Raw genomic sequence first — 288,358 nt, forward strand, 5'->3', positions numbered from 1 at the left:
AGTGCAGTGGAGGATGGCCCAAGTCCTTGGGTCCTGCACCCCATGGGAGCCAGGAGAAGCACCTGGCTCCTGCCATCGGATCAGCACGGTGCGCCGGCCGCAGCGCGCGGGCCGTGGTGGCCATTGGAGGGTGAACCAGCGGCAAAGGAAGACCTTTCTCTCTGTCTCTCTCTCTCACTGTCCACTCTGCCTGTCAAAAATAAAATAAAATAAAATTAGAGAGGATAAAAGAAAGAAAGTAAGAAGATGCTTACGGAGTTCTTTTTTAATACCTTTCTTGTTCTCTTTGCATGTTCCTGGGCATTCAAGTTACAGTCTGCTAGCATTTTCTTTTTTCAATACATATTTCCATTCCCTTTTTGGTGATGTTATTTTCAAATATATTCTATTTCTACAAGTTGTAGGTTTACTGATTAAATTAATACATACTGCTTTATGTATGTTTTCAAATAAGTTTAAAGAAAACTATGTATACTATCCGTGTAAGTATTTACTTTTATTGGTGCTCTTTCTCTGTTTATGGACCTAATATATTATTATACTATGGAGGAGACATGTGATGCAGCAGTTAAGTTGCCTCTTTGGATGACCACAATCCATATCTAAGTGCTTGAGTTAAAGTCTGGTTAGTCCGCTTCAGATCTGCGTTCAGCAAATGCACACACTGGGAGGCAGAAGATGATGGCTCCAGTACCTGGGTCCTGATACCAATGTGGAAAGCCAGACTGAGTTTCATGTCCCCTGGCTTCAGTCTGGCCCAGATTTGACTGTTGAAGGTATTTGGAGCGCAAACCAGGGGATGGAAAATCTCCATCTGACTCTCTCTCTTTCTATCCATCAATCTACTAAATAAAATGAAAGTAAATGATTTTTTAAAATGTAAAGTATACAATTAAATGAGAAATCAATACAGCATATAGAATATACACCATTGTGTATTTTAAAATAAGATAATTTAAATAAAATGTTCCAAGATGTCAATCACTGTTATTTTTTATGTCTCAAAGCACATGGCTCCTGGCTTTGAAACCACGCAACTCTGGCCATTGAGGCCAATTGGTGAGTGAACCAGCATAAGAAAGACCTCTTTCTCTTTCTGCCTCTCCTTCTCTGTGTGTAACTCTGACTTTCAAATAAATGAATAAATCTTTAAGACACCACTTGGCACACACACATTCCATAACAGAATGCCTGGGTTCAGGCCGCATTCTAGTCCCTATTCTACTCTATTCCATATTCCAGCTTCCTGCCAAAGTGCATCCTGGGAGGCAGCAGAAGCTGCAATGGTTGGGTCCCTGCCACCTATATGGCAGACCCTGACTGAGTTCCTGACTGCTCGAGTCGACCTGGTTGTTGTAGGCATTTAGGGAGTGAACCAGGGATTGGAAGATCAATCTCTCTCTGCCTCTTTCTTTCTCTTTCTCTCTAGGTCCGTGTGTGTGTGTGTGTGTGTGTGTCTGTATGTGTGCATGTGTGTGCATGGGGGTTACATGTGTGTCCTCTCTGTCTCTCTGACTTGCAAATAAATTAAATAAATAAATTTTAAAAATATTAAGTAAGTATTAGGTAATAACTTCACTGCTCTCTGGTTATCAGTAGTGAAGATGTGCTTGTCTTCCTTTTGAATACTGAATTAATGAAATTGAAGGTTGTGTGCCTCACACTATGTATGTTCTGCAACATTTTGAGAGATTAGCTGGGGCTCCCCGTGGTGCTGACTGAAGGAATAAAGGAAGCACCGTCTTCTCTGGTTTTTAAAAACCAGAAACATTTTTTAGAAGTCATGTATGAAATAAACTGCTTATGAGGGAATGACTGTAATTCTGCCTCAGTTTTCAGTGATAGAGGGATCTGTTTAAAATACTCTGACATAAAAAATAAATCAGCTTTAACTTCAATTATTAAGAGCTAAAGTAGCATTCTTTGATAGAAAGGGGTGGGTTTCTGGCATTTCAATGATAAATATGTATAAAAAAAGTTGTGTCACCATGGAAACCAAGACCTCGCCTTTTTTTTTTTTTTTAAGACCAGGCAAATGGTATAATAGAAACTTGGAATTTCTAAAAATAAATTGATGAACCCAGCCACCATTGGAGTATTTTCTTTGTATTCTTAAATTTTAGTATTCTTTGATTTTTAGCACTCATTTAAAGATCTGAAGAATGTTTTGTGATTCTCATCAAGTCGTTTTTGCCATTTCAAGCATTTTAATGGATGTTTCTAGATAAGCATTGATGCAACCCTCTATATGGTTGTGTGATTAACTAGTGTATTTTAGAAACTTTGAACAGCCTCTCGCTAAAGAAATCAAAGAAGAATCTTCTCAGAGCTACATAGTCTCCTTGTATAAGCATTTCAGCTGATGCTTTTAATTTTTTCTTTATTGTTTGTTTCCTATGAGTGAATTCTGGATTGGAGGTAAGGACGATTGTATCTGCAGTGATGTTTTCCCTGTGACAAGTTTCACAAATACTTTGAGGAGTTTCTGATGGAATAAGTCCCCTGGCCCTCTTAGTTAAGACCCCCTCCTGCTAGGAGTCAATGCATTTCTTATTCCCCATTTCCCTAAAAGTGCAGAGTTTAATTATGTTTAGTGACTTAATTTTAAACATATGTATATTTAAATGAAGTCAATGATGGGCAATTCAAATATACCTTCCTACATAAGAGGCAACAGAATCGAGCTCTCAAGATATCTAAACCTAGTTTTAGTTATTCATATCTCTGAACCCTGATTTCCACATTTATAAAATTGGACTCATCATACATATGAAGGTACTTCAAAAAGCTTGTAGAAAATGCAATCAAAAGGTATTTATTTTGATGATATTAAAAATCATAGTTCATTTGAAAAATATTTAAAATATCATCAGTTATTTTCTAGGTATAAGGTGAAATAAGATTGTTGCTATGAAAAACACGAAGTTTACAACCTGTATAGTACTAGTTTTTCATTAACTAAATTAAGTTTTGTTTTGTTTTAAGATTCATTTGTTTATTTGAAAGGCAGGGGTCCGGCGCAATGGTTCACTTGGTTAATCCTCTGCCTGCGGTGCCAGCATCCTATATGGGCACCGGGTTCTAGACCCGGTTGCTCCTCTTCCAGTCCAGCTCTCTCCTGTGGCCTGGGAAAGCAGTGGAGGATGGCCCAAGTGCTTGGACCTCTGCACCCACATGGGAGACCAGGAGGAAGCACCTGGCCCCTGACTTCGGATTGGCGCAGCACCAGCAGTGGTGGCCATTTGGGGAGTGAACCAATGGAAGGAAGACCTTTCTCTCTCTCTCTCTCTCTCTCTCACTGTCTGTAACTCTACCTGTCAAATAAATGGAAGGAAGGAAGGAAGGAAGGAAGGAAGGAAAGAAGGGAGGGAGGGAGGGAGGGAGGGAGGGAGGGAGGGAGGAAGGAAGAGAAGGAAAGAAAGAAAGAAAGAAAGAAAGAAAGAAAGAAAGAAAGAAAGAAAGAAAGAAAGAAAGGTTACAGAGAGAGAGAGAGGTCTTCCATCAGCTGATACATTCCCAAATGGCTGCAATGACCAGAAGCTTCTTCCAGGTCTCCCACGTGGGTGCAGGGGTGCTAGCACTTGGGCCATCTTCTACTGCTTTCCCACACCAGAGCAGAGAGCTGGATTAAAGTAGAGCAGCCAGGACTCGAACTGGCACACATTTGGGATGCCAGCACTGCAGGCAGTGGCTTTACCTATTACACCACAGCACGGCCCCCTAAATTAACTTTTCAGCTCACAAAATATATCTAGGCTTTGCTTGTGCAACAACAAAATATCTGGTTTAATATTAAAAATTCATTTAAAGCACATTTTTCAGTGAAATCTCACATGCCTACTGGCTTTCTGTATTTATTTTGTTCAATCATCAGAATTTTTAGTGATCATGGCATTTTTTAAAAAGATTTACTTATTTGAAAGTCAGAGTCATGGAGAAAGGGAAAGACAGAAAGAGAGACAGGAGAGAGATGTCTTCCATCCTCTGGTTCACTCCCCAAATGCTAGGGCTGGACCATGCTGAAGCCAAGAACTCCCATTTGGGTCTTCCACATAGGTGGCAGAGACCCAAGTACTTGGGCCATCCTCTGCTGCCTTCCTAGGTGCATTAACAGGAATGGATGGTAAGCAGTGCAGCCAGGACTTGAACCAGCAATCTGATGTTGGATGAAGGCATCACAAGCAACAGCTTAACCTGCTGTGCCACAGTGCCAGCCCCTCAACCTTAAAATCACTGTGTAACCTATCTAGATACTATCAGTTTTAATAGCTTAATTGATTGCCAAGAATGCTATTTCAATGAGCAATGAGAAATATTTGATATAAGTGCATATTGGATCTTTTTACACATAAAAGTGAAATACATATCAATGGTAATGGCTCAGCTTTATCCAACATCATTCAGTCAATGGGTTCTTCTAAAGAGGTCCTTCTTGCACAGCATTTGCCTCATTCTCTAACGTTTCATGTTCCAAGGCTGCAGCACACAGGGCAACAAGCCATGGCCTCTGTAACCAATGCTCCCTCCTTAGTGGCGTGGCCAGTGTTGCTTTTTCTGCTTCCCACCTGCTCATGTGAAGTTGAAGATCCTCTAGGAAAACTCTTACAATCAGGAAGCACAACCCACAGAGCACAGGGATGTTCTAACTCCTACACACTGCACACAAACTATACCTTGCTTAATCTCATATAAATTGTTTTCCTACATAGGAATCTCCTCATCAGCAGGGTAAAAGAGTTTTTATAAATCAAATAAAATTATCGAAGGCATAGGCCGGCGCCGCAGCTCACTAGGCTAATCCTCCGCCTAGCGGCACCGGCACACCAGGTTCTAGTCCCGGTCGGGGCGCCGGATTCTGTCCCGGTTGCCCCTCTTCCAGGCCAGCCCTCTGCTGTGGCCAGGGAGTGCAGTGGAGGATGGCCCAGGTGCTTGGGCCCTGCACCCCATGGGAGACCAGGAGAAGCACCTGGCTCCTGTCTTTGGATCAGCGCGGTGCGCCAGCCGCAGCGCGCCGGCCGCGGTGGCCATTGGAGGGTGAACCAACGGCAAAGGAAGACCTTTCTCTCTGTCTCTCTCTCTCACTGTCCACTCTGCCTGTCAAAAAAAAAAAATTATCGAAGGCAAACTTGCATATCTTTCTTTTACAAAGATGATAAGGAACAATAACATACCTAAATATTTTAAAAATTTATTTTTCCCACATAGCACTCAAAATAATTCTCTTGGTTTTCTCATACTAAGTCTGACTAAGTCCTTGAAAAACCTTCAGTTTGAACCGTCTTAGTGACCATTTTTAAATGACTGTGGAATAGACTGACAAAAAATATGCCTCTCTCCAAAGGAGTAATACTATATTACTCATTTTCATTTGCTTCTATTTGTTTCAGTGAGAGTATAGTTAGTTAGTAATTTAATTTTACTGGATACATCTATATGCTTTGAAGTTTGGTTCATTTTTAAAATATGTCACATAATTTCTAGTTTCATAGACATTCGCACATGCTTTCCAGAAAATGAACATATTTATTTCAAAATAAATTTTCTTTATGTTTTCTAGAATGAGTGCATATTGTAAGCAAGGCTGTAGATTACTGAGAATATTTGATAATAAGAGCTCATCGAACAGCTTTCCTATTAAACAAACATTCAGTTATAAAAGCTATATCTCTGAGAATAACCATATAGTTATACCTTCAAGTAGTACCCTTAGCTATTAGAAAAATTTAAACCACAGTCACTTTTAATGGCAATATTGTAGAACTGGCTGGGTGCAGTTTTTTATTTTTTCTATAATAGACTAGATTATTATGGTCAATGTACATATGAAAGTAAAAATTTAGATAAAATAAAGACAAATCAAAATCATCTCCAAATCCAGATTATGTCTTTGAAGCACAATGACTAACAAATTGAACTTTATAATTACACAGATTGTTGTTCATGAATACCATTCAATGTCATCCAGACATAGCATCTCTAGACGGTAATTTCCTACCAAGAGCAACACTATCCAATATTGCCGTCCTCACCTCAATAAGTTAATTTCCTACTGGGCAGGAAAGAAATCTAGTTCTGTTCTCCCCTGTCAAATACTTACCTTAACACTTTCTTGAAAAGCAGTGCACAAATCTTTGGATTCTTGTGAAAAGAAAAGCACTCGCATTTCTTATCGAACTTGATCAATGCCAAGTGTTCAAGCTAAGTTCTAATGATAATTTCTTACAGTGTATTTTGCAGCGTTAGTTTGTTTAAAATGGCATATTAGTTTTTAAAAAATTAAGATATCAGTATGTAAGAAAGGGCTGACAGCCAAAGTAAGTTTAAAAAGATCACATAAACTCATTTACTAACTTTTAAAATACGATACCAATTAAATCATGTGGGATCATAAAATAACAAATACTTTTCAAAAGAACCACTGGAATATACTATTTAAAAAACTCCACGTGCATATAGCAAAAATACAATCATTTCTTTTACCAGAAAATACTCTTAATTTATCAAAGATAAGAGCTGATGAGTGACAGTGAAAACTCTAAGAAACTCTATACTATAATGATTTAGTGCATAAGTCTCTCAGCTACATTTAGACATCAATAGAAACAAGTTACTCAAACTCTAACTATGAAGATATTACTTACTTAACAGTAACTTATTTCAAAGTTCATTTTTTTAAAGATTTATTTATTTATTTATTTATGGCAGATTTATAGAGAGGCAGAAGCAGAGGCAGAGATTTCCTATCCCTTGGTTCACTCCCCAAGCGGCCACAATGGCCAGGGCTGAGCCAAGTCAAAGCTAGGATCCTGGAGTTTCCTCTGAAACGCCCATGGCGGTGCAGCGACCCAAGTCCTTTGGCCGACTCCCTATTGCTTTTCCTGGCACATTCATAGAGAGCTGGATCTGAAATGGAGCAGCTGAGACTTGAACTGGTGCCCATATGGGATTCTGGTGTCACATGCAGTAGCTTTACCCGCTTACATCACTGCGCCAGCCCCTCAAAGTTCATTTTTAAATATCATATTATTTATAATTACTATTAATTATTTAAGAAACAGAGAAATAGTTATTTAAATAGAGATCTAGGATTTTAAAAATTATTTATTTATCTCTTTATTCTGTAAAGCAGAAAGAAAGAAAAAGAGGCCTCCTATCTACTGGTTCTCTCCACATGTGCCTGTGATAACGGACACTGGGTCAAGCTGAAAACTGGAGATGGAAGCCCAGTCTGGGTCTCCCAAGTGGGTGACAGGGACCCAACTACTTGAGCCATTACCTGCTGCTTTCCAAGGTGCCCATTAACAAGAAGATGGAATCAGAGGTCTGGGATCCAAACCCCAACACTCGAGTAAGCTTAGTTAGGTTCACGTAGTAGGAGATAATCCAAGGCATAAACTGTAAGAGTGTGAGATAAGGGGCCGGCCCCGTGGCTCACTAGGCTAATCCTCCACCTTGCGGCACCGGCACACCGGGTTCTAGTCCTGGTGGGGGCTCTGGATTCTGTCCCGGTTGCCCCTCTTCCAGGCCAGCTCTCTGCTGTGGCCAGGGAGTGCCAGGCCAGCTCTCTGCTGTGGCCAGGGAGTGCAGTGGAGGATGGCTCAAGTACTTGGGCACTGCACCCCATGGCAGACCAGGATAAGTACCTGGCTCCTGCCATTGGATCAGCGCGGTGTGCTGGCTGCAGCACGCCGTCCGCGGTGGCCATTGGAGGGTGAACCAACGTCAAAGGAAGAACTTTCTCTCTGTCTCTCTCTCTCACTGTCCACTCTGCCTGTCAAAAAAATTAAAAAAAAAATTTAAAAAATTTTAAAAAAGAGTGTGAGATAAGGAAAAATTTTTACATACATATTTGCTCCAATTTATTTAAGAGTTTAGTGGCTAGTAAAATCCTCCAAGGACAGGGTGGAAATACTGAGTGAAGTAGGAAGAGAAAAAAGCACAAGAATCCTGAGACCCTGAATTTGAAGGCTATCTGAAGATAAATCTCAGAGCCTTGAAAAATCAAGGATCTTCCAAGTTCTTCCTAGGCTTGTCCACTACTTGCCTTTCAAGGATGTACCTGAGGCATAGGAGAGAGTCCACTGTGGCTTAGCAGGTAAAGCCACTGCTTGTGTAACTGGCATCACACATAGGTAGCAGTTTGAATCCTGGCTGCTCAACTTCCCATCCAGCTTCTTGCTAATGACCTGGGAAATCACGAGAGGATGGCCCAAGTGCTTGGACCCTGCACCCCCATGGGAGATTCAAAAGAAGCTCCTGGCCTGGCTTTGGATCCACTCGCTCCAGCTGTTTTGGCCTTTTGAGGAGTGAAATCAGCAGATGAAAGATCTCTCTGTCTCCCACTCTCTCTCCCTATAACTCTGTCTTTCAAATAAATCTTAAAAAAATAAGAAGAATGTATCTGGGGCCTATGCTGTGGTATAGTGGGTTAAACCACCACTTACAACACCAGCCCAGCATCCCATATGGGCATCAGTTTGAACCTGGCTTCTGCACTTTCCATCCATCTCCCTGCTAATGATTCTAGCAAAGTAGCAGGAGATGGCCGAAGTGCTTGGGCCCCTGCACCCACAAACCAGATGAAGCTCCGGCTCCTGGCTCTGCCTGGCCTAGCCCTGGCCATTGTGGCCATTTGGGTTACTGAACCGATGGATGGAAGCTATCTCTCTCTCTCTTTCCATCTCTCCCTCTCTGTAATTTTGCCTTTTAAGAAATAAATAAATCTTTTTTTTAAAAAAAGAATGTATCCATGACTTCCTTTTTAAAAAAAAAAAATTTTTTTATTTGAAAGGCAGAGTTGCAGAGGAGAGAGTGAGACACACATCTTCCATCTATTGGTTAAGTCCCCAAATGGCCACAACAGTCAAGGCTGGGCTATACTGAAATCAGGAGCCAGGAACTCCATATGGGTCTCCCATGTGGGTGACAGAGACACAACTTCTTGGGCCAGCTTCTGCTGCTTTCCCAGATGCATTAGTAGAAAGCTGGATTGGAAGTGGAACAGCCAGCACTTGAATTGGGGCTCAGATATAGAAGGAAGTCATTGTAAGAGGTGACTCAACCTGTTATGCCAGACACACCGCCTCCCATCCATGCCCTTCTCGATAATAGAGTGACATTGCACATGTCAGTTTACCTTCCGTATATACCTATATTATTTCAACACATACGGAATACACAAGCACAGGCACTCTCTTGGACATTGGCTTTCAACCAACCACTCTTTTGCCACGTTTGAGCTAAGAATTGGAAAGCAGAAATGATTCAAAAAACATCTTCTGACTCCAGGACCACAAGGAATCAGGAGTAGAAGCTAAGTATAAACAATAATACCAGCAACTTTAATGAAAGTCTTTATCAGAAATAATCTATAAAACTCTGTGTGATAACATTTATTGAACACAATGCTCATGATTTTTTAATTTAATTTTCATTTTTAATCCATTTGAGGGCAAGATAGAAGTTACTTTCCATCTCTCTCTCTCTCTCTCAGCAGATTCTTTTTCTTCATTTGTGAAACTTTCCAGGACACAAAATGCAACTTGTAAATAATTTTGACTTGGCAAGACCTCATATACACTAACAGATTTCATACTGTTCTGATTAGACACGCCAAATACGCTACTCAATATGTAGTGTTTCACTTCACAATGACAACTGATGTATGATTTACTATACTGACTGCTCAAGGCACTTGTACTGGTTCAATATTCACATTTATTTATGCCAAAATTTTGTTGTGAACAAAACAGTTTAAATGATGTATCAGATGGCTACCGACAGAGAAGTATTCAAATCTGTTCCTGCAATCTTTATAGAAAGAAAATTATACAAATATGTCAAAGTCCTATGAAAATAAAGTAGGGATTTTAAAAGTAAACCAAAATCAATGATATTTTACTACAGTGGTATATGTTCTGTGCCATTTTAGTTTTCCACCCAATTGAAACAACAGGGTTCAAACATTGGCTTCAGAAAAAAAATCGTTGTCCATTAAGAAAAAGCCCATAAAAAAAAAAAGGAAATTTCTTCTTTCAGATTCACTCAGTTTGGAGCTGTAATCCAGGTGTCTGTTGCGTCTACATATACCAACTTCCCTGTGTAGTTAGGTAGGATAGCAAGTGACGTTTTACCTTGACAGCCATTTGTACTTGACCCCATCAAGGGAAACACTTGTTAAGGGTTTAATGGTCAGAGAAAAAACATGCAAAATTGCAAAAAGAACAAAAGAACTCATTTCTGGGTTCGTCTCATAAATTGCACTAACATCTAGAATGTCCACATAGGAAGAGCTTCAGCTTATTACCCAGGCAACAAACCAAATCTTTTCACTGGAGGGAGAACACATTGTTTATCCACATCTTCTTGGCATTTTTATCTCTGATCAGGGATTTCTACAATCTACAATTTGATTCTGGGAGGAGATACCTGAATAGTTCTATTCCCAAAGAGAAAAAAAGAAGAAGAAGAAGAAAAATTGTTCTGTATATGAATTAAGAAGTGCATGCTTTCAAGACCACTAAAATATATTTACATTGTCTTCCAAATGATTTTCATTGACCTCAGGAAACATCCAGGGTTTAAAATGGAAGATGTGCACAAAAGTTAAGCAAATGATTTTCTAAAATGTCACAGGAGAATGAAGGAGAAAGGAATAAAAAGAAGGATTAAAAGATGGAGGGAGAAAGAATTGAAAAGGAAGAAGAAATGAGAAGAGCCTTTTATTGGATTGCAGGTTGTTTTTCCCTCAATCCAAAATGAAACAAAAATAAACTCTTCTAATTATTAAGATTACTCTGAAACCTGAACCAATCTGACTCAATGCAATCACTTGCCTTTATTATTCCCTGGTAATTAATAGAATAAATAGCTATTTTTTAATTTAATGAGTTATTGAGGCAAAAATGTAATATGGCTTGTTAAAGTCTGCAAATTGCTTATAATCCTTTTTTTTTCCTACAGTGTGTTCAGCTTAAGAATGCCCATAATTTGTCTGAATGAAGTGACTTGATAATAACACAGAAGTGTACTCATCAACTTCCTGGTTTACGTAAATATATTGTTAGTTCTCAAAGATGCAATATCACGATGTGTTGAAGTAAAATGATAGCTTTTTACTTTCACTTTGAATTTATCTCCAAGACATTTTCAGTTTCAATATTATAACAACAAATCATTTTACTTCATCTTTTTGCAAAATTACAGTTTGAGGTGCATAGTGTTGACTCTAGAGTACCTTCAACAGTAAATTGCCTTGGCAAGATTTTTTAAAAAGGAAAAGGAAAACTCTCCCTTACATGGAATTGCTTTTCATTGATCTAATTTGGATGTTTTTTGGTTGTTGTTGTTGTTCTTGTTGAGTGTTACTACTTGAATTAACCTATCTTCATATTAATTAAAATATTATAAATAAAATAAAAATAATAATAACTGCTTGGAGCCACAAATACTAGTTTGTAAGTCAGGAACAGAAAGAAGTGTGAAGGAAACATACCTTTAGGTACATAGTGTCTACTAATAGATTAAAAAAAACCCGCATGGAATGTCTGTTCTGAAAACCCATCTTTCTTAAAGATAGCACTTATTTTACATTTCATTAAAATGAGCCAATTGGTATTCTGAAAAAATAAGTTTTTCCGAAGGAAAATTCCATTAGCATGTCGTTTGCCCTGAAAGCACTCAGAATCTATGTATTTCTTTGGTACATATGCCTCGAAGATCCTACTGAACTTCTATTTGTTTGTTTTTAAACCAATTGTACCTTTCTCTCAACTACCAGAATAAACCAGTCATTTAGGAATGTTACAGCAGTCACTTCACTTGTGGAACCATCTCTTCAACTGTGAAATGTAAAAATTGGTCTCTTGGACTCCTTCCAGAACAAAAACCACAAGTCTGTGATGCCTGTGCTATTATTTCAGCCATCTGAACAGCTAAAACAACTTACCTGTGTATGCTTTTATTGGATATCTGTCACTAACACAGAGAGATCAAAACTTTGCAACGATATCTGTTCAATTTAGTCACACAAGTTTGAAAATATTCCCGTTAATCGATTTCACCGATGATTCTTTCCATTAATTGACCAGTAATTCGGTTAAAATCATTGCAGTGGTTGCATGTGTAGATTTAGCTACCATCACCAAATGTATTGTTATGTCTGAACCGGTGTGGAAAGAAAATACATACTTAACTGTTTAATAAATTACAGTTGGAAGAGGAGATACTGGATACACTCGTTGGGTCACAGAAAAAAATTTCAAGGATGTAAATACTGCGTTATTCATTTTCTGCTTCCACTAGAGTTCAGTTTCTAATTCTCAGAACTGTTGTCTGACAGGTCTGTGTTCTCCTGACCAGGTTGTGGTACATTTCGCAGCTTGTCAGATTTCCTCGCTTGCTCGCGCCCTTTTTCATTATACAGTATTGCTCTGTGCTTAGCCACTGGATCCGTTCATGCACACAGACTCTACCTTCAGTCTAACACTAAAATTGATTTGCTAGGCGCTCCTTTGCTTCTTCACATTTCACATCTTCCCATTGAATTTCTTGTGTCAAGAACACAGCTCTGACTTTCTACTTTCAGCCTCAGAAATCTGAACATTCTAGGGGTTCTCTGAATATTTAAATAGCTTTGTGACTGATGTCAGTGTGTTTCATTCGATAGTACTTTGTTCATGCAATTCTGCATTATGTTTTGAGACTATTCTGTGCTGATTTTCATTTTAGATCCTTTCTGTTTCAAAAAATTGAAACTTACTGGTATTCTCACACAAGTTGATGACAGGAGGACTTTTTGGTAAAAAGCAAAGTTCTTAATTAGCATTTTCTTTTAAAAAAAGTTAAAAAGAAAGAACAACTCTCCAAAGTAATATGGATTTCCCTGAATAGCTTATTTTCCACACAAGGAATAGAACAAGAAACAAACAAATTAAAAAAAAAAAAAACTAAATACCTCTAAACAAGTGAAAAAATGTGCTTTTTTCCGTTCTGCAAAAATGAAAGAAATGAAGGTAAGACAGCTCAGGTTTGCAATTCTGTGATCTAAGTTGACACCAGATCTTGGATGTTCTTAGGAGAAAGCACAGCCTCACCAGTTACTACTACTTGTTAAGACACCTTTGTTAATGTAGCATGTTGATTTAACTAGGCAAATTTTGAGACTTTTGGAAGTGTAGGTGAAGGTTCAAACTTCTTTCCAAAAAGTGTAGCCATTGTGTAATGAAATACCCAAGAAGATGCAATTCAGTCAACCTAATATCTACTCATCAAGGAAGAGAGCAAGCTAAGAAGGTATTACATCTTTCTCTAGCATAACATGTTAAGTGCAGCATTCCAATCTAAAAGGTAGAATTGTTCCTTTGAGTAAAATAATTAATGAGCCCAACAAAAGGAAAGCTGTTACGAGAGAGACCTCTAGTGGGAAAAGATGCAAGTACCTTAGAAAGGAGTTTTTATTGTTTTGGCTGCTTCTGAAAAAGAGAATTTGCGAGTGCTATTTTAGGCAGTTTTCACAACACTGTAAACATATTCCTCTTACTACTTAGTACATGCTGCTTGTGCACTCAAATAACACTTTTCAGAACAAAGTTCTTGAAGGATATTTAACTTTTCACATATCAGCTTTTGAAAAACAATTTTCAGATACCTAAGAAGAAAGATGAGAAGATGTGTAAGAGAGAGCATTCATAATTGGAAACATGATATGTCCTAGCTTTTAATTTTTGTGAAACAATGCATTAATTGTAGGTAATTTCTTACATGGAAAAATATCAAAGCACTTTTCCATATGTAGGCACAGAGGGGAGGCAGGGAATAGAAACATTTTACTAGTTTCTCTCAAATCACAAATTTAATAATACAGCATTTTAAATTTTAGTTCAAAGTTACTCTTAAGGAACATGCAAAGGTCTGGGATACACATAGTAGAGAGAAAACCAAGTATAGTTTATTTAACGAAACCCATTGTTTCTGGATTATGGAGTTTCACATTTTACTGATGTTCTTTAGAAGATTATTCTTCCTTTGTTCTCCATACAATTGTATTTAATTCATCTTCTGATGTATAATCTAATTTTAGCTGCTTATTAACATTTTTCTACTTAAAACAACATTGCTGGTAAATATGAAAATTAGGATATGTTTTCTGGCTACAGATCTAGCCCTAAATCTGAAAGAAATCTGGGTCTAATCCCTGTGTTGATCAATTAATCAATTAGGTAGTAATGTAACTTCTAATTAAAATTTTTTAGAACACCCACTTAGTTCAGAGAGACACTGCAACTCAGAGCTGGGCAGTGTAGAAAAGGGATCCCAGCATAAGGAAGGAAGTGAAAAAAGTTCATAGTTCAAAACACTAGGTTGATTCAGAGCACTGAACTATAGCTAAGATTCTTAAGAAAATTATGATAACTGTGAGAACTCGTTCTTACAACAACAGTTCCTGGAACTCTGTCTAGAATAATTGCCCATATACCTTCTCAAGAAATGAGCCTGAGTACTTGGTATTGTTCATCTGGGTTATCAAAATTTAGGCAAAGAGGGTTTTGTAAAGTTTTTTTTTTTATTTTCAGGATCAACCCCTCATTTTATTATCCATTTTTAATTTGCCTATTGTCTTCAATAACATTCTCATTTCTCCTCAGGGTGATGAAGTTTTAGAGCCTATTTGCAAGGCAGGTTATTCACAGTCCTTCCATTTCTCAAACTAATAGATCTCAGTTACCACTGAAGAAGTTCTGTCTCCCCTCTTTCCAAAACCTGAGCATCCCATAAAACAGGACATCATTATTCCAAGGAATGTGGTTCATGAATCTCTTCACATTTGGGCTGGCAGTTGGCAGCCACTTAAATAAGAATTGGTGTTGGGATGGGTTTTAGGAGGAGAAGGGAGTTAGAGTCACACAGATTTTATTGTTCTGACGTTGCAATTTAGAATGGAGCTTTTTCAGAGAAAGAAAAATAGATTCAAATTTGGGAAGTTTGGATGAGTTTTTTTTTTTCTTGTTTTACATTTTAGAACAATTACTAAAAGAAATTTTGCAAAGAGAAGCAAGCATAAAAAATTTTATCTGGCTTCCTTTCAGATTATTTCTTCTTTAAAGGATGATGAATCACTTTCCTCCATTGCCATATGCCCTTTCAGGAAAGCAGCACATTTCAATTTATAAGTATTTCCCCTAACTGTGTTGAACACAGACTCGATTGACATATATGCTTCCTGCATGGTTTAATAGCTCTCACCCTTCTTGCTCCACAAAAAGTTAATTTCCACGAGCACCTTGGGATGTGTGAGAGTGAAGGTAGAAACAACCATCTTCAGAGTTTGCCAGAATTCTCAGTGGTAAAGGAAAAGTTACAATTTTGTCTTCTGAAGAGCAGAAATGCCAGCAGCTCCATACTCACCATTGTAATGCCACACACACACACACACGCTTGCATGAAACAGAAACTCTACAAAAGCAATTTCATTCTTATTTTAGGTATGTTGCAGATCCCTATTGTAACTATTCACATTTACATACCTATTATTGAACTTTCTGTTTCTCTTTTGGAACAAATGGTGGGAGCAGAAAAAAAGATCAGAAGAAAGAATTAGAGCCTTTATGCACCAAACGTTTGCATTATTTTTTATTTTGCTTTTGAGTTTGTGCTGTGATTTTACCTATTTCACTAATGGGTTGCAACAAGATAGTTCAAAATTTATGATTTCTCCACCATTCAGTGCCATTTTCATGCCTCTTCTCATTTCAACAACCATAAACCATGAAGTAGACACAATATATGTAGCATATATCCTAGCAAAAAAACAAACCAATGATCAGCACCACTACACCCAATGGACCCAAGTTTCCATCTCCATAGAACTAGATAGCTGGTTGCGCTTTGCCAATAGTTAGACACTTTAGCATGTCCTCAATTCCTTTGTGCTGTGGTTTCTCTATCTGCAACATGAAGATAACAGCATTTCTTCTATCCTAACATTGATAAAAATACTATGAAGAGATAAAAAAAATAATAATAATATACATCTGGGAATGAAGACAGCAGCTATAGATTCAACGTCTATACTTGAAATCCTCTTAGTTTGCACTCCTGTGTCCATTGTTTGGGGACCTAACTATTGTCACAAAATTGACTAATCTTGACTTGTGAACGAGACTGAACAGAACTTTCAAGGGATCTGTATGTGTTTATCTTCCTTCACCAATAAAACATCTGCAGCCAGTTAGTGTCTAAACATCCACTTCCAGCTCAAAAGTGATCTCAAACTCTAGAGGCAGTTGCACCAAGGAGGGTTGGAGTTCTAACTTCCAACTGTTCTAGGCTTTTCATCAGCAAGAATTTCAGAGAGAAGACATAGAAGTCATCTGTTCCATTCATACAAAGTGACTCTAAAAAACAAAGAACTAAGCAGAACTTTCTCTGGTTTGTCAACAAGAACATTTCAGGGAGGAGAACATTTACTGACCATCTTAATCAATGTAAGATTTTTTTTCACTATCATTAAACATCACTCTCCTTTGGGGCTGGTGCTGTGGTGTAGCTGGCAAAGCTGCTGTCGGCAGTGCCAGCATCCCATATGGGCACCGGTTTCTATCCTGGCTGCTCCACTTCCCATCCAGTTCCTTGCTAATGCAACTGGAAAAGCAGCAGAAGATGGCCCAAGTGCTTGGGCCCCTGCATCCATGTGGTGGACCCAGAAGAAGCTCCTGGATTCTGGCTTTGGGTCAGCCCAGCTCTGGCCCTTGTGGCCATTTGGGGAGTGAACCAGTAGATGGAAGATCTGTGTGTGTGTGTGTGTGTGTGTGTATATGAGTGTGTGTGTCTGTGTAACCGTGCCTTTCAAAAAAAATTACTTGCCCTTTTTTTGGTGAGAAATCACAAACACCAGTCACTATGAGTTTTATGGAAGGTCATTACTTCTAGCTAAAATCCAGGCAGGAAAGAACCAGGTGTTGTTCCCTGACCTTCCTTAAAAGAACATTTACATAGTATGGGTTTATCTTCCTTACTAGAAATATTATCTAAAAATTCTCTCCTAACTCCAAAAAAACCTGGTTTCATTGTTCTTTGTTCATATGATAAAATTCATAGAAACTTAATAAAATAAATAACATACATTAGTGGGATTTGGATTTGTGTGTGCGTAGTTATACATAACTTTACACACAGGAAAGAAAGGAAACTTTCTCTCCATCTCTGACTCCCTTTCTCTGTCACTCTGACTTTCAAATAAATAAATGAATAAATCTTTAAAAAGTAAAAAAAAAAATAAAAAAGAAGGAACAGAGTAGCTAGAAGGTTGGTGGTAATACTGCTGAGGTTGTGCAGGTAAAATTTCAAATTGTGTATATTGCACGTATATCCTGCTGCTCTACTAGAGTAAAGAGATTCCAGAGAGCAAGAATTATATTAACTTTTGTTGCTCTAGTGTCCCAAATTTATTTATCCATGTGTTCCCTCAACATTTATTGAGCACTTGCCAGGTGCCAAGCATGGTGTTAAGTGTGGACATTTTAATGAAGATGAATATAACCCGATCCTCGTCCTAAATGATCTCACCATCTAATGGAAATAAAACATTATATAATTTTAGCAGCTTCAAAATGTGAAAAGCACATTTGCTGCCTTGTTATCCTTTGAGCATTAAGAACCACGTGAGGTTTGTATAATTATTCCCATTTTTACAGATGAGGAAAGTGAGTTTCTCAGAGATTAGTTGTACTGCTTCAGGTCACTCAATGGCTCTAGCCCTCTTACTCCAAATCCTGCAGTCATGTAATAAACTATTGCTACTAATCCAACAATAAGAGATGTTGTTGGATTATTGCTGAATTAGTACTGTTGGATTCTTAGTTGCCCTTCTTCTTTTTCTTCTGATCAAATGAAAATGCCTATAAAACTGCTTCCTAAACATCTGTCTTAAATCCATTCCATAAGTAAATTACACGGAATCAAAACTGGAACCCCTGATCTGACCAGATGAATTGTGAACACAAGAGTCTTTCAAAGTAAATCAAAATATTCACATATGCTCAAAAGTTTACTACCACAAATCTGATTCAGTCCATTTCAATAGTCAGAAAATCTGCTTTTGTGCATAAGGTATTGCAGGCAACAGAACGATACGTTAGTACTTGCCCTCATGGTTCCAGTTCAAAGAATTACTGTGCCAGAAGTTGTTTCCTCTATATGGGTCCAAGAAAATCTGATTCTCGTTACTATCACTTCCTATACACACGGAAGGTAAGGGAATTCTGCTTTGATTCAATCCAGTCTACACATTGCACTGTGCCTGCCAGGCTGGATCTGTGTTAAAAAAGTGAGAAAAAAAAAGAAGAAAAATATGTTATTCAAAAGGCTTCTGTGTTGCAACAGGGGGAGGAAAGGTTCATCATGCAGAGGGGTAGGGACACAGTGTCATCCTGTGTGTACTGGAAAATACAAGGAATCATTTAAGACAATCAGACTGTGTGATATGCATACTAATTAAACAGCAGATCAAACCAGATAAAAATTTCATGAGGAATTATCAGCTGAGAAATAATTCAAACAAAATGTTTACTTTTAAAAAGTCAACATGACAGATCTTGTTTGGTGACACACGCAGAAAGTTCTTTGGATCTTATATTTTAAAAGTTTTTGTAATTAACTTTATACATTTATTTAGAAGGGAGGGAGGGAGAAAGAGCAAGAGAGTGAGAGCGAGAGAGAGGAGAGAAACAGACAGACAACACAGGTGGAGATCTCCCATCCACTGGTTTACTCCCCAAATGCCCACAACTGCCAGGGAACTCAATCCAGGTCTCCAACGTGGGTGGCAGGGATACAACCACTTGGGCCATTGTCTGCTGTCTCTCAGGCTGTCCATTGCAGGAAGCTGGAATTGTAAACGGAGTGAGGGCTCAGACAGTTCAGTGTGGTGAGCACGTGTTCTGATTCCTGTCTTAACCACTGTGCCAAGCACTCATTCTGTGTGGATTTCATCATGATTTGGGGGTCTATTTTATTCTCAGGCATAGCTTTGCTATAATCAAGGACATGCGTGGCCCATGTTTGAATCATAAACTTCCCCTCTGCCTTTTTTTTTTTTTTTTTTTAGTTCCCCAAAGACAAGTTTTGGGATAGAACGGCAGTTAAGATGATTGAAAATCCTTTGCTGTGAGGATATTTGAGCCTTCCAGGTTGAAGTCCAGCAAGCTGGAGTTCACAAATCAGTAACTTCCATCTGCTCATTAGTTAATTCATTCATTCCACAAAGTTTTATTCAACAATTGCCCTGGGGTTATAAAATGATGAAGCTTAGTTGTTTCCCCATAGAAATCCAAAGCTTGGTGAGTTAAGAAGGACAAATATAATTATCTCTTTCACCAAAGTCCTATCAATTAACATTGAAGGTAGGATTTCAAAATGAAGAGGAGGGGATCAAGTCATCCAATGAGTATTAATGGTAAGATGGTTACTTGGTCCTTAAAGAGGGGGGCACTCTATGGTCCATCTTTATCACCTGCAGTGTCCAGAAATTGTTGGTACATAGAAAGCAATAAATGTTGGAGAAATGAATGAATAAATATTGCAGATATTTATCTTAAAGTCTCAAAGACTCTAAGAAAGGTCAATTTTCCTTTCTTAGAATGAATGAATGAAATAACTCCTGTAGGCTTGATGCTCAAAATATCTATAAAAGACCAGTTTCCTTGGCTCAGTAGCCTGCACATTGCAACCCCTCTCCTGACTACCTAATTATTTCACAAGAATGACTGACAGAAAAGCAAATACATCGACCACCTGACAGGGAAGGCATACCTTGGTTTTCACGAGGTCTAGCCTACCTGCCTCAGTGTACCTTGTCTCAATAAAATATTTTGGTATTAACAAAGCCCTTGGTGTGCTCTTTTTTTTTATGCTCACATACTGAAAACATAATCTGTTTCAGTGTTTTGTGGATGACATCACTCTGACATACAGTAAACATGATAGCACATTTTACGGCATAGGAAAAATGAGCAAAAAAAATAGAAAAGGAAATATCTTTTCTCCATGATTTGGTCAAATATATATATATATATATATAGAGAGAGAGAGAGAGAGAGAGAGAGAGAGAGACAGGCAGAGTGGACAGTGAGAGAGACAGAGAGAAAGGTCTTCCTTTGCCATTGGTTCACCCTCTAATGGCCACCGCGGCCATCGCACTGTGGCCAGCACACCACACTGATCCGAATCCAGGAGCCAGGTGCTTCCCCCCACCACCCCGTCTCCCATGGGGTGCAGGGCCCAAGCACTTGGGCCATCCTCCCCACTGCACTCCTGGGCCACAGCAGAAAGCTGGCCTGGAAGAGGGGCAACCGGGACAGAATCCGGCGCCCTGATCGGGTCTAGAACCCGGTGTGCCAGCGTCGCAGGGGGAGGATTAGCCTATCGCCGGCCGGTCAAATATATTTTAAAGTTAACTAAACTTAACACAGAAATGTGTACCAAGGAAATTTCTACTTTGAGTAAATTAGATCTAACAAATTCAATTATTCACAGAAAACCTAAGTACGGCTTGAAAGTATATTATTTCTTGTTTCAAAGGTGTATTATACCCTCTACAAAAGTCTTCAATTCTAATTCTAGGTCACTAATATGGATAAACATGTGGGCTCACTTGCAAGATCTCAGAATGCAAATAAAGTATTTAAATCTGAATGTTTCTATTGATTTTAAGGCTTTTTTATATTTTTTTAGTTGCCCAAACCTAGTAGCCACAGCCATCTGCTCATTTGCACTGGACAACAGCATCTAGAAACAGAAACAATGCCAATAAAATGGGAGGAATAAAAGGCAAGTAGAAGACATGTGAGTATAGGGCAAAGAGGGAAGAGCAGCCATCAGACTCATGACAGGGAAATTGAGTCAATACTAAACTTTCTCTTCAGGAGAAAATCAAGATGCATTGTCAAGTTCCTAGGGCTCTTTTAGTGATTTCAGAATCAGATATCCAGTGCTTGAAGCCCCCAGGAGTGGGGAACAAGTGTTTCACGTAGTGGTTGAGATACCTGCATCTCACATTGGAGTACTTGGGTTTGGGTCTCAGCTCCTGACTCCAGATTCCTCGTGGTACAGACTCTGGGAGGCAGTGGTCATGGCTCAGGTAGCTGGGTTTCTGCCCTCCACATGAGAGACCTCACTGAGTTCCCAGATCCTAGCATTAGCTTAGCCCAACCACAGCTGTTGTAGTCATTTGGGGAGTGAACCAGCAGGTGAAAGATCTATCTCTAACTCTCACCATCTCTGTCTCTCAAATTAAAAAAAGGAAAAGGAAAAGAAGAAAGCATCACAGGGTATCTGGCTTGATTATTCAAAATCACTTCCACAGAAGTATTACTTAGTCCTTTATCAAGTATTACTCTAAAGCTAGGTTTGCAGCATTTTACTTTTGCCTCAAATTATTTCCTGATTTTCAGTTCTCTGAAAACATCCTTTCAGAAAGATTGCCTAAACAAATAGCTCCAAATCTTCCTATAGAAATAAGTCAGTTCTGTGGTAAATTTTAAGTATGAAAATTATCTTTCATTAAGTTTTAAGGTGTGATTCACCTTAGATATGTTAGTATAATAAGGCATTTGGTCCATTTGTTTTTTAAAGTTAAAGAAAAAGAATATATAATTAAGTTCGGTTAGTCCAGTACTCCCTAACAATTTATAAAGTGAAGTTCATATGTTTGCATATCAAAACTGATACAGGAGAAAAAACATTCGATTTCCTGGAAAAGAAATTCTGACTGGTCTGCTCTTTTTATCTGCAGACCCAAAAAGAGAAATTTACTATCTTCATGAAGTTCTTTGCTGCCTGTGCTATTGTAAACACGTTTCCCTTTATTATTTCATCTTTGTCTCCCTCCTCCTCCTCCTTCTCCTCCTCCTCCTCCTCCTCCTCCTCCTCCTCCTCCTCTTCTTCTTCTTCTTCTTCTTCTTCTTCTTCTTCTTCTTCTTGACTGTTTAAGATAATCTTGAGTTACTTTGGTAGCTATTTGTCAATGTACTTGATGCCTTTTCTTAGCTATCATTTCTGTCACTTCAGTACACGGAGTCCTTATCTTCAAATCTGTCAGTCCCATTTTGCATTACAAATCATTTGTAGTTTTATAACTGTCATTCCCAAGGACATCTGGAAAAGATGGATTTATGAAAGGTTACCATGCATTCTAAGGAGGCTGAGAATTAGCATGGCTTTGTAAAGGGTCTTATAAATGGAGCGGCAGCTACCACTGGCAATAAGATGTTTTCTCCTCTTGTCAAGTATCTTTATTTAAATATTAAGGGGCAGCTATGACCCTTGGCCTTGGAGATCCGTGTGACAAGGCAATGGCCCAGTCTATTAGCTGTCAATGAAGTGCGATGGCCTGACTCTTTCAAGGCCCCTATTTGTGGACAGTGTTATAATAACCCTTCCATTAGGCATCCCCAAGGCAAATGACCTCAGCTTTAACAGAGTCAGTTTAAAACTCCTTAGAGTAACATTAGGGGACTATCTGGTTTGTGTCAGTTTAAGATCAACCACTCTCTCTGCATAGGTTCAAGTCTGTAAATTTTAAGTAGCCACAGTTATTTAAGAATTGTTTCATATATGCCTGCAGGTAAATAGTAGACACACAGAATATAGAAATAACCCCCATCCACTTCCTTGGCTTCTTAACCAGACTCCTTAGAGATTAACTGAATCCAAATGGACCTGAGAATCTACTTTTTTAACATGACCTTTTCATCTATAAATGTATCTGTTGTTGATAAAAATTTCATGGAGTTGCTGCAGTGATGTGATATGTGGAACTAGAGATGTCAGATCATCTCACAGTACACATAAATTATCACAAATGGAAGAGACATGATAATATTCATTAGGAAATGGGTATACTAAAAGGAATGGTTACAACACAAGAAATGTTTGGTTTTTCTCTGCTTTTTCACCCTGATTTGTCTTTCTTTTATGCTATTTTATACCAGGTAAGTGATCTGGTTGTGCTCAGATGAAATGTTTGCATTTGAATCACAAATCATTGCTCTTATCTGTAACTACTTAGATCATTAGTGGGCTCAGAGTTTAAAGGGAAATTTGAGGTCAAAAGATATTTTTATTGCATGAAAAATCAAGGTCAATCCTAAAATGCTTTGAAAAAAACCACAGTGGTCATCCTCAGTTTAAAATATATCACTAAAAGATGACATTAATACTTCAAATATTTTGTTATGAGATAAACTTCTCTTCTGAATATAACTTTTGTGTGGAGTGTCTGTGACTTTTCCTATTAAAACATAAGCATATAATCTAAATTAAAAATAAGCAAATTCACTGGTGACTAAAGACAGCTTCTCAAGGGCAACTTTCATTGTTTTGCTCTCTTCAACACTAATACATAAATTAATTGAATTTGGAAACTATATATTTTTTTTTTGAAACTAACGAAAACTGAGCAATACCTACATGTATATCTGGCATTGAAACAAACATACAAAACAAAAGAAATAAACATAAATATCTTTAAATACTATTTCCATTCGCACAGGGAAAATCCTATGGATTTTTATAATAAAAGATTAATTTTTAGGAAAATAAATACATGTTTAATACCTGACTATTTATCAGTGCCAAAGATGTGAAAGTGTAAATAATTGTTAATTGCATTAAGCTTTGGCCCACATCAGGTTAACTGCTTTAATGGGGGAGAGAAAGTGAAATGATATCATGTGCTAAAATCCCTGGGCTCATAAACAACACTTAGCTTTTGATTTACAGTGAAATCGCAATTTTCCATTTCTTGTTCCCTCTGTCTCTGACATTGCAAGTGAGACCATAGGGCAATACATGCCCTACAACATAATATAGGATGTAATTTAAAGGTTTCTATTGGTGCTATAAATCACAAATCGTTCTGCTGAAGCAGTTTATGAAGGCAGTAAAACACCAAGACTGGATTATATCATTAGAATTATGTACCACATGCAGGTATTGTTATTTATAATTGGGGATAAAGTATTACACAACATGTATATGAAGATGTCATTTCTCTTGGTATTTACAAGCTTCTTTAATTCTTTCACAAGAAGATGTGTTTATGGATAAAATTAAAAAAAAAAAACCCATGGTGGTAGAATATCTGCCATTCTAGAGAAAGGATTTGTGTGCCCTGGAATTTGAGCATACTATTGGAACACATTCTGGCAGGTCATACGTAACTGTTAGAACTATAAAAGGCCATCTATTTATGAGCTACCAGAAACTTGATAAAGTTTAGTAGTATACAATTAAGGAAAAATAATTGCCATGACTATTCCAGTATGATGCATTAAAAATGAATTGAGGGGTATACAAATTCCATCAACCTGGTAAGGTTCGCTACAAAAAAATTAAAACTACAATGAACTTATTTTTTCACTTATCTGAGTTTTATGAACACATAACCATTCTAAAGTTCTGAAATAATCTGGAATTAAAATTTTCTTTTCTTGGAGGCTAAAGTGAAAATAGCAAATTCTTCCATTTTTCTGGGCATATCTTTGATGATGGAGAGAATTGCAGTCTGCCATCTCTCTCACTGCATCCTTCTGTTTCTGTGAGTAAATTGTTCTAGTGAATGTAGCTTTGTAACTAAACCAGACGGCCTGGTATGATGCTGACAGTTCTTCCATCTGCTATTTTCATTTTTTTCCCTCAAAGAAATGAAAATGACATAACATATAGGGGAAATCACAAATGGTTTCACAATATTTTGGGAGAGTCTTTGGATTTTTCAGATCAATTTCCCCAAATAAGGTCAATTCTGATTTAATTCTAAAATACATTAAGACATACCTCTTTCCTTTCTCTCCCAGGCAGTGACCAGCAAATGCCAGCAACCACCAAGCTTACCCCAGTTATCCAAGAATAACATAGAACATTCCAGAATCATTTATCTGGATGAGCATCTGTCAGATCCAGTTTAGTCTTGTTGGTGCCATATTTCCCTTTCCACAAAAACAAATTTATTTTCATCTCACTCCTTATAAATAAGGATAATAATGAGCTAATAAACTAGCTGCATTTTGCAAAGGCAGTGATTACAACACTACATAGATTAGTTTAAAGGGAATGGCTGTAGCATTGATTAATCCAAATATTTAAAATGATTCTGTGCTATGGTAGTTTAGGGACAATGAAGATGACTTAAAGCTAAGACTCCATGGAAAGGTCCCTGAAGGAAGCATATAATTTGAACAGAACCTCAAAGATTCATCAGTATATAGAGATAAAAAAATGACCAATCAGGAATAACTGTATACATAATTGTATAAATATTTGATGATATACATTTCAGTATACATGTATATACATATCAATAATACACCTTTATGATGACATATTCTTCATTTAAAAATAATGAGATAGGGGTTGGTGTTTGTCCCAGTGGTTAAGATGATGGTTAAGAAGCTAGTCCTCGGGTGGGCATTGTGGCGCAGCATGGTAAGCCACTGCTCCAGACAACTGCATCACATATTGAAAGGCCTGGGATCTAGTGTTGCTTCTGCTTCTGATCCAGCTTCCTACTAATGCACACATTAGTGCACACCTGGCTCCTGATTTTGTCCTGGCCAAGCCCCACCTGGGGTGTGTATTTGAAGAGTAAACTATGGATGGGAGCTCTCTCTGACTCTGTATCTGTTTCTCTCTGCCTCTCAGATAAATAGAAATTTATAAAATAATAAAAACAATGATTAAATAAGTATTTTATGAAAGCATACTTTTTATAAGAATGATTAAGTACCTCTCTACCCTATCCTTCCACATGTATCCTATCATCTTTACCCCATCCTATCGTATCATATCATAGTCTATCCTTACTATCAAAAACTGTATAGAAAATGTATGTTATTCCTCACACTTTGCTATTGTTATTAGCATTTGAATAAACACTCTTACATAGAAATCTTTGCCTGTGCATGGATTGTTTTCTTAATACATATTCCTGGAAATGAAATCAATGTCAAATACTTTAAAATTTTAAAGGCTTTTGAAGTATATATACAATTTACATTTATACAACATTTTCCAAGTAGTGACAGAGAGCGAGAGCTTTTAAAACTTTTAATTGGGCCGGCGCTGTGGCTCACTTGGCTAATCCTCCACCTGTGGTGCCGGCACCCAGGGTTCTAGTCCCACTGGGGCGCCTGGTACTAGTCCCGGTTGCTCCTCTTCCAGACCATCTCTCTGCGTTGTCCCGGGAAGGCAGTGGAGGATGGCCCAAGTGCTTGGGCCCCTGCACCTGCATGGGAGACCGGGAGGAAGTACCCGGCTCCTGGCATCAGATCGGCACAACGCTGGCCGTAGTGGCCATTTGGGGGGTGAACCAATGGAAAGAAGACCTTTCTCTCTGCCTCTCTCTCACTGTCTATAACTCTCTCTCTGTCTCTCTCTCTCTCACTGTCTAACTCTGCGTGGCAAAAAATAAATAAATAAATAAAACTTTTAATTGACATAACAGTTGTACACATTTATGGTTTATAATATGTGATAGTTTTTTTAAAAGATTTATTTAATTTTTGAAAGACAGAGTTAGAGAGAGAGGTAGAGCCAGAGAGAGAGAGAGAGAGAGTCTTCCATCTGCTGGTTGACTCCCCAAAAGGCCACAATGGTCAGAGTTGAGCTGATCCGAAGCCAGGAGCCAGGTCTTCCATACAGGTGCAGAGGCCCAAGAACTTGGGCCATTTTCTACTGCTTTCCCAGGCCATAGCAGTGAGTTGGATAGGAAATCGAGCAGCCAGGACTCAAACCAGCTCCAATATGGGATGCCAGTGCTGCAGGCCAGGGCTTTAAGCTGCTGTGCTATAGCGTCGGCTCCAGTGTGATTGCCTCATGCATGTGTTCAATGTATAATGGTCAAATTAGGGTAATTTTCATATCTATCACCTTAAATACTTATAATTTCTTTGTATTTGGAACACTTGAAACTCTTGTAGCTATTTGGAAATATACAATAAATTATTAACTGTAGTCACCCTATTGTGGTATAGGACACTAGAACTCATTACTTCTATCTAACTGTATTTTTGTACCTGATAACCAATATCTCTTTATTGTCCTCACCCCTTCTATCTTCTGGAAGCTAGAATTCTACTTTCTACTTTCATGTGGTCAATTTCTTTAACTTCCACATATGAGTGAATACACGAAGTATTTGTCTTTCCATACCTTGACATAATGGCCTCAGTCTCCCCATTCTTTGCATAGCTGAATAATATTCTAGTTTGTGTACATACAGTATTTTCTTTATCCATTCTCTATCAATGGACACTTAGTTTGCATCTCCCTTGGCTATGGACAGTCGTGCTGTGATAAACATTGGAGTGGAGATACTGTTTCAACATGTTGATTTTCTTTCCTTTGGATACACACACAGTAATGAGATAACTGAATCATAGGGTAGTTCAATTTGTAGCTTTTTAAAGAAATTCCTTATTATTTTTCCACAATGACAATGCTAATTTACACTCAACCAACAGTGTAAAACAGTTCCCCTTTCTCTGAATCCTCACCGAGCTTTTGATTTTAATTTCTCTGTTGATCAGTGATGCTGAACATTTTCTCATGCATTTGTTGGACATCTGTAACTTTTGTTTTGGGAAATTCCTAGGCAGATCATTTGCACATTTTAAAATCAGATTGTTTTGGACTGTTTTGTTTTTTCCTGTTGAGTTGTTTGAATTCCTTATATATTCTGAATATTCATTTTCTCACATTCTACAGTCTTTTCACTTTGCTGATTTATGTCCTTTTCTTAACTGAAAATCTATTTCCGAAGAACACTTCACTTAAGCTGGGCCTAAATATCAATCGCTCTATAGCACTCTCTGCTATCTGAAACTTATGCCCAGTTCCCAGCCTCCCAACAAGTTTTTTTTTGTTTGTTTGTTTTTTGTTTTTTGTTTTGTTTTGTTTTGTTTTTTGTTTTTTGTTTTTTGTTTTTTTTTGCTGTACTTCCTAAAGCCTTGCCTGTGTGTGGGGAAAATAGGCATTGGTTAAGATCTGAGAGAGATTGTATTCAGATTTTGCAAGTAACCTTATTTGCAGTTCCTTCTTCTCTAGTACCCTACCCTCCAACTCCTACCTTCCAGGAAGCTCCAAATTCCTATCTCTGTTTCCCTAATAGAGGAATCCATTAATTTCTTCTTAGGGTCTATTTCCTTATTTATTGAATATGAGTCTCATCTTTTGGGCTTCCTTCATTTCAAAATTTATATCTATACTTTTCAGGTATTCAATGCTGTAAAGTTGCTTCACTTATTTTCTCTAAGGTTTGTTACTATGTAATAAAAGGATGAATTTCTTTTCCTTTTTTTTAAACTTTTATTTAATAAATATAAATTTCCAAAGTACAGCATTTGGATTACAGTGGCTCCCCCCCATAACCTCACTCCCACCCGCAACCCTCCTAACTCCTGCTCCCTCTCCCATCCCAATCACATAAAGATTCATTTTCAACTAGCTTTATATACAGAAGATCAATTTACTATATCCTAAGTAAAGATTTCAACAGTTTGCACCTACACAGAAACACGAAGTGTAAAGTACTGTTTGAGTACTAATTATACCATTAATTCACATAGTACACACATTAAGGACAGAGATCTGACATGGGGAGTAAGTAAAAGTATGAATTTGACACCAGCTCTCCTATCATGTCAAGGACCAGGTCTCATGAAATAAAATGTGAGCAAATGCAGCATTTAAACTAAAAAGAACAGTAAATATTTTTTTTTAAAAAAAGTCTGATAGATTGTTTATTGACAGATGTAGCTGGCTTACTATCTAACAAGTGAGGGCTTGGGGGAAACAAGCATTTTTAGAAAATGAAAAAGAATTTTTTCTCTGTACACATAAAAATATAAATTATTTTTCATCAAACTATACCTTTTCTTGAATTATTTGTAAGACTTACTATATCTCATATTTATGTTCTTTCTTCGGTATCCTTTTAAAAAGCATTCACATGCTTCTGGCTGAGAAGTACAGGAAAATGATTTATGTTCACACTTGAAATCATAATAGTATTCTAAAGATATAGATAGAATATGTGAAAAAACATTTGAAAGATATTAGACATCAGAAATTAAAAATGTGACCCCCCTGGATAATACAAATGTGGTAAGCCTCTTGTCTGCCCCAGATCATGGCCTTGAGAGATCTCAAGGAGGAATGCCCATGTGAAATCAGAGACTCCCTGAGATGAGGGTACAATTCTAATAATCAGGACAAAGGCAGATGGAGTTTACAAACAGAGCGCTAGGAAGGGAAGAACTGCAGTGAGTGAGAGAGAGAGAAAGGCAGTGGGGAAAGATATCTCATGGGGCATTCGTTGAGATTTTAGCAGAGTACTGAGAACCACATGCATTTGAAGAAACTATCCAAGCTAGGGTAAGAACTCCTGAAAGGATTAAAGTGAAAAAAACCATAAGAAAAAACAGCAAAAGATCAAACTGTTTTCAAGTGACTTCATTGCAATACAGAACAATAGATCCATGTGAGTGAACTAGGAATTGGATCTCTCCCAGTGGAACTTTGAGACGACTGCTGACTTACACAGACTCAGAGTCAAAAGATACAGCCAGGTCATGTCTGGATTTCTGACCCATAGAAACTGTAGGATAATAAATGCTGTTGTTTTAAACTATGAAATTTTGGTGTTATATTTACTTAAGAGTAGGTACTAATCCTGAAAGGAATGTCCTTAACCTGATAAAACACCTATATGAAACACCTTACAGAATACCTATTTAATGGTGAAAGACGGCTTTCTCCTCAAAACCAGGATCTCACTACTTTTGTTCAATTACTTAGATTCTATTCAATGAACCAGCTACACCAGAAAAAGAAGTAAAAGGATTCCACATTGGAAAGAAATAAGTAAAGCTGTCCTTTTTCATGGACTACATGATCATGTATATAGCTACCATGACCAAGAGGGATTAGCAAGATTGCACAACACAAGATCAATTTATAAAAGTCAATTATATTTATAGATTCTGGAATTACAAAAAAATCACACCTGAATTTTTAAAATGCTATTTATAATATATCAAAAATATTAAATAGGGGTTGGCATTGTGGCACAGCATTTTAAGCAGCTGCTTTTGATGCCAGTTTATGGTACTGGAACTCTGACTCCAGTCCTGGCTGCTTTGCTTCTAATTCAGCTCCATGCTAACTCACCTGGGAAAGCAGCAGAAGATGAAACAAGTATTTGGGCCCTGGTCACCCATGTGGGAAACCAAGATGAATTCCCTGTCTCCTAGTTTCGGTCTGACCCAACCCTGGGTTACTGAGGCCATTTGAGAAGTGAATCAGCAGATGGAAGATGTCTCTCTGTCTGTCTCTCCCTCTCTCTGTGTCATTCTGCTTTTCAAATAAATTAAATAAATATTTTAAAATATTAAATACTCTGATTAATAATATGAAAAACTACAAAGCTAAGAGAAATTAAAGAAGTCCAAAATAAACGGAAAGGTGTACTACTTTCATGGTTGGAAGTCTCAGTACTGTTAAAATGCCATTTCATCCAAAATTGATTTAAAATTGCAGTTATTTGTTTATAAAAACTGACAGGCTGATTTGAAAATTCATATAGAAATCTTAAAAAATAAGAAAACATTCTATGACTTACACTATGTGTTCTCAAGGATTTTTATAAAGGTGCAGCAATCAAGAGAGTGTGGTATTGACATAAACTAGTGAAAGAAATCGATAGAACAGAATACAGAGTACATAAATATACTCATAAAAATATGGACAATTGATTTTCAACAAAGATGTAAAGGTAACTCAGTGGAAGAACGATAATCTTTTCAATAAGTGGTACTGGACAATTGGATATCTATATGCATAGAATGAAGCAAGAAAAACTCCATCAAAGACACATTCATAGAACCCTGCCTGCACACACACACCCATACACCACAAATATGAATACACTAAACTTCTTTAGCCTAATAAAAACAATCTACCAATCACTCACAACAAACTTTGTATTTATTGGTAAGAGATATGCATATTCCCATAACATAAAGCAGTTTTAAAGTTATAACTGTCATACAGACATATAATTAATTTGCATTAAAATCAATTGTAGGACTCAGACAAAATCTGTTTCATTAGTAATGTCAAGGATCAATTGCTTTGACCTAATACAAGAAAAATTTACATTGCAGTCAATTTTCTACAAGTTTGCGTCTGTCCCTTAAGAGTTGTAAACTGATTTAGTCAATAAAAAGTCAGTCAAAGTCACAAGCACAGTTCATGGTGGAAATATAATTGTTTTTAATCTGAACTTTATTTTGCTTATTTTTGACTACCATTTTAGAAGTTTGGACTATCCTATATACTTGTATAATTTGCTATATATTTATAGTATTGTTTATAATATTTTGTATATTTAGTCTAATTTTATAAACTGCTTTTTGAAGTAATCATTAATTTACCTTAAAATAAAGTAAATGCTTTAAAACTTAAGAAACTTGCTTATAACAACACTAACCATAAAGAACTATTTTCCTACTGGAAAGAACTATTTTCCTGCTATAACTAGTATTCAAACAGTATTGTACACTTTATGTTCTGTGTGGGTGCAAACTGTTGAAATCTTTACTTAGGATGTAGTAAATTGATCTTCTGTATATAAAGATAATAGAAAATGAATCTTGATGTGAATGGAATGGGAGAGGAAGCGGGAGTTGGGAGGGTTGCGGGTGGGAGGGAAGTTATGCGGGGGGGGGGGGAGCCATTGTAATCCATAAGCTATACTTTGGAAATTTATATTTACTAAATAAAAGTTTAAAAAAATGTAAAAAAAAAAAGAACTATTTTCCTAATGGAATCTTCTCCTGAAGCCCATGAGTATAGGTTACTCTTTTTTCTATTTATTTATTTACTTATTTGAAAGAAACTGACAGAGTTATCTGCTGGTTCACTCCCCAAATACCCTCAATAACTGGGGTTGTGCCAGGCTGAAACCAGGAGCCCTGACCTCAGTCTGTGTCTCACATGTAAGTGCAGGGACCCAACCATTTGAGCCACCGCTTTTGCCTGCCAGTGTGTACATTAACAGAAAGCTGCAATTGGAGTGGAACCAAGACTCAAACCCAGACACTCAGATATGACACATGGGATGCCCTAAGCAGTGTCTTAACTGCTGTACCAACTACTCACCACACATGATCTTGTGATTAGCCATGGGTATACTAGTACATCCTCCACCAACAAATTCCTGAAGGAAGGGCTCAAAGGAAATCTTAGCTTTGTCAACTCATTGATAGAATATAAGACATCAGATAGCTAAGCACAGACTACAAGCACCACTGCTGTACAAATAACTTACAGTTAGAAGCTGATATCTGGGTTAAGTGATCTAAGGCTGGTCTTTCATTACTTCCATGCTGATATTTTAGATACTTACAATGTTAAATGAGCTATTATATATGCAACAATATTAAAATTTCTAAATCCTGCACATTTTAAATTCTTCCTGTAATAAGCAAGTTGGTGGAGAATTAGATAGATGAATGGTTGGATGTATGTATCTATAGACGGATGGATATATAGAAAGAAGTGTTAAGATGTGTCAAAGAGATTATGGTAACAAGATATCAATGAGTAGCTCCCCTAAAAATTTGTTAGGAAGTAGCAATAGAGAGAAGTACCTGGTCTTGGGTTACATTTTACTTTTTTGGGCCAGAGTTTATATGAATTTATTTGAAAGACAAAACCTCCTCAATAGCAAATGCTTGCTTTATAAATAATTTCTGATCCAAGTGCTTACATGGCACACACAGTTTTCTTGGTATGCTTCATTTTTTTACTGTGTGCACACGATGTTTTCATTGTAGTGTAGAATCCTGAAATGTTCAGGAAAGTCACAAAGTGATTCCTCCCAGGTGTATAGGTCAGGTGGCAGGCGGGCAGGGACCTGCGTTTCCTTGTTGTAGGTGAGGAATCAGGCCCCAGGAAGTCAGTTGGGATGCTCAAGTTCTTAGGCAGAATCAGCCCTGTGTCCTTCCATTCTGTAGCTTGGATGCAGATCTAGAGTTCTTTGTCTCATCCCATGAAGCTTGCTTTTTTAAATTTTTTTTTAAGGTATGCAGCTTTCATGTATTTCATATATACAGACTTAGGAACATAGTGATACTTCCCACCCTGTCCTCCTACCCGCCCGTACTCCCTCCCTTTCTCCTCCTTCCTCTCCTATGTTTTAACAGCTACTACTTACTAAGCATGAAATTGTTTTTACAGGATTACGCAAAATTCTTTATATTCCTACTTTCACTTAATCTCCACATTAAGTTAGTACATTTGTTCCCAGCTTGTACATAAGGAGACTGATTCTCAGAGAGATTGAGCAAATCCTTAAGGTCACAGAGCCCTTTAATTGCAGAGATGGAACTTGAACAAGTTTGTCTAAAATGACAAGGTGCTTTCCAATATTACATAAGGGCTCCAAATCACATCTGAAGGTCTCCCAGGGACTCATCACCGGAGGTCCTTTGTATTCCCTAACCTGCTGAATTAATGCAGAGGGTCTGGGAAATATCTCAAGTGGCCAGGATTACTCATAATGAAAATCAACACTATCTGGAGTGAAGTGATGTGATTTGTAAAGGCAAAGGTCATTCACAGTCTTAAAGAAATCAGATAATCAATTTTCACTTGATGGATTCCTTGTTGTCTCTTCATCTTCATCCTCCTCCTCCTCCCTTCGCCATCCATTCCCCCTTTCCTTCTTTCTTCCTCTTCTTAAGCCTTCCCTTTTTTCTCTCTCTTCCTCTCTCTTTTCTTCTTTCCTTTCTTTTTGCCTTTTCCAAGACCTTAATTATTCCCATGACTTTGAATACCAAATCTGCTACGAGCAGTCTTCATCTGCTATACATTGCGTGTTTCTATAGCCCTGGCATGTATATACTGAAGCCTAATTTCAAAGTGATACTATTAGAAAGATGGACCGGTGGGAGATACATTGTGAAAGCAGAACTCTTCTGAATGGAATCAGTGTCCTCATTAAAGAGACCACAGAGAGTGTGGCTGCCACCTCTACTATGTGTAGACACAGTGACAAGAGAGCTGACTACAGCAGCAAATGGGCCCTTCCCAGACACCGAATCTGCCAGGGCATCAATCTTGGACTTGCCAGCCTTCAAAACAGTGAGAAAAAAATTCTGTTATTGATAAGCCACCTAACCTGTGGTATTCTTTCCCTTAAATTAGAAAACATATTTTTAAAAATAGTTTTTTTTCTTTTTTTTAAACTGATGTGAAAATTGTACACATTTATGAGATACCATAAGATGTTTCAAACCTTGTACACATTGTGTGATATGCAATCACAGCTAAAGGTATACGTCTCCTTAAGCATGTCACATTTCTTAAACCTTTATCCTCATTTTTCTAGCAGAAATATACAGTTGATATAGCAGCCCAAATGGGCAAAGACACATCTCAGTAATCTACAAAAAATGTCACGATGCATGCTACCCACATCACTCAAGATTGGATGCTTTTAAGGACTCGGTGTATATGAGCATTATGGCTGCTCATCTTTAAGGTGTAGTTTTGAGCTAATTCTTTACATCCACTGACAAATTCCAAAACCTGTTCACCCAATAAGGCTTTACTGAGAAAACATTGCACTGCAAGCACCACATTAGGTGTTTTAGTAGGTCATAGTGATCCCACATTGTGCATGATGGCATAATTGGCTAAATCCAGGTGACCTGGGATTCTGGACATAGGTCTGGTTCTGTGGTGGGGACAAGAAGCACAATGACTCCTCTTGTAGTGGAGTGCTGAATATAAACAAAATGATAAAGCCACATCTCCTGATCACAGCTGAGACAAGTTTTTTTTGCTTTTGAGGCCCCGTGTAACGAGATTGGGCCCACCTGGAAATTCAAGAAAATCTCCACTTTAATTAAAACACATCTGTGAAGTCGCTTTTGCCATGGAAGGCAACATAGGATGTCTCAAGTGTTGTCCTCTCCCCGTTCTCAGGACCATAGGATGTGCACATCTTAGGAGATTATTATTCTGCTTACCTTGGGGCTCTTAAAGCTTGTATTCATGTCAGGAAGGAGATCTAGTCACTTGTGAGGACGCCTCACAAAAACAAGTGCAGATATTCCATCTCGATTTTGTTTCCTCTGCCTTTCTTGCTTTAAACAACAACAACAACAAATATGCAACCTTCCATGGCCAAGGGACTTGCAAAGCAACATTGCATAAATTACTTTGGGCAAATGAAGAGAATGGAAATGGAGACAACTAGAGCTAAACCATCAATGTAAAAACATAAGGAATCTTAATTTTTTTAAAAAATAAGTAATACATTTATATGTTTCAAAAAATTTTAAACAGTAAAAGTGTATATAGTACTAATGTTCCCAGATCTGACCCCTCGTAATAATTATTAGGTTCTTATTTATTTATTTATTTATTTTTTGACAGAGTGGACAGTCAGAGAGAGAGAGACAGAGAGAAAGGTCTTCCTTTGCCATTGGTTCACCCTCCAATGGCCACTATGGCCGGCACGCTGCGGCCGGTGCACCACGCTGATCCGAAGGCAGCAGTTAGGTGCTTCTCCTGGTCTCCCACGGGGTGCAGGGCCCAAGCACCTGGGTCATCCTGCACTGCACTCCCTGGCCACAGCAGAGAGCTGTCCTGGAAGAGGGGCAACCGGGACGGAATCCGGCGCCCTGACCGGGACTAGAACCTGGGGTGCCGGCGCCACAGGCGGAGGATTAGCGTATTGAGCTCCGACGCTGGCCATTAGGTTTTTATATAGTCTTTCATGGTTTACTTCTGCATATACAGCAAGTATGAATGCATATGCCTATTTTTCTTTATTCACCAAAGTGATGTGCAATTTCTCCCAATTAAAAAACTGTTCATTGGGAGTTTTCTGCATTGTTTTCTTCATTCTTCATTGCAGAGACATAGTCTTCCATTTTATGGATGTTCCATAAGTGTCTTATTGATGTACATTTGGTGTAATTCCAATATCATTAAAAACAGCATCCTCTCTATTGTTCGCAACACTTCCATGTTTAATCATAATATATATCTTTGCTTATTTCTGTCTTTTGGACTGCCTGTTTATTCATGTCCCATACCACAGAGTTTTACATAGTGAGAATTTAAGGTATATTTTAATATTAGTTAGTTTTATCCTCCCTTATTGCTCTACTTCAGATGTTTCCTTTTCTTCCTTATTTGTGTACTATTCCTTCCAAAGTTAATATTTAATATTAACTTGTCTGTTTTTAAAAATCTATGAATACTTTTCTTGGCATCCACAGCATTTATAAAATAATACAGGAAGATGATACTTTATTGCATTCAATCTTTCCATCCAAGGATGTAGTACACCTTTGTACTTAAACAGTTTCCTTACACACGAGGATTCTTAAATGATCTATGTAGACTATTCATGAAAAGAGAAAGGGTGTTGGTTACGATTGGGTAGTGTTAAGGCTTTATCACCCCAAATCAATCTAAATCTTCTAAAACCTCAAACAGTTATTCCCCAGTGTATTAAAAACATTAATGTGCCTTTTGAATGAGTAAGAATCCAGTTGTCTGTGCTTAAAAGATTACCTCCTACCCCTTTCTTCTCACCTCCCTTCTGCACCAGGCAGCTCCCATTTTGCACTTAGGTTTCACATGCCTTGGTTGAGACTGCGTCAATTGTCTTGCTGTGTGCTTCCATAATACCTGTAATTCTGCCAGCATAGCACTAAGTGCTCCTTCTTGAAAGATTTCAATGACTTTCATCTTTCTTGTTCTCAACAATAGCCATTGTTCTTTGGGGGAGGCTTATTAAAGAAACAAAGAATTAATTGAATAAATGTGTGATTCTAGAATAAAAGTTTTCTCTATATCCAAAACTCTCATATTATTTTCATTTCTGATATTTCACATAAGCAAAAAAAAGATTCAAATAAGTATCCTAGTGAATAGAAAGAATTGCAAAGAAAGATTAAAAGACAAACATTTCAATGAACAGTCAACAGCCTTGAGTGAGCACCATTTCATCACTTGTAGAATTCAACACATGCGTACTTTCCTTACCTACAACCATCTATCACTTAATTATTTATTAAAAAAGTAGCTAAACACTTTGTATAGTTATGTAGAATATAGAGAAAGCTGAGTCATTTATAAATGTGTGTGTATGTATGTGTGTGTTTATATAAATATTTCATTCCATGCTCATCCATGTAGAGAGAAAAAGCAATCTATACATCAGACAGTAATATGATGATAAACAGCTGGCTGGTGCAACCTTAAAGAACTAAGGTGCTAGAATTGTTGACTAAGATTGTGAAGGAAAACCTTAAAGTAGGAATCTTGATTTGCCTTTTGAGATTAAAGAACAGAAGGCCAGACTAGTAGTAAAAGAGCAAGAACTAACTTTACTGATTTGGGAAACTTGGTCAAAAAGGTAATCTATTTACATCTCAAATATACTTTTTTATATTTACCAATGAATAAGTAGAAATTTAGTGTCAGAGTCCAGAGTGCTAACCATTACACTAATAGAATTAAAAAGGAGAGAACAATCCAATATGGGAAGTGGAATACACAGCAGACTCATAGAATGGCAGATGTCCTAAACAGCACTCTGGCCTCAGAATCAGCACTTAAGGCATTTAGATCTGGCTAAAAAGCCCATGAGAGTATTTCAGGCATGGAAAGCCAAGACACTCTGTCAAAAAAAAAAAAAATGACCTAAATGAAAGATCTCTGTGAGTGAGATCCCAGCAGAAAAACAGGCCATCAAAGAAGGAGGTACATTTCTCTGAAGGGAGGAGAGAGCTTCCACTTTGACGATGGCCTTGTCTAAATAAGATTGGAGCTGGCAAACTCAAGAGGCTTCCATAGCCTTGGCAGCTCATGACAAGAACCTTGGGTGATTACTGACGTCATAAATAAGAGTGTCAACTGTTAAATCAACAGGAGACACTATGCATTTACTCCCCATGTAAAATCTCTGTCCTTAATGTGTTGTACTATATGAATTAATGGTATAACAGTACTTTATACTTTGTGTGTCTGTGTGGGTGCAAACTGTTGAAATCTTTACTTAGGATATACTAAATTGATCTTCTGTATATAAAGCTAATTGAAAATGAATCTTGATGAAGAATGGGATGGGAGAGGGAGTGGGAGATGGGATGGTTGAGGGTGGGAGGGTGGTTATGGAAGAAAAAGCAACTATAATCCAAAAGTTGTACTTTTGAAATTTATATTTATTAAATAAAAGTTTAAAAAGAAATTTAGTGTCAGAATGAATGTCTCAAGTGTTGTATTCTCCCTGTTCTTAGGACCATCAGAATGGGTTTGTATGACTACATGCAATTTCTAACACTCTTACAATGATTGCAAAGTCTTGAAGGTCTTAGACACCTACTTGGTGTGTATAATTGCATGAAATAAGTACTTTTGAAGAGATAATCATGATTCAAATGCATTTTCTCTACACATACATACCACATCACATTGCACTTGTGTAAGCAAATAAATTATAATCTTGACTATTGTATTGTTTGCAACCATTTAATTCTTTCTGAACTTGGCTCATTGTATTATAATGCTTGAGTGATTCACATGCTATGTTTCCAACCCACTTTTCCTGGTTTGTGAAACTTTTTAACGAAATGTTAGCATTTTCAGGCTCCAGATGTTTTGACATAAGGAGAAATAATATGTAAATTTTAATCCATGCTAGGAACAATAGCCTTGAGGCACCTTTTTCTTATTACCTGAATCATGTGCTTAACCACAATGTGATCTACCTATCAAAATCATCACCACCTAGAATTTTGCATTCTTGTCATAGTTGTCAATTAATGAATCTGATAATTATTTAACATGATGGATTTCCATTAATTAGCCAGTAAATTTTAGTGTATGCTACTATACACCATCACATAGCTATAGCTCTGCAGGTAATAATAATAATAATAATAACAACAATAATAGCAACAACTTTTAAATGAGCTTTAATCTTCTTTTTATTGGTAAAATCACTATTTATATTAAACTTTAGTGTTTTATAGTTGCAAAATCACTGTTTGGAGCTGGCCTTGTGGTATACCAGGTAAAGCAGCTACCAGTGACATCAGCATTCCATATGGGCATCAGTTCAAGTCTTTGCTGCTCCACTTCTGATCCAGCTCCCTGCTAATGCCTCCTAGGAAAGCAGGAGAGGATGGACTGTGTCCCTGGGCCTCTGTACCCACGTGGGAGAACCAGAAGACGACCCTGGCTCCTGGCTTCAAATCAGCCCAGATCTGGCCATTGCAGCCATTTAGGGAGTGAACCAGTGGATGGAAGATCTCTCGATGTTTTTCCCTCTCTCTCTGTAACTCTGCATTTTGAATAAATAATAAATCTTTATTTAAAAAAATCACTTGTTTTAATGAAAAAATTAAAATCTATTATGGATTTCTTTATCTTTTCCATGCTTTTCACATAACTTGGAGTAAGGGATGTGTGGTTGTGGATATAGGTTTCCAAAAGAAGAGATTTGAGGATGGTTTCAATCAGAATAATATGTTCTGTGCATTGCCTTTTCTCATATGCAGAGATCAGAAAACTTTTTATGAACTCCTGCATGGGAATAGGTGTACAACACAGCACACTTGCAATAAACATGCAATAAATAATCAAGTGGGGCTGGCAATGTGGCGTGTCAGGCACTGGTTTGAGTCCTGGCTGCTCCACTTTGATCCAACTCTCTGCTATGGCCTGGGAAAGCAGTAGAAGATGGCCCAAGTCTTTGAGCCCCTGCATCTGCATGGGAGACCCAGAAAAATCTCCTGGCTTCTGGCTTCAGATCTGCACAGCTCTGGCAGTGTGGTCATCTGGGGAGTGGACCAGTGCATGGAAGACCCCTCTCTCTCTCTGCCTCTGCCTCTCAGTAACTTTCTGCCTTTCAAATAAGTAAATATATCTTTTCAAAAAATAATACATGTATATATGAACCATGTAGTTCTTTTAAAAAATCAAGTATAAAATCCATTTAGCCATTCATCTTTTTAGTCAATATCATGCTAAAAAATCATCCTTATTTTTATCTGTATCACACTGGTTATTTTGTCCACATGGAAAGTATCATATTCATTAGTACTTTTTGCACTGATATTTCTTTTTTTTTAAGATTTTATTTATTTATTTGACAGGTAGAGTTACAGACAATGAGAGGGAGAGAAAGAGAGAAAGGGCTTCCTTCCGTTGGTTCACTCCCCAAATGGCCGCCACGGCTGGTTCTGCACTGATCCGAAGCCAGGAGCCAGGTGCTTCTTCCTGGTCTCCCATGCAGGTGCAGGGACCTAAGCACTTGGGCCATCCTCCACTTCCCTCCCGGGCTACAGCAGAGAACTGGACTGGAAGAGGAGCAACCGGACTAGAACCGGTGCCTATATGGGATTCCGGCGCTGCAGGCAGAGGATTAACCTGCTGAGCCACAGCAACTGCCCCAGCATTGATATTTCTTTAAGATGAAATATTCGTGTGATCTTATTCTTGTAAAAAACATGAAACCTATATTTGAACATAGAACACTACCCTTCACTGCAAACTCAGGATGGTTTCTTTTTGCCTTTTTGAAGCCACTATAATAAAACCCATAAACATGGTATCAAATATTAGAAAGTCTTAACACAAGTGAAATGCTTATTAATTTCATCATCAAGGGATAGCTTTAGTCAATATCAGTTAGCAGCTTTAAACCATTTTACATATTAAATACAGTATTCTATTTATCCTAGATCATCTAGGGACCATCCAGTTATTAAAAGGTTTAGCTGAGTTTTTTTTTCTTTAAGAGATTTTATTGGTGCTTGTTAGAAACTTTGTAACATTCTGAAAATATTTTCCAAGAAACAAAACCATAATGCTGTGGAGAAGCAAATGGCAGGGGACCATATAAGAAATGAGACAATTAGTTGCAATAACAAGGAAATACTGGACCCTTGTTTTCAGTATGGACTATCTAGTGAGTAGTGATCAGTTATGAAGTCTTGCAACTGTTAAGTACTCTTTCAGATGATCAGTTCACCTTCTACATTTTGCAATGCAATATATAGACAAAGGAAGAACAAAAGGCATAGTAAAACACTTAATAATTATAATCTTTCATTTAATATATGCAAAGAAAATATTGGCACATTTTAAAAGATCTGTACAAAGATTCATGTGTATTTTCTACTTTTTACTTGTTGAACACTATATTTAGTGGAGTACTAAGCCTGTTATTATAAAGTAAATTGGAATTTTCAGGGTCTCTTTACAGAAATACAGTGTTTATTATAGCAAAGTCAAGTTTTGTAGATACAGTGTAAATGTTTCCATTGTATGGCAATGTTGTACATACTTTAAGATAAATAAAGCATTCTTAATGCAAAATAAAATAAAATAAATTGAAAATATGTTATTGCAAAAATTAAAAGAAAAAAGGAAAAAAGGAGGAGTGAGGAAGTATCCTTTAGTCTTTAGTTCTTTGAATTTATCTTTGAAATACAGGAAACTGTTCTCTTAATGGTAATATAAAAATTTAAAAAATAAAGTACACCAATGAATGTTTTTCATTTTCTAAGAAAATAAAGATACATTACCTTTTATTAAAAATGAAAAATAGCAATAATTACAAATTCTACAGTCTTATTACGGTAATAATGTTTTTTTAATCTAACAAGTGTTAGATTAAAATTACTGGAATGTTACTTCAGCTACTTATATATATATAATGCTATTAAAGTCAAAGGTTTTTAACTGCAATGTTATTCTTAAGATTAAATAGCTAGGCCAGTGCCGCGGCTCAATAGGCTAATCCTCCACCTTGCGGTGCCGGCACACGGGGTTCTAGTCCCAGTCAGGGCACCAGATTCTGTCCCGGTTGCCTCTCTTCCAGGACAGCTCTCTGCTGTGGCCCGGGAGTGCAGTGGAGGATGGCCCAAGTGCTTGGGCCCTGCACTCCATAGGAGACCAGGAGAAGCACCTGGCTCCTGCCATTGGATTAGCGTGGTGCACTGGCCGCAGCACGCCAGCTGTGGCGGCCATTGGAGGGTGAACCAACGGCAAAAGGAAGACCTTTCTCTCTGTCTCTCTCTCTCACTATCCACTCTGCCTGTCAAAAAAAAAAAAAAAAGATTAAATAGCTGAATTAATTTTTGCTTTGTATGCCATAAGCAACTGCTGTACTGATAGATAACATCCTTCAGTTTAGTTTGCTTTTAAACTTCACTAGTTACACCTTAAATGATGTAACAATGATTGTATGTAATTCTTTCACTAACATGTCTCCCTTTTCTTTTGTCTATTTTATTTACTACATGTAACAACCAGCTTTAATTAATACGCAAACAAAACATTTCTGAGGAGAAAATCAGCTAGAAAAGGCAGAATCTTTGAAATTGAAAGGTACATAGTGCTGTGGGAAAATTAACGTTGCAAACAGAGAAGTCAATAATTTTATTTTTAAGCCTATTGGGTCATGTAGATACTAATTTTACAGAAGATCATTTGATTATGTAGAAACACATATAAAAATACCCTTACAAGAAGGTAATAAGTTCCCTTTTACATATAAAGCAGTAGACAGCAGCACTTCATCATCAAATTGATTGAATCATGAGGGAGATTTTTTTTTCAAGGATCAAAATAAGCAGCCTGAGAATCTCAAAAATCAAATTGTCTATGAAACCCACAGAGAAACTTTCCACACATTTTTAAGAAAGCCTCTTTTTTCTCAATTTTTGAATTGTTTAACTGTTTTCAAATTTAAAATAATACAAATAGTAAAATACTAGTGTGTCAATGAATAACTGATTACAGGGGGGTTCTATTGCACATTAGATCAGCAACACTCCATATGTATTTAGCACTTATTGAGTAAATGTCTTGAAATCTCTGTATATGCAACATACATTAACTCAAAATAGCTTTTACTTATCAACATCTGGGACACTGGAGGAGTAAATGGTGTAATTCCAGGTAGCACATTCAGACTATGCCATATGAATACTGAAGCAAGATTCAATCCTTCATGTATTTTCCAGTAACCCAGGATGTTGATCTAATGCTGATGACACAGCAGAATGATTCCAGCTAATAAACTGATTCCAGATTTTGTCCATATCTTAGATATCAAAGCTGGTAAATATCAGCCAAGAGACGTTTTGAAGACCTCCAGAATACTTGGTTCCACCATAAATTTATTTAAATATTTATATTCCACATTATCAGAACAGAACATGATACCCTGAAGTATTAAAAAATTCCAATATGACTCAGACCAACAAAACAAAATAAAAATATGTATTTTTTTAAGTTGTGAGGTCTAACTCCTCCCCTAACACTATTGAAAATGAGCACACAAAATCAAGAAATTGTTTCTACTTTTTTTAAATGAAAGAGTTATTAAATATTGTATTTACAGTCATATGAGCATCAGAAAATAAGCTGAAGTTTCAATAAGGAGAAGGAAGAAGTGGGTGGTGAAAATTTGAAAGTGTATTACTTTATAAGTTAACAAATTTCTTAGTGAATAATGTAACACTGGTATACTTTTATCTCATAGCTATTAGAATTTGGACAGTGATACTCCGACAAGTAGGTTTCCCTCCATATCATTATAGATGACATTAGCTGCATACTTATCTCTTGATAGAAACATAGCTACATAGCTGTATAAAGTAACAGATCTGACACAGGAATTTTTCATATTGGATCCCACAAGACATTTTGGATGTCCCTAAAACTCTTGATACATGCAAATTATTTTCCTTAGATAGAGTTCCAACTTTTTTCTAGAAAGGTCTATACATTTCATTAAAGTTTCAAGGGAACCATGCCTTATAAAGTTAAGAACCACTGTCTGATTTTCAATATATTTTAATTTATTAGGACACAGTCCTAGTTTTTATTCTACTTTTTCATATCCATTACACATTTTACAATTTCCTGCCATCTCATGATCTGAATGCAACAGCAAGTATTAGTCCTCACTCATCACATCTTGTGTGTCCAGGATCTACCATCACCTACCAAGTCTTTACGTCAACTATGAGGAATAGGTTTCAGGTCCAAGTAGTAACATTAACAAAATGGAAAATGATGACAGAGCAGTGATGTCATTAGTACAAGTTTTCTCAAAATAGGAGGAATGAGAATAGTAAATAAAAGGAGAATGGAAATTGGCTGGCAATGTGGTTCAGCGTTTTGTCTGAAATGTTGGCATCTCATATGAGAGCCGGTTCAAGTCCTGGCTGCTCCACTTCAGATCCAGCTCCCTGTTAATGTGCCTGGTAAAAGCAGTAAAGGATGGCCCAAGTGCTTGGGCCCCTACCACTGATGTAGGAAACCTAGATAAAGCTCCTGTCTTCTGGCTTCGGCCTGGCCCAGCCCTGGCTGTTGCAGCCATTTGGGGAGTGAAGCAGTGGATGGAAGATTCTCTTTCTCTCTCAATTTCTCTGTCTCTCCCTCTCTCTATGTAATTCTGCATTTCAAATAAGTAACATAAATCTTTACACTGGCCACAGCACGCTGGCTGCAGTGGCCATTGTGGGGTGAACCAACGGAAAAGGGAAGACCTTTCTCTCTCTCTCTCTCACTGTCCACTCTGCCTGTCAAAAAAAAAAAAAAAAAAAAAAAAAAAAAGGAAGTAAAAGAAAGAAATCAGCCTCTTCCCTGAATGGTGTTTTTTCTGTTACCCTAAAACATAATCTTTCTTAAATAAGATCCTTTCCAATATTAAATGAAATTGTCAACTCAGATAATAAAGTGAAATTTTATATAAAGTTAAAGGTATATAACCTCTTGAAAATTTTTGACAAAGTATATTGAGCTGTTCTCTTTCACATGGAGTATGTTATATGAACTCATCTATATGGCTTTAATAATCATTATTAGAAATTAGTAATTATTTTTCCATGTCAAACAATGAAAATTATTTTTGATTTTCCAAAATCTGAGCTAATTGTGTAAGCAAAACCTGGAATAATCATTACAGCATCAGTATTTAATGTTTCCCTATATTAGATTTTATGATGTATTTTCCATGTAAGAAATACCTGAAAGATCTTTCAAAGATTTATTCTTAAGTTTAATGTCCATGCAAGATTACTTATCTAAGTTAGTGATATGTATTCTAATCTCTAGCCTTCTCCCTCCCAGTAAAAATTTTCTTTATACTCAGTCATTTCACTCTACTTTTTAAAGACCCTCCCACCCCGATCTGTTGCCACTATTATTTTCTAGAACTTCCCAACAGTCATATTCCAGGCTGCTCAGCTATTTCTAATGAGTGTTCAATCAGAATACCCTCAACTTATTCTTGTATCATTTAGTTGACATTCCCTTATATGGACACACTTTCACCCAACTTATGCCCTTAAAAGAGAGGTGAAGTTCTATTATTCCCACAGATCTTGTCACTAATTTTCTTTGTTGGATCTGTGTTTGCAGACTTTAATTCTACATTTCTTCTCTCCATTTTTGATGCTTATTCTGTAATCTTATTGGCTTTGTGAGGAGTAAGACTGTATCTTTCTCATCTGTTCTACATTTTCACAGGAATGACTACAATTCTGTGTATCCTCCTTAAATTCTTGTTGTCTGGATGAAACTCATGGAGATTCTGCAGGGAGCAACATGCTTTCAGTAACTCAATTACCAAAACTAAAACAAGATCTAGAGATAAAACTGGGTGAGGCATCATAATATAAATATTTACAATAAAAGCTGACAATGCAACCAAACATTACAGGAAATTCTAGGTACCTATGGGAATACAACTTCATTGAGAACTGAAAAAGAAATAGCTTTGTTTTACTAATCATTTTGGCAGTTGACATTCCAATTATCAATATTTTGTCAATTTGGAGCAAAACTGTATCAACAGCTAATTAACTTATGTCCAGAATTGAACATGATGATAAGTTATAAACATCTGACATATTGTCCCCGTAGAGGGAACTTTTATATTTTGTTTACTGAAATTGATTATCCAACATCTCTTTGGTGCTATTTGAATAATCAGAAGAATAAAAACGGAAGAAAGAACACATGCTACCTACATCGTATACGTGTGTGTGTATCTTTCTGTGAAGGGATAAATTCTAGTCCATATTCTTGAGGAAAATATTCAAAATGTTCCCCTTTCTCCACAGAGCATGGAGACTGTAATTGAACTGAATAAGGAAATTAGGATCTGGCTTTAGTAACTGATGTTTTTAATCATTTTCTGTATTTTATTGTGGACATTTTTCATGTTTATTTTAGACTAACTTTTCACTTACAAATCACAGATAATCTGTTTTATAAGTATTTTCCCCAAAAGGCTTGAACTTTAGATTATATGTACATTGAACAATAGAAAGAAGCTGTGACCGCTATAATTGTTGATCTTGATTCATTAAAACTAACATTGTAAGAGTTGAATAGGAAAAGATGGAAGTGAAATATTAAGCAAATGATTGCATTAATATTTTCAGTCTGTTAGTTTCAATAGTGTATCACCAAGTTGCTGCCCGTAAAACACCAGTAGAGAGTGTGCAGTACCTCTTGATAAGCACACCATGACTTTTCCTCCTGTGAATTCTTCTGTTGCCTCTCATCAGTCCAGTTTTCATGAACAACGTATTCCTTTCAGAAAAATGAAGGCAATCCAACAAACACAGAATGAAATTGCATAGCACCAGCATAGGTTTCCTCCCAGTTGATGAATTGGTCCTGTTTATTTCTTATAATTCATCACCATCATCTGAGCTAAAGCTACTTCTTCTACTGCTCTCTTTGGAAATTGCAGGAGAAGTGACAGATAGCAGAGGATCTGCTCCAAATGGAGATAATTTGCCATCCAGTAGCATATCATCTAATCTTTGTTCCTCTTTCAAAGCAGCACTAAATGATAAGTCTGTGAAGTGTGACAAAGGATCCGAGAAGGCCATAGCTTGATCAGAAAGCTCAGGACTTGGCTCTTGAGATAGAGTCAGTTGTTGGCAATAGTCTGCTGAATGCTGCTCAAGATGAGTCTGCTGTTTGATGACCGGAGCACCCAAGTCAACCACACCGAGTGAAGCCAGGGTTGGCAGACCGTGAGCACGCGCCTGGATTTCTAGTTCCTGCAATGTCAAACAACAATTGTTAAATAATGCCTTTGAGAATGGACTAAATTTTAGAGAATAAACCAGAAATGGAACCAAAATATTAAGCATTCAATTGAAGAGTAATACAGATTTTAAATGTTCTTTGTGAATGATGGAATCTACTGCATTTCTAGTGCCTGAAAAAAATCCCTGAAAAAATTACTCAGAGTTTTTTTTTCATTCTCTTCTCATTGTTCTGTAAAGGAATTCAGTAATTCATATGATGACCCCACAGTGACTGACACGACAATACAGTCATTTGGAGATAGTGGAACATCTTCCATTCATTCTCCCTGATTAATTTCTCACCATGATTCAGGTCCATTTCATTGAAATAGAATAAGTATTATACCTAACTTATAAACATGCTCACATAAAAAACTGAGTTACAGAAGCCCATATTTTTGGTGTTTGTGTCACATGAATAGTTGAAGAGAGACAATATAAACTGATATAGTATGACTGTAGACAATGAAATCCATAACAGTGTTATTAATAAAGTTACTAAATAAGAGGCAGGGGAAGGAATTTAGCATTTGATATTACTTAGAGTACCAAATGTTCCATTTAGTATTATTTTTCCCTGGGATAATATCGTTTGTGCTTGTGAAATGAGTTTTATTTCCTGAAATTGTTGATTAGTTCTTATGCATTGTGTGTGTGTATTTTTGTAAAGGCATCTTGATCCTGTATTTCTAATCGAAACCTAATTGAAACTACCTAATTCATGAACTTCTAAAAGGCAATGAAATTATCCTGCAGGAGGAAAAATAATTGTTAACAAAAAAAATGAATGAGACCAATGAATAAAACCGATGACACGTAAGTCATGTGTAAGCTGCATGGTTCATGGCAACGCTATTATGAAAACCTGAATCCGGAGTAGAAGTCGCCGGTTTGCCTGTTCTAACTTCTTCTGTCTGCGCTCTAACTCTCGGGCTCTCTGCTGTTCTTTTTGTAGCCACTTGATGTACTCCACTGATGCTTTCAGAATGGTGCCTTTGTTCCAGCGCATATCACTGCAGAATGGAGAGATAACCTTTTCACAATTGTGCATGTCAGCAGAATTCCTAAGAACTTACAAAATCTTTTACATTAATATGAAATAATGATTTACATGACTATTATTCACTCTTAGATATTATTGCTTCTGAATAGAAATTTTAATAGAATAGTTAAGAAGCCCTTATATAGTAAAATTAATCCCAGAATGAAAATAAGTGTCAAAAGAAAGTAATAAAGTGACTTTTTGTGGGAGAGCTAAATGCAATATCATGATTCTACCATTACAGTTTTTATATTTTTAGTGAAAATTGCTTTTATTATTAACTTCAAGATTAAAATCTATGTGCAGTATTTCTGCATTAATGAACTAGGAAATGTACATTACTGAGGACTTAAGACTAAATTTTTTAAGATCATTTCAAATGTATCAATCTTTTAACCTACTTTCTAATAAGGTTGCTTTTATGTTTCTAAGGAAAAAAAATAAAGTCTTTCCTGGATGGTGATCCTGAATGATTGTGAAACAAATCACCGTTTGACAACATAACTTTAAGCAATAGAGCAAACTTTATAAAACCATCCACCTATTTTTTTTTCCTGCACAGACATTTTTAATACTTTTTTTAAAAGCTGGATATAGGTATTTATTTTTAAATAAGTTCAAGATAAGATACAAGTAAATATTACTGGATAGCCTTTTAGGCTATAGCATAGAAAAATGATTTTAGTGCAACGTTTTCAAGACAGGAGAAATTATAAATATGGAATTCTGGCACAGGTTTCTCGTTTTAATAGCTAAAAACATACATTGAGCAATGGAATATTCTGTTAGAATTAAAATATGTATGAGAATGAGGCCAAATCAGTTGTGAAACATTAATCAGAATTGTTGGAAAACCCTGATGTCTTTTAAATTTAGGATCATGAGATGTTTTCAATACCACATAAAGGAAGCTGGTTTTTGTGTGAAGTATATCGCGTACACTTTTGCCTTATATGATCTATTTGAAATACATTGAACTTTGTGTGTATTTCTTAAGGGTCAAAAATGGGCAAATATGTCTTATGAGCTAGCTAATTTGAATGTATCTCACTGAAAGTTTGCCTTAGGTGATAATGCCATTGGCAGTAATAATTTTCTTTAAAAATCCATTTTTCGGGGCCAGCACTGTGGCACAGCAGGTTAATGCCCTGGCCTGAAGTGCCGGCATCCCATATAGGCGCCAGTTCGAGATCCGGCTGCTCCTCTTCTGATCCAGCTCTCTGCTATGGCCTGGGAAAGCAGCAGAAGATGGCCCTACTCCTTGGGCCCCTACACCCGCATGGGAGACCCCGAAGAAACTCCTGGCTACTGGCTTCAAATCGGCACAGCTCCAGCCATTGTGACCATCTGGGGGTTGAACCATCAAATGGAAGACTTCTCTCTCTCTCTCTGGGCCTCTTCTCTCTCTGTGTAACTCTGACTTTCAAATAAATAAATAAATCTTTAAAATATCCATTTTTCTACCAGTAGATGAAAATGCATGGTAGAGTATAATAATTCTTGCACTGAAATGCACCAAACCACTGTCAGCATCTATCTTAAGCTTGAAAATCCTTTATCAAGGCTAACGGCCTAGTGGTTAAGTTGCTGATTGTGATAACTGTGTCCTATATCACAGTGCCTGGGCTTGAGTCCTGGTTCTGGCTCCCATCTCCAGCTTCCTGCTAACGGAGATCATGGGAGGCAGCAGTGATGACTGGAGGAGTTAGAATCCTGCCACTCACACAGAGAACTTGGGCTGAGTTCCTGTCTCCTGCTGTTGTATTGCAAGCATTTAGAGAGTGAAGCAGCAGATGGCAGCATGCTCGTTGTCTCTGTCTCTCACTCTCTGTCTCTCCTCTTCTCAAATAAAATTTCAAAAAAGGAGAGGATTAAAAGAAAATCTTCTACTAGTTTTCTAGGGCCATAACGCTCTTGGCATCATTTATCTGATGATTTATCTGGTGTTGGAAAGGGTTTGAAAAAACATTAATTTGGTCCTCAAACCAAGGAAGTATTTCTAACAGAAATGCCATTATTTCCTAAACTCCAAGTGGTAGCAAGAGTCTTATGGACTTTTAATTTGGTTTCATTCCTTCTCATGGGAAGAAAAATTTGCAGTATAAGTAAGAAGATAAAAAGGAAAATACCAGATAACTTGGAAGTTTAAAGTACTGCATATGTATATCTAAAATAAACCTTCACAATGTTGATAAAAAATGTACAATGAGTCTTCCTTCAATTTGTACCTGAAATTATTTATGCTACATTTTTTAAGTTCACTGTTTTTGTTATTTTAAAGACAAAAATTGTTAAAATATTTCTTTTTTAAATATTTTATTTATTTATTTGAGTGTCAGAGTTACAGACTAAGAGGGAGAGAAAGAGAGAGAGAAAGGTCTTCCATCAGCTGATTCACTCTCCAGTTGGCCACAATGGACAGAGCTAAGCTGATCCAAAGCCAGGAGCCGGCAACCTAACCTGGGTCTCCCACATGGTTGCAGGGGCCCAAGTGCTTGGGTCATCTTCCATTGCTTTCCCAGGCCATAGCAGAGAGATGCATTGGAAATGGAGCAACTGGGACTAGCACTGGTGCCCATATGGGATGCAGGCACCGCAGGCAGAGGATTAACCTACTGCGCCACAGCACCTGCCCCATTAAAATATTTCAAGATTTCCTTATTTATTAAAGGAATTTGGCCTCTCTCCCAAGATAATTTTAAATACCTAAGCACTAAAAATACTGTATTTTATGGTACCCTATAAACATTCAACATCAATAAAGGCAAGGATAAAAAATGAATGTTGATACTGGCTTTTTATTTTCTGCAAAATAATTTTCTTGTAGAGCTTAAAACATTTGGGGAAATTAAAAGTTGGAATGAATATGGGACCAAAGCAGGTAATACAAATGTGTAAATTGAGAAAAGAGTGCTGCCAGGCAAAACTGGGGATTTGATGCAATCTGGTGTCAGGAGTGAACACCGACTGAAATTCTGCAAAATTTTTCAATAAGAAAAAAGAAAATCAGAAAACACCATGACATGTCTAAATTTTGTAGCTTGGCTCAAAATGTCGTAACTCAAAATGTTGTAATGATTTAGGAAGTTTTGTTAGGTCTCATTTACTACCTCAATTACCATTCTTACTCAAAAGCAGAGGAAGTTCTCACTGAAGAAGGGAATAAAGAAAGATCAATTTAGTAAAGATAAAAATCGGTGTGGATATATAAAAAATTCATGGAATTAAAAGATAAATTTATTTTGGTGCAATTTTTGAAATCTGTGCATGCATTTTTCATAATAAACATCTGCCATGAACTTTTTGAAGACCTCTTAAATGTATAAATTTAAAAAGTGGAAAAGTAAGAGTAATTTAATAGTACCAATAGAATGATTCATGCTGTGATTTTTTTTATTTCTACCAATGTGATTTTTGTAAATTCAGATCACAAAATCACATATGGAGAAGAAGGCTTCCAAACACACTAAAGAGCTGTGACACAAACATAGAAACTCTTCACTTACGATGTTTACTGGTTAGCTCTGTTTATTATTATTATTATTATTATTACGAATCAATGGTCAAAGGAATGCCACTCCTAATTGTTTTCTTCAAGTAATTTTTCAAGCTATCACTCTCACCTACAGCTATTCCCTGTATCATTTTTCCACTAACTCCATTCACCATTTTGGACTACAAAATAATATGAAATTCTGAATGGATTTTTGATACACAAAAATGGAAACTTTATAGAGTCCAATGTCTTCAGGTATTAGCTTTGATTTCCTAAGTCAGTCCCAAATTTCACTTCGAACAGGAGCTGGGGAAGTCCTAGGAGACTGATCATTCCTTACTTCCTGCTATTTATTTGCCAAGATGCATGTGGTGTTGAGGAGACAAGTCCCTGATCTCCTCATCCAATCCAGTGCTTTTGTGAAAATCTGTAGCTTCTGTGCCTTTTCAAATGCATCTGCCCAAAGAAATATGTTTTGTGTTGTGACACAGTGCACTCAGCCCATAAAATGCCAACAAAGATTTCCTCCATGCTTCCACAAGACTCTCATACTGTGGGTGCTAGTCTTCCTTCTTTGTTTTAAAATGTTGCATATGTCCCATTTGATTGATTTCATAATCCATTAATAGTTATGGCACAGGGCCAGCTCTGCAGAGTGGTGGGCTGAAACTGCGCTTATGGTGCCAGCATCCCACATAGGCGCTTGTTCCGGTCCAGGCTGCTCTTCTTCCAATTCAGCTCTCTGCCTGTGGCGTAGGAAAGCAGTGGAAGATGGCCCAAGTTCTCAGGGCCCCTACACTCACGTGAGAGATCTGGAGGAAGCTCCTGGCTCCTGGCTTTGGATTAGACCAGCTCTAGACATTGCGGCCATTTGGGGAGTGAACAAGCAGTTGAAAGACCTTTCTCTGTCTCTGTCTCTGTCTCTGTCTTTGTCTCTCTCTCTCTCTCTCTCTCTCTCTCTCTTTGCAGCTCTACTTCTCAAATAAATAATTAAATAGCTATGGTACATAATTTGAAGAATCCCATATTAGCTAATGTGTGTTTTTGTGTTTTTTAATTTTATATTAAATTTAATAATTTTTAACATTTTGCCATATTCACTTCATATATAGATATTATACATACATAATATTTTTCTTGAAAAAATTGATATTAATATCACAAACTGAGGGAATCATGAAAATGATCAAAACATAGAAAAATAAGGGTAATATTGTCATGTACATGGTATCATTCAGTGAGAACAATATTTATAACTGTATACCAAATGATATGACATGCACACAGTTTTATACTCTATATTAACTTCCACAAATAAGATAAAGCATGATATTTGTCTTTCTGACAAACCTATTCTAAATCATTTGAATATTTGTAGGGACCTACTAAAAATTAGAGATTTGTTCATCTTTTTGTTTGTTTTCAGATCTATGTTTTGTTAATTGCAGCATTGCTATAGCATGGCCATGCCATTTTTGTACTCATTCTCTCATCTTCAACATGGAATATGACTCTTCTCTGTTGTCCTCACACTCTTTCCTTGGTATCCTGCAGCTTTCCAGTTATCTATAGTAATATCTGAAATTTGGCAAATGAATCAAAATAAATCATAGATTAATTAATACTTCAGGATCCAGACTACTTCACAGGTGAAGTCCATGTTAAGCAGCTATACCATGGATATAGTCAAGGGACTCTCACTGCTAAACCCTGAAGAGGGACACTAGAGAAAGAGATGTGACCCCAGCAAGCCAAGGGGTAAACCATGAGATATTAGTGTTGAGATATTTGGAACATGACACTTAAGTCACATGTCTTTTCTGCCTGTGCTGTGCAAACAAATCCACAGATAGATATATGCGATATATGACTAATTACTCTCTGTTTAATTAGATCTCAGCTAAACATTATTTGCCTACATAGAGCATACTAGGAATAAATCAAATAATAATTCTCCTTTCTAAGATTCACAAGGAAAACAGTCACTTAATGCTTACAATGACCGTTTTTCACAATCTCTTTCAGATATGATCCTGCCATAAGTTGATTTTCTATATTCTAGATGAGGAGTAGGGAACCTTCAGCCCATTGCCTGTTTTTGAAATAAAGTTTCATTGGGTGCAATCATGCTTATTCATTTACACATTGTCCACATCTGTTTTCCTACCACAATGGTAGAGCTAAATAACTTATGGAAAAGACAGTAAGGCCAAGAAAGATTGAAATATTGACAATCTGGCCTTTGCAGAAACAGTTTATCACACCCACATCTGAATTAAACCAGAAAGGAGTCTTTAAATTAACCAAAGCTTCTGTAAAAATAGAGGGGGACATCCACAATATAATCTTTATCATTTGCAAAGTATTCTCATGATGCTTATTTGACTTCATTTTTATGAAAGCCTAAGCACATAAGGAGGAGGCTTTCCTCTTCAGCTAGCACAACCAAATACTGAAGGCCTTCAAAGATTCGGAGAGTAACTAATAAGCATAGGCTGGGATTGCACTCCTTTGGTTCTCCACTATGCCTCTTTCTGCTCTTCTAGCCTAGGTACCTTCACTAGTTGGATACTGCATTCCTTTCTACCATAAATATTTTAACTGTCAAGTGAATTAGAAAACTCAGATTAGGGAAAGGGTGTTTTTCAACTCTCATACACATCTTTGTTTCTGAATTATGGATAATTGCCAGGATTTGGAGAGAGCAGCTCTTAGTTTAGTGAAATATTTTCAAATCAGTATTCATGCTACAGATCATGCTTTTATGTTTTTGTACAACAAACATCCAATATTCTAAATTGAATCTTAGATTAATTAACTATTTTTGAGACTTACAACCTCAAACAATGTGTGTGATTCTGTGTGTACATTACACACAAAAAACTGATTAGCATCAATCGACAGGTCTTTACAGTTCCATTTTTTACTTGTGTGTAAAAAACTTGCATAGAATTTTGGGACCTCTGAAATTCTATTTTCAAATACACACAAATATTCAACTGGAAGAATTGCTATAACTATAAATCGAGTGCATCCATCAGTACCATAAAAAGCCTTTGTCACTATCACTAAATCTGACAATGTTATTTCATTCTGAAAGGCCACTGTGAACTTAAGTCAAATAATTCATGTTTTTCCTATAGCTCAAATGGACAACTCTCAATAACAGCCTGAATGTTAAATAATAATTAGCCTGGAATAGGTATTTTAAAACAACACCAGCAATAGCTTTACCTTTGCCATGGCTTCTCAGTTTCCCGGTCATTGGTTCTCTTCTCTGTCTTCCCTCCCACCCATTTTTGGGGATATTGAAACCATAACATTATTATAGAAATGGTTGTTGAACTCACGGATCATTAGACTTTGGAATAAGAGTGCCAAGCTCCTTGATTCGGTAATTAATATTATACCTTCTTCTTCTTTCAACTAGTAAAGAAGAGATATTATTGATTAATCTCATTAAAATACAGTTCACTTTTGGTCAGCTGTACACTTTCTTATTAACCTTTTGAAAACAGTGGGTGAGAAAAATTTCCATTTAGACAAAAGATGGTGCTTCCTAACCATAAATAAAAATTCAGAAGTATTTTTTCTAAAAGTAAAAATTATATTAGAATTGTAAATATGATTTATAATATTTTGTAAACATTTTATCAAAACATTTTTCATTCAGTGAAATGCTATAATTTTGTTCATGCTGAAATATGTATGTATATATATTGTGTGTGTTTTGTGTGTATTTGTTTATGCTGTTTGACTTTCACACATGTACAGTTTATTAGTCCATCAGGGTTGTAATCCTTTGAGGTCATGCACTATCTTTCACTTTTCTTATATATTCTCCTCAAAGCCTAACACATTGTTTAGCACATAGTACATGGACATAGTACATAGCACAAAGACTCTGAGCTCCTTGAGGACATGGACAAATCTTACTCATTTATATATCACCAGAGAGCTTGTCATACTGTAGGCACTAAATAAAATACATTAATTAGATTAAAAATATATTTTTGTAATTTGACATTTTCAATAATACAGAGATTAGTTGTTTTCAAACTTAGGCATGTGTCAAATACACCTGGAATGATTGTTAAAATAGATTCATATACTCAGCAGACTCATAGAATGGCAGATGTCCTAAACAGCACTCTGGCCTCAGAATCAGCCCTAAAGGCATTCGGATCTGGCTGAAAAGCCAATGAGAGTATTTCAGGCATGGAAAGCCAAGACACTCTGGCAAAAGATCTCTGTGAGTGAGATCCCAGTGAAATGAACAGGTCATCAAAGAAGGAGGTACCTTTCTCTGAAGGGAGGAGAGAACCTCCACTTTGACTATGACCTTGTCTAAACAAGATAAGAGTCGAAGAACTCAGAGGGCTTCCATAGCCTTGGAAACTCATGACTGGTGCATAGGGAGATTACTGATGCCATAGACAGGAGTGTCAATTGGTAAAGTCAACAACAGGAGTCACTGTGCACTTACTCCTCATGTAGGATCTCTGTCCTTAATGTGCTGTGCATTGAGATTTAATGCTATAACGAGTACTCAAACAATATATTTCACTTTGTGTTTCTATGGGGGTGCAAACTGTTGAAATCTTTACTTAATGCATACTAAACTGATCTTTTGTAAAAAAAAAAAAGAAATTATCAATTCTCAACTTGACTCTCACTGGGATTAAATATGACAATAGGTCTGATCTGATTTCATCATCATTTAGAAAAAAAATCATCTATTATTTTTCACTTTATGTTTCTGTGTGGGAGCAAACTGTTGAAATCCTTACATAATATATACTAAGCTTATCTTCTGTATATTAAGATAATTGAAAATGAATCTTGATGTGAATGGAAGGGGAGAGGGAGTGGGAAAGGGGAGGGTTGTGGGTGGGAGGGACGGTATGGGGGGGGAAGCCATTGTAATCCATAAGTCGTACTTTGGAAATTTATATTCATTAAATAAAAGTTAAAAAAAATTTGAAAAAAAATAGATTCATACTCCAGACCTAGACATTCAAATATTAGTAGATATGTGGTGGGATCTAAGAATTTTCATTTCTGACAGGTTCTAAGGTGATGCTGATACTGTATGTGTAGAGTTTACTCTTTGAGAATTAGTATTATAAGTTCTTATCAGAGATAATTTTCTGTTTCCACTTGTATGCATTCCTCACTTATAGCAATTTTGTGCATGTAAGAAATGTTCAATAAATGTTGAATTTCCTGTTTGGTTCTTCTCTAAGTTCAGTTGTTTATTCTCTATTCCTAATCAAGAACCACAACATATACTTGTATACAATATTTTTAATAGATAATACATTTAAATATTTCAAGGGAAATGAAGGGGAAAAAAAAACCATGAAGAAAAAATTGGGAAATACTTAAAGAGTGCATAGCTGAGAATTAAGATCTGCTACTGAAAATAAGGAACATTATCAAAGAATATTATTGGCCTCTACAAAGCAAGTTTTTACAAATGGATTAGACCTTCTGGAATAGTACTTTGGGATGCTCTCTAAAATTGGAATACTACTGATTCTTGAAAGAGTTTGCTTTTCCTCTTCAACAATGCTATTTTCCCTATTCACATGATTTAAAAACATCTAAACCACATCACACAAATCACTGAAAAGAAAGGAAACAAAGGCAAAGCTGACAGAAATATATGTTTTACAGTGAGAATTTATTAATGATTATGTATTCACAAAAATTAGCTCCTATATAATATATCAGACTTAAATATTACATGATGGGTTCTGACATTGTGGCTTAGCAGGTAAAGCCATCACCTATGACACCGCATCCTATTTGGGCACTGGTTCGGGTCCAGACTGCTCCACTTCCAACCCAGCTCCTTGCTAATGACCTAAGAAAATCAATGGAAGGTGGCCCAAGTGCTTGGGCCCCTGCCACCCATGTGAGAGACCTGAAAGAAGCTACTGGCTCCTGATTTTAGTTGGTTTAGTTCAGCCGTGGCTGTTGTGGCCATTTGGGGAATGAAACTATGGACTGAAGATCTCTGTGTTGCTTCCTCTCTCTCTGTAACTCTTTAAAATAAATAAATAAATCTTAAGATAAATAAATATCAAGTGATGAACAGCCGTAAAGAGTGTTCACCATTTTTACATCAAAAGAGGACCATTTTAGTCCTATAATACTTCCTCACAGTTTATTATTTAATGCACTTTATAGAGAATGTTATTTTACTTAACATAGTGTCTTTCACTATTATACATGTTGCTGCAAATAATAGGATCTCATTCTTTTTTTTATGGCTAAATAATACATTGTGTGCTACCTTTCCTGTATCCATTCATCTGTTGATGGGCATCTAGTTTGATTCCATATCTTACCAATTACTGTATGAGGATTCTTAAATTCATATCTGGACTTCTAATCTTTAGGAAGAATGGAATATACTTAACCAGCCCTTTATATCTTGATTTAAAATTTTTACATATTTAGATATCTGGTAAGTGGGTCTTCTTCCTTTTTTTGACATGATCCTTATAAGTTTTAAGGCATGTCGTGGAGTTAATATTTAATATTTACTATATTAATTCTCTGAGTGTTGATTTTTCTTATAAGATGATTTGGCAAATGAATCTAGATTAAAAACATTTGGACATAACAGGACACTTAAACTCTACATTGAATGACATGCTGTTTAAGATGCAGCCATTAAGAGGGGGTAGTTGCAAGGACCGTGACTGTTAACAAGTTTATAAGAGAGGAGATCATAACTCCTTGATATACAAATTCCTTCTGTTAACTATCAGCTCTTCCCACTCATATTCTACTTCTCTCAGATTGTGGATCCAAGTTACTCTCTCTGACATTTAGGACTGTGGGAATCGCATCATTTGCCTAAGGACAGTTACAACCACAGGTGACTTATTCTCTCATCACTCTCTGAATGCATGCAGGTGTACTAGGGACAAAGATAGCTTTCACAGGAACTTGTACAATCAGTATCAGTTCATTGTGTGTAGGAAAAATACTGATTAGTTTATAGTTTCGAAACTTCCTTAAAATTCGATTTTATTCTCTCTTGTTTTTTATTTTCCTCCCAGAAAAAAAAAAGTCTCACCTACTCACTTAAGCTTATTTGAGATAGTTTAGTGCTTTAGTCACAACCAAACTCTAAAACTCAGCCCTGCTGCTAATCTACTTCTCTTGTCTGCATTTCTCCATCTCATGTGACCCATTATCAGAGGCACACTGCCCCTTTGGAAGGCATGAGGGCCCTTTTCTTTGCAGAGCTGGAATTCAGCAGTATGGCATGAGCAATGAGTTTCAGATAACATATCCTTCGGAAGGGAAATGCAGGTAGACACAGAGAAGTAAGACCCTGGGATTGTTTTCTTATACTTAAATAGCATGTGCTATCTCTTTAAACCTTCAAGTCAATGATTCGCCACACAGACCAACTGGAACCTAATGTATTCTCCTCGGTCTTATTCAGACGCCCTGAAAGTGAATGATTAGGGGAGAATTTGAAGCATTGCCCTTTGTGAAAATACATAGCTTTTCTGAGAGTTTACATTGTCTACATTTCCCAAAATAGCTTAAGTTGTGAGCACTCACAATTGGTCATTTGACCTCAAAATATTTGTGGCTGGATAATAAAAGACCAAACACTTAAAACTCTATGCATTTCCTTCTACACTGATCAATTTTGTTTGAAAAAGAGCAAAATATACTCACTGAGGTTGTGATTATCCTTTTTTTGTCTCTCTTTTGCCAATGTTTTAGTGTCAGTTTCTGATCAAAAGAAAAATAATTGAAACAGTGTTTAGTCTTACCTTAAAACCCCTCCAGGCAACATGATTCAGAAATACTAGATGAAAATGCAGTATTACTTACTCCAAAATTATGCAATAATCAAAATATTTGGGAAATTGGAACAGAGTACTCTTTAGTAAAAAGCAATGGCAGGAAGTCTCTGGTCTCCTTTAACAGCCATGTGATCTAATTATCACATTTCTCTGCATTAGGCTCCCATCCATAAAATGAATATAATATCGTACCCACCTGGTAATCATTGGGACAATTAAAAGAGGTACAATGCAAAGAAAATATTAAGCTGTTTAGATTTGTCAGATTTTGAAAGACATTATTCCAATCTAAATTCTTCAATATTTATGATTTCTTTATAGCAAAAGTTGGAATTCACTTCATTTCTCAGATATTCATATTAATCTACTCCATACTTTTTTGAATAAATGGTACTTTCCTCTATGCGTTCTAGGGCTGCATTTGTGGTCATTATCCTCCAACGTAGCCTACAATGATTCTTATATGGTATTCATACCCTTAGTACTTCTCTCCTGTATTGAATAGTGCTGATGTGTGAAACCAATAGAGTGTTGTAGAAATAATCAGCGTGGCTTTCAAGGCTAGATAAGAGAAGACATGATCAGGTTCTACCTCAGTGTCTCTTGGATCACCAGTTGCCATGTCATGAAGCCACTTAAGCAACCCTAGAGAGAGGTCCACAATGTGAAGAATAAGGACTATTTGCCAACCAGAAGCACTAACTTGTACAACCTGCAAGGTAACTACTCTGGGAGTGCATTCCCCAGCCTCAGTCAAAGAGTGGATGTCCCAACTACAACCTCGTAAGAGATTGTAAATCAGCACCAGTTTGCTCAGACATTTCTGGATTCCTGACCCTCAGAGATTGGATGAGACAATAAATGTTTGTTGTTCTCAAGCTGCTAAGTTTGAGGGATAATTTGTTGTTACATAGCAACAGATAATTGACACAGTGCTCTTCTGTTATAGCTTTAAAAGCAAACAATGACATATAATTGTTTATGTTGATTTAAAATATTGATTTTAGCTTGAATAATTTGAAAGCAAATACATTTTTGAGTTTTTTAAATTAATATATAAGAATAGCCATACTGTATTTATTCTAAATGTTACTATTAACTGTGTAAAATTATTAAAGATAGTTTTTAAGCTCCACATTGAAAATTTGATAGAGAAATTTCAAGTAATTATAAATTATTTGTGTAAAGGAACTAACACTGGACTTGTAAATCAGAAAATCCTTACGTTGATCCATTTCCGTGTTTCATCAGCTATGTAACCTTGGGAAAATAATTCCTCTAACCTTTGATCTTTTCACCCCCATGTCCTTATAATTACTTTATGACAATTTTGAAATGAACTATGAAATGTGAGGATTCTTTCTCAATTAAGAAAGCTGAATGTGTTTTGTGAACCTATAAAACAAACTAATATGGGAAATATGACTTTTTATATAAAATTACTCATATAAAGAATAGGTTGGTTTCCAAAATTTATTATATTATTTTGCAACTATGTTAACCATATCAGAGTGCTTGGGTTCAATTCACACCTACAGCTCCTGAATCCAACTTCACACCAATGGGAAACGTTGGATGCAGTGATAATGAATCAAGTAGTTGGTTCATGGCTCAGCTCAAGTCATTGTGGGCATTTGGGCAATGGACTAGCAGATGGAAGCTCTTTCTTTCTCTATCTCTCAATTAAAAAAATCAATGACAAATTACTCTTTTAATGTATCCCTTTTAAACTATTTTGATAGTATTTTTTAAATTTTCACTTAGCATGATAATGTATGACATTCATATATTGACTTTAGTTAATAAGAATAATAAAATTATAAAAGCATTATGAAAGCAACATTACCTGTAATTTCTCTTTTCATTGGTAGACTGCTTGGGCAGGAAGCACTTGTAAGCCCCATATTAACTGGTGAAGGTCCCTGCTCGTCGCTGTATACATCCAAAATTCTTTCAGATAACTTTAGAGGAAAAGGGATGAAAAAGCAATTAAACCTTTTGTGCATTCTAATTTATTTATTTGAATAAATTCTCCATTTAGAATTTGTCAGCTTGTTAATAATTTGTAATATACAATATTGTCATTTTTTAAATAAGAGGTAAGTATTCATTGACTATTTGAAAATGCATTGTGAAATGCTTGTGGAGAAGATATGCTGGGGGGAAAAACCATTTGTATTTAAGAAAAAGAGAAATCAGTTCAGGCATGAAGGAAAATTCTGATTAATATTTGCAAAGTTATAGAAATTTGAGGCAGCATATGTCATAGTCATAAATGAATACAATTAAAAACATCATGCTGGACAAAAATCAATACACATCTTAGCAAAGCTGAAAGTTCATCCTGTAGCATAAATTAAGTTTAATGGTTGAACATTTTGGGAACCTTCTTAATACCATTAGTGCTACCAGTAACTCAAAGTCAAGAGGTGTTTTACACTGTTAATTAGGTGAGACACCCTCTACTCCCTGGAAGGCATACTTTTTCTCACTGTACACTTAATGTTCTAGATTATTATAAATATCCCAGCTGGTGACCAGAAGTAGTCTAAAACTACTTTTGCCTCTAGTGAACCGGGTATATCCAATTACAGCAACACTGCTACTCTTGAAGTGCTTCTTGGGAGCAATTTTTCAGAAAAGCTAAGTTTCTTTATACAATTCAAAATTACAACTATTCACTATTCAAAATGTGCTTATTGATTTGATCTCTGAAGAAAATTAAACTTAAATAATATTCATATTTCAACTTAATATTCATTATTCCAGAATAAGCTACATTTGCCATGTAGGATTTATAATTCTAAAACATTTCCATTCTAAGTATCTTTATTCTATTTCTGGGCAGTTAACCAAGAGTTGAATAAGAAGTAATTTTTTTTCTTTCCTCAAGGATAAGGAGCAATACACATAATCAAACCAAGTCATACAAGATTATTATGGAGAATATAACTCCACATTCCCACTTTTTGCATGACTTCAATTCAACTTGAGAGAACTTTTTAAAACTTAGAAAAGTAGGCTAGAAATATCTATAAATAAAAGATATGTTAGGACCAAAATTAGTTTTTGAGATAAATCATTACAGTATATGTAGTAAATTTTTTATATTTCTATGGAAGAATTATGAAAACATAATTGAAATCCCCTAACATATAAGTTTTTATCATGTCATTAAGACAGTCTAGATTGCACTGCTACTCTGATGTATTTTTATACATTATTTTTTCCTTATTATCTTTAATAGGGCTCATACATTTATTTTATATAAATTCACTGCTTTAAAATGTATTTTTACTTTACGGATCTTGGAAGAGAGCTACTTAGGTCAGTATTTATTCCTTTTCCATTTCCTTACCTACAAAATAGAGACAAAGATGATCCAATTAGAAGAATGATGTGTTCTGGTATCAGATAAATACCATTAGGAAGAAATCCAAAAAGCAGATCTTTCCCTAATAAGTGAGTCATTTAGTCATATTTATAAAATTACGGATCTTCTGAAATCATTTTTGAGAACTTGTTGGTTCTGACCTGCGGCATCATGAGCCTGACTTGTACATTTCCACAGTGCCTTTGAGAAACGTAATGGACACACTGCACAGAAAGGCACAGAATGAGGCAGAAAGGGTTTGAAAAAAGGGTACTCATCCTCTGAAGAGCTTGAATCCAGGCGAATTTCAATGTAGAAATGGCAAATTGCAGAAATGTTAAAGAAAGCAAGACATGTTACATATACACTGTAACAAAAAGTGAGGGATTTCTAACTGTAGCCATTCTTTGGGTCCATTCTACCTGGTTAGATAGTACCCAGTGCATTATTCCTTAGAAATGGGGCTGGAATTCTGATAATGAAGCTAATCCTACTTGACTATATTACATCTTCTCCTGACCTTGGTTATTGTCTAATTTATGCCCTAAAGCAGAGTGATTAATATCCTATTTAATTTTATGCTTTAGGTACTATTCTATTTCATGTAAATGGCTAATCATTTTTGAATATCATTAGACAATTGGGTTTCAATTTCAAAGTACGTAATACACTTCATGTACTCTAAAGTGCCTTTTCTCCATTAAAACATGTAAGAGTTCCATGTTGGTAAAAATTTAAAGATTCCATATACATTTGAAAGAGCTTAGTAAATTTGTATCTACATTTGTCAAAGCTATGTTGCTTAGGAAATAAAGTCTAAGTCTTAATTTCTAGAACACTAGGCAATTGGATAAATAGATATTTTGTGAAGAAATGTTTATTCTGGTTTAAAAACAGATTGCTTTCTCTGTAAAGCAAAACCTTTGACCTGATGCTAGATGTACATTTGACATTATATTAATTACAGCCATCACAAATTTTAAAGACATAAAATAATTTACTATAAAATCTGCTCAACAAGTTGAAGAACAACTTCCTATAAGACTTTACTTCTTCCTAGTAGAAAAAGTGAACTTCTGCTCTGAGAAGTTGCTTGCAAGTAAGGTGTGACTGAGAATGATATTCGGGTATCTGAGGCTCTCTATCCTAGATTTTATTCATATTTCCAGTATTAAGATCACAGTACTAAAAAGGACTGGAGGTGGCTTTCCTACATACATCCTGTCATCTCCAGAAAATGAGCTCATGGGTCACAATATCAAAACATTTGAGGAAAATGACTATTTCAATGATAAAACAATATGTAGCACAAGAAATAATATCACAAAGTAACTCAAAAACCTAACAGATGAAACAAACTTTCTTAAATTAGTCTAAATGAAACAAAGGAAGGATCTGAAATAATTTATAATAAAAATAATGACAAGTTAACATAATAATGACCAAAGTAGTGAAGTAGAAATAGGAAGTTAAAAAAAGCATAATGGAGAACTAAGAAAGATATAAAATCATTAATAAAATATGAAACCAGATTACTATTAACCCTCCAAAGGAAGGGAAAAAAAGATCAAGAAATAGAAGAAAGAAAAAAAATCTAAAACTTTGGAGAATATAAACTACTGTCATAGAGAGAAAAACAAAACTGTAAAAAGTAAATGTTTAAGAAATAATAATGGCGGGGGCGGGGGAGAGCGCTGTGGCCTAGTAGGCTAAGCCTCTGCCTTCCATGCCAGCATCCCATTGGGTGCCAGTTTGTATCCTGGCTGCTCCTCTTCTAATCCAGCTCTCTGTTTACGGTCTGGAAAAGCAGTAGAAGATGGCCCAAATGCTTGGCCCTTGTACCTGCATGGGAACCTGGAAGAAGTTCCTGGCTCCTGGCTTCAGATCCAACCAGCTCTGGCCATTGTGGCCATTTGGGGAGTGAACCAGCATAAGGAAGACCTTTTTCACTGTCTCTCCCTCTCTCTATTCGTAACTCTACCTATCAAATAAATAACATAAAATCTTTTAAAAAAGAAATAATAGGGACACTCTTCCAGGAATTAACAATAAATAAAATGCTATAGTATTTCATTTATATTTTCATTATTTTACCTTAAAAAGAAAAGTACCTAGAGAATGCCAAAGAAGAAAAAACTGCACTCGGACATGTTATAAGGAAGTTTAAGAATACATAATGAGGCCGGCGCCTTGGCTCACTAGGCTAATCCTCTGCCTTGCAGCGCCGGCACACAGGGTTCTAGTCCTGGTCGGGGCGCCGGATTCTGTCCCGGTTGCCCCTCTTCCAGGCCAGCTCTCTGCTGTGGCCAGGGAGTGCAGTGGAGGATGGTCCAAGTGCTTGGGCCCTGCACCCCATGGGAGACCAGGATAAGTACCTGGCTCCTGCCATCAGATCAGCGCACCGGCCATGGTGGCCATTGGAGGGTGAGCCAACGGCAAAGGAAGACCTTTCTCTCTGTTGCTCTCTCTCTCACTGTCCACTCTGCCTGTCAAAAATAAAATAAAATAAAAATAAAAAATAAATTAAAAAAAGAATACATAATGATTTTAAAAAAGATCTAAAAACTCATACAGGGAAAGAAAAGATTATGTACAGAGGAAGAATAGGAAAAATGAATCAGCATTCTAAAAACATGAAAAGAAAAAAAGCACAAAACAGCTTTATACCCAGACCAAATAGCTTTTACATGCAACACCATGAATAAAAAACATGTCTTAGGCATATAATTTTTAACAAGGTCTACACCTAAATAATAGAAAACATTTAAAGCCTGTAATTAAAATAATATTAAATGAAACCAATCAGATATCTGGTAAAAATGATTGTGGAATAAAAAGGTAGTAGGAAAACTAATATAAAAATCAAGTGAAATATATAACCACATAACTCAGAATTACATTCCAAATAATATCAGTATGATTGGATTGGAAAATTAGAAACCAAAGGATGTGGAAGTGTTAAGAAAGTATTAAGGAGAATATTCAAAATGAGACACAAATAAATTCAAATAAAGAAGCAGGTGAAATGATATTGATAATAATAGTCAACATAAATAGATGAAATTCTCTAGCTAAAGGGTCAACTGATTAAGAAGACTCTAAGTAGATTTAAGTAGTGTAAAAAGAGATACACTTATGCAACAAAGGTTGAAGGTTAATGAATGGGAAAAGAGGAGTGGGCTTTGTGACTCAGTGAGTTAAGTCAACACTTAGTATACCAGCATCCCATGTTGAAGTGCCAGATCGAGTCCTAGGAACTCCACTTTCATCCCAGCTTTCTGCTAATGCACCCTGAAGATAGCAGGTGATGGCCCTAGTGCTTGGGGACCTGCTATCCACATGGGAGACAGATGGAGATCTGGGCTCCTGGCTTCAGGCTCTTCCTGCCTTGGTTCTTGTCGTCATGTGGGAATGAATCAGTGGAAGATCTCCTTCCCTCATGCACCTTGCTCTGCCATTCAATGTGAAAATACATGTTTTTAAAGAGTGGAAAAAGATATAGCCAGAAAATTATAGCCATAAGAAAACTTATGTAGCTATATCAGAATCAGAGAAAGTGAACTTTAAAGTTAGAAAAATTACTAGTGTAGAGAGAGTTGCTGTGTAGTAAAAAGAATCCAAGTTTCTAAGAAGGTGTAACAATTATAAGCATGAATTCACCTAGTAAAATAACCTCTAAACTTGTGAAAATAACTGTTTAAAAGTACAAAGAGAGTGGCCCGGGAGTGCAGTGGAGGATGGCCCAGGTCCTTGGGCCCTGCACCCGCATGGGAGACCAGGAGGAAGCACCTGGCTCCTGGCTTTGGATCGGCTCAGAGTGCAGGCCGCAACACACCGGCATAGCGGCCACTTGGGGGGTGAACCAATGGAAAAGGAAGACCTTTCTCTCTGTCTCTCTCTCACTGTCTAACTCTGCCTGTCAAAAAAAAGTACAAAGAGAAATGAGTAAATTCAGAGTTGTAGTGGGCGATTTCATCACATTTGCCCTAATTTTTGCAAAGTCAAGCAGATACCAATAATTAGCAATATTATAAATGATTTAAACATAAAAATAGAAAGTTTATCTAATAAACTTGTGTATACGTCTATATGTACAAATAGAGAATATAAAGCTTCCTCAAGTTCCTGTGGAGCATATACAAAGACTGATAGTATTCTCAGTCAAAAGGAACTCTCAGTCACTATTATCAAGATATCTGGAACTTTGAAAGAACTATTAAATAACTCAAGTATAAAGATGAAATCATATTGGAATTTTAAAATAAAATTTTAAAATAAATCAAATATAATGAAAACCTCCAATGAAACATCTATGGTGTAACCAAAATGTTTTAGAGGAAATATATATATTCTTAAATAATAATGGGAGAAAAATAGATTATTTGATATCAGACAAACCAAGCATTGTTCTCAAGGAGTTAAGAGGTTAAAAGTGAACATATAAAATAAGAACATAAATCAATGAGATATAAATTGGCAATATAAAGGGAAGTCCACAAGGCAAAGTGGTTTGAAAAAAATTACATATCTGTTAAGACATTAATGTACAGACCACTGTAAAAAGAAACCTCTACAACTCAACAAATATGTCAAAAAATCAAAAAACAAAGAAACAAAAAACCTCAGGTTTTAAAATGAGTAAATGACCTAAATGGGCATTTTTCCAAAGAAGATATATAGATCCACAACATCATTTGTCATTATGAAAATGCAAACCAACACCACAATGTGAAATCAACTTTGCTCGCTTCCACATATGAGAGAAAACATGCAGTATTTGTCTTTCTGTGATTGGTTTATTTCATTAACGTGATGTCCTCCAGTTCTATCTATGTTGCCACAAACGATAGGATTTCATTCTTCTTTCTTTATCTGTTTCATCAGTGGTTGAACACTTAGTTACTTCCATTTCTTACCTATTATGAATAGTGGTGCCATAAATGTAAGAATGAGAAAGCAAGCATCTTTTTGATTGTTTTTACTTCCTTTGTAAATGTACCCATAAAAGAAGAGAGTAGAAGAGTGGTCACTAGGGATGGTTATTATCAACAGAAGAAAATGGAGGATCGCAATTATTAGTAAGAATGTGAAGTTATCACACTAATGCATTGCTGATGGGAATGTGAAATTGTGCAGTCATTGTGGAAAACAACATAGCAATTTCTTAAAAATTAAAGTACAGAATTAGCATATGTACAGTAATTTCAACCATTGGTATATTCCCGAAAGTATTAAAAGTAGTCACGTAGACAATTGTACACCAGTGTTCATATCAGCAGTATTAATAATAACCAAAACATTAAAAAATGTCTTTAACAGGTGAATGGATACATAAAATGTGGTGTACACAGGCAATGAAATATTATTTACTTTGGAAAGTATTGAAATTCTGATACATGGTACAGCATGAATGAACCTTGAAAACATTATGCCAATATAATAATTCAAATAAAAAGGGACAAATAATATGTAATTGCGTTCATATGAGGTACCTAGAATAGTCGAAGTTATAGAAACAGAAAGTAGAATAAAAATTACCAGCAGCTTTAGGAAAGGAGAAATAGACAGCTATTCTTCATTGGATATAAAGTTTCTAGTTGAAATGATGAAAAAAATTTAAGGAAGCAATACTAGTGATGGTTGTATAACATTATGAATGTAATTCATGCTACTGAATTATATACTTGAGAATAGTTAAAACAATAAATTTTATGTTATTATTTTATTGAAATAATAATGATAAAATATATTACCAACAATAATTTGTAAATTATTTTGAATGTTTAGAAAAATGCACAAATTTATAAAAAATATGTTATTTAGTAAAACTATCTGAAATAGTCATTTATAGCTTGAACAGTACTGATTACTGAAAAAAATCAAAAGAAACCTTAAACATACTTCAGAAGAAAAATATCTGGACTAGATAGTTTTATGAGAAAAAGTGTCATAGTTTCAAGAAATATATCACTCCACTTTTGTCCAAACTCTTAGAAATGACAGAGGCAAAAGGGAATATGCCCCAATTCATTGAAACCAAGACCAAAGGCTTTATGACAGTGGAAATTGATAGGCTTAAATCTGATACAAATCTTAAGTAAAATATTGTGAGCAACTTATTTTATTTATATATTTATTTTTTACTTAGAATCCTTTTATTTAAGTTATACAAACTTCATGCATTTCATATATACAAATTTAGGAACACAGTGATTCTTCCTATCCCAACCTCTCTCCCACCCACACTCCCACCCTTCTGCCTCCTCCCTCTCCTCTTCTCATTCTTATTTTTTTTTTTACTAAGATCTATTTTCAATGAACTTGATATACACAAAATTAACCCTATACAAAGTAGAGGGTTCAATGAATAGTATGAAAAAAAAAAAAAAAACTGTTCCTTAACAGTGGAGACAAGGGCTGTTCAAAGTCATCACATCTCAAAGCGTCAATTTCACATCTATAGATTGCCTTTTAGATACTCTATTAGTTACCACAGATCTGGGAGAACATATAGTATTTGTCCTTTTGGGATTGGCTTATTTCATTAAGTATAATGTTTTCCAGTTACACGTCTCTGAGTATTCATTGTTAGCAACTTAAATGCAAGAGAATATAAAGAATTTTCCAGAATCAAGTTGGATTTCCCTTAAATGCATTCATTATATTAAAAGATAAAAAAGAAGTCTGTGTTCATCTAAAGAATTTCAGAAAAATCATTGCATAAAAATTAATCCCCAATAATCATAAAACTGTTTGTTTATTGGGAATAGAAGGGATCTTCCTTAATTTGATAAACAATATGTCTGAAACTTTAGGGCAAATATAATCCTAATTGAAAAAATATTAGAATTACTCCCTTTAAGGTCATTTCCTTTGTCATTCAATTTTGAAATTCTTGCCAAGATAACAATGTAAGAGAAAAAAAAGTGCTATTTTCACGGTATAAAGTCCACTTTCTCACTATAAAGAGAAAATTTTGTTACAATATGTCACACACAGCATGATATTATTGTTAAAAACAGCTATGGCAAAACAATTGTGTTATGTTTCCCCAGCCCATAGCACGGTAGGATAGCAAACAAGGAAGTGCAGAGAAGGCCAATGCTGTCGATTCTGATAGCAATTATAGAAATTACATCAATACTTGAGGATGGTACAAAATATTTTTAAAAACTGTCTAACCAGAGTCTTCTGTTTTAAAGCAAATTTAATTTGATTTTAATTGATATTTATATGAAAGTAATTCTATTCAGAAATCATATATATCATAGATTTTTTTCTTTGAAACAAGTAATATTTTGTCATATTTTCCTTACACAAATTCTATCAAAAGAAACTATTTCCTTATAGGAAGTTTTTCTACCTCTTCAGGCTTAGATATTCTGATTATGTTCATCAATTTTATTTACTCTTAATCTTCTACTCTATAAGTGTCTTATTGTATAAAGATACTGATATGATTAAGTAATATGACATATGCTTCTCTATATCTGATTACACATAAAATTGGAAAATTGAGGTTTTTTTTTTTCTTTTTTTTTTTTTTTTTTTTTGACAGGCAGAATGGACAGTGAGAGAGAGAGAGAGGCAGAGAGAAAGGTCTTCCTTTTCCATTGGCTCACCCCCCAAATGGCTGCTTCGGTTGGCGTGCTGCGCCGATCTGGAGCCAGGAGCCAGGTGTTTCCTCCTGGTCTCCCTCCCATGCGAGTGCAGGGCCCAAGCACTTGGGCCATGCTCCACTGCCCTCCCGGGCCACAGCAGAGAGCTGGACTGGAGGAAGAGCAACTGGGACAGAATCCGGCGCCCCAACCAGGGCTAGAACCCAGAGTGCTGGCACCGCAGGCAAAGGATTAGCCTAGTGAGCTGCAACGCCGGCCAGCCACCACCACCACCACCACTTATCTTCTTGTCCTTTGACCAAAAACCTGTTTTTTAAAATTACACTTTATTTATTAAGGCAGAGAGAGAAAGAGCCTTGGAAAAAAATCGTCTATCTGCTGGTTCACTCCCCAAATGCCTACAATAGCCAGGACTGGACCAGGCCAAATCTAACAGTCAGGAAATCAAGCCAGGTCTCCCATAAGGGAATACTAGCACATGAGAAAATAAAATCTATGTCCAGAATTACTGTCAAAATATCTAATGAACTCTGAAAATGTATATTCTTTATCCTCAACAAGACAAATATAGTTAAGGACAGCATAAATAATTTGATCTAAATTCTAAATATGTTTTTTTCCTACTGTTTTAGTTTCTTCCCTCTCCATAGCCTACATCTGATCTGTCATTCAGTTATTAATTTTTTCTTTTTTTATGAAATGTTTATATATTTGAAAGTCAGAGTTAGAGAGAGGGTGATACAGATTCAGAGAATTTTCATCTATTGGTTCACTCCCCAGATTGCCGCAATAGCCAGCTATGACCCAGGTTTAACCCAGGAGCCAGGAACTTCACCCAGGGGGGTGGCAGGGGTCCTAATATACCAGCGATCTTCTATGTCTTTTCTCGGGTAATTAGCAGGTAGCTGGAGAGGAACTGGAGTAGCCAGGACTTGAACCAGCACCCACATGGGAAGCCGGTTGTTGCAGGTGGTGGCTTTACCCAGTATACCACAGTGCCAGTCCGACTTCTTTTCTTTTAAATCATTTTTCATTTTAAATGATTTTTGTCTAGTTTCGTTCCTCAATATCCTCAGGGCCCAATGCTTACATTGTGTCCTTCCTTTTAGTATCACTTCATTCCTCTTAATTAACTCCCAGCTGTCCCTCTATGACCAACACATATTTTTAAACCACAGCTTCTTTCTGATCTCCCCAATTCAAAATCCTAAAATCTGAACTTTCTCTCACGTAACTCATGAATGGTACTAGTTTTCAAACCCTCATTTTATGGCTCACGCTTTATCCATTCAGCAGTGCATCCCACTAATCTCAAGTTATGAACAGTTTCCTATCACCACATATGCAATACATAATATGTATTGGCTTAATACATACAATACATAATATGTAATATGGCTTCTACCAACAGATTTCAGACTCCAGTGGGAGAGAAGATTGTTTCTATGGGGAATCTGTGAACCCATATATGGGAATCATTTTATAAATAATAAAATGTAAGCATTTTCATAATGTTTATCCTGGATAGTTGAATATTTATTATATGCCAGGCTTTAAGCCAAATATATATCATAATAATACCAAGAGCAGTATCTTAAATTATCTGTATCATAAGTCTATAGTGTAGGTGTTATGCTTGCTTTTAATATAAAATAATTAAAATCCCAATGAATGAATTAATTATCTCTAAATCAAATAGTTTATAAATAAATAGAAGACTGGACTATCTAAGACACAAAGAATCTTTACTACCCACTCTAATGAGGAAAGGCCTGTGCCCTAAATGCTTTTAATCTCATGTGTTTTGAATACTCAAAAGGGCTGGAAGTCATCAGACAATATTTTTCTCAGTTCTATTCTTTCCCATTGATATTTTATGCACCCCAATTGTCCTCAGCCCTTCAGTAAGTATCAAAAACCAGCATACCCTCCAAAGCACATTTACAGCCCAAGCCCTCTCCAGTACCTTCCTTGCAGCAGCCTGAATTATTTTTCTGTTCATCCAAACACTATAGGACTAATACACTGAGCACTAAATTTCCTAATTTAATTATATTTATTGTTTTATTACTCTTCATTTCTATTCACTCAGCGGGAGAGAGAAAACCATGGTTTATACTCACTGTGTTCCTGAAAATGAATTATTTATGAAACCCTGAGAATTTTCTGGAAATAAATGTATAAAATCTCCCAATATCATTGCAATTACAGAAAAGGAAAGGAAATCTCAGATATAGTCTCATTTTATATTTCCAAATAATCAGTCAGTACAAAGTATCAAAAGAAAAAACAAAACTGTAATCCTTACTTGTGTGTGCAACAAATAACATGTAATGCAAGTTTTAAGAGAAGCTGAGGAAAGTTTTTGAATTGTTTGGATCCTCTGTTTTGCTTTTCCTGTGAAGAAATTATTGTGACTCTCAAATGGTAAAAGTGAGCAAGAGACTCAGAATGACTGCAGACATAAAAGGAAGACAAACTTCAGGTATAAAGAGGAGCTCTGTAGGGGCGCCCATGCCACACAGTGCATGCACACTGGAAAAACCGGCATTCGAAAGCTTATTTTCTTTCCTTCTGGCTGTTTATTCATTTAGATGCAATAAATCAGATTTTTCCAGTTGTATGGCGCACACTATTGAGCTCTGTCTAACTTTATTTTATTTGCTAAAGCGGAGCCATGGGATTTGAATGGCAAACACTGAACACAGAAATCCCGCTGTGTTATTATTGTTATTATTATTTTCGTTCTATTATGAGTGAATAAAAATAATGTGTTGGGTTGGAGTGGAAGATCCCTTGTCCTTGGCAAGCAAGCTTATAACACAAATAGAAAAGAAAAAATGCACAGCAGAGAATGGTAACTCATAAATACTTTGTGATATACAATTTACATGCACATGTGATCTCTTTAGTACTAAATTTATAACAATAATTATTAATGTGAATGCTGAAACAGCTAGTGGAGCCATCAAGTTTTTGATAAAAAGGTCACAATAAAACATTATTGGAACTTTTTTTTTTTAACTGAATAGACTATTTTCTAACTTTAGCAAAGAGCACTAAAAAGCAGTAAGAAAACAAGTTTGTTAGAAGATTATTTTTATACATTTCAAAGCTGAATTTCTACGTACCTTATTTTATTGCCTACAAGTTATAAAGTTTAAATTCAGTACTTAAGGTGGTTTCATCTCCAAACACTGAAACAATTCCAAAATGCAGTTGCTCACCAGTTTTAACTTCGAAGGGTCTATAACCTGCACAATAGCAATCGTTTTCTCTTTCTCCTTCATCATTTTCTTTTCTTTAAACTTGCAAACAATCCCCGGAGACGTGAGCAGAAATCTCTGCACTAACGTGAACTTTGGTTCTTCCTTGGACTTTAAGACTAATCTGGTCTAGATTGTGACTGACAAAAGCTTGCTCATGGGTGTTATGCAGTCCTTTTAAGTTCCATCCAAGCATGGGGGTTGTTAATATTTACTCAGTCCTTGTCTCTGGAATGGTCTTGAACTATAACAGTTTACTTAGATTGCCAAATGCCACCAGCATTTACAGACGTCTGATGGAAAAATACCTACATATGTTAAACGAAATGAATTACTGTGCACAACCACATCTCAGAAAGAAAGAGGTAAAACTGAGACAGATGGGTGAAAATGATAGTGAGACACATCTAAAATCAGAGGCTGAAAAATCACTCTGCTGGGGTGGGAGTTCACATTGGCCTCAGGGCCTTTCACAGCCCTCCACAGCAGTCACTTCTACGCAGTGACTGCCCTCTCCCACCTGCTGACACAGTGCAAGGGGTGGGGTTGTTGCCTTTGGTTTCTTTCTGGGCTGGATTCAAGCCCCAGTTCTATTGTTCCATAATGTATGAAGTTGGGCAAGTTATTGAACTTTTCTCCAAGCCTCTTTCCTCACTTATAAAATGATAGTAGGTCATAATAATCTCAATCTCACAGGTTTGTTGTAAAGTTTGAATGCAATTTCCCCACAAAGCCATTGTTCAAAATCCGCGTCACGTAGTAAGTACCTAGTGCTTGTCAGCTAATGTTATCACTGTCATATTCTGGCTGCTGCTGCATTTTTTCCATTAACAGTACTCCAAGGTAAAATGTATCATATGTGTAATTATTTATGTGTGAATTTTAGAGTAATTTATTTAGTATGTATTTCCTGAGCACCAGTGCTGGGCCAGGCACAGATCTGGGTAGTAAGAATCAAATAATAAAAGGTTCCTGTTCTAGGCTCCAGAGACAAAGGAATGTTAGAAACACAGGGAGTTTATAATCCTAAAATGGGAGCACACAATAACTAGGTGAACAAAGTAAGAATAAGTTAATGTTTGTACTCTATTCATAAGTGTGAGAACATGTATAAATTAAGATATTGCCTTTGCAAGTCATGGTGGGGGCCATTTGGCTGGGATAATTGTGGAGGGCCTCTCTGACAAGATGACATTGGCTGAAGATCTGAATCATGAAGGGCAACCATGCAAAGATCCGGGATAAAATTACTCTAAGCAGCAACAGCAAAACGGGGTTCAAAGGTTTTTTTTTTTTTTTTTTTTTTTTTTTTTTTTTTTTTTTTTTTTTTTTATAGGCAGAGTGGACAGTGAGAGAGAGAGACAGAGAGAGAAAGGTCTTCCTTTTGCCGCTGGTTCACCCTCCAATGGCCGCCGCTGCAGCCGGCGCACCGCGCTGATCCTGGCAGGAGCCAGGAGCCAGGTGCTTTTCCTGGTCTCCCATGGGGTGCAGGGCCCAAGCACCTGGGCCATCCTCCACTGCACTCCCTGGCCATAGCAGAGAGCTGGCCTGGAAGAGGGGCAACCGGGACAGAATCCGGCGCCCCGACCGGGACTAGAACCCGGTGTGCCGGCGCCGCAAGGTGGAGGATTAGCCTATTGAGCCACGGCGCCGGCAAGTTCAAAGGTTTTAAGACGATGCTCTGCTTGTCATGTTCAGGGAGCAGGAAGAAGGCTGTGGAATTCAAAGTCAAAGAACTTCTAATTGTGATAGAGCGCCTAGATTTTTATCCTGAGTATCTTATGAAATTAACAAATGTTAACCTCAGAAAAATAGGGTCTGATCATTGCTTTAGGAAGAGCATTCTGGCTGCTTTATGAAGAACTGTAAGGGGGCAAGAAGTAGTAGGGAAGCAGTCAGAGCCTATGGTTTGTTTGCAAGTGAGAGACCATCTTAGCCTAGGAAAGAGTTTTATGGAAAAAGATGGTGAGGAGACAAATTCTGGAAGTCTTGAAAGCTAAAAGAAAGACATACTGATATATATGGGTGTGGGAGTAAAAAAGAGAATAGCAAAAAATTCTAGAGCAGCCCAAAGCAGATTTCAGTGGGAAAGCAAATGCTTTTTTTCAGCCATATGAATCATGAGGTGTCTGTTTGAAGCACGCAAGGTTTCAAGCAAGCAATGGGATAGGAGTCTGGCACACATGGGAGAGGTCTTGACTGCAGATGGGTTGAGACAATTGGTAGAGTATGTATAGATATGAGAAAATGGCCAATGACTTTTGACAACTGTTAGAGGAAAAAGAACCAGCAAGGTGTGTGCAGCACCTGGACAACATAGGGCCGCCTAATCCAAGACAGTAACTCAAGGAAAAGGAAGTGTTCCACTGATGTCAAATGCCGCTGAGAAACCAAGTCATATGAGAATGGAGAAATTACTGTTGGCTTTGCAATAACTGACTTTTAGAATTCGGAGCACAAAACCTCTACAGAAGAGACTGAGAGGTAAGAAGTGTAGAAGCAGGGATAAAATGGAGGCAATGGTGTCTCTTGCCTACAGGAGTCAGGTAATAACATAGAAGCCAGAGAAGAAATGAGCTCGAAATGGAGTTGTTTGGCTTGGTTTGATCTGTAATAGATATTACGAAGAATTACTATAAAGACAGTATTTCAATTCAATAGATCGGCACATAGGAAGGTAAGTAATGGATCCAGGTTATAAATTGTGGGGCTGACTTTAGAATGCTGAGCTAGGAGAATTATATTATTGTAGCAGCATAGATACAGCAGAAAAATGAAAACAGATGTAGATGATTTAATGGAATTGCTGCTACAAAACTAATGAGGAAGTTCAAATCTGACTGCAAATATTTTCTACCTCTGAAATATATCATGAAAAATAAATCCTCTGAAAATTGGAGAATAAATGTGGAATCTTGGTTATTTGATGAGGAAGAGATATAAATCAATAGTTGTTCAATTAATGAGAATTTTGTCAAGAAGTACCAAATGCCAGTACTAACAAGATATATATATAAAGAAGTTAACATACTCATTGGGCTGAATGTTTCTTGCACTTTGGTTCCTTGTAGTCCAGCTTCTGTAGTTTTGCAGTAAAAACTAATTGCTTGGACAGGTGGCTAATTCTCTTGACCAAATAGAAAAAGAGAGATAACGTCAGCTTAATTATTCAGAGTCTAGTCTCTAATCACTCAGCACTCATTTCCGGGTCTGAAATGCCCGGGCAAATTGATCTTTAAAAATCTTGAATTACTTTATTCAGCTGATAAATTTGCAGAACCAACAGAAGCAGTCCACCCTCTCCCTCAGTTTCCATGAACAACTTTCCCACCAACAGAAACTACGTGACTTTCAGATCTTGGTCCTGGGATAAATCATAGCTGAGTGATCTCCAAGCTTTTCTGCTCAGGTCTCAGCAAGAGAGTTTCAAAATGCCCAACAGTACACTTAACAGATTGCCCTTGAGACCTTGTGTTATAGCCAGAGAAAATATGAAATACTTAGAAACATATCATGTAGTAGGTGAAAATTTGATAACAATTACTATTGCTGATAAATACCCTCATTTTTGAATCTTACTGAAACAGACATGTGTTACTTTAGCCTGACTAGAACCCCTTCACATTTATTTGGGTAATAGGGCCTCTGGATTCTTGCTTTTAGTTTAAGTCATTTGCTACATGGGGCTACACAGTAGGTAGGGTGGGCTGAAGACCCAGAGAGATGGGCTGGATCTGTGACAGAAATTGCTTAAACACAAATAATCTCAGGGTTTTTTCTGAAACTAAGGAGAAAAGCAGCTCTCTTTCTCTTTGGTTGCAATGATTGACTATGTGTATGCATTAGGATATATTTGGTTATGAGTACCAAAAAAATCCACAGGCCAGCCTTGTGTTGTAGTAGGTCAGCTACCACCTGGAATAACAGCATTCGATATGCGCGCTGGTTTGAGTCCCAGCTGTTCCACTTCGAATCCAGCTCCCTGCCAATGCACCTGGGAAAGCTGCAGAAGATGGCCCAAGTGCTTGGGTCCCTGTCACCCATGTTGGGAGACACAGAAGAAGCTCCTGGTTCATGTCTTCAGATCAGACTAGCTCAAGCCATTGTGGCCATTTGAGGAGTGAACCAATGGATAGAAGATTCTCTCGCTCAATCTCTCTCTCTCTCTCTCTCTCTCTCTCTCTGTAAATGCTGCTTTTCAAATAATAAATGAATCTTTAAAAAAAAAACGCTGACACAATTAGCTTATAACATAAAGGAGGAAAATTATTCTCCAGGGACATATAAATTGTCTTTCTTTACATTTCTCTTCACTTTTTCTTTCTATTTCTTTCTCTTTTTTCTTTCTTTTTATAAAATTTTATCTAAGATTAAAATGTCATGTATTTCATATATACAGATTTAGGAACATAGGGATTCTTCCCATCCTATCCTTCCTCCCACCCACACACCCACCCTTCTTCCTTCTGCCTCTCCTATTCCCACTCATAATTTTTCAAAGGTCTATTTTCAATTTACTTTCTCGTAAGATTAACCCCACACTAAGTAGAGTTCAACCTTTGGCTGCAAATGGCTACAGCTGCTACATACCTCACATTATCTTATAACTTCATGGAAAGGTGAAAAACCTTCTCTCTCTTAGACTGAAGAAAACTTCCTAGCAGCACTCAGTGACCTGCTCCATATGCTAAAAGTGCAGCACAATCCCCCCCCCCTTTCTGCAACTCTCACTTTCAAAATAAATAAATGAATCTGTAAAGGAAATGAATTTAAGCAACAACTTGAGTAAATCCAATAATTATGACTAGTGAAGGAAGTGAGACTTCCTTCTTCGAAAGAATATATTGGGGAAGGTGCTGTGGTGTAGAGGGTAAAGCCATTGCCTGCAGTGCCAGCATCTCATATGGGTGCCGGTTCATGTCCCAGCTGCTCCACTTCTGAGCCAGCTCTCTGCTGTGGCCTGGGAAAGCAGTAGAAGATGGTCCAAGTCCTTGGGTCCCTGCACCTGCATGGGGGACCTAGAAGAAGCTCCTGGCTCCTGGCTTCGGATCGGCACAGCTCTGGCTGTTGCGGTCAACTAGGGAATGAACCAGCAGATGGAAGACCTCTCTCTTTCTCTCTCTCTCTGCCTCTCCTTCTCTCTCTGTTTAACTCTGACTTTCAAATAAATAAATAAATCGTTTTTAAAAAGTGCAGCACAAGCCAATTCTTAAAGAAGTTTCCAGCAAAGGAAATGGGCTCACCAAGATTGGCTTAAATTCACCAGAAATGTTCTCTTCTTCATGAAGAAGTGACTATCTAAAAACAAACAACAACAAAAAACTGGGGTGGGAAAAAAATGTATGCATGGCTCAGTACAGGCGGAGAGTAAATGCCCAGCAACTGAAAATAAAGTCAGCCAGAAGCCTAGGGAGGGAGGCCCACGTGCAATATGACTTAGGCATTTTTAAATGACTTGAATCAATAAATCCCTTTCACACTAAAGCTTCATATGTTAGGTTCTACCACCTGCAACCAAAGGTTCATTGGCTAACATATGTACCCAAAGTGTTCTTCTGAATCTTAACAGGTCTTCATTTTTATCTACATGAACCAATAAAGTCCCTTGGAGTTTCCTACCTATAATCTATTAGCTGTGCTTATACAAGACTTTTTCTCTCTCCATCTACTTCTCTCTCTCTCTGTCTCTCTGTCTCTCTCTGTTTCCATTTTTTACTTTTTGCCCTATGTTTTTCTCTTGCTACTTTTCTGCTTTCACACCTCTCTTAAAATCTTACCTATACTTCCTGTGTGTTGAAGAGCATCTCTTTCTTTCATCTCTTTCTTTTTTGTGTCTGTGTTTTTGATTTGTTTAAATTTTAGTTTTGCTGCAAATATAGTGTTTTATCAAACTTTGTTGTCTTTGTTAAGCAAATCGTTGAGAATGATGCACTACTACAGGATCGATGGCCTTTGACTATTTCAAAATTTACTGTGTATTAGTGAAAGACATCTTCTCATTTGGAAAAAAGGAAAGATCATATTTTTCTAAAGCATTTTCCGAAATCCTCACATTTGCGTGGTTTCTCTTCATTCAAGTTCCAGAGGAAATCTCTGACCAGCATTTAAAATACATGCCTGAAATCTAGTAAGATATAAATTAACAGTCCTGGAGATCAATATTTTTAATTATGTCCATGATATAAAAATAGATACCAAAGCACAGGTTAAGTGATTTATATAATGTCTGGATTACACGTTGGGTGTAGCACCAAAATGCACACTCTCCCCCTGCATCTCACACACACTCACTGTGTTGTACCACTGAAGTGTTGTCCCTTGATGTGAGAACTGGGCCTCACTCATCTGAACCTCAGGTAATGTGACTAGAGTATTAAGCTTTACATATAATAAGTATTCAATAAATACCTAATCATTGAATTGTGCAGTTTTGTGGGTATATCTAAAATTAGCAATGGTCATTGATCATTAGCAGATAGTTCTTTATATAGCAGTATTTATCTTTCTAAAAAGTACAGTCTGCGTCACTATCATTCTTTTTTACCAAGTAAGCCATTGCATAATCTCTATAAAACAATCTCTGTCTAACATTATTTGACAAAGAATGTTTCAATATGTAGTTTCAATGCAATAAGTACAACATACAAGAAAGAGAAGATTGCAGAAAATTAATATCACTTCCTCAAACCCAGATGTTGAATACTAGTTAAAATAGTATCCTCAAGCTGTTTAGTTAAATAGGGAGAAATTAAAATTAATAACATATTTATCTAGAGAATTATTCAGTTTTTAGGTATCTATGCTAGTTGAAATATGAAAAGAGAAAAGATAGAATTGGCATTCCATCCTGAAAAAAAGAAAGAAAAACTGAAACAAAATTCAGATTTTAAACCTCATGTGAACTTTAGCAGATAATAGTCCTTTTAATGACATATGAGGAGGTCCTGTCTGCCGAGAAAAAGGATGAAAAAGGTACTTCTCCCATCTGATAGTCTATTTGGAAATTAATAATAAGAAGAAAGATGTTTTCACAAATTGGTTCTTAGCCCATTGATATACTGATTAGTATCCTACAGCACAAATTATAGGCACAGTTTCCTTTATTTATGAAATGTATGAAGTAGCAAAGCAATTAAAATTTCTCATATTGTTTTTCCTATGTTTTCCAAAAGGTCCTGAACCATACATAAAAAATAACATTCCTTCAAAATGTGTGGAAAGTACCTACAGGTAAGTACTTTTACAGATAATATTTTTTGTGTGATAAATAAATGAACAATGAGGAGATGACAATAATCAAACAGGAGATAAACTATGCCCCCTTCTTGATATTATTCCAAGAATTTGTACTAATTTCAACACAGAAGTCTTTCTATTACCTGTAAAGCAGGGTGAGGCCTGTTTTACCTTTTCTTAGTTCATCTTTAAACTCTGGTTATTGGCTCAGAAGTAAATTTATATTTTTCATTATAGTAATATGTTTTTCTTCCACAAAGGTGTAGAACTTCTGAATCTGACCTCCATTAGTATGATAAAATAATCCAAATTATAGTCCTGACCTTATGAAGATGCTTGATTACATGCTGTGATTCCAATGGGCAATCTGAAGATTAAAGAACTCATAGAAAATTCTATACCATATTAAATATATGTGTATATGTTTAATGTAATATAATTATACATAATATATAACTTAATACATGTAATATATATAAACATGTATATTGAGTTTGGAAAGATAGATTACAGATAGATATGCAAAATAGAAAATAGTATACTACAGACCCCGTAATCTTCTTCAATAATATTGTATAACCTTTTTTCTGCACCAATAAATCTTTTCTAATATGCATCTGATAGCTTGTGCTTATTCTGGCAAAAGTTCAGAAGAAAACATCACTTGCTAACCAATCAAAATTTCTTATTTATCATCACTGGCTGTTATTTATTTCTCTCTCATTGACCTCCTTAGGATCTGGAAACACTTACTGGTCTTTGCATTAGCAGAGAGTCTGTTCCTTCCTCTTTAAAACTCGATTCCATACCGATTATATCCTCAATAATGTTCTCCATCTAGCAAAATATAATGAATTTAGAATGTTGCGCATAATGATAAAACTTGTGCTTTAGTCTGAAATAAAAAAGAAAAACTCTAGTAATCTTTAAGTCTTTTAAACAATGTAAGTGGAGGTTATAGTTGTAGCAAAATCCAGAATATTTTAGAACTGAAAATGAAGTGATCCTGATACACTTTGATTTGTTGCTTTGCTTTGCATTTGCATCTAAGGGCTGACCAGGGACAGCTGGGCAAGGTACTCCAGGCTTGAAAATCAGTACTTTACATATGTAAAATGATTATCACAAAGTACTTCAAGGCAGAGTTAGAGTTAACATGTAGAGAGATGGCTTCCTACAACTTTATGTTTCTTTCTTTTTTAAAAAAAGATTTTTTTTATTTATTTACTTGACAGGTAGAGTTACAGACAGTGAGAGAGAGAGAGACGGAGAGAAAGGTCTTCCTTTTGCCATTGGTTCACCCTCCAATGGCTGCCGCTGCCAGCCCGCTGAGGCCGGCGCACCGCGCTGATTCGATGGCGGGAGCCAGGTACTTATCCTGGTCTCCCATGGGGTACAGGGCCCAAGCACTTGGGCCATCCTCCACTGCACTCCCTGGCCACAGCAGAGGGCTGGCCTGGAAGAGGGGCAACCAGGACAGAATCCAGCGCCCCGACCGGGACTAGAACCTCGGTGTGCCGGCGCCGCAAGGCGGAGGATTAGCCTAGTGAGCCGCAGTGCCAGCTTTACAACTTTATGTTTCTTTTAAAAGTTTTTAATGGAATCTTACAGGTAGGTAGATATCCAAACATCAGTAATCAAATTTTAGCTGAAAGTCCACATGGGTGTAGACTATGTGGAAAATATTATTCTACCTTCTCTAATGACCAGTAACAAAAATAATAGCAAGAACAATAATCATAGACATCTTAAATAGTAACAATAACTAATACAGACATAATGCACAAGATGTGCATGGCACTGTTCTAAACTTCACAGCAACTCCATGAAGTGGGTATGTTATTAGATGAGGAACTGAAAGAAGAAGAAGTACAATATCTTTCCCCTGGTTATATTTTTAGTGAATGGCAGAGGTAGATTGAAATTTGGCTCTGTGACCCTAACCTCTATTAGCTTTCTAGTCCATCTCTCAACTCCTTTCTAAAATAGCCTTTCATTCTGTATGTTTGCTGGAGAATATTTTAGAAGAGCCGCAGCAGCAAGAGCAGCCCCTGTATTGCCCAGTGGAGTTTCTGTGGATTTCTCTCAGGCCACTGAAGAGTTCCCTGTAAGCCCTACGGTAGCACTGAAGAGTTTTTTTCTGCCTAACTCTCTCATTCACCTTTTATCAACACCTGCCTCATTTTCTGTTCACATCATTCTTTTGCCCATCTCTATTCTTTGTGCATGCTATCCATATGGCTAAACTGTCTATTAGCCATTTTCCTCTTTCTTATTGTGAATATACTTCTAGGTAAGAATATCACTTCTGTGTTCGGGTCCATACCACTGCACATTCTACATAATATAATTCTTTGTAATTTTTTTCCTCTCTCCTTCCACGTGGAGCCCCTAGCATGTGGCAATGACAGTTTTTCTGATGAAGGAACAAATGAAGTCTTATTTATAGTTCTAAATTCTCTCCTGAGAGCTAGATTTTATCTCTCAAATGTCCTTTGAGCTTCTTCTTTTGGATATCTTAAAAATTATACTCATTATTATTTCTATGTCAACCTTTATACTCCTTCTGACTACCCTGTTTCTGTTTACAGTCCTCATTTACATTATTTAGCATGAAAAGCTCAAAAAATGAGGCCAGCATTGTGGCACAGCCACAGCCAGTGACGCCAGCATCCTATACACGAACTGGTCTCAGCTGCTCCACTTCTGATCCTGCTCTCTGCAAATGCACCTGGGAAAGCAGGGAAGATGGCCAAGTGCTTGGGCCCCTGCCACCCACGTGAGAACTTGGATGGAATTTCAGCTACCTGATTTTAGCCAGGCCCAACCCTGACCATTGCAGACATTTGGTAGCAAACCAGAAGACATTTGTAGGCAGAAAACCAATTATTTGAGCCCTCACCTGCTATCTCCCACATTAGCAAGAAGCTGTAGGTCAGAGCTGAATATCAACCTAGGTACTCTAATGTGAGGTACAGATGTCTTAACCAGCCTAATGACCACTAGGCTAAACACTCACCTCTACTTCTTTATTCTCCTATCACCAGTTGTCTTCATTTTGGCTATCATTCGATTTTATTGTAATATATTCTCATCTATTCACATGGCACCAATCCTCATATCAAGTATTTTCTACTCATCTGGCATTAAAGTGACTCTGAGACACAGCTTTGATGATGACACTTTTGTACCCAGAAACGTACTCCTGTGTGCACTCTGAGAGTCACCTACTAAATGTCACTCTACCCCTTCTTTATTGAAATGCATTAATTCTGGCCGGTGCTGCAGTGCGGCTCAATATAGGCTAATCCTCCATGTGCAGCGCCGGCACCCCGGGGTTCTAGTCCCAGTTGGGGCGCCGGATTCTGTCCTGGTTGCGCCTCTTCCAGTCAGGCTCTGCTGTGGCCCGGGAGTGCAGTGGAGGATGGCCCAAGTCCTTGGGCCCTGCACCCACATGGGAGACCAGGAGGAAGCACCTGGCTCCTGGCTTCGGATCAGCGCAGTGCGGGCCGTGGTGGCCATTGTGGGTTGAACCAATGGCAAAGGAAGACCTTTCTCTCTGTCTCTCTCTCTCATTGTCCACTCTGCCGATCAAATAAATAAATAAATAAATAAAAAGAAATTCATTAATTCTGGTTGGTGCAGCAATGTGCCCAGAAAAAGGGAAACATTTTTCACGGCTCTGTATCATCTAAGCATGATTAAAGATAATTTTTACTAATAAATAATAAGCACAAATCTGTTGTAGATTTCTGGGAGACTTTTCCTTTTTTCTCATAGAAACTTTTTCTTTCTTTCCTCCTCTCCATCCTATATGGTTTGAGATCAAGATGCTGAAGATAAGCAGTCATCTTGTAGCAGTCATCATGAGGTATCCGTGAGTAAAAAAGCCACAGGGTAATGGAGAAAAATGGAGCAGGAGGCTGGAACTATTTTGATTTCACAGAGACCAGGAACCTGTACCAGATGGATTCTGAGTTTCTCTATTTCAGGTGAGTTGCTTCATTTTAAAAATGGAAGAAAGAGTACTGAACTGTTGTGTTGTTTTAAAGATTAGACAAATTAATCTGAACAAAACATTTTTAATAGCACTTGACACTCAATATGGACTCTGAGTTTTGTTTACATTGCTTTTAATATCCTATGTAGGTAATATACAATATGGAACTGTTATGGGAGGAAATAAATTCTCCTTTAGTCAAATCACTAGAGTTGTGTTTCTTGTCCACGAATCTGATACAATCTAACTGACAGAGATCCTCACCATTTGGGGATAATGGTCTAAATACCCGAGTCTACATTTAAGGCTTTCAGTTCACCTTAATTCTCCTTTCCAGTTTCTGTCCTTTATGTGTCTCTATGTCATCCTCAAACACACTACATGCTTGTCTACTCTGTACCACTGCATAGAGTGGCTTGTTGCAGCCATGAAATCCACACTTGGGATGTCTGTGTCCCATATCAGAGTGTCTGCTTTGAGGCCTGGCTCCTCCGCTTCCTGTCCATTTTCCTGCAAATGTGTACCTTGAAGGGCAGCAGATGATGGTTCAAGTACTTGGATCCCTACCACCCATGAGGGAGTCCAGAATGGAGTTCCTGGCTCCTGGCTTTAGGCTCTTGCTTTTGTGAGCATTTTAAGGAGTAAACCAATGGATAAGAGTCTCTATCATCTATCTATCTATCTATCTATCTATCTATCTATCTCTCCACCTTTCAAATAAAATGAAAATAAATTAAAGCTTTAAAATATATAAAATGTATCTTGTGCCATCTTTGCAGTTGATATACATATATTTTAGTGCCCAACCCAAGTATTGCCTCTGTCAGGATATCTTGAGATCTCAAACTGCAAGAATTGCCATTTATTCTTATTTTTTAGAATGTTATGATTTCATTCTTATATTGTATAAGTTCCCTATCTGCCACATTAGATGACAATATCTTTGAACTGAGATATAATTTTCTGTTTTTCAATGTTTCCACCATATTACTTAATGCATCACTACATCAATAACAGGAAATAGAGACATAACGTTAAAATTGGTACTCACAGTTCAGTGACTTTTAAATTTGTCAAAATACACACTGATTATTTGGCAGAAATTTGTCTTAAGGGCTGGAGAAACAAATATGAATAAGGTCTGATTTTTCATCAAGAATTAACAAACTAAGGGATAAGAAAAATAATGAAAAATAATTAAAGCATAGTGTGTGCTGTGATAATGCCGTAAGTATAATTGTTAACCATGTGGTTTAGATGTTGCTGTAAAATGCATTCCTAGGCAGAAAATAACTAAGGAAAACACCCTGGAGAAGAAACCCAAAATGAATCTTGAAGGATGAGTTGGAATTATCTAGCAAATGATAGACATTGAGAGAATAAGTAACAAAAAGATATAAGGAGAAACGCCACCATGAGAACTGCTGAGGCACAGAGCACCTTGGGGATGCTAAATGGTAAGTCTGGGGAGCAATGGCTAGTGTGAAATGGCCCTATGTGTTATGAGTGTACATTCCATATAGCCCAAAAAGACCCATGCAATAAAACGGTGTTTTGATATTTATTTCTTTGTCTCAAAGATCTTTAATTGCCAATTTCTTCCACTTTTAGAATTATTTATGTATTACGCTTATTTTAGAGAAAGTGGGGAGAGAGCTCACATATTCTGATTTATTGCTCCAGTAGCTTCAATAGCTGTGGCTGGGCTAGGCTCAAGCCAGGAGCTAGGAACTCTATCCATTTAGTCTCCCAAGTGGTGGCAAGAACTTAAATACTTGAGCCATCACCCGCTACATTTCCAAGTTTGCAGTAGCAGGAAATTAGAATCAAGATCACAGCAAGGACTGGAACCCAGGCACTCCAGTGTGTCCCATCTGGAGTCACAAACCGTTTGGCCAAATGCTTATACTTACAAAGTTATTCCTAATTCCAATCACCAAATACTGATTCTAAGGATGTCCTCACAGACTTAACCTGTGGTAGCTATGATTTCTGGGGTCTTTGAATTGATCAAATGTTCCATGTTGTCACGGATGAACAGGTTTAGAAGAAAGAAACACCAAAGATGCAACAGCCACCATTTCCTAAGTTCCCACTCAATCTCTGTGTTAGGAAACTTTAAAATGCGAGCATCCAAACAGCATTTCAAAGTGTAGAAATTTGGATGAGAACGGTTAAGGACAGATACCACTTAGCAAATACACTATTCTATCTGTGTCCCAAGACGGCATGATTTCTGCTTTGAGGCATGAACTTCTAGCACTGATCAAAGAATACTGGGAAATTTCAGTAGCACAGGTTATATCCCAGCCATTCAGGATAGACAGCTGTGAATGATGCACTATGTGAAAATGTGTACATAAGTTAAATTAAAGAGACTACTTGCTAATCAAAACTATCACTGACTGAGTAAAACTATGACTAAATGGAATTAATGATTGTTGGAAGAGACTTTTGTATACATATTTTCAATAAAGTGGTTAAAACAATGGAAACATTTTGTCTTCAGGCTTGTTAACATTGTACCTGGGCCACTGCACCTGTTGGATCTTTCAACCTTTCCAAGACTTGGGACTGTATTTAATTGAGACCAACTAAAGGACCCCTAAGAATACACAAATTTCCTTCATATTTACAAATGTACTATAAAATCAAGGTAGGACGTATTCCTAAGGAACAAACAAAAAATATATTAAGAAAAACCCAGAAAACTGTTATATGTTCCTTACCAACTCAACTTTTAGAAAGTAAATTTTACAAGTTGGGTGATAAGATCTGAGTTTTACCTAGGACTGGCATATTCATATCCTTGTGGATGGGATTTTTCCTTTAAAAATCAATCTCCACATAGGGAAATGAACTTTGGAAGAGGTGGTTGTAAGATAAATTGTATTGGGTGTAGTTCTAATATTTACTGTTCAGATGATTTTCATCCTACATATATTTTTATGATTTTTGTAAAGTGAATAGAGTATTTCACTCTACATTTCTTAGTTTTTAAAATTCTTTATATATCTACTGCAGAAAAGCTTAAGTAAATATACATGTAGAGATTTACATTCAGTTTTGTATTTCAATGAGTCCTATTTGTGGGTTGTTTCATATTTCATTAAACAATGCAGCAGGTCCTTATTGTTCTCTCTTTTCCAGATTAACATAAAATTTGTAAAAATAAAATCTTTCTCCATAATTTGGAACCCAACTAATGGGATTCTGTGCACTTTTTTTTTTTTTTTTTTTTTTTTTTTTTTGTGATTGGAGGCTACAGACTTAATAACTAAAAAGTAGGGATCTGAAATCAAAACTAATCCTCTGGAATTTACATTGGGAGATTAAACCTGGGAGGTCGTGGGACTATGGCTCCATCTAAGAAAACTGGAAAGAAAAGAAAAAAAAAGAAAGAAAAGAAAAGAAAGCTCAGCTATAATGTAGTCTTTCTACATTGAGATACTGAAGGCAATCTTTTTCCCATTTCTATTCATTCTTCAATATTTTTTGAAGGTTCATTTACAAGCAAGTCACAATAAATGTAAACTCCATAGAACTAGACACTCTACTTTTGTATGCTCAACTCCTGTAAATTCCTATTACCTGGTAAATGGGACAGAAGTATCTGTTGAAAACAGAAATGAATGTATAGGCAATCAGAAGAAAAAATTTTAAATATGGTTCCATAAAATATTAAATGCAATAAGATTATTAGTCTTATTCTAATGAACACCTGTAAAGCACAAATTTACTACTATTTAAATAAGTTCTGTGTGTTTTATTTAGTGAAAAAATTGGATAAATATTTCAACTAACATTATCTGAAAATCTTCACACTTAGTAGTGAATGTTCTAAACACAATTTACTATTAGTGTCTATTTTGACTCATTTTGATATGTAATTGGCATGAGTATAAAAATGAGTTGCTAAAAAATTATGTATGGTGGCCAGCACCGCGGCTCACTAGGCTAATCCTAGAGAAAGGAAGACCTTTCTCTCTGTCTCTCTCACTGTCTAACTCTGCCTGTCAAAAAAAAAAAGAAAAGAAAAAATTATGTACGGTAATTAATATATAATTAATGGTTGCAAGTTAATTAGCTAACATATTCCTTTTATCAAATTAATTTGCAATTGGAATGTTTATTGTAAAGATGTTGACTTTAATTTTTTCGAGTGTTTTACTCAAAACACAAGGCTATAATCTCCATTAGACATACATGCCATTCTGCATGGTTATCTTCTTTCCCAAAAGTTAGCAACTTGGTGATGGGGTTTCCTGTGAAGCCTGCATCAAAATCTGGAGTTGGGTATCCATTCTGCACCAGCAGAGCACCGCTTGACGCTGGAGGGTGTGGCCGCTTGAGAGTCTGATTGATGATCTGGTGATCAAGAGTCATGAAAGGTTTTACTTGCTGTCTCTGCGCTTTGTGTGACTGTGGCCTTGTTGGACTTTCCAGGTGTGCTGGAACCTGAAACCAAAACAAAACAAAACAATGTGGGACATCACCTATTTAATTAGCTTCCCTATCAACAATGCAACTACGACAGCAAACACTGTAACATCCATCTACTTTCTCTTAAACTATAGCCTATGCTTCTCTTATAGGTAGGTTATAGTTTTTAAAAGGCAATTTAACTTTTCTAATCCAGTAAATATGAAGGCAACTGGCAGGCAACACTACATCATAGGCTTTTTTTTTTTTTTTTTTTACAGGCAGAGTTAAACAGTGAAAGAGAGAGAGCCAGAGAGAAAGGTCTTCCTTTTCCGTTGGTTCAGCCCCCAAATGGCCGCTATGGCTGGCGTGCTGTGCCGATCCTAAGCCAGGAGCCAGGTGCTTCCTCCTGGTCTCCCATGCGGGTGCAGGGCCCAAGCACTTGGGCCATCCTCCACTGCCTTCCTGGGCCACAGCAGAGAGCTGGCCTGGAAGAGGATCAACCAGGACAGAATCCGGCGCCCCAACCGGGACTAGAACCCCGGGGTACTGGCGCTGCTGGCGGAGGATTAGCCAAGTGAGCCGCAGCGCCGGCCACATCATAGGCTTTTAAAGGAAAACTTTTGCTAATCAAGTTTTTAAAATTAATAACCCTAAATAATAGGGATAATATATAATAAACATTAGAATATATATTATAATATATAATAATTTATATGCTCTTTAAGACTGTAAGAAATGAAGCCTAAAATAATAAGAGAAAAACACTGCTGATTCACTGTTATAAATAATTTTTATATAATATCTATTCCTTGGTTGCTTTATATTATATATAAACATCCTATGGAATACAAATATAATCAAACATTTATTAAGAAAACTTTTAACTTATCCATGAAAGAATGAAACTAGAATATATGCACTACACATTATTATGACAGCCTTAGGGTGGTAAAATCTGTAGGTTTTGAAGTTTCTATATAGAGTCTAGTTATGTTGTATAAAAATCTTAATTTTAAACCTTTCCATATTTTCAGTTTATGATAACAATAAATTGGTAAAGTTATCTTCATAAATTGACAGAAAGAAGTATTCAAAAAAACCACCATTGCCATGTACTAACTAAATAATAATGATCCAGTCTTTTGAAATCTGTTTTTCAAAACAGAGTTAAAATTTGAACATCTTCATTCTAGTTGCCATGGTTAACGTTACACTATTATATGTAAAAGGATAATTTTAGGCATCTCAAGCTTTCCTTTAAAAGCCTGTGATGTAGTATTGCCTGCCAGTTGCCTTCATATTTACTATGCTGTGATATGGCTTTTAATACATTTTCCTCAAGTGGCCTATATATAAACCTTTTTAATATTTCCCTCATGTTAAACAATAGTAAAGATTGCTGTACAGTGCTTATTTTTCCTTTTATTTAGTAACACAAACTACTCCTTAAATCCCTTAACATGCATTAGCCCAGATAAATAGCCTTTGCCAAGTATTTTGCATTTAAATTAGCTGGTTTGGGGTACAATATTGTAGTTACTTTAGTTTAATTCTGTTATGCTGACATTTTTAGCATTATTTTAATTGTACTACCATAAAATAATTTTTCAGTCATATAAAAAAGATTAAGATTGGTAATAAAGATTACACATATTACTAATTATATTGCTATGAGCTTTAAAGTTGTGAAATAACATTTCATTAAAATGCTAGTAGTGATTTTTCCTAGGGTAGAAATTTAGATTATCCCATGGTTTTAAGCTAATCCTTCTTAATCTGTATACATTTACAAAATATACATTATAGAACACATTTTCAATTTCACAAATCTGAATATTTCACACTGTATACCCACAAATACAAAATATCTTGTTCTAAGAGAAGTACATTGATTCAGAATTTACAATATTCATTAATTTTTCAGTCTTCATCCACTGACTCTAAAAACATTTATTGGAACCTTTATTTTTGCATTATAACCAGAGTGCAAAACAAGTTGCAGATGCGATCTTAGGCTTCTAGAAGTTCACAAACTATTGAGCAGTGTTAATATCACTGATAGCAACAACAACAGCAATAATAATGAGCAACAGGTACCATGCACTGAGCTAAGAATTTCACAAACATTTTTTCATTTCACCCTTTTTAACACTTTAGGAGGTATCACTAATGTCTCTATCACAGCACATAGGTGAAGTCACTGAGATTTACAGAGGCTAAGTCTAAACGATATGCCTGCTGGCTCTCAGCTAGTGAGATGGATCCAGAACACAGACCCCGCCTTCCTAAGCACTTCCATGCCAGCTCCTTAGTGAAGGATGGAAATCACTGAAGCACAAAACAAAAGCCAAGTAAAATCTGCAATAGGTTAAAATTCACCAAAAATCAGTGGTTAAGACATATTGGTGGACGGCGCCGTGGCTCACTAGGCTAATCCTCCGCCTGCAGTGCCGGCACCCCGGGTTCTAGTCCCAGTTGGGGTGCCGGTTCTGACCCGGTTGCTCTTTTTCCAGTCCAGCTCTCTGCTGTGGCCCGGGAAGGCAGTGGAGGATGGCCCAGGTCCTTGGGCCCTGCACCCGCATGGGAGACCAGGAGGAAGCACCTGGCTCCTGGCTTTGGATCAGCGCGGTGCACCGGCTGCAGCGCGCAGGCCACAGCGGCCACTTGGGGGTGAGTCAACGGAAAAAGGAAGACCTTTCTCTCTGTCTCTCTCTCTCACTGTCCACTCTGCCTGTCAAGAAAAAAAAAAAAAAAAAGACATATTGGAAGAGAAATTGACTATAAGCTAGGTGTTGGAAGGAGAGATGCTCTTACACAGGAGACTTAAAGAAATTCTCAAGATGAAACAAGACAGGAAGTTGGGAGATAGACACAAATGTTTGTCATGAAAAGGACTCACATGAATGCTTATTCTTTCTGAAGTAAGAGTATAACTTCCTCTTCAGACCACTCCATGTACAGACAATAAATGTAAAAGAGAGTCAACTTTAATTTACCAAAATTGTCACATGGAACTATGAAGATTTAATGGGCAAAAGTGAGGACAGTCTCGGATCCTTCCTATACAACATTTAGAAAGTAAGCAGAAGAGTCTCCAAGCTTAGTGGAGCAGGGGAAGATACAATGGAGACTCCAAAAATCTGACTTTTCTAATCATGGACTTCTACCAGGACAATGGGACAATTCAATGTAAACACCAGTTAAACCATGAGCAACCACTTTTAAGTGACTTTTAAATTGCTTGATCCTAATGAAATAAAGTATCAATTGGATTTTCTCTTTTTTCCTGAATTTTCCAGTATTTTGAAGGATGTAATAATTGAAACTATATCTTTTTGTTGTCCATTATTTCATTTTTTCAAGAAATATTTTGGGGTACCAAACATACAGATACTTACTATTGTACTGAAAGTAGAAAAGAGATTATGACAATATCTGCTCTCAAATGGCTTGTAGTCTAATCAAAATCTAGAATGGAAGAATAAAACGCATTCTCCTGTGGAGTAATGGGTGCAGCTACCGCTTGCAGTGCCAGAACCCATCTGGGCGCCTGTTCAAGTCCCAGCTGCCCCTGTGCCCACGCAGGAGACCCAGAAGAAGCTCCTGGCTTCGGAACAGCATGGCTCTGGCCGTTGCAGCCAATTAGGGAGTGAACCAGTGGATGGAAGACCTCTCTCTCTCTCTCTCTCTCTCTCTGCCTCTCCTTCTTTCTCTGTTTAACTCTGATTTTCAAATAAATAAATAAATCTTTAAAAAAAACACATTCTCCAAGGGCAAGAACTTTCTCTTGCTGACCGCTGTGTTGACACACATTCTGTAAAAAGCCCAAGAACTGACGCACAGCAGGTACTTAAAATCATGCGCTTGTGTGAGTGAAGTAGATGAATGAAAGAATGCATCACTAGAGTATCATATATGAGTACTCTGGTAATCACAGAGAGTTTTGGAAATCTGTTAGAACAGATACACAATAATCAGAATATCAAGTCTTTACCTAGAAGGCTAGAGCAGCTATAGATTATGATTTGGTCCACTGGACTGTGAAATAAGTTAAGATCATTGAAACAAAATGAAATTTTAGTATTAAAAATAATAACTAAATCATATCATCAGAATTCTGAATTATATTTCTATATTATTACCATACCATGCTGCTATTATAAAATAAAAGTATACATAATAGAAGGCTTATTTACATCAACTTTTACTCAATACATCATGTCTGATCACTAGGAAGGCAAAGTAAAAGGTAAAAAAACAAACGAACAAAACACAAACAATAAAAAAACCCACAGCACAAGCCTTAGAACCAGATTCTGATATGGCCACTAAGTTGGAATGATCAAACCAGGAATTTAAAACAACTATGATTAATGGCCCTAATAGATAAGGTACACAATTTGTAAGAATAGATAAGTACGGTAAACAGAGAGAAGGGGATTCAAAGAAATTACTGAAAGTAAATGCTAAAGATTTAAAAAAAAAAACACTCTAACAAAAATGAAGAATGCTTTGGTGGGCTGATTTGCAGACTGAAGAAATAATCTCTGAATTTGAGATTTCTCAATTGGAGCATCCAACACTAAAAAAAATCAATGAAAAAAAGATGATTGAGCAAAAAAAGAAAAGCATTCCCCAGAACTATGGAACAACTACAAAAGGTGTATCCTATACACAGTGGGAATGACAGAGGAAAAGAGAGAAAGCAATAGACCAAGATTGGAAACAATAATGACTAAGAATTTCTCCAAATTAATGTCATACACAAAAACACAGATCTAAGAAGTTCCGAGAACACCAAGGAAGATAAATACGAAAAACAAAATACAGCAAAATCTATTCTTGGACATTTTATGTCCAAACTGTAAAAAATCAAAAACAAAAATAAAATCCTGAAAGAACTCATAAAGGGAAATGCAGCTTACCTAAGGGGAAAATACTATTTAACACGTTGAGAGAGAGAAATACAAACCTAGAATTCCATACCTTCTGAAATTTCCATTCAAACATGAAAGGATTTACGGTTCTTCTCAATTAAAAATTGTAGGCCTGCCTTGGAAGAAATGCTAAAAGAAGTTCTTTGGAGCGTGGGTAAACGATGTAGGTCAAAAAAGCTCAGGCCAATATAAAGAAAGGAAGAGCATCAGAAAAGGAATAAATTGAGATAAAAGGATTTTTTCAGATTTTTAATTATTCTAACTTGTTCAAAATAATAACATCAATAAAATATTTTTTAATTTCTTAAAAATATTTATTTATTTGACAGGCAGAGTAGCAGAGAGAGAGAGAGAGAGAAAATCTTCCACCCACTGGTTCACTCCAAAATGGCCACAAAAGCTGCTGGTGTTGGGCCAGGCTGAAGCCAGGAGACAGAAATTCCATCCAGGTATGTCATGTGGATGGCAAAGGCCCAAGCATTTGGACTATCTTCTGCTGTATTCTCAGTCACATTAGCAGGGACTTGGATTGGAAGTGGAGTAGCCAGGACTCAAACAACCACTCTGATAAGGATGCTGGCAGTGGTGGCTTAACCTGTTGCACCCATGCCAGGCTAGCAATATGTATCTCATTAGGTATATATATATAGATATAGATATATTATATATGAATGATTTTGTATGTGTATGTGTAAGTGAAATTAATGACAACAATAATACAATCAACAGGAGAAGGACATAAGATTATTTGGTTATCATAAGCTATTTGCATTACCCATGAACTGCTATAGTGTTATTTGAAATTGAACTTGGATTCATTGTAAATATCTATTACAAACTCTCAGGTACCTACTGAACAAAGTAAAAAAAAGTACAACTGATGTTATAGAAAAAGAGAAAATAGAATCAGATAAAGTGCACGATTAAAACAATATAAAGTAGCAACAGAGTGGAAGACAAAAACAGGAGTAAATAATAATGGAAACAAATACAAAATGGGAACAAATATGGAAGATAATAATCCAACCATACCAATAATCACTTTGAATATTAATGGTGTAAATATATCACTTAAAAGACCTAGGACAAGAAATCCACTTTAAAAATAAAGGCACATATAGATCAAAAGTAAAGATATGGAGAAAGATAGAGTATGCTAACACTAATCTTATATACCAACAATTAACAAGTGAAACTTGAAATTAAAAACACAGTGCCCTTTATACTAGTACTCAAATAAATCAAATACCTAGGTGTAAATCTAACAAAATCAGTAAAAAATGAAGAGAATTGCAAAACTCTAGTGAAAGAAATCAACAAATTAATAAATGAAGAGAAAGAAAGATTCAATATTGTTAAGATATCGTATCTTCCCAACTTGATCAACAAATTCAATGCAATCCTATAAAAATATCAGAGAGTTATTTTTAGGATATCAGCAAAACAATTCTAAAGCTTAGGCTGAGTTCATACTCAATTGATTCTGAAAAGTATATGCTCAGTGTATTCTGAAAAGATACAGAATAGCCAACACAATACTGGAGGATAATAAAGTTAGAAGACTACCACTATTCAACTTCAATACTTACTGTAAAACTATAGCAATCAAAATAACAAAGGATGAGCTGGCGTTGTGGTTGTGGCACAGTATGCTAATCCACCACTTGGGATGTCAGCATCCCTTATGGGTGCCGGTTTGTGTCCTAGCTGCTCCACTTCCAATCCAGTTTACTGCGAAAAGCAGCAAAATATGGCCCAAATGTTTGGGTCCCCTGCCACCCATGTGGGAGACTGGGATGAAGCTCCAGGCTCCTGGCTTCGGCCTGGCCCAGTGCTGGTTTCTGAGGCCACCTGGGGAGTGAACCAATGGATAGAAGATCTCTCTGTATCTCTCCTCTCTCTAACTCTGACTTTCAAAATAAATAAATAAATCTTTAAAAAAATAAATAAATCACAAAAGAACAGACAATCAGTCAGTGGAACAAAACAGAGCCTCCACCCACAGAAACCAACCCACACAGAGTTTATCCAATCTTTGATAAACAACAAGGCAACACAATGGGGAAAAGATAGCATTTTTGACTAATGGTGTAGAAAGACTGGACACCCAGTTGCAAAACAATGAATCCCGACACAGACCTTATACTCTTCACAAAAATTAACCCACAATAGATCCAGACATGTAAAGCTCCTTAAAGATCAAATATGAGAAAATATAGATGACTTGGAATATAGTTATGATTTTTAGATCTAACATCAAAGATACAATCCATAAAAGAAAGAACTGACAAGCAGGATACTAAAAAAATTACAGTTTTCTACTCTGCAAAGTACACTGTCAAGAAAATATAAAGACAAGCCACAGACTAAGAGGAGAAAATTGCAAAAGATATATCTTATATCTATTATCAGATATATCTATTATCCAAAATATTTAAAGAATGCTTAAAAGTTAACAATAAAAAGGCAAGCGGCTTAACTAAAATATGGACCAAATACCTTACCAAACACCCCACAAACATCTCACAGTTTTGCAAATAAAGATATGAAAAGAGGCACCCACATTATATGTCTTCATGGAAAAACAAATTAAAACCATGATAATATCCCATTATATCTTCTAGAATGGCAAATATCTGAAGCACTATTATCACTAAATAATAGAAAGTAACAAGAACCCTCATTCATTGCTGGGCATGCTAAATTGTACAGCTATTTTCAAAGACAGTTTTGTGGTTTTAATCAAAGCTAAACATACCGTTATCATATAATACAGCAATTGCACCTTTGGTAATCAACCAAATGATTAAAAACATATCCAGTACCAGAATCATTATGTAGCAGATAAAGCTACAGCCTGAGATGCCGGCATCCCATATGGGCATTGATTCGAGTCTTGGCTGCTCCACTTATACTACTTATAAAAAAAAGCTTGTATCCAACCAAAAACCTGCATGTGAATGTTTATATTCCCAAACTTAGAATCAATCAAGATGTCCCTCTTGGTGGTTATTGGTTAAATCAACTATGGCACATCCAAATAACATAACATCATTTTGCTAAAGAAAAATTGAGCTTTCAAGAAATGAAAAGTCATGCAGGAAACTTAAATTCACATTACTAAGAAAAAGAAGCCAATCTTAAAAGGCTACATATTGTATGATTCCAGCCATCTGACTTTTCAGGGAGGGCAAAGATATAAAGACAATAATAAGAACAGTATTTACCATGCATTGAGTGGAGAGATAATCAAGTAGAACACAAAGGACTTTCAAGACAATGAAACTAGTTTGCATGGCAGTACAACGAAAATGTTGGGAAAATGCTATTTTACATTTTTCCAAACCCAGTATGTATAACGAGAGTAAACCCAAAAGGAAACTATAAACCTTGGGTGATAGTGAGGCACCAGTGTATGTTCAACAGTTGTAACAAACACACCACCCTGGCAGAAATATTGACAGTAGGGTTGCTATAGATCTATATGCACAGGGGATATATGGGAAATTGTACCTTCTGCTCAATTTTGTTGTGAAATATAAATTGCTCTAAAAATAAAGCCTTTATAAAAAGTGGTGGTTAGCTCTGTTAGTAAGTGAACCAGTGAGTGCCTAGTTAGTAAACAAAATAATTTAGAAAAGTTAGAGTCACCCAAACTCCTGCACATATAATGAACTAAAGAGAAGAGCTGGTCATGAAGGAAAATTGTCATCCCTGAACCGCAGAAACCATAATCACTGGGGAATCTCAATCACAAATACAAAATGCTTGTGTCCGTGGTTTGTTTTTCTGTTCTGCTGTCATTTTTAGATTAAAATTGATGTAGGAATTCTGACGTCTGAGAGAACTGATAGTGATCCATGAGAAAACAGCTTAAGGTCATAGAAAGAAGAACCATGGCATTCCTGGATAATAGCAGTTGGAACAATAGCACAAGTTGACTTTGGATATGTGGTATCTAATCTAAAATCCCAGAGAGTATGGATCAACCTTGGGAGGATTCAACTCTACAAATCACCGAAAATTTAGTTAGGACTTAATTAAAAGTAACTAGATGTTATTGAGTTAAGGGTCCTATTTGCATTTGGATTTAGAACTTCCTGGTAAGTAGAATTCTGTAATAACAAGGGCCAGCCAAGCAGTGCTGACTGGAAGGACTCTATGTCTCCACTCGGAGATAGGCTTATTTTCACACGGTGTTTTTTCAAATGACTCTCCCAGACACTTGATTTCATTCCCCCAATTTACTTTCCAGTTCATATCGGTTTAATATCCTACAGACAGGAAAACAGAGAGAATATATTGCTCAAGGAAACTTAAGAGACAAAAACAAGCAGTCAAATCAAGATAGAGAGGCTCCACCAGCCCATGATTCTCCTTTCTACAAGATTGTCTGCCCATGTCACATCTCCTTAAATATTTCTCTATATCAGGTAATGCTTTTAAATATAATTCATATTTATGCAGGAATATATTTAAATTAGCTTTTTTTAAAACGTTATTTTAAAATAAAGTATGTGGTAATGGTGAAAGCCCTTAGCTAATTCTTTTAACATTCACTCAGCAAACATTTAATGAGAGTTTGCTCTTTGTTAAATTCAATCCCAAGGGACTTCCTCCCTGGGAAGCAGGAAAGTGACCCTCACATCACCATGCATCTGCAGACCATTTAGCTATACTGAGGGCAAAGAATTTGGGAGGAGATGATTCAACTTTTCAGGACTCATCTTTTGAAATTTAAAACTAAAAAGTAATGACAAATATCACACAAGGAATTACTTCAATAACTAGATATTTTTATCACCCTTTATTTTGACTGGCCAATGAAATTAAACAAGCAAATATGGGTACCCACACAATAATCCTGTTTAATCATAGCAAGAACAGGAACAGAAATATTTTTGTCCAGAGAGAGATTTATTCTAAATATATTATTTGGTGACAGTAAATAAAAACTTATGCACATCATCATACCACACACACACACACACACACACACACACTTAAAAGCAAGACAATCCCATTCACTGTACTTAATAGCCCTTATTTAACTTTGTTAATTTTATACTAAGCCTGAATTTAATAAATGAAGTAAGAGTTTGGACTTCACAAGTGAATAATAGGTAACTATTAATTATGTTCCTGATACCAGAGGTGTATAAGAGGAAATCTATTTTGGGGGCCTTATGAATCTACTATCTCCTAGGTTCCAACTCATAAAAGCCACATGACATTTGTTAATGTTCTGCAGTAAAGATTAATAACTCATTTCTTCAAATCTTACTTTCCTCACAGCAGTCTGTGGATAAGATATATCCATAAATCTCATCTTGACTCAAACTAAAATTATACCATCGAGCTTGTCTGATTGAGATGTAACTACTAAGCTAAAGCAGTGCCCGGTTCATCAAAAGTTTTACTTAGGTTTCTGAATAACTGTCAGCACATTTCAGCTGAGTATTATATAATCCAAAGCTATTTGATGGATAATAATATAAAATGTGATTGTAACATATTCTTTCAGTCCCAATCATTAGAATTTGGATAATTCGATGGTGTGTCTTTGAGGAGAGAACCACGCTTAAAAGACTTTAAAAAGAAATGAATATTACTAAGAAGAATTGTCCTAATTCAATGGCATTCTAGCAGTAAAAGTCTTGCACTTGATGAGCAGTCGTATTTAGACTAAAAAGCCTAAGTGTCTCTTAAAGCTGCCTCTAGCTTCTTTTATACTTGTACTGATTTATTTTATTTGTATTAGTTTCTCAGTAAAATTATCACTTTACATCCTTAACATAAAGAGAACAAATATCAGTAATAACTCTGAGTTACTAAGTCTGATCTGTTCTTTCAGATTGTTGTGTATTCAAAAATTTTTGAGCCATAAACATCCATCAAGAGTCACATAAGGAACAACCACTTCACCTGGGCTACACAAAAAGTGTAGTGTGTATGAGCAAACTTGACATTTTGAGATTTGATGATTGTTTACAGCCCTTGTCTTTACTGTTGAGGAACAGTGTTTTTTTCTTCTTACTCTTTGTTGAATTCTTTACTTAGTGGAGGGCTAAAATTGTGATTATAAAATAAACTGAAAGTATGTTATTGTAAAGGTTAAAAGAAAGAATAAAAAAGGAATAAGGGAGGGTGGGAGCAAGAGTGGGAGGAAAGGTAGGGTGGGAAGTATCACTATGCTCCTAAATATGTACATACGAAACACATGGAATTTGTTCACCTTATATAAATTGAAAATGAAATATAATATGATATAATACACTAAGGTCAGTTGGCTACATCATCAATAACTGAAATAAGTTATGAAACCTAAGCATGATATTTTAAAACATATTTGACATTGTGTTCATAAATTTAGAATTCACTAATTGGACCAATATTCTTCAGTGTCTACTACACATCAGATTTTACTCTACTGTTATGGGCTCTAGTTATATAATGATAACAAAACAAACCTAACTCAGTCTTCAAAGAGTTCACTGTCTATTAGGAAAGATAAATATTTATATATATATAATTAACATAATATAACAAGCCCTATAAGTAAAATGCATCATAAAGTCAAGCAAAGAGACCTATATAAAACAAGAACAAGTCATTTAAGAGAAAGTCCATGTCTGCTACCACATTCACAGATTCATTCATTTACTAACCACAAGCCTGCCTATACTCTTGGGTCAGTAATGATGATGAGCGACATGAAACATGGTCCCTCTGATCTGTAGTTTACAATCAGGAAGAAAAGACAGATTTGAATGAAACAACCACAAAAAAAGACTAAATTTTCAAGTGTTCTCAAGTGATAGGGAAGGAAGATATACATGACTATGAGCATGTGGGAACAGGATGTTATCTAGAGTCAGAGAAGACTTCTCCAAGGATGAGATCGAAGATAGGGCAGGACCAGACAGATGAGTAGGAAGTAACCAAAGAGAGAGTATAGATAAGAGCATTCCAGGGAGATGGAACAGTATGTGCAAAGATACTGTGGTGAGAAGCAGCAACAGGAGAGAATTTCAGTGAAAGTCCGTAATGGAGCAGGAAGATTATGGCATGGCGTAAGCCTCCAGGGACCAGTTAGACTACTCCTGCATTCTTTTAGACATACCAGGTTGTCTTATTTTCTTTGCCACAAGGGAAAGGGCAGTAGATGTTCAGTCAGATGAATGTTAAAGGGGTGAATGGGGGAATCCAAAAAGAGGAGTGCTGCTTGAATCAAGGCCATATGATGAAGGCAGGGTGGTCATGTCAAGACAAGTAGCTGGACTCAAGAGACATTTAAAAATCCATGAGGGAATAGCACCTGGTTCTGGACAAGATTGATATGACATCTACACTTTGACAATGACTGATGGGATGGATGTTGAAGGATGCACCTAATTCAAAGTTGAGAAAGCTTAGAACTTCCAGGATTCTGATCTTGTAATCACCCAAAGGAAAATATTCTTTTACTAAATTATATTTTCTCCTTTTTTCACATAATTTTAAATGCTTATTTGAGGTTCATGTGTATTTCCCTGTCAGGTAAGTCTCCCTTCATCAAATAATTATTAGCTTGCTATATTTACAAAATTCTGCATTTAAACTTTTCATATGGAAAGAGCTTCATTGTCTTTGTACAATTCTGTTACAATGTTCTCGTTACCAATCCTCAACTCTTTATCTACAAGCCAACAATTCGAAATGAAAACTAGGAAAAAAATTTAAGACTGTGATAAATCCATTTAGTGGAAAATTCATACATGAAATGAAGTGAGACTATGCAATTAGTCTTCATTTATCCCACATAAATATTCATATGCTTTGTGGCAGATATATTATCTATTAATATGTTTGATTATAGGATGCTACTATGGACCCCTGTAGAGGTGTCAGGTAATCGATAATATATGCACCATATTATCTCTCTAAACCTGACACACCAATATTTCTGAAACACATCCAGTCTGAGGTTTCTGGATACAATAATTTATTTTGTACTTCATTTTCTTACTAAATGAACAATACTATGGAAAGGACTGTGATTATATGCTTTGTATATATTATCTTATTTAATCTACCTATATTGTAAAATCTTACAAGGTCATAAAACTCAAAAGGCTTCCATAATTATATTTTAAAAGCTCAGTGCAATACTTAATTTCTTATTATTTTGAGAAATTATAACATACCAAAATTAAAGTTAAATTGGGTGTATTTTATCTCCTGCAGAAAAAATAAAATTAAAAAATGTTTTTATCCATTCATCAAAATAATTGAATGAATGAAAAGTATATACTTCCTTTAATAAGAATAAATTATCCAAGTACAAGAACATTATGTTTTGCTATTAATAAACATATTTATATTTGTAACTTATGCAAAAATTTATGTTAATGTCACATTTCATATGCCATTTAGAATTCTAAGGTCCCCTACAATTCAATAGCTTCATTAAATATAGAAATACACTAGCACAAGGTAACCACTTAAGGTATGCTTTGTAAAATAAATACTTTTCAGAAAAGTTTATTTAATTGAATTAGAGTTTAAGCATTAATATTTATTAAGAAGACTTTTATAAGCAAATGACATTTTGCTTCAGAAATCAACAATTGTGTTTAGATGATGCTTTACACTTCGCCATTACTTTCAAGTTAAAACAAAACTCTCATGTGATGCTTAAATGTACTATTTTTCATCCTTGGCATAGTGACCTTTTGGTATCATTTTCATTATGAAGTTGTGAATGTTCTTTCAAGGATGCAGAGAATAAAAAAAAGAAACAAGACTGACTTCTTTTAAAAGGTCATATTTCAAATATCTTGGAAAGTTATCAATGCAATTTTTTAAATCTATATGTTCTATAATAGTTGTAACACCATAGATGGGAGAATGGAATAAAGATCCAAACTTTAGGATAATGTTTGCCATCTCTTATGTCATTCTGTTAATGAAAAATATGAGGGGTCTTCAAAAAGTCCATGGAAAATGTGTATTAAAAATGCATATATTTCAAAAGCTTTACATCAAATTAAATTTAACTTTTAATTCCATTTTCCCATGAAAAGTTTTCCATGAAACATTTGAAATAAACTCATATTGATCATTATTATTGTATCCTAAGTGTTGAATTTGGGGTAAAATCAATATACTGCCAATCTACTTACATCTAATGAAAGAAATTCATAGGCTAATTAATATAGTGGAACTTACAACAAAAAATTTATACATTTTTGTGAAAATAGAAAGGTCATAAAGATTTACTCCTGAAAGAAAGTCCTAAACAACTCAAATCCTATCTTAAACTGGAAAATGTTTTATATCCCTTATCTACTTACTTTATGGGTTGATATATGATCATCAATTAATGAAGTCATTTTTGTCATAATAAAATGTCATCATTAGATCTATAGTATTCTAGCCTAACCATTTTCTAAAGAATATGATTGGGGCATTTTAGGTAGTTAAATATTAAAGTAATCTAATTGAAAATGAGACTGAGATTATTCATTTTGATTGACAAACTGCAGAAAATGGCTTTGTCTCCTAAGTACATTTCTATCACTCAATTTTTATAGGAATTACTAGTATATATGAGAAAAGGGTAAAATTTATCTCATCTTCATTTTACCTAACTAATAAAAATGATTGTTTGGTCTTTCTGTGTTTGAAATGAACCTGTTATTCAGATATCTACCTTAATCAAAGTCCTCAACTATTTTGTGCGTATGTAGAGAAATGTCCTTCAGTTACACTGCTGTTATAGTTTCACTTTCCCCTTGTAACTGAAGAACAATGTTCCTTTAGAATCAAAGAAACATATTTCTGTTTTAAATTTTTATGGTTATAAGAAATACATAGCCATGAAACATTAATTCATTGAGATCACAGAACTTCATGGACAGTTGGAAATCCCAGAACAAAAAATAATGGTAGCCATAGTTATGAGGTGAACATCTCAGTGATTTAAGTAAGGACTCTCACTCCCATTTCATAGGCGAAATTGAAGCTCACTATCACAAAGGTGTTCAAGAGATATACACATTAAGTCAACGGACTGCCTACTCTGGTAGAAAGAACTTTGGGGTTGCTTCTCCCATGATGGTGGAGTCTAATTGGATTCATTCATGACTCTGTGTTTTTGTTGTATTTTGTGTTTCACTTAGCCTATTGTGTAACCATCACATACAAGACCTGGCTTCTCCACACCATATGGGACAGTGCTATAACTGAAATTCACATAACTCCACGTGAGTGTTCTCTTCCTTTAAGGTGTTTTGTTTCACTTTGGTCTACATCTGTGTAAGGAAAGCACAATGTTCTGAAGAGTCCTAACCCTCTTCCCCAGGAGAAATTTTAGTTTCCTTATATCATCTTTACTGTTATCTTAGTGTTTTATTTCCTGAAGCTGCTAACTCCTTGTCACAAGAAAGAAAGAGATTGGATGAGGAGGCAAAGTGCAAGAGATAGATAATCATATTATTTTCAGCATGGCTTATTCTAAACAAATGACTAATGTATTTGGTATCTTAATATTGAGAGAGAAATACATTTTCAAAATGACAGATGCATGTAACAAATTAGCAAGACTTAAAATTATAAGAAAAATTATTTGTAAGATCTTTCTTTTGGGTTAGCTACTTTTGAGAAATTTAAAAAATCAAAATACCTGTTCATATTGTAGTTTTGGAATACATGGAAAATATTTTGTTAACCTCAAAGAGGAGGATTTAGCATTCTTTTTCCATACTAATTTGACATAACCAACTAGCCAAAAAAGAAAAAACTGAAAGAAGAAAACAAAAATACACTTGAAAAAAATTGTTTCAGCATTCTTAAATTTTTTCCAATTATTTGCAATATAGGTTAAATAATGCCTCCCCTACCCAAGATGTGCACATCTCAAGCTCCCTAACCTCTGAAGATATAACTTCAGTTATACCAGGGACTTTGTGATGATTACAGTAAAGATCTTGAAATTGAAAGATCATCCTGGATTTTCCAGTCGGGTTCCCTGTAAGTTCAAAGGTCCTTGTAGAGGGACACTGGCAATCAGAGTTGGACAGAAGGAGACTGACTTTGGAAACAGATGTCAGAGTGATGCTGAGCATAGAGCCAAGGAACAAGGGTGGCCTCCAGAAGCTGGGAACTGCTAGGAAACTGACCCTCTGGAGCCTGCAGGGCAGAATCAGCCTGATGAATGCTGACCTTAGCCCAGTGCAACCTATTCCAGACTTCTGTCTTCCAGAACTGCAGTCATACATGTCCATTATTTCAAGTACCCAAGTTTATGGTAGTTTTGATATACCAACAACATGGAATGAACATAGCATTTAATACGAGTTTTATTTTCTCATTCTTGTCACATGATGATTTTTGTTACTAGATTCTAAGAACTGCCCTGCCAGGAAATGCTAGTAATATGGGATTTCTCAATCAAGCATAGTTCACATTACTTGAGAAAAATCCCAAGATCAGTTCCCTAAATATAATGTCTAATTAACCTCAGTATTACTGAAACGTTCTTGTGGTGAAAGTTATGAAATCAAAAACAAAACGTCCTCTCTCTCTCTCTCTCTCTCTCTCTCTTTCTCTCCCTCTCATCTTAAGAAGTGTAGATGAGGACAAATGATAATAGAAAATTAGACAGAAGTCATCTCATAAAGAGGTACATGTACTATGTGAAAATTTGTTTTTTAAGCTCTGGTTAGGCTTTTTAGGATGTGAGTAGTACAGTAACACAATCAATTGTGTGATCAGTTAGTATTTCGAAATATCTCTTAGGCAAGCACATGGAAACTGAGTTACTGAAAGACCATCCTGGGCACAGAGAATAAATAGGATTTTTGGTGATATTAAAGGAGAGAAGAGGCCGGCGCCGTGGCTCACTAGGCTAATCCTCCGTCTTGCGGTGCCGGCACACCGGGTTCTAGTCCCAGTCGGGGCGCCGGATTCTGTCCCGGTTGCCCCTCTTCCAGGCCAGCTCTCTGCTGTGGCCAGGGAGTGCAGTGGAGGATGGACCAAGTGCTTGGGCTCTGCACCCCATGGGAGACCAGGATAAGCACCTGACTCCTGCCTTCGAATCAGCGCAGTGCGCCGGCCGCAGTGGCCATTGGAGGATGAACCAACGGCAAAAGGAAGACCTTTCTCTCTGTCTCTCTCTCTCACTGTCCACTCTGCCTGTCAAAAAAATAAAATAAAAAAATAAATTAAAAAAAAAGGAGAGAAGAATATCAGGTCCAATCTTAGACAACATTATTTTAAATTAGAAAAATAGACCAGATAAAACTGAAACAAGAGAAAATTTTTTAAAGAACTGCTGCAAGTACTGGACTTTTATATAATACTTTACTCTAAAATGAAAGTGGTGGAGAAGACTTTTACCAAAGTCGGAATAAAAATGGAAGCAAAAATTTTTGAGGAAAGACAAAAATGCAAGGTTGAACTTATTGAAATCAGAGGGCCTGTGCAATAGCCAAGCGACCAGGAGCACAGTTAGACAGATGGATTTAGAGTCTCTGACTTGGTGGCCAGTTTAGAAGAAATCATTGAACCAGGGGTTCACATAAAATGACATAGGATGAAGAATTATCATTAGAAGGATAGAGTATTAAGGGAAGAACTTTGAGGAGCATCAAAATCCAAGAGATGAGACAGCCTGAAAGTTCCCCATATAAGATGAGGACAGCATGATACACAGAACTAGTGTAGAATAGAGGTATCAGACAAAAAGTGGCTACCCAAGTCAAATGTCACAGGGACGAGGGAAGATAAAGAGCAGGTGCTACTGCCAGCAGACTGGAAAGTAACTGTCACTAGTGACCTGCAGGAGAGTCATTTCTGGTGCACAGTGAGAATGAAAGTCAACCTGCTGGGCCTGGGGGGACTTTGTGACTTGTGAGTGGACACCAGGGTTCAAACAAGGCAGCTGTCCCTCTCTCACCACACTCAGCCCATGGAGAATCTCACTTGTTCACATGACTTCAAAGATCACCTACATGCTAATAAATTCCAAATTAACATTTCTGCTTCAGATCTCTGTGTGAGGTTGAGAAGTGAACTAAGGGTGCCTCACGGCTCAGGACCAGACACCCTCTCCTTATTCACTTTCTAGGTCTATCTTGTTATCTATTCCCACAGATATAAATACCAGCCAAATGCTAATTAGACATGCATCCCTAAGTTTTCTACTCCAGAATTCTCTCATTTCTGAAAGATACAGCTTTATATTTACAACATAGATACCTCTATCTATCTATCTTTCTATCTATCTATCTAATATATTATAAGCTAATTATATATATGGTATGTACATAGCTTGTCATATACTAAACACTATATCACATACAGGAGAGAGATTTTTATTTATGATAAACTGTATGAATCACATACCATGTACTATACCTGTATCTATCACAAAAATCTAAAAATTGAAACTTACAGGCACAGGAATTCATTATTATCTCCCTAAAATTTGCTTCTCTCCATTCTTAACCCAACTCAGAAACAGAGTGGTCTTCTTTATTCCTTCATTTTCCTTACCCCAGACATACCACTCCCTGACTATTCTAGCTCACAGATGTATCTCAGACAGATCCATCATTATCTCCCACTTCCAAGGCTGTAGCCTGAGCACCTCATCCCATCCAATGAATCTTTCATGATTCATCTCCCAGTTTCCTCCTTCACTCTCCATTCATTCCTCATGTAACCTTCAGAATGAACTTTTAAAATCACAAAATGAATCACTCACCCTCCTGTCTAAAAATATTTCAGTCGCTTTTCATTTCATCTAGAAAAAAACCGTTTCCTTACTGTGGCCTAAAATTCGAATGGAAAGTCTCCTGACAACTCCCCAACCTGGTCACATGCTTCTTGCCCTGCTTACTGTGGACTGGCCATCCTAGCCCCTTTTCTTCCAGTGACTACAATTGGTCAAGGATGAGTTTCCAAACGTGTATGCTTTACCCTCTGCACGGAATGCCTTCTCCCCCTGAAAAAGTCAAAGCACTGACATCTGTCCTCTCAAGACCTCATTATATCATCTCCTACCTATTGGTTAAATAGGTCCTTTCCTAATGTTTTCCAATCCTTAACCCTCACAGTCCTGACATTTGGCAATTAGTTATTTGTATGTTGCTTTTAATATATTACCTCTTTAAGGACTACAGTCTAAGCTGTGTTAAAACAAGGAATTTGTCTCTTTCATGTATTATTGAACATGCAGTGTTGTACACAGTGCTTGGTAAATGGTAGATGCTCCATAAATATTTGTTTATTTGTTAAACAAACAAATGAGTGAATTAGAACAAAACCAAGAACAACAATGACATCCACAAACTGAGCACTTACTATATGTCAAGAATGCCAAGAATTTTACATGCACAATCTTTTCATCTTCACAAGTTTGTGAGGTAGGAACTCTTATCATTCATTTCAGTGAGGAGTATAGGAAAGCAAAGAGGTTAAGTAATATGCCAAAGGACAAATTGCTGGTTGAGCAAGGATATGAATCCAGGAAGTCTGGCTCCAGAGGTCACACTCAGAATGCTTGATCATAAACAGGAAGAGAAACCTTGGTGATTTCAACCTTAGATGGCCCATGGTTTAACAGATGGGGCTTGTGTGCAAAGGTAGGTGTTTATGAATGGAGAGTTCTCGTCATGCTTATTTGCAGAGGGTAATGTGTTATTAAGGAGAGGTAGAAAGTACAAGCAAGAAATGATGACTGAAAGGACAGGTGTAACAGAAACTTAACGCAAGGAATCAAGTTTTGGTATAATTATTCTGAAACAGAAAAAAAAGAGTCAGCACTGATAAAAATGTTTTAGATTTCTGGGGAGGGAGTTGAAATTTGCTTTTTTTAAAATTAGATATTTTTCAGTGAAGTTATAGGCAAGTTCATCCACTTAGAGAATAAGAAGAGGTGGTGAGGTATGAAGTTGGATGAAAGAAATAAATGTACAAAGGATCTTCAAAAAGTTTGTGGAAAATGCAAATTATGAAAAACTATGCATGAATTTCAAAAGATATGTGCCCCAAAACAATTTTATCTTTTAATTCCATTTTCCATGAACTACTTAAAGTATCCCCATAAAAAATGTATGAAATTAAGTGAAGAGAAGAGGCCATCATGTTGCCTGCTGAAGTACAGGGCCCAGCAGAGCCCAAGACCACCACTGTAAAGGCACAACTGTATAGTGCTGTGGGGCTGCCTTCCTGGAGGCTGAGCCCAGGGACTATAGTAGCTAAGGATGCTTATGTAAAACAAAGAACAATAGCAGGGGAGGGGGAAGAAATGCTGTAATTGTGAGAACTGACTTAATCTTTGTCACATGGGGCATGTGGAAAGAGCAAATGCAGGCCAGAAACTGAGCAAATGGAGTTGATGCTGGATTGGACATCCTCATCAGAAAAAATAGAATCTCTAGGAAGTGAGAGAGCAATAGAGCTGAAGGCTGAGGGCTGTGGTTTAGCCTGGGACATTAGGCAGGTCACTCTCTGGAAGCTCCTGAATTTGGAAGAAACCTGCTCCTCACTGTGCCCTCATTGACTTTTGCGAGTTTATCACTTCAGTTCTCACTAACTCTCTGTTGGAAGAAACCACTGGACTTCCCCATTCCAGTTATCATCGGTCACTTTCTTGCTGGAGGCAGAAGTTTTACCATAAAGGATGCATTGGTAAGGTAAACTTAACCATGCTTCAGTTTCTCAATTGGAAATCATCCTCAAAAATTGTGTCAAACACAAGTTTAATTCTTCTCCTTGTGGATTATAAATTATTTTATGATGATAAAGTGATGAGCATTTTTCTCAACTTTAAATATGAGAAGCCTCCATAAGGCTAGATGAAAAAACAGGCACAGGCAATTTGGTTTCCAAATGTTGCTACTACTTAATAACTTTCAGCATCATTTTCAGTTTATGCAAGTCTTCTCTAACACAAAATATGGACTTTATTTTTTAACATGTCAGACAAGCAGATGACTGGTATTGAATCCAAATACAACAATGAGTAAACTGAATAAAGCACCTATACAGTGTTTTGCTATTCATGGCACATGTGCTTATCCACTGGTTTATCTAATTCTTCTGATAGTGTCGTACTCAATCCCTTATGGTTATGATCCCTTCTTTGATGCATTTCTTTGAAGAACTCAGAGATCAAGCAAGTACACACTGTTAAAAATCAAACCAACTCTGTTTTTCTCTTTCCTGGTGTCTTCTTCAAAATTATAGATTATATTAATAACCTAAAGGATAACATTAGCATTTTGCTAGTAAGAATGGAAAGTTTGCTTTTTTTTGTCTGGCATATTGCTTGGACTCCATAACCATCACAGCAAGCCAGTGAGGCAAGCAGTAGTCTCACTGCCGTGCAGAACACAAGAGAACATGTGGCCAGAGGATAGGTTCGGAGTGCTGAAGCAGAGCAAGAATTCAAGTCTGTGGTTGTCTCAACACTGAGTCTTTAGTCCCAGTCAGTAGTAATTATTGAAACATAGCTATCCCCTGGAAGTTATAACATACTTTTAAAATATGTATTTATTTATTTATTTAAAAGACAGAATTACAGTGAGAGAGATGGGGAGTGAGAGAAAGAGAAAGACAGAGAGAAGATATTCCATCCACTGGTTCACTCCCCCAAATGGCCACAATAGCCAGATCTGTGCCAGACCAAAACCAGGAACCCAGAACTTCACCTTGGTCTCCCTCGTGGATGGCAGGTGTCCAAGAACTTGGGTCAACATCTGCTGCCTTCTCAGGTGCATTAGCAGAAAGCTGTACTAGAAGCAGAGCAGCCTATATTCAAACTGGTACCCTGATATGGGATGCTGAAATCACAAGTGGTGGCTTAAGCCACTGAGCCACAGTGCTGGCTCCAGCAAATATTTTTAATGAGGATACCTAGTGCTGAGGAAGAAAAAAAATGCAACAGTTATCCCCATGAGCTCCTGCCAAGGAGGCAAATTTGTGGGACACGTTTACATAGCTTGAGGAAACAATCCTAAACATGTAAAGATTTGAAGCATCATTATGTTTATTGCAACATTATTATTAATGATCCTATAATATAAAGAACATTTAAAACTTAAATTTATACACCAACAACCTCCCTATAGCATTCTTTAAACTTTGGGATTTGACTTTGTTCTCTCTTTTACTCATGGCAAAGTGCTTTATTGTTAAGAACAATCAATTATAAAGGAGTAGAATGCATAAACTTGGAAAGTAAAGCTAAAGTAAGCTTTCTTTCCCTCTATTAATCACAAAATAAAAAAAGGAATGATACATAAAGTGACCCTACTTTAACACAGAGAAAATGTGCCTGCTATGTTAAGAAATGTGTCATTATTTTAAAGTCATTACTGACATGCCAGCCATAACTTCTATCTAATTTCCCCACTGAATTATTTTTTGAAAAGCATGTGAGATAGCATCTAAGCCCTGAACATTTACAAATATTTTCCCAGGAAAAGTTATAATTTTAGAAGATCTAGGGAGCAGCACATGAATATGTCTTTCAAATCATAACAGGATATTTCAAATCCTCAGTGTAAATACATTACTATGCTCAACTAACATAAACCAGACTTATAAACATGTGCTTACAGAAGACAATAACCTTGTTGTGTCCTCTCCATAAAATCAAACACTATAATGTGAGAATAAATCATTTGTTCGTCTTTATGGTATTATTCTTGTCTTGCTCAAACTTGGGAGCTCATTTCAAAGTGAACTTTCTAAAGAATCATAAGAATTGCTCTATATAATTTCATATAAGAGCTAAATTGCTCTTAAACAGTTGAAATTTTTATTTAGTGAAGGGTTAAGATTGTGATTATAAAGTAAATTGAAAGTATGTCATTGTAAAGAGTAAAAAATAAGAAAGGAGAGAGGATGGAAGTGTGAGAGGGAGGGAGAGAGGGAGGATAGGGTGGGAAGTAGCATTATGCTTTTGTAACTGTATATATGAAATGCATGAAAATTTTCCCTTTATATAAATAAAAATAGAAAAATGCAGTTATTCACATAATTTCAACCAAATTCTTTTACCTTGCACAAAAGATGTTGTTTGGTGATTCAGTTTTATTTTCTCATAATTTCTATCTCCTTTCATTTTGTTTTGTTTTTAGAAAGCTTGCTATAAAGGAATGGCCTGACCAATTTTGCTTACCAAGAGTCACTAAGGACTAAATCAGTAACTGGAAATCTAAGAGGTCATTTGTGTCATGCTTCTGTCATCAACATTTCAGAAGAATCAGAGAATATGATGCCTTATTAGCACTTGTCCAAGTTAGGGCAGAGTTTCAATTTGATTGAACTCCATATGTGCATAGGGAAAATGTGATTGTGTTGTAGCCTATAAATATATTGCCAGCTCTAACAAGCGACAAGACATCTCACTCTAGAAAGTCAAATGTTGCTATGTGTCATTCTCAAACTTCTCTCACTGGTCCCAAGAAAATAGATACAAATTTCAAATACAGTTATTTAAAGTACATTCTGGTATACAGACACCCACGTCCTCCCAAGTTAAGTTTTCCAGTTATGCTGTCTCCAGTCAATCTGACCATTTCAACCTGACAGGCAAGACAGTCAAATAAGCAATCAGTGGGCCAAAAATCTGTCAGAATGCTTTGCTTAGCTAGTGAATACTTTTTGACTGACTTCAGCAGTCAAGTTAATCAAAACAGTCAAGCCAGGTTTTCCATGTAAATACAATTATAGCTCTTGCTGTTTTTTCAGTAGGAGTGCCCTGTTTATATATTTGAAGGGAGTTTTATTAAGTTGCACTGTTTAAGAAAAACAAGTCAAAAAAGTTGTGCAACCAGTTTGACAATTAGGGCTCTCTTCTGAGTTGAATCTCAGCTTCAGGACTGGGGAGAAACTGATCATCAACCCTGCCTGAGAGCAGTAGGTTGCAGGCAAAGAATATGGGTGGCCAAGAGTAAAGCACTGGGAATCACCACATGCACCCCTAACCTTCTAAGTTAGGAGAGTAAGACGTGTGTGGGCTTTTCATGCATATGAGATTAAATAAAAACACTTAGAACCCAAAGGGGCCTTTAGCAAAATTGATGCTACCGTTCATTTTTGTTCTTCATTCTCAGTGTGACTAGCCAGGAAAAAATAAGCTTTAAGAATCCCTAATTAATTTAAAAATGGAAGTAAAATGGGGTAGTTGTGGCACAACAGGTTAAGCTGCTGCTTGCTATCCTGGCATCCTATATTGGACAGCACACCAGTTCGAGTCCTGCTTCCAATCCAGGCCCCTGTTAATGGTCTGATAAGGCAAGAGAAGATAGCCAAAACACTTGGGCCCCTGTCACCCACATGGTACAGCAGTTTGAAGCTCCTAGCATTGGCTTGCCCTAGATCTGGCTGTTGCAGCCACTTGGGGAGTGAACCAACAGATGGAAGATCTGTCTCTCTCTCCCACCCTCCTTGCCTCTCTGCCTCGCTCTACCACTCCGGTCTTTCATATAAATAATTAAATCTTTTGAAAAGATGGAAGTGAGGACAGTTTAATTTATCATTTTTCATAAATGTCAACCCTGAAATACAATCTAAATTTTAAAAAAAACAAAGTTAGTGTAGCAGTTAAGATTGCAAATTTCAAAATCAACCCACTGGCAAGTTGTGTACCTTTGGACAAGCTATTCCCCTATTTCCCATATAAGTACGCTCCTCTCTCCAACAGATACAATAATGCTACTCCATTTTCAATGTTATTCTGATTACTAAATGACTTAGGAGTGTGCACTTGGCTAAGGGGTTAACACACCAATTAGGACACTCACATCCCACAACAAAGTGTCTGGGTTTGATTCCCAGCTCCAACTTCTCACTCCAGTTTCCTACTAATCCAGACTCTGGAAGGCAATGGTGTTGGCTCAAGTAATTGGTCCCCTGCCTCCCACATTGGAGATCCAGATTGAGTTCTTGGCTCATGGCTTCAGATTGCCCCAGGTGCAATCAATGTAGGCATTTCGGGGAGTGAACCAGAGGCTGGGAGTTTCCTCTTTTCCTCTCTATATCTTTCTCTGTCTATTCCATCTCTCTTTGTCTCTCTCTCTCTCTGCCTCTCAATTAAATAAATAAGTAAACAAAAATTTATATGACTTAGTGTGAATAATGCATTTTTGTGAGCATGGCTGTGGTAGGAGAACTTGCTGTGAGCAGAAAAAGCCGATCCAGATCAATTTCACCATAGCTATGAGAGTACCTGGTTTAAATAAAGTAGGTTATAAAGTACTGAATTTTCTTTTTACCATCATGTCTTCAGTCTTGCTCCACATAATAGTTAAATCATTCAACAGCTTCCTGATCTCTAATATTAGCACTAATAAGCATGATAGTAAAACTTGCGGGGGTCCCCGTTGTATTCAGGCATTGAGCTAGGTGCTTTACCCTCACTTTCTCATTTGATAATCATGAAATCCAAACAGGTAGACCAGGTTTGCAGGTAATGAAATTAAGTTCCTATCAAATGAATCCCCTGCCTGTGATCAAACAGGTGATTATGGCAGAGCTGGAATTAAACCTTAACCATCTTGCATGAAAACCTATGCTTATTCTAACACACTAAGTTCCTAAGAGAACATAATGTAATAAATATTTAATTAGCAATAATATATTTCTGGTTCTTCTGACAAAGGAAAGTGATCAAAGTGACAGGTTTGGAAGTTCTGAAGGAGACACATTTACTGGGCATCTGAGACAGTACAAGGAAATCGCAGAGGCCAGAATAAGTCAACACGGATCTATCATAATCACAATCCTATGTTATTTCCACTTCCTGTGCTGCTCCACTGGGTTCCAGAACAAGAAAACAAATTTTCTGAAATATAGATAAAACTCATGTATTACCAATAACTTAGATTTCAAAAGCTGATTAATTCAGCGAAGAATTCTTTTGACTTGAAATTTATTTCATATTGTTTTCTGGGGTGATTTTTACATCATCGATAGAGGTAGTAATCTCAGTTAATGTACAAAAACATCTAATGATACTGAAGGAGTATGAATGAATGATGCCTCTGGGAAGAACGCAGGCTTCCAGCTAAAACTCAACAATGGAGGGTGTGATCCAACACACAGGATTAACATCTCAGGAGATCTGCCCTGGGTCAGTTCATCTCTCTGTGATGCCTTATCCTCTAGATGGAAATAAAAACAGTGAACTCTTTTAAATGTGCCCTATGGTCTGATTAAAGTTTGAATAGGGCTCTAAAAATCCACAGCACTCCCAGGGAAAAATGCTAACTATCATTATCATTATTACACCAAATGCCATAATTTGGTCTCTTCAGATTCCCTTTTTATGTAGATTCCATCAAACTCTGACTTTTGACTTTTTGCCTCTCTGACCAAATCTCCAATGACAAGGCAAAGGGAAATGTTGAGGCAATTAGTGGAAAATGGAAGCAATTAATTCCCTTTTTTAGTGGAGACCTGGCCTCTGTGAACCAGTTTAACCAAAAATAATCAATGACCTTTCTCTGACCAAACTGAGGCATATCTACTTGATATTTGTCACTGGTTATCCATCTACCGCTTCAACATTAATGAGTCTCTTCTCCTTGCCCCTTTCTTTTATGAAATAGAGCCATCTATTCAGGTCCCTTGTTACCTTCACATCTGCTATTTTTGCAAATCGAATACAGTCAAAGCTCTCGTTATCCCTGTGTAAGCGTGGGAGCCATTTTCAACATAACCATGGTTTCGGACTTCTCCCCAATCTATTCCTGTGTGACTGCTTGCCTTTCATTGCTATAAAAATGGGTTCTTGTTCAAAATGAATACAAGAGAAAAACAAAGATAAGTTTTAATGCAAAAGCACCCAGAAAAGATCACATAATGTATCCAGGCCTGAGTACCATACAGACCTAGATTCTGACCCTGTTGCATTACTAACTCGATAGACACTTTGAGAATGTCAGCTATCCTTCCAAAACCTCACTGTTCTCTTCTGAACAACAGAGAAAGCAATGCTTGCCTTAGGTAGTGTCAGAATAAATGAAGTGATACAGGGAAAACCTGTAATACACCAGGAAAGCCCAATAAATATTCCCTACAAGATAGAATATTTCATGAAATACAACTAATTTTGATTTTCACTAAAACTTTTGTAAAATGACTGCTTCTCAAGGAGGAGTTATCATTCAGGGTTTCCATTTAATATACCAGTAAAAGACTTAATATCTTAGTTTATCCATTTATTTTATGAGTTGTTTCCTCAAATATCTTTGCTTGCTATTTGCTGTTGTCACTGTCCCATTTTTAGAAAAATACACCTTAAACAATTGTTCAAAAGCTTTGTCACTGAGTGTGCCCTAGGGGCTGAAACCAAATGAATTGAGAGACATCTGAGTATAAACAGCGTTTGGTGTGGAAACAAACAGAACGCAAGTGAGTTGATAATATGCTCTAGAAAACAGGGAGAATAGAGATGTCTTAAGAAAAAAAGGGCAAACTAACAGTTACTTCCCAAATTATGCAGAGTTGCTTTAGTCTCTACCTGCTTTTGCTCTGAAAGCTCTGTCCCTAGGCAGAGTCTCTGAGGCTGTTGTAATAGGAGGGGATATTGAGGGGAGAAGGCAGATATGAGACAGTAGCTTAGTGTTATGTTTCATGCTACGAAAATCTGTCCAAAATGTGGGATCAGGAGCCTCACTGGGAGAAGGAGAGGGCCTTTCCTTTCGTGCTGTGAGCTAGATTTTGAATCTTAAAGCTCCTATATCCAATCCAAGTTTGATTTCCCAGGAGTAGGTTCAGAGCTACTTTTCAGGTACAGAAGCCCTAGACATTAAATATCACCGGATCCCCAAACCTGCACCCTCAGGCCTGGTCCCAGCCGTTCCCTTTCTATACCAGATATTAATTCAGCTTAAAATCCCAGGAAACACACACACACACTTATTCAAAGTCACATGGCAAGTTAGTAGCAAGCCAAAAACTTTCAACTTCCCATTTCACAGTGTGCTCTATCAGCTCTAAACCAAGCAACCACAAAGAAATCATTGAATCACTTGTAAGTATTTGCTTGTTCCAGTAGTTTGTGAAGTAATTCATGGTCAGTTCAAGCAATTATTAATTTACAGTGGTAAATGACATAGCATGTCTATTGCAATTTTGTCATGATATGGGTTTTATCATATTTTCAGCAAAACATTTGCCTTTTGTTCTTGAAAAAGGGACAATATTTTGTAAGGCATTACCCAGAGATATATCACACACACACACACACACACACACACCCCTTATCTCTCTTAAAGCAGATGCAAGAGCATTCTATAAACAAAAATAAAAAACTAATTACTCCTATCTTCCACCTTCCAATCTGCCTTCCAAATCTCATGAGCCAGAAAGATTCTACTAAAACCCAATCAGATCAAGCTACTCTCCCTGTTAAAACATTTCCTGGTCTTCTCCCACTTTGAATCTCCAGTTTTTCTTCATGTTGTTTCCTACAATGATCCCACGCTCTAATTAATGTGGATGTGCCATGGTTTTCACAATTCTACACATGCCTTCTCCACCGTTTGTCTACCTAAAGAATAGCTATTTATTTTTCAAGAGTACTTTAGTCATCATCTCTTTACATTTATGATTTATTTTGAGAGTAAAAAAGAGATAGAGAAGAGAGAGAAAGAGTGAGAGAGTTGGAGAAATAGAGAGATTTTATCCTCTGGTTCTCCTCCTCAAATTCTGGGGAGTCAGAAACTCAATCCAATACTACCATGTGGGTGGAAAGGACTCAAGTACTTAAGCCATCACCTGCTGCCTCCCAGGGTGCAATTAGCAGGAAGTTAAAATTGGGAACAGAGCTGGGACTCTAATCCAGGTATTTTAATATGAGATGAAGGAGTCTCAAGTGGCAGCTTAAATGCTGTGCCAAACATCCAGTCCCATCATCTCTTTAAACACTTGCCATACATCCAGATTTACTATATATATATATATATATATATATATATATATATATACTTTCATTATAACACTTCTCATAACAATTCATTCTTGAGATGCCTGAACTGCTGATAGGCAGGTACCATATTATACATCTTAGCATGCTCAGTACCTAGTGCAGCACCACATGCACTCCTCTATTTATACACCTTCCATTTAATCAAATCTACTTACATATTAATGAAGTTACAATGACATATTCTCTGCCTTCTCCAGAAGATGGTTTTGTTAGTTTTATTTTGTTGGGCAAACTCATTCACTTGCTTCAGCTTGCTTTAGCTCCAAGTTTTCCAAATATTATATCCCCATGTATCCACAAGAAAAATTTAAAAAGCTACTAAAAACTGATTGTTTTCTAAGAGAACAATAGTAGATATTTTAAAAAATTGAAAGCACTGAAAAAGTAATGTAAGTAGAATATGTTATTAGGAAAGATCTTTGGTGACAGGTGTCATTTTCATAGAATACATCATCCACATGCAAAAATTTCCTTATTAATATAAAAAACAATCATAAACTATAGAAGCAAGACACCTACCTTACACCTTACACAAAAATCCACTCAACATGGATTAAAGATCTAAATCTACGACCCGACACCATCAAATTATTAGAAAACATTGGAGAAGGCCAGCGCCGCGGCTCACTAGGCTAATCCTCCACCTTGCGGCGCGGCACACTGGCCTGGTCGGGGCGCCGGATTCTGTCCCGGTTGCCCCTCTTCCAGGCCAGCTCTCTGCTGTGGCCTGGGAGTGCAGTGGAGGATGGCCCAAGTGCTTGGGCCCTGCACCCCATGGGAGACCAGGATAAGTACCTGGCTCCTGCCATCGGATCAGTGCGGTGCGCCAGCCGCAGCGCGCCAGCTGCAGCAGCCATTGGAGGGTGAACCAATGGCAAAGGAAGACCTTTCTCTCTGTCTCTCTCTCTCACTGTCTACTCTGCCTGTCAAAAAAAAAAAAAAAAAAAAAAAAAAAAAACCATTGGAGAAACCCTGCAAGATATAGGCACAGGCAAAGACTTCTTGGAAAAGACCCCAGAGGCACAGGCAGTCAAAGCCAAAATTAACATTTGGGATTGCATCAAATTGAGAAGTTTCTGTACTGCAAAAGAAAGTCAGGAAAGTGAAGAGGCAACCAACAGAATGGGAAAAAATATTTGCAAACTATGCAACAGATAAAGAGTTAATAACCAGAATCTACAAAGAAAAAAAGAAATTCCACAACAACAAAACAAACAACCCACTTAAGAGATGGGCCAAGGACCTCAATAGACATTTTTCAAAAGAGGAAATCCAAATGGCCAACAGACACATGAAAAAATGTTCAAGATCACTAGCAATCAGGGAAATGCAAATCAAAACCACAATGAGGTTTCACCTCACCCCAGTTAGAATGGCTCACATATAGAAATCTACCAACAACAGATGCTGGCGAGGATGTGGGGAAAGAGAGACACTAATCCACTGTTGGTAGGAATGCAAACTGGTAAAACTATTATGGAATTCAATCTGGAGATTCCTCAGAAACCTGAATATAACCCTACCATACAACCTACTCCTTGGAATTTACCCAAAGGAAATTAAATTGGCAAAAAAAAAAAAAAAAAAAAAAATCCATTCTTAAAACTGGTCACTCAAAGAGATTCCACAACCTGTCTCACTATTTCACTTTTATAGTTATACAGATTCCCTCAATTTTCTTTTTTTTTTCTTTTTTATTTATTTATGTTTTGACAGGCAGAGTTAGACAGTGAGAGAGAGAGACAGGGAGAAAGGTCTTCCTTTTCTGTTGGTTCACCCCCCAAATGGCCTCTACAGCTGATCTGAAGCCAGGAGCCAGGTGCTTCCTCCTGATCTCCCATGCTGGGGCAGGGCCCAAGCACTTAAGCCATCCTCCACTGCCTTCCCGGAGCCACAGCAGAGAGCTGGACTGGAAGAGGAGCAACCAGAATAGAACTGGCGCCCCAACCGGGACTAGAACCCGGGGTGCTGGCGGAGGATTAGCCAAGTGAGCCACGGCGCCAGCCCTCAATTTTCTTAATATTTGATGTAAACTCCCTGTAACTTAGTCCCATGCCATTCTTTCTTGATTACAGGTTGGTAAAAAGTGAAGGCTTTGCATATTTTAGTAAACATTTTCTATCACAAGCCAAGCTCTCACAGGCAAAGTCATGCCTACCAAATTTTGATGTATTTCCAAATATCCACAACCCAATCCCACAGATTCCTTAACTACTGGTAATTTGCAACTCTATAAAATAAGGAGCATTTTTTGTACACTACCTTCTTGCAATTTATTTTTTTCTGCCCTATAAGGTTATTATTAGTTTCTGGCTTCCCAGGACCTACTATTGCATATGCTTGCCAAACCCCACAGACTCTTCTCCCTTAGTAACATCACCAGGACAACCTGAACAGGAAGTGTATTTTACACTGCACATTTAATTTGCTTTGTTTTATTGTCAAACAGTCCAAAATATTGATCTGCTATTCGTAAACCTCCTTTCTCCGCATCTGCTCCATTTCTTAATTCAGTGTTTTTACCATTAAAACCTTATCTCCATGAAGAATCTGGAATGTCTATCTGTTTTCAGATAGATTTATTTTTAAAGTATGTATTTCCACATATATATGTTGGATGTTTTTATCAATATCCATAATGAAGCATATTTCATTAGTTTATCTGGAATCATTGCATAAATATTTAATTTCTCCTTTCCTTATTTTTCTTCAACATTCAAACCACTGTCCTCAAAATTATTTTTTATTTCCACTGTGTTGTAATTACCATAATTTATGAAAAATTCAGTCATGCTAAAAAAATTCCATCATATTTAAAAATCTTGTGTCTATTTTGACTATCCAAAACATGCAACAAAATTTTATGCCACAGGCATTAAAATTCAGCTGACTTTTAAAAAACATTTTTCAGCTTGTTTGATATCAACTCCAAGTTTCAATTCCTCAAAATGCACTCATACATTAAACTATTCTGCTTGGAATAAACCTGACACTTAAAAATAATAATAACCCAATTAAAAGAAACAGACAACATAAAATTATATGTATTGCTTTCGTTTTGTAGCTAAAAAGATTTGTTTTCAAAACAGAGATTAAAGTTTGACCTACTTAAGATAATTTTCACCAAAAAGGTAAGTGATTTAATATTAATTCTCTTGCAAATGTATAGCTATATTCAGATTAATCTAAAATAGCAGTGAAACAGAATTGTCTGGCCAATCTTAATAATGAACTTCACATTCAGCTCATTTTGCTCTGTTGATATAGCCTCCAAACAGGGAAGAATCATCAACGCTGTTTTAAAGTCTCAATGTTAAATGGAGATTCGAATAAATAAGTTACTAATGAGCTCCTCAAAGTGAATGAAAGATTATCTTGGGCTTTTTCATTTCTCAAAGTATCTACTCCCAATGAAGCATTCTAAGACAATATTGAAAGGATGGAATTATAATTCATATAATCAAATATATTTATATATATATATACCGCATGTAGATATACATAAATATCTAAACACATACATATATCTATATACATACATACATACATAGAGAGATAATGTATATTCTTACAATATCCCTTTTAATTATTAAAGTTGAAACCATTACTTTAAAAAGTTATTTTAGAAGGAATGCAAACTGCTTAGATTAACTTTTGTATAAAAACAAGGATAATTTTTAACCCTGGGAGAAAGACATATGCATATATTCTGTCTATTGTTATTTCTGCTATGAATGGAACTTCTGTTTTATTACCTTTAAAAGCCAATAAAATAGATATTGCTAGAATATAAACACAAATTAACATTTACTCATAAATTAACATGAGGCAATAAAATGTTAAATCACTTTCCAATTGAGTAAATATATGAGAATTTTAAAACTTCGAAGAAATTATTTTATCTTGAACTATAACAACTATCTCTACATCTTGATAAATATGAAACATTAATACATTTTAGTATATTTTACCCAAATTATAAAAAATCACATCTTGAATACTCTACCATCCTGATACCTACTTATACAAAATGAAATAATAATTATAAGCAACCCACATTTATCAAAGTAAAACATATTGATTAGTCTTGTCTTCCTAGTTTGTTTAAAGTACAGGAAATAATCTGCCAATTCAATTACCTGCCAACAATGATGGAATCTATCAGTGTTACCACCTCTATAGATTACTCCAAATTATTATCCCTCTTCTTAGACCGTAAGCACCATGCCAAAAGGGACAACTAACGCAAATGATCTGACCATGAGTAACGGATGGTTTAGGCTGGTTGGAATCCACTTAGTCGAGGAAAGATAAAGGAGAAGTGGCTCATTAGGGCATTTCCTGAACCTTGGTTGGAATTTCAGTTAAGGAAGAAGAAATGACACAGCAGTTTCAAGTTAAGACAACTTCCTTTCTTTATCTGAAATACGCTACTAATTTGAGAAACAACACTCCAACAAAACTACTTGACAGTCATATAACTACACTAAAGCCTTCCTTGAGCCCATGAGTGTCCTATGATTAATATTTTTTCCCAGAATTCTCACAAGTCATGTATGGCTATTATCAAAATGGACTAACATTCAAAAAGCACATTTTCAACAAATTTACCTGCACCGTTTTTTAAGTTTTAAAAATTGCACTTTTGCTTAGGGTATAAATAGATTTTGAGTTTTTGCTCAAGGCTATTAAATTTCCCCTATTTCATACTATCACATTTTTTTCACATATGATTTTGCTCTCAAAGTGACTCCAGAGTAATTGTTATCTTGTCCAAGAATATACTATCTTCCCGTGAATATGGAAAATATACAATTCCAATTATTACTGTTATTTATATCTTAATTTGGTGTATATTTTTAAGACACATGAAAACTTGGAACTCACTGCCTTTACAAATGAAACCACTTGAGAGGCCTCATTCCATGTATTATGTATCTTTCAGGAAAGTAAAAACAAAAGATGTAAGTTTCTTTCCACCCTATGATTTGTGATTTGAAACTCTGCATTCATTTTATGACAGTTATACTATTTGCTTATTTTATCTATATTTTTAAACATATGCAAAGCATGGTTTTCAAGTAAATTATTTGTTTCATGTAAAGTGTACATACACATTTCACTTGCCTTTGTGTTTTAAAAATCAAGGAATTAACTGACATTTACCTTTGTCAAGGAGTAGAGATTACATGAAGATATCTCAGCACATTGTACCCTGCTTTATGAATTTCAAAGCTATTTTTAAAAAGTACTGTCTTTATCAATAGCAAACTTTCATTACCTGATAATTTCTCATTATGTTATCATACATTTACATCGCCTAGGATGCTTGGAAGTACTAAATATTTAATTTAGCATAAAATTTATATAATTAGTTAGTATTAGAAATACAGAAACAATATCCATGCTAGAAATTTCATTAGGAAAGGGAACATTAGAGATCTCAACTTCTACTAGAAAACATATTGGAATAGTTTGATACATCTTTGAGATAAAAAGTGTTTAAAAAATTCAATGCATCTGTTAAAATACATTTGTGAAGAGTCAGAAGGTTTGCTTAGTAGTTAGACAGATAACTTTGATTCTCAGAAGATGGAAATGTGTGGGCAGGCAATTTGGCCTAGTGCTTAAGCTGATGCTTGAGGTACTGCACCCCATATGGGAATGCCTGAGTTTCAGTCCAAGCTCCATTCTTGATTCCAGCTTCCCGCTAATGTACACCCTGGGAGGCATCAGTTTGACTCAGGTAACGGTGTTCCCACGAACCGCATGGGGAGACCTGTATTGATTTTCTGGTTCCCCTTCCACCTGATCCAGTGCCAGCCATTGTAGGCATTTAGGGGGTAAACCAACAAATAGAAGTGCATTCTCTCTCTCTCTCTCTCTCTCTCTCTCCTCTCTCTCTCTTCTCTCATCTTCCTGCTTCTGAAATTGGGGAAATGCTTTTTATTCATACCTTTAAAACACTTATAATATAGTTAATTGTGATACTGAATTATACACTTTCTCCTTATTTGTTTGCACTTGTCTTCTTACATAAAACTGTGCTGTTGCAGGATTGGCGCATACCATTTTCTTTGTATGTGCAGTTCTGTCCTAGTTTTATTGCACTGAAAATGATGTAAAATATGTGACTCAGCTGTAGCCCACGCAGAGTACAGGAGCTGAGGTATTCATGACCCCCCCAAACCAAAAGTCACTCCTTTCAGGCTGCCTCCAGGGGAATCCTTAAACTCAGGTACAGTCCGCCCACGTTGCAACATGGACAAAGTCATGTGAATCATTTTGAAAACAGCCCCTGACAAAACTTAAGACTTCTGGCTATTGGAAGACAAGCTGTTATTTACCAAAATGATAGTGGGCATATGGGAATATAGAACAAATGCCAAAAATAACTGATCCAAATATTTAGAGTAAGTCTGTCACACAGTATACAACATATGTTAAAATGTTAAATTACTGGGGCTGGCACTGTGGTGTAGCAGGTAAAGCCACCGCCTGCAGTGCCCGCATCCCACATGGGGGCCAGTTCGAGTCCCAGCTGCTCCACTTCTGACTTAGCTCTCTGCTGTGGCCTGGGAAAGTAGTAGAAGATGGCCCAAGTCCTTGGGCCCCTGCACCCACATGGGAGACCGGGAGGAAGCTCCTGGCTCCTGGTTTTGGATTGGTGCAGTTTCAGCCATTGCGGCTATCTGGGGAGTGAACCAGCGGATGAAGACCTCTCTCTTTGCCTCTGCCTTTGCCTCTCTGTAACTTTGCCTTTCAAACAAATAAATAAATCTTTTTTTTAAAAGTTAAAATACTAACCTTTAATGTTTTTACATTAACATCTAATCAAAACTAATAACCTATTTATTTATCCATTGACAAATAAGATTCTATGAAACTCCTGCCATGTCCCTGCCATGTATACAAAAAGTCCTTACCTGCAAAGAAATTAAAGCCTAATATCTAAAGATAAATTACCCATGGTTTAAAAAATACATGATAGAAAAACAGAAATATAATGGGATCATGTATGAAAACACAAATGAAAACTGATATTGGGAATGAAAGGATTGCTTTTCTTACAGCTGGCTTCCGGAAGATCGTAGGACAGTGACATGAGATGCCTGAATGTACAGATCACTTGGTTTCAAAGGCCAAACATATTTTTGACCACTAAGGTAAAAGATGTTTAAGTTAAAAATATCAACAAATCATACAGGGAAAAAATGTTGCTTGATCAGTGGCAGCTGATATGCCTTTGGAAATGCACTCAGGAAGTAGTTTGATGAGTAGGTGAAAGATGACTAAGAAGACTTCATATTGGCCTTTCCATCAGGAAAGGAAAAACAATATATTCATTGTTACTTTAGATTGCTTTCATAGAAATCTCAAAAATAAAAGGTTATGGGTAAAAACTTTCTAAAGGCAATGGATTTTATACATGAGATTTTAAGGGTCTTAATGCGCATTAAAATGACTTTTTTTCATACCAAACATGTAGACCAATTAAGGTTATCATTAATTTAGAAAAAAATTCTGAACTATTAAACAACAAAGAAATCTAACTTCTCTCTTAAAAATCTAAATCAAAGTAAAAATATGTATCTCCTAAGAAATTTAGAAAGGAAGTCAAAAATCCATAGAAAACAGGCAAATAAAATCAAATATGGGTATTCAGAGCTGGAATCTTTATGTTATGAATAGAAGTCATATCATTAGAGAGATAATATTATAAATAAATCCCTTGGAAAAAATTGATATTGATTATTCAAAAGTCTGATTTCATTACCAGTTTTGAGAACTGCAAAAAAAGTTAAAAAGGAAAGAAATGTTTTCATGAGATAAGACTGAACTCTGCTCAGATTAAAATTTTAAGAGAAACACTTAATGTCAAATTTGACCTTGGATCCTGATATTATTTAAGGAGTAAAAACTATCTAACACATAGGAGTTTAAGTTTCCTGAGGTTGAAGCATATGCAGATTTCTACTATTTCACTACATGCTAATAAATATATTGTTTGTAAACTTTAATATCTTTGCAACTGCATTTTCTTTCACTCCACAGATGTTATACACACTTAACAAAAAACACATGAGACCCAAGTGCTATGGCAAATGTTTAAAATGTACCTGTCACTGTACAATTACAACAACAGTCCATTTCCACTTCTCACATGTTCTGCATCTACCTCAGTGAACCTGAAAAACATTAGCTCGCAATCACTTACCAGAGTGAACAGAAATGTATATATATTTGCCATTGCTTTGTGAGAAATGGATAAAAATCCACTGAAAAAAATAAAATGACTCTCTCAACTTTTCTGTCCCAATCAACTCAGTTTTGAAAAACAATGAGTTTCTAGAAACCTCTGTGGTATTAATGCAGTTTAACTTTTCTATTATACCAAGGACTTTAAGATTTGTCTATAGTTTGCATTTAATCTTGGCACACACTAGAGTATTAAACATATAACCAGTCCACCTATAAATTTTGAAATAGTCAAACTTGGCTTGAACATGCAATCTCTGTGTCCTTTTTCGTTTTCCCAGACAGGTGCCACTACTCTTTCTCATCTTCCCATTTTTGCCACTTTTTAAAACTATTTTTAGAAAATATTCTAATTAATTCATTATATATCTTGCTCACTAAGTTATAAATGGCTGGTAAGACTTTAAATATTCTTGCTCCCAAAAGCATTTGCATTTTGAAGGTAATATATCCTTAAGGTAAAGAAGGGAGAATATATTTAAAATTGGGAAGGGAAGATTACAAAATTCTAAAAATTCACAGTATTTCATGCAGGCTGCCATCTAATGTAAGCAGGCTATATAGAGACCAGACAACATATTTTCCATAAAATAAATAAAAATAAAGATTCTTCCTTAGTAATGTTAGGATGTTCCAAATGAGATGGTATCTGCCATGATTGACACTGCAGCTCTCCAGAGATCAGAAAAATGACAAGTCTCTACAGTCTGCCAAAATTGTACAGCTGCTGTCTGTCAGACAAGGTAGGACAGGGTATGCTGTCATAACAAACAACTCCATAAAAAACACAATGTTAAAAAACAAATAGGGATTTGGTATCCTACACATCGCTGTGGATTGGCAGGAAAGCTTTGTTCCACACAGCTACTCCAGGACCTAGGATGACGGAGGCTCCATCCTTAAATGCTTTCAACACCATTGAGGCAGGAAGCAGAATGTGGAGACTCATATACAGGCCCTTAGAGCTTCTGCAAGAAGTGCCATTCATCACTTCTTCAAATAAGCAGTCAATGGCTCTTCCTACTGCAAAGGAAGCAAACCTGCTATCTCACCATGTGTTAAGAAGAGAGAACCAGAGTATCTGTTGTTAAGGTGAATGACTGCCTCTGGTTTCTCTTCAGATCATATAAATCTTTTGCCTTTCAATAAAGATTTCTGTGGAGAGGATGAATGACTGTGGCACTTGGATAGTAGTCTTTAACATATCAACTATTACCAAGGAATCACTCTTTAGCATAGAGTAGCTCTTCTATAATGTCATATAAGAAACTCATTCTGTTCCTCAAATAATAGGCTATGACTTTTATTATTAATGATTTCACTGTAAATACAAGTAAGAGAAAAGGAGGAAACCAGAGAAGAGTTAACAAAAATTCTGTTTGAGTATATGTGTTTATCAATATTGTGATTTTTGTTCTTATCTATGGCACAAACATCTTCCAATATCTATCTGCAATGGATAAATTGTCATCTTTCAGAAAGTATAAAATATGAGAGAGACATTTAACAAATTCAAATCTTTTTTGAGAAAGCATACATTTCCCAAAGATACTATGATACGTTTACCAATACAACTAATAAGAAAGGAAGAAAACTTAGAAAGGGTCAGAAGACCAAGGAGATAGAAAGAAGTGAGTGGAAATACTTTTCCATGTTTCCCACTTTGAAGTTTGTTTTGTTTAGTTTATAGTATGTCTGTCCTTTTGTTTCTTTCTCAATGTGGCCATGCTCAGCCAAAGAAACAGTAATGCTCACAATTTATCTCAAAGAAAAGCTGATCAAGCATATTCTAGGTGTTATGGTTAAGAAGAAGGACATTGTATAAAACATTTTTAGAATGTGTCTTCATCCACACTAGTTAAGACAATAAAGAGCTTGATATTGTAGGGTCAAAATTTGATTATCTGGAAAATTCAATTCCATCCTTGATTTGCTCTTGACACTCAAACATTCAGGACACAGTTCAACAACAGTGGGCAGGAAGCAGGCCGATGAGAACTACAGGCTGATGTGGCTGGTGCAGAAATGGCTGGGGTCAAAAAGAAAGAAACGATTCCAGTGCCTGGATTCCACAGTGTTGAGATGACTGGAGTGCCAGCTCCAGTAACACTGAACCTGGCAAGTGCAAATAGGTTCATTCACAACGTCTAGACTTTAAGATCCTGTTACTGAACACTGTTCCGCACTTTCCAAAACACATCCCCAGCCCCCATCTCTGCCATTTGGATCTCTGTCTAATATGGTTTAACCCTCATGTTCCATACTTCACGCAGGACCTCCATGTTCTGTGATTCCTATGCCAAAGAGTAAAGAATTAGCATTGATGTATTCACTTTTATTTGGACAGAGTTCAAATAGCAAAATAAAGTGGGTTTATTGGCATGGCTTAGGAAATTTAAAATGGAATACACTCTTATTAAGTTGAGGTTCCTGTCAAGGGAATATTAATACTTAATTTCCCAGGATACTCTGTTCATGTAATTCCAGTATCTATCTCCTGTCCCAAGACTGTGATGTAAATTTTCTAACTGAAATATTTCCCTAACTGTCAATAACTTGTGTGTGCAGGCTAACACTAGAAAATGTACTACTTATGGCTTATCTTTTATTACAACATTTGATGCATTACATTCCCAATATGATGATTTTCTTTTTATTTTGCTGATAGCATCAAATGAAGGAAAGGGAGAACTGCATAGAGAACAAAAGAAGGAAAAATATATTCCAAAAAAATCCAAGAGAAATAAAGCTAGATATTATAAAACATTAACTCTGCTCAAATATCAGCTCCAGATTCAAGTAATCTGGGGTGTATGTAAAAGGTAGCAGGAGCTCTCACTGGCATATTTCATGGTATGCAGTGATGTAACAATAAAACAAAACAAAAGGCAGGTAACAAACTTAAGAAATTATAAACTTAGAAAACTGGAAAATGCAACCCTTTGAAAAATCTCCATTTTAAACAACAGAACATGAGAGGTGGTTATTAGCAGTGGCTGTGGTGGTGTACGTGAAAATTTATGACAAGCAATGGTGTACTCAGAAGAGATTCTTTTGTCCTGTGTGTAGACCTTGCTAATCATGTAGAAAACTGTACTTCACTGTCTGGTTTCAACTCAGAGCAGGCAGAGCTTTGAAAATCCCAGAGATTTCACAGATTTTATATTTCTTGCTATGTTCACCCTGTTTTGGATGACAGTTCTGAAACAAAGAGGAAACACACATAAATACACAAACATAAAAACATAATGCCTGTTGGTGATTCTAACCCATCCAGGACACAGCTGCATGGTCAGCCAGTTTCCAAGACAAAAGGCAAGAGATGCGTGTCTCACACAATGTGCAGACCTACAACTGTTCACCTGCTGCTGGCAATCTGATACAAAGCTCTAAATCCGGTGTTAGAGAAACACAACAGGTGTGACAGGGAAGGAACAATAGTGGAACTGGTGCCTAGTAACCTTAATTTTAAAGGAAAAAAACAGGTGAACGTATCAGACACAGTTAGGCTTCAGATGTCTATATTATCAATTCACAGAGTATAGGTAGCAAAGTGAAAATGAAAATTTAGCACAATGAGATAAATGCAGCCCTGCAGATACCACTGAGAGAGAGTAGAATGGCATTCTTTTCTAGAACAGAACCACAGAACATTCTTGGCTTTAAAACATATATAATACAGCATAAGCATTAGAAGGATTGAATTGAATACGAAGAGGAAACAAGTAAATGGGTTATGCAAGCTCAGGAAAACACTCACAGGGCAGATGACTTTGACCAGACGTTGGTAAAAAGAACTACTCTGAGAGAGGCAGTACCCCATTTTGCAAGTAAGCTCAGAGTTGTTTGGCTCATATTGGTTAATGCTGCATATTAAGTGTGTAGTTGAAAACTGAACTTCATTGTTAAAACGGACAAATTGGAGTGCATTATCCCTACAGTAATACCAAAGTTAACTTCGGACATAATAAATAATCTACAATGACTTTTTATTCAACATAGTTGCTGCAGAATTTTTGGAAGTTGAAACTAAACGTTAAAAAACAAAACAACAAAAAAACACCATCCGTGCATGAATCCAACAACATGCAACACTCATTTAGAAATCAGGCAGGGGTGATGAGGAAAATGAATCTGAATAAGTCAATATCTAGGTCAATAGAACTTTTATCCCTCTAAACTCAATGAATAAACCTCATTAACAAGATGAAAAAATTATTAAATAAACCTCAAAATTATAAATTTTCAAGACAAATTTGGACTTCCTTTAAAGCTAATCATTTGTGTTTTCCAGAAATCTAAAATAAACTTTACTTACAGTGAGAAAGATGACTATAATGTGAGAGAAAACTGATCACAAATATATGTGCTTTTATTGCTAAAACTTGATTCTTTTTTACTCGTTAACTCAAACTGCCTTGACTTCTCATGTTTATGCAAAACAGATTTTTTTTGGAGGAAAAAAGAGAGGTACTGTAACATCAGAGGAAATCATCAAAGAACTAGTGGCAACATCTTAAGGCTTTTATCAAAGTAGTGAGGGAATGCATTAAAGCAACAATATCTGAAGCTTACATGTGATGGGACTACTAAATTTAATAGTGTATCTTATGAACATATGTGGATATAATGATTTTTCTGTAAGAGTACTCCATTTTAAAACAATTTTTTTCTGAGTAAGAGAACATTATTTTCTCAAGACAATTCAGAAAAAGAATTCACCGATGTTTCATTAATAATAGATGCTTCACATTCTACAAACAGAGGAGCAAAGTTTTTGAAAAACTATAAGCACTAAAGTAAAGGTTATACAAATAAGAATAAGGCTATAAATGGAAAACAGTCCCTAAAAATATCACTAATCAAATTCTTTCAAGAAAATAGTGAGTTAAGTTGTGAATTGTTAAGACTTTGGCATAGGACATAAGGATTTAAGGAAAGCATCTCATCTTTCAAGTAACATTAAGCAAACCATTATCAAATTTGAAATGTCTACTTGGAATCAACAGAACACATAAAATATAAACCTTTTCTTAATCTCAAACAGCATGTGTTAGCCATAAAGATTTACCTGAAACTAACGGGGGTGGGGAGGGGAAAAAGTGTATGAAAATACACATTTATGTGTTTAGTACTTTAATTATTTGAGACATTCCTACCAATAAAATGTTGTTGGCGCTTACCAATAAGTTAGCATACACTGAGAAGTCTTGAGTAAATTTCTTTATACAAATTCCATATACTTGAGGTTATAAGACGAAGCACATACTGTTGAGCTCCATGATGCAAGGGGTAGAGTGGATGATGGGTGGTAATCACCACTACTCATGAAGGAAGACCCTTGCAGGTGTGGTGTGGGAGCTCCCTGTGAATGCAAACTACAAAGCCACTATGGTTCAGTTTGGGGGTTCAAGTTGCCATATATCCTTAGTTATTTTCTCAAGAATTAAACATAATCCACAATCTCTAAAATTGCATCATCTAAATGTATGGCAGAATTAAAACTAAATCTTCCAAAGGGAAGCACACAAAATTTCACTCAGAAATTACGGACTTCAGTCTCTAAATGTTAAACATAAATGTGACTTGTCCCTTAAGTGTTGAGACTTAACTGAAAAGTGATCCCTGTTAAATAGAAGAGTGGGAATAAGAGAGGGAAGAGATGTACAACTTGGGACATGCTCAAGCTGACTTGCCCCAAATGGTAGAGTTAGAAACGTGCCAGGGGATTCCAATTCAATCCCATCAAGGTGGCATGTACCAATGCCATCTCACTAGTCCAAGTGATCAATTTCTGTTCACAATTGAACATAATGATAGGACTAAGAGTCAAAGGGATCACATAAACAAGACTAGTGTCTGCTAATGCTAACTGATAGAATAAAAAAGGGAGAGAACGATCCAACTTGGGAAGTGAGATACACAGCAGACTCATAGAATGGCAGACGTCCTAAACAGCACTCTGGCCTCAGAATCAGCCCTTAAGGTATTCGTATACGGCTGAAAAGCCCATGAGAGTATTTCAGGCATGAAAAACCAAGACACTCTGGCAAAAAAAAAAAAAAAAATGAAATGACCTAAATGAAAGATCTCTGCGAGTAAGATCCCAGTGGAAAGAACAGGTCATCAAAGAAGGAGGTACCTTTCTCTGAAGGGAGGAGAGAACTTCCACTTTGACTATGACCTTATCTAAATATGATCAGAGTCGGCAAACTCAAAAGGTTTCCATAGCCTTGGCAACTCATGACAAGAGCCTAGGGTATTTACTGATGCCATAAACAAGAGTGTCAGCTTGTTAAGTCAATAACAGGAGTCACTGTGCACTTACTCCTCATGTAGGATCTCTGTCCTTAGTGTGCTGTACATTGTGATTTAATGCTATAACTAGTACTCAAACAGTATTTTTCTCTTTGTGTTTCTATGTGGGTGCAAACTGTTGAAATCTTTACTTAATTTATACTAAATTGATCTTCTGTATATAAAGATAATTGAAAATTAATCTTGATGTGAATGGAAAGGGAGAGGGAGTGGATGAGGGGAGGGTTGCGGGTAGGAGGGTAGTTATGGGGGGGAAAAAGCCATTGTAATCCATAAGCTGTACTTCGGAAATTTATATTCATTAAGTAAAAGTTAAAAAAAAAAAAAACATAAGTGTGACTTGTCCCAAAGAAGACAGGAGTGGGATTCATAAATCCTGAAGAGCACTTGCGTAGAGTCTGTATCATGGCCAGAGTGAGCCTCACCAGCTATCAGGATACTAATAGAATGTTATCAGTTTCTACTTGGTATTTTAAGACTTTTGTACAAGATGTATTTGATGGCAATTCCCTCTTAATTAGAAGCAACGGTCAATCTCTTTGTGTTCAAAATAAGGAATTTGCTACATGCTCTGAGCAGCACTTAAATTACTTGGGATAGTCTGTCCTTTCACGGTGTTATAGACACAAGAATAGATGTAACTAACCTACACTTGTTATAAATACTCAGTAGAATAGGAGTTTATTCTCTTCTGGCTACTCTATCTGCGAAATGTTCTTCGGTGTCTTGAATCCTTGTTTTCTCCTCGCTTGTTAGAGCAACAACTGTTTGGGAAGCATATTTAAGGGTTTGACAGTTAGATGATAAAATGAACCCCTGAATCCTGGTCAGTAGCCAGATGCCGAGCAGCACTCTCCTTCAGCATTTTGACTGCCTGCATCTGCTCACTTCAAGCATCTGACAGCTGCCTGGTCTCGGGCTTGGAGGCATAATCTGTACTTCCACGTGTAACCTGCCTAGATAAGATGCAAAATACTCAGCTGGGACAGCACCTGGGAAGAGTGTTCTGTTTCCAAATTTATTTCCTCTGAGCAGCACTATCTACTTCTGGAGAAGGCAAACAAAATTAGATTTACCAGTTATGCAAGCAAACGCATATGAAAACCTGAGCCAACTCTCACCTGGTATCCAGTGTACATTTGGTTTTTTTAAAAAAATTTATTTTATTTATTTGAAAGACAGTGTTACAGAGAGAGGTAGAGACAAGAGAGAATGGTCTTCCATTTGCTGGTTTACTCCCCAGATGGCCACAACGGCCGGAGCTGCTCCGATCCGAAGCCAGGAGCCAGGAGCTTCTCCCGGGTCTCCCACGGAGGTGCAGGGGCCCAAGGACTTGGGACATCCTCTACTGCTATCCCAGGCCATAGTAGAGAACTGGATTGGAAAGAGCAGCTGGGACTAGAATTGGCGCCCATATGGGATGCTGGTGCTTCAGGCCAGGGCTTTAATCCTGCGCCACAGTGCCGGCCCCTCTAATGCATATATGTATTGTTGCAGGCCCTCATAAAACCTGGCATCCCAACAATGCCACAAAATTGACCAAATCTGTATTCAGTGTAAATACCATAAATCATTTCCATCATAAAAATTAATAATTGGATTTACAGTAATTGACACAAAACCCATCTTTTTTGTTTCACACCATACTTTCTAGGAAGTTAGGAACTAATGCAGTTCACTCACCATTGTGTGCCAATACAAAACTCAGCATGCAAAATACATGAGGGGATCTTTCAAAATGTTAGTGAAAATATGCATTGTAAAAAGTTATGGGTACCAAGCCGGCGCCACGGCTCACTAAGCTAATCCTCCACCTGCGGCGCCGGCACAGCGGGTTCTAGTCCCGGATGGGGCACTGGATTCTGTCCCGGTTGCTCCTCTTCCAGTCCAGCTCTCTGCTGTGGCCTGGGAAGGCAGTGGAGGATGGCCCAAGTGCTTGGGCCCTGCACCCACATGGGAGACCAGGAGGAAGCACCTGGCTCCTGGCTTTGGATCGGCACAGTGCCGGCCGTAGCAGCCATTTGGGGGGTGAACCAACGGAAGGAAGACCTTTCTCTCTGTCTCTCTCTCTCTCACTGTCTAACTCTGCCTGTGAAAAAAAAAAAGTTATGGGTACCAGCATTGTGGCATAGCAGGTAAAGCTAAGACCTGTTATGCTGGCATCCCATATGGGTGCCGGTTCATGTCCCAGCTCTCCACTTCTGATCCAGCTCTCTGCTAATGGCCTGGAAAAGCAGTAGAAGATGGCTCAAGTGCTTGCGCCCCTGCCACCTACTTGGGAGACTCAGATTACTTGTAGCTCCTGGCTTTAGCATTGTCTAGTCCTGGCTGTTGCAGTCATTTGTAAGTGAACCAGCGGATGGAAGATTCTCTCTCTCTCTCTCTCTCTTTCTTGCTCTCTGTCTCTCCCTCTCTCTATCTCTCTCTCTCTATAACTTTGACTTTCAAGTAAAAAAGATCTTTTTAAAAGAAATTATGCATTGAATTAAAAAAAAATTTGCACCCAGTCAACTTACTTTTACATATAAATTTTTTGAAGTAGCATCATAATCAGTGCTTAAAAGCTACTTATAGAATGAAAGCAACAGATACTTAATATTGGTTATACGCTACACATTTTGAGTGCAGCTAAAATTATCCTCTTGTTTCAGAAAGATGTATTGTATAAAATGGGGCAAAAATACTGCTCTGATTTACATTTTTTTTGAAATATAACATTAATGGCAATAAGAAAAACTATTCTTCTGTGCATATATCAAAACATCTGCAAGAGAGGTGAGCTATAATACAATCCTTTAAACTTATGCTTTAGAATTTTTTATGGAAAAGACCATTATTTTAAAACAAAAACAAAAGTAGAAAATACTTAGGAAGCAATTACTGTATGGTAGTCTGGCACTAAACACCATTCAAATATATAACAACCCAATAGTCCTATAAGGAAGTGCTATTATAATAGCCATAGGATATTAGGAAACTGAAACACAGAGTTCAAGAAAGTCACCAAAGTCATACTGGAGACAAAGTTCTAGCAAGGAATTTGGACCCCAGTTAAGCTCTTAGCACTGTGTTGCATGACTGCTTATGATGAGATTCACTGGGTACTTCTTTGATGAACCTTATATGAGCAGTCCAGTAAGAACTGTTGTAGACTTGAAACAAAAGCTATCATGTGTTTGTGTTAATAATCATCTGATAAAATTTAAGCCCATTGTATTTAATATTAAGGTGCATATGTGTATATATTTATCTACTTTAGCATAGTTTTCTTTTTCTTTAGTACTGTTTCTTTTTCCCCAAAAACCTTTTATTTAAGGTATACAAACCATGCATTTCATAAATACAACTTTAGGAACATAATGATCCTTCCCACCATACCCACCCTTCCATCCACACTACCACCCTTCCTCCTCCCACTCCTATTCCCATTCTAATTTTTTACTAAAATCTATTTTCAATTAACTTTATACTCAGATTAACTCTATACTAAATAAAGAGTTAAACAAATATTATGGAAAAAAGTCATCAACAGTTTTATCATTTCTTTTTGGATTTTTTCTATGACCCACTGTTCATTCAGGAGCATGTTGTTCAGTCTCCATGCATTTGCATATGTTCTAGAAATTCTATTATTCTGTGTTTTTTAATAGGATTTATTTATTTGTTTGAGAGGCAGAGTTACAGAATGAGGAAGAAACAGAGCGAGAGGTTAACTGCTGGTTAACTCCCCAAATGGCTACAATGGCCAGAGTTTGGCCAATCTGAAGCCAGGAGCCTGGAGCTTCTTCCAGGTCTCCCATGTGGGTACAGTGGCTCAAGCACTTAGTCCATCTTCTGCTTCTTTTCCAGGCCATAGCAGAGAGCTGTATGAGATGTGGAGCAGCCAGGACTCAAACCAGCACCCATATGGGATGCCAACACTGAAAGCAGCAGCTTTATACATTACACCACAGCACCAACCCCCTTCTAGAGATTGTTGAGTTGTTGATTTTCAGTTTCATTCCATTGTGGTCAGAGAAGATGCATGGTATGATTTCAATTTTATTTTAATTTTCTGTTACTTGCTTTATGGCCTAACCTGTGGTCTTCCTTAGAGACAGTCCCATGCACTGGTGAGAAGAATGTATATTCTGTATATTCTGTAGGATGAAAAATTCTGTGGATATCTGGTAGGCACATTTGGTCTATAGTGTCAATCATCTGTTGTATTCTTACTAATTTTCTGTCTAGTTGATCTGTCCATTGCTGAAAGTGCAGTATTAGAGCCCACCATTATTATTGTATGGGAGTCTATGTCTCCCTTTAGATCCATTAAATTTCTTTTAAATAGCCAGTTGCCCTGTAATTAGGTGGACATACATTTATTATAGTCACATCTTCCTGTTGAATTGATCCCTTCATCATTGCATACTGCCCTTCTTTGTCTCTTTTTATAGTTTTTTTATTAAAGTCTATTTTGTCTGCTCCTTTTTGGTTTCTGTTAGCATGGAGTATCTTTTTCCATCCTTTCACTTTCAGTCTGCATGTATCTCTGTTGGTGAGATGTGTTTCTTGTAGGCAACAAACAGATGGGTTTTGTTTTTTAATCCATTCAACCAGTCTACATCTTATAACAGGAGAGTTGAGGCCCTTTACATTCAAGGTGACTATTGATAAGTAACAACTATGTCCTGTCATTTTTCTAAAAATATTCCTATTTTTATTTTGGATTTCCTTTCTACTTTTACTGGGAGATTTTCTGCCATCACTTTCTTTTGTAATGATGTCAATGTTTCTGTTTTTCTGTGTGTGGCACATCCTTAAGCATCTTTTGTAAGGCCAGATGAATGGTGACAAATTCTTCAACTTCTGTATATTATGGAAGATCTTTCTTTCACTTTCATTCATAAATGAGAGCTTTGCAGGGTACAGAATACTGGGTTGACAGTTTTTTTATAAGACTTGGAATATATATCTTGCCATTCTCTCATAGCCTGTAGGGTTTCTGAGTCAGCTGAGAGTCTACATGGAGATCTTCTGAAAGTAATCTGGTGTTTCTCTCTTGCACATTTTCGAATCTTTTCTCTATGTTTTCCTGTGGAGAATTTAGCTACAATGTGTCATGGTGAGGATCTCTTCTGGTCATGGCTGTTAGGAGTTCTATGTGCTTCCTGTACTTGAACATCCCTTGAGAAGTTTCTTTAATTATTTCACTAAAAAGGCCTTCTAATCCATTATCTCTTTCCAGCCCTTCAGGAACTCCTAAGAGCTGGATGTTGGGTTGTTTAATAGCATCCCATAAATCTCCAACATTGTTTTTAGTTTTCTAATTTCTTCTTCGTTTTGGTCTGACTGTAAAATTTCCAGAGATGTGGCTTCAAACTAAGATATTCTTTCTTCTGCCTCCTTGAGTCTGTTGTTAAAGCATTCCACTGCATTTTTTATTCGATCTATTTAGTTTATTTCCAATATTTCATTTTGATTTCTCCGTAAAATCTCAATTTCATGGGAGAAATTTTCATACATGTAATGCATAGATTTCTTTAACTTGCGGATTTGCTTCTGATTACTTCTAAGTAATCCTATAATCAATTTTTTGAATTGTTTCCAGCACTTCTTCATTCTCTTCATTTTCACCTTCTAGTATTAAAGTGCTGTTGTGTTCCTTTGTTGACATCATGCTGTCTTCCTTATTCTTGTTTCTTGAATTGCCATGTTATTTTTAGGCATTTGTGGAGATACTTGTTGGATATTTTTCCATGTGATGGCTTTTATTTTTGGACTATGCCTTTGTGGATAAGTGGAGTGTCTGCTCTTTCAGTGAATACCCTGAGGTGTGTGCTGGGTATGGTCAGGAAGTTCTGTTCAGTGCTCCAGGATGAGGGAAGTGTCCAAGGTGAAGCCCAAACTGGGCGTGGTAAATCTTTTTTTTTAATCAGAGGGGAGTTTTAATCCGCTCTGTTGGCATAGCCTCACACTCACCTCTTCTCCTCCAAGGAGACCAGTGCAGGATCACTCACGCCAGTGGGTATAATATTCATTTGCGTTGCCACAAGACCCAGACAAAGGATCTGTATAGTCCACAGTGTAAGCACAGATCACGCAGCCACATTCTGCACCCTCACATGAGCCACAGTGTTTTCACAGTCCCAGTACCTAGAGTTCCCTCAGTCATGAGCACTAAGTCCCCCATCAATTCTCCAAGCCAGACTCAGGAGTCTCCACTTGGCTGGTTGCTGGGCACATGGACATGAACTGGCACAGCTGTTATGGATGTCCAGAATGGTATCTGCTCCCTCTCAGCTAGTTACAGGACGCCAGGGCCCTGGTGGCTGAGGAGAAAGAAACGTGCCCCACTTTTTTCCCTCTAGGTTGTAAGTTATACTGGCCCCTACAGGGCTCCAAGCTCGACTCACTTACACTAGGCTCTTCCCATAATTTTATCACCAGTGGTTTGGGCTGCTGCAGTCGGGTCTCACCATATTCTCCAAAGTTGGTTCTGAGGCTCTTGGCTGCTAGGGTCCTGAGTTGCGTGCATCCACACCATCCATTTAGATCCACAGTGTCCCTCTAATTTGCATGGGATTTCCTCTGCTGTTTTCTCCCTAACTCTTCCCTGAGATTGCACTCTTTCCATGTTTTTTTTCACTATCTTCCCCTAGACTAGAGCAGTAAGCTCCCTCCCTATTCTGCCATCTTGGTTTATCCTCCTACCTTAGCATAGTTTGAATTTTTTTTTTTTTTGTGGAGAAAGAAGAGTATTTGAGTAGGCATTTGACAAAGTGATTAAGACATCACTTGGGACAACCATATATCATATTGAAGTGCTTGGGGTTGAGACTCAGTTCCTCTGATTCCAATTTTCTGCTAATGCATAGGCAGAGAAACAACATATGATCACTGAGATACTTGGATCCCTGCTACCTACATGGTAGACCCAGATTTGGAACCTATTGAGAAGCTAGGAATGTGGCTTTTGGTGTAATAAATTTGCAGTGCCTATCAGATAGTCAAAATATGAGGCAGGGTGATGTAATATACAAATGAAAAGATTGGCCAAGGAAGGGGTACCAAAGGCTCACTTAGAGTAAACAAATGGAGGCCAGAGAGTGAGGACTGACTCAGAGTCTCAGAAAAATTGTTATGGGGCCGGCACTGTGGTGCAGCGGGTTAATGCCCTGGCCTGAAGCGCCGTCATCCCATATGGGCGCATCCCATATGAGTCCCAGTTGCTCCACTCCAATCCAGCTCTCTGTTATGGCCTGGGAAAGCAGTAGAAGATGGCCCAAATGCTTGGGCCCCTGCATCCACGTGGGAGACCCAGAAGCAGCTCCTGGCTCCTGGCTTCGGATCAGTGCAGCTCCAGTAATTGCAGCCATCTGGGAAGTGAACCATCAGATGGAAGACCTCTCTCTCTCTCTGCCTCTCCTCTCTCTGTGTAACTCTGGCTTTCAAATAAATAAATAAATCTTTTAAAAAAAAAAAGAAAAATTGTTGTGAGTCTGCAGAAGTTCTCTTCTGGTTGATTATATTTCCTCAGAGCAACAGAAAAGGAGAGTAGAGAGAGACATTCAAGGTTGTTGAAAACAGATATGAAAGGGAGATGGGGGTCCGCACTGTGGCGCAGCGGACTAAAGCCCTGGCCTGAAATGCTGGCATCCCATATGGGCATCAGTTCGAGTCCTGGCTGCTCCACTTCCTATCCAGCTCTCTGCTATGGCCTGGGAAAGCAGTAGAGGATGGCCCAATTGCTTGGGCCCCTGCACCTCCATGGGAGACCCAGGAGAAGCTCCTGGCTCCTGGCTTCAAATCAGCGTAGTTCCGGCCACTGTGGCCATCTGGGGAGTGAACCAGCTGATGGAAGACCACTCTCTCTGTCTCTACCTCTCTGTAACTCAATCTTTCAAATAAATAAAATGAATCTTTAAAAAAAGGGGGGGGAGCTAGAATGAATATTGGACATGCTACTGATTTTCTAGAGGACAATAAGGAGCAATGTAAAGTTCAAGGTTATCAATTTAAAATGAAATCCAAACTAAACTAAACTACTGTCTATGTGTATGTACAAAGTATATTTGGATTTAAATAGGTTTGTTAGAGTGTAATCAAAGCATTTGGACATTGTTGATGGTGAGAATGATAATGATGATGGTAATGATAACAAAAGCTAACCTTATAGTGCATACCATGTATCAGGAAGGAATTTCTCTAAACACTTTATGTAAGTTATCTATTCGTTGCAATAACCCTATGTAGTGCATCTAACTATTATTGTTGCCATTTCATGCAAAATTGAGACAGAAATATTTGGTAACTTATTGACACTGGTAAATGGTGAATACAAAAAGTCTCTTTAAGTCCAAATAATCTGATTGAATGCAATAATAATTCAATATTCCCATGAAGGAATGTGATATCTCGTTTAAAAGGAGAGGAATAAAGAAACAAAGGATAGTCACAAAGTGGTAGAATAATAAAGTATGGGTCTCAGTGGGGTAGAAAAGGACGAATTCTGGAGTTGAAATCTTCAAAGAAGTAAGCTATAAAGATAAGAATTGTTGGTTGGAGAATGGAACACTTGAAATAAAAAATTATGAAGGGATAGTCATGTGGTCTAGCAATTAAGACACCCATGCCCCATGTTAGCAGTGGCTTCCTGATTTTCACTTCCTGCTAATGCAGTCTGAGGCAGAATGTTATGTGCAAGTGGTTGGGATTCTGCCACCCCGATATGAAATCTGGATTTAATTTCTAGCTCCCCAGCCATTGAAATTCTCTATGTCTATCTCTCTACTTCTCAAATATAGAAATAATTTTTAAATCTATAAATGGGCCAGCACCATGGCTCAATAGGCTAATCCTCTGCCTGAGGTGCTGGCTCACAGGGTTCTAGTCCCGGTCGGGGAGCCGGATTCTGTCCCGGTTGCTCCTCTTCCAGTCCAGCTCTCTGCTGTGGCCTGGGAAGGCAGTGCAGGATGGCCCAAGTGCTTGGGCCCTGCACCCGCATGGGAGACCAGGAGGAAGCACCTGGCTCCTGGCTTCAGATCAGTGCGGTGTGCCAGCCACAGCGCGCTGGTCGCAGAGGCCATGGGGGGTGAACCAACGGAAAAAGAAGACCTTTCTCTCTGTCTCTCTCTCTCACTGTCCACTTTGCCTGTCAAAAAAAAATCTATAAATGAAGATTCTAAAGGATGTAGATATATTTGGAAACATTAAGTCTAAATATAATCCGGTAAAAATGTAACTAATGTAATAGAGTATAACATTTATATGGAAAGACATCAAGGAAGTGAGAGCAAATTACTAAAAGCATTATTTGCAGGAGTATTAAAATCATCAAGGTAGAACTACTTTTGATAAGAATGACTTAAACACAGGGGCTAAAATGGTCAACAAATGAAGGAGGTTGGCACTCAGCTGGTGACTGAGGGAGGATAAGATTGCCATTTTGGCAAATAAAAATACAGAATGCAAAGATACATTTGAATTTCCTATTTTAAAAATTGAATATTCTTTAGTCTAAGAATACCTCTAATAATGAATGGTACACATATGCCAAGAAATCATTTGTTGTTCTCCTGAATTTCAAATATAGCTGAGCATCTTATAATTTATATGGAAAGCCTAATAATGGAGCCAGTGTCTCAGTTCAGATTTATCTTCTTTAAAAACTAAATTCATAAACTGTATGACATATTCTTATCCCCCAGCATTACTTAAACAAATAAAGTGATGAATAAGTCTTACCAAGTCAAATTTTTGCTTCTAGTTTGCTAAATTAGAATAAACATATTCCATAATCTTCTAATATATATTCACATGAAAATATACATGCATATGGCCTTTTATGAAGGCAAAACTATTTTAAATGTATAAATGGCAATCTAAAATTTTTATCACCAGGTATATATGCAATAGGATACCAATGGGCAGGCTCCCTGATCATCTCTCTGTTGTTAATTCAGTTTAGTGAATAAGTCCAATTATGATGACTAGAAAATAGCCTATGCATTATCGCAAACCATCTTTCATCTTTGATATAAATGGGAAAAGAGTCCTCTCAGTAATTTCACAGTTATATTTAAAACAAATTTAGTATTGTGTTTGAAGTTATGCTTTTAAAGGCAATAGGCTCCATAATGTGGAATCAATACCATAAAAACCTCTATCATTAAATGTGATTTCTTTTCATTTTCTAATGTTGTTTTATGCTATTTCATCATTAATTTAATCCTTATTAAATTATATAGACACAATCATAAAAGATAGGAAGATCTATGAATAAAAAGGATAGTAATCTAGACCTGCAAACTGTTAGTGATCACTTTATAATTATTGTTAACACATTGTTGAAATTTGACTGAAGTACATTATAAGTTACTGTAGCTGACCAAGATAGAGTAAAAAGAACCAGATTTACCCTTCTAACTAAAACAACCAAAAACTACAAAATATTTCAAGAGACTAGACACCAAGCATCACAAGAGAGTGATTGCTTAGTGATTGCTAAGTTCAATGATTGCTCTACCTTTGTCTTGAGTTTCCAGGCTGCCATACGAGAAAAGTTTCTAGACTGTCAGTCTCCATAAGTTGAGGAAGAAGATTTGATGTATTGAAGTCTAGAGAGGCTAGAGTATCCATGACAGTATGTGCAGGAGGGAAAAGCTGCAGAGGGAAAGAAGTCCAGAGACCTTCAGGTGTCTCTCTCTATGTGTCCAGCGCAATAATGATCAGCACATTCACATGAGGAAAATGCACAGGCAGGGAGAAGGATCACAGAAGATGATTAGAGGTAATCAGGTTCACTTCTCTCACAGGAGCAAGTCTGGTGCCATTTCCCTAAGCCATATCGGAAATCACATGGGACACTGGGTCAACGTCTGTTCAATTATGAGAATATGTAGCTCCAGATCTAGCACTGCTGGTCCTAACTAAAAGAAATTTTTAAAACATGACCCCAGTTTACTGGCATTGTGGCAGAACAGGTAAGGCCTCCTCCTGCAATGCCGGCATCCCATACGGGCAGTGATTCATGTCCTGGCTACTCCATTTCCAATCCAGTTCCCTGCTAATGGCCTGAGAAAAGCAATGGAAATGGCCCAAAGACTTGGGCTCCTGCTATGCACATGGGAGAATGGCTCCTGCCTTCAGAATGGCTCAAGCCTAGCCATTGCGGCCATCTAGGGAGTGAACCAGCATATTGAATACTTCTCTCAGTCTCTCTTTCTCTCTCTGTTACTCTGATTTTCAAATAAATAAATAAATCTTTAAAAATAACTTAATTAACTAATTTTTAAAAATGACCCTCAAATTATCAAGTTCTTTCCAACTAACTAAATTTTGTCCCAAGACAAAGTTCAAAAATATTTACAAAAATACAAAAATATTCAACCTCCAGTAAGGTAAACATCATAATGTCTAACATACAGTAAAAAGTCACCAGGCATGCAAAGAAGCAAGAAAATACACTCTATATGGAGGATAAATGTGGATTAAATAATCAAAACTGACACAGATGTTATAATCACAACAAAAGGACACTAAAACAGTTGTAACAACTGTATTTAATGTGTTTGAAAATAAAACATGATATAAACAAGATTCAAATTGAACTCCAGAAATGAAAGCTAGAATGAATGAGATGCAGAATATGTTGCATACAAATAATAACAAATTAGAAACTTCAGGAAAAAATTGGGAAACTAAATTAAAAAACAAAAGAATCCAGAATAACATACAGTAAAACAAGAATAACAACAACAATGACAAAAGGTCAATTAGCTGTGAGACAACATAAAATAGACTAAAATATATTTAATAATAGTTCCCAAAGCTTTGGAAAAGGGAGAAGACAGATGAAATGGACAAAAATCATAATAAAATTTTTTCAAACATGATAAAAACTATAAACTCATAGATACAAGAAACTTCATTTGCCCAATACTCCACACGTCATGGTGTATCCTTACTAAATTGTTTAAAACCAGACATAAAGAGAAAAATCTTGCAAGTAGACAGAGAAGGAGTACATATTATGTACAGAGGAATAAAGGTAAAGATCACTCAAATTTTTGTCAAAATGTCTACAGTCCTTTTTTCTACTCCTGAGGAACAGTGTTATTTTTCTTCATACAATTTGTTGAACTCTTTACTTAGTGTAGGTTTAATCTTATGAGTTCAAAGTAAACTGAAAGTAGATCATTGTAAAAATAAATAGAGAGAACAGGAGAGAAAGAGTGAGAGGGTACGGTGGGAAGTATCACTATGTTCCAAAATCTGATTTATGAAATACATGAAATTTGTATACTTTAAATAAAATTTTTTAAAAATTTTTTTTGACAGGCAGAGTTAGACAGTGAGAGAGAGAGAGAGAGAGAGAGACAGACAGAGAAAAAGGTCTTCCTTTTTCCATTGGTTCACTCCCCAAGTGGCCACTACGGCCAGCGCGTTGCGGCCAGCATGTTACGCGGATCCGAAGCCAGAAGCCAAGTGCTTCCTCCTGCTCTCCCATGCGGGTGCAGGGCCCAAGGACCTGGGCCATCCTCCACTGCCTTCTCAGGCCACAGCAGAAAGCTGGACTGGAAGAGGAGCAACCAGGACAGAACCGGTGCCCTGACTGGGACTTGAACCCAGAGTGCTGGTGCCACAGGCAGAGGATTAGCCTAGTAAGCCGTGGTGCTGGCCCTAAAAATGTTTTAAAATTTGAAAAGATTTTTTTAAAACATTGCTATTTTAAAACCAGTTAAAGTAGTTTCTGAGCAAAGAAAATTAGCAGATATGAAAAGTCATTTATAATCTTGAAAGTGTCAAGTTATTTGGAGGTTTATGATATTTATTTATTTATTTTAGAAGATTTATTTATTTATTTATTTATTTGAAAGGTACAAAGTTAGAGAGATGGGAAGAAACACAAACAGAAGGAGTATTTCCATCTGCTTGTCATTCTCCAAATGCCCACAACAATCAAGACTAGGCCATGCAGAAATCAGGAAACAGGAGCTCTATCCATGCCTCCTACATCGGTGGAGAAACATTAGTTCTTGGGCCAATATCCACTGCTTCCCTGGAGTAGTAGCAAGAAACTGATCAGAAACTAAGAGGAACAAGGACTCAATCCAGGTACTCTGACAGTAGCATGTGGACATCTCAAGCAGCAGTTCAACACACTGCACCACTGCACACACCCCAGGACATATGCTTTTAAGCTGTTAGGCACCTAGTAACGTAGTTTCAAAGCATATAAAAAACTGATAGAAAATCCTTACTTAAGGTATACTAAGCTGATCTTCTGTATATTAAGATAATCGAAAATGAATCTTGATGTGAATGGAAGGGGAGAGGGAGTGGGAAAGGGGAGGGTTGTGGGTGGGAGGGACGGTATGGGGGGGGAAGCCATTGTAACCCATGAGTCGCACTTTGGAAATTTATATTCATTAAATAAAAGATAAAAAAAAAAACTGATAGAATTACAGTGAAAAATTGAAAACTGTTTAATTTAGTCAGATATTTTAATAATCCTCACTATAACTGGTAAAATAAGAATACAAAACATCACTAAGAATAGACAAGACTTGAACGTTATCAACTTATTTGACCTAATTGACATTTATAGGATAATCCACTTAACAACCATGAAAACTCATTGTTTTCATGTGCAGATAGAGAATTAACTAACGTTGAACATTTCATAGACAATAAAACACAAATCAATAAACTTAAAGGTAATTGTGCCATATACAGTATGTTCTCTATGTAGTATAATTATATTAGAAATAAAAACAGAAATATCTCTGAAATCACTAAGTGACTGGAATAAAATATACCACTAAATATCCTATTGGTCAAAATAAGAAATCAAGAGGTAAATTAAGAAACATTTCAAACTGAATACAAATATAAGTGCATTAAATAAAGAATTATATATTTGTGATGCTGATAAAGCAATACTTGGGGGGAGGATCCAAAATGGCCGACTAGGAAAAAGAAGTGCTGATTTTGGCCAGGGGAAGCTAACAGAAGAAAAGAAAGTGCAGTCTCAGGAGAGAGTTGAAGAGAGGTTTGTAGTGGAAATTACACTAAAAGAAGCAAGGCCCCACGGAGCAGCATAGACAGTACAAAGACACAGCAGCAAGTGGGGACACCACTCACGACTTCCACCCCTGGATCTGGAGGAGACACCATCTTCTAGGAATGAGCACTGGCCTCTAGATAGCCACTAGAGGAGAAGACCTTCTACTAAGCCAAAGAGGCATAGTTCAAAGATAAAAGCCTTCAGAGGAGAAAACTAACAAGTATCTCCACAAATGCCTAAAAATAAATGCAGAAAAAAAAAAGAAATATGAACAAGGAAGACAATATGACTCTCTAAAAGGAATGCAAAACCCTCCAATATTAGAATATAAAGACAAAAATATTGATGAAATAACTGAAAAGGAATTCAAAAGAATGATCATAAGATTGCTCAAAAACACAGAGAAACAAATATATGAGATAAAGAAATCCAGACACAACATGGATGGAAAACTTTGCCAAGAGTAGAGATACTGAAGAGAAATCAGACTGAAGTATTAGAAATGAAGAGTTCAATATGTCAAATAGAAAATAGTGGAAAGTGTTAACAACAGATTTGGTGAGGCAGAAGAAAGGATATCCAAGCTAGAAGACAAATATTGAAAAGTTCTCACTTGGCCGGCGCCACAGCTCACTTAGCTAATCCTCCGCCTGCAGCGCCAGCACCCTGGGTTCTAGACCCGGTTAGGACACCGGATTCTGTCCCGGTTGCTCCTCTTCCAGTCCAGCTCTCTGCTGTGGCCCGGGAAGGCAGTGGAGGATGGCCCAAGTGCTTGGGCCCTGCACCCGCATGGGAGACCAGAAGGAAGCACCTGGCTCCTGGCTTTGGATCGGCGCAGAACGCTGGCCCCAGCACACCGGCCATAGTGGCTATTTGGGGAGTGAACCAACGGAAGGAAGACCTTTCTCTCTGTCTCTCTCTCTCTCTCACACTGTCTAAACGCTGCCTGTCCAAAAAAAAGTTCTCAGTCAGTTGGACCAGGAAAAAAAAAAAAAGAAGAAGAAAGAACCTAGAAAAACTGAAAACAGTGTTCCTGAAGGAAGAACAAATTCCAATTCTTCTCAAACTATTCAAAACAATTGAAAGGGTGCAAATCTTCCCAAACTCCTTCTATGAAGCCAGCATCACTTTAATTCCAAAACTAGAAAAACATACAACAAAGAAAGAAAACTATAAGCCAATATCCCTGATGAACATATTTTCAAAAATCATCAACAAAATACTAGCTAATTGAATGCAAACAAGACACCAGAAAGATTATTCACCAAACCAAAGGGAATTTATCACTAGTATGCAATGATGGTTCAACATATGCAAATTATCAATGTGATACATCACATTAACAAATTGAAGGATTAAAACCATATTATCTCAATAGAAGCAGAGAGAGCATTTGATAAAATACAATGTCCTTTCATGATAAAAAACCTTAAGCAAATTGGGTATAGAAGGAACATTCCTCAACATAATCAAAGTAATATGACAAACCCACAGCCAGCATCATATTGAATGAGGAAAAGTTGGAAGCATTTCCACTAAGATCTGGAACCAGACAAGGATGTCCACTTTCACACCGCTACTCAATATAGTTCTGAAAGTCGTAGCCAGAGCCAGTAAGCGAGAAAAAGGAATCAAAAGGATACAAATCAGACTTGATAAACAGGTAATTGTTTTTAACCAAGGTATAAATGTAATTTAGTGTAAAAAGCTTGGTCTTTTCAAAAACCTATGCTGGAAAATTTGGATATGCAAAAAAATTAACTTTTAATGTCTTTCAGATTTATCCATATTATTGTAAATGACAGGATTTCTTTCTTTTTAAAGATTAATAGTATTCCACATTTTCCTTACACACATTTTTTAATCCTTTCTATTAATGAACACTTTGATTCCACATTGTAACTGTTTTTGAATAGTGCTAGGATAAACATAGGAGTGCAGATATCTCTTCAGTAAAATCATTTCACTTCCTATGGATATGGACCTAAAGTGAAACAAGCCAAATATTGAATGATCTCATTGGTACATAGACTCTCAAATGTTGAACTCAAAGAATTAGATGATTACGAGATTTAGGTAGATGGTGAAATAATTCAAAATTTCAGTTATCTAGAAGGAATAAGTTTAGAGACCTAAAATACAACAAGATATTGGAGTTAATAACAATGTGGTGTGCCCTCTGGGAGGCAGCAGGTAATAGTTCAAGTACTTGTGTCCCTATCACACATATGAGAGACCTAGATTGAGTTTCTGGCTCCTGTCTTCAGCCTGCTTCATTACTGGCTATGGTGGGCAGTTGGGGAGTGAATCAGTGGAAAAGATTCTCTCTCTCTCTCTCTCTCTCTCTCTCATTCTCTCTCTCTCTCTCTTCCTCTTTCTCTCTCTCTTGCTGTGTGTGTATATGTTTCAAATAAATTAACTAAGCAGAGAATGTTTTAAAAAAGAAAAATACTGAGAGTAGATTTTAAGCATTATCACCACACAAATAAATATGCCAGGTAATAATATTTAATTAGGCTGATTGAGTAATTCTATTATGTATGCATATTTCAAAACATCATATGGTACATAATAAGTGCAATTTTTATCCAAAATAATGAATTTAAAAATGTATACATGCTAAAGATATAGCTTACTGTATGCCAGTTATACCTCATCAAATCTTTTAAAAAGAAAAGAAAGCTTACAGACAAGAAAAAAAAAAGAAAGAGGAAAACAACACAAGTTTTGGCAAACAGAAAAGCAATGGATTAAGTGACAATTTGCAGCAGGGCTGAAATAACTGGATTCTAAGCAAATACCATGAAAAATAAAGGAATTGTTGGTTCCAGGTATCTCTGAAAACGAGATGAGAAAGAAAATCCAACATCCATTCTCCATAATACCCAGGACTATCCCAGCCAGGCCACTAGCCTCCAGGTAGGGTACTAAGTTGGTCTTTTCTAGAAAATCAGACTGGCACAGAGAAAAATATGAAGACAAAGTACAAAACTGTCCACTCTGTTTATCCTACAACACAGCTAACAGTCAACAAGCCTCAGCCATGCTCTCAAGATTTCCAGTCTTACTTTGTTCCTCCTATTCTTAAATATGAATGCAAAACCTGAGATTACAAAGCACCTGAGAAAAATCCCTGAGAAGAAAATATAACCAAAAAAACAAAAAAGCGGCTAGGGCCGTGGCTCACTAAGCTAATCCTCCGCCGGTGGCACCAGCACCACGGGTTCTAGTCCCTGTTGGGGCGCAGGATTCTGTCCTGGTTGCTCCTCCTCCAATCCAGCTCTCTGCTGTGGCCCAGGAAGGCAGTGGAGGATGGCCCAGGTCCTTGGGCCCTGCACCCACATGGGAGACCAGGAGGAAGCACCTGGCTCCTGGTTTCAGATCGGCACAGCGCACCGGCTGTAGGGGCCATTTGGGGGGTGAACCAACGGAAGGAAGACCTTTCTCTCTGTCTCTCTCTCTCTCGCTGTCTAACTCTACCTGTCAAAAACAAAAACAGCAACTTTGGGGAAAAAAACAGTCTGAAGCTTTCAGAAAGAATTAACATGACTTTCTTCAGAGGGGTAAGAGAGCATATTACAAGCAGAAAACAAAAGGAATATTGAAGAAAACAGAAAGGAAACTGAAATGTAAAGTTATAATTTTATTATATAATTCTCAGTAAATATATGCATAATTTTGATAATGAAAAATACAAAAGTAGAAATGAAACATTTACAAAAAGGATAAGAAAATAAAATTGAGACAATCACCCAGAAAAAAAAGAAGATAAAGATAAAAAAACAAGAAACACTTAAGAAAAAACAACCAGAGAATTTGTTCAGGAAGTCATTATTCTAATGAAAAACAAAATTTTTAAAAGAAAAAGAAACAATGAGACAAGAAGAAATGAGGAATAAAATAATTTATGAAAATGTCCATAAACTCAAGAACATGAATTTAAAGATTAAAATGATCCATTGAGCCCAATGCATGAAAATGTCCCTGCCCTAACTGGGAACAAAGGAACTAAAAGAAGAGCTTACTTGCTCCCAGAGAGGAGGAGGGTGGGAAAACCAGGCACAGAATAAAAAGAGGAAGGATCAGATGTCTTCAGGCTTCTCAGTGAGCATCACTAAAGCTAGAATTAGTTTTATAAAATCTGAAGCAAAATAATTTCCAGGCTAGAAGATTATCTGCAAACATGTAAAAATTCACCATGTATCATGTACAACAAGGCCTTTAGCTACAAAAAAGATGTAGAATAGGGCAAAAGGCATCCAATGTGGGAAAGATGAGAGTCCCCAGGGTAAGGTGAAGGGAAATCCCTCTTAACAGCTGTGCACCAGACATAAAATACCACCAATCCATACTGGAGAATGTCACCTTCCCCCTAAAAAGATGAAATTGGTAGTTCACTGATGTACTTGAAAACCTTAAGAAAAGATGTGGACAATTCTAGGGAAACTTCAGCATCGACTTAGTTACAAATAGAAAAACTACATGCCCAGTGAGGATAATCCATGACTTTATGAAAAACAAAATACTGAATAATAAATAAAATCAATCATAAATTATCAGATCACTGAAGTTTTGAGTAGTGCTTATGAAGTGGGCAGGCATACAAGTTAAAATCGATTAGGTTTGTGGGCTGGAAGACCACGCCTTCGCCACGCCCCTGTGTGTTCTCATCCCCCTGGCCACACCTGGGTGCCCACCAGCCAATCAGGTTAATTGACCACTCCCCTTTGGAAGTGGGTTAAAAGCCTAGGGCACAGTGTGCCCGGGGCCTGCTCTTTTTCCCTGGCCTCTTGCTAGGAAGGGGGCTTGCTGTAGTCCTGCACCTCCAGGGCGCATGGCCTTCGGGCCATATGCTCTAGGCTTCCTGGCCTAGATGCTCTTCCACATGGCTGGTTCCTGGTGCTCAGTATGAACCCCTATTCACCTCTCTCCCCTAAATGAAGCTCTCACTCTCTTATGCACCTTTCTTACTAAATAAAAGCTTAAAATGTACTATGCTGCCTTGTTTATCTGTGCCGGTATTTAGAATTCTCTAAATATTAGGCAAGAACCCTCTCGGGCTTATTAATATTGGGGATTTAGTAATAAGCCCGTGGTGAAATTGTAAGGCACCCCAAATTCCGGTAGTACATGTGGCACCCCAGATAGCATTTCTAGGGGACTTTAAGAGGCCACATTTTACTGTGAATTTTAGGGGGTCTTGTCCAATTTCACTTACATGGTCATAATAATTGTCTAACCAAAATAACAACATAATTATATTAGGAAATGAGGAATGAGAAAGATATGTATGCATTATGGGTCCAAGCGGAGGAAAGATTATTCCTGATGCTCTGAACTGGGAAATTAGTTGTTAATATTCAAAAGTGGGAAACAAAAATGTGTAGTTTCCATCACATTGTCCACAGACTTGACTAGTTTTAAACCACCCTAAGTTACAAACAGAATTGCTTTGGGGGCAAGGAGAGTGAGGCACGGGGTGATAGACAACTAATTTTCCTAAAAGTCTTGGTGAACTATTTGAGTATACATAACCATATTAAAATGGAGAAGATTTTCATCCAGTATAGGGGCATGATCTATAAATTAACTGTTAAACAAAGAATATCCACCACTTAAAATTGCCACAATCTTCATCGCCTACTGTGTGATAAATGGATGATGTAAATGTGTCTGTGCACACGTGCACACTTTTGTATGGATTTAATGTGGATGAAACATATGAATAATGATCCCCTCCTGGCCTTCAGGAGCATCAAATTGCTCCCTGCACTAGAAATTAAACAAAACAACACTACAGTCACATGGTATCAGCTTAAGAAAGGAAAAGAGTTCCCTGGTTAGCTAAAAAATACAGTGTAACTTCATTGAGACTAACTTACCAAAGAAAGAAGACAACCAAGGAAACCATGCAAAATTAGAATCTTACTAGGAAGTGTTGGTAATGTCATTTCAAGACCTGCCCAAGGGAAAAGATGCTCTGCTTACAGCCCAAAAGCCACATGGCTCTTCCAGCCTTACTGAGAAGATGGTTTTCCCCTTTGTCACTGTTTGCTGACATCAGACATTGGGGTTACTCAGCCTACTCCCTTTGGTCTGATTCTTTGCCAGTCACAAAATTGACCTATAAAGATCAAATGTGCTCATCAGAGAACACAAATGCTTAGTACTCTTGGTAGTTGCACTTCTCATTGGAAATTAATCTAATTTACTTGTTTCTTTTGATCTAGGTTAATGTAAGTTCATCCCTAAGAGATTAATCAACATTTAACATACTATTAAAATACAATTTTTTCAGTTTGTAATTATGAGTTAGTGGAGATGAAATAGAGTATCATGTTTTTTAAACTGTCAGGGAATATGTGTGTGAGATAAATCTGAAGAAGAATATATCTTCTAATTTTAAAATATCAAAGTACATTTGGGAATAAAAATTTTCTTTCTCTGAGTTGTAATGAGCCTGGGTAAAGGGTAAAATGCTTAAGAGCTTTGAGTTTAACTGGGAAAGTATTAAATTAATCCAAATGAAGCAATTCAAGCCAAATTATAATTGTTTTGTGTGCTGTTTTTAAAAACACACTTACAAACTAAAAAAAAAATTTAAAAACTCTGGGCTTGAATATACAACATAAAATTATGTCTACTGTGTAAATGGCCACTTCAATGAATTAAACAGTGCCCTAACAGTCTTGAGAAGATAATGCAATTTACCAAAGGTTTAAATTATTCCCCCTGCACAGTTTACACATTGGATATATATCACCTATTAAAGTCAAAGGATGGTTTCTGTAAAGGCTGTCACTTGTCTTAGCAAAGTGGTGACTTCAAGTGAAATATTGAGAGTTCAGGCATTCTCCCACCTAAGAAACATTTGCATTCAAGGAGAAAGTTGAAATGATCGAAGCTACCAGAATCAGTTTTTATAAAAGGCAAAACATATTTTAAATGAAAATTCAACTTCTGATTTGCTAGTAACATTTCTGAGATTTAATGACTATGTATGATATGTCATAAAGGGGGGAGTGGAAAGGATCACCAGGATAACTCAGCTAGACCCACACCACGAAGCCATGAAGCAAAAGAAAGGCCCTGAGGAAAACTCTGTGTTTCATAACACATGTTACTCAGGAGTTCCTCATTTCCCACAAACTCTGACTTGATCGTTTAGATGATTAGGCAAGACCTAGTTTTCAAGGATGTTTCCATGTACACAGCAGAAATGAGTCAACGATACCAAGTGCTAACTTGAGAACATCTGCAATGCCTCTGATTTCAGCAAAAACACCTTTGTACCACGAAGAAGATCAGAGCATTCTTGATTTGGGATTATGAAACAAAAGACAGAACGAGAAATAAGACAACAAGAGACATTCAGAAAGACCTGAAGCCAACTAACCAAGTGTTTTGGAATTCACTGACTACAAGCATTTCAGCCCAACCGCTTTGCGCTTTGGATTAATCCACATGGGAGGGCCAGAGTTTGGGCATAGTGGGTAATGTCACAGCCTGCAATGTTGTCATCCCATGTCCCAGCTGCTCCACTTCCATCCAGCCCCCTACTAATGGCCTGGAAAAAGCAGGAGGAATATGGCCAAGTTCTTGGGCCCTTCCATGTGGGATACCCGGAAGAATCTCCTGGCTCCTGGCTTGGTCAACACTGGCCATTGCGGCCAACTGGGGAGTGAACCAGAAGACAGAAGATTTCTCTCTCTCCCTCTGTTTTTCCCTCTTTCTCTGTAACTCTGTCTTTTGAATAAAGAAATAAATCATTTTTAAAAATTAAAATAATTTGTCAATGATACATTGCCCTGAATTGCTTTGAATTTTGACGCCTGCTTCTACCCTCTTTAAGCATGCCTTTGTTATTTTAATAAATATTTATGGAGATCTACTATATGTTAATTGTGACTATTATCTACTATGTGCTAATTGTGACTATTATCCCAAAATTTACACTTACTTAATCCATCTTTAGTCAAAATGGACCATGGCCTTGACCAAAAGCTTTCCCCTACATATTCCACCTTGTTCCTTGACCTGACAATGTGTTTAGATGCCCTTTGATAAATAAATTCCCTGACAGAGAAGGGAAAAGGAGGAGCTCTCACCTCGCTTAAGTTTAAGTCCCTAAACCTGTCCTCCCCAGAAAATCTTGACCTAAAATTTTCTCACCATTTTCTCATCTCAAAAATCCAACTCTATCTCTCCACGTATCTAATATACTTAAAAAGGAATAAATCCATATAAATATAGACCATCTGGTAATTTTTTTCTTGTTTGTTTTAAATAGGAATAGTTAGTATCTCAGATGAATGTTTAATTGGTAGAATTTCAGAGAGTGTTGCAAACTTAAATGAGGATATCTAACATGATAAAAGCAATTTCTCATTTGTATTTTGTAGGGCGTTGGAGAACTTTGGAAGTCCCTGCAACCCTTCCTTTGAGTGACAGAATGATTGTTTCATTTTGCTGTTATCCCAGCTCAGATCTTGATGAACCTGACCAAATAACTTCATCAATGTTGCTAAGCCTAGGGATGGTTTAAGTATTATCTTAACTGCAACACGAAAATAAGCATTTGGAAGATCTGACTTGAAAAATCTACAGGGAGAGGAGAGTAAATTTTGGGAGTATAAGTAAATGAAAAATTTAAAAAGTTAGGAATTGTATATCTATGTCTAAAAAAGTCCTAGGCTGTCTTTGACACTAAAAGTTTTCAATATTCCAAATAGCATGTACAATATTTTACAGCTATGATTTTTTGAATAACTTGGAGAATTTTATAATTATTTACAAAGAGAAAGAAAATTTTACTTCTACATAAGCAGATTATGAAATAAAGTTTTAGTTATTACTTTTAACAATTCAGAAGAAATATTGGAATATCAAAGACAGACTTGTGTCCACATTTTAATAATAAATAATAATCTACTATAAATGACAAAAATATTTCCCAAAGCCAAAAAGCAACCATAGTAAATCTACTAGGTATGTCCAGTTCTTTAATTTATATGCATGCCATTTAGCAAAGATTCAGTTTCTCTATCACAACTTTTTTCATGAATATTCCAAGAATAGAATAAACTGAACCCAAACACATTGAAATATTAGAAATGAACATAATCCCTGAACATAATGAAATGATAGAACTGAGGACACAACTCTGACAGAGTAGGAAAATATATACTCATATCATTCTTTAATAATTGTTAAATTATGGAGACAGGTGTTTAACCTAGCAGTTAGGAGACCAGTGAAGATGTTCATGTCCCACACTGGAATACCTGGATTCAATACCCACCTCTTGTTCCTTATTCTAGCTCTGCTAGTGTAAATCCCATAGGAACATTTCTTAAGCTACTGATTTATACATTACTGTTGTAGTATTAGTCATTAGTTATAAACTCTTTAGAAAAGGAAATAATGCTCACTAATAATCTATGTGAATAAATCAAGTCAATTTAAAATCATATTTAAAATTGTGACAGAATAACACTTTTATTGACAGTGTTTAACAACGTGGAGGTGGGATTATAGGAATATTTCAGAGGAGATTGACTTTAAACTATTCTACCTCAAAATTTTTATCATCAGCATAAAGAGAGAATAAACATCAAATATATGCATAGGGTTACTCTAGATCTTCATTTCTTATAAGTCAATTCTGATATTTTAGGAATTCTTAAATTCTTAAGTCATAAATGTCTAGAGATTAAAATATTCTTTAACTATCTCTTTAGTGTCTTGTTTATCTGTTTTTGTGTTTCTCTTTAATTCATTATACAAGATTATTTTGTAAGTTCATGGAAAATTAAAAGATAAACTTATTTGGCTACAAAAAAATGTTGAAAACCATGCATTTGAGGGGTTTTCAAAATTTCATATAAAATTCATATTATGAAAAAAGTATATATGAATTTCAAAATACTTTGTACCAAAATAAACACTTTTTGACGTCCTCTCATATAAGAGCTCAGTATCTTAGTCAAAAATCAAAGGAAATTAAAATATAAAGTTTACAAACTCCCAATTTAATTTTTTTTTAATTTTAGTTTCAGTTTTAGAGGTAGAAAACAGGCTGAGGGTGGGTGGGAGGGAGAACTCCCACCCACTGGATTACATCTCTATTCCCTGAAATGCCTGGGGTTGGCCCACACCAAAGCCGGGAGCTGGGAACCCTGTGCAGGTCCCTCACTTGAACAGCAGGAACCCAATTATTTGAGCCATCACCTGCTGCTTCCTAGAGTACCCATTAGCAGGAAGCTGGAGCCAGGAGTGGAGCTGGGCGCCACAATATAGGATGCAAGTTTCCTAAGAGGCTTCTTACCTTCTAGGCCAAATGCCTTCCTCAACCTTGTGATTCTTAGTAAGACCTTTAAGTTCAATTAAAACATTAACTATATTCATCAACTATTCTTTGCCAGGATAAAAAGCAAGAGATCAAATTAATTCTTAAAACAAATAAATGAGTTTTTGCTTGTTTTTTTATACCAAAAAGTTCTTTGGCATGGATTTTTGGAAAAGCATTATTTATGTCTAAATCTAATATTTATGAAAAATATTAAGCCAATAAATTCTCTCAAATAATCTAATGCAAAACTATAATGTTACTCTTAGCTTTTTGATGTATTATAATATAATACTATGCCCTAAGAAAGGAGTACCACTGGGTCTTGAAATAAATCTGAAAAACTACGTGTATAAATGCATTGAAAACAAAAAGAAACAATTCAAACATACAAGTACATCATTTTTGGCAGTGGGTCAGAAATGTCTCTTTTAATATATATCACAAGAACTATCAGGGATAATTAGATCTAAATTCCAAATTCAATAATGAATTCTGTTTTAAAGTAGTAAGTTTCTTCTATTATCAATTATAGGACACTTTTAGATGTCATTATCATGAAGTCAAAATTAAGTTAAGTGTAACAATTACCATCCACGTTATCTTATCAGAGAACTCTGTAAAAATAAATTTAAAAATACTACAAAAATACATTTCAGTGGCAGGAATTTGGTGTAGCAGCTAAGACTCCTCTTGCAATGCATTTATTCCATATGGGAGTGCCTGAGTTTGAGTCCTGGCTCATCTAACTCCAGCTTCTTGCTAATGCAGACGCTTGGGAAGCTGTAGATAATGACTGCAGTCTTGGGTCCTTGCCACCCACATGGGAGACCTGGATGGAGTTTTCAAGCTGTCCCAGTCTATCTTTCATTTTAAAATGTTTATAAAAATATATTTGAAAACAAAATTCCATGAAAAGAATAAGACAGAACAAAAAAACAAGGGCACAAAACCATGAACACAATCTGTGCTCTCTGGATGACAGAAGGCAAGAGGCTAGGTTTCCAAGGACATAATACATACATACAGTCATTCTCAGCTATCTTATTTGGTGCTTGCATAAGAAAAAACATTTTTAAATGAAATATTTTGGTGATCAAAAAGTTAACATTTTTCCTATATTTAGATGATGCTAAAATAGACACCTAAATGAAAGTAAAATGCTCCTGACACACAAAAAAAGTTTAAAATACTACTTTTAAAGTTTAGAGAGTCTCTGGATTTAAGCTTACCCCAACAGCTATGGCATAATGATATTCTATATATCAAATGAAATTAATACAAGATGAGATGACTCTTTCATCACAGCAGGCACACTAAAGTTAAAAAAACTGAATATGGATCAAGGTATTAGGTGTTTAAAGGGCAGCTCAGGTATATGGCAATATGGAAATATTTATCTTGAACCTAGATTTTTAACAACTACATAATCAAAGGTATTTTTTGGGAACTTAGTTATTTTAAAAATAACTACTAAATCTGAAAAATATCCTTATTTCCTTTTCCTAAAACATGTACTTAATTAGATCTGAAGGATTTTCATGATCATTTACAATCATTACTATATTTAAATAAAAGATACAGTGAAAGAAATTCCACAGTTGGCACATAATGCACGAATCTTACTTAAAATAATTCTCTCATGAATCCTAATAACATCCTGTTCTGATGTAAATATCTGCTTTCATTAGAATGCTTAGTGTCTATAATAATGTGCTTGCATTTCTAATTTGAATATCACATAGATAAGCAGAAATCCATTTTCAGTTATACTGTATGTGCCAGAGTTTATGTAAAACATAGAGCATTACTTAAAATAGAAAGTATATATTTCTCACAACAGAAGTACATATGAAACTCCAAGAAGTAAATTTATTCACTGTTCATTTCTTTCCCAAAGATTAGCCCTATTATATCCTAGTTGAAAATACATAGAAATTATAGCTACTGCAGCATACTTGTATATATTCATTACGTAACTTAAGGCTTTTTTATGGACAAAATGCGTTTAAAATCTTACAACAAATGATATATTCACTATGAGATTAGGAAGTATGAGATACACAGATGATACATTTGTAGTTGGGCCTATTTTCTTAAGAAAATATTTTCTTTAAAATAGGATATATTGCAGAAATGTTTAAGTAGGCATACAATACTATATCCATGGTCTCATAAATTAAATTTTTTAAAAAATTTTTATCCTAGCAAAACCATGTTACCATCCCAATAGAGAAGGCATCTGACAAAATCCTGAATCCACATTTTCTTGATAAAATAAAATAATCAACAAACTGGGAAGAGAAAAGTATTTCCTCAACCTGACAAAGATTATCTATGAAAAAAATGCAGCTATTATGACACTTAATGGGGAAAGACCAAGAGCAAGACACAGACACCACTCTTTCCACTTCTATTCAATTTTAATTTAGACAATCCAGCCAGGGAAGTTTGACAAAGAAAAGAAATAAAGGGCCTCTAGAATGGAAAAGAAGAAAGAAAAATTTCTGTGTGTGTAGGTGAGAAGTATTATTTTCTTAAAACTATATATATGAAATGCATGAAATTAGTCCCCTATATATAAATTTTAAAAATTAATTTAAAAAGCTGTATGTGTACACTACACAAAGTTTCACATGCAAAATCTTGAGGAATCCACTGGAAAGATATTCAAACTGATAAGTGTGCTATAGGATACAAGATCAATAAACAAATAATAGTAATATGTCTATAAACTGACAATGAGCGAAGCAAAATGAAATTAAGAAAACAATTCTATTTGCAACACATTAGAAAAAAAATTTAGACTTAAATTCAGTAAAAGAAGTTCAAGGCTTTATCCTAAAACCCTAAAATATTGTTGAAATAAAATAAAGCTTTGAACAACTGGAGAGAGATCCCACCGTTATGGATGAAAACATATAATTCTGTTGAGATCGCAAGATTTCCCAAAACTGTTCTATAAATTCAATGAAATTTCTACCCAAATCCCAGCAGGAATTATTTTTGTTTGCGGAAATTGACAAGATGCTCCTAAAATTCACACAGAAATACAATGGAGCATAATGGTCAAACAAATCTTAGAGAAAACAAAAATAACAGCCTAAGTTGAAAGACTTTAAATTTCCAATTTCAAAATTACAGCAAAGCTATAGTAATCAAGAGCAGTAACTGAGCAAAGATAGATACATATCAATGGAATAGAATTGAGAGTCCAGAAATAAACACTTACAGTTATGGTCAACGGATTTTTAAAAAGATTGTTCACACAATAAAATGGGAATAAAAATCTGCTCAACAAATGGTCTTGGGAGGGGCCGGCACTGTGGTGCTGAGGGTTAATGCCCTGGCCTAAAGCACCAGCATCCCATGTGGGCACTGGTTTAAGTCCCTGCTGCTCCACTTCCGATCCAGCTCTCTGCTATGAACTGGGAAAGCAGTAGAAGATGGCCCAAGTCCTTGGGCCCCTGCACCCACGTGGGAGACCTGGAAGAAGCTCCTGGCTCCTGGCTTCAGATCGGCGCAGCTCCGGCCATTGCAGCCAACTGGGAAGTGAACCATCGATGGAAGACCTATCTCTCTCTGCCTCTCCTCTCTCTGTGTAACTCTGACTTTCAAATAAATAAGTAAATCTTTAAAACAAACAAACAAACAAAAAATAATGGTATTGGGAAAACCAGAGAGTCACTTGCGAAAAATGAAACTGGACACTAAAAAAAAAAAAAAAAAAAAAAAAAAAAAGTTGACTTAAAATGAATTACAGGCATGAACTTCAGAGATAAAACTATAAGATTCTTAGAAGAAAATACACACAAACACATACATACACAAACACACAAACAAGACTTTCAAAATGAAAAAAAACTGTTCTTTAAAATAAAAGAAAGTAAAAAGACAATGCACATGGTAGAAGGAAACATTTGCAAATATATTTTTTAAAGATATTTTTAAAAAAGAGCCTTTAGCCAAAATAAAGAACTCTGAATAACAAAAAGATAAAAAAATTTTAAAATGGGCAGAAGATCTGAATAGATAGTTCTCCATATCACCAGTTAACACTGGAAAATATGTTAAATATTATTACTCATTAAAATATAAATATAAATATAAATCAAAACTACAAGGGAATACTTTATAAGCACCAGAATGGTTATCAGGAAAAAGACAATAAGAAGTTTTGACAATCATGTGGAGAAAATGGAGCTTTTATGTTTCTGTGAGAGTATAACATTGCCCAGTCAATAATTTAGCAGTTCTGAACCACTAAGTATATATTCATGTGTGTGTTTGTGTGTGTGTGTGTGTGTGTGTGTGTGGTTCAATGTTCAGTTGAGTCCTCTTAAAAAGTTCTCCAAGTAAATTACCGCAGGATTATTCACAACAGCTAAAAGCAGAAGCATCCCAAATGACTATCAACTGATTAACAGGTGAATAAAATATGTGATATATATCAATAAAACATTACTTGCTAATGAAAAAAAAAATGAACTACTAATATGTCCTACCACATGGATGAACCTGGAAAACATTATGCTATTACAAAGTATCTGGTAGTCACAAAAAGCCACATAAAATGGCCAGAATTGGGGGGGAGGGGAGACGAAGAGCAAAAAAATCAAAGTAGTTATCCAGATTTAGGGGAGGGGGGGTAATGAAGAGTGACTACAAATGGGTATGGAGTGGTTTTTTTTTTGAGGGGGGCAAGGATGATCAAAATGATCAAAAGTCGGATTATGATAACGTTTGTTCAGTTTAGGAACATATACAAGCTATTGAACGGTACACTTTTCTTGGTTGAACTAAATGGTTTATGAAATACATCTCAATGAAGCTATGTTTTTAATACCTGTTTCATGATTTTTCCACAAAAAAAAGTGTTATGCACACAATGACCTAAACACCAGAAACAGATTCCAGCGTTGTGGCATAGCAGGTAAAGCTACCACTTGCAAAAGGGCATCCCATATTGGAGTGTTGGTTTAGATCCCAGATACACCACTTTTCTGCTAATAACACCCAAGAAGTCAGTTCATGATGGCCAAAGTGATTGGGCTTCGGCCACCCACGTGGCAGACCCGGATGGATTTTGAACTGGCCTAGCCCTTGCTGTTGTGGCCATTTGGGGAGTGAATCAGTGGAGGCAAGATACCACTCTCTCTCTCTCTCTCTCTCTCTCTCTCTCTCTGCCTCTCAGATAAACAAATCAGTCTTCAAAAGACCCACCACAAATATAAATCTTCATGTATGCCCCAAATGATACAAATGAAATCTATCTCATCAGTCTGTATCAGCCCCTTCTGCTCCGTGCACACCGTCTCTGCCTAAAATGAGGAGGGAGGCCATGCATTCTTGTCTAAATAATTACAGCAGCTTCCCAGCAAGTCTTGCAGGCACCGCCAGTCTCTGCTCTCTACAGACCAGCTATCTGTTGTCAAGATACCTGTCTTCCTAAAGCTCATACGCTTCCAAATATTCTAAAAAATTAAGTCCAAAATCTTTAGCTTAGATATAAGTAATTTTCAACATGACCCCACACAATATATTAGCCTAATATCCCAATAACTTTCAAACTAGTACTCTCTACTCAAGATAATCTTTTTTAAAAACTTAATTTGCTGCTTTTTCAATATTGTATGCCGTTTATGCCTTGATAGCTTCAAATAATTATTTTGTTTTTTATGTCTAATTAATGATTTTCTCTCAGGTCCCACATATAAATTCCCCATCTCCTATAAAGTCTTCCAGGAGCCTCCTTGTGCATATTTGGTGATTCTTCTGCTCAGGAGGAATTTCATTTATATCTTTATTATTTATATCTTTATTATATCTTTGTATCTACATTAGTATTATTATCTTTATATCTTTATTATCTATTGAACACTATTGTATTGTTATTTGTTTACACATATATCTCCTCAGATAGACTGCAAGGTGAGTGACAACCCTCATTCATCTCCCAGCGTCTAGCCCATCTATTACAATGCTTGTTTTAACAGGAAATTCTTAGCGTTATTAAAGACTTGAGTGTGTACAGGAGTATTAAATGTGCACATACTTGTTTGCCTCCAAGTGAGGAAGGACTTTAACACTAAGGGGCAAATACTCCCAGCATCTCATTCCTGAATTCACACCTCACCAAATTTAGCATAGTATATTAGAATTAAGAGAACTTTTTTGCTAGGTTAACTTGATAAACTACAATAAAAAGGGTCATATCTAAAAACTTCTAAAGCTCTAAAATTATAAGTATTAAATTTTTAACTTGCTTGAAGAAATATTTGGACAATATTATGTATTAACAAGTCATTGGTTAACCAAAATGAAAAGATACTTTTATTATGAAAAAAATGAGCACCTTCTTCATTTAAAATCTGATGTACATAATGATCTAAAACAAATTAAATATACCAAGTTGAACACTCTCCACTAGGAAATGTTCAAGATACATTACAGACTCATGGATTTATTATACATCCTACATAATTACTAGAGATTTCATTATCATATATTTATATGCATATGTATACATAGCATGCACACAAACCTCTGTTTAAGTGTTTCTAGGTAGTCTCATGTCTATCAATCACTTTCAATGAATTTAATAGGTATTTTATTAATGGAAATCACAAAACTAAATCTTTAACTGAATCACTCTCATATTCAATTATCTACTCCAATTTGTACCTGAAGTTTAGAAAAACTCACTTGAAACATCAGTAGCAAATATAGGGCTTATTGACCAATTGGTGTGCATTTGAAAAACACATTGTGATGAATAGCTAATCATAAAGACCTTTTTAATAAAATCCTAGTTTAAAATATGTGGCTATTTTTAGTTAGAGAAGTGATAATAGCACAAAAAATGGTTTTAAATTTTAAATTATAAACTCCAGATGCATTCATTAGTTTTGACTCTGATCATTGCAATTACATAATGGTAACTAAATTCTTAAAATTGCAAATAGATGCACTATGATAATAGAAATTAGTTACTACTGTGTTAATATCTTCCAGAGTCTTTGGAGTGATTAGTTAAGGAAAGATATTTATCAAGTATCTATGTGCAAAAATGAAATTTACTCTGACTTCCATAATGACAACACAAAGTTAAATAAGACAACAGTGTAGATCTTAAAAATATTTATATATATAATGCACAATATAAATTACTACTATAACATCTCTATATAAAGCAAATTTAGTTCATTAAATTAGAAAGATTTAGAGTACTTGTCTTGGAAATTTCTCAGGAAATTTTCCACTTTTTCTCTTATTGTGATCACAAAGTAAAAATCAAAAGGACCCAAAACTTCTGCAACCTATATAATTTAAAAATACAAGAAATAATATAAGGTCACATGCTAGGGGTGACAAAACCCTTGATGTCTTTGTGTGTCATATGTCAATAATCCAACTTTATTTGAAATAATAAAGGGTAAAAACCCTCTCACCATGGTCTCAAACATCATTCGAATGGAAATATACTTACCTGTCCACACCAACCATATTCCAGCATTGTAGAGATGGAGAATATAAGACTTTCAAGTTTCTGAATATGAATGTAAAGGCTGTTGATTCACTCAGAAGGGATCTGCTATTTGCCTTCTTCAAAGAGTGGTTACCAACTACGACTTCTTACTTCGCCATCAACACTGCTACAATCCAAGCTTTGTTGTAATGTTGTGCTCTTACAGCTAAAACCTGTTGATAATGAACCTGAACCCATTATTTTGAGTCAATGAATTGAAAGAAATAGGGCGAAGAATGAAAGCCACAGGGCCAATTACGAGCATTCTTTGATGTATTACTTGCTAGCATCCACCATATCACTTTGTGTCTTTGTCTTGATCCCCTCTGTTACTCATTAATTATTCTGGAAGGGTTAAAGTTCAGAGAGCTGATTGCACAAACCGCCTTTTCTTGGTAGGGATTCTCCCTGCTCTGACACTTTCCCCAACTGTGCCCAGCCACCTTGTTGTATGCCAATTAACCCAATTCTTGGCATTTTTGCTTGGCCCTCCAGCATCTTTTCAATCTTTGCCTAAAATATTTTCACTGGGTTGCCTACAGAATAAACTAAGACAACCTTAAGATTTGATTAGAATTTATTGCATGATGTATTTTGCCTAAACTCTTAATGCTAAAATTAACATTTTCTTCTGTTTAATTTTGTCATAAGCACATTAATTTTAAAAAATAAAAATATTTAACCAACCAATTGCAAAATACTTAACAATGGTAAATTATTCATCTAATCGCCTACACTGAGTCACAGAACCTTTTAATAAAAATGGATTTTTTTCATATTTGTAAACCAAGATCTGAACTGAGAAAACTCAATTTACAAATGACACATAGGTTAGGTTTACAAAATATGTGAACTAACTTCAATATTATCAGGATACTTAAAGGAATTAACTGGAAAGTCTATGTAGCTTTTGAAGAATACCAGTATTTGATCTTTTCTATAATTATGATAAATTTTCAAGAAGTAGATAATCATGTCTATGTTGTCCTTCCTGGAATTATTATATTGTGGTTTATATTTGTTTATGTTTTCTGAAATCTCCCATATATTTGTTTCAATAGTATTTAGTAATCATTGGAAGGCATTAATTAATTATTAGACTTATTTTCAGTTATTGAAGCTTCGCCTTAAGTATTTAGTAGTTACTGGCAGTACTATATGGCAACCATTTATTGGCTGCTACAGATAAAGTGCGAATCAGTCAAGCTCAGTCTAATGGAGTTGTCACAAGATCAAAAAAATAAACATAGGGTAAGTAATTACAAATAGGGGCTAACTTGAGGCAAGAGAAAACAGAACCACCAACATGAAGAATAACAAGGAGTGTGCCAAGCAAATGCCAAGGCATAAGGAACTGCTTTTGCAAAAGCTGCATATTAGACATCGTCACTCTGGGAGTGAGGAAGTGAACTTAGGCCAATTTGTGATATAGTGAGAGGGAGAAGAATGGCTTGGGACTATATTACAAAGATAGACAGGAGCCGACTCCTGTTGGGTGTTTTAGACTATGAAAAGGACTTATATTTTATTTGAGAAATAATGCATACAATATGATTGATTTTTGTGTTACTGAGAAGAATACATCGAAGAATTTTTAAACTAAGATAGGAGTGAAGACAGAGATCAGTTTTTAAATAGAAATCCCGTAAATCTTATCATGTCTCTATGCCAGCAAGAGTTCCTTGCACCTATCTATTAAACTTTTCTTAAAAGGCTAATTGATGGAACTCACTGGGCCAAGTGGATTGCATTTGTAAATGTCTACCAAACAGATGACAGAGTCCCATATTCCATGAAAAACTATCTCAAAAGAACAGGCCAATAATTTCCCAGTTAAATGAAAATATGCTTAAAAGCACAAAGTATAAAATTGTTAAAAAAGAATTTTTGTTTGTTTAAAGATTTAATTAAATGTCACTTACTGGTTCCATCGAATTCAGTCCAGTCATTCACTCAAAGATACAAAGATTTCAATTGTAACTGTAACTGTATGTAAAATGTATTTGGTTAGTTCATTCACCCTGTTTTCAATGATGGAAATTTCAGATTGGCCTTTTGATAAAGCTAATACAAAAATAATCATCTATGATTTCAAAGTTATTAAATGTATCCTTTTAACCTCTTTCTCATAAGATGCTCTAACATTAAAATTAGGATGGCAAAAAACAGTTCCATGAATTATTTGACTGTTACATAACCACTGCAAAATACATCTTGCAGAGCCTATGAGCTCCCTATTTCTCATTTTTAGAATATCAATTGTTCTTGTTTAAATTTAACTTCTTTCACACATGATTTATTAGATATGAAACCACTCTTCCTAATGAAAATTAAAGGGAAACCATAGCTTTAAAAAATGCTTTTATTCTACTGCTTTTCCACCAAGTCAATGTCCCAAATCTGAAATAAAAAGGAGGTGCGGCCTCTAGATTGACACTTAACCTCATCCTACCCCCTCAACAAAACTCATTCCAGTCCCTTTCCTTATCCCATGCCCAGATTGTCATTCTAAATATTCATCCATCTCTATTTATGGTCAGTCATGTAACGGGGCACTTTCAAAAAATAAGGGCCCAATATTCTAGGACCAGGGATTTTGAGAGAGGCCTGCTCCACATGATCGTTCATTTATTGTGCTTGGTTTTTGAGAACTTGAATGTTTCATTAGGGGTATCCTTGTCACTGTTTTCCAAGTTGTAATGTTTTAATACTCCATTCCCCCAGAGAAATGTTAACAAATGCAAAGTGACAATATGAATAATTAGAGAGAGTTGGAAATTACTTCCAGGAATCAGACTCTATATGAATGGTAAGTTGGAGTTTGAAAGCAAAGAGAGAAAGGGGACTGTTCTGAGCAATCATGGTTGTAAATTCCCTTCCATTATTTGCAAGCTACTGGTAAATGACTTGTGCAGAAATAGAATGAAAATTACATAACTACATAATTTCTGCTCCAAATCTCACGAGATTATTCTTCCAACATATTCCTTCCTGGATTTATAGGTGAAACAGTCTGTATTCATTAATTATTGGGAAATAAATGAATTAACATCCTTAGAGCAGCATCACTAATAACTGAACTATTTTCCAGTAGTAAAACTTATTAATTCAGTGGGTTAATCTGGCATTACTTGGACCATTACTAGAAATTTTATATCACAACTGGTACATGACCCACAATATGCTTTAGATATGATGACAGAAGATCTCTCAACCCATGTTTAAAAAGCTTGAACACCAGAAAATAGAACCCCTTGCCTCAGGATTATATATTAATGCAACTGCATTTAAAATATATTCATTCAAGATAAGCTATATTTAAAATGTGTTAAGTATTTTACTAGAGTACTTAATACAGCAAACAAAATTGTTTATCTTTTAACAAACTGTTTCAGGTGGAAATTAAAAAATGAAAATTATTATTTTCAATGTTTGGGAACTCTAAAATATCTATTTTGCCAACACAGAATGTCTAGGATACAGAAATAACTTATCTAGTGTTGCCTCTGAAATATTTAAGATACTGAGAAATACTGTCTATTGAAGCCTATGATGTGTCTGTCCCACTCTCCATATCTAAACTGAAACGTGTATAATAAAAGGCTATGGCTTTATATGACTTCACCACTTTTCCAAAGTGCATGGACTTTTGACCCATGAGCTATAATTTGCTCACAAATTTAACATCAAATTTCATCAGCCCTTTTCTGCAAACACTGTTCTTAGAAAATTAATGTGCTGCACCGGCGCCGTGGCTCAATAGGCTAATCCTCCGCCTTGTGGCACCGGCACACCAGGTTCTAGTCCCGGTCGAGGCACCGGATTCTGTCCTGGTTGCCCCTCTTCAAGGCCAGCTCTCTGCTGTGGCCAGGGAGTGCAGTGGAGGATGGCCCAAGTCCTTGGGCCCTACACCCCATGGGAGACCAGGATAAGTACCTGGCTCCTGCCATAGGCAGCGCGGTGCACCAGCCACAGCGCGCTGGCCGCTGCGGCCATTGGAGGGTGAACCAACGGCAAAGGAAGACCTTTCTCTCTGTCTCTCTCTCTCACTGCCACTCTGCCTGTCAAAAAAAAAAAAAATTAATGTGCTGCATTCTATTCATCTTTTCTTATAATCATCCTGCTCCATCCAGTTGTGTTTTCAGAGGTGGGTGGGGTGGAAGATATCTTTGAGAATAATTTAAAGTCATTCCCGATGTAAAAGGAAGAAAAATAACCTTCTAGTAGTCATAAAAAAGGAAAATCTTCCAACTTACAATTAAATGTCTCCAGAAACAGAAATCTCAACCACATTCTGTTGCTGCGTCAATCTAATACCTAAAAAGGCTTTTTAATCTAAAACTGCAAACCTTAACACTTTAAGTTTTAAATTTTTTTTTCTTTAGGTTGTTCCTCCTTCCAGAATAAGGTGGAATAAGATTATTATCTCCATATCACAACCCTTCAAAAAGCACTCACTATCATAATTTCCTTTGAGTCTAATCTCTAACATCAAAATATAACATGGATTCTGCATTTTTCATTTGACTTTGTGGTCAAACCTTCATGATCTCTCTTCTCAGAGCTGTTGCTCTTGCTGTTTCCCATGTCTGGAGCATTTTCTCCTGGCCCATGTGATTCCAGTCTGCCTATTGCTTAATCATAAGATCTTAAGCTAGGGACTACTTTTTTGGAAAGCTTTCTCTAATCTCCTCAAAAAATATATTAGATAGTTATCCCACACCCATTTCTGTGTTGCTATAGAACTCTGTTCTGACTCACATTATAGAACATTTCATAGTGTACAAGGTACTTCAAAAATTCATGGAAAGGGGAATTTTGAATGTTCTTACAAAGGATCCTCATGACGTTTGTGAAAAGATGTGTAATAAATCTATTCTTGGATGTCAAAAATTTTACACCTAAATAAATTTTTTAACCCTTCTCTTGAAAAACTTTTTTGAAAAACCCTCATATTGTGTTTCTCTCTCTTTTCTCTGTTTTTCCAATTAGATTGTCAGTTCCCTGATAACTGAAACTGCGTTAACCACTGACATATATCCAAATTCAATACACACATGGTAGGAGTCAATTCAATATTTGTCTAATGATTAGAAAACCAAAGGACATGATAGGGTGGGGAACATGTGTGTTCTTCTACTTTCTCATATATTCTTCTACTTTCTTACATATTCTTTTATGTATAAAACGGGAATAGAAACAGTATCTACCTTTTCTTTATGGTAGAGTTCTATTCAGTAAATATACTACACCATCAACAGTGTATAAGAGTTCCCCTTTCTCCACATCCTTGCCATGATTTGTTTCCTTTTCTGTCCTCTGGTTAAGAGCCATTCTGACAGGGGTGAGTTGATATCTCAGGTGGCTTTCAATCGTATTTTCCTAATGGCTGGTGATATTGAGCATTTTTTCATGTATCTGTTGGCCATCTGTATGTCTTCTTTTGAGAATTATCTATTAAGTCATTTGCCCATTTAGTTGAATTTTATTGCTTTTTTGTTCTTGAGTTTTCTTAAGTTGCTGATATATTTTGGATACTAATCCTTTGTGATATAAGTAAATTGCAGATATTTTCTCCCATTCTGTTGGATATATCTTCACTCTATTGGTCGTTTCCTTTACTGTGTACAAACTTCTGAGTTTGAATCCAGCTTGTTTAGTTTTTCTTTGCTGCTTGTTCTGTTGGGATCTTATCCAAGAATTCAACATCTACAACAATATCTTGAAAGGGTTCTGCTATGTTTTGCTTTAGAAATTTTATGATTTCAAATATTAAATTTGAGTCTTTGATCCACCCTAGGTTGATTTTTGTATATTCATTCTTCTACATATATATGTGTAGTTTTGCCAGAACCATTTATTGAAAAGACTATCTTTTTATCAGTGGATGTCCTTGGCACCTTTGTCAAAAATCTGTTGACTATATGCACATGTATTAATTGATGAGCTCTCTATTCTGTTCCCTTGACCTATGTGCCAGTTTTTATGCCAATACTATGTTGGTTCAATTAATATAGCTTTGTAGTATGCTTCTTTTTTTTTTTTTTTTTTTTTTTTTTTTTTTTTTTTTTTTTTTTTGACAGGCAGAGTGGACAGGGAGAGAGAGACAGAGAGAAAAGTCTTCCTTTGCCATTGGTTCACCCTCCAATGGCTGCCACGGCCAGCGTGCTACGGCCAGCGCACCGTGCTGATCCGATGGCAGGAGCCAGGAGCCAGGTGCTTTTCCTGGTCTCCCATGAGATGCAGGGCCCAAGCACTTGGGCCATCCTCCACTGCACTCCCTGGCCACAGCAGAGAGCTGGCCTGGAAGGGGGGCAACTGGGACAGAATCCAGAGCCCCGACCGGGACTAGAACCCGGTGTGCTGGCGCCGCAAGGTGGAGGATTAGCCTAGTGAGCGGCGGCGCCAGCCTGTAGTATGCTTTTATATCAGGGATTGTGATTCCTCCAACTTAATTTTTTAATTTTTAATTTTTATCAGTTTTTTTTCCTCAGGGTCATATGAGTCACTCTGGGTCTTCTGTGATTCTATATGAATTTTAGGATTGATTTTGCTAATTCCATAAAGAAAATCACTGATCTTTTGATAGAGATTGTATTGACTCTAACAGAATGCTTTAAGTACTACACACAATTTAATTATATTAATTTTTTCTAATTCCTGAGCAAGAAATATCTTTCCATTTTGATGTGCCCTTGATGATTTCTTTCATCAGTATTTTATAATTCTCATTGTGTAGGTCTTTAATTTCTTTGGTTAAATATATTCACAAATATTTGATTTTTTGTAACTATTGTAAGTGGAATTTCTTTTTTTAATTTCTTTCAATGAGGTCATTGCTAATGTATAAAAATGCTACTTTTATGTGTGCGTTGATTTTCCATCCTGCAGCTTTTCTGAATTGGCTTATCAGTTCGAACAGCTTTTTGGAGTTCCAAGTACAGCATCATGCCATCTGCAAACATGGATATTTTTACTTCCTTCTTTCAAATTATAATACGCCTTTTTTTCTTCCTCCTCTCTAATTGCTATTGATAATACTTCCAATATTTTATTGAATAAGAGTGGTGGGAGTGTGCATTCTTGTCTTGTTCCACATCTGAAAGAAAATGCTTTCAGTTTTTCACATTCCATATTACAATGGCTATGTGTTTATCATACTGGCCTTCATAATTTTGGGGTGTATTCCTCATGTAACTAATTTGTTGAAGGTTCTTACCTTGAGGCAATGCCGAATCTCAGCAAATGCTTTCTTTACATCTATTGAGATGCTCTTATGGTTTTGGTTCTACACTCTGTTGATATTATGACATTTGCTGATTTTTGAATGTTAAATCACCTTTGAATTTCTGAGATAAATTCCATTTGATCATGATCGATGATCTTTATGATGTAGTGTTGGATTCAATTTTCTAATATTTGCTAAGAATTTTTGCACCTGGGTTTATCAAGGATCTTAGTCTGTTGTTTTGGTGTTGTGTCTTAGCTTCAAGTATTAGAGAGATGCAGGCCTCCTAAAAAGAATTTGGCACAGTTCCATTCTTTTCAATATTTTGAAATAGTTTTAAAAAGATTAGAGTTAGTTCTTCTTTAAATCTTTCATTTAATTCAGTAGTAAAGCCATTGCGTCCTGAACTTTTGTTTGATAGGAGACTTTTAAGTATCCTTCAACCTCATGGCTTATAATGGTTTTTTTAGATTTCCTATATCTTCTTGGTTCAGTTTTGGCAGGCTATATGTATTCAGGAATTTATCCATTTCTTTGAGATTTTCCCATTTGTGTATATAGTTGTTCATTGTAATGTCTTATGATCCTTTATAATTCTGTGATATTGATTATAATGTCTGCTAGTTCATCTCTAATTTTAATTACTTAATTTTTTTATGTTTTTCTCTTTTAGTCTAGCTAAAATTTTGTCTATTTGGTTTATCATATCAAGAAATTTTGGGAATTCATGTATAATTTTTTATAATGGCATTCTATGAATTTTTGTTTCTTTGTATGCAAAAATTGCAAAATTTTTGCACCAAAAGTAATTTGCATAATTAAGTATACAAACTGAAATTTGAATCTCAGGATGACTGTATCCAGGGACCTTGGTCTTAACCTCATGAAAATATATGGAGACACTGATTTTAAGACAAAGAATTGGAGTTCTTCTCTTTGTCCCTCAAGCCAGTGTCCCCAGAACTTCTGTTCAGTGGCCCCTTTTTCCAAAGATAAAACTATTTTTAATCTAAAAAACACATTAGTACAATATTATGAGTATATATTTTGTAATATAATAAGACATGCATAACTTGCAGGTGCTCAAAAATTGTTTTACCAATAGAGTTATGTGATGATAACAAAACTGGAGAGACTTTCTACAGTTTAGAACTGCAGACTTAAAAGAAAATACAAAAGAAATACTATTTCAATTCCTTAAGCATAAAAAAATTCTCCAGGAAAATTCATCATGTAGATCAAAATTATGTGAAGAACATTGAATACTAGTAAAAGAAAGTGTTGGGACCGGTGCTGTGGTGCAGTAGGTTAATCCTCCACCTGCGGTGCCGGCCTCCCATATGACCACCAGTTCTAGTTCCAGTTGCTCCACTTCCAATCCAGCTCTCTGCTCTGGCCTGGGAGAGCAGCAGAAGATGGCCCAAATCCTTGGGCCCCTGCACCTGTGCGGGAGACTGGGAAGAAGCGCCTGGCTCCTGGCTTCGGATCAGCGCAGTTCTGGCCATTGCGGCCATTTGGAGAGTGAACCAATGGAAGAAAGACCTTTCTCTCTGTCTCTCCCTCTCACTGTCTGTAACTCTACCTCTAAAATAAAATAAATAAAGAAGAAAGACAGACAGAAAGACAGACAGAAAGACAGACAGAAAAAGGAAAGGAAAGGAAAGGAAAGGAAAGGAAAGGAAAGGAAAGGAAAGGAAAGGAAAGGAAGGGAAGGGAAGGGAAGGGAAGGGAAGGGAAGGGAAGGGAAGGGAAGGGAAGGGAAGGGAAGGGAAGGGAAGGGAAGGGAAGGGAAGGGAAGGGAAGGGAAGGGAAGGGAAGAAAGGAAAGGAAAGGAAAAGAAAAGAAAAGAAAAGAAAGAGGAAGGGAGGGAGGGAGGGAGGGAGGGAGGGAGGAGGGAAAAAAAGGGTGGGTTAGCATTTAGAGTGGTCTCCCTTCAGAAATATCATGGATTTGACTATACAGAGTATTCAACTGTTGCAAATACTATTGCATAATGTAAGATCCAATATAAAAAGTCTGTGTAAATGATAAAACAAGAAATTTATATGACCTTTAACATAAAGGTTTCAGATTCTATTTTTCTTCCAATTTGCTTTCCCCTAGTTAGGTCATCACTAACAGGAGACTCTTACTATAGACAATTCATTGACATTTGTAGTGTCCTTTGCATTAGAAAGTCAACATTCTATATTAACAAAATTTATCTTGGGAGGATGAGAATATAGACTCAAGACTCTAGGAACTAAGAGATTTGGCTTCCAAATGGATGTGAAAATTCAGTTAGTTGCACTCTCACTGAGGAGACGTTTCAGGGACACTGGCTTGAAAGACAACTCCAACATGAAAGTTAAGAAATAAATAAACAAAAATATAGTAAATCTTTCAAATTACTTTACAAAAACATTCAATGTTGAAAATATATGTTTTTCAGTACTTATTTTATAAACACGTGTCTATTTAGTTGTAAAGGAAAAAAAGGCCAGTTGCAAATGCCATTCAAAAAACCAATTTGATAACTACACAAAAAGAGAGGGGGAAAAAAGGTGGACATATATTTCACTCATCCCCTTTAAACCTTAAGCTAAACTGGCCAAACTGAATCTCTAAAACAAAATAGCTTCCGGGCTAGAATCTTGATGCCAACTTTAGCCTGGAGCAAATTTTTACAGTGAAGATGTTTGCTCTGGAAAGCAGTGTTTTAATGGAAACACTGTAAGACCTTTGTCTCCGATAGAGTTACTAGATCTCCCAAAAAGACAAAACTCAAACTTCCTAACAAGGAGCCATTTTTTTTAACCCACTAATTGTCCTTTCAGAGATCAAATCTCATCCCTGGGTCTCCAGCGAATTGCCCTGTGAACTCAGCACTCTTTTCATACTGCCCCAAAGTTCAAGTGGAAAGAATAAATGGCAGACATGAGATGCTACTGTTTGGTTCTTATATTTCTATTCCTTAAGTACTGATTACAACATGAACTTCACCTAAGTGACAATGCCTGGAAACGCCATTCAATTAGCTTTAATAGGATTAAGACACTGCCTTGAAACTACAGACTTAAAAAGACAAAAATCTTGTTAAATACATCTTTCATATATCTCATTAATTACAACATAACTATGTTATCTACAGCGAAATAAGTATAATCAGATATTTAGTATTTTACTGTTCAACTGAAATGATTTTCTGTATAGTCTTAACATTCAAAGTTTAAAAATAAAAATTGATTAAATGTGTGTGCATGTATGAATTAAAGTTTCACTCAATGAATTTACTTTCTTGGTAGTATTCATTTAGCTGACTTAGAAGCAAGGTTATGGCTAAGGAAAATGCTCATGACTTTATTTGTAAAACTCAATTATTTTGTTTGAGTTGGGGAATCCCCACCAACTAAACTAGGCAGAGTTCTGTAATGGTAGCTAAGGCTCCCTTCATTCATTTGTTTTTTAAAAATGGAGAAATGAAGTTATCCTCAATAGTTACTGAGTAAATTGATCACTTGTTAGATTGAATCTCTAATCCTGTGTCCAAAAAATTGTTCTGCAGAATTGAATATGATTACTGTTAGAAAACAGGTCTATGACAAAGTACCAGTTAAATTAATAAAAGCCCCAACAAATGCCCTTACAGCAATTTATGGTCCTAGGAAGAACAGATTAATCATTCTTAACAAAGGTGAAAGAATTTGCATCCCTTTCATTGGTTCATTTATTCAACCAATTAACATTTACTGAGTACCTATTGAGTTAACACATCAGCAGACTGAGTACTTTGAAGTTTCAAAGAAAGCCCTAGACTTGGGCCTTGTCCTCAAGGGAAATTTTCCTAGGAAGAGACAAGACGTGACATTCATGAAACCATGGTAAGACGACACATGAACTCTGTAGTGTGGACTATAGAATATATATGCTTGAAAAATGGAAATGAAAAGAAAAATATATAGATATAGTTCATAGAAGAGGCCTTCCTTTCCACTATTAAAAAAAAATTTATCAATGCTGTATTTATGGGGAAGAGAGATCTTAATGGCATAAGGCTACAAAATGGACAAGAAACAGCGTGAAGAAGGAAAATAACTAATGCAGAATTCAAGGCTTTGAGTTCTGAAGTTTAAATTCACCTGCTCTATAACCGAATATATACTTTACCTTGCTAAGTGGTTTTGGAGAGGATTTGCTTTTGTTTTTCATTTCTTTCTTTAATTTTACCACTTTTTCACTGGACTCTTACCACATTTTTTCCTCATATTTGTTATGCTCAGTTAATCCCTATCTTCATTCCAACTTTGTTGATGTCACTAATTTCCAAAGCTCTAGTAGGGAGAGCAAGATCTAAGTATATGTCAGGATCATACATTCATAAATAGATACAGCTTGGATGAAACATCAGCTCTGTAAGTTTGTTTAGCCACAACCCAACCCATGAAAAAATTAATAACAGAAATCCAGTTATGTTCATTTGTAGTTCCTTCATTTCCTGAGATGATAACTTTATAAAGGTGATTTGAAAAACTTCTATACATAGGGTTTTGCTTTGTTTCATTTTCCACTTTTACCCAGGCTGTACAAATTTGCAAGAATTTATTCTAAAAGTGAGCTGAATGAACAAAAACAAAAATTCTAAGAAAAATTAAACACAGAAACTACTGAGTCAGGTTGGATACCAACAAAATAACATAGGAAGTAACTGTAAACGTATTAAGGAGGAGGGAAGGGATATAAATAATCTTGATTCCTAAGTATGAGATCTTTAATACTACAGAGAATTTTGCCCCCAGCAACTGGCAACCTGAACAATTTCATAAAAGTCAGAATTGGTTTGAAGTCAGATGGATAAGACCAACTGCTGTTAATGTGATTACTTTTTCTCATTATGTCTAGGTCTAGACTACATTTTGGGTTTTAGCTTCCCATAAGCACTATCAAGTAAGGACAAATTATTTTAAAATTAAAAATAAAAGTACATTTTCTTTGGAATGTAGTAGACTCACAGATTACTCAACTTGTGGATAGTTTTCCTCTACTATTATTTTTTACTTGGTGATCAATTTAGTGTTCATTATTATAATAGCACCAGTATTATGGAATGAGCTTACCACACCTAACCTTTATGCTGTAAATTGAAGTTAAATTGCTAACTCCCATCAGATGTTAATTAAACTTAGGATCACTGATTTTATGTGGCGCATTGTGCTTTAAATATATATGCCTGGGACATCCAGCAGATGAATTGCTACTTGTAGATATTATTAATGAGGATGTTGGTTATTTTTTCAACTTTAATTAACAGGTGTAATACCCACTTGCAAAGGCATCATTAAAATAGTATCCAAGATTTACAGAATTTATAATAAAGAGTTGGTTACTTAATATCCCTTTCAGAGTTTGACCTTTTCAAAATGCAGTCTAATATTTGGCCATGAAACCACTGAATTTTCAAAAGTTTGCTGCCTAGCTCACCTTAAAATGTATTTTTTCATGAAGTTTTTCTGCTTTATTGAAAATAAAAAATTGTTCTAATACAATTGTGTCAATTTCAAAAACAAAACAAAATTAAGTGTATGGGTTTAGGGGCAGAAGCTCACACTGGATGGAAAGATGACACTATAGCCCATGTGTGCACATACACATATACTCAGCAACATGCACCTAATCTTGACACATCGTGTGTAGAATTTAATAATGTCTAACATCTGTGACTAATGCCAATGTTTTCTATCACAACCCTATCCCTGAGACTTTACTATGATGTGCCCCGAAATTATCATCAGTTCTTTCTTTCTTTCATTACCAAAGTAGCCTTTTACACTCTGAAACCATTAATATTTTGTAATCTGGCTCCTGTCACTAATTTTTATGTATGACACTTAAAAAAGCCAACGATGGTCCTCTCAGTCCAATGACCTTTGAGGATTCCATATTTCTTTTTACCTTTTTTGACAGCATTTTGATGATCACCTTTTCTTGACTATTTCTTACTTGGACCTCCAAACTCTTACTTCTCAGATACCACTTTAACCTCTCTTCCCTTTCGCCTCTTTCTCTTGTGATTCTGAGTTTACTGTAGCATCCTTCTTTGTCTTGGCTTCCTCCATGACCTCTTTAACTAACTGCCAAATGTATGCATTATATATGGTTTTTCTTGTAAGGTCTAATCCAAGCACTATTTCCACTGCTCCCCTTCTGCCATCAATGGCAGTTTCTCCATTGTTAATACTCTGTGCTAGTATGACTCACTTGTTACTGGTGAACCAATATTGATAAATTATTATCAGCTAAAGTTCATATTTTACATTAGCATCCACTGTTTGTGCTATTTATTCTGCTAGAGTTGACAAAAGTGTAAGGTCATATACCCACCATTACAGTCATAGGCATAATTGCAATGCCCTAAAAATCCTCTGTGCTTTGCCTATTCAGTCTATCTTCCCTTTTCCCCCAATTTCTGGCAACCATTGTTCTTTTTACTGTCTTCAATGTTACCTTTTCTAGAATGTCTCATAGTTTACATCATAAAGTACAACAGTACTTCAGAAAGTTCATGAAGAATGTGAATTATAAAAATACCATGAATGGAGTTCCAAGAATTTTTGTACCAAAATAAATGTATCTTTTAATTCAATTTTCCATGAATTTTGAAGCTCTCTTCTAGGTAACTTTTTCAAATAGGCTTCCTTCACTTAGTAATGTGTACTTAAAGTTTATCCATATCTTTATGTGACTAATTTCTCTTTATGGCCAAATATATTCCATTGTAAGGATATAGTACAGTTTGTTAACCAGTTTATGGATAACCTTCATTGCTTCCATTTTCTTGGCAATTCAGTCCAAGTGACCCAAATGTTCATGTGCAGGTTTTTGTGTGGGCAGACATTTTTAAGTCATTTGAGAAATTATCAAAGAATATGATTGATAAGTCATATGATAAAACTATATTCATTTTCTCAGAAACTGCCAGATCCTATGCTAAAGTGGTTGCACCATTTTGCATTCCCATCAGCAATGAATGAGAAGTATTGTTCCATAAACTTGCTAGCATTTGATATTTTCAGTGTTTTGGATTTTAGTCATTTTAATAGATATGTAGTGGCATTTCATTGTCTTTTTAACTTGTAATTTCCTAATGACTTATGATGTTGAGCATCTTTTCATGTGTTCATTTTCCATTAGTACATCTTTAGTGAGTATCTGTTCATATCTTTTGTCCATTTTGTGCTAAAGCTTTTTTCTTAATGTTGAGTTTTAAGAGTTCTTTCCTCAACAATGCTTAAAGCATGTTTGAGCATTTAAGCAAATATTACAATGTCTTTGAATATGTGCTCAAAGTATGGAGAAAAACTAAGAAAATAATATTTAGCAGACAGGCAGTATAAAAGTATTACAATTTAATTCAATTTTCTATACTTCAGCAAAAGTGGAAAACATCAATATCAGTAGACTATTAAGTACTGTGAGGGTACATATAGGTATACTACAACACCCAATGTACTCACTGGGAAAAAACTGTACAATGATATATATCCTGAAGTATTGTAAATAAGGGTGGGCATTTAGTCTAGCAACTGGGTAACACTCGTGCAGCCACACATTGGAGTACTTGGGTTTTAGTACTTGGGTTTTATATCTGGCTCTAGCCACTTACTCCAGTTTCCCATTAATGCAGACTCTGATGTACATAAGTGAGTTCCTATCACCCACAAGGGAGACTTTGATTGAGTCCCTGCCTCCCAGGCTCAGCCAGGCCCACCCCCAGCTGTTATAGGCATTTGGGAAATGAACTAGCATGTAAGAGTTCTCTCGTTCTCTATTTGTCTTTCTTCCTCTGTCTCTGCTCTCAGATAATATTCAAAAATAATGTAAATAAGTAAAAATGAAACCCTTAAAAATGTTCGAGCAATCAATAAATAGGAAAGAAAAGAAAAATAGATAAATGAGAATTAGAACATCAAAAGGAGGCCAAACCATTTTTAGGTCACCAATCTTTAGAGTAATCACTATTGCAACAACATTACAAAAACAAGTTATTATTACTAAATGTTAAAATTTTACTTATCAACTTAAGTAAAAGGACTGATTCACTTGTCCAGTTGAGAACATTCACAACCTTCAATTTTTAAGTTTTTCAGGGCCGGCGCTATGGCGCAGCAGGTTGAAGCCCTGGCCTGAAGCACTGGCATCCCATATGGGTACCGGTTCTAGTCCCGGATGCTCCACTTCTGATCCAGCTCTCTGCTATGGCCTGGGAAAGCATTATAAGATGGCCCAAGTGCCTGGGACCCTGTACCCATGTGTGAGACCCAGAAGAAGTTCCTAGCTCCTGGTTCAGATCGGCACAGCTCTGGCCATTGCGGCCATCTGGGGAGTGAACCAGTGGATGGAAGAACTCTCTCTCTCTGTCCCTACCTCTCTCTGTAACTCTGTCTGTCAAATAAATAAAATAAATCTTTAAAAAAAAGTTTTTCACAATTGCACCATTCTAATTTGTTTTAATCTGAAGAGCTTATGCTGTCCTGGGAATCACCAAAGCGATTGATAGTATACATGGTATGAGAAATTATGAATCTACACAAAACTTACTGTACATATGTGTTTTTAATTTACCAATAACAATTATGTCTCCAAATTCTTATCATCAAATGGCTAAAAATCAATACATTTGGAGTTTATTTAGAATCAATTACTATGATTTACTAAATATATCTTTATACAAATCTTCAGACATCAGGTGATTTTTTAACATTCATTTTAAATAGTTTAAATAAGAAGAATCAGTTGCCAAACATGTGGATCAGTACTCTCAGAAGATTAAAATGTTCATCTGTCCCTGTAGTTTTGCCAAATAATACATTATTAAAAGCAATTTTTGGAATTTATTGTTCAAGCTATTATTTAGGTCAAACAAGCTAGTAAGCACATTAATAAGAAAACATCCCATTTTTTACTGTGTTAGCTACAGTAACATTTAAAGTATTCCAATCTTCATGCTGTAGGGCATAATTTGGTTACCAGCTGGGGTCAGGAAGAAATTTTCCCCATAGTGTCATATCGCCAATTACCATAGGTGTAGACTGAACAAGAGAAGAGTCAGGGGGTTATATGCCCCCCTAAAGCATCTGGTATTGGATGCTTTCTGAGTGAGAATTCAGGGAAAGATGAAACATTCAATTGTCCCTGTATGTCAATTCTGATATTCCTAGGAGCTGCCAATGTGACACTGTTGCCACTAGGGAGGGATTTCCTATGGAACAGATGTCACTTGCAGTATTATGTAGGCTATCTGTCTCAACAAATAATTGCTTGGCACTTCTGCCCTATGGCAAGGGTCTGAAAATATGCTAGAGTAAGAACACACCATCCAAGCAGATGGGCACAGATAAAGGACAGAGCAGGAGCACGCTGCGCCCAAGATGCCTGTGGAAGAGCCACATGGGAGAACTCAAGCAGATGTCTTTCCTATCTTCAGCAACTTAAAGCCCCAAATCAGGGTTTTCTAGTGATTAGCTGTTTAGAAGTTTTCTTTAAATGAATATGAGTCTAAAGAGGCTCCAGTTTATTGAACTAAAGAAACTTTGCTTTTTGTGGTATAAATTACAATTTCCATTTGAAAATAATGGCATTTTGCTTAAGACCTGAAGCTGATATGAGACTCCCAACACCAATGTCCCCTACTTCCACGTACTAACCCCCCCCAAAAAAAATAAAAGGAAAAAACTGGGCTGGGATAAGAGGATGACACAAAGACTGGCAATGAATGACAAAGGACAATTGAGATAGGACTTGCTGGAGAGAGACAGCAAGAGAGGGAAAAAGTCCTTTTAAAATATCAGTAAGAGAATCAAAGAAAGCAAAATCTTTTTTCTGATAAAAGGGGAAAAGTTAATAACAGTGAAGAAAGAGAAGGCAATTGCAATATGCTCCCACTGTAATGGAAGAAAAGATGAAGGTAGAATCAGAAAGTAGCAATTTTGAATAAGTTTAACATATATGTTGCTTTCACTCCTCACACAATTCATGGATTAAAGTTTGAAAAAGGTTTAAACTATTTGCTCCAATAGTACACCTGACTGTCTACTTAGATTACTTTCTTAGAATACGGGAAGTAGAGTATGTTTTTCATCACAAGAACTAGCAAAGGAAATTTCATTTTAAAATAGCATTACTTGTGAAAAAAGAAAGATCTTAGGGATGGGAGGGGTAATAATAAATATTGGAAATTATTAAAAGTTATTGATCCTCATCTAAGAATAATGCTTGAGGACATTATTGATACATTTCCATGTCCACAATGGGACACAAGTAATAAACCGCTTTAAAAGGTTTCTGGAAATAATTGTGCCACTCAGTAATATCTGAAAATGGCAATTCAACTGGACCTTTGTTCACAAGTTAAAGAAGCTCCAGAGATGATAATTAAGGAAAACTCTAAGCCTTGCCTGTGAATATACCTTTGTGTATTTTTTAATCTTGAGGAACACTGGAGAAGTTCTTTAACTTTCATTTCTGTTTTCATTGTTTATTAATCCATCTTTAATCATTAATATAAAAAAATAAGATACAAAGTCCTTCCTGGAGAAAGTAATTTCAAATTTTTCTATATGGCTTTCAGTTATAGTCCAGCTGAGAAAAATTAATGTAAATGAAATTGCCTAAGGATTAATCACACAATTTAGTCACTCCTCCCAGAACTAAAAAAAAGAAAAGTAAGAGGGTAAGGATTCATCATCTTGTTAGTAAACCTGATGAGTTGGACTTTATCTTAAATTAAGAACCTCTGAAAAAATTTCCTTGTGATTTGTTCATTTGGGAGAAGGTAATAACAGTCATATTTGCATGGTGAATGATTTCTGGGGATATGTGGTGGAAAGAAACTGGACAGGAGAAAGACTGGAAGTAAGACTAAGGTGTGAGGCCAGCATTGTGGAGCAATTGGTTAAGCATCCCATATAAGCACTGGTTCAAGTCCTGTCTGCTCCACTTCCGATCTAGATCCCTACTAATGCTCCTAGGAAAGTAGCAGAGGATGTCTCAACTGCTTGGACCTCTGTAACCCTCAAGGGAGACCCAGATGGAGTTCTAGGCTCCTGGCTTTGGCCCGGCCCAATTCTGGCCACTGCAGACCTTTCGGGAGTGAACTAGTGGATGGAAGGTCAATCTGTCTCTCTCTGTTTCTCTCCCTCTGCCTCCATCTCCCTCCCCCAATTCTCTTTATAACTCTGTCTTTCAAATAAAACAAATGTATCTTTAAAAAAATAAAGAAACAGAACACCAATGTGGAAAACACAGATGAGAAATGATGACTTTGACTGGGGTAGGAGCAACAGCTCTAGAGAAAGTGGATAGATTTAAGAACTATTTACAAAGGAGACTCAACAGGACTTTGCAATAACAAGGATGAAAGAGGAAAGATGAAAGGATGATCCCTAGTTTAAATCTTAAGTACTTAAGTGCTACAGTTAGAGTGTATAACACAGAAGGACAAGCACCATCATAATTTTGTTTTATTTTGTGAAGGCATTGGGAGGCACTAGACTGCTAATCTAGTCAGGCCCATGTTGAGCCTGAAGGGGCATCTGGGTGAAAATAGCTGGATCCTTGGATGTGCATATCAGAGAGGTCTCTATACTGGACACTTATCTAGGTAGCTGATCAGTATTTACATTTATTGAAGCCATAGTAGTGGAGACATTGCCTGGAGTCTATGAAAACTCAGGGCAAAGAATCCCAAGAAAAATCAGTAATGAGCCAAATGTTTCCATAAGCACCTACTATGTTGTTTGTCCCAGAGCTGACTTTGTAAATAAGACAGCCAAGGTCCCTTCTCCCGTGTAGCTAACATTTTCAGGGAGTGAGCCAAACAGTTAACCATACAACAAATAAACAACAAAAGCCCTAACATGATAGGTTAGATATTGTCAGATACTTTGAAGGACTCTGTAGAAAATAAGACAGCATGAGAATAACAAATAACTGCAATGTGGTGGAACACTCTTCAGGAGTGCTGAGAAGCAGGACAGGTAGAAGACAGCAGAGAAAGAAGCAGGGACCCCTAGAAGCAGTGCCAGGAAAGGAAATAACTCCTATAAAGACCAACAAAAGGAAACCGTTGTAACTCAGAACCAACCCAGACACAGGAAATGGGAAGTTCCTTTTCCCTCCAGTAAGGCCACTGCCCCACGAAAAGTGTTTCTGCCACAGCTTCTTGTGCAATGTGCAGAGTCAAAAAAATAGTCAGGGCTCAGCAAGCTGGAGAAAGAAAATGACTTGACCCTAAATTCTAGAAAGCTGGGAAGACAGCAGGGAGAAGTGGTCACTGTTCAATCTGGTGAGCAAAAATAATATCAAGATGTGATATTTCCTTAAATCTTTCAATGAACCTGTTAGTTTATATAGTTATATATTAATGTGAAAAATGGAACTTGAGAGATGGACATCAAGCATAGTAGTTAAGATGCTACTTGAGATTTCTGCACCCTGTATGAGACGGCCTGATCTCAGTCCTGGCTTCACTCCTGATCCAGCTTCCTGATAACGCAGATGCTGGGAGGGTGATGGCTCAAGTAGCTGGGCTCCTGCCACCCATGTGCAAGACCTGGATTGAATTCCTGGCTCCTGTTTCAAACTGGCCCAGCTGTTAGGATGTTGAAGGCATTTGGAGAATGAGCCAGTGGATGGAAAATTCTCTCACTCTCTCTCCCCTCACCTTCCTCTTTCTCTTTCTAATAAATAAAAATAAAATTTTAAAAGGTTTGAATGTAATTTGGAATGGAAATAAGTGGTATTCCTACTTTTTTCAATTGGATGCGTATGAAATTTCATCTAGAAGGTCTGTTAACACTTCAATCCTATTGTTGACTTTGTGGCTTGAAATAAATGATATCTATATATATGGACTTACATAGTTAAAAGATAATTGAAAATAGAATAACAGTATTGCCATTAAAAAGAAACAAATCCAACTTCTATATCGAGTACATATTATTTTTATGCTTGAAAGAAGTATTTGGGATCGATATCATGGAACATTCTCAAATACATATGAGAAATTTAATCAGATGATTACCAATCATAATAAATTATTAGAAGCCTCAAAAGAGGATACACACAAAAAGAAGTTAAAGATAGACAACAGTATGTACTTTTATAGAGGAAGATTTTAAAGTTAAAGATGATCAATTTCCTATACTTCAAGAGGAGCAAAGAAAATTGGGCTAAAATTATAAACCAATAGCAGAAAATAAGGGGTAGAAGATGAATACTGTAGCTTCTCACCCAAAACATGGTATAATTCCTTCTGCTTCATTGCCTAAAATCAAGACAGACCCTGAAGGCTGGGTGCTGGTTAAGATGGTGCCAGACTGCCTTACACTTGAATTGAGAGACAGGCGGCTCCTACTCTTTCCCCTCAGCTTCCACGAGCCATTTGCCTCCATTAGTATGTGCTTGCACTACCAGCTGTATCACAGGGTATTAGATACTGTGAGTTTCAGGCATGTAATGCATGTTATTCAGACCACACAATGGGGATTAGGCAATGCCGTTAGACTTCTTCATTATGGTGCTGATCACAAGTTGGATGAACTTCTCAGAAGCATAGCGACTATTTCAGTTCATCCATCACAGGATGTAACAGTAGCAGCTTCATTTGCTAAAGTCTGAATCATGCCTTCTCCATATTTCTAACAAAGAGGAATTTTGGAGGAAAAACTTTCTGATCAGAAAAGGATGTTTCAGATAATGCATGACTGTCATTTTGTTTCTTTTAATTTATAGCTTCTATATTTTCTGTACCTTTTAGCAACACTAGTAGCAGAGTGGTTTTTAATTAAAGTCCGTAAGGTATAATACAAGGGTATTTCCAAAAGTTCATGGAAAATGGAATTAAAGGTTAAGTGCATTTTGGCACAAAAAAATTGAAATTCATGCATAACTTTTTGTCATAATACTCATTTCCATAAACTTTTTGAAGATCCCTCATCTATTCAAGTCACTTAACATAATTTCATTTTTTTTCTTTGCCTAAGCTAAAGAAAGCTAGGTTTTAAGGGGGTCTTTGAAACAGATAACTACAAAAGGATATTCAGCATAATTGCAAATGAGATTTTTATCCTAGAGGAGATAATCAAATCTTATAGGTTATTTAACAAAGTAGAACTAGATAATGGAATCTAAACATGGAAAACATAGCAACTGGATCTGTGATTGAAATTTTGTTTTGATTGTCTTCTCTTGTTCTGTGTGTTTCACCTCTATGTCAGGGTTCATATCCAGAGGACAGACATCAGGACCTTGACTCTCTGGGACAAAATCATAAAGGGTGTATGCAGTGGGGGACAGGAACCCCAACAGAGAGAATCAAAAACAGGAGGAAGTTTGTCCCTTTCCCATTTAGAATCTGAGGAATGTTAAGGGACCTCCACACACCAGAAATCCTGACTTGGCAAATATTCTTGCTGGCTCCCGCTAGAGGAAAGGCACCAATGAAGGGAGTCCAGGCGAACTCTACTGTAGACACCCTAGGTGTGTTGGCACTGACCACAACACCAATGTTAAGACAGCAAGCTGTGAATCCTGCCAGCCACAGACTTGATGGAAGGAGGAAGACTGCTGGCCAGGCAGGAAACAAGCTTTTCAGTGGACGTCATTTTGGTCATAGGACTTAGGACATATAAACTCAGCCTCATGTCCACAAAAATCTGAGCATTTGCCAAAGAGACAGCTTTAACCTTAAAGCAGGCCACTTTGAACAGAGAGGCTTTGCAACACCTTTAACTGGAGAGTTGAATTTTTCATCTCATTATTCTCTCTCCAATTAGTCCATTACTCTTCTCCACTTTGTTTTTTTTTTTTAATTTTTTTTATTTATTTGACAGATAGAGTTAGACAATGAGAGAGAGAAACAGAGAGAAAGGTCTTCCTTTTGTTGGTTCACCCCCCAAATGGCCGCAGCGGCTGGCGCTCTGCACCAATCCAAAGCCAGGAGCCAGGTGCCTCCTCCTGGTCTCCCACGCGGGTGCAGGTGCCCAAGCACTTGGGCTGAGCCATCCTCCGCTGCCTTTCCAGGCCACAGCAGAGAGCTGGACTGGAAGAGGAGCAGCCGGGACTAGAACCGGATGCCCATATGGGATGCCGGCGCTGCAGGAGGAGGATTAACCAAGTGAGCCACGGCGCCGGCCCCCCTCTTCTCAACTTGGTACCACACATCCCAACCCCTAGTAAACTCCCCAGTGGGGAGGATGGTGGGGGATTCTAGAAAAGTTTGAAATTGTTAGAAAGGAGACCACATTTTTTTTTTTCATAAATTTCTACCTCTCTACACCTTGTCAACACAATTAGACTAGATACTCCAAGAGGACTGAGCTTGCCAAGAAGGGTATCTCTGGTCACATTTCACATAGAGAAGGCACAGGAAATGTACTTAGAAAGAAACATCATCCTACTAAATGAAGAACACCCTTCTTGACATACTCTCAAATGTCCTAAATTCATTCCTTAAATGCATTAATGTGGCCGGTGCCGGGGCTCAATAGGCTAATCCTCCACCTAGCGGTGCTGGCACACCGGGTTCTAGTCCCAGTCGGGGCGCCGGATTCTGTCCCGGTTGCCCCTCTTCCAGGCCAGCTCTCTGCTATGGCCAGGGAGTGCAGTGGAGGATGGCCCAAGTGCTTGGGCCCTGCAACCTATTGGAGACCAGGAGAAGCACCTGGCTCCTGCCTTCAGATCAGCGCAGTGTGCCTGCCGCAGCGCGCCAGCCAGCCATGGCGGCATTGGAGAGTGAACGGCAAAAGGAAGACCTTTCTCTCTCTCTCTCTCACTATCCACTCTGCCTGTCAAAAAAAAAAAATGGATTAGTAAATATTTATTGAAACAGAGTACAAAACGTTATCATGAAGTCCCATATACTTCAAATGTACTTATCACAGGATGCATCTTTAAGGTGTGGGATCTTTTACAGTGGTGCACCTCAACATTTAAAAAGTCAAAGCTAAGAGCTGCCAAGTGGGCAGTTCCTTCATTAAGTCACTACAGAAAGATCTGAGTCTCAAATGTTTAACCACAAATTTTAACCCTTATCATATCATGTAGTTTTGATCAGACTCTGAGGCATTGGCACATGCTACCCAACAAAGAATGGAGTTGACCAAATGTGCTCATCGTGTGGTTCACACATCACTTCTACAGAGGCTGTAATCTATTCAACTTAAACGTTTGTTTTTGTTTCTTCTCATTTTAGAGGCTAATCCTGTTTCCCAGAAGATTCAGAATTTTCTACCTTAGATAAATAGCAAAAAATTTAAGATCTAGGAATACATCAAGGTTAAATCAATTTCAAATGTCCAAAACAAACTTGACAGATTTCAGTTTAATGGACTAGTTAGGCTAAACCCCTCTACCCCACAAATGTGATTTAAGAAATCTAATCACCTATGATGTTAAATGGTGAAGACTTAACTCAGGGAATGAAAACAGGTATCATAATGATCTGCGTTAGTAGCCACAAATTAGGATAAATTCCTGGTTCTTGGTAATTTCTTCGAGGCTATGTCTGTATAGCCCTACTCCATCTTCTCCAATTCTAACCACAGACCACCACTCCCTCTCTTCCTATACCTACAAAAGTGAACACACGACCAATAAAAACTGATCATAGCCCCCACCATCTTGGTCATAATGACCAGAGCAAAGACTGGACATAGGGTCCCAGCAACTCTCCCCTAGAATTGTTGACACTGGAGCTGAGTAACCTAAGCCCCTCTTTCCTTAACGGAAAGTAGTGAGGATGTGAGCCTGGAGGGCCTAGCACCTGTGTGGTTTGCCTCCAGGGAGCTGCTCAGAGAACAAAGATAACAGTCAGAGAGAAGCACAGAGGAGGATTAGAGAAGTTCTTAACCATACCTGAATTTCTGGTTCTAGTCACCACTGATATCAACATGCCTTTCTGATAACAGAAACAAGCAAGTTCTTCCAGTGTCTTAAGCTGCTTCAAACAGGGTTATTCTTTACTGGGAATCACCAGTGTCCTCAGCTATTAAGTTGGTGAGAAGGAGGTAAAACCTCACAAGTTGACAAACTGAGACTTCCAGCACTGTCACGGTCATAAATGAGGAACATTCTTGCTAGTAAAGCAATTTTCAGATGATTTCTTAAAATCTCTAAGGCCCAGTTCACTATCTACAAAATGGGGTTTACAGCTACTGTACTAGATTATCAGAGAGAGTAATATGTGTTAAGTGCATCATAGGAAGTCTGTCCTACCGCACTAGCTCAGTAAGTGCCAAAAAGGTATTGTTTTGCTAATGATTATGTGAGGGTAACAGTAGTGAGGATCCTAATACAAAGATTATAGAGCTCAGAATTTTAGGTGATTTTCCACTAAAAACCTGCCTACTTAAAAGAAAATTGTAAAAAATAATATGTAACAAAATGCATAAAAACAGATATAATAAAGTCAGAAATCATAATAAGCAAAACATACCAATTATCTTAGGAAGCAATGATTTTTGAAAGTTAATTTAAAATAAATCAATATTTGTGATTGAAGGTTTACTAGGGGTTAATGGAATAATCTTATTTTTAAGAATAGGTATAATCTGAAAACTAAAGTGAGATTGATGTAGTTATTTCCCAAGAATGGATCTACCAACAATTTCAGGACCAATTCCTATGCTCCCACAATAATAGTCTTCCTCAATACTACCAAACCCATGTACCATAGTATTCACCACACCTATGGCACATAGTCTGTCTTTCTTTACATTTATTTCCTCTTCTTCATTATAAAATCTTCATAGCAAGAGCTTTTCCTTATTTATACCATAGAAATACAGCTCAAGAACTTGGTCAAAAGCAGGGGCTAAAAGTATGTTTCTTGAATTACATTGAATGCTAGAAGTGTGACAAGAGTCAGAAAATATGACTCCAATCTTTCTTCTGCCACTTGCAAGGTACACTACCTTGAGTATGTCACCAGTCATAGGATCATATACTCAGTGATCGCCTTCAAAGTCATCTGCTGGGCCTCCTACCCCAGTACAAAAATACCATCTAAAATATATTTGCTCCCAACACACACTGTCATAGACTCTCTTTAGAAAGTCACCTTAACTCAAAGTTTTAACCATACTTTGGCAAAATTGTTACGTTTCATACTGAAACACTCAACAAAGTAATGCTTTATAAGGCCTGATGTCATAAAGCCAACAATGCAGATTCCAATTCTAACTTAAAGAACATGTTCCTTCTGTGCACCACATTACTTGTGTTTTCCAAGTCTTAGAGTGCTTTAAAAAAATGGGTTTCTGGGGCTGGTGTTGTGGCACTGCAGGTTAAGCTGCTGTCTGCAGTGCCTGCATCCTATAAGGGTGCCGGTTCAAGTCCCAGCTGCTCTAATTCTGATCCTGCTCCCTGCTACTGCTCCTGGGAAAGAAGCGGAAGATGGCCCAAGTCCTTGGGCCCCCAAACCCATGTGAAGGACCCAGAAGAAGCTCCAGGCTCCTGGCTTCAGCCTGGCCTAGCCCCGACTGTTGTGGCCATTTGGGGAGTGAACCAGCAATTGGAAGAGCTCTCCCTTTCTCTCTCTCTGTTTCTCCTCTCTCTGTCTGTAACTCTGACTTTCAAATAAATATTTTTAAATAGTGGGTTGCTATTAATAATGTTTGCCCTGAGATGGTTCACATTAATGATTGCTTTGGCTATGATATGAAAATTCTTTGTAAAGTCTACAGCACTCCAAAATATTAGCTGGTAGTATTACCATACCAACAATGTAGAAGAAGATGATGATGATGACAGGAAAGAGAAAATCATATACTTTGGATTCTCTGTTGCTTTAATATCTCCATGCTGTCAAATGAGCCACTTATTGGGAATTATAACCCCTTTCTGGAATTGGGAGGAGGTTCTGGATTTTTATTCTTATTTTTTCTTCACTTTTTTTTATAATTAAAATGTGTGAATTTTCAGAGATACTTACCTACTACACTTAGAAATTATGACTATATACATATACAGATATATACCTTGGAAAAAGATGACAATCGACTTGAAGAAACTTCTGGGAAAAGTCTGTGAAACATTTGGTTTGTATGAAAATTGCATGTGGAGCTGTGTCTGCTGAGCCTTGGTATCCTGGCTAAGTTGCAGTCTCTTCTCTTTGTCTCCTGGCAGTTCTTTCAGCTGAAATTGGAATCCAGTTAAAGCTTGTAACCTATTTTTCTCCTTTTCTTCTCTGTATTAGTGAGTTTGAAAAAAGGGAATCTGCAAAATACATGCAAAAAATTATTTTCATTTATCACCTGAGATTACATATTGCAAAATAAATCTAGTAAATGGTAAGACAAGCATCTGAAATAGAAAAGCAAACTCATTCTTTAATGGTTATGGCTCACCCATAAAGATTCAATTCTTAATGTTCCAGTTTTGAAAAAAAAAAAAAAGAAAAAAAGATGAGAAGAAACAGTTGGCATTCAGCTAACAATTGTGTTTGGAGATTTGTGCCTGACTTTGTTATTCTGAGCAAAGCCAGGTACCAGTCTCTTGGGATTATGTACAAAGGCAAGAAAAAAAGTGGACATGTACATACCTCAAAGGTGACTGCTGGGTTAATAAAACAGTCTGTTTTCTGTTCACCCACTCTTGCTCTCAGTGTGCAAGTATATTAAAATATGTCAAAAGGAAAACCATTTGCTGGGCAAAAATAATTCAACTACAAGTCACAGTTTCCAGCTGGTGGAGTGCCTTAGTGTATTTAGGTGCTCTAACAAGTGACCCATACATCTCCCTGGATGAAAGTTGTATCCTCATTAAAAGAGAAACAAACACAAAATAGGAACAACTGTCACACAGAAAAACAGACCACAATAGTTCCCACATCCCCCAACTCTGTTTCTGGCTTGAGCTGTTGCAGACTGAAGAGCAGAGCTGCCCTGGAAGTCACCTCTTAAAAGGCAGTGAAAGTAAAACAAGTTGCTATAGAAGAACCGGATGTCTAGCTCGTGGCCAACCGTACCCGTGGTCAATGCGTCTGGAAAAATATCATTTTCTTTCTAGTCCCTACGAAATCTCTCGCTACGTAAGATATTGTGATATTGTGAAGTGGCTGGATTCAACAAACACACAGCAGGGAATTTCAAATTAATTCTTTAAGTTCTGTCTTTAAATAACTTGTCTTAGATTAACTCTGGTTTAAGCATTTACATAATATCATACCAACCTTTTCTTTTCTGATTTTTCTTTAGAGAACCAAATCATTGACAGGATTCTGCAAAGAAAAACAAAAAAGAAGTTACTGTTGCTCAACTCTGATCACTCCTTTTTGTTATTTGATTCCTAGGTCGTGCATTATTCTAAGACAAAAGTGTGCATTAATGCTCAATGTGACAGGTTGGGTTCAAGGCACAGCAGGGAGCATGGATGTACTTTCAAAAAGTAGAAGAGTAGTATCTGGAATAATAAAGTAACAATATTTGAAAGAACATGACTAGTTACCAAAATGTGGCACTAACAATTACTTCAAGGCTGAGTGAGATGGTTCTCTTATAAACAAGACCTTTGCCCAGTTATTCTTACAGGAATTAGCACACATTATTGCAATGATGTTTACACCTTTGTCTTCATTACCCAAATACAAGGAGGGGGGCTTCAGAAAGTTTGTGGGAAATGGAATGAAAAGATAATGTAAATTGTCCATGAATGTTTGGAAGCTCCCTTGTACAAGTTCCTCAAGGACATAATTTCTTGTATGCGGTTTCTTTTTTTTTTTTAATTTTAAAGATACTTATTTATTATTTGAAAAGCAGAGTTATAATGAGAGTTACCAGGCCAGGCCAAAGTCAGGAGCCAGGAGCTTCTTCTGGGTCTCCCACACAAGTGAAGGGGCAAAGCACTTGGGCCATCTTCCCCTGCATTCCTAGGCCATTAGCAAGGAGCTAGACTGTAAGCAGGGTGGCCGGGATACCAACGGGTGCCCAGATGGGATGCCAGCGTCTTAGACAGAGGATTAACCCACTATGCCACAACATTTGCCCCACGTTGTTTCTGATGTTATTGGAACTCCCATCTCGTACAGCTCCTGGGACATGATAATTATTGACTGATTAATAATTATCAAGTTATTGATTAGTTATTTGATTAACTGATTAATGATATTGTGCACTTGATTATTTGTGCCCCGCTTTGAACTGTTAATTCCCTACTTGAAGACAGCAGAACTGGAAAGATAAGTTGGTTCTAGGAAGGGATTGTTGTTTCCTATGTCAGACTTCAGGTCAGAAGCAATGGATAAATGGATATAGGTCTATCCATTGAAGATGAAGAAGAGAAGAACCAGGGGAGGTGTTTGGTATAGTGGTTAGCATGACACATCCCATACCAGAGTGGCTGGGTTTGAGTTCAGATCCACTCTGGATTCCAGTTTCCTGCTGGTACATTCAAGTACTTGGGTTCCTATCACTTACATGAAAGAAGTGGATTGAATTCCTGGTTTCTGGCTTCAGCTTAGCCCATTCTTGACTCGTGCAGGCATTTGGGGAATGAACCAGTGGATGGGGACTCTTTATCATACTCTGCATTTCTGTCTCTATCTCTATCTCAAATAAAATAAATAAAATTAAAAAGAAGAATCAACTCTGAATTATACTTTAAATTAGAATATATGAACTAGTCATTAAAATGAATATTAGCCTGCATAAGGCCCCGGGTTCAATCCCCAGCACCTCCACTTTTCTAAAATGAATAAAGCCCAATATAGGAGTGTAGATAATAGGGGATCAACAAACAAATCTGAATAAATTCAAACATTCAGGTTCAGACGAATTATAAAAGCTCGGAAACAAGCAAAATAATTTTTAAAAGTTGATAAACCTGGCCGGCGCCGCGGCTCACTAGGCTAATCCTCTGCCTTGCGGCGCCGGCACACCGGGTTCTAGTCCTGGTCGGGGCGCTGGATTCTGTCCCAGCTGCCCCTCTTCCAGGCCAACTCTCTGCTGTGGCCTGGGAGCGCAGTGGAGGATGGCCCAAGTACTTGGGCCCTGCACCCCATGGGAAACCAGGAGAAGCACCTGGCTCCTGCCATCGGATCAGCACGGTGCGCCAGCCGCAGCACGCCAGCCGTGGCGGCCATTGGAGGGTGAACCAACAACAAAAGGAAGACCTTTCTCTCTGTCTCTCTCTCTCTCACTGTCCACTCTGCCTGTCAAAAAAATAAATAAAATAAAAATAAATAATAAAAAATAAATTTTAAAAAGTTAATAAACCAAAGCTAATAATAAGAAAAACTTATTCAAAATGGGAAATGATAGATTTTTGGACACAGACCTAGTGAGCTTGATTTTTAGGTTTATGAAATTCTGAAGAGGATTATTAAATAGCTAGCCTATGAATTCATAAAAAATTTAATTCATGAAAAATGAATTCATAAAAAAGTAGAATTCACCAGAAGATAAGGGGCTGGAGCTAGAACAAAATTGTGTAAAAATATTGTGTAAAGTCCTGGGTTTATGTTCTGAATGTTTTCCTCAAGTCCCTTTAGCAATTTCTTCTTTTCTCTAATGTTGTGGATTGAATTGTACCTTTCTCTCCCACTCCCCCACCAAAATATGTTGAAAATCCTAACTCGTGGCTCCTAAACCTGATCTTATTTGGAAATAGGGTCTTTGCAGATGTAATTAACATACAAAGTAGGATGAGGTCACACTGGGGTAAGGTAAGGACCTTAATCCAATATGGCTGGCATTGTAGGAAGAGGAGAAACCTAGAGAAAGTGAAAGAACACCAGGAGACACAGGAGGCATAATGGGTGGTGAGCTAGAAGAAAAGCATGGAATTATCTCTGAACAAATAAGAAAGAACCATCAATCCTCCTGAAATGTGAGATAATAAGTTTCTGTTGATTTAAGCCTCCCACTTGTGACAATTTGTTATGACAACCCCAGGAACTTAGATACCAATCCATAACAAGGAATTTGTTATCTATCATGTGTTTGTCAAGGTAGATATTAATTTCAGCAAAGCATTTCACAAAGATTCTTACAACATATTCACTGATAAAATAAATCTATGTGAGCTCAATTATTAGTTAGGTTCAAAGTTGCTAAACCTACCATTCCCAAAGAGAGCTGATTAATAATTCAACATAAATTTAATCTTTCCCCAAATGTTCCTGTATTGATATATTGAAAATAACTCGCTGGTCTCAGATGTCTATCTTTTAAGGCCCTTTGAAAAGAAATGACTCAAGTTTCAGAAACTGATCTGAAGGAATATTGCTAACAGTAGACAAAAAGCTTTTTTTCACCATCTGATATTATACATATTTACAGGACCCAGAGTAATGCATAGAATGGATGCTAACCAAATATGGGAGGAAAACTGAGTTTGGAAAAATAACATTCAGAAAGTTGAAAAGAAAATTATAATTATTATCTTCAAGACAACTTATTATCCTAACAATAAAACTTAGTAATCATTGTTATTATTAATAACAACTTAATATTTTAAATCCCTAACAATACTTGACACATAACAGATATTCAATAAATTACAACTAGGATTAGTAGTGTAATTGGCTAAAGCAATGAGCCAAACCCACTTGAGTGGAAAATACACAAACTTTCATTTGGGTTCAAATTTTAAATAGATGTAAGGTGGGAAATAACCAAGCTTATCATCAATTCATATGAAATAGATTTGGAGATTTGGAGACTGTGTGTGTGTGTGCGTGTGTGTCTGTAACTCTGACATTCAAATAAATAAATAGATAGATAGATAAATAATTTGTTAAAAAAAGAGAGAGAAACTGAGAGAGAGAGAAACCAACTAACAGGAGACATTGGAACATGGCACACTCAAAGATCCAAAGGATACCGCAGGAGTAGTAAAGGAGAAAGGAAGTTTGACAGAAGCTGAAGACAGAGAGGCACCAGAAGAGAGACATTTCCCTCCACACGGATTGTCGCAAACATCAGTGAAAACAAAGCAATGCTGGCAGATCTGTCATTAGTACAGCTTTGTGTTAATTCAGTCTTTCTCCAGGCTGTGCAGAACACCACATGCAACAGCTGAAAACTTTCTGGATGTAAGATGTTTGAGGATACTCCAAAAAGATTGTGAGAAAGCAAATAATAGATATGTTCATTTTGCCACAAAAAAGAAAATTTGGAATCATGCAGAGGGGTCTTCAAAACGGTCATAAAAATGTGCAGTATGAAAAAACTATGGATTTCAAACTTTTTTTACACCAGAGTAAATTTTTTTTTTATTTGAAAGGCAGAGCAACAGAAAGAGGAAGAGACAGAGACAGAGAGATCTTCCATCCGCTAGTTCACTCCCCAAATGGCCATAACATTTGGGTCTGGGCCAGGCCTAAGCCAGGAGCTAAGAACTCCATCCTGGTCTCCAGTGTAAGCAGTAGGATTTTCACTTATTTGGGCCGTCTTCCCCTGCCTTCTCAGGCACATTAACAGGAAGCTTACATGGGAAGCGGAGCAGGTAGGAGGTGAACTGACACTCCAATACAGGATGTTAGGGTCTCCCACCGGTGGCTTAACCAGTTGCACCACAATGCCAGTTCTGAAAGTAAACATATTTAACATATATATATATACACATATATACATATATATATGTGTGTGTGTGTGTGTGTATATATATAAACTTGGTGGCTTTAAGAACCATGTATTCTTTCCTCCCACAGTTCTGTAAAACAGAAGTCTGAAACCGGTTTTCTGATCAAAAGCCAACATGTCAGCTGGTGTGGTTCTTTCTAGCAGCTGCCTATACCCCTCGGCTTGTGGATGCTTCCTCCATCTTCCAAGTGTGCCACTCCAAGTCTGCTTCAGTGGTCACATGTCCTCTCTGACAGACTTCCACAGTCTTTTTCTAAGGACTGGGTCTTTACACTGGGCCCATTGACTAATCCGGGATAATCTCCACAATTGAAATTCCTGATTTAATCTCAACAATAACATTTCTTTTGTCATTGAAGAGAACATCCACAGCTTCCAGGGATTAGGCTGTGGCATATTGGGAGGACCATTATTCAGTATATTTTATCTACTTGAAAAATAGAGGGATAAAGGAAGGTATAAACCATCTTCTTGGCTTCAAAAATACCTAGGATACTTTTGAAGGGTCAGAATTTTTTCCAAAGTGCTTTATAGATATGAATGCATTTCATCTTCACAACAGGGGGTTGGATTCATTTTAATCCCCCATTTTGTGATGAGAGAATTGAAGCATTGACAGAGGAGGCTGCTCAAAATTGACTCAGTGCTCATTAGAGCCGGTGTAAATCCAAACCATGTCAGTTACCTAGGGGGCCTAGACACAATGTTCTCCTTAAGAAAAAATATATGTTGCAGGGTTGGTGTGAGGATTTAAATAAAAAATATATATACATATATATGTATGTATATATATATGTGTGTGTGTGTATATATATATATATGCATATATATATATATATATATATAAAATGTTCATCACAGTTCCTGGCCAAAATTTCATCGTTGCCTGGTAGATGATAAAATAAACATATGAGAGACACTGACAAAATGAAGAGGAAAAATGTTTAGGGAGCAAGAAATGCTATAATCTGGAAAGTGATAGTTGCTTCGATAAGAAATGAATGATACAGAGGACATGACAGCTGTCTTGAAATATGTGATGAACTTTCATTTGAAGGGGAGGTAGATTTATTTTTATGTCCTCCCATAAAACCAACTAAAGGCCTAAAAGTAGAAATTAAACAGTGATAAAATTTGAAAAGAAATCAGAATAATTACAATGATCCACCAAGGAAAAAGCTACCTCAAGAATTTTGAAGGGGCCAGCACTGTGGTTTAGCAGGTAAAGCCGCCTGCAATGCCGACATCCCTCATGCATGCCAGTTCAAGTCCCAGCTGCTCTACTTCCAATCCAGGTCTCTGCTGTGGCCTGGAAAAGTGGTTGAAGATGATCCAAGTCCTGGGGCCCCTCCACCCATATGGGAAACCAGAAAAAGTTCCTGGTTCCTGGCTTTGGATTGGCCCAACTCTGGTCATGGCAGCCGTTTGGGGAGTGAACCAGTAGATGGAAGACTTCTCTCTCTCTTTCTGCCTCTGCCTCTCTGTAACTGCCTTTCAAATAAATAAATAAACATTTAAAAAAAGATTTTTGTAAGCTTTCAGGAAGTTGAAATGCTCAAGGATAGGCTTTCTGTAATATTTAAAATATAGAAAGGTTTCAACCCCAAGAGAAGCATGAAAATGCATTCACACATTTATTCAGCAAATATTTACAGACTACCTTCTAGGTGGAATGACTGTGAAGTCTCTTCTGGTTCTAAAAATAACAGAATGCACTATTTGATGAATGAGCAAAGAAGAAAATATGTCTCAAAAATGTTATATAATTTCAGGCTGGTTCTCAGAATCCGTAAGTCTACCGATAATTCAACTCCCAGGCTCTCTGGCTTGCATGGCATGATATGTAATTGCCTTTATTTTCCTACCTCAGGAAGACTTTTTTATCATTAAAGACTCAGTTTTTAATGGGAAAATCATTCATTTTTTTATTCTTATAGGAAGGATTTTTCTTGAAAGTAGAGAATATTTTACCCAATATTGGTTAGCTGGTGGATTTTTTTCTTACTTTTATTCTATGCAAGCAAATATAAAAATTATTAACATCTTTTTAACCCAAAAAAACTAAGGATAGGGCCTTTCTTCTTTAATCTAGAGAATTTGACATTCTTGGAACAGTCTGTGCTTTGTCATTGTCTCAGTAAAGATTTGCCCATTCTTTCGGATATACAAATAAATTAATTGTTGTAGAAATCCCTTAAGTCTTATTTTTTTCCTAGGAACTGTTAAGAGGTTATTTATTTACCATTCACCTGAACTCCTTGACAAAGGGCAATTGCTTCGGGAGGATTACCTGAATTACACAGGTAATCCAAGCAAGTCTCCAACTATCAAGTGGAATGTTCCCATTCTTAGGACACTATGTCTATATGACTTTCATCACACAGCAGCCAATGGCATTTATTACACAGCTGTTAGTGTTTATAGGAATTAACCAGGCAAGTCGATAGCCCTCTATTTAATATTTGCTGCTTACTTTGCTTTCTTTACAGAGGATACAAAGCAGGGATAATAACAGCCCAAATACAAACTGACTTTAGTGAGTTTTCCAGTAGGAAACCTGGCCCCCTTATCCCATCTAAAGAATGTGATGAAGCCAAGATGAAAGCCCAAATTGATGTGGAAGTCTTGAGCTCCCACTGCCTGATAACTGTCTCCACAATCTTTTAACCTTTCCCTAGCAAACACAAATATGCTGAAAGAAGGGTTGAAAATTGCAACTCTGTATTTACATCTCTTTTAAGAACAGTGAGTCAGAAATGAGGTTAGAACCTAGTCCTCCACTTACCCAACCATATCTTAAATAACTATTGATTAAATTAAATCTAAGAAGCACCCTCAGCCTTGTAGGCTAGTCACATCACTGAGTTATTAAACACCATGCAAGAGCCTGTATAGGCAAGAATAATTTTTTAAATATGGTAAATTTTCTTCTCTTCCTCTTCAAATTGCCCTAAGGCACTCGTATACATTATGGACACTACTGGCCTGAAAATTCTCTGTTGAGGGAAAAAGAAATCCAAAATCCTTGAATTATAAGAGCACTGAAAGCATCTAAAATGATAACTATTTTGCCCCTTTAACACCAAAAGATCAACTGATTTTTATTTTTCACTTGGAGTTGACCTTTATTTAACCCATGGCATGCCAAAGTTATGGCCTGAAGCAATTTTTGCAGTGAATGCCTTGACTCGGATAAGAATAGACATCTCACCCGCCCCATCTCAGAATCATTTTATATTGCTGCTGCTGGTCAGCCTAACAAAGAGAAAACACTTTCAGTATTTAAAAAATATTGAAATTTTCTTTTGAGTTTTCATTTGCTTCATTTCATATATACTCAGAACCGTAAAATGTTGGCAAATTTCAAAATAATCAAAAGTATTCCTCGAAGTTGTTATTACTGTTTGATAAATTGTTTGTGCTCAGTTATATATCAAAATAAAAAGGTGTCTGCATCATAAAACATTAAAATAGTTTCTTTTGATCAATTGACTACCTGCTGGCTTCATTTCTTAAGGGTGGAATTAATTTTAAGGCACCAAGTTACCTCCTTTGCCCTCTATGTGTGTCCTGCCCTCATGCACAACTGTTCAGGGCTTTCCCACTATTTTAAGTGTGATAAATTGGGTATGTCTAAAAGATTTAGACATATTTAGTAGAGTCTAACCTTCTTTCTCTAACAAAAACAAACTCAATGGCTGCATATTATGAAAGACTACAATATCAAAAAATAGTACAGTAAGAGGTCTTTAGGAGGTATTTAATTTAGAGATTAAGATTTGTGGCTTGAAGCATCAGGAGGTACATCCGTGAGTTATGCAAGGGACAATGCAGATTGTCTGGAGGTTGTTAATGATACAAATAACTCTATTTCTAGGCTGGCCTAAATGGGATCCTCTTAAAGATAGGCAGCATAATAAAATAAAATATCTGCGTAGAAAGGGTAGATGCAGCTGCATGTTTGTTGATATAAAAAACTATATAAAAAAAACTCAAGAGAAACAACAAAAGATTGGGAATAACGAGAGTTCCAACATAACAAAACTTAAATAGGATGGTATGCCCAATCTTTAATACACTTTAAGAAACAGTAAATTATACACTTTAAAAGGGTGTATTTTCTGATATGTCAATTGTTTTTCATTAAAAATTTTTTGTGGTCAAAAGTGGTTTTTTTTTTAGAGGTATCTTCTTTGGAATTAAAACTGAGTTTATTCATTTAAAATTTGTACAATACAGATGATTTTAAAAATCGTTCTGTAAAATGTTATTGATTTTTTAGAGCTCTATTTTTTAAAGATTTATTTATTTATTTGAAAGGAACAGTTATAGAGGTAGAGGCAGAGACACACACACACACACACACAAACACAGAGATAGAGAGAAAGAGAGAGAGGTCTTCCATCCACCAGTTCACTCCCCAAGTAGCCGCAACAGCTGGAGCTGGGCTGATCTGAAGCCAGGAGCCTGGAGCTTCTTCTGGTTCTCCCAATGAGAGAGCAGGAGCCCAAGGACTTGGGCTATCTTCCACTGCTTTCCCAGGCCATAGCAGAGAGCTGAATCAGAAGTGGACCAGCAAGGACTCAAACCAGCACAAATATGGGATGCTGGCACTGCAAGCACTGGCTTTACCCTCTACACCACAGCACCAGCCCCAGCTTTACTGATTTTTAAAATATATTTTCACATCACATTGTTGATGAGCAACTTAATATGTTACCCCTCTTAGTATTTTTTTTGTTTGTTCTACTTAATACTTTTGGTTGAATACTGTAATCAATACACAATTCTTCTTAAGTGCTGAAACTTAACTGAAAAGTGATCGCTGTTAAATATAAGAGTGGGAATAAGAGAGGGAAGAGATATGCACTTCGGGACATGCTCAAGCTGACTTACCTCAAACGGTAGAGTTAGAAACATACCAGGGGATTCCAATTCAATCCCATCAAGGTGGCATGTACCAATGCCATCTCACTAGTCCCAGTGATCAATTTCTGTTCACAATTGATCATAATGATAGGACTAAGAACCAAAGGGATCACATAAACAAGAATAGTGTCTGCAAATACTAGCTGATAGAATAAAAAGGGAGAGAACGATCCAACATGGGAAGTGAGATACACAGCAGACCCATAGAATGGCAGATGTCCTAAACAGCACTCTGGCCTCAGAATCAGCCCTTAAGGCATGCCGATCCGGCTGAAAAGCCCATGAGAGTATTTCAGGCATGGAAAGCCAAGACACTGTGGGGGAAAAAAAAAAAAAACTAAATGAAAGATCTCCACGAGTGAGATCCCAGTGGAAAGAACGGGTCATCAAAGAAGGAGGTACCTTTCTCTGAAGGGAGGAGAGAACTTCCACTTTGACCATGGTCTTGTCTAAATATGATCAGAGTCGGTGAACTCAGGGGGCTTCCATAGCCTTGGCAGCTCATGACAAGAGCCTAGGGTGATTACTGATGCCATAAACAAGAGTGTCAATTTGTTAAGTCAACAACAGGAGTCACTGTGCACTTACTCCTCATGTAGGATCTTTGTCCTTAGTGAGCTGTACATTGAGATTTAATGCTATAACTAGTACTCAAACAATATTTTTCACTTTATGTTTCTGTGTGGGAGAAAACTGTTGAAATTTTTACTTAATGTATGTTAAACTGATCTTCTGTATATAAAGAGAATCGAAAATGAATCTTGATGTGAATGGAAGGGGAGAGGGAGTGGGAAAGGGGAGGGTTGCGGGTGGGAGAGACGTTATTGGGGGGGAAGCCATTGTAATCCATAAGCTGTACTTTGGAAATTTATATTCATTAAATAAAAGTTAAAAAATATATATTTTCACAAAATAATTCAGAAACACGTGAAGGGTGAAGAAGCTGAATTTTATTTCATAGTCTCTAGTGCTTTTGGTCCAGTACAGTACAGTACAGTCAAGTAAGCAAAAAGTTTTGTAAGAGAAATTATATTTTTGGGCTGCCACCGTGGTGTAGCAGTTAAAGTTGCCATCTGTAGTGCCATATGGCATCCCATCTGCAGCAGCCATATGGGTGCTGGTTGGAGTCCTGGCTGCTCCACTTCCGATCCAGCTCTCTGCTATAGCCTGGGAAAGCAGTAGAAGATAGCCCAAGTGCTTGGACTCCTGCACCCATGTGGAAGACCCAGAAGCAGCTCCTGGCTTCTGGCTTCGGATCAGCACAGATTTGGGCATTGCTGCCAACTGGGGAGTGAACCAGCAGATGGGAGACCTCTGTCTCCCCCTCTCTCTCTGCCTCTCCTCTTTCTGTGTAACCTGGACTTTCAAATAAATAAACAAAAAAATCTTTAAAAAGAGAGAGAAATTATATTTTATGAAACAAAGTGATGAAAAAAAGCCTGAAATCATTCAAGATTTAAAAAAAGAAAAAAAATTTACATTCAAATTGTAAGACCCCATGCTTACTAAAAGAAATATATGTCAATATAAAAATAACTCAACACTTATTCAAGACTTATCATTTTCCAGGCAGTGGCTTAAGTAGATGGTTAAGGCTGTTTTAGTTTTGTGTTTTTTTTTTCTCTTTTTTAAACAGAAGAAAATGAAGCATGTTAAAGTTGAATGACTCTTCCAAGGTCCTAGAGCTGGTTGTGGCAGAACTGGTTTGAATTCAAGTTTTTCTTTTACACCACACAGCACTTACTATATAGAACAATAGCTGAATAAACTGCTCTTATTATCTTATTCAAATTCCATTTGAAAAATTCAAGATGTGATGTACTACTCCTATAGGGCAATATATTTCATGATATTAATAAATAACCCAAAACCTACTATGTTCTTAAAGAGTTCAGAAGACAAAGTGTGATCACAGATAACAATAAAAAGCTATTCTTGTCCTTAGTTCCAACAATATAGAACCTGTAACACAACAAGAAGCCCTCCAATTCAAATATGTAACAAGGGGTACTCTGTTTAGTCACAATTCCAAAGATCTGAAACCTCATTTTGAGTCACTGTGTACAGTAAGAATCCAGCTTGCGTTTGTCAGTGATGCTGTATTAAACTAAGAAGTCCCCAAAGAGGCCACGGTGTTGACAAAATTAAGTATGATGCTAGAGACTCTACACAGAGTAAACAAAGCTAAGCCCTTCCGCAGCGTTGTCTGTCCTTGTGGTGACTTTGTAAGCCAATGTTTCTTCACGCCACTCATATTCCCCAATGTCTGCTTGATGAAATACCACAATGACCATGGGGTCTACTTTCCTGCAATCTTGTTGTAGACTTTGCTGCCATCCCAAAACCCAAAGGATGTCTGCCATTGAGTACACCACCACTCCCTGGTGCTGAGAAGTATTTTCAGTGATTGACCTAGAGCAGATTTCAAAACAGAAGGACTGGGCCGGCGCCGCAGCTCACTAGGCTAATCCTCCACCTTGCGGCGCCGGCACACCGGGTTCTAGTCCCGGTCAGGGCGCCGGATTCTGTTCCGGTTGCCCCTCTTCCAGACCAGCTCTCTGCTGTGGCCAGGGAGTGCAGTGGAGGATGGCCCAAGTACTTGGGCCTTGCACCCCATGGGAGACCAGGAGAAGTACCTGGCTCCTGCCATCGGATCGGCGGCCATTGGAGGGTGAACCAACGGCAAAGGAAGACCTTTCTCTCTGTCTGTCTCTCTCACTGTCCACTCTGCCTGTCAAAAAAAAACAAAAAACAAAACAAAAAAAAAAACACAGAAGGACTGCTCTGCGCCAGCTTTATCTACACTGGATCGTTGGCATTGGGCGCTAGGTAATCCAGCATCGTGATGTGCCACGGGAATTTGTGAGTCTTGGTGAACTTCCTGAAGCAGGTCCGCAGCGACACCAGCTTGTCCCGGCAGATACTGGCAGGCAGTTTCAGGATCTTTCAGTCACGTAGTACACGCGGCCGTTGTGCAGCCGTTGGGCCGGTCCACAAGCAGCTGCACGTTCTCCCCGGTGTGTTTGGCCATCTTCTCAAACATGATCCGAATCTCCTCTGCATTTTACCACTGGGCTGCAGCCCCAGATCCTCATGCCGTAGTCAAAAGCTTTTAAGAATTATGATTACACTAGTGGTTTAGATGAGGGTAAGGGGTGAAAAGGAGGACTATTCACTGATAGTATGAATGTAAATTAGAACAATTTTTCTGGAGGGTAGTTAAACTTTATCAAAAGTTCAATTATTCTATTTCTAAAAATTTAATCAGAGATGCAGCATTAGATTTATGTACAATAAATTCATAATATTGCTTTTATTAGGTTCCCCAGAAGGAATTTAAACAATGGAAACTATACAAATCCAAGAATTTCTAAATATACTTTGTTATATCCATATAGAGTCATGTTTCAGAATAGTTAAGAACATTGGAAATGCTCATAATATTAAGTGAAAAAGGCAAGAAACAAAAGATAAAAATGAAATGTTATAAAAGAAAGTCCTAATACCTGTATTTTTATTGCAAAACATATATATTTGATAAAATAAAGGAAGCTGCTGCAAAAGTAGCCTTGGGTCTAGGGATGAACTCTTAGCTATGCTGATGGGGAATAGGCTGTGATGGTTAAAACGGAGGTCTGTGTTTGGGTAAGCCCTATATGTCAGGAAGGTGATGTGGTTGCTACAGTACACCGCGTGCCCTCAGATACACCAAGTCTACTTCCTCCACAGAACCCCTGCAAAAGTTCTCTCCTCTCTGTGGAACTTTCTTCCTCTGTTTTTTGCCTTGGCTGGCTCCTGGCGTACATTTCATGTTTGTGTCTACACTGAAAAGTCACCAGCTCCTTAAAGCCTTCCCTGCTCACAGCAACATAAACATCACCCAGGACTTCGTTGGAAAGAGAGTTTCATGCCTCACCCAAGATGTGCTGAATTCTAACCTGCACATTAACAACATCCCAGATGATTCTTGTACACACTGAAATTTGGGAAGCACTGCTCTTATAATCTAGGCTGGAAACCCCATACCAATTCCATAAATCACATCCCCACATCTCTTAATCATTTCTAAAATATTTTAAAGACTGATTTGTTCATTTAAGAGAGAGGGAGATAGAGAGATCCTCTATCCGCTGGTTCACTCCCCAAATGGTTACAATGGCTAGAGCTGGGCCAATCTGAAGCCAGGAGCCAGGAACCTCCTCCATGTCTCCCATATGGGTTCAGGGGCCCAAGCACTCAGGCCATCCTTCACTGCCTTCCCAGGCCATCAGCAAGGAGCTGGATTAGAAATGGAGCAGCTGGGACTTGGATCAGCACCCATATGGGACGCCAGCACCACAGGCAGAGGCTCAACCTACTACACCATAGCGCTGGCCCCATGTCTAATATTATTACTCTGTCTTCTTAAACATAGTTCCATTAAAGCATAATCCTTTTTGTTCTTTTGCATTAACCCCCAGTTTTTGATGCACAATTTGAACCTAAAAGAAAGTACAGAATAAGGAGAGATATGGCTCAATAATTTTAATAAATATAATTTCTTGTTACCTCCACTGTCTATAACTCTGTTTTGGAGGTCTCAATTTTTGAATAAAGAGACAGAGCTAATAGATCAAAATCCTAGCCCAATGCCTCATATATAAATAACAGTTACTAGTTGCATGATAAGTCCTAATAACTTTGTGAAGAGTAACCAATATTAGCATAAATCAAAGTAAAAACATCATTGTGAAGTATTGAAAGTCATTGAATTGTACACTTTAAAATGATGAGGATGTAAATTTTATGCATATTTTGCTTCAACAAAAAATAAATAAGAGCAAATTACTGCTTTAAGAGGTAGCAGCATTGAAATGAATGACTTATTCTACAGATTCGATGTTTCAGGGGTCAGAGTTACAAATGATTAATATTATGTGATGATTATCTTTGTTAGGCAGAGAGAAAGCAGGGAAATAAGGTACAAGAAATGAGTCTGGGATTTGCCTAAGCCCAAACTTAGATTTCTTTGATCCTTGGCTAAAAGCCCTGATTGGCCTAAAAGGTCAAATGGAAAGGGAAAAGCAGTCAAGAATAAATCAGTAAAATAAAAAATTCATTAAAATGTAACTATTGGAAGGAAAGGCAATAACCTTCCTTTCTTCCACTAAAGAGAGAATTGACAACCTAATTTTTACAACAGGTAACAAATGCACTGCCATAGCTGGATGCCCAGAATTTCCTCTCTGGAGGGGAATGCTGGAAATAAATTGAGGAAGAGCCTTCAGATTTACTGAAGCCACTGAAGTTGCAATTGTTGATACAATTGCAAAGGTTTATTAAAGATCATCAGGAAGCTTAGCATTAAGAAAGTGTTTGGATAGATAAGACCCCTGTTTGCACTTTAAGCCTTGATTGTTAATTACATGTTGTTGTGACTACACACTTCAAAAGTGACTTCTATGAACTGTGCTATTATTGCATCTAATAAGAACTTATTATAAAATCACAGGTTAACAAAAGTTCATTAGTAAGTTGAATGTTTGGAACTCTGAAAGCATTTCCCCACAGAACAATGATAGCTGTCCATGGTGATTGGGTTTTTATGTCAGCAGTGTATAAAGGGCCAACTAAGCCATACACACTTGCTCCAATAATATTAAACAGCCCACTCCACATTTTAAAAGGTTTCCACAAGAGCATTCGTTCAGCATTCTTGGATCAAGACCATCTCATCCCTCTATGGCATTACGGGTGCTCACTCATGCATCATTTAATCGCTCTTGCCAGAGTTAGCAGTGCCTGCCACGTACCAGGCATTTTAACAAGTTGTCTCTCTATGCAGGTGCCAGGTCTTAGGCTTTCTTCAACTTGAAGGAAATAACTAGTAGCTTGGTTCATAAACTCCAGAGTAGGAAAGAGTGAGGGGCAAGCCTCTTGGGCAAGAAGTGTGAGTGTTGGAGACCAGTAAAACAAGAAGATGGCAAGAGAAAGATCTCAGGTAAGCTATGTATGCCCTTGCCCCTCTCCCTTACTGCCCTCACTGTGGCCAGTACTGGCTTTCATGTAGGAAACATTTAGCAGATAATATCAAGAAAGGCCAGTTTTTCTCTCCTGTAGAGCAGCGACCATGATTGGGAAATGCCAACGAGTCAAACAAGCATGAGACTGAAATCTAAATATTTGTTTTCTTGCGATAGATGTTCGGCTTAGTGTTAAGACACTAGTCAAGATGCATACGCCCCATCCTGTATTACAGTACCTGGGTTTGATAACCAGCTCTGGCTCCTGCTAACTTAGCTTCTTGTAAATTTGGATCCTGAGAGGCCTCCATCGGTGATGGCTCAAGTAATTTGATTCCTGCCACCCACATGAGAGACAGGAATTAAGCTCCCAGCTCCCAGATCCATCATGGCCATTGTGGGTGTTTAGGGAGTGAACCAGCAGATGAGATTCTCTGTCTCTCGCTCGCTCTCTCTCTGTGTGTGTGTGTGTGTGTGTGTGTGTGTGTTGGCTTCTCAGAAAGAAAAGCTAAATAAAGATATTAATTTTTAAAATAAATAGATATTTATTTTCTTCCCATCTCCTCTACCGTACCTAAGGGTACATACCAAAAAATAAAAGAGAAGGGGAAACATGGGCATATATCCATGGGTAAGAAAGTTATATATCAACGATTGTACAAAATAAGAACAGAGTTCTTGCAAGTGCCAAACTGTGTATTTAAAACAACAAATTACTGACTAACAAAGATCACCACCTAGTGGCCCCAGCATGAGAATTGCACTTGAACAAAGTACATCGAAATTCAAATACAGGGAGGTTGTTATGAGAATATCAGACACCACTGAAGCTTCTCTTTCTGTCCCTTAGATGCAACTTTTCCTTTTCCATGCATTCAGATCTTGGTTTTCCTTCTTTGTTTAAAATTCCCAATAGTCTTAAAAGCATTCTGTTTGCCCTTGCCTTTATTTTGAACTTTGTAATTAGCTGTCTACTGTGTCATCCTTTGAGCGTCTCCTCTTTCAAGGTACACCACATGGCCTATAAGTCTTGTCTGAAGTCAGTGTATTTAAACATCATCCCACTTCCTTACTGAGAGCTTGATGGTTTCACTGGGGCCAATTCCCACCATATCAAGCCTCGTCTAACCAGGTAACCCACACTCCACTGTAGGACGCATATTGACTGCCCATCAGGCTACTTTCTTCATTGATCGCTTCACCACCCCAGATCTCTTACATAACCACACTTTTGTCTCATAGTTGAGTACACTGATTCGATTCAAATCCCACCATTTCCATCAGTCCCTACTACTCCTGCCAAGCTCACTTATTTTTTTTTCCTCTAAACTTCTTACACTCATGTTTATCACCACTAAGCTTACTTACTTATTTTCTGATTGTGTTTGAGTATTATATCTGTAAAGGAAGTTCCAAGGTCTAAATACACAAGTTTAACATGCTTATAAGTAAGCATGAGAAATCAGCAAACAAATGAGTAATTTAGAAATGGATCAAGAAGAATCTCAGTAATTAAATTGCTCTTAGGAGGTCTGCTGGCCGGTGACAAGTAAAAAAGAGAGAGAGTCTAGAAAGATTGCTGGAATTATATTCCAAGAATGGAAAACGCCAGTGAAAAATTAAATAGTAAAGTAGCCCTCAAAATGCCGGGATATATTTAACATATTTCAAAACATATACAGCAATATCCTCATGAAAGTTTTCAATGGAATGCGGTTGCTTTTGAGTGTGGACAGTTATAGAAACTCACTCCACATACAAAAAAAGACAAAATTGTTACTAAACAGGTACCGAAGTGTTAACTTGCATATTAAGATGGGCCAAAGTTTTATTTCTTGGGCAGCCACATAAAACCTGCTCCAGGAATGTGAATTACAGGCACATCAGGCAGCTCTGCACTTGGAAATAGCAAGACTGAGAAAAGTTCGATGCACTCAAACTCTGGCATAATTCAACCAACTCTGAATGTGAATGGAAATATTTTACCCCCAAAATGTGAATAATAAAACAAATAAAATATTAAATAATCTACCCAAATGAAGTCTGCAGAATAAGTAATGTGAACTTGAAAAATCTCATTAAGTGACACCAGAATTCTATTTCTAGTGCAACTGCAAGTAGTTTTATAACTAGGTCTCCAGTAAAATAATTAGACTATTTTAAGGGGTAGGAACTGATTCTTATCTTGAGGAGAGAAAAAAATGCTTCTCCTATGTAAATTTTCTCCCCCATTTCTCAAACTGACATTTTCAAAGGTATCATGGAAAGACAATTATTTATATACTGTAAATGTTGTTATTTCAACACAGAAAAACAGGGCATATGCAAGCATTGTGCAAGCTAGCATGGATGTAAACAAAGAATATAAATAGCATAGGCCCCATCCTCAAATAACTTACTATGGAGAATAGGCCTGCATATATTCAACAGATAGTAAGTAATTCCATGATAACTTTTAAGTAAGTATACCACATATTGTTCAGATAGTCTACAGTTTCATACCTCAAAAAATACTGCAGGCCCACAATTGGAATGCTGTTATGCTACACATTTTAGGAGTACAAAGTAAATCAGTACTCAACTGACCTTCAGAAGCAGTATACTTGATAAGAAATGTATGGCAGGTGCATCCAATAGAAACAAAGGATTACTTGATGGAAAAGGTAGAGTTTGTGATTCATCATAAAATACAATGGTTTAATATGGAGTATTGAAGCATCTAGGAGAAAACATCCCAGGCAGATGTATTTACCATACACTAAGGCACAGACTTGGCAGAGCAAGGAGGGGTATGAGAACATTAGTTAATTTCTTTTACTGAGATGTATAGAAAATGTGACCTGAATCAACAGGAAATGATATTGGAAAATTGAGTCTGATCTAGAATACGGAAGACACTGTGTTCCAGGCTGAGGAATTAGATTTTAATTTGGCAAAGAGTCACTGAAATTATTGAGCAGCTGGAGTAACACAGTCACAGTTGTGCTTCGGAATCACTGCAATGCATGGAGTAGTCTTGAACATGGAATCATAGGGAACTCATTTGGACACTCTAATATCATGGTTTAAACAAAAATAAAATTAATGGAATGCATGGTAGTGACCAGGATAAAATGTAAGAGATAATTCTGGCCGGCGCCGCGGCTCATTAAGCTAATCCTCCGCCTTGCGGCGCCGGCACACCGGGTTCTAGTCCCAGTCAGGGCGCCGGATTCTGTCCCGGTTGCCCCTCTTCCAGCCCAGCTCTCTGCTATGGCCCAAGAGTGCAGTGGAGGATGGCCCAAGTACTTGGGCCCTGCACCCCATGGGAGACCAGGAGAAGCACCTGGCTCCTGCCATCGGATCAGCGCGGTGCGCCGGCCGCAGTGCGCCGGCTGCAGCGGCCATTGGAGGGTGAACCAACGGCAAAGGAAGACTTTTCTCTCTTGTCTCTCTCTCACACTGTCCACTCTGCCTGTCAAAAATTTTTTTAAAAAATTTTAAAAAAGAGATAATTCCAAGATATCTCAAAGAGGAGAGAGAGAGAGAGAGAGAGAGAGAGAGAGAGAGAAAGAGAGAGAGACTTGGTTAAGTGTGAAGAATAGCCAAGAGAATGCATTCAAAGATGAAGTCACTTAAAGAAGGTGGGGTTGGTGTCTCTGAGGAGCATGAAGCACCTCTCAGAACAAAACCAGTTGGGAACTAACAACATAGGACAACTGAAATCAGAACTGAAGTGTTGGAAGCCATCTAGACTGAATGTTAAAGAATCAAGCAGACTGAAATAGCAGAGGTTGTGTAGGACAACAAAAAGAGACAATTTGAAACCACATAGGGCCCAAAAGTGAGAGAGATTATGAAAAGTGTGACTGTGATCAGTTCATTTCCCATGTCTCACCTGCATTTAGCCCTGTTCCTACATGAGAGGGATTTATATATTAGAGAAACTAAATCAGGCAGTATAAAAATCTCCTACTGATAATGGTATAAGGAAAGAACTTAGAAGAAAATGAGACAATGTTTACAGAGGGTAAAAGAAAAAACTGCTTAAAGTTAATTTCCTTGGAATAAAAGAATATATTTTATTAAATAAAAATCAAGATGCACCAAAATTGGAAGGAATATGTTTAAACTAATTAAATAGATGTAAGGAAAATCTCAAGTGCAGAAATAAAAGATTGTGGTGGAAATAGGCAAGGGGAAGACATTGAAAGAGATTCAGTCATGAAAGTACAACATTAAATAAACTATGACAATTACAGAAAGAAAACAAAGGAGAGGAGGATGCTCAAAAAAGTCATAAAGAGATTTCCCTAAGACAGAAGTTCATTAACTTCCAGACTGAGAAGTCCATCCAGCACCTGGCCTGAAAGACGGTAGATAGCACACCACCAAGTCATGGCAGTAAAAGAGAACACAGGCTCAGAACTCCAGATGCTATTAGAATCAGTGACCTCCAGAAGCTAGAAAACAAAGTAAAAATGTCTTCAAAATACACGGGAAATGAGTTTTGGTTTAGAATTTATTGTCAGGTCAATTATTAGGCAAGAATAAGGATAGGAGGAAAAACACATTCAGATACTGATATTTTGAAATTATATTTCCCTTGCGTACTCCTCTAGCGCACTTGTGAGTGATAAGTGGTTCTTTAATTACAGAAATAAACAGCAAGAGGAGGGGAGTGGGATTCAGAAAGTGGGGTTCCAGCAAGGGAGGAGAAGGAAAGAATACCTAAGGACCATCATGCCCTAGGTCTACACAACAACCAGTCCAGAGTACAGGAAGATGGAGCCCTGCGGAAAGGAAAATTCTGAGGGCAAAAAATAATATTGATAATATTACAAAGTCATATTTTTGTTAGGAAATTACTTATTTACTGTTCTTCATCTAATTTCAAACTTTGTGAGTTGTTTTATTTTAGTTGGAGCTCTTTAAAAAGTACATGTCTTTACATAGCTGTACTTTAGGTTTTTGTATCCAAGGTAATAATTTCTTTCAAAAGTTGAGATTAACCTGCTTACTTTTGTGGAAAGTACTGATAGCTTTGGACTTACCTCCATCACCTCTTCTGTGTTTTCCATGGACCTCTTTCTCTGCTTCATATTCAACTTCTTTCCCAAACTCTATTCAGTTAATATTATTTCCTGTGTTTCAACAATTTTCCTTTGGTTGAATTGGATATTTGGCATTATAGTGCTATTTTTTGTGATTAGTGAATGTCTATAGATTCTTTAACAAATCTCTATTTGTTCTCATTTTTTCCTCCTTGAAGTGCTACAAAATTGTAGCACATTCAACTACTCACTGAGATTCATCCTTCTTTCCACTCTGCTATTACCACCTGGGGAAGCACTTATCAGTGGTATAAGCTTTTTTTTCAATCAATAAAATTCAGGCAAAATCAAATGTCAAAACAAGTTTCAGTTACTCTCAACTTCTGTGCTTACTACAGATCAATAAGTAATTAATGCACAGATATAGACTAGATGATTACTTAAATAGCATAATTCTAGATTTTTACTCCAAGTTGAATTATAAAAATAAATTTTAGTAATTTTATACAGATGAAGACTAAGTAGGCATAGCCATAATTTTTCATTTCAGTACTCATGATTGTTTCCTGTAAGCCATACTTTTGCTGTGACATCTATTCTATTATTGATGAATAGTTCTCTTGCTAATTGTATTATAAAAATAGATTTAATATTTTCTGGCCCAGAAGTAACAGTTTAGCTAGGTATAAAATTTTAGATTGCTAATTATTGTCCCTTCACTACTACATTGTTTTCTAGCCTCTGCTGTTACCAATGTGAAGTGTTTATTATTCAGATCTTCATCCCTTTTAAGCCAGCCACCCTTTTCTCTGTTACCTCTCCTAGCTTTAAATATTCTATTTCATAGATGATATTCTGCAGGATGTGAATTTAGTTTCTTGGATACGTAGAATGTGACTGCAAAGTAGTATGCTCACAGCTTCAACTTTACTGACAGCTTTACATTTTACATCAGATCACTGTTAATTTATGTTTTCAGAAAGTTAAATCCTTCAGATTATCTCTTTTTTAGTAGTTAATTGTCTGATCTCTTCTTTTATGGTTTATAGCTACCTTTGGTTTTTGTAGTTTAAAAGCCTTACAAACCCAAAGGGCATACAAATATTTTTATGGGTAAAAGAAAAGTTGTTTGACAAAAATGAATTTAAGAGCAAGTGGGCAAAGAACAATACAGGAGTGATATGTTCCTGTCACTGGGCTAGAGAAGGCCTGCATACAAAGCCACAGCATGAATTGGGTGTGAAATGTGGAGGAAGAGTTGCTATTGAGAGATATGAGGGAAACACGAATGAATTTTTATCTTTCTCCTAAGTTATCTTTATGTCAGCACACCATTTCTCAATGAGCATACAGAGAACATTAAGTGTCTTTTATGTATTAAAAGTAATATAATTGATTCCCAAAGCTCACCAATAAGTAAGTGCAGTAACAGTAGCCAAAACACAATTCTTCTTGTGTGGTGTTTTGCTCACTACCTGCTTGTAGTGAGAAATATTCTCACATTTTATAATTTCTGAGGCTAGTTCTAAGCCAAATTGTGAAAAAGGAGGATCTTAGAGTAGGAGGAGGATCTTAGAGATCGTCTCCCTGCCTAATGGCATTCCCCTACCACCTTCATCTCTCAGTACTCTCTGTGTCCTTACAGTATGAGATTAATGATTCATTTTTGAATTGTTTACTGCATTATTTTCAGTATCACCATATTTCCATTAGTATACATGCAAGGACACACTTCTGAAAATTTACTTGGCAAGCTCTTCTCCACCTGCTCTTAGGATCTGAAGCACTAGCCACTAGAAATCTGGACTCAAGTACAACATAAACACAATGCTTTCCCTTTAAGTTCCCCATGGGTTTTGTGACATGTAGTTTTCAAAGTGTGCTATCAGTTCACTTTTTTATCCATTCAAATAGTTATGAATTCTACATGACTTGAGGTCTGATCAGTTTTTTTTCGGTGTTATCCTACACAATTGTGTCAGCATACATGTAAGCAAATGAGGGAAATTTTTTAAGATTTATTTATTTTGAAAGTCAGAGTTACAGAGAAAGGGAGAGACAGAGAGAGAGAACTTCCATCTGCTGGTTGACTCCCAAATGGCCATAACTGCCAGGACTGGACAAGACCAAAGATAGGAGCTAGGAGCTTTTTCCGGATTTCCCTCATGGGTGGCAGGGGCCCAAACACCTGGGCCAATTTCTACTGCTTTTCCCAAGCCATTAAGAGGGAGCTGGATTGAAAGTGGAGCAGCCAAGATGTGAACCAACACCCATATGGGATGTTAGCACTGCAGGCAGCAGCTTTACCCACTACACCACAATGCCAGCCCCAAATGGGGGGAATTTTATGAAATGCAGAGAAAAGGAAATGAAAATGGTATTTTGGCAAACTATAAGGAAAATGAATACTACACAGTACAGTCTTGATGAATGTGTAATGAATAGAAAAGAAACAATAGTCAGAATTTCAAGTTAAAAAATGAGTAAACTCCAGGTAACCATTTCAAATTGAAAACACATTATCTTGTATATATGTTTTCAAGATCTCAAATGGTAAGAGTGAATGTAACAAGCAGTAAAAGCCAGGCACAGAAAGACAAATACCATGTGATCTCACTTCTGTGTGGAATTTTAAAAAGTCAAACTCATAGAAGCAGAATAGATTGGTGGTTACCAGGGGGTGGAAGTGGGAAGGTGGAAGTGGGGATTGAGGAGCTATTTATAAAAGGATGCAAAATTTCAACCAGACAGGTAGAATACCTTATGTAATGTATATTTTTAAATTGCTAAGAAAATGGATTTTAAATGTTCTCACCACAAAAAAATGAGAAGAGTTTAGAGTGATGGATATGTTGATTAGTTTTATTTAATTATTCCACAATGTATATTAAGTGTACATTAAAACATCATGCTGTACACTATAAATGTATGCTTTCTGTCAATTAAAATAAGTGAATAATTTTTAAAACAGCAATAAGACCCCCAAAATAGGAGACTAGGACAGAAACTAAGTTGGTCAAAATTTTATCAAACTTTTAGAAGGCAGAAGCAAATAGAAGTATTATAAAAAAATTTATATTTTATATTTCCTTTGTGAAGGAAAGTCTTAACAATCTTTGATTTACAGAAAAATCTCACTAATGTGGAAAAAAAGAAATGGACAACTATTCAGAAGCAAAACCATGTTTGAATTTCCAAACAGAACCACAAATGTCTATCTTATCTATCCATTATTCCATATGTTGGAAGCGAACCTAGAAGCTGTCCATCTAATATTTTCCACGATAAAAGAATTCTAAAAGTTCTCAAAAGCTGCAATGATTGGGAAATCTTATCTTATTCACTCAGACCAATCAAGTCTCATCACTTAATAATCCTTCACAATTATAAGGCAGACATCAAAACTTCTCTTAGTTTTTACTTCTTCATGCACAGTTTATCCAGTTCCTTGTATAGCATAATTTATCATAATATCGCTTCATAAAAATTCCACTTTGTAATGCAATACTGCTGAAAACATAGCAGGAGTCTAATTCACTAAATATAAGATAACCAAGTTAATTGTAGCAGGCAGGTACCTTTTCCCATTCTGTATACTTCATGCAAAGGATTCTTAAACTTTTTGAAGTCCCTTCATATATTAATATGACCAGTATTAGGGTTTTGTGGTCCCTCCATCTCTATCTCTCCTCTCTTCCTCCTACCTCCCTTTCATTCTCTCCCATTCTTTCTCTACCTCTCTCCCTCTCCTATCAGATAACATGGTTGATTTATTTGAGTCCTATTTAAAAAAGAAAAGACTAAAATGTTGATATTTAAAAACAACAAACTGAGTTTCCATTGAGACTCAACCACTTACTAATTTAGGTTAATTAATCTTTCTTTTCTTTTTCTTTCATTTTTTTTCCTCATCTAGAATTTAAGTTTCAAGAATGCAGAAATTTTTGTAGACTTTTTGATTGTTGCATCCCAGCACTTAACACAGTTTTTGTCATGTGTAGGCACTTATTAAATGCATGTTACATAAATGAGTGGGTGAATGAATAAACTTGTAAAATAAATAGACTGAGTCACAGGGTTGTTGTGAAGATCAAATAAAGTAATATATGCAAAATATGTTTCAATTAAGTGAAAATTATGATTCCCCAAGGCCATATTTCCAACAAACTGACAACTTTGCCGATGCAGCACAGAAAATTCAGACTTCACATTTTTATAACTGTCCATTTAGAGTTAACCTGTGTGCTCCAGTCTGCTCATTTTACTCTGCATATTATTTCTGAGAGATGTTTCCCAAAATGTATACCAGATTGAATATCCCTTTTCTGAAATGCGTAGGACCAGAAGTATTTCCAATTTTAGACCTTATCAGACTTTGGAATATTTACATATACATAATGAATTATCTTGAGGCTGGAACCCAACTCTAAACCTCAAATTCACCACTGTTTCTTATATACCTTCCCTACAGAGACTGGGTAATTTTTAAAATATTTTAGTGCACCTGCATTTTGACTGCAACCTATCACATTAGTGGGCCAATTTATCATCAGTGCTATCTGTACTCTCATGCAAATAATATTAATAAATATCTTTGACAGGGTAGAAACAAGGACATGGCACAAAGATCAGCCACTATAGACTTCATTCTGGGATAATAAGGACCCACTAACCAAAACTATTCTGTTAACCAGCTAAAATTCATTAACAGTTCTCATCCAGAACATATGTGCTTACTCTGATTATAAATATATCATGAAAATTTTATATAGAATAAATTCCTCATTTACAAATATAGTAGTCTTATATGTATTGTAAAAAACAGAGTTAATCATATGGCTTTATATCATTTTTAAGCAATTGCATAAAATACTGCCTCATAGAAAGTTCTCAAAAAGGAATGGTTTTAATTAATGATGCTTATGTTTAAACACTTTTCTAGCAAAAAAGTACATGAAAAACATTATTTCCTCAAATGATGTGTCTTCTATCCATCCTATCCGTTCTGTCATCATCTGTAATACCAAAAAATAACATTTGGTCTAGCAGTTAGTATCTGGTTAAAATACCCACATCCCATAGTGGAGTGTTTGGATTTGATCTCCAGCTTCAGCTCCTAACTCCAGCTTCCTGTCAATGCAACCCTGGGAGGCAGCAGTGATGGTTCAAAGAGATTGAGTTTCTGATGGCTCAAGTGATCGAATTCCTGCCACCCATTTCAGAGACATGGATTGAGTTCCCAACTACCAGCTGCAGCCTCGACCCAGTACCAGCCATTTCAGGCATTTGGGGAGTGAACCAGTGAATGGGATTTCCCTTTGTTTATCTCTGTCCCTCTATCTGCCTGTCAGGGAAGGAAGGAAGGAAGGAAGGAAGGAAGGAAGGAAGGAAGGAAGGAAGGAAGGAAGGGAGGAAGGGGAGGGAACGAGGGAGGAAGGGAGGGAGGAAGGGGAGGGAGGGAGGGAGGGAGGGAAAGGACGGAGGGAGGGAAAGGACGGAGGGAGGAGAAAGGAAAGAAGGAACAGTTTGACAAAATATAAATGAGCTTCTTCCCTGACAGGTATCTATTACAAATGATAATTTACAATATTTTATACCATTGAGATATTAGCACACATTTAGAAGAGTTTTTTCTCCATGGACACAATAAATGATAGGATCTAGGTATCTAATTACCATCACTTTCTACTCTCCTAAAAATTTCCCTTTGAAATTTCGCTATTGCCAATAATCATAGTGTGTTATTATGCTTCACTTTGTGCTCCTGTAATTTATAGCAAACACTTGACAGTCAATTGGTTAGTTTTATTTTTTTAATCTGAGAGTAGTGTTGTTTCCCTTAGATCAGCAAAAAGTGCATAGCAGGTGAAAGGAGCACTGTTAGGGCAGCATTATTATCAGGAGTTAATGCTTAAGCTTGTCTCATGAGTGAAAAAAATCCACAATCAAAAATCACTCATGAAAATCCCTTAAATCAATCCTAAGTTATAGTCTTCAGTCAACACTGTTCAAAACGACACTCTCTCAATGTTTTCCTAAGAATTTGAACAAATTGCTGCTTCTTAGGTTAGGTGTCAGGTGACTACTTGGACGTCTAGGTCTACACTGAAGGAAAAAATACAAGTGCAAAAAAGGCCAAAGTCCCACACCAAAGTGTTGCTTGGAAAATCACTAAGTACAACTCCTCTAAAATCTGAATGTGCTTTAGGGCCAAGATTTAATGCAGGCCAGCGCCGTGGCTCAATAGGCTAATCCTCTGCCTTGCGGCGCTGGCACACAGGGTTCTAGTCCCGGTCGGGGCGCCGGATTCTGTCCCGGTTGCCCCTCTTCCAGGCCAGCTCTCTGCTGTGGCCAGGGAGTGCAGTGGAGGATGGCCCAAGTGCTTGGGCCCTGCACCCCATGGGAGACCACGAGAAGCACCTGGCTCCTGTCTTCGGATCAGCGCCGGCCGCAGCACGCTGGCCGTGGCGGCCATTGGAGGGTGAACCAACGGCAAAAGGAAGACCTTTCTCTCTGTCTCTCTCTCACACTGTCCACTCTGCCTGTCAAAAAAAAAAAAAAAAAAAAAAAAAAGATTTAATGCAGTTAGGAATTTTTACAGCATCATCAAAGGCAGTCAGTAAAACTGCCTCGTATGGCAGTGAAGAACACAGTGACTTCCACCAACCTGATGGCACTGCTTTGATAGACAAAAAGGCACCAGCAAGTTTATTCAGCATCACTTTTGCACAATCAATGCAAATATCAAAACTGTGACATGGCCAGCACCGAAGCTAATCCTCCGCCTGCGGCGCTGGCACCCCGGGTTCTAGTCCCGGTCAGGGCGCCAGATTCTGTCCCAGTTGCTCCTCTTCCAGTCCAGCTCTCTGCTATGGCCCGGGAGCGCAGTGGAGGATGGCCCAAGTCCTTGGGCCCTGCACACCATGGGAGACCAGGAGAAACACCTGGCTCCTGGCTTCAGATCAGCGCGGTGCACCAGCCACATTGCGCCGGCTGCAGCAGCCACTGGGGTGTGAACCAATGGAAAAGGAAGACCTTTCTCTCTCTCTCACCGTCCACTCTGCCTGTCAAAAACAAACAAATAAACAAACAAACAAAAAACCTGTGACAATCCAAATAATATTGTAGAATTAAAACGAAAATAATGTTGACTGTGTGGACCTCCTGGAAGAGTTTAGAAGACACTTCGGTACCATGTAATACTTATTTTGAGAGCTATAACATTAAATCAACATGTAATGGGGCTGGCACGGTGGCATAGTTGGTTAAGCCTCTGCCTGCAGTGCTGGAATCCCATATTGGGGCTGGTTCAAGTCCCAGCTGCTCCACTTCTGATCCAACTCTCTGCTCTGGCCTGGGAAAAGCAGTAGAAGATGGCCCATGTCCTTGGGTCCCTGACCCATGTGGGAGACCTGGAAGAAGCTACTGGCTCCTGGCCATTTGGCAAGTGAACCAACCATTGTTTGGAACATTGATTCTCTCTCTCTCTCTCTAAGCTCCATAATATAAAAGTACTTATAATATTTTAATTTTTTTCTGCTTTTTGAAAGTTATATAGTGATAAAAATGATTTAATTTGGGGAGCTGGTGCTGTGGCGTGGTGGGCTAAACTTCCGCCTGAGGCACCACCATCCCAAATGGGCACTGGTTTGTGTCCTGGTTGCTCCCCGTCTAATCCTGGATCAGCTCTCTGCTGTCGCCTGAGAAAGCAGTAGCAGATGGCCCAAGTACTTGGGTCCCTGCACCCCTCTGGCTTTAGATCAGGCCAGCTCCTGCTGTTTTGGCCATTTGGAGAGTGAATCAGCTGATGGAAAACCTCTCTCTCCTCTCTCTCTCTCTCTCTCTCTCTCTGTCTGTAACTCTACCTCTCAAATAAATAAAGAAAAAATCTTTAAAAAAAAAAAAAGAATGATTTAATTTTCTAAGTCACAGTACCTTATGTTTAGATTCCTGGTAACAAAAACTACAAAAGTTCATCATTTGTCAAGCAAAAATTATCCCTTTCTTAATTAGAAAAGTTCTTTTACAATAAATGTTTTCTGGAGATGTAATACAAATTAATTATTTAAATGGCAGATTTTTCATGCTACTCTCCTTAATTTTCTCAAAATTTATTTTCTTCTTTCCTGACCTAAATTATATTGAAATAATTGGGAAAAGTTTTAGATCTTTAACTCTTCATTTCTCATGTTCTTGTGCTATTTTTCCACTATTTACCCTATGTTGCCACAATAGGTGCTTCGACCACATGAATAGCAGATTTTTAGATACCTAAGATCTCTTTAAGATCTGAGAACAATGTTTATGAAGTAGAGTACTATCGAACTCTTAGGGCAGGTAAATGTGAAGATGGGTCTTTAATCATAATAATGTAAAAAACAACTCACAAATTTTACCAACACAGCCCACAAATCAAGCCAAAAAACCTCAGCCTGGACAAACGGCTTAGACTAAAGCCTTAAGCTAAAAATAACTACCTTACCAGGTCTTTGTAGAAAAACCCTACATGCTAAGGATATCAACTTTAATGTGTCTGGTTTATGAATAAGAATATTTAAGAACAAAGGTTGCATACATTAAAAGAAATAAAATTAATATAAAAGACTGAGTCGAGTAAATGACCTGTGCAAGTTCAGAAACTTTTCGATTAAATAGTTGAAAAGCTGTAAAACTAGAATGACAGCTTTTATCCTTTATCTTACTTAAGGCAGGGAGTCTATCCTTGACTTCTGTTCTCAGGCTAGGAAAAAAAAAAGATAAGAAAGAAGGAAGGAAGGAAGGAAAAGATACACACTGTACCCTGCTGCTTCTAAATCCACTGGTTGTATACGGATTGGATCATCTCTTACTTACAAATCGACCTGAAGTCTTATATGCACAGAGACGACCTGTCTCCCATTCTCAACCACAGTTCAACCTTCCCTTGACATTATTTTCATGCGTTCATCAATTTTACTATCAAGAAGAAAGGTGGCTACTTGTGAATTTCCTTATTTGGAGAAAAAAGTGACAGAACTTCAAGATTAACAAGAATGTGAGCATAACTAAGTGAAAAATTATGTCTTTTTTGTCTTTTTTTAATATTTGTATTGTTATATGGACATAAATATTTTCTCTATATACATCTTATAAATGTGGTCATCTTAAAGGAAAACAGAAGGTATGTGTTAGAAAGTCAATAAAAGCACCAACCTATTCTTAAAATATTAAATAATATTATAATACTGGTCTTTGAAGCCAAAATAAATGTCTTATTTATTAAGCATCAGGGAGACCTCTTAAGCTCCTGTTCAAATACATTGCACATTTGAATAATGCCAGTCTCTGTAGGACTTGATATTGGACTATGAATATTTGACCTAGAATGTCATTAACAACTTATACATTTTAAAATCACGTTTTGAAATGCGGCAAAACTAAGATTGTAGTGAATTTAATTTCAAAGTCATACTATCCCTCCTTTTATGCTGTATGTGGTAATCCTTGATTTTTTTGCACTGATGCTAAATGTTAATGAACAGAGCCACCGTGTACCATTTCACCTGGAGCAATGAAAACATTAAAATCTCTTTAGAAGCCTGAATAAAACTTTATTTTATAAATATAATCCATGTTAAAGCTCCAGCGCTTCACTGGACTTTTGAAATAAGGGCACATGGAAAATATGGAAGCGTTTCCTTTGAGATGGCTAACTAAAGCTACAAAATGAGCACGGTACAGCATTTCCAAGGAACACAGTTCAAAAGTTGTACGATTACTACTAAGGTTGTTTTATTCTCTACCACATTTGGAACAGGAAGTCTGTGTTGTTCTTGAAGAATTCTGAAAAGCAATGTCACACTCTGATGACCTCTTCTCCTCATTAAAACGTTCCCAAAGACAGCGCTCTGCATGATGTTTTGTAGCTTCAACAGCCATGAACTAATTTGTACCTCTTATTTTGATCATGCACTGGTGAAAGCACCAAACAATATTTTTCTTTAAACACAGAGAGGTCTTTCAACAGCTCAGCATGCACTTCTACCCTCTTTTTAATCTTGGAGCACCTATTTATTTGCTCTTTTCACCACTAAATCTTCTTTGCTCCTTTCTGCCCCCTGCGAAGCGCCTAGTTAAAAATCTTCAGTGTTTTTTCTTCATAGGCTTAAACCATTAAAAGGGTATTATCATAAAAACAGAGATGAGGGTTTACAGATATCACAGGAGGAAAATTTGCATTTCTAATTCTTAATCCAATTAAACTAAAATAATATTTATGTAGATATTACCTTTCTAGAACATGCATGAGCACTAAAGCTAACATGAAAAAAAATGCCTTAGAAAATTAGTTTTTAGGGTTCTCTGCAAAGACTGGTTCCTCACAGTGAATATTTGATGGTTCTCCTTAATCTTATTAGTGTCTATACGATTCATTTGTTTTCCAGATCCCTACACTTTCTTTGGCTCAGTTATATCTATGCTTCCTATATATTTCTCTGCATCAGCTAGAGGTATACATACAATTGTTTGCAGTGTGTAGGAATTGGGCTTTTAAGCGGTGCCTTTAATTGACTCAGAGAATAAAATGAAGAGACCTATAACAAAATGACATCAGCCATGGGTGTGACTTTTTAGAAAGTATTTCATGAACATTCTTAATGGAAAACAACTCCAAGTAATTTAATAATTCAGAAATATTACTTTAAAATGTATATTATTGGAATCACATAAAAATCAAATGTGGATATATGCTAACAACTGAATAAATTATAGTAGATTGAATCAAGCAAGGCACAGCTATAAATAGAATACACTGATACAGTGACAAGTCTACTTCAAAAGAAATCTAAAATTACATACTAAGCAATGGATTCTTTCTTCACCATGAAAGATTTATTCTTATAATATATATTTACTCAGCACATTGGATTTCTCTTAAACAGGTTAAAGATAATTCACCATGAATCAATCAGAATAGTTTTCAACCCCAATAGAAATTTGAGATTAATATTAAGTTATTTAAAATGTTAACTCATTGACTTTCAAATTTTCAAATATCAATTGAGTAGTGTTTTTATAATGACCATTATTCAAATAATTTCTCTATTTGTAAAACTATACATTTGTATGACAGATGTTTACAATGATATGATCAGTATCTAATTTTAATGACACTTTACACTTTTCCCAGATGAAATTAATCAAATCTGTGTTGTCAAAGAAATTATGTGGACTTTTTAAAGGCACAGCATCTAATTAATATTTCTCTCTATTCCAAATCACTTCCTAATAAATCTTTTTCATAGCATTGTTCACTCTAATGGCAAATAGGAAGATGTAAAATTTATTAATTTCATGCAATATTCCTCCAGATTTAATAAATTTTCTGTTTGTAAACATTTCTTTCTATAAATGTGCATTTGACCAATTAATCTTAAAATTTAACTTTGTCATATCTTAAATATCATTTCTTCATAAACACAGACCAGATAGTGACCAGCAATATCAAATTTGCTTGATGATCTCTTTCCCCAAATGAAGAAAACCCTAACTTGTTTCGGTTTGTCTTTTAATATAGATCTTTTAAAAACTCCTGAGATATCAGCTCCACTTTGCATGTATATATCTGAGTATGTAGGTTTCAGACTTTGAGCACCCCAGCGTAAGGGCTTCTGCATCCTCAAGGGAATAAACACACACAGCACTGGCTTTCTGGGGTCTTCTGATCCAGTGACGCTCTTCAGTTTTGCATCATAAAGCCACACCTGGATGTGCACATAGAACCTACCACCGACCCTCTGCTAAGGTTAAGCAAGTTACTTCATGTCTTTGACTCCTAACTTTCTCACTGATGAATTGTGCTTAATAATTCTCTTCTGTGAGGCTATTAAGGTGATTAGAAATGACATACAAAGGACATGGTGAAGGTAGTACTGGCATTAACAGTGTAGCTGGGTTCCTTCAAACATCAAGAAATTTATACATACTGTATCAGTGCAATTTACTAGGAGGGTTCAAATGTCAAGAAACCTGGGCTCTTCCTTCACTTCACAAGCCATCTTAGTTTCTTATCCCTTTATTATATTTGAACTAAATATCTACCACATTGCATTGAGAAAAAATTTAGGTATAGTTGTGAAAACTCCTTGAATAGTATAAAATAGTATGTAAAGTAAAAACAGTATTATACAAATAGGAGTTCAAATTGGCTGAGGAAATAGTAGCTGTCATTTGTTTAGCTCTGCACTTTACATATTAAAGAAAAGAGATCCACACAGGCTCTTCTACGCTCACATGACTAACAAAATACAACATTCATTTATACTATGTAAATATGTCGCTCCAAGATTGATAATGAGGTATCTCCTGCTATGTGGGATGTATTAAATTACAAGCTAATACTGCCACAAGAAGCTATACCAAGTGAAATCAATAAAATAGATCATTATGTTCATAATGAATTCAAAATGACAAAGTTAAAAATCATGTACATAAAATGTACATGACATTTTATCTTCACAGAAGTTGCACTGATGTTCTGATTTCTTTAAACACACACTATTATCTGAAAGTTTAGGATTCTGTTTGGATGTACAGTTTGTGTTCCATTCCAACTTCTGTCCACTAGATGTCCCCAGTACGTCATACAGGAGCTCTGATCTCAGATAGAGCCTTGTTAGGGGAAATCTGCATCTTTTTGAAGTGAGTCCTATGATACTTTGTCAAATGATTTTTATTCTTGAATCCATTTCATCCTCAAAATTAACAAGCTACTAATCTACAGAGAAATGCAATCATTTAAAGATTTTTGTCTGAGACAGAATATAACTTTGCCAATTTAAGAAGCAATTAAAGAGCATGTATCTCTTCTTTTCTGAAATGCATTTAAGAAATCAAAGGCCTGAAACAAGTTAAAAATCCTTAGAGAAAAAGTTCATAGCCTTGAAAAGGAAGGCTCTTAACCCAACTTTTAATTGTATTGATTTCAAAGGATGAATAACATTTACACAAAATAGTTCATGAAACTTTAGTAACAGCAGGAGCCTTGTTTAATTTGAACTTTAATAAATTAAAGAAAAAAAGTTAAAGGCTTGAACGGTCACCCAAAGCGTCCCCTCCTAACTCACACAAAAACCTTGGTAACAAAGGCTACAAGACTGCAATACAATAATAATTGCAACACTGGGGTGTTGAATTAGAACTATACTTGCAAAATACTCTCTTTTTTCCCCCCAAAAAAAAGCCCAGTGAGCCCATATTGCAGGAGGCTTCTCCTTCTAACTGGAAAAATAACACCCTCTGGGTTGCTGTGGCAGATTGCTACACTGGAAGCCTGAGAAGCTACTCTTCTGAAGAGATTCAATAAGGATTCCTACAAGGTGTCTCAAAATGGAAGCACTCAGGCAGCGCCTTGCAGCCTCTCAGGGCAAGAGGTAAAAAGTTCAGCCTGTGAAGTATAACAGTTTCTGCCCCAGAGCAAGAGAGAGAGAGAAAAAAAGAAGAAGAACAAGAGCATTCTGATGAATTATCTCTTCCTCAGTGCTATCCCGGGGAACCAGGGAACAATTGCCAAGTGGAAGCAGAGTTGACAGCCCCCATGCACTGCCCCGTACTCCAGCCTGCCCTGTGTGGGAACAATGGTCCGTTCGCTTCACTTCACAGCCTTTCAACAAACCTCCTCCCTTCCAGAGCCTCTTCTTTATGCTGTTTTCTTTGATTAAAGCTCACCTTTCATGTCACTAGTATTCGATTGTTATTATTTATTGAGTATGATAAGAATGGACGTGATGTTAAAAATAAAGTCTAAGACATTGAAACTTGAATGTAGATTGTAATCAAGGTTAGGGAAGCCAAGTAACTCAGAAGAAACAATTCAGTGATGAACTATGGAATCCTGGCAAGAATTATTCTGGTAGTTCACAGAAGGAGACAGGATTTGTGTCCAAGAGAAAAAGGGCTTGTAGAGAGACCTTGAAGGATTGGGAGAATTGGGAGAAAGAAGGAAAGCAAGTGGGGAGAGCAGCTGAGAAATTGCCAGATTAAAGGCTGTAGACTCAGAAATGAGAACAGCATAAGGGAAAGATTGAGAAGCACTGGCTGGACCTGGACTGGGTACCCAGAGGCACATGGATGGACTTGGACATGACATCAGGCTGGATGGGAGAGATCCATCTTAGAGAAACAGATCCAAGGGTTTAAAGAACAAAAAGGAGCCATTATTGTGTCGTATGTTAGAGCATGAAGTAATGGAAGGAATGTTCTAGAAACATCATAGCAGGTTAAGTGTAACAGGTGGAGCAGGAATAGGAAGTGAAAGTCAGGAAGCCCAGCAACTGGCTACTAAAGCAATCTGAGTTTTAATCTGAGCATCAGCTGATAAGGGCCAAGACCAGAGTTCTGGTTGTTAGGATAGGAAAAGAGGAAAATTGAAGAAAGGAGACTTGGTAGAAAAAGGAGAGGAGAAAAGAGTGTGGCACAGGCAAGAAGAGGCCTACTCCTTGTTTAGATGCCACAATTTAACACCGTTCACCAAGGAATGATCCCAGCTGACTGTTCCATTTAATATCCTGCATAATTAAGTACACATTTCAACATATTTGCCTTTTTTCATAGCTGTCATTATGAAGAAAGACTATTTCAGCAATGTTGAGACAGCCTAAAATAAGTGTTCATTTGATCCTGGAAAAAATAGTAGATCCTAGATTTTTGCTGAAGACAATTTATATATAATTTCAAAGTGCTGTTTCATGGAGAATAGCAATAGCAAGCAATAAGTGCAGTAAAAACTAAAGCGAAAACACACAGGCAATGACACCACAACATGTGCATTTCAGAAACTAATTTATTTGGATGGCATAAAGAGCTGTGGCAGCTTCAGACTCAGCCTTAGAGGCCAAATGATCAGTTAGGTGAAAACGATCTTCAGTTCACTCCTGCCTTCCCAGTTATGACTTTCAGCAGACTCTCCACCCTCTGAAGGCATAGTATTGCAGTGTGTTCATCATTCAGCAAATACTTATAAAGCAGCCACATTATGCTAGCACATTCACTGTCTAGTTTGCCATGATCTACATGCTCAAGTTGCTTGCAATCTAGTGTTCATTTTTAGTTGTCACCCAGTTTCTCCCACTATCCAGATACCAGCAACTTATTGATAAAACAAATATCCTTTATAAAGAATCAAGCTCTGTAGGAGATATAAAAAATATCTAAGATTTGTACCATCAATGTAGCTATAGAAATATATCAACAGAAATATATATATATGTATTACAATCTACTTAATAATACATACTTGCTAACTAAGTGCTGTAGGAGTTGTTCCAGTTCACAGGCAGGATGTAGTCAGTAAAATAAAAAATCAACAGGTCAGTTGGCATGTTTTAATTTAAATTGGTTGAGCAATTTTGAATACCTGTTACTGTGAAAAAGACCTGTAACAGTTTAAATTAGTATGCTTTCATCATTATGTTAATGTCATGAACAATCAATAATCCTTCATGAGTATTTTTCCAAACTCTTAATTTTTAAAATGCATAGAAGCAGAGAGAGACAGAGATACAGAGAGCTCCCATCTGCTGGTTTATTCCCCAAATGCGTGCAATAGTTGGGGCAGGATTAGGTCAAAGCCAGGAGCCAAAAACTCAATCCAGGTCTCCCACTCACCTATTTGAGTATCCCAAGATGCCTATTAGCAAGAAGGAAGTAGAGGGGCCATTAGCAGGATGCGCATTAGCAGGAAGCAGAGTACATAGCAGAACCAGGACTCAAATCCAAGCACTCTGATAGGCAATGCCCATGATCCACATGGTGGCTTATCACTTACCCCTAGATTTTTATGTTTCTGTAACAACATCCTCTCTGTTTTCTATTCTAGAGGCAGAGAAACAAAGAGCTCCCATCTGCTGGTTCACTCCTCAAATGCCCAAAATAGCCAAAGCTAGGTAGGCTGAAGCTGGAAGTCAGGAACCCAATCAAGGCCACCCATGTGGGTGACAGAGACCCAACCACTTGTGCCATCACCTGCTGCCTCCCAGGATATGCATTGGCAGGAAGCTGGAATCAGGAATTGAACCCAGGTGCTCTGATATGGAATACAGGTGTCTTAACCACTAAGCCAAACACCTACTCCCTATAACTACATTATCTTGCAACAAGTTATAAAACTCCTCAAGTTATAATATGTATCTTTAATCTACTTCTGAACAAAACAACTCAGTAGCCTAAAAACATGCTCAGCAGGACAGACATTAGGTCAAAATGACAGTGAGTGATTTGTGGATGCACCTGTGTGCAGTGTGTAATTTTGCTTTATTCTATGCAGTCAGATCCCTTAGAGGAGTGTAATGATGACCATCCTCCAAGGACCATTGGGAGCTGAGGTGTGTGACTTTCTAAAGCAGCAGGGACTCTACCCTAAAGAAACTATGGAGGGTCCCAGTGAGAGGGTGCTGGGGGAACTGGTTATGGGAATGGGCTTCTATTACATGATTTTTAAGAAGAGCCAGGCTTAGGTTTAGATTGGGTACATCAGAAAGTGGGAGCAATTCAGTAACTTGGTATCAATAATTTTCTAAAGCAACTTACACATTCAACAAAATCTCCATCAAAATACCAATGACATTTTCCACAAAACTAGCAAAAAAATCCCAAAATTCGTATGGAAACACAGAAGACCACAGAAATAAAAAGAATCATCAGAAATTACTACAAGGACTTGTATGCCAGCAAACAGGGAAACCTATCAGAAATGGATAGATTCCTGGACACATGCAACCTACCTAAATTGAACCAGGAAGACATCGAAAACCTAAACAGACCCATAACTGAGACAGAAATTGAAACAGTAATAAAGGCCCTCCCAACAAAGAAAAGCCCAGGACCAGATGGATTCACTGCTGAATTCTACCAGACATTTAAAGAAGAACTGACTCCAATTCTTCTCAAACTATTCAGAACAATCGAGAAGAGGGAATCCTCCCAAATTCTTTCTATGAAGCCAGCATCACCTTAATTCCTAAGCCGGAAAAAGATGCAGCATTGAAAGAGAATTACAGACCAATATCCCTGATGAACATAGATGCAAAAATCCTCAATAAAATTCTGGCCAATAGAATCCAACAACACATCAGAAAGATCATCCACCCAGACCAAGTGGGATTTATCCCTGGTATGCAGGGATGGTTCAACATTCGCAAATCAATCAATGTGATTCACCACATTAACAGACTGCAGAAGAAAAACCATATGATTATCTCAATAGACGCCGAGAAAGCATTTGATAAAATACAACACCCGTTCATGATGAAAACTCTAAGCAAACTGGGTTTGGAAGGAACATTCCTCAATACAATCAAAGCAATCTATGAAAAACCCACAGCCAACATCCTATTGAATGGGGAAAAGTTGGAAGCATTTCCACTGAGATCTGGTACCAGACAGGGATGCCCACTCTCACCACTGCTATTCAATATAGTTCTGGAAGTTTTAGCCAGAGCTATTAGGCAAGAAAAATAAATTAAAGGGATACAAATTGGGAAGGAAGAACTCAAACTATCCCTCTTTGCAGATGATATGATTCTTTATTTAGGGGACCCAAAGAACTCTACTAAGAGACTATTGGAACTCATAGAAGAGTTTGGCAAAGTAGCAGGGTATAAAATCAATGCACAAAAATCAACAGCCTTTGTATACACAGGCAATGCCATGGCTGAGGAAGAACTTCTAAGATCAATCCCATTCACAATAGCTACGAAAGCAATCAAATACTTTGGAATAAACTTAACCAAGGACGTTAAAGATCTCTACGATGAAAATTACAAAATCTTAAAGAAAGAAATAGAACAGGACACCAAAAAATGGAAAAATCTTCCATGCTCATGGATTGGAAGAATCAATATCATCAAAATGTCCATTCTCCCAAAAGCAATTTATAGATTCAATGCAATACCAATCAAGATACCGAAGACCTTCTTCTCAGATCTGGAAAAAATGGTGCTGAAATTTATATGGAGACACAGGAGACCTCGAATAACTAAAGCAATCTTGTACAACAAAAACAAAGCTGGGGGCATCACAATACCAGATTTCAGGACGTACTACAGGGCAGTTGTAATCAAAACAGCATGGTACTGGTACAGAAACAGATGGATAGACCAATGGAACAGAATTGAAACACCAGAAATCAATTCAAACATCTACAGCTAACTCATATTTGATCAAGGATCCAAAACCAATCCCTGGAGTAAGGACAGTCTATTCAATAAATGGTGCTGGGAAAATTGGATTTCCACGTGCAGAATCATGAAGCAAGACCCCTACCTTTCACCTTACACAAAAATCCACTCAACATGGATTAAAGACTTAAATCTACGACCTGACACCATCAAATTATTAGAGGGCATTGGAAAAACCCTGCAAGATATAGGTACCGGCAGTGACTTCTTGGAAAACACCCCAGAAGCACAGGCAGTCAAAGCCAAAATTAACATTTGGGATTGCATCAAATTGAGAAGTTTCTGTACTGCAAAAGAAACAGTCAGGAAAGTGAAGAGACAACCGACAGAATGGGAAAATATATTTGCAAACTATGCAACTGATAAAGGGTTGATAACCAGAATCTACAAAGAAATCAAGAAACTCCACAAGATCAAAACAAACAACCCACTTGAGAGATGGGACAAGGACCTCAATAGACATTTTTCAAAAGAGGAAATCCAAATGGCCAACAGACACATGAAAAAATGTTCAAGATCACTAGCAATCAGGGAAATGCAAATCAAAACCACAATGAGGTTCCACCTCACCCCAGTTAGAATGGCTCACATTCAGAAATCTACCAACAATAGATGCTGGAGAGGATGTGGGGATAAGCGACACTAACCCACTGTTGGTGGGAATGCAAACTGGTTAAGCCACTATGGAAGTCAGTCTGGAGATTCCTCAGAAACCTGAAGATAACCCTACCATTCAACCCAGCCATCCCACTCCTTGGAATTTACCCAAAGGAAATGAAATTGGCAAACAAAAAAGCAGTCTGCACCTTAATGTTTATTGCAGCTCAATTCACAATAGCTAAGACCTGGAACCAACCCAAATGCCCATCAACAGTAGACTGGATAAAGAAATTATGGGACATGTACTCTATAGAATACTATACAGCAGTCAAAAACAACGAAACCCAGTCATTTGCAACAAGATGGAGGAATTTAGAAAACATCATGCTGAATGAATTAAGCCAGTCCCAAAGGGACAAATATCATATGTTCTCCCTGATTGGCAACAACTAACTGAGCACCAAAGGGGAAACTTGTTGAAGTGAAATGGACACTATGAGAAACAGTGACTTGATCAGCTCTTGTCCTGACGGTTGATGTACAATGTAATACTTTATCCATTTTAGTATTTTTTTTTTGTTCTAGTACCATTGGTTGAACTCTGTAATTAACACACAATTATTCTTAGGTGTTTAAATTTTAACTGAAAAGTGATCCCTGTTAGGAATTTGGAAAACATTATGTTGAGTGAAATAAGCCAATCCCAAAGGGACAAATACCACTTGTTCTCCTTGATAGGTGACAACTAACTGAGCACCAAAAAGGAAACCTGTTAAAGTGAAATGAACACTATGAGAAACGGTGACTTGATCAGCCCTCACCCTGACTGTTGATGAGCAGCTTAATATGTTATCCCTCTTAGTATTTTTTTTTGTTTGTTCTACTTAATACTTTTGGTTGAATACTGTAATCAATACACAATTCTCCTTAAGTGCTGAAACTTAACTGAAAAGTGATCACTGTTAAATATAAGCATGGGAATAAGAGAGGGAAGAGATGTGCAATTTGGGACATGCTCAAGCTGACTTACCTCAAACGGTAGAGTTAGAAATATACCAGGGGATTCCAATTCAATCCCATCGAGGTGGCATGTACCAATGCCATCTCACTAGTCCCAGTGATCAATTTCTGTTCACAATTGATCATAATGATAGGACTAAGAACCAAAGGGATCACAGAAACAGGAATAGTGTCTGCAAATACTAGCTGATAGAATAAAAAAGGGAGAGAACGATCCAACATGGGAAGTGAGATACACAGCAGACCCATAGAATGGCAGATGTCCTAAACAGCACTCTGGCCTCAGAATCAGCCCTTAAGGCATGCGGATCTGGCTGAAAAGCCCATGAGAGTATTTCAGGCATGGAAAGCCAAGACACTCTGGGGGAAAAAAAAAAACTAAATGAAAGATCTCCATGAGTGAGATCACAGTGGAAAGAATGGGTCATCAAAGAAGGAGGTACCTTTCTCTGAAGGGAGGAGAGAACTTCCACTTTGACCATGGCCTTGTCTAAATATGATCAGAGTCAGTGAACTCAGGGGGCTTCCATAGCCTTGGCAGCTCATGACAAGAGCCTAGGGTGATTACTGATGCCATAAACAAGAGTGTCAATTTGTTAAGTCAACAACAGGAGTCACTGTGCACTTACTCCTCATGTAGGATCTTTGGCCTTAGTGTGCTGTACATTGAGATTTAATGCTATTACTAGTACTCAAACAGTATTTTTCACTTTATGTTTCTGTGTGGGAGCAAACTGTTGAAATCTGTACTTACTATATGCTAAACTGATCTTCTGTATATAAAGAGAATCAAAAATGAATCTTGATGTTAATGGAAGGGGAGAGGGAGTGGATAAGGGGAGGGTTGCAGGTTGGAGGGACATTATGAGGGGGAAGCCATTATAATCCATAAGCTGTACTTTGGAAATTTATATTCCTTAAATAAAAGTTTTAAAAAAAGAAAAGAAAAAAAAAACTGGAGGCTTCACAATACCAGATTTCAAAACACACTGTAGGGTTATGTTAACCAAAACGTGGTTAAAACATCGTACTGCCATAAAAAAGGACAAATAGACCAAAGGAACAGAATAGAAACTCTGGAAATAAATCCATCCATCCAAATCATCTTTGACAAACACGCTATAAGCATTCTCTGGAGAAAGGAAAGTCTCTTCAATAAATAATGTTGGGAAAATTGGATTTCCACATGTAGAAGTCTGAAACAAGATCCCTACCTTACATCCTGTACAAAAATCAACACAAAAATGATCAAGAATCTAACTGTGGGCCGGCACCGCGGCTCACTAGGCTAATCCTCTGCCTTGCGGCGTTGGCACACCGGGTTCTAGACCCTGTTGGGGCGCCGGATTCTGTCCCGGTTGCCCCTCTTCCAGGCCAGCTCTCTGCTGTGGCCAGGGAGTGCAGTAGAGGATGGCCCAAGTGCTTGGGCCCTGCATCTCATGGGAGACCAGGATAAGCACCTGGCTCCTGCCATCGGATCAGCGTGGTGCGCCGGCCGCAGCACACCGGCCACAGTGGCAATTGGAGGGTGAACCAACGGCAAAGGAAGAGACCTTTCTGTCTCTCTCTCTCACTGTCCACTCTGCCTGTCCAAAAAAAAATCTAACTGTAAGACAGGACACTGTCAGACTGCTAGAGGAAAACCAAGGAAACATTCCAAGACATTGTTATAGGCAATGACATTTTGCATAAGACACAAAATCACAGGCAATAAAAACAAAAGTAGACAAGTGGGATTACATCAAACACAGCAAAAAAACAAAGTGCAGAGACAATTGACAGAAAGAGAAACATTTGCAAACTATGCATCTGATAAAGGATTAATACCCAGAATTTATAAGGACCCCCAAGAAGTTCAACAATGACAAAACAAATAATAATAATAAATCATAAAGTTAAGAAATGGGCAAAGGATCTGAATAGACATTTTTCAAAAGAAGAAACACAAATGCCAACAAACACGTGGAAAAATGTTCAGCATCACTAGCCATCAGGGAGAAGCAAATAAAAACCACAATGTGAGAAGCATCATCTCACTCCAGTTAGAACGGCTATTATCCAAAAAGTTTAAAAATAACAAATACTAGTGAGGTTGTGGGAAAAAAGCGTACCTTAGTACACTATTGTTGGGGATGTAAATCCATACAATCATTATAGGAAACAGTATGAAGATTCCTCAAAAATTAAAAATTTATCTACCATATAAACCAGCAATCCCACTCCTGGGACTATAACCAAGTGAAATGAAAGCAGCACTTGAATGAGATACCTGCGTTCCCATATCAATGCAGCACTATCCACAGTGGCAAAGATATGGAATCGACCTCATATATACCAACTGATCACTGAATAACGAAAACATGGTATACATACATGATGGAACATTACTCAGCCATAAAAGTAAATGAAATCCTGAAAAGTGCAATAAAATGGATGGAACTGGAGATCCTTATGCTAAGTGAAATAAGGCAGACACAGTAGACAAATTCACATGTGTTCTCTTATATGGGGAAGTTAATATAAAGAGAATATTAAAAATGTGTGCAAATCATATTATTTGGTATATAGGCAGTTATAAATATTGTCTTTACTAAGTTATACCACATAAATAATATATGCCTTTTTTCCTCACTTTATAATCATTGTCATGAATTCCACATTATGTGATATTAATATCCATTTCCAAGAAAAATATCATATATGCATATAATAACTGCATATGAAGTGAATTTAGCAAAGTGTTACAAATTGTTAAATCTAAACAAATAAATATAATTAAAAATAATTTTCTATGGCACTGGAGGAATACGCTGACCCTAATGCTGTAGTGGGCGAATTAGCAGCAGTCACTCAGGCTTACCAGAAGAGGGAGACATGTGGTTATTTTTGCGGCTCTTGCTCAGGCATGATTAAGGAATAGTTTGAGTTTTGTCTCTTCCCATCCCAGTCACAGAGTAACCCGGGCAGATGCTGGTGCCTTTCAGGTTCAACAGAATACTGAGCTTTGGCTGTTCGTGCCAGGCCAGCCACCAGCTGATGGCTTCCCAGACGCTCTGCTTTTTCCTCAAGTACAATTTCCGACAGTGAAACAATTCCATACAGTAAGAAAAATCTAAATTTTGGACACCCAAGGGATTGTCCGTTTTCTTCACAAATCCCAAAAGATGAGAGTTTGCTGTGTGTTCTGCTGCCCTCCCTGACCAGGTGCTTCAGTAGCCATCTGGGAGGGCTGGAGAGAAAAGAAGCCGCATTTGAGTTGACAGAGTTCTAAGAATAGGGTTAGGACTGGAGGTGCTAGACACGGTTTTGGGAATCCCCCTTATTTTTCAGAGTGTACTCCTACACGTTGTTGGGCTTTACCAGAAACGATTGCACAAAATGAATCCTAGCCCTTTTGCCACAAAACTGGACCAGAAATAGACAACTGACCCCGCTCAATCAGACCCCTGTATCCTGCAATTTGAACTTTGGATGCTTTGGATACAAGGAAGCCAAATGAGGTCTGCACTCAGCTGGATTCACCACAGGTTAACTCAGGGGCGCTTCGATGTGCCCTGAGGACCACAGAAAGCCAGGGCAGCGAAGAAGATTGAATCACAAATGCACACAGAAGCAGAGCTGCCGACACGGAAGTGCCCTGACAGTTCCCAGTTCCTCAGTCCAGTCTCTTCCTGAGCTCCTGCTACAGTCTCACCCCAGAGTTCCCTGAGATCTTTATAATCAATTCCCTCTTTTTATCTAAGCCAAATGGAGAATATTTCTATTGTTTATAATAAAACATTTTTACTGAGCAACAATAGGCAGTTTAATCCTCTACAGAAATGCAGTACAGATCACAGATTGTTGTTCTGTAGTCTCTCCCTCCTCACCTTTTTGCTTTATGGAACTCTTAGAGTTTTAGCTGGGTGCCCAGTTGGTGAGCTAAAGGCTGCACTTCCCAGCATCCCATACAAACAGGAGTACCCACGTGAGTAAGTTTGATCTAATAGGATGCGAGAAAAGTGATGCATGCAACTTTGAGATTGTCATCCTTGAGCCAAGTAGCCTGCTCTAAAATTCCTTTTCTCAGCTCCTCACTGGCTAAAAAATGATGATCACTAGGACAACTGTCTTAAACCAGACACAAACACATTTGTAGTGATAGATTCAATCCACCAACAAATGTATCTCATTGGCCTTCAGGAGAAAAAAAATTCTACCATGATCTCCAGAACCCCTACCTGATTTTCAACCATAAACATAAGAGAGAAATTAAATTCTATTTTATTTGCATGTCTGTATCCTGAAGTCTTTTGATATAGAAAAGTATTAGACTCGCCCAATCAATATAAAGAGGTTGTCCTAACAGTCCTTCAGAGAAAATGCAGAGCTAACTGAGCAGAGGATATGTGGGTCATAATTCTCATTCCAGGATGAAAAGTGCAATGAAATGCAACATGAAAGAGACAAACATCAGTTCAGGATTTCCCAGCTGGAAGCAGATGGAGAAAACATGTTTAGCAAACTGAAATTGCTGAAGTCTAAATCAAGAAATTGAATAGATGTCTTGCCAAATTGAATTCTGCACATCACCCCTTGCTGTGTATATGATTGATGCTTCTATTAGGGAACTGCAGGATCCTGGCAGTTGCAATCGGATGTGGGAGGGGTCAGAAAAGAGGGAAAACCCACCCTCCAGGATTCTCCAACATATATCTGCCTCTATTCCTTTTTCAAAAGCATGACTCGCACCTGATTATGATATTTAGCACATGACTGGGGGAGACAGGAGACAGTCCCCAAGGAGACAGATATGAAGGACTCTCGGACACTCTTCCTCAGCCTATTATTTTGTAAACATTTATTGATTCACTGACACTCAGCTATTAGGAAAGGATGAAGCCCTGGCATAAATCTCAAACATGTCATTTCACACACACAAAAATCATGTCACCAGGTATTTGGGCTATTAAACCTAGGCATGCACAAGGCATAACTGAAAAGTTATGGATTTTGGCAAATGGGATCATGTTAAATACAATTGGCAGGCACTCCGCTAAGATTTTGCAGGTTGGTGTGATGGATATTATGTGTGTGGGTATGTGTCAACTTGACTAGGCTATGGTGCCAGGCTTGTTTGGTCCAACCTCAGTCTGTATGTTCTGGAAGAATATGAGTGCTTTCTATATTATTAACGTTTAAATCAGTAGACTCTGAATACAGACAATCAGCCTCCCTGGTGTGGACGAGCTTTAGTCAGTCAGTTGAAGACCTTAAGAGCATACACTGAGGTTTCCCAAGGAAGAGGCAATTCTTCCTAAAGATTGCAATGCTGAAGATAGAAACCCTGCTGGTCTCCTACCTGATGGAAACCCCAGCAGATTTCAGATTGGATTCATAACACCAACTCCCGTCTGTATCTCCAGACTGAGAGCCCACAACAATCATGTAAGGTAGTTCCTCAAAATCTCTCTCACTTGCTTGCTCTCATGCTCTACTGCATAGATAGATGTTGATATCTATATACAGATACCTATACCTCCACCTATGTCTCTCTCTATATATACATTATAAGGGAATACATATAGATGATAGATAGATTGATAGCTAGTTCTATTTCCCTGGAGAACCCTGAATAATACAGATTGCACTGCTAGGGAAATGCAATCCTATCTAACTGTAGCAAATAAATAATAATTCCTTTACCTTCCCCTCCAGCCCACACACACCCTTAGGGAAGAAATTCTTAATGCTTATTCTTTTCACAGCAGTAAATTATCCAATCTGAGCCTGTCCTAAATCTCCCACTTTCCAAATGAAAGTCATCATATCTGATAACCGAATACATGTTAATGAGAGAACCGGATTGTATCTACACATCTGCTCCCCCGCTAAGCTTTCCAAACACAGTGACTCCTACTTTTGCTGTCCCACATGCAGGAGCTAAGACAATCATGTCTGGGCCACAGCGAAAGGGAGGAGAAAATCATTGGGGCAGAAGGGGCTTGGCAGTGCTCATCAAATCACACCCCAGAGACCACTTCCTTTTCTGCATACATGTCCAGGAACATTACTGTTTGACTCAATCTGGCAAATACCCTGACCTTAGTGAATTACAGGCAGTTCTTAGAAGCCAAAGTACTTCCACCCAAGTGCCAAACCCCAAGAAGCCAAAATCAAAGTTTCGATTCCCTAAGGGGATGCAGAAATCTAATCAGGTCTCCAGTAGTTTCAGTTTCAGAAATACTCAGGAAATCTAATTATTTTAGATTCATGTAGGTCCAGGTGGCAGATTAAATCCACCCCAGAATGGGCCTGAATTCCTTAGTCATTGGGTCAGAAATATCCATGACATCTACCAAAATGAGGTAATTCTAGCCCAGGCAAAACTTCTCAGATTGCTGGCAAATTAGAATTCCATAACCTTCATGGTGACCAATAAAGTTAGTCTTTAATATTCAAATATAATACACAATAAAAACACAACCATCACCACTTCCTTTATATTTTCAAATTCAAAGTAAAACTGAGACAGACAAATTTGAAGTTATGGAAAAAAGGTAAAATAAACACTGACAAGAAATGAAAAAAATTTTTGAATTCTGTTTCCAGTAATTAATGAAGACAAGAAATTGAGTGAGCCGGCACCACGGCTCACTAGGCTAATCCTCCACCTTGCGGCGCCGGCACACTGGGTTCTAGTCCCGGTTGGGGCACCGGATTCTGTCCTGGTTGCTCCTCTTCCAGGCCAGCTCTCTGCTATGGCCCGGGAGTGCAGTGGAGAATGGCCCAAGTACTGGGGCCCTGCACCCCATGGGAGACCAGGAGAAGCACCTGGCTCCTGCCTTCGGATCAGCGCGGTGCGCCGGCTGCAGCGCACCAGCCACGGCGGCCATTGGAGGGTGAACCAACGGCAAAGGAAGACCTTTCTCTCTGTCTCTCTCTCACTGTCCACTCTGCCTGTCAAAAAAAAAAAAAAAACGTTATTCAACTTTATTAGGTAAGTTCTACTGGTCAGTTTTTCATTCAATTTCTTTCTTTCTTTCTTTTTTTTTTTTTTTACAGGCAGAGTGGACAGTGAGAGAGAGAGACAGAGAGAAAGGTCTTCCTTTGCCGTTGGTTCACCCTCCAGTGGCCGCCGCGGCCAGTGAGCTGCAGCCGGTGCACCGCGCTGATCCGATGGCAGGAGCCACGTACTTATCCTGGTCTCCCATGCGGGTGCAGGGCTCAAGGACTTGGGCCATCCTCCACTGCACTCCCTGGCCACAGCAGAGAGCTGGCCTGGAAGAGGGGCAACCGGGACAGAATCTGGCGCTCCGACCGGGACTAGAACCCGTTGTGCCAGCGCCGTAAGGCGGAGGATTAGCCTAGTGAGCCGCGGCGCCGGCCGAATAACATTTTTTTTAAAATCTTTTTATACCTGTCTTGGCAGGGAAACTGGTCAAGGAATTTCTCAGTCACCAGAAACACCAGAAACTACAGATCTGTGAAGACAGGTAAGTCACAGAGCAGGTGCGTGCCTGCGACTGTCCATTTCTGACAATCAGAGGTGAAGATTCAATAGACTCACCGTTGAGGCGTGAGAGACAAAGTCTGGACACTAAGAATCAAAGAAAACCTCAGCCACGGACCCCTAAGAGAGAGCACTACTCACAGTGCCTGAAAGAAATAGCCCTGCTTAGAGCTGGTGGAGATACTTGCCTATTGTAGTTTTGCCTCTGAGTGAAGGACAAAGAGAGGTTAGAAAACTGTGATGGTGCCCCACTCCTAACCACAAGCATTGGTCTCTGGTGACTGAGACAAGAATTTGTACCAACTGTATGGTCCAAAAGAGCCATACTAGGAGACGTGGGTGAAAGTGATCCAAGATTGATAGCAAACACGGGTTCTTGTCAAAAGCAAACAGAAACCTTCTAGAGGCAAACTCCCTGTAACACATACCTCCATAAAATGCTAACACCACAGTGGATACTTCAAGATTGGCTCATGGTGAAAAGTCATCACAGACCAGACAGAAGAAACATGTAAACTGAGAAACTACCAGGTGAGTTTCCCAAAGATGGCTGCTCTTATGGTAATCAGAAGAGGCCTGCAAAGTGGGTGTACCTGATACATTTAAATAAATATGGGATGCAATTCAAAGTGCAATGAAGAAAGCAAAGATTATGAGAACTGGCCATAGTTCAAAAAGAGCACAATAAAATTCTTGGAAATGAAAGATGCAGTAACCTGAATTAGAAACTCAAAGTTTGGTTTAAATAAAGATTAGACAGAGGTGAGAGAAATGTATGAATTGTGAGCTGTATCTGGGTAAATTACACAAAATGAAACATAGAAGAGTGGAAAGTATGCAAGTTAAGAGACATGAAAAGAGATTCCCAATACATCTCTGTCTAATTTGGGCTTTAGAAATGAATACGAGAAAATATGTAGAATAAATATTCTCAAATATATTGACTGAGAGTTTCCTGATATGATAAATACACAAAACCCAAAATTTAGGATGTTTGAAAGTCCCAATCAGAATTAACAAAATGAAATCCATACCTAAGCAGAAAGCCAAATTGCAGAATGTCAAAACATCCAGAAGGAAAAGACAGATACCTAAAATGAACAATTACTTAGGTAGATTTAAAAAAATAAAATTCTGAGGAAACCAATTGTCAATCTAGAAGCCCACACCCTGTGGAATTATCTTTCATTCAACAGTTTGTTGCATCCACCATAAAATGAGTTTGTGCACTTACTATGTATTTGATAATGATGAGGATTCATCAGAATATAAAACAGACAAGAAATATCCATGATTCCTGGAGTTCGTGTTCCAATGGGGCAGCAGTCAATAAGTAAACATAACAAATAAGTAAAAGGTGCAAGGGGGAGTAGACACAGAATGAGGAAAGATGACAGGAAGAGCAAAAAAAAAAATTATTCCATTGGCTCCTGATAAAAAAAGGGGGGGGGGTGCTAATCAAGTCCTCAAAGCCACACAAGTAAAGCAGGAGCTATTGGCGAAGGAGGGGTCCTGAGGCGAGTTCACAGGTGGAGAGAACCATTGCAGGACTTCACCTGAAGACGTTCAGTGGAGTCTTTGCTAAAGTCCCTCCACCCCCGCCCCATCAAAACCTACAAGTGCTGTGTACAGTAGAAGCTTACATGACCTGGGGATTTCCAAATCTGGAAGTTCTGGGAACTCATCTTGAAACATGAACAAGCAAAAGTCAGCAATCAGACCATGCCTCTGACAAAAAACGCAAAGATTGAGGAGCACCTGGGGAGGTGGTGTGTCATTTGCTTGGAAAACCTCACTGATGAAATCGCCTTCCTGGAGAAGTATTTCCAGAAAATCTCAGGGTTCCTTGTCCTTTCCAACTGTCGGTGGCCATCATGTTACCAGAAATGCAGTGAGCTTCCTCAAGGAGATGGGCTCACCCGGCTATTGAAATGAATGTATCCATCAGCTCATCCACAATTATATCAAAGCACAGTGGAGACATGTGTGGGTTTTTTTTAATTATTATGAAGTGTCTTCATAGAAGATTGTGTCTGTGGGCCCCTCAGACATAGGTAGAATGTCCTTCCTAAGCAGGCTGCCAGCTGTGGCTGGAAAGCCTGTCTCCAGACCAATGGGCATCTTCCCCACTAATAGCTTCTTGTGCTGCATAGGTGACCTTGCAGCTTTAAATCATACATTCAGGGTGGTTGCAATCTTTCACTCAGAGCTGGCAGAGGAGAGAGCTGAGCCCCTAAGGGGGAGATAGGCCATCTCCAGAAGACCCCTGCTATCTCCATGAGCCCCAAGCCAATCAATATACAGTATGTGAATCCCCCATCCAACAGGCACCCCCAATAGGATGACCCAGTTAAAACCCAAGACACTTCCTCAAAGCCAGTGTCCTGCTCCGGCACTCCACCTGGTCTCCTCTTGGACCAGATGCTTTTTCTGTCACTTGCCAATCAAATAAAAGTTTTTTGTCCCTTGGCAAATTATTTCCCAGCTTTTTATTTCTATACTGATCTGAGGAAAAGAACACACGGAACTCGCTCCTGCAACTGCCCTCCCCTCCAAGACCGGTACCATTTTCTGCTTTATCTTCAGAAGCTAGAGAAGAAAGATCAAGGGAAATATAGCTATGAAGTGAAATAGAGCTATGGTCACACCAGGCACTTATCCCAGCCTTCCACTGTGTTCTATCTCGACTGCTGCTGCTTCTGGAATCGACACATTCCTTGGAGGAAGGCGTCCTCCTTTGTTACAGTTTCTATCCCAGGGGTTAATGTTGCTGAATTATAGACCCAAGCGCGTGGACAAAATACTGGGACACTTGCAGTGGTAGACCAAGCCCAGGGGCATACCTGGACCTGTGGGCTACTACGTCTTGTTCTGTGTTTCTTGGTTTGGTGTGGATGAAATTAGCACTGTGTGACTTTTTAAGGCCCCAAGTAAACCACTAAATGCGAGATTTCCTTGAGTATTCTGGACCCCTGAGGTATTGCTGTTCATCCCACCAATGGCAGGGCTTCCGGGGGAATTAATCCTGAAAAACAACAAGTGAGTCTGACACCACTTACGTCTTTCCTCATTGTCCATCCCTACATTGCCGCAGCTTGCAATCTTAGCAGTTGTTGAGGCTGTGCCAGGCCTAAGCTAAACATGAAAACATCCTTCACTGTTGTATTCTTTGGTCTTTTCAATTTTGCTGTAATTTTGGCTCATGGAGTCCTTAAACACAGCTGTGAGATTGAGTTAGAAGTAAAACAATGTGTTAAAATGTGCCAGGTTGTGAGGTAATTAATTAGGTTGGTTGGCTCCTGAGTCAACCTGCAAGGAGCTGTTACTCTTGCACTGTAAAGCATTGTGAAATTGGATTACTTTAAAATGATGTATTACAAAGTTGTGGAAAAGCAGTTGTGGGTGTGGAAGCCCAGGTATTATATCCCAGATCTGTGTTACATTAAATATGGGAATAGGGGGCAGCATTATGGTGCAGCAGATTAAGTCACTGTTTGCAACGCCAGCATCCCAGATCAGAGCACCAATTCCAATCCCAGCTGCTCCATTCCCAAGCCAGCTCCCTCCTAATGTGCCTTGGAAGACAGTGGATGGCGGTCCAAGTACTTGAATTGCTGCCAACCACATGTGAGACCTGGCTGGAGTTCCAGACTCCATTTCAGCCTGGCCCAGCTCTGGTCATGGTGGCCATTTGGAGAATAAACCAACAAATGGAAGGCTCGTCTCTCTCCCTGCTTCTGTCACTCTGCCTATCAAGTAAATGTTTTTTTAAAAATAAATAAGTAAATAAGGGAGCAATGTTTCCATTCTTGTCTGTAAAATGAAGCTGATACCCTCTAGTCTGCCTCCATGGTTATTAAAAAATGATGTAACATAGTTCCTATAATTCTTTATAAATAAGTTTTTATTTAAAAATGTGCCAGGGGATTGAGATTCACAAGAAGGTGAAAGTTTGCAAGTTTAAATGGAGCTGTTGGGAGAGAATTCATGAAGAAGGTGAGATTTAAGAAAGTCTTGAAGTTGGTGAGGGATATCCAGCAGAGTCAGGGAGGACAGTGTAAAACCCACTGGAGTATTCCAGAAAGAGGATATCCGTGTGCCGGGAAAAGAGAGAGAGGGGGCCACTGTAAGGACTTGAGTTTTACTCAGTGAAATGGTAAATGAAGAAAGAGGAATGAGCAAAGAGTGGCATGGTAGATTCCATCAGGATCACACAATCTGCTGAATGAGAATACTAGGGGAGGGTAGAGGGAGGTTGCAGGGGGTAGGGAGGTTAAGTAGGGAAATCAGTTAAGAGACAGGAGGAATCCAGGCCCAAGATGAGTATTGTTCCAAACAGAGTGAGAGCAGCGAGATGATGTGAGGGGCTTGGATTCTAGATTTTTTTAAAAAGATTTATTTATTTGAAAGGCAGAGTGATAGAGAAAAACAGGGACAGTGAGAGAGGGTGAGAGACAACTTCCATCCACTGATTCAGTCCCCAAGTGGCTAAAACAGCCAGGTCTCAGCCTAGGCTGAAGCCAGAGCCAGGAACTACATGGTCTCCCTGGTCTCCCACATGGGTGATAAGGACCCAAGCACTTGAGTAATCCCCAGCTGCCTTCCCAGGCATATTATCAGAAAGCTGGATTAGAAACAGAAGATCCGTGATTCAAATTGCAACTCCAATATGGGATGCCAGCATTGCAAGCTGTGACTTAACCCTTTGAGCCACACCACCAGCCCTGGATTTATTTTAAATATGTAACGACACTTGGGCAAAAAAAGAATCAAGATGGCTGAGGTATTTTGCTACTAGAAAAATGAGAGGATAATTAATCTTCACTGTGGCGAAGGATGAACTTTAACAGGAAGAGGAAAGACATCAGAAATTCAGTCTGCACATGTAGAGTTTGAAGCATCTATTAGACATTGAACATCTAGTTTGATAACGTGGTCTGATTATGACATAAATTTGGGAGTCATTTTTTCATGGTTGGCAATCCACAGCAGTGGATGAGCTCACCAAGAGAAAGACTGGGGAGATGGAAAAAGCATGGACCAAATACTGATCTCTGAGGAGCATCAAGTGGTCGGGGAAATGAGTAAAAATGACCAGGAGTAGTGACAATCTGTAACTTTGGCCAGGTTATCAGTGATATAGCTGTATCCCACAAACAAGCTTGACCATCATTGTTACTTAAGTTGCAGTGATCAATGCAGTATTTTAGAATCATTCCAATGTAATGTGACACTTGGTGATATGTCTAAATTTCCAAAGAAAACCCCATTTTTTTTCTCATTTGTCCAATCCCAGCATTCCACATCCAACTAAATAAAAAAACCGTTCAGTCCTCAGACAATAGAAAAGAACTCAAAAGAGACACTATGTGCTAATCATTCGACTCAACAGTTAACCACATCTCCTCCATATTTGCCTTGCCTCTAGGTGACAGCACATCCATACCGCAGTCTCCTGTGACAGAGCCAATGTGAAACCAAATGGAAATTAGACAAAACCAAATATGCTTCCTCCTCCCTGTCTTGATTCTCCACCAAGTAAATTAATTCTTGAGTTGAGAATGACATCTTCCAATTACATGTTCCAACAGACCAAAATATTTTTCACACTTAGTCTGCAACTTTCTTTTTTTATACTTTATTTACTTTTAAGTTGCTCAGTGTTATTCTGACCACCTTCTGTTAAAGTACCTCTTCTCCTGGGGATAACAGAACGATAGAAGTCACTGTCAAATTCTCTCTGCTTTCAAGATTTTCAATAGTATGCAGGGATTATTTTGTAATAAAAAATAAAATCTCTTTTTATTAGAAATTAGGTGATAAATCATACCATAGTTACTTACTGTCTGGTACCTCAATACAATATTGAATGCAAGTGGTGATACTGGGCATCACTTAGTGAACAGTCAATAGAAACATGAGTCAACGGCCTAAAAGAAAACACTTGTGGCCCACCTTGCACACCATGGTTATACATGCCATGGTGAGGGATACTAAACAGTAAACAACAACAACATATCACCTACATGTTTAGAGGAAATGTTTGCATTTTTGTTGTCACATTACTTTTCTTGTCGCATGTACCGTTAGAGGAATACTATTTTAATACAGTGTTAACTGGAAGTGAAACTAACCCTTAAAATTCATAAGAAGAGTTTTATGTTCTCATTTAGCATTCAGAGTTCGAGTAAGGGTGATTGGAAAGCATGTGAGTGTGACTCAAACGCACATCATATTTGTTCACATAAAAGTAAAGACTTCTAATACGTGACTTTGTATTGACTCAGGCTTAATTTGCTAAACATTAATTTTATATCATTAGTACATTAATATAATTAACATTATGTAATTAGCATTTTAGGTTTTGAAATTGTGAATGTTAATCATAATTTTACTGAAACTATGATATTATCATTGAACTCCTTTAAAATGCATGCAGTGGACTCTCAGCAAGTGGTAGTGTTCCATAAGCTTAGCCAGGACCATATAAAAGTGAACATATGTGTGAAGGGCAGAATTTCTTTGGAGAGGATGATTCGTCGACCTTAGTTAAATTCAAAACAAATTTTTAACATTAATGGAAATACTGAATATTTCTTTGATATTAGCTGTTGAAATTTTTGTTCTCTAATAGTATTATTCTTCTTCTAAGAGTGTTTTTTTTTCCAAGAATGAAAACACTGCTCAATGGAATTTTCTTTCACTCATACTTATCTCTTCACCTTTGTAATTAGAAGATTTGCATTTTTAATGGATGAAATAGTGCATGAATACTTGTAGTGTCAGATAATATGAAGTGACAGATTTAATTGGTCCAAAAGATAATAGGAAAATTTGAATTGATTTGTTTCACTGGACTTGAAAACTTCTGTTAGCTGAGTCATCCATCCTAATTCAAGAAGCTCTTTGGCCTTAAGTAAAGATGAAATTTCTGGAAGATTTTTCATTCCTTTCCAGTGTAAGAAGTAGAATAATTTAAACATAAATATAAATCTCTTTGGCCATTTTCTCAAAAATGTGTATTAAATCCTTTCTAAATGACGGTGCAGAGTAACACTCAGTTCTCTCCAAGTGCACCTAGATTAAGCTGAATGAAAAAATAATGGCATTTGGAAGCAATTTGTGAAAGATGTTTAGTGCAGGAGAAAATGTCAAGGACTCCCATTACCAGCCAAGATGAACAAGGGCAAGATTTACCCTCAGACCTCAAGCAACTAGAGTCCAACAAAGTATATGAAAAAAATGATTTTCAGACATTGAACAAGTCGCACTGAGTAGTGATCCCTGAGAAAGCAAATAAATTAACTCAGTCCCATGATTGCCTCAGTTGATAGCCAGGAGAGACTTTCCAAATTACAACACAGGGAGAAGGAATCCAGAGTCCAGTGTTTGCTCTGAATTGAGGAGACAGGGATGAGAATTTGGGAGGCCATAGCAGTTAGAGTTTGCAGGGTGGAAGAACAGAGCAGAAAGAGCCCTAGAAAAGGAGTTCCTAAGATCTACAGAGGGCATCCCTAGAGTCTTCGCCTGAGTCCTCATCAAAGCAAGTGTGGGAATAAACTGCCTGGGGCTTGGCAACTACTGGAAGGAGCACGAGGAACAACTTCCAGAGACCACAAAGAATCCTGTTATATAGGATGTGCATCAGGAAAAGCACGAACTATTGCCTGGCTGCTCTGCTTCTACCTAGCAAAGATTAACAGGTAGTTGTGAAAGATGTTCTGAAGCAACTTTACTGCATTCCAGAACAAAGTGCAAAAGTGATCTTGAAAAAAAAAAAGTTTCAACATATAATATTTGGTATCCAACCAAAATTTACCAGGCATACAAGGATGTAGGACAACACAATAGTGACACAAAGAAAAAAACCATTCAATAAAAGCTGACCAAAAAATTCTGATGATAGAAGTAATGAAAGCACAGTAAAGCAAGTGTTACAACCTTTACTACCTTCTGTACTTGAGAAGGCAGAGGAAAGAGTAGGTGTTAAGGAGAAGCATGAAAGATATTTTAAAGCACCCAACTCCATGTTCTAGAACAAGAAACAACAACATCCAAAATAAATTTATTCTGGATAATATAAATCCCATCCTGGAAGGTAGAAAAGTTTGCAACAAGGAAATACCAATGAGTTAGACAAATAGACCTAGTATTCCTTATCATTTAAGCAAATTAAGCAAAGATGATGATGTGGTATTTATTTTCTATTTACTTTGTTGTCAAAGTTGGAGTTATTTATTTTGTATTTTTGCAAATCATTCACTTTACTTATGGTGATTAGCAATAATTAGGCAAAGAACAACAACAACAAAGAAAAGAAAACCTCTCCCATCTTTTACTGTTTTGGCAAATCCAATAAAATACATAAGGAAATTTTAAAAAGAAACAGTAAATAGGATTAACAACAAATTCCATTTGACACTGCACAAGAGAAGATTAGTGAATTCAAAGACATGTGAGGACATTGGTGGGCTGTGACATAACTCCAAGTGGATGAATATGCATGTAACTAGAGTCACGGAAGAAGCAGAGAATCAGGAAAAGTGACCCCATGTTTTAAAATCTTGTGTCTGTGAGCCATTCCTTGAAGCAGGAAATTTTAGATGAAACCATAGACAAGCAATCCTGCCCTGACATAATGGTAAAGTACACAGTGCCAACTACACATCATCTTGCAACAGGCCGAGGGTGGGTGGTGAAGGTTTGAGCAGAAGAGCCTTTTCTGGGCTCTGTCATTAATAACACACTTCCTTTTTTTGCTCTCTCATCTCCATCCCCCACATTATTCAGATGGAGACTTGAATATGTCTTGGCACTTCACAGAGCTTTCATTCATACTTACATAAGATGGAAATGATGACCCTTGAGCGTATCATAGGAATGATGATATTCACGCATATATATTTCCATTCATTCAAAATCTTCTATGGGCTGAGCTACAAAATGTGCTGGGAATTGAAAGCAACTGGGACCCTTCAGGGGTCTGGCCTTGGTTGAGATTTCTCCTCTTCATCTGTACTATACCTTGCCAAACTGTCCATCCAGCCAGGCACCCCCCGGGGTCAACAATTATACTCCAAGTCTCTGAGTTACCTCATCGTCCAGTTACCGCTTTTTTTTTTTTCTTGACAGGCAGAGTAAGTGAGAGAGAGAGAGACATAGAGAAAGGTCTTCCTTTTTCCTTTGGTTCACCCCCTAAGTGGCCACTCCCTCCAGTGCATTGCGGCCGGCGCACTGCGCCGATCAGAAGCCAGGAGCCAGGTACTTCCTTCTGGTCTCCCATGCAGGTGCAGGGCACAAGGACCTGGACCATCCTCCACTGCACTCCTGGGCCACAGCAGAGAGCTGGACTGGAAGAGGAGCAACCGAGACAGAATCAGGCGCCCCAACCAGGACTAGAACCTGGGGTGCTGGCACTGCAGGCAGAGGATTAGCCTAGTGAGCCACAGCACCAGCCTCCAGTTACCACTCTTTCAAATCTTTCACCGGTTTATAACTGATTCTGCTATTAAATTCACCCCCCTTGAAAGACCTAGAAGGATTTTTTGTGTCCCTGACTGATACCCTTATCATTTTGGTGAATACTAAATATGTAGTCCAATAAACATACATAATAGGAGATCTAATCTATTCTGGGAAATTAGAGACCATTTCCTGGAGAAACTAGTATTTAAAGAAGGAACTAAAGCATGAATAGAAGTTAGCCTGGGGAGGGGAAGCAACCACCACCTCATGCATTTACATAAGATGTCACAAAAGAACGATTTTACAAAAGGCTTTTCCATGCTACACAGTGCACATATTTCCACACTGTACTTCTTAAGTTGCCATTGGACCTAGAGCAAGCTTTCTAGGGTCTCCCTCAGAGCTAACACAGAGGTGTTTTTGTTTTCATTTTCAGTCGTGATCCTATTAAACTCAGGCATATTTTGCTTTTTACCAACTCAAATGTCTTTACAGTGCCAGGAACACATTTCCAAAGAGCAATACCCAGCCCATGAAAGTTCTTACCCACTTGCCTTTGGTAGAATCTCCAAAGCAGTATCCCCACCTGGCCACCCTCGGGCCACGCATCTAATCAAGAGCCTTAAAATGTCAGAAAGATTAGGTTGGCTGATTGAATTGCAGCTCCCATCTTTCTACCTTTTTATAACATTCGTTATGACATGGATGCCTAATTGGGAAAATCTGCCCTATCAGTAAAATAAAACTCTCTTTCCTTCCCCAGCTCTCAGATTAGTAGTACTGATTTTCCCCGCATTGGCCCCAGGCTCTCCAATATGGCTCAGTACAAAACTGTCACTGATCTTTTGATATTTTGCTCATTATGGAGGTTTTTGCATATTTATTTTTGAAAAAATACATTAAAATATTTTCTTGATTTCCAAATTTTTTTGTCTTTTAAATTTTGCACCTGAGGCAATAACCTCACTCTTTTTGCCCTAACCCCAGCTCAGAAGGAATCAAGTCACTCCCTGGGGGATCTCAGCCTGTTCAGGAGCAGACTGGGACATAGATGTCCACAGCATCCCAGAGACTTCCAGTTATCAGAATGATAGAAACTTTAGGAGAGAGAAATTTCATCCTCTTAAAGTGCATTCAAAGACAGCTCATTGAGGATGCCTGCATGAATAAATTTAAATATTGAACAGTGTCACTTTAGAATATCACCATTTATCTATACAAGTCACATTGTAGGCATCAAATTTGAAGAAGAAAACTCTACTCTTTTTTTAAAAATAACATTTATTTTATGTATTTGAAAGCAGTTACAGAGAGAGAGAGAGAGAGCGAGGGAGGGAGAGATCTTCCATCCACTAGTTTACTCCCCCAGATGGCCATGATGGCCGGGGCTGGGGCAGGCCAGAGCCAGGAGCCAGGAGCTTCTTCCAGGTCTCCCATGCTGGTGCAAGGGCCCAAGCACTTGGACCATCCTCCACTGATTTTCTAGGCCATTAGCAGGGAGCTGGATCAGATGTGGAGCAGCTGGGACTCGAACCACCCATATAGGATGCCGACATCACATTCCACAGCTTTACCCGCTACACCACAACACTAGCCTCCCAAAAAATATATCTTTAAAGTTACTTGAACTTTGTGTTAATCCTACTTCTAAGATTATAATGAAACCACAGATAGCAGAAGACATTCAAAACATAGGAACAGGAGAGAATTACAGACCAGAGAAATACCTCACTTCACGTGGGCTTCTCCGTTAATAACCATATCCTTCTCAGTCCTGAATCCTCCTAACGCTTTGGTCACATAGTATGGATCATGGATATTTTAGGTTCCTCTTTATTGTGCATTCTCGAGAATTTGTGCTTGATGTCTCAAGAGCCAGCCTTTACATTTACCAAGAGTAGTGCACAGATTTGCCATCTTCCTTATCAACGCAAAGAAGAAAGGAAGCTGGGTATTGAATAGAAGTAGCTCTCCAAATGTTTGTGTTTGGAAAGGGGTATTAGGCCCCCATTCTCTCGTCTCCTAAACAGAAGATTAACAAAATGTTTATTCACAGAATCAAGTAATTCTGCTCCACACGTAAGCGTTTTATACCAAATGGAAGGCTTAGCTTAAGTTAGATTTACTGATTATCTTTTCATCTCAGCATTTTGTGACACCAAAAGTTGAGTGTGGAGCTGGGAAATGATTGGGAGATGAATATCTGCAAAAAGAGCCCACATATCTTTCCCTTTTTTTCGGGAGGTCAAGCATCTGTCAACTCTCCTAACTGCCCCTCTTCTGAGAAGCCTTCCCTGCGCACCCCTCTGGAGAATTGTTGGTCCTTTCCTTTGTCTTCTCAACTAGATTCCAACACAATCACAGGCACACGGCTTCACTTCTACTGCTCTGAATAGTACTTATTGGTTTGCGTATCTCCCGCCCTGCTTCCCACCAATCCCAGCCTCCTCGAGGAGCTGTTAGAGGATTCAACTTCAAATTCTTTGGCACATGGCAGACACCTATTTTCAGATTCTATGCTCCGTATTTACTACTCACAGGGACATGCACAAGTTTTTCAGTCATTTTTCCGAGCCATTGTCTCCTCATTTGGAAAATACAGCCTCAGAAATAAAGTAAAATGGTGAGGTTTGAGCTTAGGCACTGAGGAACCAACCAGTCTTTGGTTTTAGAAAGCCTGCATCTGAGGGGCTGCAAAACTGGATTCTGTGAGAGGGAAGGAACACAGGTTGATGGAAAGGCAAAGCCCATCCTCTTGAGGTCTGGCTGGACAAGTCAGGGCAAGGTCTGTGATGCCAGACACCCGGATCTGGGAGGTGGCAACTTCCCTCCAGAACCACCACCCCTTCCTACCCGCGGGGACCAGCACTGTCTGAGCACGGAGTGGCTGCCCCTGTAGACGGACCTCACAGACCACATCAGTGCTCTTCAGCTGTACAGAGCCTGCCATCCAAGATCAACCCAAAGAAGGAGGAGTCCCAGAACCACTGGCAACTAGTCTTGGTGAGTGGGGAAATGCATTTGACTTGATTTCCCCCCTAGGCAGCTCTTGGCTGTCCAGCATGTTGGAGCAAGTCATGTGTCTCACAGACCCCACATTCGAGTTTTCCGATCAGGGGAACTCGGGCTATACAATACAGTCATTGGTCATCTAGGGGAGGCAAACGTGAGGTGCAGTTTTCAGAAGAGCAGTCAGTCTGCTCTAACTGGGAACATAATTTTTCGACTTCTAGCCAGGGATGTGGAAAAATATACCAATCCCACCGGAGGGTAATTTGGGTAGGATGTTAGTCAACAGCTCACGTTTTGGAAATTATTTCAAAGTTTTTAGAGAAGTTAAGACACTCAGAGCAGTTCTCAAACTTGCCATTCAGCCGTTTGAGTTATTTCAGTATTCCATTATGCTATGTTTTTTTCCACATACAGTCACAACCCTTCTCCATTTTCCACATTCAAATTTCTCTTCCTAATACAGCAGGAGACTGCAGCTCATTACCACAGGTTTAACTACAAATACCAAAAAAAAAAAAAAAAAAAGCCTACAAATGGGTAAAAATAATAATGAGATTAGAATAAAAAATATTTCTGAAATCTAATCCTACATCTGTCACCTAATCTCCAATATACTGCTGTGGAAAGATATTTCCGGCCCATGTTGCATCTTATAGCCTATTTTATAATAATTGTTCCTTTCTGTCTTCCTCATCATCAATAAGCAGTACAAAAATGCTTTTTAAATAATCATGATGGACGAAAAAAAAAAATCTGACCTAAGTAAGCCAAATTATTTAGCTGTGTGAAAACTAACGCAAGACTCAGAAGCATGTATTCCCTGTTCTTGTTGGCTTTGTGTAGTTTAAGCAACTATAAATATATCTCTAACCAGGTTTAATAAGCTCACACCCTAATTATGCTTGCTAAGCAATTTATTTGCTATTTTCTTTAAATTCTGACACAATTCCCAAAAAAGGTGAAAGGTGTGATCATGGAAATTTTAATGATATCCACAGGGGAAAATTTTTTACTTCTGATCTACAAAAATATTTTATAAAATCCATTTTGTCTCTCCTTGCTTAAAGTATACAATAATGAATAAACAATATGTTTTTTTCTTTTTTTTTGGAAATAACATTCTACTATAACGATGTAAATACCAGGTCCTTCTATAATAATATAAATTTTTTAGAACCTCACAGATCTTTATTAATATTATGAATTGTCAAGGACCTTTATTATTATACTTGCTTCTATTTTGAAATTTACTATGTAAAAATGTGAAGTAACACGTTATAATCAGCTATTCCTTCATTTTTCTTTTTAAAAGATTATAAAATGTTGTGCTAACTTATTATGTAATTTATTATGTTTCAAACAATGAAACTCAATCTTAAAAAATACTGTGCTTCATACCATTGATACATATTTCAAGTGATTAATTTATTAAATAGCTTTATATTTAAATTACTCATTTCTCTCCATTCAAGGGCTATTTCAAATACAACTCAACATGACAAAAGAAATGAGCAATAATTTGAAATTATGAAATTTGAGCCTATTCTGCATTTTAAGAAAATATAATTATAAGAATTTCAAGTTTAGGAACTATATATCTCATCAGTAAAATGCTGCACAAAACAACATTGTCTTGTGCTGTTTTTTAAAGTAGATAGATAGATGATTGATAATATGCCTTAAATCATATGTAATAATTACATTTTCATCCAATTTCTCAGAAACACATATATTGCATAAGATGAGGCAGACATACTCATTACAATTCTCTGTAAACTTCACAAAACTTAAAACTGTCTCACACTGTCAAAACAGAATAATATTTAGAAGTCTCACATATGTGGATACTTCTAAAAAATGCATGGAAAGATGGAATTAAAACACAAGTTTATCTTCATACAAAATCTTTTGGAATCCATGCATTTCTTTTTTTACAAAATATGCATTATTATGAACTTTTTAAAGGTGTTTTATATCAGTTACTCAATTCACCATTTCCTTTTTCTTTTGTCAAATTAATTACTCTAGAGTTATAATCAAATACTAGCAATAATGAACACCAAATAATAGCATTAAAAATATTATCCATTTCAAATTTATTGAGTAGGTATGTTAAAAGTTAATGTTTAAATATTTAAAATGAAATTGAAATTTAAAGTTATGATTTTAAAGCCAGGAATAAGCAAGTTTGTAATTACTATCTTTAATTCAATAATTCAAAGGAAAACTTACCTTTGGTAATGGTTCAGGAACATAATCTGTGAGAGACAATCTGTCCATGTGCTTTTTATTTACTGTAAGCATCATCTGTCATTTACTCCTCCTTCTCTGTTTTGTCTATTTCTAAGGGAAGCCAGGCTGTATGAACCATGTTTTAGTTCCTCTTTTTTGACATTACATTCATTTCTCATAATCCTGACTACAGTGTTGAAGAGAATGAGTAACACAGATCATGATTTGAACAATTTACAATTACAAAATGCAGTCCCTTGTTTTTCTATTTTTCTCTATAAATTATTTCATTGTAGAGCCGGCATTGTGGCGTAGCAGGTAATGCTGCTGCATGAAATGCCAGCATTCCCTATAGACACTGGTTCATGTCCCGGCTACTCCACTTCCAATCCAGCTCCCTGCTAATGGCCTGGGAAAAGCAACAGAAGATGGCCTGAGTGTCTGGGCCCCTGCCACATCCACGGAATACCTGGAGAAACTCCTGGCTCCTGGCTTCTTCCTGGCTCAGTGTTGTCTGTGGAGGCCATCTGGGGAATGAACCAATGAAGGGAAGATTTCATTCTCTCTGTCTCTCCCTCTCCCTCTCTAAATCTGATTTTCAAATAAATAAGCCTTTTATAAAAAGAAGTGTGCCATTTAATACTCTCATCTAGAATAATATCCTCTGCTCGCCCACATGTGGTACATGGCTATCTTCCCTCTTAGAGTGGATACACAGGCTAGCAGTGTGATAGAAGGGAAGGAGCACAAGACTAGGGGGTCTTGATACTTGTCCCAAGTAGTACAAACGAGTTAGTGGCAGAGCGTGAACCTCTCAACAACTCTATTTCTATTACTGTGGGCCAGTCATTTAAACATTCTAAAGTTTCTCATTTGTAAAACACAGATAATAGATTCTGAATCTATGTAACAAATTTGAGTCTCAAATTTTTTGTGTTGCCACTATTAGTGGATAGAAACATATTCTATTGTCTAAATTCCTGATCACCTAGTAATGTGTTCTATATAACATCAGGTACTAAACTGAGGTTCAGTAATTAATGACAAATTGTATTCCAACAACTGTTTAAGTTTCTATGCATTCTGGTTTATAGAATAATTGAGAATATATTTTTCATGAAGTATTTGCTAGCCAGGAGCTTCTTCCAGGTCTCCCACATGGGTGCAGGGGCCCAAAGACTTGAGCCATGTTCCACTGCTTTCCCAGGCCATAGCAGAGAGCTGGATTGGAAGTAGAGCAGCTGGAACTCAAACAGGCACTCATATGGAATGCTGGCACTGCAGGCGGTGGCTTTACCTGCTATGCCACAGTGCCAGCCCTGTGTTTAGTTATTTTTAATGTGTTAAATATTTATTAATCACTTGCCACCTATCAGGCACTGTTCAATCCATGATGCAAGAAAACGGACGGCAAAAAGCAAAGAATATGTGTGGAAGGAAGGGGGAGGAAAGTCTGGATGTGATGGGTGATTAGGAAATTTATCTTCATGAAGCTGACATTTGAGCATACAACTAAATGAAAGAATGTACACCAGGTAGATTCTTGAGGCGATAGTGTCACAGGCAGTGGACACTTGGAAGGGTCCTGAGGTAAAAGTTTTCTTGTACATGAAGAATAGCATGATAACTGTTTAAGTTGAGACAACATGAGCAAGAGGGAGAATATAAGGATGAGATTAAAGAAGCAGAGGAAGAACCAAAGCCCTTTTAGGCTATTATGAGAGCAATGAATTTTATTTTGAGTTGGAAAACATTAGAAGGTTTTGAGCAGAGGAGGAACATGATGCAAATTACAGCTTGTAAGCAGGAAAATAAGTTGGAAGGCAATTGAAATAGTCAAGGTGACACAACTGCTCCCATATGTATATGTTATACTTGCATACTGTAGCAATTCACAAGGCTGTATAACCAAGGACAATGTGTGCATCCTCAGCATTGTGTACATAACAGTAATTTCAGGAAGAGCCTCACAACGTGGGATAGGAGGAAAGGGGGGCTTTATTTTAACAGATGCACAAGAACAGAGTGGTAGAAAGGGCAGGAGAAGGATGGGGGGGAGAAGGAGAAAGAGAAAGAAGTAGAGGAGGAGGAGGAATGTGAATGGGGAGGGTTATGGGAAAGGGAGGGGAAGGAAGGTGGAAAGGAGAAATTTCATTCACTGGAGGTTAGTTGATTTTCAATAAGTGCTCTTCAATGGAAAAGATCAGAAAACAAGACAATCTAGATAAGAAAAACATGGAGGCCACATATATGGCTCAAAAAGAAGAAAAGAAGAGAGGAATGGAAAAGAAAAGAAAAAGAAAGCAAACCAAACCAAAAACCTGTGAACTACTCCTGGAGACATCAAAAGAATTATTTAGACAGAACTGCCAGCAGGGGGCAGTGCAGGCTGCCGAGGTACCTGAGGCAGCTCAGCCTAGAAATCCACGAACCTCTAAGTCAATCAAACCTCCCACAGACAGAACCACCAGGAAGGCAAACACGCCATGAGACATCATAGGATTACTATGATACCTCATTTGGCAAAATACTCAATAGAGGTTGCTCTGTATTGCGACCACACAATTCTTTGTTGCAAATAGTCAGCAAGAGTCCCAGCCCCCGGGGCTTACAAATGCCAAACTCTATAGAAGTCATTTTCCTAAATCTCAATTAAATCATTTGAGCCAATCAAAAAAATGACCCCTTAAGATACAGGCCAATTTTTAATTCCAGAGAACCCAGGCAGGGACCAGCATTCCCAGGGACAAATTACGGTCCTCAAGGACCACTATGGAGTCACTTATTCTGTTGGTCCCAAGTCAACAGGAAGAGGGCAGAGATACATAATCTGGAGAATCCAGGCCAAACACACAAAGTCTGGGACACATGAGAGGTTAAGGCTGCTGTCATTCTGCACCATAGAGACAGAGGAGCCACAAAAACAGCGGTTGCTCCAGTCGCTGCTTGAGAACGTCTGAGACTGTTGGTGTTGGCATAGGCATGACTCTTAGAAGAGCTGTTCAGTAAAAATCTCGAGAATTCTTAAAGATCTGTAATGCATTTTCCTTGTCACCCCCAACACTGTTCAGTTTGTCTAACTTTTTGCTAGATCAGCCTTCCTCAGAGCTAGTAGGCTCAACTTAGTTGAGTAGTTTCTAATCCAGTGACTCCCAAATACAATGATGTGGTTAAGGTAGAAGCTTATTGAGTGCTCATCAAATTGCAGAGCTACGTGAGCCCAGAGTTGGTGAGAGAATCTGCCATTCTCAGCACAGGGCTTCCATCTTCTGGCCACTGTGACTGTCCCATTGTGTCACCCTCTTGGGACACACACCACTTTCTCTCCCATCCATTTGGTCAGAACCGAGTCTCTGAGGGAAACTGGGAAACAGTGGTACAGTCGCCAGTCATGCCCCTGATGAACCTCAGGATTTCTTTTAAGAAAGAAGGAAAGGATGGATCTTGATAGGCATGTGAGAGAATCTGTGCCAGGAGCTGGATGGAGCATGCCCAGTAGGAAGCCTGAGAAGAAGACAATTACGAGTCCCCACCCAGCCATTTATAGATGGAAACAACCAAAATATTGCTTTGTGATATTTTTTAGCTTATTCAGAAAAGTCTGGAAAATCAGAGAGTGACTTTCCTTGCTATCACTCACTCTAGAGGTTCTGTATCCATATACTTGCTTTTTTAAAACTTTTTTTTTTTATTTTTGACAGGCAGAGTGGACAGTGAGAGAGAGAGACAGAGAGAAAGGTCTTCCTTTGCCGTTGGTTCACCCTCCAATGGCCGCCGCGGCCGGCACGCTGCGGCCGGCGCACCGCGCAGGAGCCAGGTGCTTCTCCTGGTCTCCCATGGGTTGCAGGGCCCAAGGACCTGGGCCATCCTCCACTGCACTCCCTGGCCATAGCAGAAAGCTGGCGTGGAAGAGGGGCAACTGGGACAGAATCCAGCGCCCCGACCGGGACTAGAACCCAGTGTGCCGGCACCGCTAGGTGGAGGATTAGCCTGTTGAGCCGCGGCGCCGGCCTACTTGCTTTTCTTAAGTATTTATGTCCTTTGTATTTACACAAAGTATTGCTGGAAATAATTTTATTCTTCCACAAATTGTGTTAAAAAGTAACTGTAGTCGGCCGGCGCCGCGGCTCACTAGGCTAATCCTCCGCCTAGCGGCGCCGGCACACCGGGTTCTAGTCCCGGTCGGGGCGCCGGATTCTGTCCCGGTTGCCCCTCTTCCAGGCCAGCCCTCTGCTGTGGCCAGGGAGTGCAGTGGAGGATGGCCCAGGTGCTTGGGCCCTGCACCCCATGGGAGACCAGGAAAAGCACCTGGCTCCTGGCTCCTGCCATCGGATCAGCGCAGTGCGCCGGCCGCAGCGCGCCAGCTGTGGCGGCCATTGGAGGGTGAACCAACGGCAAAGGAAGACCTTTCTCTCTGTCTCTCTCTCTCACTGTCCACTCTGCCTGTCAAAAAACAAAAAACAGACAAAAAAAAAAAAAAGTAACTGTAGTCTAGAGTTAAAAGACTAAGAATTACAAAGTACACCATGTAAAACTTAGCTATCATTGAATTCTCCATTTCCTCTAATAATGAAGACAGGCTTGAATTGATGTCTGTTCCCCATATCCTCAAAGGAAAACCTCTTTGAGAATGATTGAGAAAGACAGATGCTATCTATTTCACCTAAATCATCACTCCCATTATCAAATGAATGCATACAGTTCCCCAGCTAAAGATTATTTATAACTCCTAATCTTCTTTAAGGTAAATATACAAGAAAAGAGTAAGAAAATAATTATGAATTCCTGTGCAGTATGGTAACATTCGTGATACTGTACCATAATGGCCTGGGGCAGTGATAGGCACTGTACACACATTACCTCTAATTCTGACAGCACTTCAGGCAAGACATCATGATCCTCATTTTAAAACTTAGGAAATAGAGGCTTAAAGAATTGAAAGGATGTTTCCCTTGTGAGTGATGGAGTAGAAAAGCCAATCAAGATCTTTCAATATAGATTTGCATAGGACAGGTTCAAATAACATTTTGTGTTGTAACTGCCATTGAATCTAAGATTAAGATGTGCTACATAGACTGCTGAAGTGCCAGCTCTGCAAGTCACCATGACGTTCACTTGAAGTTCCCTTTCTTTGAATTTCCTTTGATTTTTACTCCATTGCTATCGTTTTGCTCTCGTAACTTAAGTATCTGAAGAGGAAAAAAAATCTAAGAAATACACAAATACACACTGTACAATTAGAAATCTCTTTGAAAAATGTTAATTGGGTAGAGACTTTGGCTCATAGATTATGAGGAATAGAGTCTACACTGTGAATTCAGAAATGACCCACATCTAACTTTACTATGCTTATTTTTGACTTGTCCACTCAGTGGACATATTTAAGGACAAAAGTGACAACAGTCAAAATGTCCATCATTTGAATACAGATGTGAGGACCTCCATTCTGTTGGTATAATTAATTCTCTTACATTTTTGTTTTCATTATTATTCCTACTTGGAAAGTTGGTACACTTGTTGCAATAGGGGAATTTGTCTAAAGTACAGAGATAAAACGAATTAAGCAAACACTCTAAAAACAAAACTTTCTTCAGGAAATAGATCTATTTTCATGAATAAAATCTACAGTGGAGTTTACTCTTTTCTTTAAAAAAAACTATGAAGACATAGCAGTTGATATTCTTCACTTCTCTATTCTTGTTAATGTAGTTCCTCTACATTCTACTTGGGTAATAGTAAAACTGTTAACACTCCTAGTTCTTGTTAGAAAGTCCCTGGCTAGAAATGGAGGAGGGGGGGCGCGAATATTGGAATTGAACTGTTGACTCACTCTCATATGACTGCACTGTGAAGTCCTAGAATTTGAGGGTCTAGAAGGAAATTTTTGTATCTAAAATACACCACAAAGTCACAAGAAAGAAATTAATTTTGAATTGAATGCACTGTGGCTAAATGGATTTTCCGTAGACCTGAACTTCTAACCATAAAATCTAAGGCTCATTAGTACCTTCTCTGAATTAGTGAGAGAACAACTTGTTACAGGTTATTTGAGAAGAGAACTAGAGGGCAAATTGCCAGGATTCCTTACTGCCTTAAAAGACTAAGGAATGATTTTGAATGGAATTGTACCAACTGCAACACATTACAACACATTCGCCTAAATGCAGAAAAGAAAAAAAAAAAAAACAATGGGTGATGCCCAGACTGCAGGAAGGCATGGTCTAAACCCCTATTACTAAGCTCTAGGCCACCTCTCATGCTATCCTCATGAACGAGGTGATCAGTGTCAGCTGATTTAGGCTGCATTTAGGATTTGCATTGGTGAAATGCCAGTGGACTTCAACAAGTCAACCCTGTAAGCAGCCCTGCAGAGGAGGCTACAAGGCTTGCTGTTCTGGTCATTGCCCATTTGCCCTCCACCCAGCCCCCAGGTCATGCTTGGCCCAGCTTTGCCCTGCTCTGTTCCCAGGTGGATTCACTGGGTAGCTACAGAAGCTTCAGCTCAGGACCCCTCAGGGGCTGCCCTTCCAAACCTTGTGTTCAGTGCAATCTTGAACTGTTTCTCTTAGAGAGGGCCTCCTACTGGACAAGCTTCATCCGCCACAGGACCTGGAGCCTGCTTTGCCCAGGTTGTCAGCTGATAGGGTGAGTGGAATAATGGCCTTTCCAAAAATGCCCAAACACTGTGCACTGGAACTGTGAACATGTTACCTTACACAGAAGAAGAGGCCAGTGATGCTATGTGAGGGCTCAGTTTGCCATAGCTGCCTCTGAAGATGGAGGAAGAGGGTCATGAGCACAGGAATGTGGATGGCATCTGGAAGCTGAATTCTCCCCAAGGTCCCTAGAAAAGAACACAGCCCTGCAGCTGCTTTTGTTCCAACCCAGTGAGACCTACATAGGACCTCTCACCTACAGAACCGTAAGATAATAATTTGTATTGCTCTAAGTCTGGGGTCATTTATAGCAGTGCTAAGAAGCTCAGACCCCTGGCTCCCACTGGATTTGGCAAACGGGAACTATCTGAAAGAGAACAGAAAGCGGTGGCAGTGTTTCCTGACTGCCCTGCTCTGAGCCTGGCGTCCAGTCAAGCGCAGCATTTCTCTGCAGCTGGCATTCCTGTCCTCACAGCTGGAATTCCTCCTCCACTGCTCTAGCTCTCACTGGGATTCTGGGCCCCAATTTCCTTTCGGCCCTTTCACACCTAGAGCTGATAGACTTTCCATTATTATTTCTTCTCTTACCCCACCCAAAATTCCATAAAAGGCAGCTGTAGGGAGCCAAATAGTGTCCCCCTCAAATTCATGTGCACTTAGAACCTCAAAATGGGATCATGTTTGAAAATGGGACCTTTACAAATACAATTAACTCAAAATATTGAGATGGAATCATCTTGTCTATAAGGCGGGCCCTAAATACAACACCTCATGATGTCCTTTTAAGAAGAGGAGAGAACACAGAAACACACAGAGAGGGGGCCAGGTGGAGATGGAGGCACAGATTAGAGCAACACCAAGTGAATGTTGAGGATTGCCGCAAACAACAGAAGCCACAAGAGAGCATGGACAGCTCTGCCCTTAGACCATCCAGAAAGAACCAACTCTGTCAGCACCTTCATTTTGGAACCCTCTATGATCTCTACTTCCCTCACTTTTAAAGAGATTGAACTAAATGACCTACAAGTGGATCGTTTGGTGATAACATTCTCAAAATTGCTTACCTAGGACAGGCAAGATGTGAATAAAAAGTCATACTATGAAATAGACCAAGGGGATTTTTGTTAGTTGATCACATGCTTTGTGTTAACCAAATATGTCATGTGACTGCTAAAAATAAATTAAGTACAAAGAAAGAAAAAGTTAATATGGACATAGTCTATGTTAAAAATGCATCTATCTAAAAGAAAATAAGTGTTCTACTAAGCCGTGTCCTGTGGCCAGTTAAAAACATCAAATTTGTAAATAATGACTGTCATCAAAGCAGGGTCATCAGGATGGTTGGGCCTCTGAAAATGTCACACATGTGCTGACTTCACAAGCAAGGAACACACAACCTGGAGAAGGAAAGGTTTAAGATGATACTGAACAGCTAAAACTAAGTCCAGCAAATCAAAATGGACAAATAGTTTTAGTAGCAACATGAGAAGAAACATCATAGTAAACAGTCGAAGAGTGGAATGGCAGTGTTGGTCACTGGCCTTTAAAGACAAGGCTGCGTAGTATCTTAGCGCTGCTATCAGTTTATTAGTGGTTTGTTGAGACTAGCTCATGGCAGTCTACAAGAGATAATTGTTAGCATCTCTTCTAAATTACAGGCCCACTGCCATCATCTCAGGAGGTTGAAATTGGCCAGCGTGGGAATGTATACACCACAGAGATCAGAAAATACTAAAAACAAAGGCTTTTTTTCCCTGGAGACCTAGTGGGTAAGCATCTACTATCACACTACTAGGTGTTGTGAACTTCCTGCATTGACTGGTCACACCTCTGATACTGTACTGTCAACTCTCGAAGTCTCACATTCTGTTTGCTTCAGTTTGTAGAAAGATATGAACCAAGAAAGACGACTCAAAGTGAAGTTCAAGCACCTTGAGGGTAGGACCTATGAACTCAGATTCCTGGTTCTGTCCATGTCTACTCCTCTTCTCCCACATTGGATTCCCCTTCCCTTCAAGCACTGTTGAGTCCTCTCTTTCCTACCAGAGCTAAAACAGATCTCACAGGGGAAAGTGGAGACATTTGCTAGGGATCGTCCAGTAGGTGGACATTGTTATGCAGAATAGAAATAAGGATGTCGTTATACTAACAATGTCATGTATTAGGCAGGGTTCTATGGTATGATTTAAACAACAGGCTCAACAATGACGTGTGGATTAAAGCACACGTATTTCTTGGCTACATTTGTGAGCAAGTCATTTAATATTCCCTGGGTTCTGTTTCTCATCTATGGGACAGGATTTATAAGTTACTAAGGTTCAATACAAGATAATGAAATGAAAATATTGTGTCAGGTGTGCCACAAATAAAAATGGTTGATGGTAACTTATTGTTGTTACATCCTCACACAAAACTATATTTCTCTCATCCAAGAAGCAAGAAGAGTTAAATGCACATCCTCATCCCCTAATCCTTCACTCGCAGTTTCCAACTAAATGGGATGTAGACCTGAACAGTGTGACCCACTCCTCACCATCCCCCAGGGACCAGCCCTGCACACAGATTTTCTCCTTCTGTGACTTTGTCCCTCTTCTCGGCATTTATATCCTGTAAATCTCAGAGCCCAGCCAATATGAACAAATCCTCTTTCAGCATGGTTCCTTCTGTGGTTTAACAAATAAGTGGGAAAAGTTTTGCAAATGAAAATGTTGTGTAATACTTTGTCTGTATCTTACACACAAGTCTGTATTTTACACACGAGTCCTCCTTTTTCCTTTCTTTAAAGGCATTCCTTCCACCATGGAGGCCTAGGCACAAGGTTCATTGTCCTGCAGAAAGAGAGAGCGACCGATGAGGGCTAGAGCCCAACACAAACCACCACGCCTGCCCCCATGAAATATTTGCCTTTGAGCCAGCAAATATTTGTTTACATTGACAATGTGCCAGGTGTTCTTTGTCAGTGAATGAAAGAAGCAAAAATAGACTCAGTGTGTATTTTAAACAAATGCAGTATAAAAGTAGAGAAAACCATCAACTACTTGTAGCTCAGTGGCCAAATATGCCTCTCTGCACACACACACGCACACACACCCTCATATGCAGTTTCTTTCTTGTTTTTCTAAAGTTCAACCTGTTTATCCCCTCTGCCAGCATCCCGCTTACTATGACAAATTCTTCATTTCACTTGCAGCTTTATTAGAATTTTTCAGTTATTTTAACAACAAGAACAAAAAGTTCACTATTTAAAATCCATTCTATCATGGATCAAGTAATTGGGTGACTGCAAACCATATGGGAGACTTGAGTAGAGTTCCAGGTTCCTGGCTTCAGTCTGGACCATCCTCAGCTGTTGTGGGCATTTGGGGAGTGAACCAGCAAATGAAAAATCAATCTCTCTCTCTCTCTCTCTCTCTCTCTCTCTCTCTCTTTCTCTTTCTCTTTCTCCTCCTCCCTCCCCCTCCCTCCCTCCCCTTTTCAAATAAAAGAAAAACAGATTTACCTAAAAAGCCATCTTTCAGATCCCTAAATCTTTAGTAAATTTAATTTAAGTTATAGAAAACAAATCACGGGGGTTGGGTTTGTGGTGCAGCAAGTTAAGCTACCACTAATGAAACTGGGTCCCATGTGGGAGTTCGGGCTTGATTCCCAGCTGTGCTGCTTCCCATGAGGCTCCCTGCTAATGCACCTGGGAAGGCAGCAGAAGATGGTCCAAGTACTGAGTTCTTGCTGCCCAGGTGGGAGACCAGGATGCAGTTCCTGGCTTCTGACTTCAGCCTGCTGCAGCCCTGGCCATTGCAGCCATTTGGGGAGTGAAACAGCAGATGGAAGACTCTCTCTCTCTCTCTCTCTCCCTGCTTCCTCTATATAGTGCTATCTTTCAAATAAATAAATAAATCTTAGAAAACAAATCACAATGCTTTCACTAAGACCTAATTAAACTAATTTCATATTCTACCATATCCACTGCATTATCACCACAACAAATGTAGGAAAACACACACTCCAGCCGGCGCCGCGGCTCAATAGGCTAATCCTCCACCTGTGGCGCTGGTATTCCAGGTTCTAGTCCCAGTCGGGGTGCTGGATTCTGTCCTGGTTGCTCCTCTTCCAGTCCAGCTCTCTGCTGTGGCCCGGGAGGGCAGTGAAGGATAGCCCAAGTGCTTGGGCCCTGCACCCCATGGGAGACAAGGAGGAAGCACCTGGCTCCTGGCTTCGGATCAACGCAATGCACCAGCGGCAGGGTGCCGGCTGCAGCGACCATTGGGGGGTGAACCAATGGAAAGGAAGACCTTTCTCTGTTTTTCTCTCTCACTGTCCACTCTGCCTGACAAAAAAAAAAAAAAGAAAGAAAGAAAGAAAACACAAACTCCAACAATAATAAAATTAAAAGAAGATTTAAAAATCATTTCCAATCCAAATAGATTTGTTTAAAAAAATTACTACAGTTGTCTATGAATGTTCATAGACTTATGAAAAAATATTCCTCTTGTCCAGTAGGTGGGAGCAGAGCTCTTCCATATCGTCACAATTTCCCCACTTTGGTCTGCAATGCCTTCTTGCTGAGTTTGGTTATACCACACACAGAGAAACAGCAGGGCTTAGTTGTTCCTTCTCAGGCAAAGGGACTCCATAAACAGAGATGAAGGGTGTGTTGAGTTTAATGGAAATTATTTTTTTAATGGAAATTATTTTTTGAATAAAAAACAATTATTTTTCAATTCACTCCAAAAGATTCATGTCAATGAAATCTGTCAATAATCTGCTGGGTTCCTTCTAATTTTGCAAAGTTTGTTCCAATGGGAAGATTTCAACACTGAATCAATCAACCCTACAACATCAGAAAACAGCTGGCTGCAGCCCTCCTCTCTTCTTTCTCCAGTATCACCTGCCTCCTTTCCCAAAGTTATTTCTGGTCTAGAAATTCAAGCTTTCCCTTCACCATAAAACACTCTCCAAATTTACATAAATAAAGAAGATGTCCACTTATTTTGTCTTCAACATCAGGTGATCTAGAGGGACCCAAGTGCAGCCCCAAGTTTCAGGCATGGAACCCCCTTCTTGTCCTTGACTTCATCGAGAGCCCATGGGTAGCAGCAAGGGATTCAGACAGGGACAGAGTCATAGCAAGTGCAAGGGTTCCATAGGGCTACAGAGTGACTGTTGCCTGCATGGGGGAGGAATCCCTGAAACACAGTGAGTGATGGTGTCCTTCCCGGGGTGGCCGCACTCAGCTTGGAAGGAAGGTAAGGAGAGGTTGACCAGCTGGCCTGTTCTGTGGCACCTGCATACAGGGGCCCTCTGCTAACATAGCTTCCAGGTTCTTCAGTGTGTCACTCACTAATGTTTGTTGGTTGAAACAGGAGACTTCTCTGCTGATAGGCATCCAAATTCTGTATCCAAAGCCCTTCTTCCTCACCACCCTATCCCCTCCCTGAATCTCGCTCTTGGCCTTTAATGGAAAAGGGAAGGGGAGGGGAGGGGAGAGATGGGGAGGGGAGGGGAGGGAAGAAGGGCCGTCGCCAAGTCTCATTTGGCTGCAGCACCAGCCCATATGGGTGCCGGTTCTGTTCCGGTTGCTCCTCTTCTAGCCCAGCTCTCTGCTGTGGCCCGGGAGGGCAGTGGAGGATGGCCTGGGTGCTTGGGCCCCTGCACCCGCATGGGAGACTGGGAAAAGGCACCTGGCTCCCGGCTTTGGATCAGTGCTGCGCCGGCCGTGGCGGCCATTTGGGGGGTGAACCAACAGAGGGAAGACATTTCTCTCTGTGTGTCTCTCTCTCTCACTGTCTATAACTCTACCTGCCAAATTTAAAAAAGAAAAAAAGAAAAAGAAAAGAAAAAAAGAAGACAGCCGATATTTGGACACAATCAACACAACAATTAATGTCATAGTGTAGGGCCAGTATTGTGACATAGCAGATTAAGCCTCTGTCTGCCTCGCTAGCATCTCATATGGGTACTGGTTAGTGTCCTGGCTGCTCCACTTCCGATCCAGCTCCCTTCTAATGTTCCTGGGAAAGCAGCAGAGGACAGCACATCAGCAGAGAGCTAGAGTCAGGCCGCATCCTGGAACTCAATACTGGGCATCCCACACCGCGTCAGATGCCTGCCTCACTCTTGTTGCTTTTCATTCTATGGATTTGGACAAATACATCCACCTTTGTAGATAGCAGTGGGCAATGGCAAGCAATGGTGAACACAAATCCAACACTGTGGTATCAGATTGGCCTAAAAATACCCTGTGCTCTACCTCTTCATCCCTCCTTTCCTTCTAACTCCTAGAAACCCCAGATCTTTAATGTCGTCAGGGTTTTGCCTTTACCAGACATTTTGTTGTTGTAATCATACAGTCTATACTCTTTCCACGTTGGCTTCTTTCACTTAGTAAAATGCAGTCAAGCATCCGCCAACTTTTTTCGTGTCTTGACAGTGCATCACTTTTCAGCAAGGAATGATCTTCCTGTCTGGATGTCCCACCATGTATCTACTCAACCATTAAAGGACTTATTGTTTGTGTCCAAATTTTCATGATTATGAATCAAGCTTTTATAAACAAAAGACAACAAAAGCCCTAGATGTTTCCACAACAACACAGGAAAGTGTATGCTTAGATCTTAAGAATTGCCACACTGTTATCCAAAGTATTGCTTACTTTTACACTCCCACAGCCTTCTATCAGGGTTCCAAATGCTCTACATTCTCAACCAACACTTGCTATTGTCAGTATTTTCTATTTTAACCAGTTAACTGTGTGAAATATGATAGCTCCCTGAGTGTACAAGGGGACTTTAAAAAGTTTGTGGAAAATGGAATTCAAAGACAAGTTTGGGGTGTGTGCTGTGGTATGGGGGGTTGAGCCACAGCTTGCTGTATCAGAGTGCTGATTTGAGTCCCGTCTGCTCCACTTCTGATCTACCATGCTGATGTATCCTGGGAGGCAACTGATGATGGCTCTAGTGCACCCCTGCCTCTCACAAGGAGACCCTGATGGAGTTCCTGGCTCCTGACTTCAGTCTAGCCTGGCTTCGCCCTAGTTGGTGTGGGCATTTAGGGAGTTAACCAGCAGACGAAAGATCTCTCTCTCCCTCTGTTGTTCTGCCTTTCAAGTAGATGAAAATAAATTTTAAAAATGTAAATATATTTTTAAAAATTTTAAAGATAAGTCTATTTTGGTAGAAAAGTTTTTTAAATTTTCTTTCTTTCTTTTTCTTTTTTTTTCTTTTTTTTTTTTTTTTTTTTTTTTTTTTGACAGGCAGAGTGGACAGTGAGAGAGAGACGACAGAGAGAAAGATCTTCCTTTACCGTTGGTTCACCCTCCAGTGGCCGACGCAGCCCGCGCGCTGCGGCCGGTGTACCGTGCTGATGAAGCCAGGAGCCAGGTGCTTCTCCTGGTCTCCCATGCAGGTGCAGGGCCCAAGCACTTGAGCCATCCTCCACTGCACTCCCTGGCCACAGCAGAGAGCTGGCATGGAAGAGGAGCAACTGGTACAGAATCCAGCACCCCAACCCGGACTAGAACCTGGGGTGCCGGCGCCACAGGCGGAAGATTATTAGCCTGTTGAGCTGAAGTGCCGGCCCAGTTTTTCATAATACATATTTTTCATGAACTTTTTAATACCCCCTCACTTGCATATATTTCAAAATTTCTGCATCAAAATAAATATAACTCATAATTTACTTTTTATAAACTTTTTTTACATACCTTCATATTCTGGTGTTTTTAAGCCTTCTGTTAGTTTCCCATATAACCTTAACACAAATGCCCACCCATGTGGCCTGTGGCATGGCTGCTGGTGCATAGACATCTTTTTCTCCCAGGCCCTGGGCAGTTCCAGGCCTAGGACAGCCACATCTTCTAGCCTGGTCACTTCCAGGTCAACAAGCCCAGTCAATTGGCCTCAAAGTGCCGTACATGAAGCATATTTCAGTGTACGCCACAGGAAAAATCCTAAGAAGCCCCTTGAACCTGTACGTAAGTCTCTGCTTACCCTGTATCACCCATTTCAGTCAGTTCACGGATCACTAAATTAGTCATCAGCACCCTCTGTTTGTGTTGCCGCCCCTCTCTCTTTGGGAGCAAGAGGAGGTGGCCTCTGGAAAGAAGAGTTTTGGAGACCATGTGGCTATGGACTGGGAGAACAATCATGGGTCCATGCATCTTAAGATCCTGTCATTAAGGAGGTGATTTCCATGTGGTACAAAATATGCAGTCGCGAAAGTTATGCACCTTGCCAGTGGGAGTCAGTCCTCAAGCACTGTCCTCGGGAAGGTGCAGCCAGTCACCAATTTAGAGAAGCCCTCTGAACCGTCTATGTCTTACAACGTTGTGCAAACCCAACACGCACCGTGGGAGCCCATGCCCCTTGCCTCCCCAGCACACCACCACGCCCCTCGCCACACACCATCAGGCGATCACCTGCCAGTCACAGGAAGGGGCGTGACCTTGTACTCCCCATGTCCATGTCCGGGGCAAGCTTCTTTGGAAATATTTCCTGCTGGGTCTTTTTTGAAATTGTTTTGCCTTTGATGTGTCTGAAACTATCTTGGTAACCCTGAATCAGTAATTGTCAGTGGCTTCTTGACCCACACTGCCTGTAGCATGCCTCAAGCCAGTTAGGTACAAAGCGATTAAAACAGGAGAGCACTTCGTTTTCGTGAACTGTAGAGCCAAAACGGCAGCGATGCCCCCCAGGAACTGCCTGAGGAGCCCCAGCTTCCTGCGGCTGGAGAGGGTTTACCTCCAGCTGGACTCGTTTCCAGAAATTTTAAAAAAATAGTAATTTATTCAAGTGAAATTCACTCAAATTGACAATTTAGTTGCATGTATTACATTGTTGTGCAATCACTGCCTTTATCTAGTTGCAAAACATTCCTATCATCACAAAGGAAAATTCCATTCCCAAATAACAATTTCTTCCCATTTCTCCCTTTGCCAGCCCCTAAAAATCTCCATTGTGTCTGTGGCTCATCCATTCTGCATATTTCACAAAAATAGAACATATAATACGTGACTTTGGTTGTTGGGCTTCTGTCACTTAGCATAACTTTTTCACATTGTAGCATGTATCAGTACTTCTTCCATTTTTATCAATGAATAATACTCCTTTGTAGGTGTATACCTCCATTTTTTTTCAACGATTTATCCACTGGCAGATATTGGGGCTGTTTCTGACGTTTGGATAGTATGAATAAAATTGCTGTGAACATGCGTGCACATATATGTACCTGAATACCAGCTTTCCTGGTTTGAGTTTTTGTTTTTTTGTTTTTGAGGGACAGAGAGAAAGAGCTCCCATTTGCTGGTTCACTCCCCAAATACCTGCAGTGGCCAAGGCTAAAGCAAGGAACAGGGAACTCAATCCAGGTCTCCAAGGTCTCCAGGGAGCCAGAAACTTGTGCCACCACACTGTAGCCCAAGAATCCTGGATTAGCAGGAAGCTGCAATCAGGAGGTGAAGCCGGGACTTGAACCCACGCACTCAGATGTGGGATGCAGGCAACTTTAGCACAAAGCTAAATGCATGCTCCCCTGATTTCCATTTTGTAGGGGAAGGTAAACCAAGAAGTGTAACGCTGGGCCATACAGTAATTTTACATGCAACGTTTTGAAGAACTGTTGAGCAGTTTTCCACAGTAGCTGAGCTCTTTTCCATTCCCTCCAGTACCATGAGAGGGTCCCCATTCCTCCACATCCTCACCACTGATTGTTATTTCCATATATATATGGAGAGAGAGAGAGTGAGAGAGAGAGAGAGAGTTATATCTGCTTACTAGCGACCCTGGCGGTATGATGTAGTACCTCACTGAGGCTTTGATTTACAATTCCCTCATTACTATTGTTGTTGGTTTCTTTTCATGTGTTCATTGGTCACTTATGTATCATCCTTGGAGTAATGCATATTCAATTCCTTTGCCCATTTTTAAATTGTGTTGTTTTTGTGTGGAGTTGCCAGTTCTTCATATATTCTGGATACAAATCTCATCAAATGTATCTCATCAAATTTGCAAATATTTTCTCCCATCTTTTAAGCTATAGTTTTCTTTTAAAAAATTATATTTATTTTAATTGTATTTGAAAGGCAGACACACACATGAGGGAGGGAGGGAGGGAGGGAGGGAAGGAGGGAGGGAGGGAGGGAGAAAAAGGGTAATATCTCCATTCCCTGGCTCACTTCTCCAAAAGCCTGCAACAGCCAGGGCTGGGCAGGGCTGAAGCCAGGAACCAGGATCTCCATCCAGGTCTCCCCATGGGTGGCAGGGACCCAAGTACCTGAGCCATCATCTGTTGCTTCCCAGGGTGCACATTAGCCGGAAGCTGGATCAGAGACAGAGCCAGGACTTGAACTAGATACTCTGATATGGATGTGGGCTTCCCAAGTTGTGTCTTAAAGGCTATCCTAAATGCCCAATCCCCGTTATGTTCTTTTGATACATAAATGTTTTTCATGTTTACATATTCCAATTTATTTTCTCTTTCATTGCTTGTGCTGTTAGTGTTATATCTAAGAATCTATTGCCGAATCCAAAGACATAAATCCACAGACATATGTTTTGCTTTAAGAGTTTTATGATTTTAGCTCTAACATTTAAATAATTGAGCCTTTTTTGAGTAGTGTTTGTTTATGGTGTGAGACAGTGGATTTAAAATCATTCTTCTTGGCCGGCGCCATGGCTCAATAGGCTAATCCTCCACCTTGCGGCGCCTGCACACCAGGTTCTAGTCCCGGTCAGGGCGCCGGATTCTGTCCTGGTTGCCCCTCTTCCAGGCCAGCTCTCTGCTGTAGCCAGGGAGTGCAGTGGAGGATGGCCCAAGTGCTTGGGCCCTGCACTCCATGGGAGACCAGGATAAGCACCTGGCTCCTGGCTTCGGATCAGCGCAGTGCGCCGGCTGCAGCGCGCCGGCCACGGCAGCCATTGGAGGGTGAACCAACGGCAAAGGAAGACCTTTCTCTCTCTCTCACTGTCCACTCTGCTGTAAAAAAAAAAAAAAAAAAAAAAAAAAAAAAACACTAAAATCATTCTTCTTCATGTGGATATCCAGATTCCGAACTCTACATGTTGAAAGATAAATCTTGGCACTCTTACTGAAAGTCAGCTGACCACAGATATGTGGGCTTATTTCTGAACTCTCAATTCTATTTCAATGTTTATATGCCTGCTCTTGTGCCAACATCACAGTGTTTTGATTACTGTAGTTTTGCAGTAAGTTTTAAAATTGGAAAGTGTGAGTTCCCCAGTTTTGTTGTATTTTTTCAAAAATGTTTTGGCTCCTTGGGGCCCCTTAAAATTTCATGTAACTATAAAGACTAGCTTTTCATTTTGGTCTTGTTTTTGCTGACCTTCAAGCTGTGTTCAGCTGGTGTTTCAATGGTGATTTCCTTTTCCAGTTTATGTGGACTGGCTCCTGGGTGAGGCACTCCCTCACTGACTTTGCCAGTCTGTTTACAGCTCTGACTTGGACCTCAATTCCTGCTTACAGTAAAAGGAGAGATTAGCCAAAAATGAAGGTCTTTTCTGAGCATGTGAATGATCTGCCCAAGACTTTCTAAATTCCCCAAGTATGTGTGGGTGATTTTCAGTGGCCTGATTTCTAAAACAAGAAGACAGGCTGTAGCATGTCTCAGCACAATCTTTAGCCCCGGGTGACCGTGGATTGTTCCTTCACCTCACAACGTTGTTGAGCAAAGCCCATCACTTATCGACCCTACTTGAGTTTCAAGGTTAGCAAAACGCCGGAGGACCTTGATCAGTCTTTCGGGTGACCCCAGCCAGGTGAGAAAAACCAGCCCAGTAACTTCCCTGTTAGACCCACTCTCCTCCCACCCACTGGACTGCATGGCCAGAGGCTCACCCTGGGATCGGAGAATTCCTCAAGTATGTCAAAGAGAAGCAAGCATACATAATCTCATTGTACACAACAAGATGCAAAGATTTTGCAAAACGTCCCTTGATTTTGTGCCCATCTATTATTTTGTGCCCATCTCCAGTGACTTGAATTTCCCACATGTTATAGAGCTACATTTTAAGGAAATTATTGACACCAAGATTTTCCTTGTTTCCTGGGAATCCTGAATCTTGTGGAATATGTGTATATGTGGGTCACTTTTTTTCATACACCCTGTTTTGAATCCAATGTGCTCTTTTTATCTTAATTTCTTTGTCTTTCCCCTTCTAACTTGAGAGGTTTTCTTCTCTTATGATTTGGATAATTTTCTTCTTGCCAGGTCTCTTCTATTTTTGAAGAATTTCTGTCATATACCGGGCCTCTTGGATTTACCCCCTTTTTTAAAAAAATTATTTGTTTATTTGAAAGGCAGAGTTTCAGAGAGGCAGAGAGAGAGAGAGAGAGAGAGAGAAATCTTCCATCCATTGTTTCACTCCCCAGGTGACTGCAACAGACGGAGCTGTGCAGATCCGAAGCCAGAAGCCAGGAGTTTCTTCCAGGTCTCCCATCTGGGTGCAGGGGCCCAAGGACTTGAGCCATCTTCTATTGCTTTCCCAGGCCACAGCAGAGAGCCGAATCAGAAGTGGAGCAGCCAGGACTTGAACCAGTGTCTAAATGGGATGCTGGCACCGAAGGCAGTGGCTTTACCCACTATGCCACAGCTCCAGCTCCTGAATTTACCCTTTATGTCTGGGCATTTCTCTCTGATTTTTTACAATATGTCTATCTAAAGTCTATGCCATGTTTCCTCAATAGCAGATCATGGTACTATTTTCCTAATATTTCACTGAGGTCCTGAGAAATTCCATACCAGCTGCCCTGGGGCCACTCCGGTAGGGTCCATCACTCCTGGAATCCTGGGCTAGTTGTCCGGGTAAGTGGACACCATTTCCGCATTGGTACCTGTGAAATCTTCCCTTTACCCTCCATAAGAATTCATACCGCTGCATCCAAGCATGAATGGTTTGCCTCACTGGCAAATTGAGATAGCCTCAGACAGAAATTAGGAGCTTAAAAGTCTAGCACTTTCCCTGAATGTCACAGGGAAGGAAGTCAAAGAGTTAGAGTTCCAAAAGCAAGAAACCCCTATGGATACCCAGACTCCAATCCCTAATGAAATTCAGTTGCTTGTATTTGTTGGGGAAAAGGGTATAAGGAAAAACTCCAAGAGCCACTGTATTAAGATGATAAGAATATGAGGCATATTGTTTACATTTTACTATTTTCCAGTATTTAAATAATGTCTCATATTAATTTAAAAATAAAAAATTCAAAATAAATTCTAAAATAGAATTTCAAAGTATATTAATGTTTATACCTCAACAACCACAAGGCAGAGACCTCACACGTGCTCCCTGCTTGTTGTGGATCCTCTTTGTCCCTCATTGTCTCCTCTTCCCTATATTAAACAGGAGCCCTGGTTGCAAAGCCCCCACACCTGTAGGAGATGGGAGCTTTTTGCTGTTTCTCAGCTCCTGTGGCTTCCCAGCTCTTGATCCAAGAACTTTATGAGACCCAACAACAGTTCTGGTCCTTGAGCACTGCGATATTCCCTGTAATCCCTGCCATTTCTTCATGCTTAGAGCAAATAAGCTTAAGCAGTTTCGGTTTCAGTTTGGAGTACAAAGTTCCCTTATAAAGACACAGAACAAAAATTTTTAGGGAGTGGCCAATTAGGTTAGCACTTTCATTCCCAGTTTCTTTTCCTAACTCCACCTTCGGGCTAATGTGGACTGTGGGAGGCAATAGTGATGACTCAACTAACTGAATTCCTGCCACCCATGTGGGAGAAGTAGACAGAGTTCCCAGCTCTCAGCTTCAGCCCTAGCTATGTTTGCTAAGTGGGTAGTGAACTAGTGAACTGGCACTGCAGGCCAGTTCTCTCTCTGCTTCTCAAATACAGGTTTGTTTGTTTGTTTGTTTTTTCCAAAATTTAACAACACCTAGTGATGAAAAACGATCAGCTTGCTAATATTAACAGAAAACTGTCAGGTGCTATAGGAAGAAGGCCATTGCCAAATGCCACTGTAGCTGTATCCTTGACCTGAGTGAAAGGTGGTAAATCAGTGACACTAATTTCAGTTGTGAGGACAGCTGACTCTGGAAGTCTGTTGCTAGCAATTTCACCCCTCTCTTCTTTTACAAGCAGCTACTGGGTTTATGCCTTTAAAGCAAAACCTGGGATTGGCATTGTGGCTCAGTGATTTGGGAGGGTGCATGCAACACCAGCATCCCTGTTCCAAGCTCTGGTTCCAGTCCTGGCTGCTCCACTTCTGGTCCAACTTCAGGTTAGTGAGGCAACAGCTGATGGCCCAAGTGCTTGAGCTCCTGCCATCCACACGGGAGACCCAGATGGAATTCCAGGGTCCTGACTTCAGCTTGGCCCATCCCTGGCTGTTTCAGCCATTTGGAGGAAAAAACAGCAAATGGAAGATCTGTTTCTCTTTTTCTACCACTCTATCTTTCAAATAAATAAAAATAAAATATTTTTTAAAAACAAAAAATAAAGGAAAACACATGCATTAAAGGTCAGAATGGTAAGTTGCACTCTGCTAATAAAAAGTAATAATATTTGTGCCCCAAATGCCATATTTTCAAAGAGACACTATTATTCCCATTTTCTAGGTTAGGAAACTTAATTTCAGGGGACTATTTTTGCTTAAGCATTCAGACCTAATAAGTGGGCAAGCTAATAAACAAATCCCTGCCTTGTGGTGTCAAGTTAGTGGTCTTCTGTCTGGAATCACTTTTTAAAGTAAGAATACATAGCACAAAATTCTCAGTGGAGACCAGCCTTACCAATACTAACAGCTAAAGAAGATGTGAGGGGCTATGGGCAAAATCCCTGCTCCAAAACATGTCTCCCCTTACCTAACTTACTTTATTCTTTGACTCAAGTGAGGAGGAATCTGAGATGAAAAGAATAAGTTCTGCCCTTATTAATTAGTAATGGATATCAAAGTCATATTAGAAGCCTTTTTTCCAAACTTACACCTACATCCTTCCATCTCCTCTGCCTCCTAATCCCAGATTCTGCATGCCAGAGGTGGGACTAGCACAGGTATATACTGAAAATGTCCCTCACAGGATTCTGAAATACTGCTCTCATTTAAGAACAGCTTCCTCATAAGTATTTGTTGATAGACTTAATATCAGAAAAACAAATAATCCAAGTAAGAGACAAAGGACCTGAACAGAAATTTCTCCAAAGAAGACATAAGGACAGTTAACAGGTACATAGAAAGGTGCTCACTAACCACCAGGGAAATGCAGATTAAAACCACTGTGAGATACCATCCCATATCATATATTTATTTTCTCGCAATTTTGGAAACTGGAAGTCCGAGATCAAAGTGTTAGCAGTGCCAGTTTCTTCCAAAGCATCCCCCATTGGCTTGTAGAGAGCCAACTTCTTCTGGTGTCTTTGCATCATCTTCCCCCTGTTCATGTCCCCAAATGTCCTCCTCTTATAGGGACATTTATTGTACGAAAGTAGGACACACTCTAAAGATTTGATTTGAACTTAATTATGGCTTTAGAGACCATCTCCAAATACAATCACATTCTGGGTTACTGAAAGTTAGGAATTCAATACATGAATTTGGGGAGGAACACAATTCATTCCATAACACAGACAAATCCTCACTGTCTATAATAACAGCAGTATAGTAATTTGCCCTATAAACACTTCAGCTTGAATCTTCCCACCTCAGTCTGGATTAGGTCTCCTTCCTTAGCACTCCCAAAACATGATACGCATTCTCTGTCACACTCGAGGGCCTATTTTCACTTACAGGCAGAGAGACAGAGACAGACACACAGAGAGAGACAGACAGACAGAGCATGCACTCTCATCTGGCCATCATAGCCAGGACTGGGTAAGGTTGAACCAGAAGCCAGGAACTCAATCCAGATCACTTTATGGGTGAAAAGAAGCCAACTATTTGAGCTATCTCTGCTGCCTCACATGGTCTACATTAGCAGGAAGCTGGCGTCAGGAGCCAGAACATTTACCAAAATCTGGGTACTCTGATGTGGGACGCAGGCATGTTAACCACTAAGCTGAATTCCTACCCAGTCTCTCTTTTTCTTATTCCAGCATCTATTCCTGTACCTGTCCCATAATAAGGGTGTGTGACTCCTTTTTTGCCTTGAAGTTTTATTGAAGTATGAGCCCCCTAGCTTTGCTGTATTGTGATAATAACTCATGAAACAAGAAATACAGGATTAGCAAGTGTGGGCACTAGGTTTTCTTTCTGATATGTTGAATTTAAGAGTTATCTAAATGGAGAAATGTATCAATAGACTATAAATATAATATTGGAGGCAAAAGGGAAAACTATGGTAAAAGTATGGTTTGGTGTGCCGGCACTGTGGCTCAATATGCTAATCCTCCACCTGTGACGCCGGCACACCAGGTTCTAGTCCCAGTCGGGGCGCTGGATTCTGTCCCGGTTGCCCCTCTTCCAGGCCAGCTCTCTGCTAGGGCCCGGGAGTGCAGTGGAGGATGGCTCAAGTCCCTGTGCCCTGCACCCGTATGGGAGACCAGGAGAAGCACCTGGCTCCTGGCTCCTGGCTTCGGATCAGCGCAATGCGCGGGCCGCAGCATGCCAGCTGCGGCGGCCATTGGAGGGTGAACCAACAGCAAAAGGAAGACCTTTCTCTCTCTCTCTCTCTCTCACTGTCCACTCTGCTGTCACAAAAAAAAAAAAAAAAAAGTATGGTTTGGTGAGTGGAAAGGCTCATTCAGGGGAAACACATAAATGAGAAGAAGGGCATGGAAGAAGACTGAAGGATTAACAAAGACAAAGAAGAATGACATGGAAAGGCCAGAGAAGTAAATGGAGACTCAGACTTCTATTTATGCATGCTATTTTTCCTGTTCCAGACTCGTTTTCAGTGAGCTGATTTTCCTTTATGTTGCCACCAGGGGTCTCCAACAACTTCTGCAACATCAGGCGGAGCCCTCCACAAAAGCCTTAGCTCTGCTTCTGGTGGATTTTCCAGCAGGGAGGTGCCTTCAGCAAGAAGGCCACACGCCTCACAATGCTAGTAGTTTACAGGATGCCCAATGCTCTTCACGTTCAGCAAGCCCTTCAAGTGGTACTAACATGAGAATGTTTACTAATACAAAAAGTACAAATAACACACTGTATACCCTCCACCTCATTAACATTTTGCCATATATGTTTTGTCCTGAACCATTATAAAAGAAACTATAAACATTATGATACCTCAACCTTTTAGCATATATTTTCAGAAAATAAGAGCATTCTCCCATCAGTTAGCATAAATATCATCACACCTAACAAGTTTAGAAAACTTTGTATGTTATCTATTTTCCAGTCCATGTCTAAATATTGCCACTTGTCTCAAAAATCATGCATCATTTTTGGTTGCTATGTCTCCTTTAATTTAAAGCAAATCCCATTCCATTCATGATATATATCCTTGATATCATGAAACACATCCTTGATTTGTCTGTTCATTTCCTTGTGGTATCTTCTATATGGATTCTCTATTACATGTATTTCCTATAAGCTGGAAGTCAAAACCTACAGGCTGGAGGTGGAATTTTGACGCAGCCGTTAAAGCACTGCTTTGGACACCCACCTAACAGATGAGAGTTCTTAGATTCAAGCCTGGCTTTGTTCCCAATTCCCACTTCCTGGGACATCTGTTTTTCCCAGACCCTCTAGAAAGGGATGTGCCCTGCTGACAGCTTGATTTTTAGCCCAGTGAATGCCTTGTAGAAGTTCTGCCCAATTGAACTGTAACATAATACATTTGCATGTTTTAAGGCATTAAACTTATGGCAATCTGTTATATCAGCAGTAAAAAAAAAAAAAACAACTAATATGCCTATCTAAATTAGTTGTTTATTAAGGAATGGGTGTTTTATATCAATCATATTTCAAACCAGGTGCTGCTAAAGCCATACCTATTATATTATGTTGAACTATAAACAAAATCTGTCTCATTATATCTAAATAGCTATATTGTGGAAATATTTCTACCAGTTTTTATAACATGGATGGATTTTTGTTTGTTTTTTCAAATATTTCAAGGACCTTGACTGTCAAACATAAGGCTTTATTCTATGACAAAAGCAATAGAGAGCTATCCCGAAAAGTATTCATTTCAGGAAGCTATTATCATTCTCACTTTGCAAAATTATTTATATAGAAATTTCCCAGCATAGTACAGAACATTTTGGGAGTTGATAAATGCTAGTTTCCTCCTTTTAATCCCATACTCTGTCCCAAAATACAAAAGGAAGATTCAGCAAATGATGTGCTTCTAAAATACAAGTAAATAAATGTACTGTGAATGATGCCCTCCTTGACGATTTTGCTATTATCCAACTCTCTCTGTAGGTTTATTACATCTTTGTACAAATGTAGCCTTATCTAATCCATGAATTTCCTGACACTGTTTTTACTGACATTTTCTGTGGCCTCACTGCTTGCTATAATTCTTTTTTTTCTCTCTTTACATTCTTAAAGTAGCCTATAAGTTGATATTAATAAAAACGGAAAAGGAAGAACCTTTGAAAATTCATTCCTCTGTAAAAATCAATGAGAATACTGACAAGAATTATCAGAACCAACTTCTTTGGAAGTCTGGAAATTAGGCACATATATCATTCCAAGGAGAATTTATTGAAGAAAAGTTGTTGAATCTTGGGGCCAGCATCCCATATGGGCACTCATTCAAGACCCAGCTACACCACTCCCTGTCCAGGTACCTACTAATGCTCTTGGGAAAGCAGCAGAGAATGGCCCAAGGGCTTAGGCCCTGCACCCATGTGGGAAACTCTGGAGAAACTCCTGGCTCCTGGCTTCAGCCTGGCCCAGTCCCAGCCATTGCAGTTCTTTGGGGAGTGAACCGCTGGATAGAAGATAGAGATTCTTTCTCTCTCTGTCTCGCTCTGTCTCTCTCTCTCTCTCTTTCTCTCTCTATCTCCTACTCTCTCTGTAATTACACCTTTCAAGGAAATAAAATATTAAACATTGTTGGTTCTTAATATGAACAATGGCATTTTAACTTACTATATTCCCATCTTCCCCAATTTCCTAGTGTTCTTGGAAATCAATGACAATCTGCAGTTTGACAACCATTGGCAGGAAAATGGGGTTGGATGCCTTCAAAGCCCCGTTCCCAGAGAATTACTATGAAACTTGTATGATGGCTCCCTAGAAGATCTGTTCACAAAGCTATCTTTTTTTATAGAACTCAGGGCCCACTCACTATGAATAGTCTTTTTCCTTATGACATTTGTTGAAGACAATCAAAGACAGTTCTTAAACATGCTGACTGCCTATAATGGTGGACAACAGTTGTGGCAAACAATAGGCTAACCAAAATGCTGAAAAGGTAAAACTTGGGAAGAAGATGCCAAGCGCTGACTGAAAAACTCCACCATATTCTTGGGAATCTAGAAGACCAATACCTGCATAAGACTTTTTATATGTTCAGGGAACTTCTAGAAGGCCCTAAATGTTCACTGCTCACCAATCCTAAGGCTCAGAAATTGAAAACCATAGCAAGGTTGGAAAACTGCCTAGTTGTGTGGCGAACTCCTCAGCAAAATCTAGGATACTTATTAGTTTCAGGAACCTAAGGAAATTTCTTCCCAATTATTAGTTGAACTCCAAGATAAAAAAAATACAGATTTCAGTGTTCACATATGACAAAGAATATAGCTTTTACAGAATTAGCTCTGAAAAGTCACAAAACAAACAAAAACAATAAATACTAGCAATAAATAACCCTTGGAGAAAGATCAGATTTCTAGATTAACTACAAGATGGTATTTAAGTTATTCCATTTTCAACCAAAAGTTATGAGACATATAAAGAAATCAGGAAGAATGACCCATACACAGGAGAAAAAACAGTGAATAAAAATTGTACTGAGGAAGCCCCGATGTTCAATTTATTATCAGCAACCTTAAATAATCTATTTTTAAATATGTAAAAGAACTAAGGCATATCATACTGAAAAGTATCAGGAAGTACAAAAATAATGTCTCACCAAGTTGAGAACATCAATAAGGAGATAGCATAGGAATTATACAAAATAAAAATTCTTAGTAGATAAGTACAGTAACTCAAATAAAAAATTTACTAGAGGAGGTGAACAGTAGATTTGAGTAGACAGAAGAAAGACTAAAACCATTTAAAGATAAGTAAATTGAAATTAACCAATCTACAATACAGAAAGAGAAATGACCAGAGCTGCAAAAATAAATAAAAATATAAAACACTCACCCTAGAGAGAACATATATTCTTCTCAAGTGCACATTGAACATTCCCTAGAATACATCATATGTTAGGAAAGAGTTTGTATTTTTTCCTTGTTTTTTTTTTTTCCCTTAAGATTTATTTATTTATTTATTGAAAGGCAGAGTTACAGAGAGGCAGAGAGAGAGAGAGAGGGAGTGTGGGGAGCAACTCGGACTAGACTAAGTTACTGGAATTAAGACTTATTCTATGCATCTGCTCTCCCACAATATGGCGCTGAGAAGGGAGAAACAGCTTCTACCCAGCTGCCTCCAGTTCAACCAATAAACTGTAGGACCTGCTCCTGATTGGAGGAGAGCAGCGTACTCGGCGTGTGGGTAGCAGAGTTGGGATTGGTGGAAGAGGACTATAAAGGAGGAGAGAGACCACATGCACCAAGGAACATCTAAGGGGAACATCTAAGAGGAACACCTGTGCAGCCCCCGAGAGAGCCGGCCGGGGGTGTGCCACTCCCCTGCGGAAGTGGGGAATGTGGCAGGGGGAACCGCCCTTCCACGGAAGTGGAAGGGACGGTAGCCAACCCGGGAAGGACCAGCAGCCAACCCGGGAAGAACCAGCAGCAAACCCGGGGAGGGCCGAGCAGACGAAAGAACAGCGCAGGGTCCTGTGTCGTTCCTCCACGAAGACGGGGAGCGACAAGGGAGGGAGAGAGAGAGAGCTTCCATCTGCTGGTTCACTCCCCAGGTGGCCATATCTGAAGCCAAGAGCCAGGAGCTCTTGTTGGGTGCAGGGGCCCAACAACTTGAGGTATCTTCTACAGCTTTCCCAGGCCATGGCAGAGAGCTGGATAGGAAGTGCAGCAGCCAGGACTCAAACCGGCACCCAAATGGGATTCCGGCACTGCAGGCGGCAGCTTTACCTGCTACACCACAGCGCTGGCCCCTTTTTCTTGTTTTTAAAATGATTTGTCTGTCTCTTCTGTGAAGCATCTTTTCATATCCCTTGAACATTTTCTTCTGAATTCTTTTTTAAAAGATTTATTTATTTATTTGAAAGTCAGAGTTACACAGAGAGAGGAGAGGCAAAGAGAGAGGTCTTCCATCTGATGGTTCACCTCCCAACTGGCCGCAACGGCTGGAGCTGCGCTGATCCGAAGCCAGGAGCCAGGAGATTCTTCCTGGCTTCCCACGCTGGTGCAGGGGCCCAAGGACTTGGGCCATCCTCTACTGCTTTCCCAGGCCATAACAGAGAGCTGGATCAGAAGTGGAGCAGCTGGGTCTTGAACTGGAGCCCATATGGGATGGTGCTTATTCAGGCCAGGGCGTTAACCCACTGTGCCACAGCACCAGCCCCTTCTGAATTCTTGATACTTAAAAACAATCAATTCCTAGCCTATTGATTTGGGACAATTATTTCTCTCTATAATTCTCATTTGTCTTTTAACTATGCTAATGATGATTTGGCCACAAATATTTCTCAACATAGTCCATTTTGTCAATTTTAAAATAACTTCAGCTCTTTGACCAGGATAAGTACCTGGCTCCTGCCACCGGATCAGTGTGGCGGCCATTGGAGGGTGAACCAACGGCAAAGGAAGACCTTTCTCTCTCTCTCTCTCTCTCTCTCTCTCTCTCACTGTCCACTCTGCCTGTAAAAAAAAAAAAAATAACTTCAGCTCTTTGAATCAAAGTTAGAAAGGGCGTTCCTAATCTCAGAAGTTCTTCTAGATTTTGTTCTAGTACTTAAATGATTTCATTTCAATCTTTGTGCTAACGTTGGTATAGAGTATAAGGAGGGGCTCTAACTGTATCTTTTCCTGAACAGGGTTACCTTCTTGCCCATGCAGAATTATGTATAAGATTCCTCTATATCAATGCATGTAGCTAGAGTTAATTTATTTCAAATGTTGAATTCCAATGTGAATATGAAAACTTTTATTCTCCATTGATAATGAGCATTTTGGCTGTTTCCAATACTTTGGTATTATAAATAGAATTGTTATAAACATGTTTATATGTCTTATTTTTAAAGTTTGTAGCACTTACTGTTACATGCCTTGCATCAGTTGAATAACTGAGTTGGTATTTAACTATTTACTGCTACTTACCCATTCACTTAAACTTGAGAGAGAAGTAAGATCATCTTACATCTTTGGGCTATGTGCCATATTGACTAGAAGGGGAATAAACTCCCAGTGGGAAATGAATTGAATTGAGTTGAATTCATTTGAATGGAATTCTTAGCCTGCTGTGGGATAAATATAAAATTAACAATTTATTTTTAGTTACCCAAACCAGAACCATGTGCATAGGTCTTTATTTTTAAGGTTACAGAGAGAAATCTTAACCAGAATCAAATAAACCAATTAATTCATCCACCTTTGATACTCATAAAACTTCTCATATACATACAGACACTGATACAGTTTCTTTGATCCATCAAAAACAGATGAAATATGATGGAAAATTTCTTGCATAACAATTTTCACAAATCCAGAAAGAACACATTGGCCTTATTTGGCATACCTTTCACATTATTATTTTGACAAATCTATTTGTTTAAATGACAGGCTTCTAGAAGTTACTGTGTCCTCTTATAGTAGAAGCAAATGTTATGTCTTTCAGAATGCATTCCAGGCTAGGTTTTTATCCAGGAATTAAAAGCCTAAGTTGTGAGTGAACAAAATCTATGTCTTTTTCAGACTGTAATGGATTTCCCTCCTTACCCAGTGCTATACTAAAATAGTCACCAATAGGCTGGCACCAGCCCTTTTAAGGGCTGATTGAACTTATGAAAAATAAGTTAGTACCTTTTGTTCACACTGAGGCTTACCAGAGACTCATATTTATATTATGGTTAAGAGGCAATCTTAAAAATACAACATTTCCATTCACCGTAACATTTTGAGCTTTCAGGAAGTAGCATACCCAAGGAAAGGCAGTTTTAAAAATGAGAACTTATCTAAATTTTTAAGAAAGTTTGCTAAATGATAATTTAATAGAAGAGTGTTCAATTACTTGGTAGAATCACTATTTCACCATTAGTCGTAACTCATTAAGGTAAGTTTTTAGGTTATAATGAATATAGAATTAAAATGTTTATGAGTTTCAAGTCATATAAATAACAAGTCATATAAATAACAAATCATATAAATAACATAAATAACATCTCACATTCAAGTCAACTTCACTCTGTCTGTACTAAAACATTATGGTGGCTGGAGCCATGGCTCACTAAGCTAATCCTCTGCCTTGAGGCGCCGGCACACGGGGTTCTAGTCCCGGTAGGGGCGCCGGATTCTGTCCCGGTTGCCCCTCTTCCAGGCCAGCTCTCTGCTGTGGCCTGGGAGTGTAGTGGAGGATGGCCCAAGTACTTGGGCCCTGCACCCCATGGGAGACCAGGATAAGTACCTGGCTCCTGCCATCAGATCAGCGCGGTGTGCCAGCCGCAGCACGCCGGCCGCAGTGGCCATTGGAGGGTGAACCAACGGCAAAGGAAGACTTTTCTCTCTGTCTCTCTCTCTCTCTCACTGTCCACTCTGCCTGTCAAAAAAAAAAAAAAATTATGGTAGCGCCAGACCAGAAAAAAAAAAAACATAATTATGTTGTTCTTAAAATTAGTTGCTTTAATAGCTAAAAGAATATAAGACTAGGACTTTTGTTAAATGTACATGGTGCTCATAGTTCTTTATTCATAGTATGTTTCCATGGCTATTTTGATTTCTGAGAAAAACTTTCAAAAGCCCTTACTGTTTATTCCTAAAAGATACCATTCTATCTAGGGAGTATGCTGTCGCCAATAGTATTTCCACAAATCCTACTCAGCACTCACTCCATTTACCTACAAGGAAAAATCTGATGTGAAAGACTGACACTGTGGCATAGTAGGTTAAGCTTCTGCCTGAAGTGCTGGCATTCCATATTGGTGCCAGTTCAAGTCCTGGCTGTTCTACTTCTGATCCAGCTCTCTGCTAATGGCCTGGGAAAGCAGTGGAAGATGGCCCAAGTGCATAGGCTCCTGAACCCAAGTGGGAGACCCACAAAAAGTTCTTGGCCCCTGGCTTCAGATAGGTCCAATTCTAGCCATTGTAGACATTTGGAGAGTTAACCAGCAGATGGAAGATCTCTCTGTCTCTCCCTTTCTCTGTCCATAACTCTACCTCTCAAATTCTCCATACCAAGACACTCAGATAATTGCTTCAATAAACTCCAATGCCATAATGTCTCATACTTTTATTTAACAATCCTATCTTTTACAACACGTTTTTTTGTTTGCCCAGGAAATCAGTGAGCACATAGTTAGTATCATTGTTAATATTTAACGTTCACTTATGGAAAAGGCCATATCTTTCCTTTCTAAATAATTTCTAAATTCCCATCCAGCAATTCAAAAGGTATTGTTCTGTGCTTTGGATTTAGGTTAAAAATAAATCTTACTGCTTTGATGCAATAGCATGGAGTTTTCTTAATCAAAGTACAAAAACGTATTTTGTTCCTAGAGTAGAAAATGAGTATTTTGTACCAATATTTTGTAAATTATGCCTTAAGATTATGAAGAAAAAGTGCATTGTAGCATCATGTGGCTCTGTATTTTATCAAGAGAAAATTCAGCCAATCACAAACTAGTCCCATGCTTTTTTAGACTTGAATTTGTAAAGAAGGCTCATTTGTCTGGGTATGGAAGATGTGACCCGGAATGGGCCCATGACATTTCTCTCATGACACAGAGAAGCTGAGCTGAGAGAAAATATATAGCGCAACAAGTGGAGGTGGTGGGGAGAGAAACTGTTCTAATGGTGTCGCTCCCCGTCTTCGTGGAGGAACGACACAGGACCCTGCGCTGTTCTTTTGTTTGCTCGGCCCTCCCCGGGTTTGCTGCTGGTTCTTCCCGGGTTGGCTACCGACCCTTCCACCTCCGTGGAAGGGCGGTTCCCCCTAGCCACTTTCCCCACTTCCGCAGGGGAGCGGCACACCCCCGGCCGGCTCTCTCGGGGGCTGCTCAGATGTTCCTCAGGTGTTCCTGGTGCATGTTGTCTCTCTCCTCCTTTATAGTCCTCTTCCACCAATCCCAACTCTTCTACCCACACGCCGAGCACGCTGCCCTCCTCCAATCAGGAGCAGGTCCTGCTGTTTATTGGTTGAACTGGAGGCAGCTGTGTAGAAGCTGTTTCCTCCTCTCCCAGAGCCATATTGTGGGAGAGCAGATGCATAGAATAAGTCTTAATTCGAGTAACTTAGTCTAGTCCGAGCTGCTCCCCACAAATGGTGTTCAACTCTCTCTTTAATAATCCTCAGGGAAGTTCTAGTAACCCTTCTCTCACTGTTACATGAAGCCAATAAAACTCTAACTGGTTTAAACTAGTTGAAGTTGTGTCTTTGTCATATGCAACTAGATAGCAACAAAGCATTCAAAGTATACCTAAAACCAGGGGGAAAATGAGTGAAAACTAAAGACCTTAAAATATTCTATTGGCGGTGAGAGGGCATAATGTGAACAAAATCCTTTGAAATTGATATCAAGGGTGTTAGTTAGACATCTTTCCAGTTTTCTATTAGGACACAGGCTAAGTACACCAAAGCTATTACTTAAGAGGATTTCACAGTAAAAGGGTTCTGGAGGGTGTTGGCTGACTTCAGCCTTCAGAGTTATAAGACAGAGACAAGCTTGGATCCGAACTGGCTCAGCAGAGAGAATCCATTAGGATGAATCAATAGTTTTGTTAAAAAGAAGACCTTTCTGCCTGTGGCCTGAAATCCAAGGTAGCAGAAGGTTAAACAACAACAACAAAATGTCCTACTGAATTACAAATACTGAAAAATTTGTCCTCTGTTAAACATAGCGTGTTGGCTTGGAGTGGTTTTATCATAAGGAATCAGAAGTTTCAGTCAGGTTTTATCTCCCATGATTCCTCCAAGTAGCTCTGACATACTCCCTCCCTGACTCCTCCAGAACACTCATACCAGAACACACTAACCTGGAATCAGCCCAGGGGGGTTGGAAGTTATCTTCTGTGAGCCAGTCAAGAGCTCCCCCTTCATTTGGTATGTTCAAAGTGTGAAGAACCCAGTAGAGTTAACCCTTCACTGCATACCAGTCTAGTTAAGAAAAATGCCACATACTTCTACTTTACTCTCTGGGATATGCACTCTTGGGACCCAGGTACCATACTGTGAGGAAGTTCAGTTGGGCCCCGAAGAAAAACCCAGGAGAGGCCCTATACACAGATTCTTGCTGCCCGAATCAATTAGCTATAAAAAGAAATCTCTGGATAATCTGGTCCCCAGCCAAATAACTGAATCATCCTCTGCTTTTAAGATTTCCAGCTAAAGCCTCACACATAGCAGAACAAGATTCTCCTGGCCCACACAGTGCCTATGGCTACTAAAATAGCCACTTTATGTCACTAACTTCAGGGTGATTTATTGCAAAACAATAAATACCACAATAGTTTTTGGGTACCAGAAGTAGATGCTTCTAAAAATAAATCTAAGACATGTAAATTGGCTTTGAAGAGAAGTAACTTAAAGGACCTTGAGGCTACTCTTTGAAGTCCAAATGGTTCCTAGGAAGAGTTAGCCAGAAAGAAAGGGCTTCAAGGAGGCTGTCAGTGGGTCTCTAAGGGAAAGTATGGAAAATGTTACTGGAAGCTAGGAAAGGAAGCAATTGTTATATAGTGGCAGAAGTTTGCCAAGACTGTTATATGCAGTGATATAGAATATAGAATAAG

The 288,358-nt window shown here is 37.8% G+C and overlaps 1 protein-coding gene and 1 non-coding gene across 8 annotated transcripts; one reads left to right on the forward strand and one right to left on the reverse strand.

The window, feature by feature from the left end:
• Positions 1-41,183: 41,183 nt before the first annotated feature.
• On the reverse strand, positions 41,184-192,435 carry TFEC (transcription factor EC). 7 transcript variants are annotated; one of them, XM_089329467.1, is made up of 9 exons: positions 192,378-192,435; positions 191,185-191,422; positions 89,293-89,544; positions 81,840-81,923; positions 61,439-61,553; positions 59,462-59,518; positions 55,102-55,177; positions 48,079-48,226; positions 46,272-47,183 (listed from the first exon to the last, which is right to left on the reverse strand). In XM_089329467.1, the coding sequence occupies exons 2-9, from the start codon at positions 191,239-191,241 to the stop codon at positions 46,803-46,805; spliced, it is 1,170 nt and encodes a 389-aa protein (XP_089185593.1). In that variant the 5' UTR covers positions 191,242-191,422; positions 192,378-192,435; the 3' UTR covers positions 46,272-46,802. The 7 variants fall into 7 exon arrangements, with proteins under 7 accessions (XP_051704858.3, XP_089185593.1, XP_089185595.1 ...); XM_089329469.1 differs by lacking the exons at positions 191,185-191,422; positions 192,378-192,435 and adding exons at positions 76,882-76,977; positions 122,580-122,696; XM_089329468.1 differs by lacking the exon at positions 81,840-81,923.
• LOC127491859 (U5 spliceosomal RNA) lies at positions 127,801-127,919 on the forward strand. The gene has a single exon (XR_007920793.1). It is a non-coding gene; the product is annotated as a U5 spliceosomal RNA (small nuclear RNA).
• Positions 192,436-288,358: the final 95,923 nt, after the last annotated feature.

The sequence above is a fragment of the Oryctolagus cuniculus genome, chromosome 3 (assembly GCF_051225735.1).
Source record: "Oryctolagus cuniculus isolate XC-2025 breed Fujian yellow rabbit chromosome 3, ASM5122573v1, whole genome shotgun sequence".
Lineage (NCBI taxonomy): Eukaryota > Metazoa > Chordata > Mammalia > Lagomorpha > Leporidae > Oryctolagus > Oryctolagus cuniculus.

Excerpts from the sequence above, each read along its gene's own strand:
- TFEC (XM_089329467.1), bottom strand. The coding sequence starts at position 191,241 with ATGTTTCACAGACTTTTCCCAGAAGTTTCTTCAAGTCGATTGTCATCT. Across the intron at positions 81,924-89,292 it reads ATAACCATGCAGAATGGCAT|ATGGAGAACATTATTGAGGA; the intron begins GTATGTCTAATG and ends ATATTTTGCTAG. Across the intron at positions 47,184-48,078 it reads GACTTCTACTCCGGATTCAG|GAACTAGAAATCCAGGCGCG; the intron begins GTTTTCATAATA and ends TTGACATTGCAG.